Genomic DNA, 288,358 nt, shown 5'->3' with positions numbered 1-288,358 from the left:
TCCCTACCCTTGGCATGTGTCACATGCACTCACCGTCGTTTCATGCACGCCGCACTCTCCCCCCTTCCTTCTTACATCCACCCCTCTCCACACAGGCATAGCCCACACAGCATGCTCCCAGTGTACTTACCTGTTTGTCTGGAGGACCGTAGAGTAGCGTGTACTGGGGGAGGACCCCATCCACGAGTTTCTCCAACTCCTCCGATGTGAAGGCAGGGGCCCTTTCCCCAGACACTCAAGCCATTGTCTCTTCCAGACCGAGGTCACAGCAGCACTTGCAGTGTAGGTCCTCTCCTGTCGAAGATCAGGTATTGAGTGATTGAACAGATAGAAAATGGCGGTTACGTCCGCGGCGATGGGTACCATCACCGCCGGCGTACATCACCATTGGCTCCTGGGACCCATAGGGTCCAATGTTAACCAATGCAGCATTGCGCCGCGGTCTTTGACCGCCTACCGCGACGGTGTACAACGCCAGCGCAGTTACCTCACATCCTATTGTCCCACTTTACAGGTCAGGCAGCCGCCATTTCAGGGGCCCACATGGCTTCATTTTCAACTGCGTCACACATACCTAGGCCTTGACTCAACACACATACAGGCCACTTTTTAGATTATGATTGGTGTTCTGTGTAAGCTGGGGGTACGTACCTCTGAGTAGTTTGACTCTGTGCTCGCTGTTGTCCTTCATAGACACCGTCCGCTGGGACATGTGAGGAGATGGCAGCATCCTCCGGTGTACCGACCGTTGGTGGACCTGTCGACAATGGAGGAAAGACATGTGATCATCACATACAGGCTTGACGTGCCACAATCCAGGAACTGTGTACCCAGTTGGAGCCAGACCTGATGTCAGCTATCCGCCATCCCACAGGAATCCCCCCTCAAGTGCAGGTGCTGTCAGTGCTCCATTTCCTTGCAAGTGGGTCATTTCAAACAACAGTGGCCATAGCATCAGGGATGTCCCAGCCTATGTTTTCAAACGTGTTGTCCAGAGTGTTGTCTGCCCTGCTGAAACACATGCGGAGCTACATCGTATTCCCTCAGGTGGAGGATTTGCCTACAGTGAAAGGTGATTTCTATGACCTGGGACATATCCCCAACATCATAGGTGCCACTGATGGGACACATGTGGCTTTGCCCCCACCCCCACAGGAGTGAACAGGTGTACAGAAACCAGAAGAGTTATCATTCGATGAATGTAGAGATGGTATGTTTGGCCGACCAGTACATCTCCCATGTGAATGCCAAGTTCCCTGGCTCAGTGCATGACGCCTACATCCTGTGGAATAGCAGCATCCCTTATGTGATGGGTCAACTCCAGAGGCACCGTGTGTGGCTATTATGTGAGCACCTGGAAGCTAGTCAGTGGGAATGGTTGTCTGGGTCTGGGGATATCCCTCCAGGTTAGTGTGTGTCTAACAGTTGTCCCTCGCCATTTGCAGGTGACTCTGGTTACCCCAACCTGTCATGGCTACTGACCCCAGTGAGGAATCCCAGGACAAGGGCAGAGGAACGCTAAAATGAGGCCCATGGGCGAACTAGGAGGGTGATCGAGCGGACCTTCGGCCTCCTGAAGGCCAGGTTCAGGGGCCTCCATATGACAGGTGGATCCCTATTCTACTCACCAAAGAAGGTGTGCCAGATCATCGTGGCCTGCTGTATGCTGCACAACTTGGCTTTGCGACGACAGGTGCCTTTTCTGCAGGAGGATGGTCCAGGTGGTGGTGTTGTTGCAGCTATGGAGCCTGTGGACAGTGAAGACGAGGAAGCAGAAGAAGAAGACATGGACAACAGGGACTCAGTGATCCAGCAATATTTCCAGTGAAACACAGGTAAGAATACTAACCGGCCTACTACATGTACTTAAACACTACTACCTCTCAACTGTCTGTCATTTTCACCCAGTGTATGGTCACTGAGTTGTCACTTTCTCTTACGATTTCACAGATGTGGGTCCCACTGTGTGACATCTGCTTTGATTCCTCATGGACCAGAGCTGTGTGACATAGGTATGTTGACATTACAATGAAAGAGCATTTTGCCACAGTAATTGCTAATACAGTATTCCGAAATCACAGACTGACTCCAGATTCTTTTGTGCTTTAAGGGTGTTTATTTTAGTGCTCAAAATTGGAGGGGGTAGCAAAATGGTGAGGGGTGATGGCAGAGGAATGTCCATGGAAGAGTCCAGTCTATTAGTCCCCCAGGTGCATTGCCCAAATGGGCATTGGAAGTGGAGCTGGGGCAGTTTAAGGATGGACAGGGTGACAAAGTGGCACACTAGGATGACAATCAGGGTGGTCTCATTTCTTGGCGGGGGTCTTGGCATTGTTCTCTGTCTTTGTTCTGGATCTCAGGGACCGCTTGCGGGTGGTTCTCCCTCTGCAGGTGGTGGGGTGCTGGTGTGGTGGTCCTGTGGCGGGGCCTCCTGTCCACTAGCGCCGGCGGAGGTGGTGGGCAGTTCATCGTCAAGGCTAGTGTCAGGGGCCCCTTGTAGTGCCACAGTGTCCCTCCTGGTGTTGAGTACTTCATTCAGCACCCCTACTATGGTGCCCAGGGTGGAATTGATGGATCTGAGTTCCTCCCTGAAGCCCAAATACTGTTCCTCCTGCAGGTGCTGGGTCTCCTGAAACTTGGCCAGTACCGTTGCCATCGTCTCCTGGGAGTGGTGGTATGCTCCCATGATGTTGGAGAGGGCCTCGTGGAGAGTGGGTTCCCTGGGCCTGTCCACCCCCTGTCGCACAGAAGCCCTCCCATTTCCCCTGTGTTCCTGGGACTCCGTCCCCTGGACCGTGTGCCCACTACCACTGCCCCCAGGTCCCTGTTGTTGTTTGGGTGGTGGGTTAGCCGGGGTTTCCTGTACTGGTGGACACACAGCTGATTGACGTGTCCTGGGGACGGAGGTATGGGCCTGCTGGGTGGGTGCTGTGCTGGTGTTTTCTGAGGGGGAAGCTCTGTGGTGGCCTGTGACTGGGTGAGGGGAACCGACTGTCCAGAGGTCCCCGATGGACCGGGCTGGTCATCTAGATCCAGTGGGACAGAGGTGCTGTCATCACTGTGGGCCTCTTCTGTTGGTGGTGTGGACATGTGTGGACCCTCCTGTCCGGTGACGTTGGGTAGGGGTCCTGCAGGGGTATAAAATGATGTTCATTACATATGTGTGTGGCATGGCGTGCAATGGGTGGGTGACCGTGTACCCCAGTGCTTGCATTCCTGTATGGGACCTTGTGTGATGATGGTTTAGGGGGGTGTATGGATATGTGCAGTGGGCATGCTTTAGTGAGGGGTGTCCATGCTTTGTTGTTGCATGCAGGGCTTGGGGTTAGGATGTGTGGTTTGTGATACTGGGACATTTGTGAGGAGTTAGAGTGATGGGGTGAGGGTGAGGGTGGGGGTATTTGCTGGCATGCAGGTAGGGTGGGAGATGTAATAGTTAAGATTTGACTTACCAGAGTCTATTCCTCCACCTACTCCTGCGAGGCCCTCAGGATGCAGAATCGCCAAGACCTGCTCCTCCCATGTTGTTAGTTGTGGAGGAGGAGGTGGGGGTCCGCCACCAGTCCGCTGAACCGCCAGGTGGTGTCTTGAGACCACAGAACGCACCTTCTCCTGTAGGTCGTTCCACCTCTTCCTGATGTCATCCCGATTTCTTGGGTGCTATCCCACTGCGTTGACCCTGTCCACTATTCTTCGCCATAGCTCCATCTTCCTTGCAATTGAGGTGTGCTGCACCTGTGATCCGAATAGCTGTGGCTCTTCCCGGATGATTTCCTCCACCATGACCCTGAGCTCCTCCTCCGAGAACCTGGGGTGTCTTTGCTGTGCCATGGGGTGGTGTAGGTGATGTGTGGAGTGGTGTGTGGGGTGATAAGTGTGCTGATATGTAGTGGTGTGTAGTGTGAGGTGCGTGGAAGTTATGTGGGTGGTGGTGTTGTGTGCCTGTGGATGCTGGTATTGTTGATAGTGGTGTCTCTCTCTGTCCTTCGTTTGTGATTTTTGTTCGTAGGGGTTTGTGGGTGATGTGGGTGTGTGTTTTATAATCTATTGGGTGTGTGGGAGTGGTGTGTGTATGTGTATCAGGTGTGTGTATTTTGAATTATCCAATGTGGCTGTGTTTTGTAAATGTGTGTGTATTTTGAGCACGGCGGTGTGTACCGCCAATGGAATACCGCGGTTGTGGATTCGTGTGTCGTGATAGTGTGGGCGTATTTCTGTTGGCGTGACGGTGGAGGTTTTGTTTTCGCCAGTTTATCACTGACCTTTGGTGTGGCGTACTTGTGTGGGTGTCTGAAATTTTGGCGGATTCCGGGCTGTGGGTCATAATAGCTGTGGCAGTTTTCCGCGGCCACAGCGGTGTGTTAGCGGTCTTCTGCACGGCGGTATGCAGCTTTTACCGCCAATGTTGTAATGACCGCCATAGTGCCTTAAAGATCAAAACACCAAGTGCTGGTATCTTTTTGCCAAGACCAGGACAAAGCTAAAAGTTAAGGCCGACAGCATTGGAGTGCGGTTCGAATACAGGAGTTGGGTTAGGCCTGGACTTGGCTTACTTTCAGATTTAGAGGTAATTGTGTGAAAAAAGCCTGGAGAAGTTAGAGTTCAGCGCAGCAAAGCAGCAGGCTGTGGCTAAGGACAAGCTGTAGTCATCGGGGAGCCCTGGACGAAGTCTCAATGAAGCTGTTGATGATGGCAAAAAAAAGCTCTGATCAGGAGAAGCTGCATTCTCAGGCCACGGAGGTTGTCGATAGAGAGCCTGTTGCAGCCAAGCTGGTGAACATTTTTACCTTCAGACTTAGACAACTTTTTGGAAGACAAAAAGCTCCAGCAGGATACAGCTGCAAGCGATAGCCGAAGAGGGCTCCACCTGACCCGATACTATCGCTGAGAGGTCCTGCTAAACAGGATTTTCTGCAGCAGAGAGGAATGTATATCATTCCAGAATGATTCTGCTGGGAAAATACCAAACAATCTCTCTTAACAGAATATGTAGTGATTTACGACAACACACCACTTTGCCAAAATGCACTATATTTATGACTTGTAAGACAACAACAATATGTAAGGGTGTTCCACCTAGTACGATTGGCACAATGCTCATGAAAGTGAGATCTAAATAGAACAATTTATAACATATATATTACATCAATAAGAGCCTGTGAATGATTATGTTCAAAAATAGTGAAAAGGGGGAAATATGTCAACTCCTTATTTTACCCCAGGTCATAATTTATCTCATTGCAAACATTTCAACCTGTATATGCTTTGGAACCAGGTCTTCCTCAGGACAACAAGGTAGGGATACACCGTAAACAATGAAAATAAATGGAATAGGCAGGTGAGTGTGAGTGTGTGTTGCCGATTGTCAATTTGCGGTACCTGATCCAGTTTACTGCTTACCTCAAAAAGCAATTAATGGTGTGCTGAGATACTAGAATAGGTCATTTGTCATGGTAGGTATGCAGAACTGGAACCTACAGGGAAAGCCCCAACTTATCATATCAGTCATGTCCAATCATTTATAAGAGGGGTAGGGGGGAAATATAAATGGATATTCACCACCCACTGCACTGGTATCCTGGTCAATAGACCTCAAAGATACACTGTGAACGGAAAATGCATGAATTATTGTATTGTCATCTGAAAACAAGACCTTCCCTGCTACTTATGGGAGCTTCAACGTCCATTTCAAATGCAATGTACTAAATACTGAATGAACAGTTACACGAGCAATATTGACACCTAACCCCTGCACCCGCTTACACATACTGGAGCCATGAGCTAGTGGGCGAAGAATCGCCTTACCACCTGGAGATGAAACCTGGGGTCATTATACAGATTATGCCACAAAGAATTGCACAGCCTTCACTAAACGCATGCCACTATTTTACACATGTGGTTTATCGAGTGGCGTAACGAAGGCCCCCGCGCTGGGCGGGGGGCGGGGCGTCTCCCGAGCTCCAGGTTGCCCCCTCAGCAGAGTACACTGTGTCCAGGCGGAGGAGGCCCCCTACAGGCACTTTGCAGCCCCCCCACCCCCCATCAAGTTTCGTTATTCTGTGTTCATCACTAAACGCATGTCCCTACTTTATATATGTTGCAGAGAGAATGTGGATGCCTCCAGCATTTCAAGTTATGTTTAGGCCGGGGTCCGTTCAAAAAAGTCTCGCATTTAAATGTGAGATTGCAATTAAACACGGGGTCTCACTTCACAAAGGCAAAATGTGCAGGCCTCCAGTGTATAGTAAGGTGTGTATGCTGGGCCCATTAAAAAGGGTTGACATTTAAGTATCAGCTTGTAAATGAATATGTTGTCTTGCTTCTCAGAGAAAAAGTCAACTTACTGAAACTACTCATCTCCATAAATAGTAGACTTTGGAGGGAGAAAAAAATAAACAATGTGTTAACTGCGCTCAAGCTTGTGATTAATGAAGCTACAAGCAGTGCTGTGCGGATAGATCCAGTTTATGAATTTGGAGGCGGACACGTGGATGTTGGACGTGGACGTATGCACTAGAGCTAGCAGTGCCATCCACGTGGTTGATTGATAACACATGGAACTACGGTAGCAGATAACTTATGATTAAAGGTAGTGCCATAAGCAGACACCCAAAATCCGTACACACAGAAAACATATTAGTAAAAAGTGCAAACATTGTACAGTGCAATAAACCATGTTCCGAATACACTATCATGTGTCGCATATCCTCGTATTCATTGAGTCCCTTATACATAGAGTCTAAGTTATGTCTCCATTTACACCCCTATGCGGTCAGTAATTGACCGAGTTCTCCTTCAGGATAATTCTAAATTACTTTTTCAGTCACCATTCAGCAGATGGCTTCTGGTTTGTGGTTCGCTTGCATAAGGTGTTCAACTAATGGAGCTCCCGAAATGGCACAGCTTACCCTGCTAAAATGTTGTGGGACCCTTTGTTTTGCTTTCTGTTGCGTTTGTCCGACATATGGCATCTTGCTTGCGAACATAAGAACATAAATTACATAGACTGTTACAATGTAAGTGATGTTTAATCACGTTTAATTCCCATGCACAAACTCGTTGGTTTCCATACACATGCCTTACATCTGCCACATTTATAGTGGCCACTTATCGATGCCAAATGCCATTGGAACTGTAAGGTCGTTTGTTCCTTACATGGCAGGTAAGGTCTTTGGTGCCTAAGTCATCGCCAACCAGGTTCCAATGTCGCTTTTCACTTTTTTCGTGCGGATGCTTGCAGTCCAAAATATAGTTACTCAAACCAACCTCTATTTGAAGTCAGCACGGTCTCACAAGAGCATAACCTTGCTCTTTTTCTTGACAGCTTGACTAGCCCCTTCGGAAATACTTTTTCTAGTAAATTCACCCATTAAGAAATCTGACACTCTGAAGTAATCTATGTTTTTGACATAATTCCTATGTAACCTCAGGAACTGTCAGAAATTGAGATTATCTCCCAGGCTCCTGGCGTGGTGGCTGGTATACCTCAATAATGTATTTCTTTCTGATGGTTTTCTGAATAGTTTAGTGTGAACTTTGTTGTCAGCGTGCTTAATTGTAATGTCTTAGATACTGATTTTATTCTCACTCTATGTCATGGTGAATTTTTGCCTGGTGATGTGTTATTGACCCACCTCAAAAAAGACTCCAGGACATGTCTGGTCCCTATCCAGATCATAATGACGTCATCTATGTAACATCTTCACACAGTGATATTCAGTTAAAAAGGATTGCCAGTCTGAAATAAAGGTTTGTTTTAATAAAGGTTCATAAACAGGTTTGCTACATTTGGTGTGAAAGCCACTCCCATGGCTACACCCTTGATCTGATAATAGAATGTGTTCTGGAATAGACTTGTTTTTGTCATCGCAGTCTCTAAAAGTGAGACTATAAACTCTGTGGGCACCATTACTGGATGTTCTCTTTCTTGCATTAAAGCCTCAACTACTGTTAATGCCTCAGACTGCATACGATTGATTGTCCATAGTGACTTGTAATTGTTCCCCTGATGTGTAAGTGTTTTTTTTTTATAGTTTGCAAAATAACCATGGTATCTCTGATGTATGCAGCTGTTTTACTTTCACGTGGATTGATGAAGTGATCTACATATTTACACACTGGTTCCATCACTGACCTATCTACCAGTAGGCCTATCATCTGTAGATGATAGGCCTACTGGTAGATCTACCAAGCTTTAATGTACCTTAGGCAAAGTGTAAACAGTAGGGATACATTAATGTTTTTGTTCACATAGTTATACTTTTAGTTACCTAAAAATATAGGTTTTAGCCCACTGTCAGTCACTTCACGAATAGAGGCAGCTATCTCTTTTGTGAGATCCTTTGTCAATTTGGTGTAGAGGAGAAAAACATATTGGGAGCTACTGCAAAGGCAGGCCAACCAGCGATGAATCTTGGGTATATTGTCTGGCAGGTAGGTCCCAATCTTCTGTATGTTTTCTGGCACTTTTTGGTGAAAGTTTTTCTAAGTCCCAATTTTTCTAATACTGCTTGGAATGGTCCAGGACTAGAGGGGCCTCACTTGGGAGGTTAGGAGTTACTCCAGCAGAGGTTAAATGCATAGCTGAATGACTCTGGAGTTTGTTATGTTCATGTAGCTCACACAGGAGGCCAGCCAACTAGGCCTTGGAGTCGCCTGGGCATTGTGAGGTTCAAGCAGAAAGACAGGTCTCGAGCAGCTTTGAAGTCTTCTGGGGAGCAAGGTAGGCTTCAAGCAGCAAGGCGGACCTCTAGTAGAAGCAGTGAAGTCCTCTGGTTACAAGGCAGTCCTTCCTCAGGTCCAGGAGAGTATTAAAGCATTGGTCTGAAGTTCTAATATTTATAACTGGTCCCAGCTATTGAAGTGGAGACATATTTCAGCCTACCTCCATATCTGGCTCTGGAAAGTTGCTTCCTTCCCCTGCTAAGGCTCCAAGACGTCGATTGTCACAAAACACTAGTGTTAGAGATTTCTTTATGTGTGCTATAGGCAAGGATCTATGAGGTGCCAGTGGGGCGGGGGACAGCTCTGCCCTTACTCATCTTTCCAGGATGGCCCATTCTGCCCACACTTAAGCCCTATTGTCTCACTGTCCGGAAGAAATACACAAAGCCTAACAGCAGGTTCCTGTCCGAGGCCACTGTCAGCAGTCACCAAATGGTTAAGAAAAGAAAATGCTGGCTTCCTAAAACTTTCATTTTTAGAATTGTGACTTAGAATCTGATTTCTATTAAAGAGGGTTTTAAATCACAATTCATTTAAGTCCAAACATGAAATTGATACATGCGCCCAAAGAAAAATTTGCACTTAAATGTGATAGAGAAACCCAATGTTATCCAATGGGAGAGATAGGCCTTAAAGTAATCAACAATTAATTTAGGAGTTTTTCATTACCAGGACACGTAGCAACTTAAAAACACCTGTCCAAATTTTTAAATAAAATTCAACCTGTCCTTTAGGCTGTTTAGGGTCTAACTTAGGGGTGACAAATATGTATTAATAATACATTTTAGACCTGGCAATGGGTTTATTTTGCCAGGTCAAACTGGCAGTTTAATTCTGCACTGCAGGCTGCAATGGCAGGCCTGAGACATACTTTAAAGTGCTAATTCAGTGGGTGGCACAATGGGTGCTGCAGGCCCACTATTAGTTTTCAGGCCCTGGGTGCATTTAGTAGCATATACTAGGGGCATATACATAAATTAAATGTTTCAATTAGATATAATCCAATCTTACTGTGTTTTAAAGAGTGAGCACAAATAATTTAGCGCTGGTTAACAGTGGTAAAGTGCACAGAGTCCAAAAACAAATTTAGAAAACAGGGGCGGTGAAGGCAAAGGTTTGGGGGATGATAACACCAAGGATGTTATGTCTAACAGGTATGATGTCATCCACAGTGGGAGGACAAGTGGGTCAAGGGTTACCTGCTCCGACAAGAGTGCTCAGCATGTGATGATTTTGTGTAGTCTGATGTCATTCCCATGAATGTTAGGACATTCTGCATTACAAAATCATGTGTTGCTGCCAACCAAGTAGAATGATTCTGATGACATCATGAGCCATAAGGCCAAAGGCTGAGTGGTTTAGAAATGCCACCAAACCTGAAGATGGCATACTAGAACCACATTACATGTTACTTGTTAAGTATTTTTACTTCTAATGTCTTATTTGGGATACTTAACTTGATGAAGCTGTTTTCTTCAAAGTGCACCTAGCAACTAGGAATTGAAATATTTGGGTTTTGCAAACCTTTCATAAATGCATTATTGATACAAAAACAGTGGGTGATGGTGAGGACCAGTGGATTTATGCTATTCTGTGGCTGAGGTGTTTACTGCATAGTTATGGATTTACAGCTTTAGTCACCTAATTTACCACATAGGTTTCACAATATGCAGATTTCACAAAAAATGGTTTCTAGCTCAAATGGATGAAAATAATATCTACCAGAGAAAGCACTGTATAATTTGCATTATATGCCACCTAATATAGAAAACCTTGCAGCATATTTTAGTCATCCATGACGAATAATCCCAATAACCCTTACAACAGTAAAGCTCCGCAGACTAGTTTGGGGGAGGTGGGGTTTGTCCTTATGTCCAGTGCTATAGTGCATGTGCTCTCTCCCCTAAACATGGTATGATTGGAGAGCCACAATTGGCATATTTAATTTACTTATAAAGCCCTAGTAAAGGTGTCCAGTACCTGTAAATTAAATGCCACTAGTGGGAAAGCAGCGGTAAAAATGTAATGCTTACATATCAAACTGTGAAAAGTTATAAGCAAATCAGAAAATGTTTTTTGAACTGACGACATATACAAAACTTTTAATTCGTTCAACCCACTAGGCACCTTTTTCAAATGCTAACACCTCAAAACCTACTTAATTGATTTGCATCAAACCACAAAAAACATGTGTTCTGAGTAAAATTTTATTCTCATGCCAAGTTTGGCATAAATCAGTTTAGAAGTTTTTAGGGTCGAGCCAGTGTCACATGCGCTTGCCCATGCGTTTTGCTAAGCGAGACGCTTTAGGAATTAAAAAGGGCTCGGAGCCCGGTCCACGTCACGTCAGTGTCTTTTATTGGCTCGTGGGCTTGCCTGTTAGAATCTGCTTGATTTTATTAGTGGAAGGCATGCATACGTCATGCCTTTTCCGGTGGATAGCCCTCCTCGAGCGCACCGACCAAGTACAGAAAACATGCGAGGCTCGCTGTTTTCCGTCCGGCTCGTGGATTACTTTTTCTCTATTTTCCCAGCGCGATCTCGATTGGCAGAAGTCGAGCGTTTTACATAATATCGACCCTGTTACACAGTTCATTGCACTTTTTCCTGTTACATATAATTGCACTTTTGCCGATAGGTTTCATTACCAGTGAAAAGTCCGGTTAGGAGCTTACAACGCTATCAGCTCTAACACGAGGAAACGCAAGACCTGTTGCATTGCAAATGCTTGTTGCTTTTGCTGCTAGCAAAATTTCCTGCGGAGGCTACCGTGGGGAAGCACATCTTGTATGACCCCAGCCCCTTTCACTTTTTTCTCTGCACAGAAATGGCAGTGCACAAAAATTGGTATGTCGGACTTTGACTGCATACACTAAGCAAGTGCCAAACGCAGTGCAGGTCTACACATAAGGATCAAAGTCTCACTCACAGCCACTGTGTAAATTATAAAATAGATAGACATATAGACAGACAGACATATATAGATAGACAGACATAGCGAGAAAAATAAAGAAGCCGGATGCTTTATAAATGTCCCCAGAGCTCAGAGATGGCAATATAAAACCAAATCATATACAATGCACTTCTTGATGCATAATTTAGATTGTATTGATGCTCACTTTGGTCCTAGATTACCACATAAACCTAGTGACCCTGACAAAAGAGTAAGAAAGACCAAAAGGTAGGTAACATAAACTTTTGCACCAACACAATTTTTTCACCAAAGTGGGCACACAGGTTTATAAAAAAACAGGTAACACCTAGGCGAATTTCTTAAATCCCTTCCTTCAAGTTTGTAGTAACATTTGTTTCTCAATGTGATCAAAAAAATCTTCCCTTTTAGATTAAGTTCTGTGTTAGGTAGTTCAATGCCCCAGGTGCCTGCATGTTAGCTCTTCATGTACTAGGCATTTTGATATGTGCATCATGATTCATGGCAGTGCTTTCTATGTAAGATCCTTTCTATACTAAACAAGTAAGTTTGTATTCATCAATAAATCATCCTGATAAATAGGATCATTTGCCATTGTTCCATTTGCATTGGTACCAAGGCACACTTTGCATTGTTATAGTATAACGTATTTCAATTAAGTAATTAAAGAACTCTCTAAAAGTCTTTAGTCTGTGGCAGATGTTGGAGAATAAGATTGAAAACAGCTTTACACGTCCTGTGCAAATAGCGAGCAATTTTAAGAGCCCCGTGCAGTTGGCGCACAGTTTCCTGTTATTTTATCCGTGTAACAGATGGAATACGTTTGTCCTTGAAAATTGGCCAGTAGGCAGATGTAAGAAGTAAAAAACTGGATATTATAAAGAGCTTTTGTTTAAAAAGAATTCCTTCTGTGTAGTCTTGTTTGGGAGTTTTAATAGAAGCCCAGGCAGGAAGTTCTTGAAATAACATCCGTTTGCACAAAAAATAAATGATATTGTTTATTTGTTGGGTGTAGGGACACTCGAAACGTAATACATTTTGCCTTGCTTTTCAAGTTTTCAAACTTTCACTTAATTAGCCCCATTCGACTTCCATTTCATGTCATTATGGATCCTGGTTCACTGAGGTTCTGCTTTATTGTTTGCTATTAGACATCTGTGCTTACCTTTCCTTTATATTGTCATACTTCAATCACTGGATAAACAGCTTCATTGTCATGCCAAAGACAAAAGGAAGGACCATTACTAATAAATCCCTTAACACTCCCCTTTTTGTCCGATGATCGTATTGGTGTCTGGTTGACATTACTATAAGTTACTCAAAGCACGACTCCCAAAGTTTATTTTACATAGATAACACATCTGTTGCCTGCTCATACTTTTTTGTGTTCCTAGCAGGTTGTTGAGCAGTTCCTGAATTAAGGCCTCGCCCACAGTAAAATCAGTATATCACTGTGTTACACATTAAGGCCCTCATTATTAGATTGGTGGCAAATGCCGCCTACTGCCACAGCAACAGCCGCCAACCTACCGGCACCGTGGCTACCGACCGCCCTCCGAATTATGACCGTACCCGGAATTCTGCCAGAAGGCTTGCAGAATTCCGGCTACAGTCATGGAAGCAGATGTCAGTAAGGTGGCGCTGCTGCCAGCAGCAACTCCATGCCAGCAGAAAGCAGTCGACCGTATTATGAGCCATGATACGGCCTGGTGGTGTTTTGCTGGTGGATGCTGCTGCTGGCAGCAGCGCTGCATCCCGTCTCCTGCCGGAGGACCCCCTGTATGTAGGTAAGTCAGGTTCTCTGACAGGAGAGGCGGATGGGAGTGCTGTCTGTGTGTGTGTGACTGTGGTGGAATGCATGTATGCGTGTGTGCATGAATGGGTGTGAGTGTACATGCATGTTGTGTCGTGTGATTGCGTGTGTGCCTGGATGTATGTTAGTGAGTGTTGCTGTGAGTGTGTATGAATGTATGCATGCGTGTGTGAATGTAAGCATGTGTGTGTGTATGGGTGTGTATGTATGTGCATGTATGTGTGTATATGTTGGGGGGTGGGAGGAGGAGGAGGGGGGAGGACTCTGGGGAGGGGGAAGAGGCAGGGGAGACCCCTATCAGTGCCAGGGAAAGAATTCCCTGGCACTGATAGTGCCTACCACCATGGTTTTCGTGGCGGTACAGAAACCACGGAAACCATGGCAGTGGGTTGGGTCAAAATGCCATGGGCGGCCTAGTGACGGCCGCCGGGATGGAGACTGGTCTCCAGCCCGGCGGTCGTTACCGCCATGGCGGTCGGTGTGTTAACTTGGCAGTTTGGCTTTGGACAAACCACCTATGTTATAATAGTGGCGCTATGTACCGCCAGCCTGCTGGCGGTTCTACAGCTGCTATTACACCAACCGCTGGGGTCGTAATAACCCCCTAGGTGTTTTTTTGGCCCATAAATAGGCAACGTTAGCATCTGCTGTGGCCACTCTCTAGCTCTACCTCATTTTAATGCAGTTGCTTGAAAGGTATCTGGGATGACCAAATCACTATGGACCTTGGGTAGAACGACTGCTACCATGCCTGTTGAAGCTGGGACACTTGGAAACTAGCATTTCTGCCACTCACCATGTATTGCTGGGCATGATGCAGGGCAGAGACAAAAATAGTTTTTCAGTTTACTTCCATTAGTATGGAGAACCAAGAGAAAACATCCTACCCATCTCACCCATGGGGAGGAAAGGCCAACTATTGTGGGGGGGGGGGGTATACAGACACTGCAGAAATGCTACTGTTGCACCAAACATTATTAGGAGGGTCGTTACCTTTGCTGATAATTGTGTTTCATTGCCTTTCACCATGGTATTCCCACCTGCTACAAGATTCTGCCTGATGTCTACCTCAATCGACCCTCTCCCAAAACTGCCACCTCTCACAGAGCTAGAGGGTCCTCAACACTTCCAGACACCACTGTATGGCTTGTCATAGCTAAGTCACCACAGCTTTGGCCTCTGTAACTGCAATCTCTGATAAGACTTCAAGGACAAACTATCTCTACCTGGGCCACAACTCTCTAACAGGTCATGATATTAGGAAAGGGGTGTGATCCAAGGAAGATCTAAATACACAGGGACAATGCTATGATGATGCACTCACCAAGGTACAATGTATTTGCCTTCCCTAACTTTTTTCCATTTTGTACAAAGAAGTAAGATCTGTGTATACATATATTTCTGTGTGGTGCCATTCCTAGTCTTTATTTATTTCACCTTATTGCCAAGGTATGCTACTGAGGTCAGGCACATTCACCCCAAAAGCATCCACCACCTAATGAATATTGCAAGAACTAATTCACCACTCACCCCTACTTCTAGTCATTCCTGACTCACGCTATAACCTGTCTTGCTAGCCTTAGCACCTTAAAGAGGCTGGTCAGCAGGCATTTCTATTCAATTACCTGCCTTTCCGTCAGACCAACTACTGTGATACAGATTAAGGACATAGAATGAAGCCCAAGCATGCCTTTGTTTCTTACCAAAGGTGTGTTAGCTCCTCTAAGATTTCTCCTCATGCCCTAATGTCACCAGAGCCATGAAGGGGAGAATTAATGTTTGTATACGTCTTACAATGGGATGAGTTTTCAAGACATGCAGACACAGCCCATATCTGACCAAGGCCCCTTCATCTTCCATCGATGGATTGTTCTCAGTGAAGACAAGATACAGAGCCAGCCGAGGGCACTCTTAGTATTGTAGTACATGCTTTACTCAAAAGTTTACTGGTCTGTGTAAAAGCACCCTGGTGTTATTTTACCCATAATTATATTTCCCCCTGTTACAAATGGGGTCTTTGGTTGGCAGCCAGGTTACCCCCTGTCCAAGCAAGGATCCTCACTCTAGTCAGGGAAAAAGAGAATCACCCTCAGCTAACCTCTGCTAACCCTTGGGTAGCTTGGCACGAGCAGGAAGGCTTAACTTCAGAGTGCTAGGTGTAAAGTATTTTTCCCAAACACACAGTAACTCAATGAAAACACTACAAAATGACACAACACAGGTTTAGAAAAATAGCAAATATTTATATAAACAAAAAAAGACCAAAACGACAAAAATCCACAATACACAAGTCAAGTTATCAATTAAAAAACAAAAAGAGTCTTCATGTAGTTTTAAACACAACGCTAGTGCTATTAGCGTGTAAATGTACCTGGGTGCGTTAAAAATAACCCTGCATGGGCGAGTGTGCGTCAAAAAGGGCTTGTGATGCGTCGATATCACTCACGAGCGAAACCTTGCGTCATTTCTCCTTCAGTCGAGTCGGCGTGCATTGTTTCTTCTCTACACAGGAGAGCGATGCGTCGATTCGAACCGTACTCTAGGCTCCAGGCAGGCCTTGCATCATTTTTGCACACCTAGTGATGTTTGTGTCGGAAATCCTGCCGCACGATGATCTGAAAACCACGGAGCACAGGTTACGATCTCACCAGCCTCCATCAGCGATGCTACGTGTTGTTTTTCCAGCTGTGGACGTCGATCTTCCAGTCTGATTGCAGGCGAGCGTTGATTTTAAGCTGCGAAGCCGGTGGCACTTTGATGTTTCAGCCGCAGATCAAAGTCGCGTTGATCTTTTCCCTGCACGGTGGTCAGTGCGTCGATTTCTCACTCTTGAGCTGCCAGCTTCTCCTTTTAGGGTCCCAGGAACTGAATGGGCACCACTTGGCCGAGTAGGAGTCTCAGCAGAGGCTCCAGGTTCTGGCAGAGAGAAGTCTTTGCTGTCCCTGAGACTTCAAACAACAGGACGAAAGCTCTAAATCAAGTCCTTGGAGAGTTCTTCACAAGAAGGTATGCAACACAAAGTCCAGTCTTTGTCCTCTAGCACAGGCAGAAGCAGCAACTTCAGGATAGCTCCACAAAACACAGTCACAGGCAGGGCAGCTCTTCTTCCTCAGCTCTTCAGCTCTTCTCCAGGCCGAGGTTCCTCTTGGTTTCAAGAAGTGTTCTAAAGTCTGTGGTTTTGGGTGCCTTTCTCATACCCATTTTGCCCTTTGAAGTAGGCTTACTTCAAAGAAAAGTCTCTCTTGTTTGTGAAATCCTGCCTGGCCCAGGCCAGGACCCAGACACACACCAGGGGGTTGGAGACTGCATTGTGCGAGGGCAGGCACAGCCCTTTCAGGTGTGAGTGACCACTCCTCCCTTCTAGCACAGATGGCTCATCAGGAAATGCATACTACACCCCAGGTCCCTTTTTTGTCACTGTCTAGTGAGAGGTGCAACCAGCTCAACTGTCAAACTGACCCAGACAGGGAATCCACAAACAGGCAGAGCCACAGAAATGGTTTAAGCAAGAAAATGCTCACTTTCTAAAAGTGGCATTTTCAAACACACAATCTTAAAATCAAATTTACTAAAAGTAGTATTTTTAAATTGTGAGCTCAGAGACCCCAAACTCCACATGTCTAACTGCTCTCAAAGGGAATCTACACTTTAATCATTTTTAAAGGTAGTCCCCATGTTAACCTATGAGAGGGACAGGCCTTGCAACAGTGAAAAATGAATTGAGCAGTATTTCACTGTCAGGACATATAAAACATATTTCTATATGTCCTACCTTAACCATACACTGCACCCTGCCCTGGGGCTACCTAGGGCCTACCTTAGGGGTGTCTTACATGTAAGAAAAGGGAAGGTTTAAGCCTCGCAGTGGGTATGCTTGCCAAGTCGAATCTACAGTTAAAAACTGCACACACAGACACTGCAGTAGCAGGTCTGAGACATGATTACAGAGCTACTTAGGTAGGTGGCACACCAGTGCTGCAGGCCCACTAACAGCATTTGATTTACAGGCCCTGGGCACCTCTAGGGCACTTTACAAGGGACTTACTAGTAAATCAAGTATGCCAATCATGGATAAACCAATTACATACACATTTTGTGTAGGAACACTTGCACTTTAGCACTGGTTGGCAGTGGTAAAGTGCCCAGAGTAACAAAAACAGCAAAAACAGAGTCCAGCACACATCAACAACCTGGGAAACAGAGGCAAAAAGTTAAGGGAGACCACGCCAAGGATGAAAAGTCTAACACTGCCCTTATACATAAAGTTACTCACATATTTTGTTGGACTTTAACTTATTATGGTGGGTGATTCCTATTATCAGGGGCGTAGTAGAATGATGCTTCTGCAAATAGACTGTTCCCTGGCATCAGCATTCATGCACTGAGCGATGGAAAGTCAAGCAGGTGATATTTGTTTCCCTACTGCAAGTTAAGGCAACAATGACCATATTTTAGCTGCACATTCCTGTTAGTCTGAATGTCTAAATATCCGCTGCTCAAACACTAAACATGTGCCTGTTGCCAAAGCACATACACTGGGATAAAAAGCATTTAAACCAGTTATTTGTATACTAAGCAAAACAAATAGTGGAGCACTCATGTATATAAATTCCTAAATTTTAACAAAATCAGTTTTAAATCAACTATTCATGTAATCAAATTGTCCATTTATAAATTACTTTTATACAAAAATAGAAATGGGTATGTGGCTACTTAAGTCAAGTACATCATTTATTAAACACAGACATGCATTCATAACAACATACATTGATTATCTTACAATCCAAAAAATAATATTGAAACATATACAAATGTTTTAACCAGAAAAAATTTAATCGCACAAATTATGATGAATAAATATCACAACTTCTGCTAAAAACAATCTTCACAAATGTTGACAGGATTCAGTCAATAAATAGAGTTGACAGGATTCTGCCGAAACGTGTTTCGTCCTGTTCTAGGACTTTCTCAAGGCTCTTAACATGAGAAAATATATAAATAAAAATAAAAAATAATTCAACATATGTATTGCTCTACAAAGAAGCCACTTACTCTTGAAAAAGCACCTGGGGCCAGATGTAGGAAACAGTTTGCGACTCGCAAACGGCAAAAATTGCCGTTTGCGAGTCGCAAACCGGAGTTTCCTATGCAGAAATGCATTTTGCGAGTCGGAACCGACTCGCAAAATGCATTTCCGACTCGCAAATAGGAAGGGGTGTTCCCTTCTTATTTGCGACTCGCAGTGGGATGCAATTCCGTACGCGGTCGCAAATGGAGTCGCAGTTACCATCCACTTGAAGTGGATGGTAACCCACTCGCAAATTGGAAGGGGTCCCCATGGGACCCCTTCCCCTTTGTGAATGGACCCCAAAATATTTTTTCAGAGTAGGCAGTGGTCCAAGGGACCACTACCTGCCCTGAAAACATTCCGAAACAAAAGGTTTCAGATTTTTTTTTAAGTACAGCTCGTTTTCCTTTAAGGAAAACGGGCTACACTTAAAAAAAAAAAACTGCTTTATTGACAAGCAGTCACGGACATGGAGGTCTGCTGACTACAGCAGACCTCCATGTTAGTGAGTGCCCATAGTCGCTATGGGGCCGCAATTTGTGACCCACCTCATTAATATTAATGAGGTGGGTCTTTGCGACCCCATAGCGACTCGCAGACGGTGTCTGAGACACCGTTCTGCATATGGTTTTGCGACTCGGAAATTGCGAGTCGCTCGGAGTCGCAATTTCCGAGTCGCAAAACCGATTGTTGCTACATCTGGCCCCAAGTGATTAAAATACAAACTAAACCAAAACCTACACCAAATCACCAAAGAAAATTAATTTTATTTAAGAAAGAGTGAAAAGACAAAAATAAACAAAAAAAGCACACCGGCAGTGGACCCCATTTTAATACCAGTAATATATTAGTACGAAATGTGCAATAAGTAGTCCGTCAAGAGATGTAGGGCCTGATTACAACTTTGGAGGAGGTGTTAATGCGTCCCAAATGTGACGGATATACCACCAGCCGTATTACGAGTCCCATAGGATATAATGGACTCGTAATACAGCTGGTGGTATATCCGTCACTTTACCGTCACTTTTGGGACGGATTAACACCTCCTCCAAAGTTGTAATCAGGCCCTATATATCCCAACTCCTAATTACAACATCAAAAAAACAAAAGTCAGTCAATTAACTCCACCCAACTAGATTTTATATGTATGATTTCCAAAGATTTTCCAAATAAAAAAACCTTAAAACGTGTAAGCGCGCTAATTTGAAACTTTGTTATTTATCTTTTATTAATTTCTATTACTTTCCAAATATCCAATGTTTCTAATCCAATAGGTTTCAATTAGAAAGAGTGACTTTAAATAAAGTTAAATTACCTTTCTGTTCAGCAGAATTCCGAGCAGATCTCATGGATGCATCGTATGCGCTTAAACGCCGAGTAAACCGAATGTTTCCTGTGCAGTCAAAATATAGTATGTGCTAACATCAATTGGGCGTGTCTATTGACGTCGTCCAGAGGACTGCCGACCATATTTGACTTAAGGTGGTCGCCATATTTGAATTTTGTATATATGTATTTTCTTCACATTAAATCATAGGGATACTATTTTAAATAAAGTTAAAAGAAAAGAACAAATGTACAAGATGTTTTTATCAAGTAACGTACATATTCACACTTATAGATCGACATATCACGAGGCATGTTGACAAAATTACTTCGAGTTTAACGACTATTTGCAACCTTCGACAAATAGGGCCCCAGAAAAAACCCAACTAGTGTGTAGTGATCACCAGTTGGCCCGCAGCAAGTCAATATTAATATAACACTAACACACCATCCACATAGAGTATTTATTACAAAATTAGCGGCCATATTGTGATTCACCAAAGAGAGAATCTCAACTAGAAGGGACACAGATGAAATCCTCATGAATGACACCAATGTCAATGTATTATCATATCGAAGGAAAAATCTCCACCTGTTTATCCATCATTAGACTTAGAAGTATTGAACTAGGCATGAATTTAGATCATGAAATGCATCATTTCTTATGATGATTTTTACAATGAATAATATGTGTTATCTTGATCTAGAAAAACTGAGGTTACTATTTATTATTTATAAATAGTAGAATTATAAAATGTTAATTCAATAACTACTAATGATGTCTTTCAAAATTTCATTGGATCACTTTACCTATGTCCTTTGTATCTTAGGATGTTTACATAATGGCACTTATCTACAGTTCTTTTCCTCCTCACTCTATTATTGTTTGATCTCAACTAACATCATGATAATCTCTCAGATCCTCGTGGGGCTATGCATGAGTACTGGAGTTGCATGCACTGATTTTTAATTTTGAACTGATCTAGCTGAATTTTCTCTTTTGTTAGATTGTAACATGGTGGTCATCACAGAGCATAAATACTCTATAGTAGATATCTTAACCACATCGGTTCGATTTGGATAAACAGGTGGAGATTTTTCCTTCGATATGATAATACATTGACATTGGTGTCATTCATGAGGGTTTTATCTGTGTACCTTCTAGTTGAGTTTGTCTCTTTGGTGAATCACAATGTGGCCGCTAATTTTGTAATAAATACTCTATGTGGATAGTGTGTTAGTGTTATATTAATATTGACTTGCTGCGGGCCAACTGGTGATCACTACACACTAGTTGGGTTTTTTCTGGGGCCCTATTTGTCGAAGGTTGCAAATAGTCGTTACGCTCGAAGTAATTTTGTCAACATGCCTCGTGACATGTCGATCTATAAGTGTGAATATGTACGTTACTTGATAAAAACATCTGGTACATTTGTTCTTTTCTTTTAACTTTATTTAAAATGGTATCCCTATGATTTAATGTGAAGAAAATACATATATGCAAAATTCAAACATGGCGACCACCTTAAGTCAAATATGGTCGGCAGTCCTCTGGACGACGTCAATAGACGTGCCCAATTGAAGTTAGCCCGTACTATATTTTGACGGCACAGGAAACGTTTGGTTTACTCGCTGTTTAAGCGCATACGATGCGTCCATGAGATCTGCTCGGAATTCTGCCAAACATAAAGGTAATTGAACTTTATTTACAGTCACTCTTTCTAATTGAAACCTATTAGATTAGAAACATTGGATATTTGGAAAGTAATAGAAATGAATAAAAGATAAATAACAAAGTTTCAAATTAGCACGCTTACACGTTTTAAGGTTTTTTATTTGGAAAATCTTTGGAAATCATAAATATAACATCTAGTTGGGTAGAGTTAATTGACTGACTTTTGTTTTTTTGATGTTGTAAGTAGGAGTTGGGATATATAGATTTACCTTTGGTGATCATTTGTATTTTTTCTTCATACTCGCTAGGGGTCATTTCTATATCTTTTTGAGTAATAAAGCGGCTATACCTGAAATGGAAGTTTCCAGACACAATGCTGCTTTGGACCAAGATTGTTGACAAAGGGTGCTTATATTTGTTAATCAATTAGAAGGTTGGTACAAGTGATGGATTAGTTATTTGAGCTATAAAATATGTTGGAAGATTATGTGGTTAGATAATGTCGGTACTTTGTTCCCAGATTACCAGTATCATTATAGAAGACAGTGGATTATAAGACATATTAAGAGGTACATTTGAACATTAGTAGCTATACCTATAAGTATAAGGGACTACGCAGGTTATTACAACTTTAGAGGAGGTGTTAATCCATCCCAAAAGTGACTGTAAAGTGAGGGATATACCACCAGCCGTATTACGAGTCCATTATATCCTATGGAACTCATAATACGGCTGGTGGTATATTCGTCACATTTGGGATGGATTACCACCTCCTCCAATGATGTAATAACCCCCTACATCTCTTGACAGACTATTTACTTATTGCACATTTCCTACTAACATATTACTGGTATTAAAATGGGGTCCGCTGCTTGTGTGCTTTTTTTGTTTATTTTTGTCTTTTCACTCTTTCTTAAATAAAATACATTTTCTTTGGTGATTTGGTGTAGGTTTTGGTTTAGTTTGTATTTTAATCACTTGGTGCTTTTTCAAGAGTATGTGACTTCTTTGTAGAGCAATGCATATGTTGAATTATTTTTAATTTTTATTTATATATTTTCTCATGTTAAGAGCCTTGAGAAAGTCCTAGAACAGGATGAAACACATGTCGGCTGAATCCTGTCAACTCTATTTATTGTCTGAATCCTGTCAACATTTGTGAAGATTGTTTTTAGCTGAATTTTGTATATTTATTCATCATAATTTGTGACAATAAATTTTTTTCTGGTTAAAACATTTGTATATTTTTCAATATTATTTTTGGGATTGTAAGATAATCAATGTATGTTGTTATGGATGCATGTCTGTGTTTAATAAATGATGGACTTGACTTAAGTAGCCACATACCCATTTCTATTTTTGTATAAAAGTAATTTATAAATGGACAATTTGATTACAGGAATAGTTGATTTAAAACTGATTTTGTTCAAATTTAGGAATTTATATACATGAGCGCTCCACTATTTGTTTTGCTTGATATTTTTTTCCCTTACACCTGCCTTTTGTCAAAGAGACTACCAAAAAGTTTAAGCATAAATTAGAAGCTGCTAATCTAGAGAAAAGTTGGATATTTTGAAGGTGTATAGCTGTAGCAAACCTGTGATTAAACCAACATGGTGGTGGCAAAAGGCATTCTGCCCTGTGCAGCAAGGAGAGATTCCGGATACGATGATGAGCAATGAGAAGGCCAACATACAAAATTGGAGAGGTGCATTGCCCTGACCAAGGAATGAGAATTTGTTTCTGTCATCCCTTTGAATCAAGCTATGGGGGGGCGGAATGGCATGAGAAACGTTCTTGCAGTGGTGAATCAATGATATCATGGGACAGATGAATAAGGAATCTAAATTGTGCCAGATCAAGGTAAGTGCACTACAGAGTAATAAGGAATTGTCTGAATTGGTTAATAACTTGTAAACTGCATATTTGAAATACAGATATGATAGTTTGAAAGACGAAATTCAGGATCACAAAAAAATAATAATGTTGGTGGCATGCCATGGTCAAGGACATTTAAATGCAATTAGTGTTTCAGTGCAGTCAAGATGAGGTATCCAGGGCAATGGCAATGTTAATTCCACGAATGTAATCAAAAACATTTCAACACTATTTAGATAAACTTTACTTCACACCTCCCAGTTTCTCTAAAGCAATATTATCTTTGTGGCTGTAATTTGTTTTCAAAGGAGGCTTGTCTCATTATATGAACAGCAGCACCATGATAACTGAGGTTGGTACAAATGTTTGATAAAGGGTCTATTTTATGGAATTTGCTCTTTGTTGGGGCAGAAAAGTCCTCGGCATAGATGAAGACGTATCCCTGCCCTAAGTGCCCAACTGTACTGTTGTCTGGATCCCTAATGCTGATTTTTCTGTCATAAGTGAACATGGATCATGCACTTGCGCCTTGACATAATACTGTCTCACAGAATGCGGTCTTGTTGGACCGGTTGGAGCACTCTATGTGCCAACCTCATAGTGGTGGAAGGCTCCTGCCTTCACCAGGAGTTGAGCAGCATGAGCACAATGGTGGAAGCATGCCATATAGTGATCAGTATTACTGAACAGAATAGATTCTTTTTACCCTGTGTAACTGAATTAAGGCTTACAGACTTGCACTTCTTTTGAAAATTTCTGCTGCTTTGTGCTTAACGTGTGCTTACCTCATGCTACATCAGGTTGATGTGGAGTGCTGAGCAACACAGTAGTAACTGCTCTGGATGTATGTAAGCCTAGGAAGAGCATAATGCTGTATATTTGTGGTTAGTGCATATACTGAGTATGTATGCATGCTGAAATACATGACATGCTGTGCAGCGTGTGCGCAAAGAAAGCAAAGGCTGGGTGTATGTGTGCTTGCGAACAATACATGAAGGGTAAAGTGTTGTGCAGTGTGCACATTGTAAGTGTGTGCTGGCAATATGTGTGTTTGTGAATAGCACACCCTGGTACAATACAGAAAAACAACCGAACTGGACAGTGCATTCAGACTGAGTGTGTGCTGAATGCATGTGTGACTATAGTGGCACAATGTTTAGAGGTAACTGTACTAGACAGAAAGTGTGATGGTAATATACACTGAGTATGTGTGTCTGCATTGGTACATGGCATTGAGTACCATTTTGGGAAGCCCATGACTGCTTGGTGAAGATCTGAGGAGGAGAAGAATCCCTCCCAGACATATTTGTGTATTGCTTCATTCCTTTGAGCTGGGTGGGACAAACTGAAGGAAGAGATTCAGAGACTCGCCCCTTACACTTCAAAAGGCTGCTGTTTGCTACAGTGATAGATCAGAAGGAAGGGGCCTTGACACATCCCAGGAAGGAGATGGTGCAGATAAGTAATAATAAAGAGTAGCTTAGGCAACCTGGGATAACCATTTGATGCACAAATAACCATAGCTTAACATCCAGGTGTGACCTCTGGTCCCAACTATCAATTGTGTGTGGGTCAATCAGCTTCAGTCTTTCCTGATGTGATAGAAATCCTTTCAGGAGTAAAGAAGAAAGGGAGAAATGCACACTTCAAAAACACAGAAGCCCAACATAAAATTTCAAAGACTCAGACCCTAAATCATATTTGGTGTCTGGAACAAGACTATAAAAAGGGGAGGTTAAGACCCCAAAATGTGTCATCTGCCAAGCAGCCAGATGGGCTGTCTGAGGAAGGGAAGACATTAGCCTGGGACCAGGACTGGGGGCCAAGGCTTGCTAGTCTCCATGCTGGGTGAGGGGACATTGCCCAGGGAAAACCAAGATCACTTGCCCTGGAGCCTAGAGCACCAGCTCCTGTCCGCTTACCAATACCACTGTGCCCTGCGAGGAAGAGGAGAGCATTGGAGGAAGCGAGGTCCAGCAATGAACCCCACCATAAGGACTCTCTCTGTGTGGTGTGACGAGTAGGGAATCCTACAGTGAGGACTATCTGTGGGAGGTGTGACGATTCAGCTGTGCACCGATCGGGCCATGGCCCTTCTGCAGAATTGTTTTGATGACTCTGTATGCTAAGAATGGGCCACAGTAGACTGAGCTGTGCAACAAGCACTGCATGAGGAGTGTCAAGGCCATAGCACCTAATAGAGGTCAACCCATATGCCAGAGGGGACCTCTGTAGAAATAATTACATGACTAGTGTGGCAGGACTTGTGAATGCCTTAGCGGTGACCCCATGTGCCAGGAGGGGCCACCGTGGTGTGGGCTGTTACACTGGAAGAGTCTACATTTTGTCCAGGGTGTTGTGGCAACCCCATATGCCAGGAGGGACTGTCTGTGCGTGATAACTTGTCTGGATTTCAGGTCTTTGCCTGGGACTGGAGTGAGACTGTGGCCAATGGCTTGAGTTTGCCCAACAAGATCTGCTCTGACTGACCCCAGGGTCTGAGAGGATGCTGAGGAAGATCTCACACCCTCACTAGACTCCAGTCGGGAGCTGTAGGATTGGATTCCAACCTCACTTCCCCTGCACTAGGGAGAACATGACTTACCATGCATTGCGAGCTGGAAGGTGCCCAGATCACTGGGGAGAATGGCTACACCACTCTGGAGAGTGATTCTGCTCTTGACGGACTGGATGCTGATGGGTGTGCCCCGAGCAGCCTGGCTTCTCTGAGCAGGACCTGAAGCACTTTTGATTAATTCCTAGGAGTCAAAGGAAAACTCTTGAGTATGACCTATTAGTAAGCATTCCCTGGATATGGCCACCACTGAATGTGGAATAACCCCCAACCAAGTCAGAATCAAGAAGGTGGGACAGGAACAAGCCTGGCAACTACTAGAGCCCCAACTTCAAGGTTATTGTGTTATTGCTTGTAAACATTGTTATTCTTTTGAATGTGTAGAGTTGGAAATAAAATAATTATTTTTCTTAGAAAAGCAAGTGTTGTAATAGACATTGATTTATCGTTCGTACTATGTGCACTCTGAGTTATGAGTCATGTTCTCTTACCTGTATCTACACTTCTTCCCTGGAGAAAGCCTTTGACTGGTTGTTCACAGCTACCACTGAGATTCAAGGGCAGAAGGGGTTCTTGGCCCAGTTACTGAAGATTCATAGTAGGTCAGGCCTGGGGACATCAGGAGTAAAAGGCCCCAACTACCACGGTTGGACTCGGTATCCCCTGCATGCCTCGTGGCCCTCTGAAAGGGGTACAGGCACTCTTTCTGTTCAAGTGACAAGAACGTGGTGCATCTTTCAATTAAAAAAAAAACATGGACATGGAAATGGAAACCAGACTTCCTTTTGTCATCCGATTATAATTTTCTGTCTGCTGAGTAACAGAGAAAATCAACCTCACTTTGGACAAATATTTGTTGAATTTGACTGATGATCAATATGATACTTAGGAGCCAATTAAATGTTTCCAAGTAATGGTAAGGTGGAAACTCTACATGAGTATCCACCAGTACTATGCAGTACCATCCCATTATGCAATTACTTGTTAACCCCCATAGAATGAGGAATAATTGTGTGGCTGAAGCTTTCCCAGTCAAATTTAGCATGGTGTCCCCTATTCCAGATGGGTTACCGCTCCCATTTATCCACTCTGTGCAGGTCATAAATACGGATCAGTGAGGAGGATGGCAGCAGATAGGGCGGAAAGTGGGTTGACACTGGGAAGTATTGCATGCTCTCCGCATGCTATGGGCGGCTCACACAGGGACCAGAGGTCAATGCAGGGCCAACTTTCATCCAGTTTTACTGGCCAGGTGTACTGGCTGGTAAAATAGGTCCTTGTGTTGCAGCACCCAGATAACTTGGGTGCAGGGACACCTGGCCATTCGTAATCAGACAGAGAGAAATTGCACCAGGGGTTACTGCACCATTCAACTCATAATCAGGTTCTTGGATGGATTTAGTATCTTTGTTTTGTTTTTATATCATAATTTAACCTCATTAATACAGTTGACAAAGCATCCATGTCGTTCATGCTACCTCGTCGATGCAGAGGTCGTGACCATCTTGCCTTCTAGCAGGTGGCACCAGAGGTTCCCCCCCCACAGAAGTGCTTCTATGGTGACCGTGATCCCTCCTGTTGCTGATCGTTGACACTCGGGAGTGTGTGGCATACTTACATCAGTGATGCACGAAGTCAAGGCATCAAGGACACAGATAGATCATGGACCTAATGCTCTGGAAGCACATCGGAACAAAAAACACTGAGGAAGGCACTGTTGAAAAAAGGAAAGCCTCCTCTTTCCAACTGTGCTTACCCCTGATAGGTTCCTGCTTGAGGATCTGACTGCTCCATCATCCCTGAGCAGAAATTCAACAGTAGGCAAACAAATGTGTTTTTCTGGGGGCAGGAGGTCAGCTCCCTGTCATTGGAAACAACCTCGCAAGGGGCCATATTTACTACTACTATTATCCATACCCCGGGAGGGAGAACATGGGTCCCAATCCATCTTCTTTTAAGCCCCCTAAGAGAAAGAAAAATAGTAACAGTCATTTATTTTTTTATTATTTAAAGCCAAGGCCTTTTGCCACCTCCAGACAAAAAAGCATAAGGGAAGAGTCCCCTCTTTCCAACAGTGCTGTGCTCTTATGGGTTCCTGCTCAGGAATCATGGCTAGGCTTTTGATCCTCAACCAGGAATCCACCAGTAGCCAAAAGGGATTTGTTTTTTTGGGGATCACCCCCGCCCCCGAGAGGTAGGGGTTGACGCCCCTTTGGTGCCATATCTAAATGATCATTTTCCATTTCTTACAGAGGCTGAGCTTTCCACAGCTGTCCTGATTGACCACCCATGATGGAGAAAGTTGGTGACTATTTTCTTTGTGTAGGTCTGCGCCTTGTGCTGCCCACCTGGTCAAACTATAGGCAAGATGGGTACAACTGGAAAGGGCAGAGTCTCCCTTATGTATTCCTGCTAGGGAGTAGTGGCTTCGCCGGCGAGCCACTAGCAAGAATCTACCTATAGCCACCAGGGATTTGTTTTTTAGCAGGGAGTCAGCCCCCTCTGGAATAGCAACATACCACTTCCTCCCATTGGGCACATATTTAAACAGTTTTCCTAACAGAGCAGCCAGCTGTTCGATATCACACCCTCGAGAAAGGTAAAACTGGCAGCAGCCATTTTCTTTGTATTTCTTTGTACCTGGAGACCTTATGCTCCTCCCCAGGCAAATCTACAGGGAAGGACAACTTGAAAGGGGGGAGTCTCCCTTTCCAATGGTGCCTCTCTCCTATGGATTCTTGTTTAGGGATCAGGACTGGCCCAGCGATTCCCAAGCAGGAATCCACCACTAGACACCATAGATTTGTTGGTTATAATTGCTCTCTTTGGAGATCCACTCCTATTCCAGGGTTTGGCCATCCCCCCATGGCGGCACCTCTAGATCTAACATTTCCCCTTCTACTGAAGGCCCTATCAGCTCGCCCCTTAGGAAAGGGAAACTGAATATTGTCATTGCAACTGCATTTCAGTTTGCCCGGATTTGTGTGTTGCAAGTTGAAATAATGTTTTGGTTTTTTCTCTTCTCTTGTAGCTTGCTTTGTGGCATTCACTGGAGCTGTTTCATTTTACCACTTTAAGATAAGATGTGAAATTAATTACTTCTGGTGTTTTTCTTTTGTACCTTACACTTACTTGCACTGTTTTGTTTTGCATTCTCACTTTCTGCTCATATCAAACACACACTATTATCAGTGAACATTTCTACAAATACCTCAGCATTTTACCCACTACAATTTCTTTGATGGGATACAGACATAGAGTCTCATTGGATGAATACTGCCCACCCCTTAAGTCATGCAATGGAAAACAGATCTGAGGCTAGTTCTGATACAGAGACTGCATCTGAGGGAGAGGACAATGAAACAGAATCAATCTGGAAGGGACTTTTCAGTTGATGATGCCTCCCTTTACAGGGATTTTGAAGAACATGACCATGGAACTTCAGAAAGGCAGTGCAAACTGTGCTACAGCGAAACAGTGACAAAGAAGCACAACCCAGAGTCCAGATAGTTACTTTGCAGAGCCCAGGCAGACTTGGCAGCTGGATGTCAGGTAAATACCACTAATTGCTTGCCCACTGACTACTTCCAACTATTTTGCGGATGACAAGTGTCTAGAGGAAACTGTCCAGAAAAACCATTTGCATACCAAACAGTTTTTGAGTGAACATAAAGGCAAATTGGGCACACTCGTGGACTTCTGTTTCAATTGGACATTTAAAAAATGTTGTGGTCTAACACTTCTCATGGAAATATTGCACAGACCATCTGCACAGATTTACTGGTCTTCTCAAATGATTTGGGCAAGAGCCAACTTCCCAGCAGTCATGAGCAGAGATTATTTTTTGATTCTACACTGTAGGTTGCAGTTTAATGATAACGCTCGAACATTGACAAAGGATCATCCAGACCATGTAAAGTTTTCATAATTCAGGTGAAAACTATAGCAGTTGGTGAGACTTTGAGCCCTTAAAATAGGTGGCTGTAGTTCAGGCAGTATTTACTAAGCAAGAGAACTGATTAAAGTATCAAGCTTGTCATGTGTGTGAGAGTTCCACTAGTTATGTGTATAGCCTAAGAGTGTATAATGGGAAGGACTCCAGTATAAATAGTGGAGTTTCACCTTCCATATTAGGAATCAGTGTAAATATTATGTAGCATTCAGGTGCTACTTATTTGTACAAAGCTCCAAATATGCAAGTGGAATGCATTGTGGTGCAACAGATTTCTAATTGTGAAATTTTCAGGAAGATGTGAAGTACATATGCTCACTATAATTCAAGGGGAGACTATTTCGCTGATCATAGATCACGGTCATTTGGCAAAGGTGCACAAGCCCAACTGTGGCCTTGATTATATCAAGTACATAGATGAAGTTGATAAAACTGACCAGCTACGTGACCCTATGATGCAACTTGAAAAACTCACACATGGGTACAAAAAGTTAGCTGTCCACCTGATAAATTTTGGAACATAAAATGAATAGGTTATCTATCGTCTGACTATCATGGGAAGACTGACGTCCATCCTTGACTTTGAGTTGGACATTTTCATTATTCTCAGTGCTATCACAGAGGACATTACAAGGCTTCAGGACTGGCAATTTGCAAACGTCATTCCTGCAATAGAGAAGAGTAAACTATATTGCAAATGCAGAAAAGTTTGTATTTGACAAGAAAAGAGGTCGAAAATTCATTACTACTGTCCCCATTGCCCACTATTGTAGGCCCAACTTGCTTTCATTCATACAATACAAAAGTGAAGTTCTGATGTGGAACAGTCCATTTAGGAGTTAGTGTATGGCTTTAAATGGTCAAGCTTGGTTCCAATCTCCTACAGTCCATTATATGACTTGCCTATGCAACCTTTCACATTGTTTCGTCTAAGTTGTAAATTCTGTTTAATAGTTCTCACCTCAAGAATTATCATTATCCATAACTGTTTTACTTCCTAAATTCAATTTGAGCCACTATGTCTTCACTGACTACAGTTTATGGCAATGCATGTTGCCTGCTTATATCTTCATCCTGTCAAAATATGGTAGATGTTCTGTTGGCTGTACTACAAGTGGGGGTGTCATGCAGTCCCCTTTAGTACCAGAGCTGGGGAGCCCTGTTTTAGCTTAGTTTTAAGGTTAGTGTCTTATTCACATTTTATACAAATTTTTATCATGATTACCAAGACTGCTTTTTAGCAATGGCTTCTACACATCATTATCAGTTGCTTCATTCTATGAAGGCAAGGACCACACTATTCATTTAATCACCCTATGTACTGCATATAGGCGGTCATTCTGACCCTGGCGGTCAGTGTTAAAGCGGCGGCCAAAAAGAAAAAAGGGAGCACACTGCCTCACACTCAAGCAAAAAGTTAGCCCCAATGCATCATGGTAAATGCAGTCACTTCGTTTTGTGCTGAAAAAGTAATCAAAAGTCTTTCACCTAAGTAGGTGCAGCAAGTGCTGTGTATCTCTGGACACGTGTTTCTAGGTTTAGCCCGTCATCAGCAGAGAGCAGCCAAGTCTGTGGGGTTGCTTGAAATGCCGCCAAAAGTCTTCTCGGGTTTATGTACCACTCACTGGCGCACAGGTGCCTCTCCAGAGCTCGTCAGCTCGTTAGCTCAAGGGAGCAGTCATTGGACAAAAAGAAAAAAGGGAGCACACTGCCTCACACTCAAGCAAAAAGTTAGCCCCAATGCATCATGGTAAATGCAGTCACTTCGTTTTGTGCTGAAAAAGTAATCAAAAGTCTTTCACCTAAGTAGGTGCAGCAAGTGCTGTGTATCTCTGGACACGTGTTTCTAGGTTTAGCCCGTCATCAGCAGAGAGCAGCCAAGTCTGTGGGGTTGCTTGAAATGCCGCCAAAAGTCTTCTCGGGTTTATGTACCACTCACTGGTGCACAGGTGCCTCTCCAGAGCTCGTCAGCTCGTTAGCTCAAGGGAGCAGTCATTGGACAAAAAGAAAAAAGGGAGCACACTGCCTCACACTCAAGCAAAAAGTTAGCCCCAATGCATCATGGTAAATGCAGTCACTTCGTTTTTTGCTGAAAAAGTAATCAAAAGTCTTTCACCTAAGTAGGTGCAGCAAGTGCTGTGTATCTCTGGACACGTGTTTCTAGGTTTAGCCCGTCATCAGCAGAGAGCAGCCAAGTCTGTGGGGTTGCTTGAAATGCCGCCAAAAGTCTTCTCGGGTTTATGTACCACTCACTGGCGCACAGGTGCCTCTCCAGAGCTCGTCAGCTCGTTAGCTCAAGGGAGCAGTCAAAAGTTAAAGCGGCGGCCAACCCGCCAACAGGCTGGCGGTCAAAAAAATGGAATTCTGACCCTGGCGGGAACCGCCAACACAGGCCGCCGCTTTAACACTCCGACCGCCACAGTGGCACAAACAAACAGCGCGGCGGTCACCGCCAACAGACAGGCGGCAGACAATGTACCACCCACACTATCACAACTCACCAATCCGCCACCTTTTCCGGGGCGGGAGCCCCGCCGATAAAAACACGGCGGAAACAGACTACGAACGGGAAAACGCTCACCTATACACACTCCACGAGAACGGAGAACAGCATGGAACCCAAATTACACATCCTACCAGCTATTGTCTACCTGCTCATCTACCACGAGTACGAACGCCGGCGCAGATGACAACGGTGAGTACTGCACCTACGACACAGGGGAGGGGGGAGGACGAAAGCTTACGTGCACACACATATGCGACCCCCCCCAACTATCTACACACCAATGCAGAGCACCAAGTCACAGTGACACCACCCAAACCCCCCGGAAAATCCAAACACATAATTAAAGTGAGAATCAAAATTTATGTATAAAAGAGGGTCATTGAAGTCATGGTAAAATAGCAATATGAATTCAAAAAAATCAAGTAAGAAGCTTGCGAAACCGATAAACATAGGCAATAAGTCCTGCACAGTCACTTAAATTTCCACTGTCCGTGGGCCAAAGTGTATCAACACATGGGCAAAGCCCACACAGGAGACCTGAGTCCGTTGGAGAGAACACTGCTGGGGCATCAGATGACAAAACTACAGGCACCTCAGGGGGAAGGGAAGGGGGGGCACCTCAGCCACATGAGTCCACGATGCCAGATCCACGAAGGGTCCACCATGCCCACTGTGCCATCCTGGGGAGTGCAAAGCCACAGTCTCACAAGTCTCTACAGTGGGTGGTCTGCCCACTCTGCCATCCTGGGGAGTGCAAAGCCACAGTCTCACAAGTCTCTACAGTGGGTGGTCTGCCCACTCTGCCATCCTGGGGAGTGCAAAGCCACAGTCTCACAAGTCTCTACAGTGGGTGGTCTGCCCACTGTGCCATCCTGGGGAGTGCAAAGCCACAGTCTCACAAGTCTCTACAGTGGGTGGTCTGCCCACTGTGCCATCCTGGGGAGTGCAAAGCCACAGTCTCACAAGTCTCCACAGTGGGTGGTCTGCCCACTCTGCCATCCTGGGGAGTGCAGAGACACAGGCCATCAGGTGGATGACAGACTCCACAGGTAATGGAGGAGGCAGGGTGCCCCGAGTGCAGCGCGAACACTAGCTCGACACAGAACCAGCACTGTCAATGGGCCAGCGGTGCTTGACAGGAAGGGCCCAGCGGAGTGGTGCTTGAGACGGCGAGGCCCAGCGGAGCGGTGCTTGAGACGGCGAGGCCCAGCGGAGCGGTGCTTGACAGGAAGGGCCCAGCGGAGCGGTGCTTGAGACTGCGGGGCCCAGCGGAGCGGTGCTTGAGACTGCGAGGCCGAGCGGAGCGGTGCTTGAGACGGCGGGGCCCAGCGGAGCGGTGCTTGAGACGGCGAGGCCCAGCGGAGCGGTGCTTGACAGGAAGGGCCCAGCGGAGCGGTGCTTGAGACTGGGAGGCCCAGCGGAGCGGTGCTTGACAGGAAGGGCCCAGCGGAGCGGTGCTTGAGACTGCGAGGCCCAGCGGAGCGGTGCTTGAGACGGCGGGGCCCAGCGGAGCGGTGCTTGAGACGGCGAGGCCCAGCGGAGCGGTGCTTGACAGGAAGGGCCCAGCGGAGCGGTGCTTGAGACTGCGAGGCCCAGAGGAGCGGTGCTTGAGACGGCGAGGCCCAGCGGAGCGGTGCTTGACAGGAAGGGCCCAGCGGAGCGGTGCTTGAGACTGCGAGGCCCAGCGGAGCGGTGCTTGAGATGCCGAGGCCCAGTGGAGCGGTGCTTGAGACGGCGGGGCCCAGCGGAGCGGTGCTTGAGACGGCGAGGCCCAGCGGAGCAGTGCTTGAGACTGCGAGGCCCAGCGGAGCGGTGCTTGAGACGGCGAGGCCCAGCGGAGCGGTGCTTGACAGGAAGGGCCCAGCGGAGCGGTGCTTGAGACTGCGAGGCCCAGCGGAGCGGTGCTTGAGACGGCGAGGCCCAGCGGAGCGGTGCTTGACAGGAAGGGCCCAGCGGAGCGGTGCTTGAGACTGCGAGGCCCAGCGGAGCGGTGCTTGAGACGGCGAGGCCCAGCGGAGCGGTGCTTGACAGGAAGGGCCCAGCGGAGCGGTGCTTGAGACTGCGAGGCCCAGCGGAGCGGTGCTTGAGACGGCGGGGCCCAGCGGAGCGGTGCTTGACAGGAAGGGCCCAGCGGAGCGGTGCTTGAGACTGCGGGGCCCAGCGGAGCGGTGCTTGAGACTGCGAGGCCCAGCGGAGCGGTGCTTGAGACGGCGGGGCCCAGCGGAGCGGTGCTTGACAGGAAGGGCCCAGCAGAGCGGTGCTTGAGACTGCGGGGCCCAGCGGAGCGGTGCTTGAGACTGCGAGGCCCAGCGGAGCGGTGCTTGAGACGGCGAGGCCCAGCGGAGCGGTGCTTGAGACTGCGAGGCCCAGCGGAGCGGTGCTTGAGACGGCGAGGCCCAGCGGAGCGGTGCTTGACAGGAAGGGCCCAGCGGAGCGGTGCTTGAGACTGTGAGGCCCAGCGGAGCGGTGCTTGAGACGGCGAGGCCCAGCGGAGCGGTGCTTGAGACTGCGAGGCCCAGCGGAGCGGTGCTTGAGACGGCGAGGCCCAGCGGAGCGGTGCTTGACAGGAAGGGCCCAGCGGAGCGGTGCTTGAGACTGCGAGGCCCAGCGGAGCGGTGCTTGAGACGGCGGGGCCCAGCGGAGCGGTGCTTGACAGGAAGGGCCCAGTGGAGCGGTGCTTGAGACGGCGGGGCCCAGCGGAGCGGTGCTTGACAGGAAGGGCCCAGCGGAGCGGTGCTTGAGACTGCGGGGCCCAGCGGAGCGGTGCTTGAGACTGCGAGGCCCAGCGGAGCGGTGCTTGAGACGGCGGGGCCCAGCAGAGCGGTGCTTGACAGGAAGGGCCCAGCAGAGCGGTGCTTCAGACTGCGGGGCCCAGCAGAGCGGTGCTTGAGACTGCGAGGCCCAGCGGAGCGGTGCTTGAGACGGCGGGGCCCAGGGGAGCGGTGCTTGAGACGGCGAGGCCCAGCGGAGCGGTGCTTGACAGGAAGGGCCCAGCGGTGCGGTGCTTGAGACTGCGAGGCCCAGCGGAGCGGTGCTTGACAGGAAGGGCCCAGCGGAGCGGTGCTTGAGACGGCGGGGCCCAGCGGAGCGGTGCCTTTCTGCCCGGCGGGGCCTCTCTTCAGCGGTGCCTTGCTGCATGGCGGGCCCTCTTCAGCAGTGCCTTTCTGCCCGGCGGGGCCCTCTTCAGCGGTGCCTTGCTGCCCGGCGGGGCCCTCTTCAGCGGTGCCTTGTCCAGTCAATCAAGGGAGCCAGACCTGGCCAGGACTCCCTGCTTATTCGCCCTCCGACCGTGCAGTTGCTGGTCCCTCCTGTGACGGAGTCCTGGGCCCGTGGGTGTCCTCCCTCACACCCGGGATGGGGCTTGTGGGTCCCTCCTGGTCTGCGCCCCTGCTGGCTGTCTTCTCCGCCCTGCTGCCCTTGCCCTCCTTCGATGAGGCTCTCTGGCCCTTGCCTCCCCTGGATGTTGTGGCAGGTGACGGCCCAGGACTTTGCTCCTTGGGGGCAGCCGTGTCAGTCTTCTCGCGGCGGCCGTTGATTTTACGGGTCTTTTTTCCAGGGGGGGGGCTGGCTGTCCCCTTGCTGCTGGCCGATGTATCTGTGCTGGGAAAGGGTGGACTCCAAAACCCGTGCACAATGGTCAGACTTGATGCAGGGCTGGTGGTGGCTGAGGTGCTCTTGGGACTCTTAGCAGATGGAGGGGGTGGGTCAGGTGGGGCAAAGAGGTTAAGTTTGGAGAGGTAAAGTTTTTTAGGACCAATGTAAAGGGTAGGTGTAGTGGGTATGGGAGTGGAGGAAGAGGATGTGGTTGTAGGAGAGTCAAGTGTGCTGTCTATGGGTGCAGGTGCTTGTGACGGAGGCTGTCGTGAGGTGGATGGCTGTTGGGTGGGTGGCTGCCTGCGTTTGTGTGTCTTGGAAGAGGGGGTGACAGACACAGTGGGAGAGGACACAGGGGACGTGTAAATGGCAGTGGGGGTGGTGACTGCACGTGTGCGGACTGTACTGGAGGGTGTGCTGGTGATGGAAGTACTGGCTGATGGTGGTGTGCATGCAGGTGTGAGTGGAGACGTCACAGGGAGGGAGGAGGGAGACGAAGAGGAGGGGGACACAGGGGTGGTAGTGACTGTTGGCATGTCTGCATCTGGGTGTTGCTTGGGGGAATGCTTGTGTGATCTGTGGTGCTTATGTCTGGATGAGCTGCCCTTGGGTGTTGAGGTGTGTGCAGGCTGGTCTGATGGTGTGGATGGGATAGGCTGAGGAACAGGAGACAGAGACAGGGTGGAGGCAGTCAGAAGAGGGAGGCTGGAAACAGGGACAATGGCTGCCGTCAGTGCTGAGGCCAGAGCAGTGAACGATCGTTGATGAGCAGCCTGACCCGAATGAATGCCCTCCAGGTATGCATTGCTCCAATGCACCTCCCTCTCTACCCCCTGGATGGCATTCAAAAGGGTAGACTGCCCAACAATGATGGTCTGTAGGAGCTCAATGACCTCCTCACTGAGGGCAGCAGGGGTAACAGGGGCAGGGCCTGAGGTGCCTGGGGCGAAGGAAATGCCCGCCTTCTTGGGCGAGCGGGCACGGAGCGAAGGATGAGGGGCTGCTAGGAGGGCGGAGCTGGTGCGCTGGGTGGCGGCTGTACCTGTAGAGGCGGGGGGCCCGGATGTTGCCACCACCGCTAGGGAGCTCCCTTCCGAGGACGTGTCGGTGTCGCTGGTGTCACCACGGGTCCCCGTTGTGGTGCTCCCCTTGCCCTCCGTATCACTGGTGACCTCGGTGTCTGTACCATGGCCCACCAGGGCCTTGTGACTTGCAGCTCCCTCGTGCTCCGATGCCAATTCTCCTCCGCCTGATGATGCTAATGCACACATGCACAAGAAGATAAAGAAAAAGGGTGGGGGGAGAAATAAAAACAGGTTGAGTGCATGCATTGCCAACACCGTTGGCGGAGAGGACAGACACAGGAGCCTCATGCACTACGCCGCGCAATCGGGGTACACTACTCAGTACTTGTGACTAGGCCAACAGGTCTATGGACAACAAATGCGCACATGGGTGATGCTGGACCATGGATTGCTGTACTTTGCACCCTACAGAGGTGGGGGGCGGGGGCACAGGGCCATGCCTAAAGGAGGGGACTACACTACAGAAAGCGCCCTGGCCTAATGTCACCCACAGCCCTCCTCCCCACCCAGATGCCTCCACTGCGTGTAAAGATAGCAGAATGTGCTGGTACTCACCCCCTTGTGTCTGCTGTGATGTCCTCACGCCCCCATCCAAATCGGGGTTAGGCCACCGCCAGGATCCTGGACATCAGGGGGGTCAAGGTACGACTGGCACTCCTCCTACGTTGGGAGGCCATCCCCAGCAGTGACTCGGCGGTCTTCCTGGTCCCGCGGCGGATGTCCTCCCACCTCTTTCGGCAGTGGGTGCCCCGTCTGTTGTGGACCCCCAGGTCCCGGACTTCCTTGGCGATGGCACGCCAAATGTCGACTTTCTGATGGGCGCTGACCTATTTGACATGTACAGGGTGGAAAAGAAAATTTCAACATTTTCTGCATGTTAGATTTGATTGCCCCCCCCTCCCCAACCCTGCCATGTGGCACATGCTCTCATCTGTCGTGCCTTGCACTCCTCATTCGCTCCCCACCCCACCATCTTACATCCACCATACACAACCCAGGCATAGCCCATTCAACGTGCACCCAGTGGACTTACCTGTTGGTCTGGAGGACCGTAGAGTAGCGCATACTGGGGCAGGACCCCATCCACAAGTTTCTCCAACTCTTCTGAAGTGAAGGCAGGGGCCCTTTCCCCAGTCGCAGCAGCCATTGTCTCTTCCAGACCGAGGTCACAGCAGCACTTGCAGTATAGGTCCTCTCCTGTGGATGATCAGATCTCGAGTGATTAATCAGATAGAAAATGGCGGTCACGCCCACGGCGGTGCGTACCGCGACCACCGGCGCACATCGTCATTGGCTCCTGAGACCCATAGGGTTCAATGTTAACCAATGCTGCTTTGCGCCGCGGTCTTCGACCGCCTACCGCCACTGTGTGCCACGCCAGCGCAGTGACCTCACATCCCACTGTCACACTTCACAGGTCAGGCAGCCGCCATTTCAAGGGCCCCCATATCTTAATTTCTACTGCGTCACACAGGCCTAGGCCTTGCATTGCCACCCATACAAGCCTTTCAATGCATAGCGATTCGTGTACTGTGCAAGCTGTGTGAACGAACCTGTGGGTTGCTTGACTCTGTGCTCCATGTTGTCCTTCCTAGGCACCGTCCGCTGGGACTTGCGAGGAGAAGGATGAATCCTCCCGTGTACCGACCGCTGGTGGACCTGTCGACAATGGAAGAACGACATATTATACTTCGATACCGACTTGACCGAGCCACTATACATGAACTGTGTGCCCAGCTGGAGCCAGACCTGATGTCCCCCATCCGCCAACCCACAGGGATTCCCCCTCTGGTGCAGGTTCTGTCAGTACTCCATTTTTTGGCAAGTGGGTCTTTTCAGACAACAGTGGCCATGTCATCAGGGATGTCTCAGCCTATGTTTTCTAAGGTTTTGTCCAGAGTGTTGTCTGCCCTGATGAAATACATGCGGAGATACATTGTTTTCCCTGAGGAGGGTGATTTGGCCACTGTGAAGGGTGATTTCTATGCCCTTGGACATATCCCCAACATCATTGGTGCCATTGATGGGACCCATGTGGCTTTAGTACCCCCAAAAGACGATGAGCAGGTGTACAGAAATAGAAAAAATTACCATTCGATGAATGTCCAGGTGGTCTGTTTGGCTGACCAGTACATCTCCCATCTAAATGCAAAGTTCCCGGGGTCAGTGCATGACGCGTATGTCATGCGAAATAGCAGCATCCCTTATGTGATGGAACAGCTACAGAGACACCGTGTGTGGCTAATAGGTGACTCTGGTTACCCCAACCTGCCTTGGCTATTGACCCCAGTGAGGAATCCCCGGACCAGGGCAGAGGAACGGTACAATGAGGCACATGGCCGAACTAGGAGGATTATAGAACAGACCTTCGGGGTCCTGAAGGCCAGGTTTAGGTGCCTCCATATGACTGGTGGATCCCTAATGTACTCACCAAAGAAGGTGTGCCAGATCATCGTGGCCTGCTGTATGCTTCACAACCTGGCTTTGCGACGTCAGGTGCCTTTCCTGCAGGAGGATGGTCCAGATGGTGGTGTTGTAGCAGCTGTGGAGCCTGTGGAGAGTGAAGAGGAGGAAGACGACGGGGACGACACGGACAACAGTGACACAGTTATACAACAGTATTTTCAGTAGCACACAGGTAAGAATCACCCACGCCATTTTACATTTACTTCTGGCCTCCTGCATCTCTACTTTCTGTGTTTCCCCCCAGTTCCTTTTAACTGATTTTTGACTTTCCCTTCCATTTTCAGAGCTGTATGACCCACAGCGTGACCTCTGCTTTGTTTGCCCATGGACTAATGCTTATTGACACTGGTATGTTGTCATCACAATGTAAATGAACATTATTGCACCGTTATGTGTAATACATTTGTAAAGAATACAAGCAGACTCCTGACATTTGAAGTGCAATTGGTGATTTATTTAAAGTGCTGCGTATAGGTCCATGATAGTAAAACGGTGATGGGTGGGGGTGGAGTAATGTCCATGGCAGAGTCCAGTTCTCAGTAGCACAGGTGCATTGCCCATATGCCTGTGGAAGGATGGAGCAGGGGCAGTTCAAGGTTGGACAGGGTGACAATGTGGGACAGTGGGATGACATCAGGGGGTATCTTATGCTGGCGGGGGTCTTGGCATCCTACTCTGTCTTCTTGTGTGATCCCAGGTTCCGCTTGCGGGGTGGTTGATCTTCAGCAGGAGGTGGGGTTCTGGTGGCCTGTCGTGGTGTGGGGGCCTCCTGTCCACTAGCGCCAGCGGAGGTGGTAGGCTGTTCGTCGTCCGGGCTGGTGACAGGGGCCCATTCGGGTGCCACATGGTCCCGCAATGTGGTGACCATCTGGTTGAGGGCCAGGACGATGGTCCCCATTGCGGTACCGATGGTCCTGAGTTCGTATCTGAACCCCATGTACCGTTCCTCCTGCTGTGCCTGGATCTCCTGGAACCTGGCCAGTACCGTCGCCATCGTCTCCTGGGAGTGGTGGTATGCTCCCATTATGGTGGTGAGGGCCTCTTGGAGAGGGGGTTCCCTGGGCCGGTCAACCCCCTCTCGCACAGCAGCCCTCCCAGTTGCCCTGTTTCCCCGGGCCTCTGTCCCCTGGACGGTGTGCCCACTACCACTGCCCCAGGTCCCTGTTGTTGTTGGGGTGGTGGGTCAGCCTGGGTGCCCTGTAGTGGCGGACACACCGCTGATTGACGCGTCCACGAGACAGAGGCATGGGCCCGCTGGGTGGGAGCTGTGCTGGTATTCCCAGAGGGGGTTGGGTCTGCTGTGGCCAGTGTCTGTGTGTGGGGAACCGACTGTCCAGAGGTCCCCGATGGTCCGGGCTGGTCATCAGGTTCTAGGTCGACAGAGCTGCTGTCATCACTGGGGGCCTGTTCTGGGGGCGGGATGGACAAATCTGGACCCTCCTGGCCGGTGTGTTGGCGTTCGGGCCCTGCAGGGGTAAAAGAGTATGGTTATTGCTTCTGTGTGTGCCATGGCGTGCGATTTGTGGGTGCCCTTGTCCCCCAGTGCTGGCATTCTCTTGTGGGAGGAGTTGTGAGGGTGGTTTGTGAGGGGAGATGGGTATGTGCAGTGGTCATGCTTAGGTGATGGGTGTCCATGGTTTGTGGTGGCATTCAGGGATTGGGGTTGTGGGTTGTGCTGGTGAGACATTGGCAGGGAGGATGTGTGCTGGGGGTTGGGGGTTAGGGCGGGGGTGTGGGTTGGCATGCTGGTGGGTGGGGGGGTGAAGTAGTTGAGATTAGACTTACCAGAGTCCATTCCTCCGCCTACTCCAGCGAGGCCCTCAGGATGCAGGATGTTCAAGACCTCTTGCTCCCATGCTGTGAATTCGGGTGGAGTGGGTGAGGGTCCACCGCCAGTCTTCTGCACAGCGATGTTGTGTCTTGACACCATCGACCGCACCTTCCCCCGTAGGTTGTTCCAGCGCTTTCGGATGTCTTCCCGGTTTCTGGGATGCTGTCCCACAGCGTTGACCCTGTCAACGATCCTTTGCCATAGCTCCGCCTTCCTAGCTATTGTGGTGTGCTGCACCTGTGTGCCGAATAGCTGGGGCTCTACCCTTATTATTTCCTCCACCATGACCCTGAGTTCTTGGTCCGAGAACCTGGGGTGTCTTTGGGGTGCCATGGGGTGGTGTGGGGTGGTGTTTGTGGTGATGAGTGTGGTGTGTGTGGTGGTGTGTGGTGTTTTGTGCGTGGATGTAGTGTGGGTGATGATGTTGTGTTCCTGTGTGTGTTGGGTTTGTCGATAGCTGTGCTCTCTCTCTCTCTCTCTCTCTCGCCTTCTCTCCAAAATTCTAGTAGTGGGGGTTTGTGGGTGATGTGGGTGTGTGTTTTATAGTTGATTGGATGTGTGGGAGTGGTGTATGTATGTGTATCAGGTGTGTGTATTTGGAATTGTCCAATGTGGCTGTGTTTTGTAAAGGTGTGTGTATTTTGAGCGCGGCGGTGTGTACCGCCAATGGAATACCGCGGTTGAAAGACCGCCGCGTGGATTCGTGGGTCGTAATGGCATGGGCGTGTTTGTGTTGGCGTGACGGTGGAGGTTTGGCCATCTCCAGTTTATCGCTGACCGCTGATGAGGCGGCCTTCCGTGGATGTCGGGTTTTTGGCGGTTTGGCAGTTGTAGGTCAGAATGCCCGTGGCGGTTTACCGCGGCCGCGGCGGTAGAATGGCGGACTTCTGACCGGCGGTAAGAGCCTTTTACCGCCGAGGTCAGAATGACCCCCATAATCTGTACTCTTTGCCCAAGGCTGTTACACGCAGTACACAACATGCTAATTTGTGTTGCCATTCCAGGAGCCACTTTCTATCTCTGAGACACCGGATTACGTCAGAGCTGTGGCCCAAATTTGGAATGGGTTATTAAATAGACTACACACTGACCCAAGAAGTGTAGAGGGCATTCCGGCCATGATCATTCTGGGATGCGTACTGCACGACAGGCGGTATTCCTGGTGCTGAACTTCCAGCTTCCTGAGAGGATTACCATCTACATGAAAGGCTGATTCCTGTTATGCTATCCATGTATGTGCAGGGGCAGGGGCTGGTCCCTTAGATCGGGCCAGGCAGAGAGATTCAACCACTATGCTCTCAGACGTAAACATAAGGTTAGGTAGGGATTTCTAGAACCTCTAGAACATCTGGAACCACATACAACATGGTGGGGTTGCACACGTTCTTCTACCCTGATCATAATGTTAATTACTTTGCTTTGTTCCACCTGCCTAATTATCTCAGCACATGCTTTTTATATCAGATTGTGATTGCTTCAATAGAAGTATTGAAAACCTATCTTGCATCTTGTGTCTCGACTTGGCATGCATGAGTAACTAAGCAAAAGGGGTGTGATCTGTTTCCACAACCTCCCTGGGGAGTTGGAGTTCCAAGTTCAGGTTGCCGTAAACACCTTGACCCCAACAGGTTTGGAGGTTTGTATGAGGAGCTGTGAGCGAGCCAGGAGTTAGGCCATCAGCTACTAATGGTGTGGGGTGCTCTCAGTCTCCCACACTCGGCAGGGCTGCAGTCCTAATCATGCAGTGCTATTACCAAACTAGGAACTGCATAACAGAAGTGTATAAAATTCACGTGATTTCTTTCCCCTAATTATGCAAAACTTTGGCAAAATGACACAAACTTATGTGCAATTACTTGAAATGCGAATCCATCATTTAGCACTATATGTTGTAGCAAAATCCGTCCTTGTGTCAACTTTTGCCAGAGGAACACATTTGGAGCAAAGTCACAAAAAAACAATACCTGCCTGTATTTTATCGTTCCTGTACCTTCACAGTAAATTTGACTGAGAATGGCATGTATATACGCAAAATGGTATAATGGAATTTCGCATAAAAGGTGCAACACAAAATTCTTAAAATTATTGAAATGACTCCAGCATAATTTACATTTTACCCTGGCCTAATTAGAAGTGTGTTACAGTCAGTGCACAATTCAGGATAGTCCTCATGTATTCCATCCACACAACCTGTCTTTCTTGGAATGTTTTTAAGGAACTTAGGAGAGTCTGTCCCAGTTTGAGACAGAGGCATGACTAGATAGCCAAAGCTTAGTCTAGACTTGTTTCCATAGGAACCTTGTGTAGGTAGAAAACATATGATGAAAGTAGGAGTAAACTGCAGATCATTACACTCACCTTTACTCACACAGAACACACTACAAACACACCACTATAAACACTCATACAGGTCTGCAGGTACACTCACCAAGCTTGTGGCACTTGAGAGTGATACAAATGCCAGACAACACAAAAAGAAGTTCCTCTGTCCTAGATGGAAGGATTTGATGTTATGTTAATAAGCTGGGAAAGCGCAGCTGATGGCCAGGTGTCCTGATGATGGAAGTTGTGGCAGGAGATGGTAGTAGGTAAGGTGTTCCACATTTTGGCTGTGAGATAAGAGAAGGACTGACCACCTAATAAACACATCTGGAAGCATGGAATCACCAGAGAATGGTTAGATTATGAAAAGGGATAGCGTGCTTCTAGATAAGGAGTGAATTTATGTTTTAGATAGACCCATCCTGAGTTGCCATTGGCTTTATGGATCAGTACAAGACATTTGAAGGTAAGACTTTTTTTAATCAGCAGCAACTGGTGTTCCTTGAGATGAGAAGCGATAAAAGCGTGCAGCAGAAGCATAAGAATGATATGCGCTGAGGAGTTTCAAATGAAGTGTAAGTGGTGGACTATGTCAACACAAAAGGATGATGGACAGAGTGCTGAACAATGCAAACACTCACCCCCAGTCACAGATCTGGGTTTAATCCATTGTTCTTTTGCTCACAATGCCACCCCAGTTTGGACCCAGCCATATGCAAATCAGTCTTGACCCTGTTCCTCATGAGAACAGTCCAGACCGAACTGCCAAGCAAGGTCCTCAATGGACCAGAAACAAAGCATCCTGGGATTAGTTTCAGGGTATCACCCTTCATCAGCCAGGCTATCTTGAATCCAGTGGCACAGTGAGCATGGGACCACTGTGTGGGCATACCCTTCCCACTTAGGGCAACTTTAGCAACACAAAAGGATGATGGACAGAGTGCTGAACAATGCAAACACTCACCCCAGTCACATATCTGGGTTTAATCCATCATTATTTTGCTCACCATGCCACCCAAATGTGGACCCAGCCATATGCAAATCAGTATTGACCCTGTTCCTCATAGGAACAGTCTAGCCCAAACTGCCAGGCCATGGACTATGTCAGCCTGTCACTTCATATGGGTGAGGGTCCACATTTCTACACAATTTTTATCCAATAGTCAAGAGAATACATCGACACACAACAATGAAACTTTGATACCTCATGAGTGGAAGTCTGATATTTATGATGTACATGTTGGTTGTCAATGAGGAATATTAAGCCATTTATCCTTGTCACGCTCCTCTGGACTATAATTATTCTAGCATGTCTGTATGCTTCATCACTATAGAAGAGGAAGGGTTTGACACTCCACCCAAATGCAGTAAATGGCGATTTCACATAAGGTGTGACCTGAGTATTTTGGCCCAGGTAAAGGCGAAGCCTAGGAAAACTTGCCGCCCAGGTATTTCTGAAAAGTAGGCACCCAACGGAGACATAGGTAGTGTCACATGTGTGATCCCACTATTGTTTCTTACTCTACAATCATCAAACCTTGGCTGTTGTAAGGGAAAGTCCAGAATCGATAGGGAGCAACAAAATTGACACCACCCACCGTTCCCACACTTCTCCCATTAAATATGGCACACTACTTTTTTTAAAAGTTGCTATTGGTTGGTTGGATTATCCTTATAGCAATGGCAATTTATCAAAAGGTACACACAGCTTTCAGTAGTCCCCTTTTGGTAACTGCTCTATGGTTTTACCTCCCATCCTTGCTCTTTGCACGCCCGTTCTAATTTCCCTCATGTACCACTTAGTCCAGGTTATAGCCTCTGCAGTCTTCTACCTCCTTGACAACACATGCTATCTACCAACACTCACATATATTTTGGCTTTTCAAAAGCTTGTTTAATTGCTTCCCAGGCAATAGCAAAAACACAACATGTAAAAATGGCCACCAAGCCCAGGCATTCATGTCTGGTGGCTGTGGGAATTTAGGTTTTGGTTTGTGGGGCTGAACCCTTCTCAAGCAGAAAGCACATTCCCTGTCAGACTGAACCACAAAAGTCACTACATTGTCCTGTGCTTAATCCTCTTGTAGACTGGCACAAAAGCAGTCAGGTTCAACTTAGATCCAATGTGTAAAGTATTTGTGCAGCATACAAATACTAATAAAGTGAAAATACAACACAAGAAAACTCCCACACCACTTTCGAAAAACATAGTAAGATGTAATAAATACAATCAGGCCCAAATGACACAAATTCAAACAGTAGAACCGGAGATATGTAATTTCAAAGGTTTAGATCAGTATAGTGCCCAAAAGCACAAAGCAACAGTGGCAGTATCTTTTTATGACAGACTAGGAGAAATTCACTAGTTCAGACTGACTACAATGGAGTGTGGGATGTATACAGAGTCCAGGGTAGTCAGGCTGAAAAAGTTACCTTCTCAAAGTGCAGCTTGAAGAGGCCTATTCACAGAGAGGCGACCTCAAGGAGAGCATCACAGATGGTTGTCACTCTAACACGAAGAACAGGCCTGGTGTCATGGACAGTCATCACTATAGCATGAAGATCCTTTTGGGCATAATGGACTGTTGTTGCTGAAGCTTCACACTGGTGATCACCGCAAGCTGTCTTTGATGTAGCTTGAAGTGCAGATCTCACGGTGCAGGTCATCACTGGGGTCATTGTAGCGCAATGAGTTGTGTCCACTGGAGCTTTACATTGGTGGTTCTTGAAGGTGGTGATATGTTGTCATGAACAGACCTATTCGCTGTCACAAAGAGCACAAAGCTTTAGGATTTCTCCCTTTCTTCACAAGAGGAGCTCAACTGATGCCAGCTGAGGACCAGGTCCTGGGAAGGCACGTCTTGGAGATCTGGAACTCACTCCTTCAGAGGCCAGCAGGGCTCAGACTCGTCCAGGTACAGGTCCAGTGCAGCAGGTCAGCTGAGCAGTTGCATGGAGGCCTCTGGAACTTGTTGTGTCCCTCTAGTGCAAAAAAGAAGGTCAGCCACCTGATCAATGGAGTCACTCTACCTGGGATGAAGGGAGGAGGTCCAGTCTTTCTTCTCAGAGAGCAGGGCAGGCCTCAAGAACCAGGGCAGTCCTCCGGCATCAGGGCACTCCTTCTTCTGTAGTCTAGGGTTTGAGGGTCCTACCTTTATACTAAGTGTCAGCTTCAAAGGGGGAGAAAGTTCTAGACTTTCCCCCACATTGGTTCTGAAATGTCCTTCCTCCCTTCTCCTGTTCAGGGCCCAAGATACCTGGGGTGACAAAAGGCTAGTGTGAGGCCCTTCATGAGTGCAGGAGGCACCCCCTATTTATGTGCAAGTGTGGTAGGTGACAGATTTGCATCCACCCATCCTATCAGGATGGCCCATCCTGCCAACACCCAGTATCCCTTGAGACAGTGTTAGTAGGAATACAAAAACACCAACTGCCAACTACTTCTAGGGCCAGATTACAAGATAGGGGGCAACTGTTCTGCTGTCACGTTTTCAGATGTCAGACCGCCCAATCAAGAGCTGGGCGGTGATGTCACCTCAGGACCACCGCCATTGCCAACAGGCCTACTACAACGGTAGCAGCAGTGACAGTCAGAGACACCCCAAGAATGCGGGCCCACATCAACCACTGCTGGCCTGATCAGGATCTACCTTACACCCGACCTTCAGCTGGTGGTGTCCCCGCCGGGTGAAGGTTGGCAGTAAGGCAGGGAAAGGCCCACAACAATGGCCTTTGGTGATTCTGCCCTCCCCAAATGTGAGCTGTAACTCACTAGATTCCCCCCAATGGAAGGGACACAGTACTCCTGACTGGCTGGCAGCACAGCAGCATGTCCGGCATTGTCTTCAGGCTGTTACTGGAGCCAAGGATTGCCATTGCCATGACTGCAATGCCAACACACTGCCAGCCCCGCAGGAACATCAGAATGCAGCAGTCAGGATGTTGCTGCCTTGGCGGCTGTTCTCGACTGCAGCCACAGGCTGGCAGTGTGCCTGCCTAACTCGTAATCAGGCCTTTAGTCTTGTGAACCAGGACACAGACAGTAGACACTAAATGGTCAGGGCAAGAAAATGCTAACTTTCTAAGAGTGGCATTTTCAAAATGGTGACTTAAAATGAACTTTACTTTTAAAGAGGATTTTAAATTACAATTCTTTAGAGACCAAGCATGGCATTTCCACTTGTTCCCAAGCAAACTTTATCACTTATTAAATGTAATAAGGTAGCCCAATGGCTTTGTAGTAGTGAAAAAAGTATTCAAGTTTTTCACTACCAGGACATGAAAAACTTACAAGTGTATGTCCAACTTTTTAAATACAATGCAGATTGCACTATGAACTGTTTCTAGCCTAGCCTAGGGGGGCATACGTATTAAAAAAGTATTAAAACGGTTTATTTTGCCTTGTTGAAATGGCAGTTTAAAACTGCATACAGGATGCAATGGCAGGCTTGAGACATGTTTTAAAGTGGTATTAAAAGGTTATTTGAAGGGGTGGCAGAATAAGTGCTGCAGGCCCAATAGTAGCATTTAATTTACAAGCCCTGGGGACATTTAGTACCACTTTACTAGGGACTTATAAGTAAATGAAATGAGCCAATTGGGTGTAAGTCAATTTTACCATGTTTAAAGAAGTGAGCACAAGCACCTTAGCACTGGTTAGTCGTGGTATAATCAAAAACCAGAGGGAGGGCTAAGATCGCGGAAGGTTTTGAAAAAAGAAAGAAAAAGAGAAGTTGGTCCTGTGTATAGTACTCGCATCCAAATCATAACACAAGGATAGAAAATTAAATCCCAACAGTATGCAAAAAAGGGGGAAAGAAGAGAAAGAGAAGGAATCAGACAGATCCGGTGAGTCTGATCAAATCGGAACAAGATCCCTTACTCACCAGATGGTGACATGCTTCTTCATAGGGCTTTGGTCCTCGTCAGGCCGGGTCTGCAATGCCTGATGGGTCCCGCACGAAGGCTCTTTGCCAGGGATCTTTTAGTATAGAAAATTACCGGTTGGTGAATGTAGAAATAGGGGATTGGCAAAAAAAATATGCTGGTAAAAATGACTAGAGGAAAAAGCAACAGAGCAATTTTAATGAAGATTAAACCTCTGTCATGATTAAAAAAATTATGTGTAGGGAAAAGAGATTAGAATAATGACTAATCTACCCTAAACAGGTAAAGTGTCTGATGACCACACTCCCTCTAGTCTGGGAATGTGATAAGTGCAAGTACGGGAATCCCTATACTGCTATTTCCTACGCAGCACGATCTCGCTGGGCAGTTGTCATGCGCTTTGCATGACATCGACCCTGCTATATGGATAATTGCACTTTTGCCGAGAATGCACTGAAGGTACAGGTGTCAGCTGTGATGGCTTGTTGCGCCTTGAGGGCTGGCACCAGGTTAGTGCTTTGGGTCTTTACAAATTCAGCTCCTGACTGAGCGACATGGATCACCGAACGCCTCATCGGCTGACTTAGTTAACATGTTGGCCAAGGTATGAGACTGTAATAAGGAGTTCCGACAGGTAGTCGTGCAGTATTAGGGACTCACCCATGCAGTAAGTCAGAAACTGGATAAGTTGCAGGATCAGGTGTCAGATAAGAGGACACATTCTTTTCGGACTACCATCACCACTGGAACCTAGACATGACCCTTGATATGTCCTGCCATGCTCCCTGGCTCTCCAGCAGCGCATATAGACTCCCAGTCCACGACCTTGGCCACAATTCCAGTAGTACATGTGGTCACTATCAGCAATGCCTTTAGCACCCGAGAGGTTTTATGGCCAGATCACCAAGTTTGCCACTGTCATGAATCAATGTTAGCTCCATTTAATGTGTAGTTCAAGTTTTGTTTAAGACCAGCAGTTGAAGGTACCTACTGTCCTCTCATATTTATGTGGTTCAGCCCTGTAAGGGTCATACTATTGGTAGACAGAGATATCCCGTTGCTTTATGACTTCCAAGTCTTTAAACTTGAAATTATTTGATAGGGATTCCTTTGTACAAGAAGTCAACACAGAGTGGTTAAACCTTAAGCAGGAGAAAAAGGACTTGATCCATATGACCTCCTTCAATCGCCTGATAATTGAGGTTAATTGGTGGCTAGAGGTTCCCATTAAGGGTAAATGAGAAACAGAGTTTGTATGTTTTATTGATGAAAGTGCATTGACTTCAGGTCCCTTCGGTGAGAGCACTTGTTTTGACTTTAACAAACAGAATTTAGATCAGGAAACAATCCATTTGATTTAATTAATACCCCACATTTTCAGGTGATTTTGGGAATCCTATGGTTGCAAAAGCACACTCCAGATACATTCTAGACAGCTAAACAAATCAGTATAAATTCAGCTTATTGTACTTCAACCAGCTCAGTAGACACTGGAAGGTGCAAGAACCCCAAGCCACATCTCACTAGTCAGGTAAATCAAAATACTATAGAGGGTATTATACTGCCCCTTTGCAGATGTGTTTGACAAAGTGAAAGTTACCACATTGCCTCTGCCTACATTGTTCGATAGCAGGGTCGACTTACAGCCAGGAGTAGACATCCCATGTAGCAGGATCTATGTTCTCACAGAACAGATAATACACTCTTACAAGAGTATTTGGATTTGTTACTTTTAATAGAGTTCATCTAAATCACTAGCCTCTTGGTTTTTCTTTGTACTGAATAAGAGAGGGGATATAAGGACATGAATTGAATATTGGGAGTTGGGAGTTGAATAAGATTATAATAAAGAATAGGTATTCTTTGCTACTCATCTAAACTCTCTTGGATTAAACAAAGAAAGCAGGAATTTTCAACAATTTAGATCTGCAGGGAATGTACTGGGTCCAAGATGGTGATGAGTGGAAAACAGTGTTATGAACAAAGTTCAAACTTTCTGCCCAACTCATTATGCCTTTCATCCTTTGAAATGTTCCCGGTGCCTTTCAGTATTTTATAAATAAAGATTGAGAAAATTCTTGGATGTTTGTGCTGTTGTTTGAATTGTTGAAGTCACAATAACCTCGGACACCATAGAGGAACACATTCAGAATATGAAGGCTATTTTGGAATGTCCATGCTAGAAGTATTTATATGCCAAGCATAAAAAATGCATGTTTTAGTGCATGATTCACAAAGGTAACTTACACCTTTGAGTATGGTTATACTTTGGAGTAAGTTTCTGACTTTCAGTATTCACAAACATTTAGAATAAAAGTGTAAGTTACATGTCTCCACCCCCAGAGCAATGCAGTTGGCTTACTCTTGTGTGGGTGGGTGATTATACTCCACTGGGCTTGGAGCGCAGAGTTATCCAAAAAACTCTGGTAACCCCTCCAGCAGAGTGGAGCTCACCCGGTCTACGCTGCTGCCCATAACTGGGCTGCAGCATGCACCAGAGCAGTGTCAGAGGGAGGCAGCAACTGAAGAAGACTCGTCGCTGTCAGACGAGGAGGAGAGGGTAACCCCCGGGAAGACCCAGGTAAGTCCTCATCTCTTTCTTTTGTTGTTGTTGTTTGTGCACACTGGTGCACAAAGAAAGACTGAAATGACAGCTTTTGCTGCCTATGGCCCTGGCCTGAATTCACGGTAGGGCCTTAGGCAGTGAAAGCTGCACTTTCAGGCCTCTTGTGCACCGGCCTGTCCGGTGTTCACTGCACATGGAGCAGGCTGGTGCACAACAGGCCTGGCAGCTTTTACTGCCTACTGCCCTGGCCGGAATTCAGGCCAGGGCCTTAGGCAGCGAAAGAAAGCTGCCATTTCAGGCCTCTTGTGCACTGGCCTGTCCCAGACTTGCAGCAGTTTTCACACTCTACAGCCCTCCTGAATGTGCCTGATCTCGGAAGCACTAAGCAAGGTCGGACCTAGCTGACCAGGCACGACCCTGCTTAGCGCTTCCAAAATCGGGCACATTCAGGACTTCGTGGGTCATGGAACTCTATCTCTGCAGAATTCCACTGAGTTTTTTATCAACTCTGCGGAATTCCACAGAGGCCTAGTTTTATATTATCACGAAACATAGTTCAAAGTGCAGTTTGTGAATCAGGCCCTTAGTCTGTAGAATTTTTAGAGTTCATAATTTTACCCACAGGTTTCGAGACAGGCTACAAAAAAAGTAAATTTTAATGAAAAGTGGGAATCACCCAAAACTGTCAAAGATCTCCAAACCTTTTTAGGGTTCCCAAAGTTTTACAGTAGGTTGAAGTACAATTTCTGTGAAATTATGATCTCAATTAATCCCTTGCTCAGAAAATTAACACAATTTGGGTGGCCATCAGGGGCAGAACATGCCTTTCAAATATACATACTCAATCATTTCAGCATCTATTATGCAACAAACTGAATCAACTCAACACTTCCTAGATGAAGCAGATGTGTCACAAGTAGGAGTGGTGGGGTTGCAGTATCAGCAAAAACACCTAACGGGGCAGCTACACTGTTTGGCACAGTTTTTCACAAAAATTAGAATCAACTGAAGAGAACTATACAGTGACTGTCAGGGAACCACTAGCTATCAATATACCAATTGAAGATTGGCAAAGTTATCTGTTAGAGCCACATCATACCTTGACTATACTGACAGGCCATCGCAAGTTGCAGGTTTTAAAACTTCCAGCCTGCTAGAACGGTCTCAAATATTCAGCGAATGCAATCTTGTTCAGCATGTTTGTCTAAAAGTCAAGAATGGAAAGCAGATACCTTTTCATGGTTTGGTTACTGAGTGACAGAATTTCGAGCTGACCCTACACATACAGAGAAGGCAAACAATATTGGAAGCACTCACAGTATTAGATTGTCAAAAAAGAATAGTCGAGAGATAGGAAGATCATGTCACTTTTCAGAAGACTCAAGAGCAAAGTGGGAAACTGTTACAAGGCAATGAAGGCTCCAGTCTAGCCGTCAGTGAGAATATATATATTTATTGCATGAGTTTCAAAGATATAAGCAACAAAGTGGGAGCACACACTCCTTCCATCCATCTTTCTCTGCACCACTTCAGCCTCCCAGAATGCATTCCAAAATCCATATATATACTGACAAAGCTTTCACAGTTAAATGAGAAGAAAAGCATAACACATCTGCCATTTTCCAGAAACCATTACAGGAAGAAATGCTAACTGGAAAAAAAACATATATATAACCGAAATATTGCAATTTAAAAAACAAATTATCAAAAAACAAATGCAAATAACAATCAACAAAATGTTAAAAGTTACACATCAATTCATTATATAATCCCTGTGGTTCACTGGAAATCTTGCTCTTGGAGCCTGGGCAGGGGAAGAAAGGAGACAAAAGGAATTTGCCAGAACCAGATGTTGGGGTAGACTATAAGTTTCACCCACTGCAAAGGGTGACACCTGGTATAAATATTGCACTTCCTGAGCCACTCATCAATCCAGCCCTGTTCCTGTGAACATTACAGAAGAAGGGCTGCCTTGTTCCCCAGAGGACTGTCCTGCTGTTTGAGGACAGCATTGTTCCCCAGATGACTGCCTTGCTGATTTAGGCCTGCCTTGTTCTCTGAGAAGGAAGACTGGGCCTGCTTATTTCATCCCAGGCTAACTTGAGTGACTCCAAGGATCAGTTGGCTAACCTCCTGTTCTGAGGTACAGGGACACAACAATCCCCAGGCCTCCCTGCAATTACCCAGCTGACCTGCTGAAACTGGCCATGCCTGGACCTGCAACTGGACCTGCTGATCTCTGCTGGAATGAGTTCCTGATCCCCAAAAGGTGTTTCCCCAGGGCCTGAGCCCTTAGCTGGATTCAGATAAGCTCCTCCAGTGAAATCCTATAGTTTTGAAGTATGCCAGTCATACTTTGAGAAGGTAACTTTTTAAGGGCGACTAACCTGAACCCTGTTCTTAGCCCTGACTCCATCAGGGTTTGCCTGAACTTGTGACTTTGTCCTAGCCCTGCACGACCGGATACCCACAGTTAGCGCTTTCTGTTATTCACATTATTTTTCCTTAAACCTTTAAAATGAAATATCACCAGCTCTACTAATTGGATTTTTTTTTATTGTGTCTCATTTTATGTATTAAATGTTACTCTACTTTTCTAAATTGGTTTGGGATTTTCCCTGTGGTGTGTTTTCACTATATTACTCTTTGTGTGTTGCAGGTCCAGTCTTCCTTCTTTAGACATCAGGGCAGTAGTTCTCCCGAATCTTCCACAGGTGCAGGAGTGTATTGAGGGGAGTTTTGGAAGGTGCTACATTTCTATATAGTGCCAGCCTATGTGTGTCGATAAATAACTGGACTACTTCAAACTGTTTCTGGTCAGTTCTTCCCCTCCACCTGGGTGTTGTTACAAATTGTTTAGGATGACAATGGCGTGGGCAGGACTGGTGGTAGGTTCCTTTGTAAAAGCTGCAGGTAGGGTTCTTTGAATTGTAATTAAGCCAGGGTAAACCTTCTCCCCCAGCTATACTGTCAGGAAGACCCACTCCTTTCACAATCAGGCCCCTTGTAGCCCCATGCCTGGAAGGAATACACAACACTTCTCAAGAAAGCCATTCACAGCCATGTGACCTGGCACACTGGCAGGAACACACAGTTGGTTTAGACAGCAAAAATGGCAACTTTCTAAAATATTTTAAAAGTGACTTTTTCAGAGTAATAACTTAAATCTCACTTCATCATTAAAAAGGAGTTTAAATTATAATTCAAATGAGCCAAATAAACATTCTCTATCTGTTCCCAAACTGAAGTTATCACTTATTAAATGTAATAAAGTGAATCTGTGTTAGTGTCAGTCTATGGGAGCGAACATCTGAGGTGATCATATCACATTGAGAGAAAGGGGGGATTTAGACACTACATTTCCTCCTGAGCCACTTCATAAATCACAACTACTGCTGTGAATCTATTGACAGAACAGGTAATTCCTATTTCAAAATCCCCCAGGTTACTGGACCCCTTTTGGGTCAAAAAAAGGTTTTGGATGAGGTGGTCTCACCCACGTAATGTGGCATGCTTCATCATTGGCCACCCACCCTAGGAGGATGTACTACCAGGGCAGACTGAATCCCAATTAATGGTGGAGTTCTTAAGACATATTATTTTCATGGATAATACTGGTATCCAGTTTGTATTAACAAATACATTAAGGTATACCACAGGTATATCTTTCACTATGTGATACCTCAGGTATGATTAAAATGTGAATAAACAAGTTACTGATGTTTAGAGGTATCATGGCTCTATCATCCCTTGAAAGTACCTACATGTTTCTGCCCACTCTAGAAGCCAGAGAGCTGGTAAAGGGCATTCCTCTGGGCAAAAAGGATTCCTCACTCTAATTCTATGAGTGTAGGTCGGCATATATATGTATATAATGGAAAGACCATTGTTAGACCTGCCAGCCTGGTCTTCCGCCAAACTTTTTGCCTGCCTGGCTCCATTTTGTCAGGGTTTTTACTCTGTTGACCTTAGTACTCTGTGCACTTTACTACTTTACTATCCAGTGCTAAAGTGCATGTGCTCACGTCCCTAAACATGGTTTGACTGGCATATACAGTACATGATTGGCATATTTAATTTACAAGTAAGTCCCTTGTAGAGTGGTATACCATATACCCAGGGCATGTAAATTAAATGCTAGAAGTGGGTCTGCAGCACGTATAATGCCACTCACTTAAGAGGTATCTTAAAACTTGTCTCAGGCTTGCCATTGCAGCCTGAAGGCAGTGTCCCACTGCCAGATAGACTTGGCATTTAAAACACCTTCCCAAGCCTTAAACTCCTCTTTTAATACATATGTCACCCCTGAGTTAGGTCCTAAGTATCCCATAGGGTAGGGTGCTGTGTAATTAAAAGGTAGAACATGTACTTTTTAGTTTTACATGTCCTAGTAGTGAAAAACTCCATAATTCGTTTTCTCACTACTGAGAAGCCTACCCCCCCCATACAGTAACATTGGGGATTGCTTTTTAAAATGAATATGTTGTAATTCCTAAACAAGGGGTGGTAGATATATCATGTTTTGTATCTATGAACTTGTAATGATAATCCCTCTTTAATGGTAAAGTCGGATTTATCATCTCAAGTTTGAAAATGGCACTTTTAAAAAATTGGCATTTATCTGCCCTTACCCTCTGTGCCCAGTCATGTGACCTGTGTAACTGGCCGTAGATCACATGACTGGGAGTAACTGACAGTTGTGACTTTGTGAATTCACCCCAGACAGCCACACAATAAGGGGATTAGCAGCGTCTGAATGGACCATTAACTGAGTTGTTGGGGGAGGGAGGAGCTAAGCACAGCCCCACTTGCAAAAGAATAGGCTGGGCTCTGTCACCACACAATAGGCTTAACAACCCTGTATTGTCAGTGCAGCCAGATAGGAGCCAAGGCAGGGGAGGCAGGTATTTCCTGACACATTATAGAAACCTTCTGGAACTTCTCCCAACTTCTAAGAGCAGGACACTAGAGTATAAAAAGAGCGCTCTCATACCTGCTATTCAGCTTACTACTGGATCTGTGGAACACTCCTAGAGGAGTGCCTGCTGCTGTGACCTACTGTGCACTCTGCCAGACTGCTGCTGTACCTAAAAGGATTGCTTTGCTGCCTGGAGCCTGCTTAGGACCTTCAGATAACAGCCCTGCTGCAGAACCCTGTCAGCTCTTGGCATGGTTTCCAATGTCTTTTTGGCTTCTGACCTCCTGTTTTAATCCTGTGCTGAATTTTGTGTTTGCTGGTTTTCAGGACTCTGGGCACTTTACCACTGGTGACCAGTGCTAAAGGGCAAGTGCTTTCTGTCTCAATTGTATTGTTGATTGGTTAATCCATGACTGGCATATTTGATTAACTAGTAAGTCCCTAGTACAGAGCACAGTGTGTGCCCAGGGCCTGTAAATCAAATGATACTAGTGGCCTGCAGAACTGATTGTGCCACCCACATGTGTAGCCCTGTAAACATGTCTTTGACCTGCCACTGCAGTGAAGTAGTTTTAACTGACAGTTTGACCTGGCAAGTGCACCCTCTTGCCAGGCCCCCTCCCTTTTACTACATGTAAGTCACCCCTAACGTAGGCCAATGAAAGCCCCATGGGCAAGCTGCAGTGTATTTTACTGGTAGGAAATATACTGTTGTGTTTTACATGCCCTGATAGCGAAATACTACTAAATTCAGTGTTCATTATTGCAAGGCCTACCTCTTTCATAGGTTTTCATAGGGATTGCCTTGAAATATCTTTTAAATATAATCTCCCATTGGGAGCAGATAGAGATCTGAAGTTTGGGGTCTTTGAGCTCACATTTTAAAAATGTATCTTTTGGTGACATTGATGTTTAGATTGTAAGTTTGAAAATGCCACTTTTAGGAAGTGGGCATTTTATTACTTACCTATTCCGTGCCTCTGTCTGTCTGTGGAATACACGTCTGGGGCAGGATGACAGTTAGGATGCTTGTGAATTTATTCTAGACAGTCACACAAAGGGAACTGTGTGTCATGGGCTACTTGTCGTTTATGCCTCTGCCCAACTGGAACTGCAGAGTGCTCTTGATCTTTGTAGGTTCTGCCTTGACCAAGGTAAGGGTGGCTCTCTCTGGTGGCCATGGTGCTGCTGATGATGGAGCACCAAAAGGCAGTCGGTGCCCTCCAGAAGGAGTCCCAGAGGAAAAAAAACCAAAGGGAAAGACCTCAATAGAAGGAACTCCCTGTAACAAAAAATAAGCAAAAAGGTAAGTCTTCCAACAAGAAAACAACACTGGAAGAAACTGCAACAAGCAAGGGAAAAATATGGAGAAAAAACAACAGGAGCGAAGATCACCACCAAAGGAGGTGTTGCAGCACCAGGAGAACAAGAATCACACCCCTTATATACCCTAAAACATGAAATGACCAACAGGAAGAAGAAAGACACCATATTGGATTGGAAAAGAATCATAGGAGAATATAGGGAAAGGCTCCATTTTGGAAAAGGGTCGTAAGGCATGCAGGGAAAAAGAAAGGCATGCTGGGATAAAGAAGAAAATGACTGCTAAGTATAAAAATAAAGAAAGAAGAAAAGGAGAAAGAAGAGAAAAAGAAGAAAAGAAGAAAGGAACAGGCTGCACCAGGTAAGTGAGGGGTCGGGAGGATGGGGTGCCCATGCCTAATATCGAGGGCGTGCTGTGCCCAGAACTTACCGAGGCCCCATGCCCAATTTGGGGCCTCGTATGAGGAAATATAGAACAGAAGGGGTGCGGCACACCCCGCCGCCAGAAACAGAAACCACGGCCGCACCTCGATCTAAAAGCTCTGCTCGCGCCGTGGCGAGCTGCGGCGTGACAGTAGGTCCCTGCCCCCGGATCCCTGGGTTTGTGCGGATACAAACAAAAAAACGACAGACCAAAAGTGGGGCATGCACAGAAGAAGCATCTTCCCAAGAACATTCACTAAGAGGATAGGCCTTCCAATGGATAAGACATTGGAGATGGTATCGGAAAATACGAGAATCACATATTTCTTGAACTTCATATTCGGGTTCTTCATTCACCAACCAAGGAGGATGACTGGTGAACTGCCTTTGAAAAGGTTCAGGCTTATAGGGCTCCAGTTGAGAGACGTGAAATATTGGATGGATTTTCCATGTTCGAGGCAAACAAAGACGGAAGGACACTGGATTTATCTTTTGAAGAATTGAAAAGGGTCCATAATAGCAGGGTTTAAACTTATTTTGTGATAGATGGAGGGGCAAAAATCTGGAAGAAAGCCAGACTTTGGGGGTTATTCCAACTTTGGAGGAGGTGGTAATCCGTCCCAAATGTGACGGATTTACCACCAGCCGTATTACGAGTTCCATAGGATATAATGGACTCGTAATACGGCTGGTGGTATATCCGTCACTTTACCGTCACTTTTGGGACGGATTACCACTTCCTCCAAAGTTGGAATAACCCCCTTTATCTTGGATTTGATAAGATGGAGCCTCACATCGTTTCTTATCAGCCATTCTTTTCGTGTGTCTCTTAGTTAACAAAAGATTAGACCGTATAAAGCATTGAATTCTATGTAATTTTTGGGAAAAGGAGGTGATTGTAGGAAGTGTAGAAGAGGTTTTAGGATTAGCAGGAAAAGATTTGGGATGAAATCCATATGAGCAGTAAAAAGGAGTGGCTTTTGAGGCACTATGTACGGTGTTATTGTAAGAAAATTCAGCAATTGGTATATAGGTGGACCAGTTACTCTGACTGGTATTGCAAAAAACAGTGGAGATATTGCTCAAGTCCTTTATTCATGCGTCCGATCTGCCCATTAGTTTGAGGATGGAATCCAGAAAATAAGGCTACATCGACATTTAGGGTTTTACAGAAATGCTTCCAAAACCGTGATATGCTTTGAGGATCACGATCTGAAACAACAACTTGAAGGAGGCCATGGAGACGAAAGATCTCTTGTATGAAGACTTGGCTTAATTCTTTAGATGTGGGTAGCTTCATCAAGGCAGTAAAATCAGCCATCTTTTTAAATGAGTCTGCAGTCACCATTATTACTCGGTTTCCTGCTGAGGGTGGTAATGAACACATAAAATTGGTTGATAAAGTATGCCAAGGGACTGGTGGAACCGGTATAGGTTGAAGGAGTCCTGCAGGCCTCGTCTGGGGTATTTTTGCTTGGGCCAGATGGGAGAAGATACCACATAACTCTCAGTATCTTGCTTGAGTGTAGGCCACCAAAAAGAACGAAGGAGTAATTCCTTTGTGACTTTGATACCACGATGACCGGCAACCGGGGAGTCGTAACACATTTGTAGTGCTTTTCTTTGCACTATCTTAGAAGGTAGGGATAACGCGTCTTTATGGTAGTAGTACCCTTTACTCTTGCATAATTTTCGATGCAGCTCCTTCATCTCTTGTTGTGAGAATGTTGAGTACACAGACCAAACTTTTTTGAGGAAAGACTGGACTAGACCAATAATTTTGTCTGGTTCAATGAGGTGCTGTGAAGGGGTGTTAGTACTTTCAAGGTAACATCAAGACAGAGCATCCGCCAAGATATTTTGAGAACCCAGAAAATAGGTAACAGAAAAATCGAACTGACTAAAGAAGAAAGCCCAACGGGCATGGCGACTGTTCCGGCACTGAAAGTTTCATAGGCATTGTAAATTGTGATGGTCTGTTCTTACTTCAAATGGTTCTTTAGAACCTATAAGGAATTGTCTCCACTCTCGACAAGCTCTTTTTAGTGCTAGAAGTTCTCTTTCCAACACCAAATAATTTTGCTCAGAATCAGAGAGCACATGGGACAGATAAAATGTCAGATGTTCTAATCCGTCGTCGTGTTGTCTTTGTAATAATGCTGCCCCAAAGCTCTTTCTGAAGCATCAATGACTATGATAAATTGTTTGCTGGTGTCCGGATGCATTAGTATAGGCGCTTGGGTGAAAGCTCGTTTCAGGTTTTGGAAAGCATTTCAGGCCACATCCGTCTAGATGAAACCATTTTGCAAACTCTCTTTTTTAAGAGTCTGTGTGATTTGGCTAGTTTGTTCAGCAAAGTCCAAAATAAATTGGCGATAAAAGTTGGCCAGTCCTAAAAAACACTGGGTTTCTTTGATGGACGAGGGAGATGGCCAATCTAGGATGGCCTGAACTTTCTCTGAATCCATGGAGACACTGACCTGACTAATGTGATATCCTAAATATTTTACCTCTGTCTTGTCAAATTCACATTTCTCAGGTTTACAGTAGAGTTGATGTTGTCTAAGTCTGTCTAGTACTTGCTTTACATGTTTGGTGTGAAGTTCGGGGTGTCTGGAATGTATCAGGATATCATCTAAATAAATTACAACAGTGTTATTTAACAGATCAGAAAATACTGAAAAATAGAGGGGTAATTGGTTAAACCAAAAGGCATTAACCTATATTCGTAATGACCAAAAGTTGTACGAAAAGTGGTCTTCCACTCATCACCTTCCTTAATCCTTAAAAGATGGTATGCTCCCCGAAGATCTAATTTTGAAATGACTGTGTCCCTCTAACTGCTTCCAATATGTCTTTGATGAGAGGTAGTGGATATCGGTCTTTTAAAGTGATTTTATTTAATCCACGAAAGTCTATGCAGAGGCGTAGATCCATCATCTTTTTCGGCACGAAGAAGAAGGGAGTGCCAGCGGGAGAAGTAGAGGGTGCAATGAGACCACTCTGTAGATTTTCTTGCAGGTATTCCTTGAGTATCTTCGTTTCAGGCTCTGTAAGAGAGTACATTCTACCAAAGGGGACAACTGCTCCAGGTTCCAGGAGAATGGTGCAATCGTAGTCTCTATGTGGAGGTAGTACTGGTTTTGTGGGTTTTTGGAACACGTCTATATAATCCAGGTAATGACTAGGTACCCCTTGAATAGAGTTTATGGAACACCCTAATTTAGGTTCTGTGGATAACATCTTCTTTGGGGACCAATAGGTTTTGGAGGCATAACAATGGTCTTGGCAGAAAGCTGAAGACAGAGAAATAGTTCTGGTTTCCTAATTGATTTAAGGATTGTGCTGTGTAAACCAGGGTATTCCTAAAATTATTGTATGATTAGGAGAGGACATTAAATCAAAGGAGACATGTTTCTGATGCTTTCCAAAATGGAGACATAGGGTAGGACTAGTACTGATGACAGGATCGGATGCTAACAAAGATCCATCTACGGTATGAACCTGTTCTGGAACGTCCTTCGGTAGTCGTGGAATTTTTTGTTTCTTGGCCCAGGTCTCATCCAGATAAATGCCACTGGTTCCACAATCTAATAATGCCAATGCTATTTCTTCCCGACCGTCTGGCAACTGCAGGGTGCCAGGTAACAAAAACAGGGCAGTTGCATCTTCTTTAGAAGAACAGATTGAAGGTATCTCAGAGAATCCTCGCCCTCTCCCTTCTCAAAGAGGACGGGAATTGGCGTTTCCCGAGGACTTCACAGGACGGACATGGCAAATACGAAGCAAGTGGCCAGCAGCTACACAATACAGACATAATCCCTCATTACAACCCTGGTGGTAAATGTCGCCTATCACTGTGCTCACAGCCGCCAACATACTGTGACCGCGGCAGTATTCCGCTACGGGTATTATGACCCACATTGAGAAATCCTCCACAATACAGACACCCAAGTCCGCCACACCAAAGGTCAGTGATAAACTGGTGATAGCAAAACCCATACCGTTACTCCAACAGGAATACGCCCACGGCATCATGACCCACGAATGACCGCGGCGGTCTTTCAACTGCAGTAAACCATTGGCGGTACACACCACTGCGCTCAAAATGCATACACACATTTACAAAACACCACCACATTGGACAATTTAAACTACACACACCTGACACACATACACACACCACACCCACACACTCACACCACTATAAAACACACACCCACATTACCCACAACCCTTTACAGCGAAAAAAACTATAGCACACTGAGAGACACAAGGCAGGAGCACCCACTCAATCAGAGGCACAGAACACCATCACCCATACACCACCTACGCATATCACAGCATACACCACAACACATCACCCCACACATCACCCCACACATCCTCACACATTTCACGCACACCACATCCATGGCACCCCAAAGACACCCCAGGTTTTCAGAGGAGGAGCTCAGGGTCATGGTGGAGGAAATCATCCAGGTGGAACCACAGCTTTTCGGATCACAGGTACAGCAGACTTCCATAGCTAGGAAAATGGAGCTATGTGGAGAACAGTGGACAGGATGAACGCCGTGGGACAGCACCCCAGAACAATGGATGACATCGGGAGGAGGTGGAATGACCTATGGGGGAAGGTGTGTTCCGTGGTTGCAAGACACCAGGTAGCCGTACAGAGGACTGGCGGTGGACCCCCACCTCCTCCCCCACAACTAACAAGATGGAAGGAGCAAGTCTTGGCGATAATGCATCCTGAGGGCCTCACAGGAGTGGCAGGAGGATGGAATCTGGTAAGTCATATATTTACTATTACATCCCCCACCCTACCTACATGCCATCACATACCCCGACCTTTACCCTCACTCCCATCACTCCATCATCTCAAATATACGCCACCATCACAACCCTCCCATCCCAATTTCAAGCCCTGCATGCAACACCAATGCATGGACCCCCATCACAGACCTGCATGGACACCCATCACCACAGCATGCCCAGTAAATTACCACTCACACAAGGCCAAGCTGACAGAGAAATCACAATCATAGAGGGAAACACACCCATGCACAATATGGCACACGCAGACACACTAACACTGCATTTGCATCCCCACAGGACCCATAGTCATCGTCACCGGAGAGGAGGTGCCAGCTACATCCAGTCCCACCACAGAAGAGGCCCACAGTGACGACAGCAGCTCTGCACGCCTGGATCTCGATGACCAACCTGGCCCATCTGGAACCTCTGGACAGTCGGGTACCTAGGCACAGTCCCAACCCACCACAGAGCCTCCCCCCTCAGGAAATACCACCACTGCATCCACCCAGCGGACACATGCCACTCTCCCCAGGAAACGTCAATCAGCAGTATGTCCACCACTACAAGGACCCCAGGCAACCTCACAAACCCAGGACGACCATGGACCTGGGGTCAGTGGCAGTGGGCACACGGTTCAGGGGACAGAGGCACAGGACAACAGGGAAGCTGGGAGGACTGCTGTGCGACAGGGGGAGGACAGGCCCAGGGAACTCACTCTCCACGAGGCACTCTCCAACATCCTGGAAGCATACCACCATTCCCAAGAGACCAGATACTGGCCAAGCTGCAGGAGACCCAGCGGCCGTACAGTAAAATATCATTTAGGATGACCTCTGGTGGGCAGCAGTACACATAGCAGGAGGCAGAGTGGGGCACAGAGATCTGTAAATGGAGATGCCAAAGGGTACAGTCAGTGGCCATAGACATAGGGACACAGGCTGCCTTGTAAAATGTCCACAGATAACCGAAATGTTAAGCGAAGTTACGGTTTCTTACCTGTGTGTCACTGGAAGTACTGCCGAATAATATTGGTTCTGTTGTCAACATCTTCTTCATCCACCTCCTCTTCTTCACTGTCCACAGGCTTCACCGCTGCCACAAGACCATCTCCATGCTCATGCTCCTGCAGAAAAGGCACCTGGCGTCTCAAGGCCAGGTTGTGCAACATGCAACATGCCACGATAACCTGGCACACCTTCTTGGGTGAGTAGTACAGGGATCCACCTGTCAGATGGAGGCACCGGAACATGGCCTTCAGGAGGCCGAAGGTTCTTTCTATAATCCTCCTTGTACGCCCATGTGCCTCATTGTAACGTTCCTCTGCCCTTGTCCTGGCATTCCTTACAGGGGTCAGTAGCCATGAGAGGTTGGGGTAACCACAGTCACCTGCAAATATTGAGGGACAACTGTTAGACACATGCTAACCCTTAGGGACAACCCCATACCCAGACACCTACTCATACTGTGTGGGGAACTTTGGCTCACCTATTAGCCACACCCAGTGCCTCTGGAGTTGGCCCATCACATATGGGATGCTGCTATTCCTCAAGATATAGGCATCATGCACAGAGCCAGGAAATTTGGCATTCACATGGGAGATGTACTTGTCCGCCAAACACACCATCTGCACATTCATTGAGTGATAGCTTTTTCTATTCCTGTAAACTTGTTCATTTTTCTGGGGGGGGAACAAATGCCACATGTGTACCATCATTGGCACCAATGATGTCGGGGATATGTCCCAGGGCATAAAAGTCAGCTTTCACTGTGGCCAAATCCTCCACCTGGGGAAACACGATGTAGCTGCGCATGTGTTCAGCAGGGCAGACAACGCTCTGGTCAACACACTAGAGAACATTGGCTGAGACATCCCTGATGCCATGACCAATGTTGTTTGGAAGGAACCACTTGTCAGGAAATGGAACACTGACAGGACCTGCTCTAGAGGGGGGATACCTGTGGGTTGGCAGATAGCAGACATCAGGTCTGGCTCGAATTGGGCACACAGTACTTCGATTGTGGCACGATCAAGTCTGTAGGTAATGATAATGTGTCTGTACTCCATTGTTACAAGGTCTACCAGGGATCTGTACACCGGAGGATGCCACCATCTCATAATCTGCCTCAGTGGTTGAAGCCTATGGAAGAGAACGGTGAGCAGAGGGTCATATTCACACTTATATTGCATATTGAGGTGCCTGTGTGTTTTCGACCTGATGCCCCTGCAGTGTTCTCTCCGTATTGAGGTAGGAGTCAAGTGTGGGCTTGGCCCATGATTTTTGGTCCAGTGGGCCACGGACATTTGCAAAGGACAATGTACGACCTTATGTACATATTGAATATTTTTGTAAATACTGTTTTTTGAATCGTTACTTATATCTGCCTATTTCTAAAATATCACTGTTTAACTCAATTCCATTTGTCTTTGCATTCTTCCATGAGGTTATGGTTTGTAAATGTAATGTTGCTGCATGTGTTTGTGTGTATGGTGTTGTGGGTGTGGGTGTTGCTTGTTGCGTGTGTGTGTCACTCTCTTTTTTCTCCCCACCTCCCCTGTGTACTAGGTGCAGTACTCACCATGCTCGTCGCCACCGCCTTTGATATTCCTGGTGTATGAGGAGGTACACCAGCATGAGGAGGACCTGTAACTCGGGCTCCATGGCGTCCTGGTTCTTCGTTGAGTGTCGAGAGGTGAGTGGTTTCCCTTCCAAACACTGTTTCCGTCGTGCTTTTGCTGCCGTTGGTACCACCCCAGAAAAACGGGTGGATTGGCTGGTTGTAATGGGGTGGGCAGGACATTGTCTTCCCCCTGTCTGTTGGCGGTGACCGCTGCGGTGTTGGTTGCTACCACCATGGTGGTCGGAGTGTTAAATTGGCTGTCTACGATGGCGGTTTCCGCCGTGGTCATGATCCCATTTTTATTAACCGCTGGCCTGTTGGTGGTACTACCGCTGCTTTAACACCAACTGCCAGGTTTGTAATGAGGGCCATAATCCTTTTCTACGTCTATTTTTGTGCTCACTAGCAGTGAGAGGACCACGAGCGGTGTCAATGTGCATTGGTATCCCTTCTGTTGCTTCTCTAATTCAGGTCGAGACTCTTCTGAACGATGGACAATTGTACGTGGGTTTCCTGCATGAGAAGGTCGACGAGTTTTCCTCTTTTCTAGACGTCTTTCCTGTAGACGATACTCTATGGAGAGCGCTAAATCCATCAATCCTCGTAAATCTTCCACTCTAGGTGTATGTACTAGTTTTTCTTTTATTTCATCTCGAAGACCTCTACAAAACAGAGTCACAAAAGTACATTTTACCCATGTTGTCTCTGCTGCCAGTTTTCTAAAGCTCGTTATCTATTGGAGAACATCTTAGGTACCTTGTTGAATATCAAATAAAGCTTCCTCCACTGACGGCCCCAATCCCAGGCGTTCAAACATTTGTTTAAATGCAGTGACAAAAACTGTATAGTCAGACAGCACAGGGTCATTGGAGGCTACTAACGGAGTAGCCCAGGCCAAGGCAGGACCAGACAAGGCACTGATGAGATAACCCACTTTCGTTTTATCTTGAGCACATTGGTCGGAAGGCAAAATAGACTGTCAGAGCATCAAGGAATACTCGTAGCTTATTTGGATCTCCTGAAAAACGTGGCATAGTAGCAGAGACAGTGGGAACATCTGGGGTTCGGGATACCAAGGCTTGTCGTAAAACTGCATTTTCATTTCGTAGTTGTTGCAGTTCCTGTCCTTGCTGTTGAATGGCTAAGAGTAGCAGCTGGTTGGGTTCTGCAGCAGCTGTTGAGGTATTCTCCATACTGCTTGATGAAGTCTGGTTCGTTTGGTGCGGCAATCTGTCACGGGCTACTTGTCGTTTATGTCTCTGGCCAACTGGAACTGCAGAGTGGTCTTGATCTTTGTAGGTTCTGCCTTCACCAAAGGTAGGGTTGCTCTTTCTGGTAGCCAAGGTGCTGCTGACGATGGAACGTCAAAAGGCAATCCGTGCCCTCCAGAAGGAATCTCAGAGGAAAAAAAACCCAAAGGGAAATACCTCAATCGCAGGAACTCCCTGGAACAAAAAATAAGCAAAAAGGTAAGTCTTCCAACAAGAAAACAATACTGGAAGAAACTGGAACAAGCGAGGGAAAAAACTGGGAAAAAAAACAACAGGAGCAAAGATCACCATCAAACGAAGTGTTGCAGCGCAAGGAGAACAAGAATCACACTCTTTATATACCCTAAAACAGGAAATGACCAACAGGAAGAAGAAAGACACCATATTGAATTGGAAAAGAATCATAGGAGAATATAGAGAAAGGCACCATTTTGGAAAAGGGTTCTAAGGCATGCAGGGAAAAAGAAAAGCATGCTGGGATAAAGAAGAACATGGCTGCTAAGTATTAAAATAAGGAAAGAAGAAAAGGAGAAAGAAGAGAAAAAGAAGAAAAGAAGAAAGGACCCCGAGGGGTCAGGGGAAGGGGTGCCCATACCTAATATCAAGGGTGTGCCGCGCCCAGAACTTGCCGATGCCCCATGCCCACTTTGGGGCCTCGTGCGAGGAAATATAGAACAGAAGGGGTGCAGCACGCCCGGCCGCCAGAAACAGAAACCGCAGCCGCACCTGAACCAAATGCTCAGCTTGCGCCGCGGCGAGCTGCGGCGTGACACTGAGGTGTGCCCTACATTTCTTGATGGGTCTTCCTAGGCTACAGTGGAGGGAGGAGCTGACAGGTGTACCTGAATAGGGCTGTGTCTGTCCTTACACTGAGCAGTCTCCAGCCCCTGGAGTGCATCTTGGGCCAGGGCAGGAAATGCAGGGTCTTGCGCACTTCAAAGACTTTTCTTTAATGTTTGCTTACTTCAAAAGCAGAAAAGAATATATGTGTTGGGCCTCTGAGACCACAACGTCAGAACACTTCTGGACTGAGGAAATTCTGCCAGAAAGAAGAGCTAGATGCCATGAGAGCGACTGCCACTCTGCCTGTTGCTTTGCTTGAACTGAGCGTGCCTCCTGTTAAAAGTCTCAGGAACATCAAAGACTTAATCTGCTAGCACCTGGGCTTTCTTGCTGAGAGTCCTGACTTGCCAAGTTGTGTCAAATCCAGTCCTGGGCCCTAAGAAGTGAGTTCTGGTGAAAACCAAGAAGAAACTAAGTGCATCAACTCCAGAGCGACTTCAGAACCAGTGCCGCTGTCTGACTCCACGCCGCTGCATGCACCAGGAGCGTGGTCGCTGCTAAGTGCAACGACCATGACCAAAGCCGCAGGCCCCACACCGCTGCAGCATCTCTGAAGTCCCACCACAGTGTAAGTCCTGAGGGCTCTGTTCTAGACATTGGGGACGCCCGACTCCGATTCCGCCACAGCACCTGTGGCCCCGGTGTGATCTCAACACTGTGAAGTCGATGCCGCACGTCTTGACCTGCTGGATTCATCAATGCTGCCAGATCATAAGGAACCAACGCCTCGCCACCGACACCACATCACCTCCCCTGCAACTGTAAGGAACCAACACCTCACCTCCCCTGCCTCGCAATAAGGAACTGATGCCTCACCACGCCGGTAGCAGTAAGGAACTGACGCCACACTGGTTCCAGCAACGCCACACCTCCCCGACTCCGTGGACATTTTGTTTCAAAGGTACTGTACCTGGGGATATATGCGACTCCATGACCGGCCCGCACTCCCTTGCGAGTGGTGGTGGACTGTTGGGAATGACTTTGTCAACTATGTCGTGATAGCCTCACTTGGAGCTATTCTGTTTCTAAGCGCTTTACTGAGATTTAGGGGGTCATTACGACATTGGCGGTAAAAGCCGCTTACCGCCGTGCAGAAGACCGCCAATACACAGCCGCCGCCGCGGGAGACCGCCACAGCTATTATGACACACATCACGGATTCCACCGAAATTCAGACACCCACACAAGTCCGCCACACCAAAGGTCAGCGATAAATATGCGGAAACAAATCCTCCACCTCCACGCCAACAGAAACACGCCCATGCTATTACGACCCACGAATCCACGCAGCGGTCTTTCAACCGCGGGATTCCATTGGTGGTACACACCGCCACGCTCAAAATACACACACATCTCCAAAACACCGCCACATTGGACAATTCCAAATACACACACCTGATACACATACACACACCACTCCCACACACCCAACACAATATAAAACACACACCCACATCACCCACAAACCCCTACAACCACAAATTAGAGACGAAGGCCAGAGAGAGACAGCACAGAATAGATAACACCATCACACAGAGGCACACTACACCATCACCCACACAACATCCACGCACAAAACACCACATACCACTACACTCACAACACTCATCAACACATACACCACCCCACACATCACACACACCACCCCATGTCATGCCAAAGACACCCCGCTTCTCCGAGGAGGAGCTCAGGGTCATGGTCGAGGAAATCATCAGGGTAGAGCCACAGCTATTTGGCTCACAGGTACAGTACACATCCATAGCCAGGAAGATGGAGCTATGGCAAAGAATAGTCGACAGGGTCAACGCTGTGGGACAGCACCCAAGAAATAGGGAGGACATCAGGAAGAGGTGGAATGACCTACGGGGGAAGGTGCGTTCCACGGTATCCAGGCACCACATCGCGGTACAGCGGACTGGCGGCGGACTCCCACCTCCTCCCCCACAACTAACAACATGGGAGGAGCAAGTCTTGTCCATCCTGCATCCTGAGGGCCTCGCAGGAGTCGCTGGAGGAACGGACACTGGTAAGTCAAATCTTCACTATCATATCCCCCACCCTACCTGCATGCTATCACACACCCTCACACCCTCCCCTATCACCATAACTCCTCACTAATCTACCCATAACACCAACCACCCATCCCAACCCCAAGACCTGCATGACACAACTAAGCATGGACACCCATCACTAAAACGTGCCCACTGCACATACCCACAACACCCCCCAAACATCACCACACAAGCCCCCACACAGGAATGCCTGCACTGGGGTTCACGCACACCCAACCATTGCACACCATGAAACACACACATGCAATAATCATGTACTTATACCCCCGCAGGAACCCGAAGGAACGTCATCACACCAGAGGGTCCAGACAACACCACTCCACCCCCAGAAGAGGCCCACAGTGACGACAGCAGCTCTGCCCTACTGGATCTTGATGACCAGCCCGGACCATCGTGGGCCTCAGGACAGTCGGTTCCCCTTGCCCAGCCACAGCCCAACACCAAGCTTACACCCTCTGGTAACCCCAGCACAGCACCCACCCAGCGGGCCCATACCTCCCTTGTCACGACTCACGTGCTTCTTGCGCCTGGAATTTGCAGATCTGGTGGCGTGGATCTTCAATGTTCGACTTTGGCCCAAAAAGGGGCGACTCTTTCTGGTAGCCACGGTGCTGTAGGCAATGGAGACGCCAAGAACAGACCGTGCCCTTCAGAAAATAGCGCCAGAGGGAAAAAAACCCTTAGAAAAAGGGGAAAAACCTCCAAACAGGAAGATTCCTGGAAAAAACAAGAACAAACAAACAGGAATCCAAAAGGAGCAAAAGTCAGGAAACACAGAATGCTGAAATCCAGAACCAAAAGGTGAGGAAATCAGGAGCGAAGACACTAACTGAGCAGAAAGTGTTGCAGCGCAAAGAAAGAAGAAAACGCAGCCCTTATATACTAAAAAACAGGAAGTGACCCACAGGAAGTAAAAGGACACCATCTTAGACAGGGAAACAACACATAGAACAGAATAGAACAGGAACCATAGAGAATAGGGAACAAGGAATGCTGGGAAAGAACAGGAATCTGGGAAGGGGGGAAAAGACATAAAGAAAGGCACAACAAAAGACTGCAGAAAAGAAGAAAAAGAAGAAAAAGGGGAAAGAAACGAAAAAACAGGTAAGAGAGGTCATAGACCCCTATTATAGTGGAAAGCAGAAGGTAGAACGCGGCCCCATGCAAGTCTGGGGCCTCGAAATGCGCAGGAGAGGCTGGGGGCGCGCCGCGTCCTAGCAACGCGGTGCGCGGCCCGAGCCGAATGCCCGGCTTGAGTCGAGCTCTCGGCTCGCGCCGCACCGCGCGGCGCGACAGTAGGTCCCCCTCCCGAAGGTCCAGGTTTGAGAGGAAATAAACAGTGAAAGCGTTGAATCAGGAGAGGTCCGTGAACGGAAGATGCATCTTCCCAAGAGCATTCACTGAGAGGATAACCCTTCCAATGAATCAGATACTGAAGGCGTTTGTGAAAAAAACGAGAGTCACAAATTTCCTGTACTTCATATTCAGGAACATCATCCATGAGTACAGGAGGTGGACAAGGAAACTGACGTGAGTAAGGGTCAGGCACATAAGGTTTAAGCTGAGAAACATGAAAGACCGGATGAATCTTCCATGTATGAGGTAAGTGAAGACGAACAGTGACAGTATTGACCAACTGAAGAATACGGAAAGGCCCATAGTAACGAGGTGTGAACTTATTTTGAGAAAGACGTGAGGGTAAGAATTTGGAGGAGAGACAGACTTTATCTTGCGGATGATAGTCTGGATTGGTTGCACGTCTCTTGTCTGCAGCCTTCTTCATATATCTCTTGGTATGTAACAAATTAGATCGAATTAGTCTATGGATTTGGAGAAGGCGTTTGGAGAAATAGGTAATAGCGGGTAGAGGAGAGTTGGATTGTGGAGAAGTAGGAAAAGAGGTAGGATGAAAACCATAAGAACAGAAAAAGGGAGTGACCTTGGAGGCACTATGGACTGAGTTATTGTAGGAAAATTCAGCTATAGAGAGGTAAGTGTTCCAGTTACTTTGGGTAGAATTGCAAAAGCATCGAAGATATTGCTCTAGTCCTTGGTTCAGACGCTCGGTCTGGCCGTTGGTCTGAGGATGGAACCCTGAAGACAGGGCTCTATTAATATTTAGTGTTTTACAAAAATGCCTCCAAAATCGGGAAATGTACTGAGGTCCTCTATCAGATATTATGGTATGTGGAAGTCCATGGAGACGGAAGATATGATCAATGAATATTTGACTTAGTTCTTGAGAAGTAGGTAGCCTTTTCAGGGCAGTGAAATGAGCCATCTTCGTGAAAGAATCCACAGTGACCATGATGACCCGATTTCCTGCTGATGGTGGGAGTGAACACATAAAATCAGTAGAGATGGTATGCCATGGGGCCGGTGGAACAGGCAAAGGCTGTAGCAATCCTGCCGGTCTGGTATGGGGTATCTTGATTTGGACACATATGGGACAGGCCTGAACGTATCTTTCCACATCCAGCTTCCAGGTAGTCCACCAGAAAAATCGTGAAAGAAGTTCTTGTGTGGCCATGATGCCTCTATGACCAGCCACAGGTGAATCATGGCACATTTTTCTGGTTTGCAAAATAGTTGATGAGCACGAAGTCTTTGAAGAACTTGTTTCACATGGGAAGAATGGAGTTCAGGATTTCTAGAATAAATAAGAATATCATCTAGGTAGATCACGACTGTCTGATTCAGAAGGTCTGAAAACACTGAGTCCATAAATCTCTGGAAGATTGCGGGGGCGTTAGTGAGACCAAACGGCATAACCCTATATTCAAAATGGCCAAATGGAGTCCTGAAAGCTGTCTTCCATTCGTCGCCTTCTTTTATGCGTAAAAGGTGGTAAGCTCCTCGTAAATCTAATTTAGTAAAACGTTGAGCTCCTCTGATAGCTTCTAGTATGTCCCTGATGAGAGGCAAAGGATAACGATCTTTAATTGTTATTTTATTCAGACCTCGAAAATCCAGGCAAGGACGAAGATCCTTTGTCTTCTTGGGCACAAAAAAGAGAGGAACCCCAGCCGGATACGACGATGGAACAATAAGGCCACTCTGTATATTTTCGTCCAGATACTCTTTTAGAACTTCCCTTTCGGGTTCCGTGAGAGAGTACATCCTCCCAAAAGGAACAATTGTGCCGGGTTCCAATGGAATAGCACAATCATATTCTCGATGTGGAGGTAGCACAGGTTTCGACGGTTTTTGGAAAACATCCTGAAACTCCAAATAGTGGTCTGGAACCCCTTGGACCGTATTAATGGACATACCAGTGGCACCTTCAGTATCTAAGGATCTTTTCGGAGACCAATACTTGTCGGAAGTAAAACAGATCTCATGACAAAATTGAGAAGACAAAGAAACTGTCCGGGTTACCCAATTTATATACGGGTTATGTCTGATGAACCACGGAATTCCAAGAATGATGGTATGGTTGGGGGACGTGATAAGATCGAAGGAAATGTGTTCTTGATGGTTTCCCACCTGTAGACTTAATATCAGGGTAGTGGTGTCTACAGGACCCGAGGATATCAAGGATCCATCCACGGTGTGTACCTGTTCGGGTACTTCTTTTGCTTGTGTAGGAACTTGGTGAGCAGCAGCCCACGTCTTGTCCATGTATATACCACTAGCACCACAATCTAGTAATGCCATAGTCTTTTCTTGACGACTGTCAGGAAGTTGTAACAGGACAGGAAAAATGAACAAGGCGGTTGTATTGTCATTAAAGGAGCTGCTGGAAGGTATAGCTGTAGATCCCGTCCCCTCCCTTCTTACAGAGGACGGGAGGTGGCGTTTCCCGAAGGCCTGGGCGGACGTACAGGACAGGTACGAAGCATGTGACCAGCAGAACCACAGTACAGGCACAACCCTCTCTTGCGTCTGTCTTCTCGTTCACTAGCAGAGAGCGGACCTCGGGTAGTATCCACCTGCATGGGTTCCCCTTCGATGTCTCTAGCAGGAGTGCGAGGTTCCTCGGAACACGGCAGGCAAGTTCGTGAGCTACTTGGCTGGGAAAACCCTCTACTCCTTTTCTTTTCCGATCTCCGTTCCTGAAGACGATATTCGATGGACAGTGCTTGATCCATCAGGCCACGAAGATCTTCCGCTCTGGTAGAATGTACTAGTTCATCCTTTATTTCTTCTTTGAGTCCTCTACGAAATAAAGTTACCAGAGTACGTTCCACCCAAGTGGTCTCTGCCGCCAGCTGACGAAAACTGGTTATATATTGCAGGACGTCTTGCGAGCCTTGTTGGATGTCACATAGGGCTTCTTCAGCAGAGGCTTCCAATCCAGGACGGCTAAACATCTGTTTGAAGCGACTCACAAAGGTGGAATAGTCCGACAATACAGGGTCGTTGGAGGACACCATTGGGGTTGCCCAGGCCAAGGCTGGACCGGATAAGGCACTGATAAGATAACCCACCTTGTCCTGTCGTGGGAGAATTGGGTAGGTCGGAAGGCGAAGTACACTGGTAATGCATCCAGGAACTCGCGAAGCTTGGTTGGTTCACCAGAGAAACAAGGGGTAGAAGCGGAGATAGTTGGAACATCACTGGTGCGGAGAGCCAAAGCCTGTCGTAACGCAGCATTTTCATTGCGTAGTTGTTGCAATTCCTGAGCTTGTTGCTGAATCGTGGTCAAAAGAGATTGTTCCGAATCTGCAGCAGCCGCCACTGTGTTATCCATGGTGTTTGAGGACGTCGGAATTGTTGGGCGCTGCAATCTGTCACGACTCACGTGCTGCTTGCGCCTGGAATTTGCAGATCTGGTGGCGTGGATCTTCAATGTTCGACTTTGGCCCAAAAAGGGGCGACTCTTTCTGGTAGCCACGGTGCTGTAGGCAATGGAGACGCCAAGAACAGACCGTGCCCTTCAGAAAATAGCGCCAGAGGGAAAAAAAACCTTAGAAAAAGGGGAAAAACCTCCAAACAGGAAGATTCCTGGAAAAAACAAGAACAAACAAACAGGAATCCAAAAGGAGCAAAAGTCAGGAAACACAGAATGCTGAAATCCAGAACCAAAAGGTGAGGAAATCAGGAGCGAAGACACTAACTGAGCAGAAAGTGTTGCAGCGCAAAGAAAGAAGAAAACACAGCCCTTATATACTAAAAAACAGGAAGTGACCCACAGGAAGTAAAAGGACACCATCTTAGACAGGGAAACAACACATAGAACAGAATAGAACAGGAACCATAGAGAATAGGGAACAAGGAATGCTGGGAAAGAACAGGAATCTGGGAAGGGGGAAAAGACATAAAGAAAGGCACAACAAAAGACTGCAGAAAAGAAGAAAAAGAAGAAAAAGGGGAAAGAAACGAAAAAACAGGTAAGAGGGGTCATAGACCCCTATTATAGTGGAAAGCAGAAGGTAGAACGCGGCCCCATGCAAGTCTGGGGCCTCGAAATGCGCAGGAGAGGCTGGGGGCGCGCCGCGTCCTAGCAACGCGGTGCGCGGCCCGAGCCGAATGCCCGGCTTGAGTCGAGCTCTCGGCTCGCGCCGCACCGCGCGGCGCGACATCCCTACCCAGGACAGGTCAATCAGCGGTGTGTCCACCACTACAGGGCACCCAGGGTAACCCACCACCCCAACAACAACAGGGACCTGGGGCAGTGGTAGTGGGCACACGGTCCAGGGGACGGAGGCACAGGAACACCGGGGAACTGGGAGGGCTGCTGTGCGACAGAGGGAGGACAGGCCAGGGGAACCTACTCTCAACGAGGCCCTATCCTCCATCATGGGAGCATACCACCACTCCCAGGAGACGATGGCAACGGTCCTGGACAAGTTGCAGGAGACCCTGCGTCTGCAGGAGGAGCAGTATTTGGGGTTCAGGGAGGAGCTCAGGACCATCGGCTCCACCCTGAGCACCATCGTAGGGGTGCTGACGGACATTCAAAAGACCTTGAGGGACACCGTGGCACTCCAACGGGCCCCTGACACTAGCCAGGACGATGAAATGCCCACCACCTCCGCCGGCGCTAGTGGACAGGACGCCCGGCCACAGGACCAACACACCAGCACCCCACCCCCTGCAGACGGACAACCACCACGAAAGCGGGCCCTGAGATCCAGGAACAGGACAGAGCAAGATGGCAAGACCCCCGCCAGGAAATAAGACCACCCTGATTGTCCCCCCACTGTCCCACTTTGTTACCCTGTCCAAATCGGAACTGCCCCAGCTCCACTTCCAATGGCCAGATGTGCAATGTACCTGTGAGACCAATAGACTGGACTCTGCCATGGACATTCTTCCACCATGATCTCTCCCCATTTCACAACCCCCCTACATTTTTATGCACTTCAATAAACACCCTTGAAACCTCAAGAATATTGGAGTCAGTCAATGATTGTGAACTTTGTATTGTCAATTACAGTGTTAAAAAAGGTTACCCATTGGAAGGTGAACATACCAATGTCACACATCACAAGCCTTTCAAGGGTGCAAGCTGTTGACACGTAGGTTACCACATTACTGAAACTGAAATGGAAGGGGACAACTCAGTTACCAAATAGGGAGTGATATGTAGGTACAGGATAGAGGTAGACGTGTGAAATGTAATATAATGTGAAACATGAAATTGTACTCACCTGTGTCTCATTGAAAATATTGCTGTATGACTGACTCCTTGTTGTCGTTTTCATATTCATCAGCTTCATCCTCATCACTGTCCACAGGCTCCACAGGCTCAACCGCTGCAACAACACCGTCATCTGGATCATCCTCCTGCAGAAAAGGCACCTGGCGTCGCAATGCCAAGTTATGGAGCATGGAGCAGGCGATGATGATGTTGCACACCTTCTTCGGTGAGTAGAATAGAGACCCACCTGTCATATGGAGGCATCTGAACCTGGCCTTCAGGAGGCCGAAGGTCCGCTCGATCACCCTCCTAGTCCGCCCATGGGCCTCATTGTACTGTTCCTCTGCCCTGGTCCTGGGATTCCTCACTGGGGTCAGTAGCTAGGACAGGTTGGGGTAACCAGAGTCCCCCAATAGCCATACACGGTGCCTCTGGAATTCACCCATCATATCAGGGATGCTGCTATTCCGCAGGATGTAGGCATCATGCACTGAGCCAGGGAACATTGCATTTACCTGCGAGATGTACTGGTCTGCCAAACAGACCATCTGGACATTCATGGAATGATAACTCTTCCTGTTCCTGTACACCTGTTCATTTCTGCGGGGGGACCAGAGCTACATGGGTCCAATCAATGGCACCTATGACGTTGGGGATATGTCCAAGGGCATAGAAGTCACCTTTCACTGTAGGCAAATCCGCCACCTCAGGGAAAATGATGTATCTCCTTACGTGTTTCAGCAGGGCAGACAACACTCTGGACAACACGTTGGAAAACATAGGCTGGGACATCCCTGATGCCATGGCCACTGTTGTCTGAAAAGACCCACTTGCAAGGAAATGGAGCACTGACAGCACCTGCACGTCAGGGGGGATTCCAGTCGGATGGCGGATTGGTGACATCAGGTCTGGCTCCAACTGGCTACATAGTTCCTGGATTGTGGCACGGTCAAACCGGTAGGTCACGATGACATGTCGCTCTTCCATTGTCAACAGGTCCACCAGCGGTCGGTACACCGGCGGATTCCGCCATCTTCCAATATGTCCCAACTGACGGTGCCTAAGAAGGACAACAGCGAAGAAACTGTCAGCATTCCTCCAGGTATGTACCCACAGTCACACACAAGAATACAACAGACAATTAACCCATCCGGGAAAGGTTTTGAGTGTAGGCCTCAGTATGTGTGACGCAGTAGTAATTGAAGCCATGTGGGCCTCTGAAATGGCGGCTGCCTGACCTCTAAACTGGGACATTGGAATTGTGGGGTAACTGCGCTGGCGTTGGACACTGTCGCGGTAGGCGGTCGTAGAGCGCGGCGCAATGCTGCATTGGTTAACATTGGACCCTATGGGTCCCAGGAGCCAACGAACAGGAGCGCTGGCGGTGATGATGCGCACCGCCGCGGACGTCACCGCCGCGAACGTCACCAACATTTTCTATCTGTTCAATCACTAGATACCTGACCTTCGACAGGAGAGGACCTACACTGCTAGTGCTGCTGTGACCTCGGTCTGGAAGCGACGATGGCTGCTGCGTCTGGGGAAAGGGCCCCTGCCTTCACTGCACAGGAGTTTGAGAAACTTGTGGATGGGGTCCTCCCACAGTATACACTACTCTACGGTCCTCCAGACCAACAGGTTAGTACACAGGGAGCACGTTGTATGGGCTAGGCCTGGGTGGAGAGGGCTGGGTGGATGAGTGAAGGGGGCAGAGTACATAGAACAGTCATGCATGGGGATGAATGGGCCACAGGGATAGAGTTGGGAGGGGGCCAATTACAACGACGGTGCTGTAGGTAATGACTGTTCCTCTTTCCTTGTGCATGTCATGTAGGTCAGCGCCCACCAGAAGAGGGACATTTGGCGTTTCATCGCTAAGGAAGTCCGGACCCTGGGGGCCCACCAGAGACAGGGCACCCACTGCCGGAAGAGATGGGAGGACATTCGCTGCTGCAGCAAGAAGACGGCAGAGGCTCAGCTGGGGATGGCCTCCCAACGTAGGAGGGTGCCCGTCGCACCATGACCCCCCTGATGTTCCAGATCCTGGCGGTGGCCTTCCCGGAGTTGGATGGGCGCTTAAGGACATCACAGCAGACACAAGGTGGTGAGTACAACCTCATCCTATGGACTTTGCGTGCAGTGGAGCTGTCTGGGTGGGGGTGGTGGGCTGTGGGTTTCCCTAGGCCAGGGCGAGTTAGGTAGGCAAGGCCCCTCCGTTATGTAGGCCATGTGGCACTCTACCCCAGCTAAAAAAAAGGCTAATTGATGTAGAGTTGCCCCTTTGCCATCCATGTGGGCAGATTTCTACCATTGCCATGTAGGCCATATCCCAGAAATTGCATGTGCAGAGGGCAGGAGCATGGCGTAATGCAGGGGGCTGCTGCGTTTGTCTTGTCCGCCAACGGTAGCGGTATGCCATGCCCTAAAACTCTCTTTCTTCTGTCTCCACCCTTTTTCTGCTCTCCCTGTCCTTCTGTACATCAGCATCAACAGGCGGAGGTACAGTGGCACCGGAGCACGAGGGAGCTGCATCCCACATGGCCATGGAGGGCCACACCACAGACTCTGAATTCACCAGTGGGACGGAGGGCGAGGGGAGCTTCACGTCGGCCACAGGATCACCAAACAGCGACACGGACTCGTCCACCGATGGGAGCTCCCCTGTGGTGGTGGCACCATCTGTGCGCCCCACTTCTACAGGTACAGCCGCCACCTCCCCTACCAGCACCGCCCTCCCAGCAGCCCCTCAGCATTCGCCCCGTGCCCCCTCACCCAGGAGGGTGGGCATCACCTTCGCCCCAGGCACCTCAGGCCCTGCCCCAGTCACCCCAGCTGCCCTCAGTGAGGAGGCCATCGACCTCCTCAGGTCACTCACTGTTGGGCAGTCTACCATTGTCAATGCCATCCAGGGTGTAGAACGAGAGTTGAAACACGGTAATGCATTCCTGGAAGGCATTCATTCTGGTCAGGCTGTCCTTCAGCGAACCCTGCAATCTCTGGCCTCAGCACTGATGACAGCCATTGTCCCTGTGTCCAGCCTCCCCCCTCCAACTTCCTCCACCCAGACCCAATCCCCTGTTCCCCAGCCCATCCCAAGCGCACCTACAGACCAGCATGCACACAAGTCAACACACACAAGTAGCTCAAGCAAACATAGGGACCACACACACCACAGGCACTCACACAAGCATCAGACCCATACAGACACAGCAACATCCACTGTCTCCACTGTGTCCCCCTCCTCCTCTTCTCCCTCCTCCTTCCCAGTCTCGTCTACACACACACCTGCATGCACCACATCTACAGGCACTAGGACTCGCACCAGGACACCCAGCACCACAAGCCGCTCACCTGCACTCACCACCTCCACTGCCATTTACACTTCCCCTGTGTCCTCTCCCAGTGTGTCTGTGACGCCCCCTCCCAAAGTACACAAACGCCGGCAATCACTCACCCAACATCCATCCACCTCACAACAGCCTCCAGTGCCTGCACCTGCACCCAAAACAGCTAAAGTGACACCTCCTACAACCACCTCCTCTTCCTCCACTCCCAGAGCCCCTCCAGCTACCCAACCCAGTGTACGTCAGAAACTGTCCCTATGTCAAATTGACCTTTTTGCCCCCACCCCCCCCTCCAATTCATCAGTCCCGTCGTAGCGCCTCAGCCAAAAAGCCTCCAGTACCAGTGGTGCGTGTACCAGGTTTTTGGAGTGCCCCGTCCACCAGGGCAGGCAGTAGGACCCGGAGCCAAGGCACTGTCAGCCCACCCCCTGTAAAGGCTCCAAAATTGGAGAGTGGACAACGGGACCGTGTCAAGACTCCTGGTGGGACAAACAGTGAAATGGAATCCAAGGCGATTGGTGAGTCATCTGTAACTCAGAAGAAGGTGGGAAAGGTCCCGAGGAAGTCTCCCCAACCTGTTGTGAGTGTCACGGCGGAGAAGTGCGCCATTATTTCCGACGGTCCATACACAACCGCCAGCACCGTCGTTACTGGTCAGGAGACCACCGCCAGAGTCATAGCCAAGGAGGGCTCAAGTATCGTAACTGGTCCAGAGACCACCGCCGGAGTCATAGCCCAGGAGGGCTCAAGTATCGTAACTGGTCAGGAGACCACCACCAGAGTCATAGCCCAGGAGGGCCCAAGTATCGTTATTGATCAGGAGACCACCGCCACCGCCGGAGTCACAGCCCAGGAGGGCTCAAGTATCGTAACTGGTCAGGAGACCACCACCAGAGTCATAGCCCAGGAGGGCTCAAGTATCGTCACTGGTCAGGAGACCACCGCCAGAGTCATAGCCCAGGAGGGCCCAAGTATTGTTACTGGTCAGGAGACCACCGCCGGAGTCACAGCCCAGGAGGGCCCAAGTATCGTCACTGGTCCAGAGACCACCGCCAGAGTCACAGCCCAGGAGGGCACAAGTATCGTCACTGGTCCAGAGACCACCGCCAGAGTCACAGCCCAGGAGGGCCCAAGTATCGTTACTGGTCAGGAGACCACCGCCACCAGCGGAGTCACAGCCCAGGAGGGCTCAAGTATCGTAACTGGTCAGGAGACCACCGCCAGAGTCATAGCCCAAGAGGGCTCAAGTATCATAACTGGTCAGGAGATCACCGCCAGAGTCATAGCCCAGGAGGGCCCAAGTATCGTTACTGTTCAGGAGACCACCGCCACCGCTGGAGTCACAGCCCAGGAGGGCTCAAGTATCGTAACTAGTCAGGAGACCACCGCCAGAGTCATAGCCCAGGAGGGCCCAAGTATCGTTACTGGTCAGGAGACCACCGCCACCGCCGGAGTCACAGCCCATGAGGGTCCAGAATCCCACAGCCCCGCTGGGCAATGATGGAACGTCAAGACACACACCAACGTCCAGTGTGGAGTTCGTCATGCCACACACCAATGTCCAGTATGGAGTTCGTCATGCCACACACCAATGTCCAGTGTGGAGTTCTTCATGCCACACACCAATTTCCAGTATGGAGTTCGTCATGCCACACACCAATGTCCAGTGTGGAGATCGTCATGCCACACACCAATGTCCAGTGTGGAGTTCGTCATGCCACACACCAATGTCCAGTGTGGAGTTCGTCATGCCACACACCAATGTCCAGTGTGGAGATCGTAATGCCACACACCAATATCCGTACCAGAACCGCCATGGCAAAGCACCGCTGAACAGGGCAAAGACCGCCATGGTGAAGACCGCTGAACAGGGCAAAGACCGCCATGGCTAAGCACCGCTGAACAAGGCCAAGACTGCCATGGTGAAGACCGCTGAACAGGGCAAAGACCGCCATGGTGAAGACCGCTGAACAGGGCAAAGACCGCCATGGCTAAGCACCGCTGAACAAGGCCAAGACTGCCATGGTGAAGACCGCTGAACAGGGCAAAGCCCGCCATGGTGAAGACCGCTGAACAGGGCAAAGACCGCCATGGCTAAGCACCGCTGAACAAGGCCAAGACTGCCATGGCAAAGCACCGCTGAACAGGGCAAAGACCGTGTGGGTATGAATAGTCCGGCACATCAGGCATCGTTCTCACATGTGCAGCTGGGACTGTGACAGGACATGTACTTTCACGGGGAGACTCATCCAGTCTGGGCACCAGTCCCACCCAGTACCAGTAGAGAACTGCATCTACTTGCGAAGATGTGTCTTTGCACTCCCAAGGATGTAACAGTGGGCAAGCCACCCACTGTAGAGAGTTGAGAGACTGTGGCTTTGCACTCCCCAGGATGTAACAGTGGGCAAGCCACCCAGTATAGAGACTTGAGAGACTGTGGCTTTGCACTCCCCAGGATTGAACAGTGGGCAACCCACACACTGTAGAGACTTGAGACACTGTGGCTTTGCACTCCCCAGGATACATCAATGGGCATGTAGCTCCGTCGTGGATCTGGCTTCGCATTCATCTGGCTGAGTTGCCCCCCTTTCCCTTCCCCCTGAGGTGCCTGTATTGTTTCTATCTGATGCCCCGGCAGTGTTCTCTCGGATTTTGGTCAGGTATCTATTGTGGGCGTCGCCCATGCATTTTTGGACTGTTGGTGCACGGACATTGTTGTGTACATCTCTGCACTACTTCTTGTATTGTACATTTATTTTTGACAGATTTCGTGATATATATATCCGTATATTTTTTAATGAGTAGTATATTGGCACAATACAAAGTTTGACCGCTATTCGCTTTGTCTTTGCATTCTTCCGGGGGGATTGTAGGTTGTTACTGTGATTTTTGTGAATGCATTGGTGTGTATGTTGTAATATGCGAGGGTGGGGGTGTTTGGTGGGTGTCCCCGTAACTTTTGCCTCCCCCTCACTGTGTCGTAGGTGCTGTCCTCACCAGTATGTTCTGCGCCTACGTCGCTGTTGGTCGTAGATGAGCAGGAATGCAAGGGCAGGTAAGATTTGTAGTTCCGGCTCCATGGTGTCCTAGTTCCTCATGGGATGTGTTGAGGTGAGCGTTTTCCCATAGCACAAGCTGTTTCCGCCGTGTTTTTATCCACGGTGAATCCGCCCCGGAAAAGGTGGCGGATTGGTGTGTTGAGATAGTGTGGGCGGTACATTGTCTTCCGCCTGTCTGTTGGCGGTGACCGCCGCGCTGGTTGTCTGTACCGCCGTGGTGGGCGATGTGTTAAAGTGGCTGTCTTAGTTGGCGGTTTCCGCCAGGGTCGTAATTCACTTTTTTTGTCCGCCGGCCTGTTTGCGGTATTACTGCAGCTTTAACACCGTTCGCCAGGGTTGTAATGATCACCTTAATCATTAAAAATGTGTATCTTTGCTTGTGTATGTTGGATTTTTGTTGTTTTGGTCCTCTTCTACTCAGATAAATATTGGCTATTTTTCTAAATTGTTGTGGAGTACTTTTGTGGTGTTTTCACTGTGTTACTGTGGGTGTGTACAAATACTTTACACATTGCCTCTGAGACAAGCCTGACTGCTCGTGCCAAGCTACCAAGGTAGTGAGCAGGGGTTATCTTAGCTGTGTGGCTCCCTTACCATTACTAGAGTGAGGCCTCTACTTGCACAAGGTGCAAACCACCGCCAACTGAGACCCTATTTACAACAACCACCTACACCCAGGACTCTAGTAGTTACTCCAAGAGCTAGTTCATCTGGTCTCCTGTTTTGAACCACAAGGACATAAAAGGCTCCTACCATCTTAAACCTGCACCTGGAGTAAGGTGAGTAAGTCTTGCATCCCCAAGAGGTCTCCCTCTACTTCTGGACCCTTGGTTGTGGTGCTAACAGTGCTGAGGTGGCCATTTTCTAAAATTTAGGACTTGCTATTTCGAACCTTAAGTTTACAAAATCATAACTCCGGATCTACTAATTGGATTTTGATGGGTTTGGTGTCAAATAATTTATAAAAATGTTCTCTTTTTTTCTAAATTGGTTTGGGATTCTTATTGTGTTGTGTTTTCACTGTGTTGTGTACTGCATAAGTACTTAACACATCGCCTTGAAATTTAGCCTGACTGCTTGTTGTGCCTAGGGTTAAACACAGGTTAATTTAGTGACTTTTTGTGGTTCACCCTGCAAGGGATTGTGGCTGTTGCTCACAACCATCATGTCCTACCTCTCCTTATTTGAATTTCAAGACCAATGGTACAAATACCATCCATCCTGCTGGGATTGTGATGATTTATTGGAAAAGCGTCCAGTGACACAACACACGTGATAGGGTTGTACTGTGAATCACATGCATAAACACAAAATGCTTATCACCTGTGCAGCTTCATGACAGTCAACATGCATGCTTTTGTGACTTTTCTTACCTCATTTAGGGCTACTCTTTACTTCATGGTCTGACAGGTTTGGCCCGCTCCTGTAGGCACACACTTATGTATAGATTATTCTGGGTTGCCCTCTACTAGTGGAAACATTGCAATTGCAGTACTGTCTGCCATCTGTATATGAAAAAACTCTATTTGTTACTAGACCTATAGTCACAATTTGAGATAGCTATAGTTATTAATCCATATGCTAAATTTTATGGTGGCACAGGTACAAGTTATCATTAACAATAGCATAAACCCAGCTGATCTAGTGCAGCGATGCAGGCGATCTGAGGATAAATTTAGAAGTGAATTAATGACAGCCATTAATGCCATTAATGATGATTGCCAAAGTCAAGCTCCAGCAATGACTGGATATTTGTGCTACACCAATGACCACCTGTGATGCTCGACCTGCTCCTCACAACAACAGCCTCTTCCTCACAACTTTTTCCAACGCAAAGAGAACTCTTCTTGCTGGACTTGAGAAGGTAACCCTTCAGCAGCAGGACTAATCTCATCCCTGTATATGACCCACACTCCATTGTCGTCAGACAGAACATGTGATTTTCCCCCAGTCTAGCACGACCAGAAGACCGCGAGTGGTGCTTTGTGCTTCCTGGCACTATTTTCACTTAAACCTTTACAAATGAATATCTCTGGGTCTACAGACTGGATTTTTTACATTCTGGTATCTTTTATTTATTGAAATTTACTCTTTTTTTCTGCATTTCTTTGGGATTTTACTCGTGTTGTATTTTCAATTCGTTACGGTTTGTGTGCTACTTAATGACTTTACACACTGCCTTTAAGTGAAGCCTGATTACTTTTGTGCCAAGCTACTAGAGGATTAAGCACAGGTTAATTAACTTTTTGTGGTTCACCCAGACAAGGATTGTGGTTGTTGCCTAAGTAAGGCTTTTACCCCTCTCAACCAAGAACCCAATTTCTCGTAATTGACTGTATCTTGGACTCTGTTTTTGCTGTTTTTGGTACTCTGGGCACTTTACCACTGCTGACCAGTGCTAAAGTGAAAGTGCTCCCGTGTACATTATGGCCCTCATCCTGACCTTGGCGGGCGGCGGAGGCCGCCCACCAAAGTCCCGCCGTCAGGTTACCGTTCCGCGGTCGAAAGACCGCGGCGGTAATTCTGACATTCCCGCTGGGCTGGCGGGCGGCCGCCTTCAGGCCGCCCGCCAGCCCAGCGGGAAAGAGGCTTCCACGATGAAGCCGGCTCGGAATCGAGCCGGCGGAGTGGAAGCTGTGCGACGGGTGCAGTTGCACCGTCGCGTATTTCACTGTCTGCGCAGCAGACAGTGAAATACATTTAGGGGCCCTCTTACGGGGGCCCCTGCAGTGCCCATGCCAGTGGCATGGGCACTGCAGGGGCCCCCAGGGGCCCCGCGACCCCCCCTACCGCCATCCGGTTCCCGGCGGGCGGACCGCCGGGAACTGGATGGCGGTAGGGGGGGTCGGAATCCCCTCGGCGGCGCAGCAAGCTGCGCCGCCTTGGAGGATTCCAAGGGTCAGCGGAAAACCGACGGGAGACCGCCGGTTTTCCTGCACTGACCGCGGCCAAAGCGCCGCGGTCAGAATGCCCTGCGGGGCACCGCCGGTCTGTCGGCGGTGCTCCCGCCGACCCTGGCCCCGGCGGTCTAAGACCGCCGGGGTTAGAATCACCCCCTATATGTGTAATTGGCTTTTCCATGATTGGCATATTTGTTTTACTAGTAAGTCCCTATTAAAGTGCACTAGAGATGCCCAGGGCCGCCAAATCAACTAGTGGGCCTGCAGCACTTGTTGTGCCACCCATATTAGTAGCCTTGTAAACATCACTCAGATCTGCCACTGCAGTGTCTGTGTGTGTAATTTTAAAAAGCCAATTCGACTTGCCAAGTGTACCCACTTGCCAGGCCTAAACCTTCCCTTTTTATACATGTGAGGCACCTCTAATGTAGGCCCTAGGTAGGCCCTAGGTAGCCCCATGGGCAGGGTGCAGTGTATGTTAAAGGTGGGACATGTATTGATGTGTTTCACATGAGGCTGTTGCTGTTGTCTGCGTGCTGAAAAAGCTAAGACCCTACTTGTTTGGAACTCACTTTTGGGTTCAGACCAACCACAGGCCCCTCAGAAGGTTAATGCAGATGAGGTGTGAGAATTCAAAACTGTTGAGGTGGTCCATTTCCCTACAAGGGATGGAATTGATGGTGGAACACCGCCCTGGCACAGAACACGCCAATGATGATGGTCTGTCCAGATTCTATGATCTTAGTGATGAAAATCCCACTTTCAGCTGGGGGACACGTGTTAGACCTGGCATCCTGGGAGTGGTCTCCCCTGTCTTTTTTGCCTCTGCTTCCCATGTTTTGACTGTGTGCTGGACTATGTTTTTGCTGAAGTGTCTGCAGTTTTAAACTGTCAATTTGACTTGGTAAGTGAACCCACTTGCCAGACCTAAATCTTCCCTTCTTACACATGTAAGGCACCCCTAAAGTAGACCCTAGGTAGTCCTCTGGGCATAGTGCAGTATATGTTAAAGTTGGCACATGTACTGATGTGTTTTACATGTCCTAACAGTGAAATACTGCTAAATTTGTTTTTCACTGTTGCAAGGCCTATCTCTCCCATAGGTTGACATGGGGGCTGCCTTTAAATATCCTTAAAGTGCAGTTTCCCTTTTAGAACAAATAGAAATATGGCGTTTGGGGGTCTCTTAACTCTCAAATTAAACATACATCTGTTAGTGAAGTTTATTTTTAGATTGTTAGTTTGAAAATGCCACTTTTAGAAGGTAGGCATTTTCTTGCTTAAACCATTCTGCCTGTTTGTGGATTCCGTGTCTGGGTCAAACTGACAGTTGTGCTGCTTGTGAATCTCCTCTAGACAGTGACACAAAGGGAGCTGGGGTGTAGCCTGCATATCGTGATGAGCCAACTGAGCTGGAGTGGATGGAGCAGTGGTCACTTACACCTATATGGGCTGTGCGTGCCCTCACTCAATGCAGCCCCCAACCCCCTGGTGTTTGTCTGGGCCTGGCCTGAGCAAGGCAGGATCTTGTGAACAACAGAGACTTTCCTTTGAAGTTTGCCTACTTCAAAGGCAGAAAGGGGTATAAATATTGGACCCAAAACCCCAGAATTTAGATCAATTCTGGAAACAAGGGGAACCACTGCCAAGGACAGGAGCTGAAGAGCTGAGTAGAAGTGCTGCCCCTGCCTGTGACTGTGCTTTGTTGGGCTGTCCTGCAGTTGCTGTTTCTGCCTGTGAAAAAGGACAAAGACTGGACTTTGTTGTGCATTCCTACTTGAGAAGAATCTCGAAGGGTTTGGACTGGGATTGCCTCCTGTTTTGAAGTCTCAGGGCCATCAACGACTTCCTCTGTCAGCACTTGGACTCTCTGCTGAGACTCCTGCCCTGCCAAGTGGTGCCCTATCCAGTCCCTGGGCCCTTGAAAGGTAAAGTTAGCAGAACAAGAGCTGAAATCCACGCACCGAACACAGTGCAGGGAAATTGTAGATGCACCATCTTCAACGCAGCTGATAAACGACGAGCCACCCGCTTCGCGGCTAAAATTAATGCTCCACCTGCATTGCGGCTGGGAGATCAACAAATCGCAGCTGGAGAAACGATGCAACATCTGCTTGCGGCTGCTGATAATGATACAAACCCCATGCAGCACGGTATTCCAACACCGTGCAACCGGATTTCTCACGCATCATTCCTGGCCGTCAAAGTTATTGTGAATCGGCACATATCCGAGGTGCCTCGTCCGTAAATTGACGCATCTCTCTCTTGTGAGGGAGAAAAACAACACAGCCCCTACCTAACCCGAGAAGAAACAACGCACAGCCTCACTTGTTAGTAAGGAATCGACGCACGCACGCTCGCCCGTGCGGCTTTATTTTTGACTCAAGCCACTTTGTGTAAAATCAATGTTTCCATTGTTTTCTATGGAGTAAGACTCTTGTTCTTTTGAAAATTCATATTTTTACTTGTGTATGTTGGATTTTCGACATTTTGGTCATGTTTGATTTAGATAAATATTACCTATTTTTTTTAACTGGTGTGGTGTCCATTTTGTAGTGTCTTCAATGGATTACTGTGTCTGTTGGTACAAATACTTTACACATTGCAACTGAGATAAGCCTGACTACTTGTGCCAAGCTACCAAGGTGGTAAGCAGGGGTTATCTAAGTGTATTTATCCATTGCCCTGACTAGAGTGAGGGTCCCTGCTTAGACAGAGTGCAAACTGACTGCCAACCAGAGACCCCATTTCTAACAGTTGCAAACATTCTTTGATGTCTCTGAGAATGCAGAAGAATAGGGGGCAAGACAGCAAGTCCTTGGAGCCAGTCTGGTTCAGCAAGATGGGTGCAGTCCTCATTCTCAGCAAGGCGGAGATCAGCAGACAGCAGGGCAGCTCAGCAATGGAGAGAAGCAGCTCCTTGGAACTGTCAGTCCAGGCAGAGTGGTAATCCTTACAGCACAGCAGTGTTTACTCCAGCGGAGTTCTTCCCAAGTCCAGTAGTGATTTGATTACGGGGTCAGCGCCCCAGTACTTACACCAAAAAGTGCCTTTGAAGTGAATGTGACTTCAAACCAGGTCCTTGAAGTGCACAGGTCCACCTTTAATCCCAGCCCTCCCTCTACACTATCAGTTGGGGGTAATCAGCCCTTTGTGTGAGGCTCAGGCCACTACCTTTGAAGCTTAAGTGTAAGCTCTTCCCATCCCTGCCCAGGAAGACCCATCAGTATGCAGATGAATGCAGATGGAGTTGAGTATCCTGTGTTGTGGCTGTCCGGCAGGAATGAACAAATGCAGTTGTCATCTAGCCGAGTTTAGACGTGTATTAGAGACAGGCTATTAGGAACACAGAGTAGTCAGCAGAGAAATGGCCACTTTGTAAAAACTGCATTTCTAAAATAGCAAATCCTACCATTCCAGTGATATGAAACATGAATTAGCTACTCCTTTAATCAGGAATTCCAGCTTAAAAGTATATTAAGGAATTCCCAATGCTGGCCTATGAGAGCAGTAGGCCTCACAGTAATGAAAAATTACGTTGGGAGTTTTTCATTACCAGAACATGTAAAACTTAAAAGTACACCTCCTGCCTTTTACTTACATAGCATCCTTCCCTATTGGCTACCAAGTGGCTACCTTAGGGGTCCTTATATGTAAGAAAAGGGGACTATAAGGCTTGGCAGGAAGTTTTAAATGCCAAGTCGAAGTGGCAGTAAAACTGTACAAATAATCTGAAATGGCAGGCCTGAGACATGTTTACAGGGCTATTTGAATGGGTGGCATAATCAGTGCTGTAGGCATACAAGTAGCATTTAATTTACAGGCCCCGGACATATGGTATGCCACTTTACAAGGGACTTACAAATAAAATAAATATGCCACTTGTGGATACACCAATGTTACCATGTGTAGGGGTGCAGAACATGCACTTTTGCACTGGCAAGTAGTGGTAAAATGCTCAGAGCCCTAAGGCCAAAAAAGATATAGCAAAAACAGGAGATGAAAGGCAAAATGTCTGTGGTAAGACCACCCGGAGGATGCCAGGTCTAACAGTATGTAATACCTTCTACGCTGATGCAGGAAATTGTGTGCACACGTAGCAATCCCTTGCATCGATAGTGTCAATGTATCCACAAAGCAATCTTAAATAAGCATTTCAGGAACAATGTCCTCTAGAAGTGTCTATATGTAACTCTCTTTTATTAAGGGAATATTAACTACTAATATCAGTGCAACATCAAGGTGTGGGTTTAACTTTGGGTTTATCTTATTCTGCACTAGATGTAGGTGAATCCAATACTATAAGCAAAACAGCTAGTACTACAACTACAACTAAGAATGTGCCTACCAATATGTTTCTATGTCTAATTGTGTTATTAGTTTCTACGACTTGTCTACAAACAGACCATTGAGTGGAATACATCAAAAGCAGAGCATTCTATTTTAAGTTCCACCTGTGCAAACAGCAAAATAAAGTCCAATCAACGTGACAAATGTATTTACAGAATCTTTGTGAGAATTCCTTAGCCCTACTCCGTGTTCTCTAAATGACACCTTTACGCTCCTTTGCCTCTGGCCTTGGTACTCCTCTTAAATCCTTATCAAAGTTAATCTAAAGTCTCTAATATGTACACAGTTCAGAAATTACAATAATAACAAATAGAGCCAGTCCATTCAGTGGCAGAGTAATCTCAAAATACAGTCCAGCCACAAAGTTCATTTCAAGGAGACTCATTGTATTCACTGTTATTCTCAATGTCCAAAAGATTTCTTTCTCTGGCAATAGCATCAAAGTATATCCATTCAGGTGGGGAGTACCTGCAACAGAGTACCCATACTCTTTTTGATCTCCTTAGTGCAGGTCCTTCGCCCTCACTGTCACTCAAGCCAGAATCCTCAGTATCCTCTGGAATAGTTTGAGGTACATACCCTGCAGGCAGGCTCAATCTTTCTCTCTCCTGACTTCTTGACCAGCAGTCTCCAGCTCCCACTGGTGTTCTTACAGCACTAGGCCCTTCATCACGGTCTGAATCTGATTCATCCACTAACACAGGCTGTGGCTGTCTCATTTTCATTTCAGCTGCAGAGTCATCCAGAACTCCCTCAGACCAAGCATGTGCTGTCTCTGGCTCTGCTCGGTCCCAACAGCTTGTCTGACCTGCTCCCTTTGTCTCTCCATCAGCACTAGCACTTCTGTGACAGGTGCGGTCACATCATCAAGGGGACACTCAACTCTACAAGTATGGGAGGCATGGATGTAGTTAGTGAGGCCCTCGCATTTAACAGCTGTAGCTGTCACCAGGATAACTAGGAAAGGCTCACGCCAACAAGGAGGACTTTCTCACTTGTTTTTTCACCAGGACCAATTCTCCGGGACTGAGGTTGTGGCACCACTCCTGATGTGGTAGGGCTGTGGCTGCTCCAACCTGGTGGGATACAGAATGCACCATGCCAGCCAGTCTGTTGCAGTAATCAGGAATCATATTTTCTGCAAAGTTCACAATCACATTCACAGGCACAGCTGGCCATCTCATTGCTCTGCCCTTGATTATCTCCTGGGGGGGCAGTCCTGTCCTCCAATCAGGAATAATGAGAAGACTCATCAACACAAGGGTCAAAGCATCAGACCATTTCAAAGATGTCGAACCACACACTTTAGGCAGTCTGGATTTCAGTGTCCCATTCACTTGCTCCACTATCCCTGAAGCCTTAGGTCGATAGCTACAAAGTAGTCTCTGAGCCACCTGAAATGTTCCATACATCATTTTCAGTACATTATTGTTGAAGTGGGTCTCTCAATCTGACTCCAGAGAAGTTAGGAAACCAACTTTAGGGATGACTTCCCTCAGTGACACCTATGTGCCTTAATGTCACTGCATTTCTTTTCCCTACATTCATCTGTTGACACACAAGACATCTGTGACACAATGCTTGCCATCAGTCTAAATCTGGGATTAAACCATGTTTGCCAAAACAAACAAACCATGGCATTGCTTCCTACATGGACAGAATCGTGACAATGTCTAGCCATAGGAGGCAACAGACTATCTGGCAACACAGGTCTCCCATCTGCTGAAACCCAAATGTCTTCATCCCTTTTGACACATCCTGCTCTGATCCAACCATGCTGTTCCACCTCTGGCACTTACTACTGCATTCTCCTAACTTCTTCCCAAGTATCAATTGTAGTTATCAAAAGGTTGTAATTCGTCTTATCTGTTGTGCCATTGCAATATTACCCGTTGAATGTACAAGCTCTATGAGCACAATATTTTGCAACTTTATCTGCATATTTGTTACCTACTGTCACATAGTCATCTTTGCTGCAGTGCACAAGACACTTTACAACCGCAATCTGAGTAGTCAACTGCAAGGCTTCAATCACATTACGGACATACTCTCCATTCCTGATGGGAGATCAAGAGGATGTCATGAAACCTTGTGTGGCTATTTCTGTCCAAAGCCATGGATCACACCAAATCTATACTGACTGTCAGTGAAAATCATCACTCTCTGCTATTCAGAAACACAGCATGCTCTTGTAAGAACAACTATTTCAGTTAATTTTGCTGAGAGAACTCCATGGAGCCAGGAGGCTTCAACTATGCCTAAGACTGTACAGACTGTATAGGCAGTTCTCAGATTTCCTCCATGGTCTCTCAAAAAAGACCCATCCAAAAACAGTATGAAATCAGACTCGGGTAGTGGCTCATCACAAATATCTGGTCTTGGCTTGGTGCATAGTTCAGTGGCATCTAGACTGTCGTCCTCAACAACTCCCTCTTCTCCCTAGGCTTCAAGAAGGGGTCACAGTGTAGTAGGATTCAAAGCAGCACAAAGTTTTACTGTCATGCTTTTAGTGGCCAATATCATTTGTTTGTAACATGTTACCCTGCTGTTCATCAAATGTTGGGTGCAAGTACGAACCAACAACAGCTTTAATTGAGTGTGGCACAAACACAGTCAGGGGATGACCCATCACAATATTCTCACACTTCTCATTGCTGACACCTGGTGCTACCACTGTTTTAAGAAAACGTGGCAGTGATGCTGCTTCGGGGGAAAGTGCAGAAGAGAAAAAGTCCACAGGACTTCTTGAATTTCCATGCAATTGTGTAAGCACTGAGAGAAAGCAGTCCTGGCTCTCACTGCAAAAGAGAGTAAAAGGCTTATTGTAATCGGGCATTCCCGGTGCTGGGGCACAACAGAGACTTTCTCTCAGTTCTCAGAAAGCAACTAAGCAGTCCCAGGGCACTGGATCAGACACACACTTGTGGGTCAACTTCTGTAAAATCTTGCCCTCTAGGGGAAAGTTGGGTATCCGCTGGAGACAGTAGCCCACCAATCCCAAAAACATTCTGAATTCTCTCTAGGTAGTTGGCAGATTCTTTTTCAGGATTGCCGAAATCCTTTCTTGTGACACCTTCCTTGTTCCTTTCTCAATGTGGTGTCCAAGGTACTTGACCTGTTTTGGCAGTCCTGCACCTTGCTCAGGGACACTTTTTGTCCATTCTCAGCTAGGTAGTTCCACAAAGCAATGGTGTCTTGCTTACAAGCTTCCTTTATATTCAACACCACCAGCAGGTCATCAATATATTGGATTAGAACTGAGTTGTAGGGCATGACTATGGACTCAAGATTCTTTTTGAGGATCCGATTAAATATTGAGGGACTCTCGGTATACCCCCTGTGGGACTCTACACTATGCCAAAACACAATTCTGGAACTGGAAGGCAAAGAGGAACTGACTGTCCACATGCAATGGTATGGAAAAGAATGCCTGGAACAAATCAATGACAGTGAACCACCCAGCCTCACATGGAATATGACATAATATCACAGCTAGATTCAGTACTATGGGACAACACAGAACAACAATGGGATTCACCTTTCTCAAATCTTGAACAATGCAGTATTTACCACTAGGATTCTGTAAGCCCATAATAAGTGAGTTACATGGACTTCCCAATATATCCTTCAAAATGCCTTGTTACATCATGGATTTAATCACTGGAGTAATTCCTGCAATCGTTTCAGGAGTCAAATTGTGCTGTTGTGTTCTTTGATACTCAGCAATTGGTTTCACTTTAATACGACCTATGTCCTTTCCTGAAAAGTCCCAGACTTCAGGTTTCACTGTATCCCTACAATCTGTTGGTAATTCATCCCATGTCCTTAGGTTCGATAGTCTCCAATCCACTATGTTGTTTAAACACCTGCAACAATTTCTCATAAAAAACATGCGCTGACTCTTTGGTCTCTTGTGTCGTCCTTTCAATCTTAAGCCAATCAATGTCCTTCGCTGGTATATTCCCTCTCCAAAAACATAATCACTGGTTGATATTTTTTCATCACCGAAGATGAAGGAGCATTTGTTATTGAATTTCACTCAGGCTGTGTCTCTTGCTATTCTATAGCCACTTTACATTTTGTTCACCAGTCACTCAGTACCACATGTCGAAGAAAGTGTTCCAATCTACCCACCAGACTTGCGAGATCTTCACACATTGTTCAACCTGTTTATACCATTCCACTGGTTTTTCTCTCAATCTAGGGAAATCATCAGTGAATGACGCAAGCTCACCAGTGCTCCAAGGCACATGAACATAACTTCCACCAGGTACTTCCCTCAATGGATAAACTGAGATGCCTTCTCTATCCCCTACGGACGGAGGCGGTGCTCACTTCAGTTTCTTTTGTTCTTTCTTTTTCTTCAATCTACTTTCCCATTTGTCCAACTCACCGCATTTTCAAATGCTCTTAATTAATTCTTTAATTTGCATTTTCATTCCTGCTGTTCTCATACTACAAATGCATTTTCATCAAACATACATGATAGCTCTTATGCAACAACTTTGTTTGGCTTAAATCTAGCTTATAATTTTCAGCCAATTCAGACAATTTTTCATGAGCTTGTCCTGCACGCTTAGTGACATCCTTACACATAAATATGAGTTTGTTCACTTGGTAAGTGTCTATTTTGGAAAGATCAAGATTCCCCAATATCATCTTGTCTTATTCTGACTTAAATTTGACCACATCTACTGCAGTGGAGTCTGAATTAATTCTCTGCCTGATCCCGAGCTTTCACCTTCTTGCAAGCTTATTAAAGAATCTAATCAAATGGTCTAAGGCTTGATAATTATCTCCATTCTGTACAACAAGGGTACCGGGTACAACTCTTTCTGCAGAATTACTACTGCTAACACCCTGAAATGAACTCCAATTAGACAAATCAGTGTTTTGTGGTCTTGGAGTGGATCCTCCTACAGTAACAAATCCTGGCTGATTTATGGTTGAACTTTAAGGAGTAATATGAGGTGTATTTATATGCGTTGGCAGTAAGGGAGTTCTCCCTGTAGGTACTGTCAAAGCATGTGTCACAGCTCCTGATGACTTGGGTACATAAAATGGAACTGCAGGACCAATAGTGACTGAAACAGTAATTTCATCTGGGGCATTCTGATCAGTAGGTTTAGCAGAGTTATTAATCCCTGAACTCCCTCCCATCTGAGCTAGATTCACATTTACTCCAGTATTTACTGGTGCAGAAGGCACTGTTAGAGCTTCAGTAGGAACCACACTGCTCATTTCTCCAAGTTGGGTTTCATTGTATGGGGGTGGATGTGCTGATAACAATGCATCCAGGATGTCATCACTAGAATCACTTTTAGTATCTTTGTACATGTTCTCTGTGTCTTTTACCTTCTCCCTTTTCAAATTCCTTGAATTTCCCTTCTCCTTATCCATCTCCTCGCTTGTTAATACTGAGTACAATGTAGCTCCCTCTATCATGTCCATTCTCCACCTTTTCTGTTCTCTCCCGAACTGCTGCAACTCAAACCATGAGGCTTTGGGGCTTGGACTGGGTTAGGGCAAATCTAGCATTGGGCACTGTAACTACCTGCTCCAGTAACTGACCAACTATCTGAGAGGGTGCATAAGGAAGTGGTTGGTGGTTTCCATACGATGACCCTTTGAGTGTCCTGGGAGGCAAGGGAGTTAGCAACAACTTTACAATTTTCAGTCGTATAGCCAAATTGGCCACACAAAAAGGGCTAGTGATTGTTAGAAATGGGGTTTTTGGTTGGCAGTCAGGTTACCCCCCTGTCCAAGCAAAAGCCCTCACTCTAGTCAGGGTAAGTCACACACAATCCAAGATTATCGTGTGCTTGGCACGAGCAGGCAGGCTTAACTTAGAAGGCAATGTGTAAAGTATTTGTGCAATAAATCATACAATACCACCATATAGCACCACAAAAATACACCACACAGTGTTTAGAAAAATATAGAATATTTATCAGGATAATTGTAGGTCAAAAGAATAAAGTTGCAATGGAAAATTGTAGAGATATCACTGAAAAGTGATATAAAGTGTCTTAAGTCTTTAGAATATAAACAAAGTCTCTTTCAAGCACAAGTACCTGGTTTGGAGTGGAAAAATCTCCTCAGAGGGCCACAAAGGAAGAGGTGCATGGAAAAAGGGTGTGTGCGTCGATTTCTCCCCAGCACACACGGACTTGCGTCGTTATTTTGCACGCGGGGAAGTCGTGCGTCGTTTTCCGGCGCGCGGACAGTCTCTTTCTGTGGGTCGCGGGGATTACCAGATGTCCCGGGTCTGTGCGTGGATTTTCCAGCTTGTTTTCCGGCTGCGCGTCGTTCTGCGGGGCTGCGCGTCGAAATTACGATCTCACGGCAGGCGTCGCGTCGATTTCTCCTCTAGAGGTCGGGCGGCGTTGTCCTTGCGAAGCCGTGCGTCGGATTTCCGGTCGTCCCAAGAGCGTCACGTCGATCAGCGTCGGTGTGCGGCGTTTTTCTCGCCGCGGTACAAGCTGTGCGTCGAAATTTTCGGCGCACGGAGCGTCCAAGTGAAAAAGAGAAGTCTTTTTGGTCCTGAGACTTCAGGGAACAGGAGGCAAGCTCTATCCAAGCCCTTGGAGAGCACTTTCACAGCCAGACGAGAGTTCAGCAAGGCAGCAGGCCAACAGCAAGGCAGCAGTCCTTTGTAGAAAGCAGACAGGTGAGTCCTTTGAGCAGCCAGGCAGTTCTTCTTGGCAGGATGTAGTTTCTGGTTCAGGTTTCTTCTCCAGCAAGTGTCTGATGAGGTAGGGCAGAGGCCCTGTTTTATACCCAAATGTGCCTTTGAAGTGTGGGAGACTTCAAAGAGTGGCTAAGAAGTGCACCAGGTCCCCTTTCAGTTCAATCCTGTCTGCCAGGGTCCCAGTAGGGGGTGTGGCAGTCCTTTGTGTGAGAGCAGGCCCTCCACCCTCCCAGCCCAGGAAGACCCATTCAAAATGCAGATGTATGCAAGTGAGTACCCTGTGTTTGGGGTGTGTCTGAGTGAATGCACAAGGAGCTGTCAACCAAGCCCAGCCAGACGTGGATTGTAAGGCAGAGAAAGATTTAAGTGCAAAGAAATGTTCACTTTCTAAAAGTGGCATTTCTAGAATAGTAATATTAAATCCAACTTCACCAGTCAGCAGGATTTTATATTACCATTCTGGCCATACTAAATATGACCTTCCTACTCCTTTCAGATCAGCAGCTACCACTTCAATACTGTAAGAGGGCAGCCCCAATGTTAACCTATGAAGGGAGCAGGCCTCACAGTAGTGCAAAAACGAATTTAGGAGTTTTACACTACCAGGACATGTAAACTACACAGGTACATGTCCTGCCTTTCACCCACACAGCACCCTGCTCTAGGGGTTACCTAGGGCACACATTAGAGGTGACTTATATGTGGAGAAAGGGGAGTTTTAGGCTTGGCAAGTACTTTTATATGCCAAGTCGAGGTGACAGTGAAACTGTACACACAGGCCTTGCAATGGCAGGCCTAAGACAAGGAAAAAGGGGCTACTTAAGTGGGTGGCACAACTAGTGCTGCAGGCCCACTAGTAGCATTTAATCTACCGGCCCTATGCACATAGAGTGCACATTACTAGGGACTTATAAGTAAATTAATAGTCCAATCAGGTATGATTCAAGGTTACCATGTTTTAAGGGAGAGAGCATATGCACTTTAGCACTGGTTAGCAGTGGTAAAGTGCGCAGAGTCTAAAAGCCAGCAAAAACAGTGTCCAAAAAGTGGAGGGAGGCAGGCAAAAAGTTAGGGGTGACTACCCTAAGGCTGTCAGGTCTAACATGTGTCCCCCCCAGCTGAAAGTGGGGAGAGCTACCCGACCTCCTGGGAGCTCTCATCGCTAAGGCGGAAGTATCTGGAGAGACCATCAGCACTGGCGTGGTCAACCCCTGGGCGATGTTCCACCGTAAAGTCCATCCCCTGTAGGGAAATGGACCACCTCAAGAGTTTTGGATTCTCACCCCTCATCTGCATGAGCCATCTGAGGGGCCTGTGGTCTGTCTGAACCCGGAAGTGAGTCCCAAACAGGTAGGGTCTTAGCTTCTTCAGTGCCCAGACCACAGCAAAAGCTTCTCTCTCAATAGCACTCCACCTCTGTTCCCGTGGTAATAGCCTTCTGCTAATAAAGACTACCGGTTGGTCTTGGCCCTCCTCATTTAGCTGTGCTAGAACTGCCCCTATGCCATGCTCTGAAGCGTCTGTCTGCACGATAAATTCCTGGGAGTAGTCAGGGGCCTTGAGCACAGGGGCCGTGCACATGGCTTCCTTTAGGGCGTCAAAGGCTTTCTGACAAGCCTCTGTCCAATTCACCAACCTAGGTTGTTTCTTGGAAGTGAGTTCTGTCAAGGGTGACACAATGGTACCATAGCCCTTGACAAATCTGTGGTAGTATCCTGTGGGGCCTAAAAAGGCTCTCACCTCAGTCTGCGTTCGAGGTGGTTGCCAGGCCTTGATAGTTTTAATCTTGGCCTGGAGTGGCTGCACCTTGCCACCACCCACTAGGTGTCCCAAGTACACCACGGAACCCTGCCCAATCTGGCACTTACTAGCCTTGATGGTCAGTCCTGCCTGTTGCAGGGCCTGAAGCACCTCCTTGAGGTGAAGCAGGTGTTCCTCCCAGCTGGAACTGTAGACAGCTATGTCATCCAGGTAGGCTGCACAGAAGGCATCCTTGCCAGCTAGGACCCCGTTAACCAACCGTTGGAAGGTAGCGGGGGCATTTTTCAATCCAAATGGCATCACCCGGAACTGGTAATGGCCATCAGGGGTTGAAAATGAGGATCTTTCCTTAGCCCCCTCAGTCAGGGCGATCTGCCAGTACACTGAAGTAAGATCAAACGTACTCAGGAACTTGGCCGCGCCCAGCCTGTCAACGAGCTCATCCGCTCGGGGGATGGGGTGAGCATCAGTCCGTGTGACTGAGTTGAGACCCCGGTAGTCCACACAGAACCGGAGTTCTGGCTTCGCACCTGGGGCAGTAGCCTTAGGGACCAACACCACTGGGCTGGCCCAGGGACTACTGGATTTCTCGATGACCCCTAGAGTCAACATCTTGGAGACCTCCTCCTTGATGCTGGCCTTCACCTTATCCGACAACCTGTAAATTTTGTTCTTCACAGGGAGACTGTCACCGGTGTCAATATCATGAACACAGAGGTGGGTCAGTCCAGGAGTAAGGGAGAACAGGGGGGAGAACTGCTCCAACAGCTCATAGCAGTCTCCTTTCTGGTTTAGAGTCAGGGAGTCAGAAAGAATGACCCCGCTTACTGACCCATCACCTTCTTGGGCAGAGAGGAGGTCGGGGATAGGTTCACTCTCCTCTTCCATTCCTTCATCTGTGACCAGAAGCATGTTGATCTCCGACCTCCCAAAATGAGCCTTTAGTCGGTTCACATGGAGCACCCTTAGGGGATTCCTAGGGGTTTGGAGGTCCACTAGGTAAGTGGCCTCCCCTTTCCGCTCCTTTATTTCAAATGGGCCAGACCAGCGGTCCTGGAGAGCTCTGGGCTCTACTGGCTCTATTACCCACACTTTGTCTCCAGGTTGAAACTCTACCAGGGTGGCATTCTGGTCATACCAGTGTTTCATTACCTCTTGACTGGTCTCAAGGTTACTTTAGGCCTCTTTCCAGAAGCGGGTCATCTGGTTGCGGAGGGCCAACATGTAGCTGACCACGTCCTGAGGGGGTGCCTTTTTTCTCCAATCCCTCCTTGACAATGCTTAAGGGTCCCCTGACAGGGTACCCATAGAGAAGCTCAAAGGGACTGAACCCTACCCCCCTCTGGGGGACCTCTCTGTAAGCAAAGAGAAGGCATGGTAAGAGGACGTCCCACTTACGCCTCATGGCCTCAGGGAGGCCACCAATCATGCCTTTCAGGGTCTTGTTGAATCTCTCCACAAGACCATTAGACTGGGGGTGATAGGGTGTGGTGAACTTGTAGGTTACACCACACGCATCCCACAGAGACTTCATGTATGCAGACATGAAGTTAGTGCCTCTGTCAGACACTATCTCCTTGAGGAATCCCACACGGGTAAATATCCCCATCAGAGTTCTGGTCACCACCGGTGCAGTTACGGTCCTCAGAGGGATTGCCTCTGGGTAACGGGTGGCATGGTCCACCAAAACCAGGATGAACCTGTTGCCTAAGGCAGTTTTGGGATCCAAGGGACGAACAATGTCGATGCCCACCCTTTCAAAGGGGGTGCCAACAACAGGAAGTGGAATCAGGGGGGTTTTAACCCTTTTTCCTGCTTTACCACTGGCCTGGCAGGTAGGACAAGATCTGCAGAACTTATCTGAGTGTGTCCTCATTTTGGGCCAATAAAAGTGGGTGACAAGCCTGTTAAAGGTCTTGCCTTGCCCCAAATGTCCTGCCAGGGGAATGTCGTAAGCCAGACCCAGTAGGAAGGTTCGGTAACATTGGGGAACCACCAGCGTACGTGCTGCCCCAAAGGCCGGAACCTTAGGCTTACTGTAGAGGAGATCATTCTCCCAATATAGGTGGTGATCGCCAGAGGCATCACCCGCTGCCTGGTTTGAGGCTTGTTTCCTCAGACCTTCCAGAGTGGGACATTCTTTCTGCGCCTTGCAGAATTCCTCCCTGGTGGGTCCACCCTGAACTTGCCAGCCAGCAAGCTCAGGTAAGTCACCTAGGGTGGCAATGTCTTCCCCAGTTGGCTCGGGAGCCTCCTCCTCAGGAGCCCCGTCAGCCACTGCGGGAACTTCTGGGGCCGGTTTCCCGCGCCCCTTGTCCCGCCTCTTGGCAGCTCTCTGGGCCATCGTTCCAGGCTCCAGACACCCTTGACTTCCCTCTTGGTCAGCCATGGACCGTGTGGTCATGCAGACCCACTCAGGTAACCCTAACATCTCCAGGTGAGACTTGAGCTCCACTTCTTTCCAAGCAGTATGCTCAAAATCATTGCCTAACAGACAATCTACAGGCATGACAGGACTCACAGCTACTTTCAGAGTACCAGAGACCCCCCCCCCACGCAAAGGGAACCAGAGCCACCGGTAGGTGACTCTCGCGATTGTCAGCGACTATGACCTGGTGGAATGTATTAGGGACTATCTGCTCTGTTGACACCAGCTGACTCTTGATAGTAGTCATACTGGCTCCTGTGGCACGCAGAGCCTCCACCTTCTGCCCATCAATGGTGACCCACTGCCGGTACTTGGAAGTATTTTTGGGCATGTGGGCCTTGGGCACCATTTCTCCTTCTCCCAGGGACACTAGGGAAATCTCTAGCTGTTCCCCAAAGCTATCTGGGTCCATCTCCCCCCCGAGCGCTACACTAGTCAACCCAGGTGCCTGTCCAGTAGTGGACGGTGCCCTCTTGGGGCACTGGGGATCACCTTTATAGTGACCATACTGGTAACACTCCATGCACTTGGGGTTAGATTTCCCTGACTTGTCATATGTCCCTGGCTTTTTCCCAAATCTGGAAAAGGAAGGGTTGCCACCCCCTCCCTGGGAATTCTTTTGGGGGCCTTTGGAGAGTTCCTTATCTGCAAGTTTATCTCCCCCCTCTTTCTTCTGTTGGGAACCCTGACCACCTTTGTGGGAGTCCCCCCCAGGTACCTTCTTGGACACTCTGGTGCTAACCCAGAGGTCCGCCTCCTCAGCAAGCTTCCTGGGATCAATCAGCTTACTATCCACTAAGTGCTGGCGCAACTCTGTATAAGTAGTATTAAGCATATGCTCTCTCAGAATCAAGTCATATAAACCTTTATAATCAGCTACTTTGTTGCCCCGCACCCATCCATTCAGTGCCTTACTGGAGAAGTCAAAGAAATCTACCCATGTTTGTGTGGTTTGTTTGGTGCTGTCCCTGAACCTCTGACGGTATCCCTCAGGGGTCAGCCCAAACTTGGCAAGTTAAGTGGCTTTCTGAAGTGGGTATGTGTTTTGATCAGGTTGATCCAATGTGAGGAGTGTAGCCCTCCCCAATGGCGGTACATAACCCCACATAGCTACCCCCCATTGCCCTTCAGGAACCTCATGAGCCCTTAGTGCAACTTCATAAGCAGCTAACCATTTATCTATGTCATCTCCCACCACAAAACTGGGCACCACATTTTTGGGTATACGAACCTTCTTTTCTCCAGCAGGTCCTGTCAGTATGCTGCCACCATTATTGCTGGATTCAGACTGTCTCGCCTTGATCTCCAGCTCCTTGAGACTCAGTTCATGAGCCAACAATAGTTTCTTTTCAGCCAAAGCTCTCTCAGCCTCCACCTGTTTGGTTGCTCTTTCAGCTTCTCTTTCAGCTTCAATTTGTTTGGCTGCTCTTTCAGCCTCAGCTTGCTTGGCTTCTCTTTCTGCCCTTCTCTCCTCCTGTTGAGCCTCAATTTTCAGTTTTGCCATTTGCAATTGGAACTCCCTTTCTTCTCTCCTTTCCTCTGCGGTCAGGCTTTGCACAGAGACACTGCTTCCTGGTCTGGAAGGGGGCACAATTGCAGTGGTAACACCATCCATAGATAGTGAAAATTCCTCTGAGGGGCCATTTTCTGGCTCCTCTTCTTCATCATCCTCTAAATGGGCTTCTGCCCAGGCCCTCAGCGCCACTTGAAAGTCCTCCTTTCTGGAGGCCCCTTGGGTGGGTACCCTCATTGCCCTGCAGAATCCTCTTAGTTGTTTGACCGTATATGTATCCAACTGGACTAGGTCAAAGTCCCCTGTCTGAGACCCAGTCAGAGACATGTTGAGTGAGGATTTAGTTTTTGAAAATTGTCAGAAAAAAAAAACGGATTTGCAAAAAGAGATAAAAACCAAGTTGACCTTCAACTGTGGGTAGGTAGTGAAATACTTAGCTACTGTATGTCACTGCACAAATACAAGTCCTATCCTCACCGCTGATCACCAATGTTAGAAATTGGGTTTTTGGTTGGCAGTCAGGTTACCCCCTGTCCAAGCAAAAGCCCTCACTCTAGTCAGGGTAAGTCACACACAATCCAAGATTATCCTGTGCCCACCCTCTGGTAGCTTGGCACGAGCAGTCAGGCTTAACTTAGAAGGCAATGTGTAAAGTATTTGTGCAATAAATCATACAATACCACCATATAGCACCACAAAAATACACCACACAGTGTTTAGAAAAATATAGAATATTTATCAGGATAATTGTAGGTCAAAAGAATAAAGTTGCAATGTAAAATTGTAGAGATATCACTGAAAAGTGATATAAAGGGGGTGATTCTGACTTCGGCGGGCGGCGGAGGCCGCCCGTCAAAGTTCCCCCGCCACAATACCGCAGCGCGGTCAAAAGACCGCCGCGGTAATTCTGAGTTTCCCGCTGGGCGGGCGACCGCCAGAAGGCCGCCCGCCCGCCCAGCGGGAAACCCCTTCCACAAGGATGCTGGCTCCGAATGGAGCCGGCGGAGTGGAAAGGGTGCGACGGGTGCAGTTGCACCCGTCGCGATTTTCAGTGTCTGCTATGCAGACACTGAAAATCTTTGTGGGGCCCTGTTAGGGGGCCCCTGCAGTGCCCATGCCATTGGCATGGGCACTGCAGGGGACCCCAGGGGCCCCACGACACCGGTTCCCACCAGCCAGGTTCTGGCGGTCAAAACCGCCAGAACCAGGCTGGCGGGAAGGGGGTCGGAATTCCCATGGCGGCGCTGCCTGCAGCGCTGCCATGGAGGATTCTTCAGGCCAGGGGAAAACCGGCGGGAAACCGCTGGTTTCCCTTTTCTGACCGCGGCTTTACCGCTGCGGTCAGAATTGGCCTGTATGCACCAGCCTGTTGGCGGTGCATCCGCGGTCCCCGGCCCTGGCGGTCCATGACCGCCAGGGTCGGAATCAGGCCCAAAGTGTCTTAAGTCTTTAGAATATAAACAAAGTCTCTTTCAAGCACAAGTACCTGGTTTGGAGTGGAAAAATCTCCTCAGAGGGCCACAAAGGAAGAGGTGCGTGGAAAAAGGGTGTGTGCGTCGATTTCTCCCCAGCACACACGGACTTGCGTCGTTATTTTGCACGCGGGGAAGTCGTGCTTCGTTTTCCGGCGCGCGGACAGTCTCTTTCTGTGGGTCGCGGGGATTACCAGATGTCCCGGGTCTGTGCGTGGATTTTCCTGCTTGTTTTCCGGCTGCGCGTCGTTCTGCGGGGCTGCGCGGCCAAATTACGATCTCACGGCAGGCGTCGCATCGATTTCTCCTCTAGAGGTCGGGCGGCGTTGTCCTTGCGAAGCCGTGCGTCGGATTTCCGGTCATCCCAAGAGCGTCGCGTCGATCAGCGTCGGTGTGTGGCGTTTTTCTCGCCGCGGTACAAGCTGTGCGTCGAAATTTTCGGCGCACGGAGCACCCAAGTGAAAAAGAGAAGTCTTTTTGGTCCTGACACTTCAGGGAACAGGAGGCAAGCTCTATCCAAGCCCTTGGAGAGCACTTTCACACCCAGACAAGAGTTCAGCAAGGCAGCAGGCCAACAGCAAGGCAGCAGTCCTTTGTAGAAAGCAGGCAGGTGAGTCCTTTGAGCAGCCAGGCAGTTCTTCTTGGCAGGATGTAGTTTCTGGTTCAGGTTTCTTCTCCAGCAAGTGTCTGATGAGGTAGGGCAGAGGCCCTGTTTTATACCCAAATGTGCCTTTGAAGTGGGGGAGACTTCAAAGAGTGGCTAAGAAGTGCACCAGGTCCCCTTTCAGTTCAATCCTGTCTGCCAGGGTCCCAGTAGGGGGTGTGGCAGTCCTTTGTGTGAGAGCAGGCCCTCCACCCTCCTAGCCCAGGAAGACCCATTCAAAATGCAGATGTATGCAAGTGAGGCTGAGTACCCTGTGTTTGGGGTGTGTCTGAGTGAATGCACAAGGAGCTGTCAACCAAGCCCAGCCAGACGTGGATTGTAAGGGAGAGAAAGATTTAAGTGCAAAGAAATGTTCACTTTCTAAAAGTGGCATTTCTAGAATAGTAATATTAAATCCAACTTCACCAGTCAGCAGGATTTTATATTACCATTCTGGCCATACTAAATATGACCTTCCTACTCCTTTCAGATCAGCAGCTACCACTTCAATACTGTATGAGGGCAGCCCCAATGTTAACCTATGAAGGGAGCAGGCCTCACAGTAGTGCAAAAACGAATTTAGGAGTTTTACACTACCAGGACATGTAAACTACACAGGTATATGTCCTGCCTTTCACTCACACAGCACCCTGCTCTAGGGGTTACCTAGGGCACACATTAGAGGTGACTTATATGTGGAGAAAGGGGAGTTTTAGGCTTGGCAAGTACTTTTAAATGCCAAGTCGAGGTGACAGTGAAACTGTACACACAAGCCTTGCAATGGCAGGCCTAAGACAAGGAAAAAGGGGCTACTTAAGTGGGTGGCACAACTAGTGCTGCAGGCCCACTAGTAGCATTTAATCTACCGGCCCTATGCACATAGAGTGCACATTACTAGGGACTTATAAGTAAATTAATAGTCCAATCAGGTATGATTCAAGGTTACCATGTTTTAAGGGAGAGAGCATATGCACTTTAGCACTGGTTAGCAGTGGTAAAGTGCGCAGAGTCTAAAAGCCAGCAAAAACAGTGTCCAAAAAGTGGAGGGAGGCAGGCAAAAAGTTAGGGGTGACTACCCTAAGGCTGTCAGGTCTAACAGTGATCAATATTCAAGTTTAGTAAATTTACTACAAATTGGTATCACTCCAATATACAAGCATATCAAAATCAGATAATATAGATACAGATACAGAATTAGAATCGTCACGTTCAAACACTGGAATAAATTCAATCTCCTCAGAATAAGGCATATAAAGATTACTGCCACAGCTATACTGAAACTGAGAAGCAGAAAATGGTATTCCTCAATGAAATTTGGACTTCACCTTCTCAACAAGAACAAAATTAAAGACATCTAGTTAGGTTCTAAACTAAACTGAATAGGGTCTCAAGTGTCCGGGGGTACAGCAAGGTAGGTGTCAGCGTCACAAAGACTCCAGTAGAAGTCTTCAGAAATTAAAAGTCTAGTGTTAGGGTGAAGCTATGCACTGTAAGGACTAAGGGGGTCTAAGTGGTCTGCACCTCTTCAACTCTTAAAGAACTTGACACAACGCTAACTGTGTGAACATTAACTTAAAGTGGAAAGTTGTAGGAGCATCTGTATTTTTGGAACAAATAGTCAGAAATGCAATTATTTATCTTTCTCACAAAGAGCACTCGCAACATGGAGTGGTTCTCCCATCCCAGGGGACACTACCAACCAAGTTAGCCTAGTGTTTCTTTTCTCCAGATAGGACAAAAATAGGGAACTTTCTTTGCTCATTAAATCATCCATTCTGTGCCAAAATCTTCTTTATAAGGCCTTTCTATCTCTAATATACAATATTCCTTTCACTAGCTAAAAAATCAAGAATGAGCACCTGCAAAGGAAAAATATGCAAAGTACAGAAAATAGATTTCACAAGTTAAAATGAAGGCATACTCAAGCTAACTTAGGAAGCCACAGTCAATATGCACCTTTAAACACTCGGTTATAATTGGAAGCATCATATCAGAATAAATGCAAAACATGAACATTGAATTCAGGACTGCATTTGTAATATGCTTTCAATAAAGACAGCCTTTCAAAATGCAAGTGTAAGTATGAATGAGATCTGCAATTTACATGTTAAAGCTAAACATTAGAACACAGGTATAAGTAAAATCACTAGTTTCTACAGTGACTACACCTTCAATAATACATGTTGATGCTTCACTTTACATTAATAAGGTTAATGTACTCATAGTATATGATGTCAATTAAATGTTCATGTTACTTTTGTAATGTATGGGGTGCACTCAAAATTATGCTACTCCAGCCCAATTCACAAATAGTCATAAATCTACACCTGTACACATACACCTACACATGGCTGTAGATCTCCTGCAGGGTAGTACGATAATTTAATAGTATAAAGTTGAGAAAGCTGCATCATTCGGAGCCATCCAGGCATTTTCTTGGAAAAGTAATCTAATTCTTTTGGTGGTAGTATTTACCCAGCATGGGAAAATACGTACAGCATAATTCCCCACCGATGAGCATTAGATTTACTCCATTGATTCCAATATCATGATTGTGTAGGTTAATACTCCTTTGGAGTAAATAGATTTATGGCTGGTAGGTCACATACTGTGCACACACAGTAGTCGTAGATTTAGCTACTTTAAATCTAATAAATGAAACTAGATTTGTAAACGAGGCCAATACGTTTAGGCTCATACAATCAAGAAAGATAGTTCATAGGGTTGTAGGCAACTGGCTGCAACCCCAATGGTGTGGCTGCGGAGGAGGAACATATGTGTCCTTTGTTTGCTGAAATGGGACATCTGCCAGGTACCGAGCAGATCTGTGTTAGTACAAGCTCACCACAGATGTCAGCAGGAATAGGTTCTGCAGTTCTATTACCCCAGGTCATTGGTGTTAGATGCTTTGGTAACTCTTTACAGCTAGATTTCAAGTATCTCTTAGGTGACTCGATCAATTGAGGTGATTCCCAAAAACTTTTATCAGGTATACCTTGTAGAAACCTTCCTTCCAGTTTGGAATCTAGCTAGAAGAAAGCTTTTCATCTGCCCTGTGAGAGTAATGACCTTGCAAAGGTGTCAATATGGGTTGGGGGTGGGGGTTGTGTCCTATGAACTGCCGCCTATGGAATCAAAGAATTATCTGCTTTTGCTGGGTGCTTTTGTTCACAAAATCGATGTATCAACAATAAGGCCTTGAATCTTAAGTCCTACACTAAGCAAGGGTTTCAGACGCATTTTTCCTATGAATCAAACACATCTACATTTTGGAAGCCTTCTGAGAATGTGTTCTCTCTTCAGCTTACTAAATTGACCCCAGGGGGCGGGTGAAAAAAGCCACGATCAAAGGAGGATAGAATTCTGGCAATACATTTCAGACTTGGCTACACACAGGAAACACATCGCACACCCTGCAACAGCTGTGCTAAACAGTCATGTACCGAACATCTTGTAAATTATCTAATTGAACCCAAGTAAGGTGGTGCTGATGTGTTTCATCGGCATTGTTTCTGTGAAGCTGCCAAGTCCCATGGAAGTGTTTAATTGTGGAGGATGTGCTTTACACGGCCGACCCAGCCATGTGGGCGCTCTAGCATTTTCCCCGTGCGCAAGAGAAATGTGGGACTGGGCGGGCTGACATGACCCCACCCTGAAGTGCCTGGGTAATATATTTGAAAACCACGTGCTTAAATTTGCACCAATTCAGCTCATTTTGATCTAAACATTTATTAAGCGGAGAACACCCTTATAAACGCACAGAGACAGGCTTGCCGTGCTCACAATGCTCGCTCTCACGAATTAATGTGAGGCTGTGGCACAACGAAAGCTTAGGGGAGCCCCCATGCAAGGTACGCGGGCTGGGACCCCATAAACTTGCCATACCACTTCCAGCCACCCCACTATATCAGCCGAGTGACAGGAAGGCACACTATAAATATGTTTGAGTGTCTGGCAGGAGCTCCATAACTCAAAGAAAAGTTTATTTATTGTCTCTGCTTGAAACATTTGTTTCCAATTGCAGTCTCCTGGCCAGCAGGAGCTACAGACAACTGTACAGAGGAGCATATTCTGGTGAAGAAATGACATTCCCCAATCACACATGGGTGGAGCTATAACTACCTAACAGATGGCACCGTGTAAGAGTGTTACTACTGTGTGGTAGCAAAGTACATTTAACTGCACCAATACAGTTTGTATGAGAGGGACCTCTCTATGCCATTTCTTAAATTAATCTCACTTAATGGCATATTTACAAGTCCCTTGGCCTCCTTGCACCACAGTAGTGTCATTTTTTTACCCAAATGTGGCGTTATGTAGGCATTTCTAACGCACCATGGGGCATATTTATACTCCGTTTGCGCCGAATTTGCGTCGTTTTTTTCGACGCAAATTCGACGCAAAACTAACTCCATATTTATACTTTGGCGTTAGACGCGTCTAGCGCCAAAGTTCATGGAGTTAGCGTCATTTTTTTGCGTGAACACCTTCCTTGCGTTAATGATATGCAAGGTAGGCGTTCCCGTCTTAAAAAATGACTCCGATGCATATGCGTCGTATTTATACTCCCGGGCACAAATGACGCCCGGGAGTGGGCGGGTCTAAAAAACCTGCATTAGCGCCGGATTTTAACACCTGGGTCAGGGCAGGCGTTAAGGGACCTGTGGGCTCAGAATGAGCCCAGAGGTGCCCTCCCCTGCCCCCAGGGACACCCCCTGCCACCCTTGCCCACCCCAGGAGGACACCCAAGGATGGAGGGACCCACCCCAGGGTCATTAAGGTAAGTTCAGGTAAGTATTTTTTTTTTCTTTTTTGTGGCATAAGGGGGCCTGATTTGTGCCCCCCTACATGCCACTATGCCCAATGACCATGCCCAGGGGACAGAAGTCCCCTGGGCATGGCCATTGGGCAAGGGGGCATGACTCCTGTCTTTGCTAAGACAGGAGTCATTTCAATGGGGGTTGGGCGTCGTAAACAAATGGCGCAAATCGGGTTGAGGCGTTTTTTTTGCCTCAGCCTGACTTGCACCATTTGTGGACGCCCATACGCCATTTTCCCCCTACGCCGGCGCTGCCTGGTGTACGTCGTTTTTTTTAACGCACACCAGACAGCGCCGGCGGCTAACGCCGGCTAATGTCATTGAATAAATATGGCGCCCCCGCATGGTGCTTCAGAATGGCGTTAGCCGGCGCTAAATTTTTTGGCGCAAAACTGCTTTAGCGCAGTTTTGCGTCAAAAAGTATAAATATGGCCCCATGTTTACAAAGTGGCGCCATGCTTGCATGGCGCCACTTTGTAAACCCTTGCTCTACATTATACCTGTGCCAGGCATGATGTATGCAAGGGGAAAGTTCCGGCACTGGAAGGCCCTAAAAAATGGCTCGCCATTTCAGGCAGGCATTAAAATGACACACCCATACTAGTCTATGGGCCTCCCTTTACTTTGCAAGATTAGCAACATCATTTTTGGCAGTAATCTTGCAAAGCACCACAATGGTGTCAAATTCTTTTACGCTATTCTTGTAACGTGTGCCATGGTGCGCCGTACTGTCAATATGGCGCACACATGGTATGTTTAGAGTGGCGCAGGCCAATGCAAGAAAAGTAGCGCATCAGGAGTGATGCACCACTTTCTTGTAAATATGCCCCTTAGTGGCTATCTTTGTCTCTCATTATTTAACCACCCAAGTGTAGCCATCATTGCCAATTTCTGAGTTGTACCAATTCTTTTCTCATACAGCCTGCACTGCTGCTTCCCACGCTATACCTCTTTTGTGAGAGGGGGTATGCACAGTTGCTTCCCGTGCTCTACCTTTTTGTGGAAGAGGTTCACACTATTGCTACCCATGCTTTACCTGTTTTGAGTGAGGGAAGCCTGTTAACGTCTGTTGCGCCTGTAGTGTCTGTTTTCTACTGAGTAAGCTTATGCATTTGCTCCATATGCTGTCCCTCTTGAGTGAAGGAAACTTCATTATTGATGCCGAACCTCACAATTGCCTTTACTGTATGTCTATTGTATGTGTGCTTGAAATTCCCCAGTACTAGTACTCATGCAGTACCTTTTGTATATGTCATTGAACTTGTACAGCTGTTGCCTGTGCCCTACCTATTCCCTACAGGAAAAACCTCCTGCTGTGCCTCCTTCGCCTTTGCATCCTGGAGGAGTTACCTCTATGACCTCCACACCAATCTGATCTCAGTCATTTCTACTAGCTTCCTTTCTGTCCAGGACAGCAATAAAAGGTTTGGGCAGAAAAGCTCTTGAAATTGCCCCTACTTTCCAATATTATGTGCTTGGAGCACATGATGGTCATTAGTTACTGAAGCAGTCCCCTCTTGGTCTTAGAGAACTTGGAACTAGAACAACCAGTGGATCCCCCTTTTTACAGTCAAAGGAGGTAGATGATGTGGATCTGTTGTCTGTACTTTGAGAATGGGTTTGGGATGATTTTCCTTTTTAAGTGTCCTTTCTAGGCTGCTGTACAGACACATGCTTTGCGGAGACGGATGCTTCTCATAGCAGGGTAGTCCCCAGCCTACAGAACCCACTACAGAGGCATAAAGAGGAGTGATCTTTCTGATCTAGCTGTCATTAGTCATGCTGAACAATAATAATGAGAAGGACAAAAAGCTAACCCCACCTAAAGTGTCCTATTCACCTTGAACAACAAAGACTGCAGTCCACTCTTCAACCCTTCACCCTCACCATCAACTGCAGCAAAAATACCAAGCAACTCTCTCAGCAAAAAGGCTATTTGAATTACTAAAGATGCCATGTTTCTTATTTCCTTACTTTAGTGTCTAGGACTGCACCCTCCAGCTTCAGGAATGCCAGCAATATACTTTCACTCTCAAGGAAAACACATTCATCGTCATCCTGTGCACAGTAACAGATCAGGGGCCTCCATAATGGACACACAGGCTTCCATTTACTCTGGCTCACTCATACACACAATGCTTGGACCATGCTGGCACATACAGAAACAGGCACAGCATATACTTGGGATGTTAGCGCTAGAAGCAGACCTTTACACAAGTGAGCCAGGAAGTCTTTACTCTGATGAAACAGATAAAAAAAGTCAGTATACTGGGCAAATTGAAGGCAATCCCTCTGGGTGGCCATGTGAGCTGGAGGTCAAAAAACTGGTTTGTCCCATTTAGAGGAGGGGGTGGCCGATCCCAGATTTTTGTCTCCCTCCTAGGGCCAGGCAGGGGGTTTGCCTACCATTTGCCCCTGAGGGAGGAAGAAAGCCTACTACACCAGGGAATTCAAAATGGTGCCAAAGCAAAAAAGGAGGGTGCAGCCTACCCTTGCACTGAGCCATACTCCTGCCCTGAAGGGGCATTATTGTCTTTCTACCCCCTTGGGAAGACCGAAGGTTTGTCACAACTGGGGAGAATGCCCCTAATCTGCCTTCCAGGGCGGGGGAGTAGAATATTCACCTGACACCAGGGATTATGCCTTTGGGGAAAAAGAAAGGGGTGTGGGATTTGCACTCTGGCATTTGCCACACCCCAAACCAAAAGGGTACAAACCAGTCTTTTTGCCTCCCCCAGGTGAAGACAGGAGGTTTGGCCCCAGTTTGCCCCTGAGGGAGCAGAAAGCCCACTATATGGCAGAAATATATATTTTGTTAAATAATGTGATGGGTCTAACCCATCCTAACATCAGGCCCACCCTAAAGCCTCAACATTGTTTCTTCTCCCATAGAGACTACAAAATCTCATCCCAACGACAAGCAAGAGAACATTTCATTATTTTGGGTGTTGTTTTAACATATGGACCAATACAGTGTGTCTAACTCCTAATATCGCCCCACTTGTAATGGTGAATGGCTGCACTTTTGGGGTTTGGGTTGGCTGCCACCTGGGAAAACCTGTCAGACTCTGGGAGTTCTTAATACTAGACACCTAAGATACTCCAAGGTGGTGTGCTTTCCCATAATCCCACAATGTTGCCTTCCTCTTACTTACTGGTATAAAGTTTGAGGTATTCTGGGTTAAAAAAACCTAGTGACATCATGGAAGTCATCCCTCCCTAGAGTCATTGAGGTATCCAGTTTTCAGAAATGTGCAGATTTACTAGTTTTTTCTAGGTCCCGGCTGAGCTAGGGCCTAAAATCCACAGCTACCCACACTGCAAAAAATGGGGCAGTTTTGAGTGGAAAAATGTGATATGCCCATGTTGGTTTTGGGCCCTTTCTTGTTGCTGGCACTAGGCCTCCTCACACAAGTAAGGTATCATTTTTATTGGGAGACTTGGGGGAATGCTGGGTAGAAGGAAATTTGTGGATCCCTGCATATTCCATAACTTTTCATCACAGAAATATGAGGCAAAAGTGTTTTCTAGACAAAGTGTGAGGTTTGCCAGGGATTCTGGGTAAGAAAAACCATAGTGAGACAAATCACGCCACCCTAGATTCCCCAAGGTGTCTAGTTTTCAAACGTGTGCAGGGTAGCTAGGCTTACCCTAGGTATCAGCTGGGGAAGGGCCCAAAATCCACAGCTACCACGTGTGCAACAAAGGGTCAGTTTTGAGTGCAAAATTGTGATGTGTCCATGTTGTGTTTTGGGCCTTTTCCTGTTGTGGGCAGTAGGCCTATCACCACAAATGAGGTACCATTTTTATGAAGATACTTAGGAGAATGATGAGTGGAGGGATGTTTGTGGCTTCTCACGGATTCCAGAACTTTCCGTCACAGAAATGTGAGGAAACTGTGTATTTTTAGGAAAACTTTGAGGTTTGCAAGGTATTCTGGGTAAGGAAACCTTGGGAGAGCCATGCAAGTCACCCCACCCTAAATTCCTCCAGAAATCTTGTTTTCCACAGTGTGCCAGTTTGCTAAGTTTAACTAGGTGCCGGCTGAGTTACAGCCCAAAATCTACAGCTACCCACTTTACAAAAAAAGGGTTTGTTTTGAGTGGAAAAATGTGATATGCCCATGTTGCATTTTGGACCCTCTCTTGTCAGTGGGACTAGGCCTACCCACACAAGTGAGGTACAATTTTTATTGGAAGACATGTGAGAGCATAGAATAGTAGAACATTCATTATTGCCAATGGATTTCACTGCATTTTTGCCTCCCAAACATATGCCAGTGTGTAAGGAAGAAGGAATTTTGAAAAATATCCCCTAAATCATATGCCACTGCTTCTAAACTCCTCATCGTGTGCCCATTTCAGAAATACATAGGTTTCCTTGATACCCATTTTTCATTCACATTGGAAAACCATTGTACGGTGCAGTTAAATTGTTGGCTCTGAGTACCTCAGGTTGTTGGAGAACCTAAAAACTCTATATTTCCCTGCAACCAGATTGGTCTAGTAGATGTAATGGTGTATCATTTTTGTAAACCTGCCATCGTGGCAAAAAGTTACAGATTTAAACATTGTCACAAATGGCTGTTTTTTCATACTCATTTTCAATATTTGTTTATTTCAACATTTAGGGGGTCATTCCGACCCTGGCGGTAAATACCGCCAGGGCCGGGGACCGCGGGAGCACCGCCAACAGGCTGGCGGTGCTCCCTTGGGCATTCTGACCGCGGCGGTTCGGCCGCGGTCAGAACAGGAAAACCGGCGGTCTCCCGCCGGTTTTCCGCTGCCCTGGGAATCCCCCATGGCGGCGCAGCTTGCTGCGCCGCCATGGGGGATTCCGACCCCCTCACCGCCATCCTGTTCCTGGCGGTTCCGCCCGCCAGGAACAGGATGGCGGTGAGGGGTGTCGTGGGGCCCCTGGGGGCCCCTGCAGTGCCCACGCCAATGGCATGGGCACTGCAGGGGCCCCCGTAAGAGGGCCCCACTTTGTATTTCAGTGTCTGCATTGCAGACACTGAAATACACGACGGGTGCCACTGCACCCGTCGCACATCCTCCACTCCGCCGGCTCCATTCGGAGCCGGCATCCTCATGGAGGGCTGTTTCCCACTGGGCTGGCGGGCGGCCTTTTGGCGGTCACCCGCCAGCCCAGTGGGAAACCCAGAATGACTGCCGCGGTCTTTTGACCGCGGTACGGTCTTCTGGCGGTTCCCTCCAGGCGGGCGGCTCCCGTCGCCCGCCGGGGTCAGAATGACCCCCTTAGTTTATTTAGGAAAACCTTGAGGGATCACCAAATATGACCCCTTGCTGAATTTAAAATTTTAGATAGTTTTCAGAAATCTATAGCTTTTCTGGATCACCAGTGAGTTTCACTCTGGTTTCCACCACAAACCGGAAGTAGGTTGAAGACACAAACAAATAGGAGAAATGGGCTATTGCTTTGGAAAATGCCAAAACTGTGGTAAAAAACTAGGGCCCGTATTTATACTTTATGACGCTAAACTGCGCTAACGCAGTTTAGCGTCAAAAAGTTTAGCGCCGGCTAACGTCATTCTGAAGCGCCATGCGGGCGCCGTATTTATTGAATGGCGTTAGCCGGCGCTAGCAGACCGGCGCTGCCTGGTGTGCGTGGAAAAAAACCACGTACACCAGGCAGCGCCGGCGTAGAGAAAAATGGCGTTAGGGCGTCTTAAAAATGGTGCAACTCAGGTTGACGCAAAAAAATCGCCTCCACCCGATTTGCGCCATTTTTAACGACGCCCAGACATCATTTACATGACTCCTGTCTTAGTAAAGACAGGAATCATGCCCCCTTGCCCAATGGCCATGCCCAGGGGACTTCTGTCCCCTGGGCATGGTCATTGGGCATTGTGGCATGTAGGGGGGCACAAATCAGGCCCCCCAATGCCAAAAAAATATATAATTTTTTTTTTTTTTATACTTACCTGAACTTTCCTGAATGTCCCTGGGATGGGTCCCTCCATCCTTGGGTGTCCTCCTGGGGTGGGCAAGGGTGGCAGGGGGGGTCCCTGGGGGCATGGGAGGGCAGCTGTGGGCTCATTTTGAGCCCACAGGTCCCTTAACGCCTGCCCTGACCCAGGCGTTAAAAAGAGGCGCAAATGCTGTGTTTTTTGCCCCGCCCACTCCCGGGCGTGATTTTTGCCAGGGAGTATAAATACGACGCATTTGCGGCGCAGTAATTTTTTTAGACGGGAACGCCTACCTTGCATCTCATTAACGCAAGGAAGGCGTTCACGCAAAAAAATGAAGCTCTTTCCTCATACTTTGGCGCTAGACGCGTCTAACGCCAAAGTATAAATATGGCGTTAGTTTTGCACCGAATTTGCGTCGGAAAAAACGACGCAAATTTGGCGCAAACGGAGTATAAATATGCCCCTAGATTTTTTGATTTAGCTCTGCATATTCCTGAAAGCTGGGAACATTGTGACTTTAGCACAGGAAACCGTTTGTTCAGAAAAAACCCAGAAACTTTCATCTAGTGCACCCTTTTCCTATTTTGTTGAAAAAACTCAAAATATAGCTATATTTTCCCTATTTCCTGGTCCCCTCTAGAGGAATCCATAAACACTCAGTACTTTTAGAATCCTCAGGATGTTTAAGATAAAGGACACACATTTGGCATAGATATCTGATGTGGAAAAAAGTAATGTAGCCCTGAGCCAAAACTACCCCCAAGTAGCTCAAAAAGGGTTCAGCACTGGGTGGGGGAAACTCCAGCATTTAAGGACTTAATGGTAAAGTCAGATTTTATTTCACAATTTTAAAAAATTGAACTTTTAGAAAGATGGTATTTTCTGGTTCTAACCATTTGGTGCTTGCAGCCGGTTTCCTTGGTCACATGACTAGATGTATCTGGCTGTTTGTTCTTTGTGTATTGCTCCCAGACAGTGAGACAAAGAGGGAATAGGTGCTTGCAGAATGGGTCATCTCTGTCGTTTTGAGTGGGAGGTGCTGTCACCTACTACACCTCACAACGTATCTGCCACAACACGCTCACCAAGAGTTTTAACTAGTCTTTGTGCTCCCAGAAAATCTAGGCCAGGGCAGGAAGGCTGGAAATTTCATACACCTTTGAGGGTGGAAAGCTCCAAAACCTGCTCCTGCTTCAAAGCTGGCATCAAGTATAAATGTTGGACCCTCAGACCCAAATCTTCAGTACACCTCTAGACCTGTGAAAGACTCAGAAGGGCTGCTGTGCTGCTCTGGTGCAAGGACTGCTACTTTGAAGCCCTGCTACTCTGCTGCCCTGATTCCCTATTCCCTGCAGTCTGAGTGAGAAGGACCAGACCTGTATCTTGAAACCAGGGCCACAGGTGACTATAAGTTCTAGGTGGCTGGCCTCAGGGACAGGAAAGTTCCAATCACCTTGAGCCCTGTGCCTGGACTTTTCCTGCTGTGAGTCCTGCCCCCAAGTTGTGCCACCACAGTCCTCAACCCTTGGACGTGAGCCTGAAGGAGCTCTGCCAGCTTAGCCGACATGAAGCAACGTGAAGCCCCCACAAAGCCTCATCATACAGCTGCCAGCCTCGATGGAATCAACCCGAGGCAATGCAAAGCCCCACACAGTCTCCCCGTACACTTGCCAGCTCCATTGGAACCGGCGCAAAATCCTGCAAAGTCTCATGACACAGCTTCATCCTTGTTTTGGTCTCAAATAATTTATTAAATTCTACTCTATTTTGCTAGATTTGTGTGTGATATTTCTGGTGTTTTGTTTTTGCTCTATTGTTGTTTTAAGTGCTGTATAAATACTTTATACACATTGCCTACAAGTTAAGTCTGGCTGTTTTTTGTGCCAAGCTTCCTGAGGGTTAAGCACAGCTTAATTTGGGGTTCACTTGTGTCACCCTGATAAGAATTGTGGATGCACCCCTTCAACTACTAACCCAATTTCCTACAACCTCTTTGGATTGTTTATGTGCATGATGTTGTCCATTCCTGCACTAAAATATCCTCCCTGTAACGCAAGCCCTCTGCGCTATGTTGCAAGTGTACCCGAATTTATGCTATGCAGCACACAGTATGCCAGCACATGGAGAGAGCAGAAATACTCAACATCTTTGTAAATATGGTGCATTTCTGCACTTTGCCTTTCCTGCAATGCAGTGCCGCAAGTTCCCTTGCTGTGCTGCATGAAATAATTGTAAATACGGCCCTTAGAGTTTAGATTGCAAGTTCCAGGCTACCAAGCCCACTGTTTAGGCACACATTCCGTTATTCAGTTTTACTCTATCTACTATCAATGAATGTTTCAGACACATAAGTTGAAGTACTTTGACACATATGGGTAGCAAGTCCAGAATAGATAAATGTTCATTTGGTGTGCCAGAGAGTCAGCGACAAAGATAACCGCTGAGGCAGAGAACTCCAACGGCCCTGAGCAGAATCGCCTCATTCATGCCATCATCTACTTTCCCACACGGTCTCCTGGCCCAGAGAAGTGTTGGCTGCTGGGTGTGTGCTGCAGGGGTTCCTGAACTGGTGCTGGAGAGGCAATCTGGTGGGCTTTTATGAACTGTAGCGCCGTCCTGTGCCACGTCCTTCACTGATTTGCGACTGCAAGCTCCAGCTACTGCCCAGAAGTCTCTTTATCCCCATGCCTTCAGAGAACCCACCAGCTACCTGGACCTCACCACCTGGAGCGATCCCCAGCTAGGGATTCTCTCTGGCTTCTCTGCGCCTTGCTTCTGGGTGCTACTGGTTAGTGAGGCCTGTTTGGGCCTTTCACTGCAATCAAGTAACCAGAATTCGAGTCAGCTGTGGAGGTACCTGCTACCACAGCTGGAAGCTTTTCTTTTGACTCCCACCTAACAGCTTAACTCACTAACTACTGTGGCCATACAGCAGCCGGGCCCTGCTTACCTCATGCCCCCAGTGACTGAGGCTGGGACCTGTCTGGGCGATTTTTCATTGTTGCATGGCCGGCCAACTTGGTTCCCAACCTCCACTGTATTTTGTCCCTTGTCCTCCCGGGGACCCATGATCAGAGGGTCAACCATTGGGATTAGTGGCTGGGGCCTAACTTCCACAGTCGAGAAGATAGGAGTGCAGGCAAGGACCAGCCCCACTGGATGCGACCATCCACTGCTTGACTGCAGTGCGGGCTGCGACTTCCCAGTGCTGGAAATCCAACAATGCACTTCATTGTTTCCTAGAGCCAGGACCCATTAGGGCCATCCTCTACTGCCATGCAGTCGGCCTGCCCGGCCCCTAATAGTAACCTTCCTCCCTTGCCATGGCCTCTCCAGAATGACTGCAGGAGCTCCACGTATCCCGCATCTTGTACACAGCATGTGACAGGGTTCTTGAGGTTGGGGATCTGTCAGTGACAGCTGAGGTCATCTCTGAAGCAGCAGCAGGGACTGTCCTGATGGCACAGATCACACTTCTCACCTATGCTGGTCATCCTTGCACCTGTACTGAAGGTTGATATACTAGCAATGGGCCACCTGCACCTCGCATCATCACTTCTATGCAATTTTGCGAACTTCTCTCCAACTTCTGCTCACCAGCCTTTCCTACCTTGCCGGCAACCTTCTTAACGACCCTCTGACTGACATTTGGTGACCAATCTTGATTTGGCACTCCTTTCACCTGCATCAGTCACAGCAGTCCTGGCCTCCTTGCTACCTCTGACTCTCCTTCCTAACCTCTCTTCACCATGGGCAAAGCTGAACAACAACAGTCCAAGCTACAATTTGGAAGGCATTGATGTAAGGCACACAACAACCAATAGTCCGCAAACTCCCATGACCTAGAGGACCCTGATATCACAGCCATGTTCAGGGAACTCAGAGAGGGCTTTCATTCCATTGATGGTAATGGACTCACTCACTGCTCGCATTGACCGTATGCAGGAGCACACTGATCAAAACAATTCCAGGATGATGCAGGCTGAGGTCCAGATCTCTGCACTGATGATCACCCAGTGAGAGCTCAACCGTGGTTTCACAGCATACAAGCGGGAACTCAAAGCAGTTATAGCTAAAAATGAGGCCTTTCAATCGAGATCCCACTGAAACAATGTAAGGATATTTGGTGTACCTTAATCTGCTATAAACACCAACTGTGAGTGGTCTTCATAGTTGATTTTGCACACTGCACACTTCCACCAAAGCCAAAACCAGATCAAACTCCACGTCCAATAATAGCCCACTTATTGAATTACAAGGACAGAGACCTTATTTTACAGCTGAATAGTGACAACCCAGATCTCCGATATGAGGGATCTAAAATATCCTTCTATCCTGACTTCACACCTGTGGTGCAGGTGGCCCGTTGCCTTTTCCAAGAGGAGAAAAAGACCTTTCAATTGTAGGCAATAACATACCACCCCTTTTCCCCCTGTGCCCGAATTGCCCTTGGTTCCTATGTTACCTATGATTATTTCATTCATATTTCTTTTTCCTCTGTTTTTAGTTTCCTTATAATTTACCAGGGACATTCACTGGCATTTGGGGTGGCTGGTGTTGGGGGGTATGGGAGGTTTGCTGTAGTTTGTTGTTATTTTCACATGCAATTCCTGTAGTCACATTTAGATCTACAGATACATGTTCTCTTTCTCCTCCTGTTAACTGGCCTTTGTACAGTTCAGTCCACTCACAAACATGAACAGAACCGTTCTATCATACATTTACTTGGTTAATTTTCTGACATGGAGTATGCGAGAACTCAATAACCCCTTAAGGATAAGCAGGTGATTGCCTACCTTGATCACAACAAAATTGACACTGCGATGCTTCAGGAGACACATTGCTTATGTTTGCTATGTCCTGGGGCACATATAGCTTCTTCTCATATTCCTCCTACTACAGGGGGGTGGTCACTCTCATTTGGAAATCTGTCAATTACTGTCTCATAGAACACATCAGAGATACTGGGGTAGGCTGGTGGCACTAGTTGACAAACTGAATGGGGATCACCTGCTCTTAGTTAATATGTACAGCCCAAATATCGATGACCATGCTTTCTTTGATGAAACTAATCAGGTATTCTGCAAATATTAAGATTGGCCCACACTCTGTGGGGGACTTCACCCTCACCTTTTCCATGTTACATGACCAATCCTGTGAGGTTACCCACCCAACATCGCACCAGCGTAGTTCTCACTCACATTATGCATCTTCAACACCTGGTAAATGCCTGGTGAGCACTGCATCCCATTGAAACGGTTCTACTCCCCAGTGTATAATGCTCTTTCATGACTGGACATGTGGCTGCTCTCAAGAACACTCATATGCAGAATGTGCAATGTAGGCATCCTTCTCTGCACCCTTCTCTGACCCCTCACTGGTGAAACTGTCTTTCCATCAACCAACACCTGCACCTCAATTTTATGCATGGAGATTAAACAGGTCGGAACTCCGCGAAGAGGTATTTCACAACAAATTCGATGCTACATCCTTTTTTTTCATTTAAATGAAACTCTGTGGGTGGCAACGCCACGCTCTGGAAGACTTTCAAAGCCTACATCCATGGCATCGGTATATCCAAAAACTCAGGGGTTCTTAAAACCATCCAATCTCGCCTCCCTCTGACTTCCAATTTAGACACCTAGAAACCAACTCCTCCACTTCGAAAGATAAGGCACTCTTGGCCCAATCATACAACAAACTGCTAGGGTACAGGAAGCAGGCAGAGTGGGTGGTCCTCTACATGGGGCAGGGTGGTTTGGTGAGGGCATTTGGAGAGGGCAACAGGTCGGATAAGACCCTTGCTTGGATTGCTGCCCACGAACATATGTCCACAGGTGTTAATACCATCACCAGTGAAACTGGGCATGTCACTACTGATCCTGTTATACTATTGTTGCAGCTGATATGCTAATATGAGAATATTCTAATGATTTGAGTGTACATATTAATGAGAAATAATGACAATTTAAGCTAGTAATTGAAAATAATGTGTAATGTGCAAAATGTGCCCACGGGGAGTGGTCACCATCTGTGTTAACAGTACTAAATAATATGAACGTTTTAATATTATGTATTAATATGTTATAATTAATGATATATACCTATGTTATGATGCTTCGTGTTCTTAACAGAGCCAAACTAGAGGCCTGGTCGGCGCTGGGCCTTGCTTGCTTAAACATGGAGACGCAATGAGCTGCGGAGGACTGGAACTTGAGAAAAGAACCTTGAACTGTGCAGTGTTCAGTGACGAGCTCTGCTAAAGAAATCTGCAAACTCACCAGCGGACAGGAGACGATCAGAACAAATTGATACAATTATGTTTAGAGTAGGCTAAATGTACTTTCCCAGGACTTGAACAATGGAGCTACTGACTAAGAGCTGGTGGCAACAATTTTGTTACCTGAAGAGATGGATGATGTTCTCATCGACAGAAGAACCAATCATGTTAATGGAACTTGACTCACAAGTGGTAAACAAAAACTATAGGTTAGAGTCATAACCCCTGATAAGGTTGATCAACTGGCAAATTGTGGGACGGACTGAGAGACCCTAATAAAAAGTCATGACATGAGAGGAGATATTGGAACGGAGAGGCAAAAGTTGATGACGTCAGGCGACGCTGTCCGAAGTGCTGAAAATTGCGCTTGCTCCCTGTAAGCCCGAGCCTAACTGATGACTGATGACCTGGAGATGAAGCCTGACTCGTTGCTGATCTATCTTGGATAGGTAGCTATAACTTGACTGACTAACATGTGCTTTTTCCTTCTAGGTACCAACTGCGCTGCTTTAAATGTTTTTCTTTCTTAGTTATATTTTTACAAATTATGGGTTTTGGCTAAATTGTTTTCGCATGAAGACCCACATGCTGATGCTAATCTGAGATAAGTAGGCTCACAAGGGTGACTAATGGTGACTTTGACTTAGACTGACTGACTCACATTGCTGAATCAATTCAGTGTTCATGAATTTGCTACGCCTAGATTAATGTTGTTGCATATTAATAAAATCTTGATAAATCATTGCTCATGTTGCTAATAAAGTTTCAATAATCATGGATTCGTTGAATAAAGGTTTTGATTAGAATTGTAATTAATAGGGAATAAAACGAACTAACCTTCTTGTGAGTGATGGTATTTTCTTATTACACTAGTTTTGGGTATTATATGTCGGTCGGATGTTTTTCACTGTCACCACTTGGCTAGGATACTCTATGCGATCCAAAAGATTAATCGACCTATACGCGTCCCCTTGTAAGTTTACTTCCTAAGGACTGTGCTAGCAGTTTTTGGTAGCAGCTTGATGGTTAGTTTCCTTAGGGACCTAGTTAAGTGGTGAATAATGGTTATGGTGGTAGTTTAAAATTGAGCATAGTTGTTCAGATTTTATGAAGTTTGAATTTTGTTTTTCTAGAACGACAATGGTAGCAAAGATGATGTCCCCTTAAATCTAGAAATGACTTTCCCAGATCCTGGATCCCGTTGGTAAAATTGAGTATGTTCCCAGTGTGTTTTGAAATAGTATGAGAGTAGTAGGTTGCGCTTGCATAGGCTTAAGCAGACTGCAGGTGAATTGTGATGTATGTGAGGTAAAAAGTAGGGAGTTTGCGTACTCCAGTTTAGGGTTAGTAGGAGTTTGCGGACTCCAAAAAGTGTGAGAGTAGGGAAGTCATCGAACTTCACATGTGTGTGGTGCTTTGTGCTAAAAAATTGTTCATGTTGCTGTTGGTGATGTATGGACTCTGCGTGCTCTAAGGCTCCGGAGTATATTGACAAGTGTAGGAGACACTTGGGTATATGTTGTAATCTGTCTGGTTTAGTAGGTTGATCAGGCGTGGTCAACAAGTCAGAGTGAATGTTAGATGAATAAAAGAAACTTCGACTGAAATTTGGTGAGTCCTATGTGCACCAGGAAAGACCCAAAGATCAGTTGAGAGTAAAGTTTGTGGGTCGAATTTACTTGCGGACATGGGGGACTGAGAAAGAAGAATAGCTAAGGTCCTAGAGAGTGCCTTTTAGTGAAAATCTGTAAGGTCCCTGAAGCGACTGTGTCCCTTCCTGTAGTAAACCAGCAGGTTTGTTTTAGTTATTATTTGGTGAAGATGCTCGCAATATAATTGCATTAGTTGAATGAATTTGAGTTGATGGAGGCAAAGCCGCAAGACTTTGTCAGCCGCTGTGTGTGTTAGTGTGACATCAGTGTGAGCCGCGCTGGGATAGGTCGGTTACTGAGAAGAGCTGCAACCGGATTGGCAGCCGCCCGTAAGAGGCAATTGGTTGATCGAACGGGTGAAGGGAATCTCGGGAGTAAAAGTTATTTCATTTATTGAATTTGTAATACATAACACAGGCAAAATGAAGATTTTCAAGGCATTAAGGAGTGCGATGAAGAGTGAATCTTACATTAAGACTTCAGTGGGGGAACCAACCCCTCCGGAGGATAGTCCAGCACAACTTGTAATGACAGAAAAGGGCATGGCTTCTTGTCTTTGGTTAAAGCAATGGAGCGCATTGACTAAGAATCAAGGAACCTTAGCATTTCCAGAGCATGGAACGTTTCATTTAAGGGTTTTGGATCAATTGCGATTATCATTGCATGACATGAGACTGCTACCGAGACTGGCACAGCTTGAGGCTTTAGCAGTTTGGAAGCTAGTGGCCAGACAGCAGCATCAGCTAAAAACTAACAGAAGGATAAAGAAGATTGAAAAGTCACTAGCCGAAGCTAGGTGGGATTGGGAGCAAAAGAGATGGAGAATGGCAACCATGAAGGAGATTAAGATGTTCCCTGCAATCACAGAAGGTGATGATTCAGACAAGGGGAATGATAGCAAGGAATGGGAGAGCGAGGAAAAGAAGAAGAGAAAATAGTCCTATGTAGATGAGGATGATTCTGACGTTGAGGATTATATCACGCAGTTACTGAGAGATAGACCTCCACCTATGCCGACTTATGCAGGGGGTCCAGGGACTAGTGCTACAGCCCCTCCTGCTACTTCTGGAACATCCCAGGGAGCCGCGGGTGCTGTACAAGCAGAAGGAAGACAGATACCATGGGCAGTGCAGAGTACACCAGTTGCAGGAACGAGAGCGGAAGCTCAAGTGCAGGTACCTACACCTTCAGCACCAGGAATTTACCCAAATGTACCAAATCTTGAGACTGTTTCAAATAGCATGGTGCCGAGGGAGCAGGTGCATCCGCAGCCAATGCTTGTTCAGACTGACCCGATTCCAATGTTACTGTCACGAGCACAGATACAGAATATGTCAAGGTTTAACCAATTAACAGGTACATCAGTGGATCTCGCACCAGTTATGAATCAGGCGATGGGAGTACCGCTTACACAAAGTGCAGGCTCCAGAACAGCTCCAGAGGCAATATTGTTACCAATTACTGTTGGTCCAGCGGTACCCTTATATGCCCAGAAGAAATCAGGGCATATACCGATGAGGGAAATCCCAGGAGGGCAGTTTGTTCATGTCCCGTGGCATCGAAGGGACATACTGTCTTTTACAAATGATTAGCCCAAATTGAGGGAGAAGCCAGTTGAATGGTATCAACAGACTGAGAGATTCGTGAAACTTTCCAAGTGTTTGTGGGAAGACTTGAACACTTTGTTTGAGATAGTTGTACCAGCTGATTTATGGGTCGAATGCAAGAAGGCAGTAGACTGGCCAACAAGTGAACCTGAGTGATCAGAATAGGGAAAGGTGCGGAAGACATTGTGACGCAAAGGGTTAATTAGCTTGAGCAGTGTAGATGAGCGTGATGCCTGCTGAAACCCCCGAACAACGTGGAAAAGTCCATGATATTATTTTCAAGCTTGTTTGTGTAGGAGACTTCGTCTCAACCTTGAGAACGAGAGTAAAGGGAGAAAATGGAATGAAAACAAAGGCTGGGGAAGGGCAGAGCAGCCAAGAGACAAGTACTGATAATATAGCTAGAAAATGCCAGAAAGAGATAGAATCCAAGCTTCGAGTTTTTTAAGCACTGAAGTGTGGGGGAGGGATTTGAAGCTCGCAGATGGGGTTGTGAAAGCTGCCATGGCCCAGCGCTGCCTCCCTTTTTTGTCGTTCAGAGACCGTGACGCTTGAGGGGGAGAGCGGTCCAAGCAGGCCGTAGAGGGCTTCCCAGCATTTTGTGTACTAAGTTAAGTTCCACACAGGGATGAAAGGCCTTTGTTTCTCTGCTCCATTATTATGATTGATTATTATGCTTGCACTGTGTTTATAATCTGAAGTATTCAGCTCATTTATATTTTGCTTTCTGAACATCGTAGTGTGAGCTTGCTGCAGTAATTGAAACATGCATTTTGGTATGCAATTATTCAAAGCTAATCTGAAGTATTCAGCTCGTTTATATTTTGCTTTCTGAACATCGTAGTGTGAGCCTACTGCAGTAATTGAAACATGCATTTTGGTATGCAATTAATCAAAGCTAATCTGAAGTATTCAGCTCGTTTATATTTTGCTTTCTGAACATCGTAGTGTGAGCCCGCTGCAGTAATTGAAACATGCATTTTGGTGTGTAGTAAATCAAAGATTATCTGAAGTATTCAACTTGTTTATATTTTGCTTCCTGAACATCGTAGTGTGATGCATTTTGGTATACAGTTAATCAAAGCTTATATCTGTCAATTAACTCTTTGCTTATATATATGCATAGATGCTCCTTGTAATGTACTCATATATAAATAGATGCTTTTCATTGCTATTCTTATTCTCCTATTGTTGATGTGCTAAATACATATATTCACCTGAAATTCTAGTAAAGCTAAATTGTATTCATAATTGGCGTGTGGTACTTCATTGAGCGTCCTTATTGACTTATACCGAACAGGTGTCAACCAGTCACCTGGATAAGACACTGAGAGGAATAAGATTACAGGCGCACCGTCACCTGGGGTAATGAAAAATTATTATAAGGTGATTGAGTTTCTGAAACTAGAATTTCTCCGAAAAACATTGATTGGCAGAAGATTGATCGGACAGTCCAAGAAACTAAGGAGTCCATACATACCTATTATGAGAGATTGTTGAAGGCTTTCAAGGAGTACAGCGGTAAGGAAGCAGTCGAACCAAAAGACATGTTGCATTTTGTGTTCAGATTTGTTGAAGGGCTGAGACCTGAAGTAGGGCATATGATTAAGAATCATTTGATTTGTTGTCAGGCAAAGCCGATTGATGAAGTGTTGCAGTATGCTAAATATTGTAGTGATGAGACTGAATTAAAGCAAAAGAAATTGAAGGAGAAGGCAATGGTGATGCACATTAAGGCAGCAGAAACAGGAGTGCAAGTAGCTTTAGTGCCACTGGTGCCACTGCAACAGAGAGCTATCGCGTTTCAGCCTCAAGTGAGGGGTAGAGGACGTGGTATGGATGTGATGCGTGGTCCAGATCTGAATACGGTGGTTGTTCAGAATGACATGCAGGGCATAAAAAGGATGTTGCCATGTCACCCGTGCGGAAACGTGGGACACTGGAAGCGGGAGTGCCCGTTGATGGTGCAGGAAGGAATGGTTCAGCAAGGCGATGTCAATACAGTCCAGACTGTGAGAGTACCCAGAGTTAGGGGCCAAGTTCTGAATGTCTAAACCTGAGGTCAAAACATTTTGCCTATACAACAGATGCAGGTGCCTCAAGCACAATTTGCTTCTTTAGCGCCAGTACAGCAGCAGATTCCTAAGGTGCCTAGACAGCAAATGCAAAAACCCCAAGCCCCGATGGAGCAGCAACAAGTTATGCTTACTCAACAGGTCAATGGTCAGAGATCAGATAACAGTAACAATACAGTAGACCAATTCTCATTTCACAGTGAGGATGAAATAAACGATGAATGGATGAGTGACAGTTCAGATGAAGGAGCTTGTATTTTTGCCGCATTCCTAGAGGTAGATCAGAGAGGGCCTTTTGTGAAGGGAAAGGTAATGGGACATAAGGTTTCATTCTTAGTTGACACTGAAGTTACGTGCTCCACAGTGAGAAGTGTGGAAGTACCAGATTTACCCCTTTCTGGAAGAACAGTGCAGGTTGTGGGAGTAGAGAATAGGCAGTTAACGAATCCTATCACAGAACCAGTACAGATTGAAACTGGAAACTATACAGGATTGCATAGATTTATGGTGTGCGACTCAAGTACTGTATCTCTGTTAGGCAGAGACGTATTGTGCAAAAACAAATGTTCCATAAATTGTACAGATGCAGGGATAGAAGTCCAGATAAACAGTGATGATGAGGAACAGCAGGCATCAGCCATGGTTCTTAATGAGGCATTCGGAGAGTACCCTTTGATTGAGATTTTTCCAATGTTCACCCTAAAGGAGTTGCACGCAGATTTACAGGGAACAGTGAAAGAGAGGGTCTGTGATTTGACAGGAAAAGAAGTGGGTTTGATCCAAGGAGTGGAACCAATTAAAATCACCTTGAAGCCAAATGTTGAGTTTCCAAAACCTCCACAGTATAATATGCCACAGGATGTGATGATGAAGGTGGCGCAAATAATTGGGGATTTCCTGAAGCAGGGTGTTTTGAAAGAGGTTTTGAGCAGTCCATGTAATTCACCGATAATGGGATTGAAAAAGCCTTGTGGGAAAGTGCGAATTGTGCAGGATTTGCGAAAAGTGAATGACATGGTGGTTAAGTGTTGCCCGATTGTGCCCAATCCAGCAGTGATACTGTTTCAGATTCCATGCGAGGCAGAGTGGTTCACAGTAGTCGATCTGTCACAAGCTTTCTTTTCAGTGCCACTTCATGAGGATAGTCAGTTTCTTTTCAGTTTCAAATTCTTAGATAAAGTCTACAGCTGGTGCAGGCTCCCACAAGGGTATACAGAGTCACCATCCTTGTTTAATCAGATTCTCAAAAAGAACCTGGAGTCATTGGAATTACCATGCCAATCAACTCTTGTACAGTACATTGATGATTTATTGATCGCATCCAGAACAAGGGACGAGTGTAAACATGATTCAATTGTCCTATTGAATCATTTGGGAGACTTTGGTCACAAGGTCTCACCTGAAAAGTTGCAATACTGTCAGAAGTCTGTCAAATACTTGGGTCATCAAGTTGAGAATGGGCTGAGGAGAATTTCCCAAGAAAGGATTACAATGATTTTGCAGAGAAATCTACAGACTTCCCAGAAGGATGTGCGCATGTTCCTGGGAATGGTAGGATACTGTAGACAATGGATACCGAATTTTGCTGAGATTGCTAAGCCTGTACAACAATTGACACACCAGGGAGTTACAGACCCCATTACTCTAGAGGAAGATCAGATGAGGGCTTTCACTGAATTGAGAGGCAGTTTGTGCAGAGCTCCAGCATTTGGAATGCTTGATTACACAACGCCTTTCACACTGTTTTGTCATGAACGCAATGCTTGTTCTTTGTCTGTCTTGACACAGATCCATGGAGGTGCTTATCGCCCAGTAGCCTATTTTTCAGTTACCTTGGACCCAGTTGCAGCAGCTTTACCAGGTTGCCTGCGAGCAGTAGCCGCAGTTGTTCAAAGTCCTTCCAAATGTGAAGGGGTGGTCATGGGATACCCAATGACGGTTATGGTGCCACATTCAGTTGAAATTTTGCTGACGAGAACAAAACATAACACTTGACGGGGTCCCGACTGACAAGGTATGAGACAAGTATATTTGGAGTTCCAAATGTTACTTTGAAAAGATGTACAGTGTTGAATCCAGCAACATTACTCCCAAGTGATACTTTTGAAGTTGAAAAGGAGGAAGATATAGAGCATGATTGTCTTGAGGTAACGGATCTTTGCACAAAGCCTAGACCTGATATCAGAGACACCTGATTAGAGGAAAATGATCAAATTGTTTTTGTTGATGGTTCATGCCTCAGAGATGAAACAGGCACATTGAGAGCAGGATATGCTGTATGTACCATTACAGGGACCCTGGAAGCATCTTTGCTTCCTGGTGTATATTCAGCACAAGTGGCAGAATTGGTAGCTCTTATTAGAGCATGTTATGTCTCTACCAAGCTGCGAGTGACAATATACACAGATAGCCAATATGGATTTGGAATTGTTCATGATTTTGGTCAATTGTGGTCACAAAGATGGTTCATGACCTCCAATGGAACCCCAGTAAGAAATGGTGACATAATAAATGATTTATTGTACGCAATACAGTTACCTGAAGAAATTGCTGTAGTAAAATGCAGTGCACACCAGAAAACACCAGATTACATTTCCTTGGGAAATGGATATGCAGATCAGGTAGCAAGGGTTTGTGCTCTGAACTGTATACCGTTCAAGGATAAGTGGGAACTAATGCAAGAAAAGACCCGTTGCGCAAACTTTGCTTTAAAAGTAATTGACACCTTAGAGGAATTGAAAACACTGCAAGAAAATACAGACAAGGAAGAGAAAAATCTGTGGGCAAAGCTGAAGTGTATACAAAGCCCAGATGAGATCTGGGTATCTTAGGAGGGCCAGATGGTGTTGCCGAATTGTCTGTTGTCTCAGATGGCTCGGTATTACCATGGTCAGGCACACATTGTAAGGGATGCCTTGATTATATTGTTCAAAGTTGATTGGTTCAATCCGAAGTTTAGGCAAGCAGCTGAGGTAGTGTGTCATAGATGTGTGATTTGTCAGCAATTGAACATAGGAAAAAGGACAGTGGTAAATTTGAGCCACATTTGAAGAGCAGGAGGACCATTCAGCAGAATGCAATTGGATTTCATTGAGATGCCTGCATGTGGTCGACTGAAGTACGTGTTGGTGATTGTGTGTGTGTTTAGTCTTTGGATTGAAGCATACCCCACACGTAGAAATGATAGTCTCACAGTTGCAAAACTACTCCTCAGAGAACTGATACCGAGGTTCGGATTCCCAATCTCTTTAGAATCAGATAGGCCAACACACTTCAATAACGAAGTGATTAAACTCTTATGTGCAGCACTGAACGTCGAACAGAAGCTACATTGCAGCTATCGTCCAGAGGCATCAGAATTGGTAGAACAAATGAATGGTACCCTGAAATCAAGAACCTGCCAAAATGTGCGCTGCCACAAATCTGAAATGGCCAGATGCATTGCCTTTAGTGTGGATGTCAATGAGAAATGTACCTGACAGGAAGACAGGATTGTCCCCACACGAGATTCTCATGGGGAGAGCAATGAGACTGACAGCAATACCGGCCAATGCTCTAGTCAATATTACAGATGATATGGTGTTGGACTACTGCAAGGGTCTGGCTGATGTGGTTCAATCTTTTTCTCAGCAGGTACAAGCCGTTACCCTGCCACCTATCCATGACCCAGGTCACAACCTGTGAGCCGGAGACTGGGTCGTGATCAAAATGCATGTGCGAAAAACTTGCCTAGAGCCATGTTGGAGAGGTCCCTACCATGTGGTGTTGACAACTACCACATCTGTAAAGTGTGCAGGATTGCCTAATTGGATACATGCAAGCCATACAAAAAAGGTGGTGAGTCCTCAGGATCATGAAGAAGTGTTGCTGAGAAAACCAGCAGCAGCAAAACAAATAATTCTACCTGAACCAGAGCCAGAACAAGTTGATCCGGAAGTAGACCGAGAATTGGCGGAAGAAGGATCAATCATCCCGGTGAGAGACGAGGGTGTGGGAAATCAAGAGGCAGAATGTGAAAACAAAGCAGCAGACGTGTTAAAAGATCCATGCACAGGAGAAGTGCTAACCCAAACAAAAGGGACTGAAAGACAAGGAGATCCAGTGCCAGAGCCTGAGGGGGAAACAGTTGAGGCAGGTCAAAGCAAAGGTGATCTGACTCCTCCTGAACCCGTTGCAGTCCCGTCAAAAGAGGGCACATCAGACAAGGTGAAAGAGAAAAGTCTGACCTTGAAGAGATTGTTGACAGAAGGAGTAAGAAAAGGGGACCATTGGCCTGAGTCTCAAATAGGCAAGAAAAAGGACTTGGTAATAAATGAAACAATAGAGGAAGAACAAGACACCACAAGGAAAGATGAACTGAGCGATGGAGCACTGACAGGGGAAAGAAGGTTGAAAAGAAAGAGAGTGGCAAGTCGAAAATACACGGGACCAGAGTGGGCATACGCCACAACAAGTGATTGGCAGAACGAGTTTATGTCCTTCTGTTTCGATAGAGGAGTTCCAAGCCAGTATTTTGATGCAACTTGAAGGAGAGAAACAATAGACTGTATTGTCGAACAAAGAAAAGAGATTGTGATTACTGATTTACCGGAAAAGACATTGATAGCCTGATATGACACTTAAACCCTGGAGATGAACAGCTGCTAACCGATTTTGGCAAAGGAAGTGAAGGGGTCCTGTTGTGTGAAGTTGAAGTGTGAAGAAAAGAAGTATATTTTTGATTTTGATTTTTGATTTTTGTGTTGCATATTAATTAGGAGTTGAAACTCTGCTTTCTGATTCTTTATAGATCATAGCTGGTTTAGATAATAACCTAAAGCATATTAGGTATTGTAGATATTTAGTGTAGGAATGGTGATTGTGTGTGGAATATTGTTTATAATAATGATTTCGGGAATGTCAATTCATGAGATGAAAGAAGCAAAGGTTACATCTGTTCATGAAACTACTACACTAAAAGCTATAGAGAAGTTTAAATTTGATGAGCAATAATTGCATGACTATACTAAAGCAAAGGGAGAGTTGTCTGCTAACGTCTTTTATTGTTTATTGCGTGAGTATGTGGAAACGATGGATGCAAAGGATTGTCTTGTGTGTACACAAATACCTTCCTCTGTGAAAGAAGGGGATACTTATCATAGTTTACCTCTGACTTACAGTATAACTTGTAGTTTGCTACTAACTCGCTTCTATAACCAGGAGTATATTCAGTACTTTTAGTACGCTTTAGTACGACTTAGTATTTTCCTTTGTTCCTATAATTAGATATTTGAGTAAGATAGCTAAGGATCATGATATAGTATTAGTTAGAGGATTCTTTGAACCTACACTAACATTTTGCACGGCTAATGAACATCGTAACAATTTGACTTGCTGATTAACTCTCATGGAAAAGAACTTTATTGGGCATACTGACGAGAGGAGAAAAGCATTAAAAGAAAAACTAGAAAAAGGATTAGAGAAAAGGACTTACAAAAATGGTGATGCTTACACTGCTATTAAAACACAAGGGAATTTAGCATTAGATGCATTACATGTGGGGAAGCTTTGTATATATATATATGCCAAAATCACGCACTGATACTTTATTTGTCGGAACGAGTGATTGTAGATATGTGTTTTTGTTTCACAGTAAATGGACATTCATGTTGAATGGTGCCGACCCTGTGATTCCTGGGATCTATTATATTTGTGGACTTAATGCTTATTACCGTCTCCCTAAGGGATTGTATGGGACATATTACTTGGGCGATAGTGTTCCCTAAAATTTATCAAATAGATGATTTGAAAAAGATACTGAAAAAGACAGAGGAGTCTGCAAAATGATTAATGAAAGGCACTGTTGCACATACATGCCTGCAAATGAGAAAGAAGTAAAAGAGTTGCTTACTAATTTAACTAATGCAAGTAATGATTTGAAGGAGTTGAAAGAACCAGGAGTTCGGGAGAAAGTAGGAAATGGATTTGTCACACTAGGCAATTGGTTTAGTCAAATTCGGGGTGGGATATTGTGGAAAATTGTTCAAGGAATATTAATTGTGATCATTATTAGATTAGGATTATGGGGGGCATGCAAATTATGGCACAAAATTTAATTAAAAAAGAGCTAAAAATGATCAGAGGAGGGAAGAACCACCCAGAAGAAGAATATATAGGGGAAATAGAAACAGAAAAGACCAAAATGTTACTGAAAGTAATTTGTAACGATTGACAGAAGAAAGGTGTGATGACATATTTAGTCAACAGAGGAGGGAATGTTGCAGTTGATATGCTAATATGAGCATATTCTACTGATTGGCATGTACATACTAATGAGAAATAATGACAATTTAAGATAGTAATTGAAAATAACTTGTAATGTGCAAAATGTGCCCACGGGGAGTGGTCACCATCTGTGTTCACAGTACTAAATGATATGAAAGTTTTAATATTATGTATTAATATGTTATAATTAATGACATCAACTTATGTTATTATGCTTTGTGTTCTTAACTTAGCCAAACTAGAGACATGATCGGCGCTGGGCATTGCTTGCTTAAACGTGGAGACGCAATGAGCTGCAAAGGACTGGAAATGGAGAAAAGAACCTTGAACTGCACAGAGTTCAGTGACGAGCTCTGCTAGAGAAATCTGCAAACTCACCAGCGGACAGGAGACGATCAGAACAATTTGATACAATTATGTGTAGAGTAAGCTAAATGTACTTTCCCAGGACTTGAACAATGGAGCTACTGACTAAGAGCTGGGGGCAACAATTTTGTTACCTGAGGAGCCAGATGATGTTCTCATCAACAGAAGAACCAATCATGTTAATGGAACTTGACTCTCAAAATAACTTAGACAAGTGATAAACAAAAACTAAAGGTTAGAGTCATAACCCCTGATAAGGTTGACCAATTGGCAAATTGTGGGACGGACTGAGAGACCCTAATAAAAAGTCATGACATGAGAGGAGAAATTAGAACGGAGAGGCGAAAGTTGATGATGTGAGGCGACGCTGTCCGAAGTGCTGAAAATTGGGCTTGCTCCCTGTGAGCCCGAGTCTAGCCGATGACTGATGACCTGGAGACGGAGCTTGACTCGTTGCTGATCTATCTTGGATAGGTAGCTATAACTTGACTGACTAACCTGTGCTTGTTCCTTCTAGTTACCAACTGCGCTGCTTAAAATGTTTTTCTCTCTTAGTTAGATTTTTCCAAATTATTGGTTTTGGCTAAATTGTTTTCGCATGAAGACCCAGATGCTGATGCTAATCTGAGATAGGTAGGCTCACAAGGGTGACTAATAGTGACCTTGACTTAGACTGACTGACTCACATTGCTGAATTAATTCAACGTTCATGAATTTGCTACGCCTAGATTAATGTTGTTGCATATTAATAAAATCTTGATAAATCATTGCTCATGTTGCTAATAAAGTTTAAATAATCATGGATTAGTTGAATAAAGGTTTTGATTAGAATTTGTAATTAATAGGGAATAAAACAAACTAACTTTCTTGTGAGTGATGGTATTTTCTTATTAGACTAGTTTCGGGTATTATATGTCGGTCGGAATTATTTGTTGATGTTTTTCACTGTCACCACTTGGCTAGGATACTCTATGCGATCCAAAAGATTCATCGACCTATACGCTTCCCCTTGTAAGTTTACTTACTAAGGACAAGGCGCGCTAGCACTATGAATGCCTCTAAGTTTCTAGACTGCATAAAGATCATTCTGATCTCTCTGCATATTTGGAAGAGGCCGCCCTGGCATGGCTGGATGGCGAGGCCGGGGAAATGCTAAACACCGAAATTACAACTGAGGTAATCAGAGGTGCCATTAAGAGCCTTCCCAGTGGAAAGGTTCCCAGCTTTTATAAAAATTATGTGGATACCCTTGCTCCATCCCTTCTCGATATGTAAAATGAGGCATTCATTAAGGGGGCCCCCCACACTCTACTATGGAGGCCACTAGTACTGTCCTCCTCAAACCCAATATTGACCCTTCTGAAATAACCTCATACAGACCCCTATCTCTACTAAACACTGACAACAAAATATCTGCCAAGACCCTCGAACAAAGGCTTCAGCCCCTCATGCAATTCTTGGTACTGCCTGACCCATCCGGTTTCATTGCACAATCCTCTACCACCTTTAATATCTGTACGCTAATGGCCATTATCCATAGGGTTGACCCATAGCTTCCATTGGCCGCTGTTCGACTTGATGCAAAGAAACCATTTGATTCTTTAGATTGGCCTTTCATGATGGAAGCATTCCACAGACTCGGCCTGGGTAAATACTTCTTAGCACTTATTAACTTACTATACACTGCCTGCAAGGCTAGAGTCTGTGTGAATAAACTCTATTCAGCTGTATTGGAAATTGGTATTGGCAGAGGCACACAACAGAGGTGGCTGTTGTCCCCATTGAGCTCCACAGGCTATAGAGCCTCTGGCCTGCTACATATGCAAATTTCACTTGCATAGAGGGCTGTGCCTTGGCGGCCAATCCCTGATATGTTCCCTGTATGCGGATGACATCATTCTATGCATTCAATACCCCAATACTAAACTTGCTCTTATTAGCCATGATGTCATCCGATTCTGGGGATACTTCATACTCTCATCAATCGATCTATGTTCCAGATTTGTTCATTTACAGATGACTGCCCGGCTCCTTATCTCTGCAACCTGGAGCCCTGGCAATGTACGATACCTCAGGATCTGGGTCTACTGTGACTATGACAACCTGATTTGCAACAATTTCAGCAGCGTTCTAGAGAATTTCAATGCAATTGTGAAGCGCTGGGTGGGTCATCCACTGTCCAATTAGGGAGGATCTCTTTAATTAAGATGGTGGTGCTTTCTAAATTTTGTACATATTCTACAATCTCCCTGTCTACCTCCTGCTGCACTTGTTTGATCAAATGAAACAGGCATTATCTAATTTAATCCAGAGAGGAGGTCAACCTAGTATATGCCGGGAGATTTTAATATAATTGCAAGTTGGCGCTCGCACACTGCCTGATTTCTGCACTTAACTACCTGGCAGCACAGGCTCACTATTTAAAGTACTGAATCATGACAAAGACTGCACCTACCCACATCAGGGAAGAGCGGGCTACAGCCCGTATGCACTCATTGCTGGGGCAAATCTTCGTGACTTCACGAGTTGCAATGTTGATGTTCTGTCCCGTACCTGTCGATCCTGGTGGAAACTCTCAGGAGGACTAAACCATTTGAGCCCACACTTGCCCTTGCTCCCGCTTGCGGGCAATCCTATACTGCCAGCCACTGGTGAGAGAGCCATAAAGAGACTCCTCCGACAGATGGGTCTACTCACGATAAGAGATGTATTTTGTAAACGACACATTTATTTCACAGTAAGCCTCTGTTCCTGTTACGGATCGCGCTGGCGCCGTTCTGATACTTTCAGCTACAATCTGCGGTCCAGGCAGCCGTATCCACATTTCACGCCGTGGGAAACAATGCTTCATATGGCTTACCTAGAGAGGGCAGATATGGGACAACACTCTATCTCATATTTACACATCAACTATCAAACCTCCACGATAGATGCGCTTCCTGAAGGTACTTGTAAATGGGAGACCTCCCTGGGTTATCAATTTACAAATAAGACATGGGCATATTGCAGTTGGCAAGTTAAAAACATCCCTTTGAATTATAAACATACGCTAATACAGTTAAAATATCTGCACCAATACTACTATACCTGCTAGAATCTCACAATTTGCTGGGCATAAAGCTAGTGAGGTGGCCTCCTCAAAGTTGATTTTATTATTGTTATAGCACTAGCCAGACTTAGCCTCTTCCCTGCGTGATATATTTCTGTCACTGTCTGACATCCTTGATAGCCAAGTCGTACCGTTCCCCCAGGTCACCAAGCTGGGTGACACTTCAGCGCTGCTGTCGAGGCGAGCTGGCGTCTTGCCTCTACACTATTTGTGCTTGGTAAACGATGCATTGCTATGGTCTGGATGCAAAAGAGAGCCCCATTGGTCTCCCGCTGGCAACAAGATGCCACGTATTGCCAAGACATGATACGCCAGTGTGCCGAATTAGGCCTTCTCTCATCTGGTCCTCGGACATTTGGGCAACATTTCCATCCTACTTATGGGGCAACTCTGGGCACTACCACGCCCCTTTGCAATCTGAACGTGCTTCCCTTTCTCTACCTTGACCCACATCACAGCTTTGCACCCTGTTTTCTGGGGTCTTGTAGTATCGTCTAATGACCAAGAGGCACGGATTAAGCATATTTGAGTTTATTCCAATATCAAAGAAATCAGCCCTCCATGCAGTGACTGTAAACCTCAGGCAGCAGAACAACTGTCTCCTTTAGAGCTCAGTTGGTACTGACAATGGAACCACACCTACAAACATTTCACTAAACACAGAACACAAAGAAAGGACCCAAGACTACAGACTTTAGCAGACCCCTCTCCCTTCAACAACAGACACCGTGAAAAATAGAAAGACACCAATCGCAACCCCAAATACCACCCACCTTTAGAAACAAAGTCATAAAAGAACACTATGTACAAAAGGAAAAATGCAAAAACAAAATAACCAACTAGGAACGTCACTCTTCATAAGCATTCAAGAGAGAATGTAGTCACTCAAATATTTGGGTAACTCGGCCCTCCTCCTGCCTCTAGAAGTTTCTCCATCAACCCTCAGTTGCATATGTATAGCAGAGTCTCTATCACACACAATCTGTGAACCGTCCACTTTTTCTCCTTCACCCAGCCGAGCAGTTGATCAATTACCAACCTGGCTCCCGGATGCACCCTCATTGCCTTCAAAATCATCATCCTCCGAACCTCACTGACACACACAACTATCATAATTCCACCCTGGCAAATCACCCCCTTCCAACATTACTGGAGAAGTTTCTCGATCAACAGGGTTCCCTTCACTTTCCTTCCACACCTTAGCCACACTCATCTAGCTTCGGGATTTCACATTCACCGCTTGTACATAATGTTTAGAACTCAAATTACAGTTGTCTTAGGATAAAACTTAGAAAGAGACTTCTTGGCACTTCTAGGCCTCCTAATACTGACTTGCTCACCTACACAAAAGTCAACAGTCTTCACTTTATTCAATTTATTGTACCTCTGTCCGCTTTTCCCTTGAATCTTCTCAACCCTTCCATTAATCAGACCAATTTTGGGTTCATCTCCACCTATTTACTTTCATCCAAAACCTAACGTGGTGACAACTCATTGATAGAATGTCTCCCACGCAACAACACAAAAGGAGGCACTCTGTCATACAATTGGGAGTATTATGGTAGCACCAGATCCTGTTTGCCACCGCCTCTTAAACATCTTTCCCAGCTCTGCGTGCTAACTGAATTGTTTTTTAAGCATGTGGTTCAGCCTCTCAACCATTCCATTCTCCTTCAGCAATACAAAGCAACAGTAGGATGCTCGACACCTAACTTTTCCAAAAACATCTTTGTAAATTGAGAAAAAAATTGAACTCCATTGTCAGTAATCAGAAACCTCTGCACCTCTGTTATGAAATAAATCCTTGAGAAAAGCAATAACATTGTACATATTGGGATCTCTCATGAATCTATACGAGATCAACTTTCGAGAGATAATTAGTTAACACCAACACAAATCTCTTAACTTTAGTCATCCCCGGAATTGGCCCAATAAATTCCGTGCCCAATTTCTCCCACAGATTCTCTGGGAACTTTACAGAATTTATCAGCACATTGTATGAACGCAAGGACTTGTCTGCTGTCTTGCATTCTCCACACCTACTCACATATGCATCAACTTCCACACCCATGGCAGGCCACCAATAGTACATTCTCAATCTTTTTCTTAGTACCTTGGTCTCCTACATGGCCCAAATGAGCCTATCTCACCAATGTATTTCTTAATTTACTAGGGGAATCAGCCAGCTAAACTCGTCCTTAACCTTCGACTACTGTCTCAACTCTTCAGTGACCATTGCTTCTTTGGGCCAACCCTCTCAAATCAGCTTCCACAACTGATTTTGACAAGTGTCCCAACCACACAATCAGTCCATTCTTAGCACATAATTGCATCTTCCGCCACCTTCACTCCATCCACCAATCTGATTGCACACCCCCTCTCATCTCACTCTCAAACATTTGGGCATCATTCCAATCCTACCTATGGAGCAACTCTGGACACTACCCCTCCCCTTGCAATCTGGGAGCGCTTCTCTTTCCTCACCTTAACTCACATTACAGCTTTGCACCCTATTTTCTGGGTTCTTGTAGTGTCTTCTAATGATCAAAAGAAGCACAGATAATGCATATTTGAGTTGATTCCAATATCAAAGAAATCAGCCCTCTATGTAGTGACTGTAATCCTCAGGCAGCAGTACAACTGTCTCCTTTGGAACTCAGTCAGTACCATGACAATGGAACCATGCCTACAAACATTCCGCTAAAAACAGAACACAAAGAAAGGACCCACGACCATAGGCCACAACAGTTCTTCCCCTGTGGTACCAATTTAAGCGTACTTCCCCTCACAGAGTGTCTCTGTATCTCATGTATGTATTGATTTCAATGTATTGACTGCAATTTTCATTGTTATATTGTAAAAAGACTCAATAAACAAAGTTTAAAAAGAAAAACACACATTATAACATACCAGTGTTCCCTGACACAAGCAAACACTGGTCTATCTGACATGAGGAAACAGAATTTAATGCCTTCCAAATTCCATTCTATAATCAGTTTCAGGATAAAAAAGTTTGTCAGTGTAAAAAAAATGATACAAATTCACTTTTGTTTGCAGTTTTAGCATATACAATAGAAACCATAGCATCCTTACATTAGTTTGCAAATAATACCAACAATACAGTAACTTCTCAGTTCATATTTATTTCTAACATTTGCAGCTAAGAGAGTGGACACTTTCTAGCATTTAAACGATTTTGAAAGGGTGGAGGAAGCAAAGAAGGTACCCATGGTTGAAACCGTAGAGGGTAATAGTCACAGAAGTTTAAACAACTAAATCAAGTGAGTTGAAATGTATAGAAAACACAATAAGGGTTTTCAGCACTCAAAGGTTCAAGTGGGAGTCATTGTCCAATTCCAAAATCAAGTTTCAATTAGTTTTATTTCAGGTTCACCATGTGGTACATACAACGTCGGTGTGTTTACAAGAACAGCCAAAAACAGCCAACACGTGTTTTGTCATATGGCAAATAGGCTCTCGACTACCTCAGGGCTGAATGTTGTAACATGAAAAGTATTCCTAAAGTACGACCAAAGAGGCCAGTATCAGTTCCAGTCTTCAAAGCGTACATCAAAGCATCATGAACCAGAGAGTACTCCATGTGGTAATATCTGTGTTACTACCACATGAAGTACTCTCCGGTTCATGACGCAGTATGAACCACACGGTGGACCTGAAATAAAAGTATGGCGAGTGGGCAGACAAAATAGGCATCTGCTCATGATCTTGCTCTGTCTAATGTACTTCCACCTCAGTGGTCAGGCAGGCACAAATCTCATAATATGGGGAATAGGTCTCCATCTGGAGAAGACCAGTGCCAGCGCCCACCTGAGGGGCTGGCAAGCTAACCGCCAGGGTCTAATTTAGTCACAATTTAACTATGAAAGCAGAAGACTGGTGTTTATTTAATGTTTATTCGGGCACTGACAAGGTGCAAATCTATCCCAAAACTGCAGAGACACGCTTTACATAGAAGTTGCATTTGTCGCCACAATTTGAGGATGGAGAGGCATGCAGATAGGTTTTAAATTGGCAAAATTTGAAATAGCACACCCAATTACTCAGGTCATTCCTCGGTTCTCATAGGATTCTCAACCGGAAAAATTCTGCACAGTTTTGCAGACTTTGTAGTGTGGAAAGGGCTGCTAACTCTAATTTCTGGCGCCAATGAAATTACCACCAACCTTGTTATGAGTCCCACCCTCAATCAAGACAGCAGATAGAAGGCCACCACTGTAGGATGAACCCATCACAAAAGACTAAGGCTGTAGGGAAAATGTGAACAGACAGTTTTAAGAGCTATCCTGAATTGCCCTTAATCATGGAAAAGGTTTTGGACCACTTATTCAAGCAAAAAGGAGAGTATAAATGATGGTGAGAGACTTTAATGTCATTTCCCCTTAATTTGCATTGTGTGTGAACTTGATCTGTTATTGGGTGGAACAAGTTGTTCCAATGAAATGGTGGTTAAGTAATAAACAGTGAACAAGCAGCGTGAACATCAAATGTAAAACCCCTGACTGGCACTTAACCCAAATGTTTATTGTTGAAAGAGCAATCAAGTATATTAATGCCGACACTTCTGTATAGGACACTGTTTAAAGTGTTCTACTTGTGGGAGTAGGCCCTTATAATGGCAAATGGAGCTCAGAAAGATATTTGCCCGGTGTGTCATGTGGAACTGTAATAAATGCATTAGAGTAAAGCATTACATGCTTCAGCAATGTTTTCTTGCTCACACTAAGGCTGCCCTCTGGAGATGCCCATTTCTGACACTGAGCTGCTTCCACCTCGTAGCTCTTAAGGTGAAAAAACACAGACGAGCTTGTCCTGTTGAAATGTTTTCATATAATAGTTATTCTTTCAACATCTGCTCAACTGCTATCGATAACTCCGCCTATTTATCTGGGCGGTTGACTCTGTAATTCACAGAAGATTATTATGTTTTTGATAAATAAACATTTTCAGAGTTCTTTTTGGCAGTCAGGACATTGAACATCTGCCATTTTAAATGAATTGGAGCAATGCCAGAATTGTGGAGAGCCGCTGAGTACTGGCAAGGTAAATGTTGAGGTTCCTGCGGACCAGTACTATGAGTGTTTCCAAAGAAAACGAAAAAGACAATGAGTGACAGAATTTATAACCCACGCCCTATTAACTGGATCGCCTTTTGAAAACAGAGATATCAAAAAAGTAATTGTTTCACTGACTACCTGCCTAACAAGACAAATATTCATGTGGAAAGGGAATTCACATTTCCTGAATGAGAGATGGCTCTTAACTCCCATTCGGACAGCGGGTAATGACAGACTAATGGGGTCTGGGAAACAAAATTGGTGAGTGCATTCCCTATGTGTTTGATGACAAAGGGCCTGTCAGTAGGACTTGAGGCTGCAGAAAAAAATAGATGAACGTGACAACGTTCCCATTTGAAAGAATCATTGTTTTTACCATCTTGGTGAGATCATGCTCTTGTGGTATATAGATGTGCAGATTCATCGTACGGAGGCAGATGTGTTAGAACTCAAATCATTTAAAATTGAATGCATCTGTAAAGGTCCTGTGCGTCTTTCTGCATTTTGTGATAAGAAGGGTGTCACCAATCGAAACGAAATTCTCCCCTGATTAAGAAATATGTTCCATATACTGTAGTTGTATATTAAACTGTCTCATTTAAGGAAATTGAATAACATCATAGATCCGTAAGTCAGCATAACTAGAACATCTTAAAATCTCCCAATACACTTTGGAATTCAACCTCACATAAACTCACATGGCCATTGATTTTGAAACGCTCTTTTATTGAAACCTTGGTTTAAGCAAATGCTTCTTACTAAGGATAAACATATGTCTAGAGTCAGCACAGCAGGCGAATAGCATCCAGATGGAGAAACTGCTGTGTCTCCCTAAGAAAATACTTAGCAATATTGTATTTAATATAACTCAAATGTTTATTATCAGACAAGTACTAGTATTTCTCCAAGAGCTGTTTTTCTTCTAATCATTGGACAGTGGTGTCAGGCCACATTCGGTGGTTGAGGGGTGACAGGGTAAGCATTAGGTATTGGGCCTGAACCGTGGGGGTTGAGATTGTTTGTCTCTGATGCCCGACGGCCTGTCCTAGTATGGCTCGGAAAACTGAGCCAAGTACAACCCTGTTCAGCACTTGTCTCTCCGTGGTAGCAAGGGCGAGCAGTCACAAGCTTCTCATCAAGGTAATGGGGCGTTGTTTGAGCTCAACAGTCAGCAAACACACAATAGTCGAGCACACAATTGTCCACCCCAATGCTCAAAAAAGTACTTTAATGCACATGAGAACTAAATGCTACACATAGGAAAATGTACACAATACAATTCAGTAGCCTGGCGGTAGAGTAGGTTGGCCCACTTCCTACTTTTGACCCCTTTCCTCCGGGCATATAGTCCAGGTGGCTTCCTTCCAGAGTCTGAACTTAGTGTGACTACACTGAGGAGCACTGTACCCCCATACTCTTGCATTAGCAGACAGTCTTTTTTAACTCAGTTCACTGATTATCACCCAATGAGTCTCTTTAGGTCACTGACAGACCAGAGCTCCTTAGGCACCTGCCTGGTTCCTCTGATACTCACCCGCTCACCCTGTCCCAGGCTGAAGGAGAGCCTAGACTTCCTCTCAACCTCCTCAGTGGTAGTGTCTGGGTGATGTGACTACAGTTGGGGCAACTGCTCAGGGAAGTGTTAGATCGTCTCATACTTGTGTTGTGAGTGCTCAATGCATCCCAGGGCAGGGTATTTAGGTCAATATTGGTGGGGTCCACACACAACTGGTCTCAAGTAAGTGATGAAGCCTTTCACAGTATTCCCTGGTTAAATGGTGGACCTCGACTTCAGGCGTCCCAAGGTCCTAGGTTTCACCGCATCACTGGGTCACACTATGACTGTGCAGAAGCAGCAGCATCAGGCCACACTCTGAATTCACAATTCAGGCACAGATTGGGCTGCAGTAACTCTTCAACTTCATAAACTGAGCACAGCAGCTCAGGTCCCATCACAACATCATGCTTTTCACCAGGAATTGCACTGGACAGTCTGGGGTTGGACAAAAGCAGGGCACACAGATCATTCTCCATGATACCTCCTTGTAGCGTGGGTGAAGTGCAGAGTACAGGAAAAACGGAAAAAGACACCGTACATCCAAATTGTAGATTCTTCTTTATTCTTTGATAAAGATCCACGACAGCAAGAGGAGTCCTGACAAGTCCAGAGCCAGAGTCAAACTGACTCTTGATTCTGGAATCTCACCAGCACTCTGATGCAATGTGGAATAGAGAACATAGAATATGGAACACAGAACAAAGTACATGAGACATAAACCAAGTAACATATTACATCATTTCCCCCCTTTAAACTAAAACAAAACTGATAACAAAAATAAAACTATTATCCTTTCCTAATCAAAACAATGTAACACAAAATCACTAAACTTGGATGGTATTTTGACAACTCTGTTACTACGGGTACACTTCTCATTAGAACAGTCACGTACAATAGCATTGCCTGTATTATTAGTAGAAACCTTCATCTCAACCGAGATAGGTAAAGAGTCAGTTTCAGCAGGATCAACTGCTCCATTAGTTTGCACTGTAATTTCCTCACCTCTTGAACAAGATGACGTAATTGGGTAAGCAGAAACCAACATGATGAAACAGAACTCCTGAACCATCACTGTTTCTTTCTGAGAAAACAGTCTTAAAGATCTGAGCCTGTCTGTCAGTGATGGGGACAACACTATTTCTATTCCACCATCCCTTACCCTCTAACAAAACAGAGGCTTTGGTCACCTTTAATACTTTAACTGGAAGGGAGTATCTGGATTCTCCTTTAGCAACTCTTTGAGGTTTCTTGATAAGGACCCAATTGTGTACATTCAACTCTGTGACCTTGACATTGTTCCTCTTATCATAATTATTTTTTTGAATCAATTGTTTCCCTATGACACGATCTCTCATCACACTCATGGCAAGATCAGACCTATCTGCCTTTTCGCTAATAGAGTTGGCTAACCATGCCGGCACAAGCTTGGACCTTGATTCCCTACCTCTTGTAGTGTAAAAGGGGAAATGCCCGTAGTAGAATGTGGCGTGTTTAAATAAGCCCATATTTTCTCTCTTAGAAAATCTCTAACATTACAATTACTAGCCAAAGCTGTCTGAATTCCTTCTTTCAATATTCTATTGGCCCTCTCTACCAATCCATTAGAGGCAGGACTATAAAAAGCAACTTGTAAATGTTGAATATTGAACCTTTCAAGGAAAACAGCCATTTTCCTTGAGGTAAAATGTACTCCATTATCAGAAACAATCACTGATGGAGACCCTTTCAAAACAAATAAATCTGTCAAAAATCGAATTGCAGAATCTGTATCTGTACTATCTACGAAAGAATAATATATCCACTTAGAATAATAATCAATAGCAACAATCATATACTTCGTATCTTTAGGTAATAGATCAAAAGGACCAGAGAAATCCAAAGCAATCTTCTCCCATGGTTTGTTTGGTAGAGCAACCGTATGCAAGGGCTTCACACTGTTTCTCCAATGTTTATCAGACACAACACACGATGGGCATTGATTGATGAATTCTGCAACTTGTTTATCCGTATTGGGCCACCAATATTTTCCCTTCAATATTTTACATGTGGCAGAGATACCCATATGACCCTGATGTGCTACTTCAATTAATCTTGGTCTTAATCCTTTAGGAGGCACGCACACAGATCCCCTCATGCAAAAACCATTCTCGCAAGACAGCTACATCTCAAGTTGTTTAAAAGTACTTAACTCTCCAGAATATGACTTTTTGTTGGGCCAACCATGCTTGATATAATATAGTACTTGAGACAGTAACGTGTCATTGACCATAGCAGACTCCAACTCTTTTTGTGAAAAAATGCCATCAGATGAAGAAATTAAATCTAAAACTCCTATCACACATTCTGTGTCTTGATCATCTCCAACCTCTGTGGTGTAAGGCAGTGGTAGTCTGGATAAACAGTCCGCTCTCACATTTTTACCTCCATTAATATATTTGACCTCAACATTGTACTCTTGCAGTTTAGATAAAAGTCGCACCAGCCGGGCAGACGCTTTACCTAGACCATTGCCATTCAATAAAAATACCAAAGGTTTATGGTCCGTGATAATTTCAAAATGAGTTCCCCAAATATACGTTTTAAACTTTTGAACAGCCCAAACACACGCTAAGGCCTCCCTTTCAATAGTGCTGTAATTACATTCAGCACTAGAAAGAGCTCTAGATGCAAACGCGACAGTATGTTCCTGCCCTTCTTGCCACTGTCCAAAAACTTCTCCCAACCCCTTAAGACTGGCATCCACTGTTATGAAAGACTTGGCAGAAGGAATGAAAGATTTCAAAGTAGGAGTAGATAAAACAACATGTTTGACATGCTCAAAAGCATCATTAGTTTGCCTATCCCAAACAAATTTACTACCTTTTTTACGTAGAGAGCGGAGGGGTTGTACAATCATTGCAAAGCCATTAACAAACCTAGAATAATACTCGCACAGCCCTAAAAAAGAACGCAACTCATCTTTGTTAGACGGAACCGGAGCTTTTCTCACAGCTTCCAGATTGCACATTTTGGGTTCAATGCCCTCAGCATATATGGAGTGACCTAGATATTCCACACTCCCAACTAAGAAATTAAATTTCTCAGTCTTAATGGTTAACCCACACTTTTGAAGAATGGTAAAAACTTTATCTAACGCTTGCTCATGTTCCTCCAAAGTTGCTGTATGAATTAAAATATCGTCTTGGAAAGCGCAAACTTCCTTAAGATGCCCAAACAAAGTATCCATCATTTTCTGAAAAACACTCGCCGCTGATGCAGGCCCAAAAGGTAATCTGAGAAATTTGAAAGCACCAAAGGGTGTAACAAAAGTTGTTAGATCCTGAGAGTCTTCACTAAGAGGAATCTGATGATAAGCTGAATGTAAATCTATAGTAGAGAAAAAATTAGAATTTCCCACTGTGATGATCAATTCTTGTATGTGTGGTAGAGGGTGACAATCTACTAAAATATTTTTATTAAGGGATCCTAAATCAACACACAATCTGAGGTCCCCATTTTTTTTTTTTTTAATAACTATCGGAGAAACCCATTCTGATGCATTTGTTGCAGTGATAATTTTGTCCAACACTAATTTGTCAAGCAACACTTTAAGTTGATCTCCAATGGAGAGTGGAACTGGTCTGACTTTATGAGCAACAGGGACAGCTCCTTTTTTGAGTCTAATATTGTGCTCGAACCCCTTCACATGCCCAACTTTATCCACAAAAATATCAGGAAACTTTAGTATATATTGCTCAGGAACTATATTATTAGGTACAACATGCAAAACAGATTCCCTGTCAACAATGTGTGGTCTCTCACCTAATCTAATGGGATTCTCCTGCCCTGGGTATAGTACAATACCCAAGCGTGCTAAATCTTTCCAACCAACTATGTTCCTGCCTTTGAAAGCCACATAAATTTTAGTAAAAATAGATCTGCCTAGTATCTCCAAAGTAGCATAGAAGAAACCCAAAAGATCAATGTCCTGATCTCCAAAAGCTTTTGGAGCAACATCAGCTTCAATTAGTTTTTTAGAGTCAGGCCATAATTGATAATAAGTATTGTCTGCCAATATAGTGATGGGAGCACCAGAGTCTGCCATAACGACTACTCCTCTAGAGTCTATAGTCGCCTCACATACAGGACCCTTAAACTGAACTTTAGGACACCCCCCCTTACTTTGCTTAACCATATCGACAGTGAGAACTAGATTAGATACACTTCTAGAACACTGATCCAGCTCCTCTACCTCTTCAGCATTCACATTGCTGATTCTCATTTTGGATCCAGAGTTTCTTTGTCTGCAAACTACCTGGAAATGGCCAAACTTACGACACTTCAAGCACCTTTTCCCTGCAGCAGGACAATTAGAATTGTTACCTAAGTGACTGTTGGAACCACAACGATAACAGGCCTTGCCCGTTTGGTTCTGCTCCTTCCTCAGTTTAATAGATTTCTCCCTTACAAAATTCACTTTGGTTCCCTCAACTAAATGACTGACACTACGCTCGTTATGATCGCATAACGCATGTGCAACACTTTGTCCACATACAACTCTAGATGTGACAATCGACCTCTCAATTGCCTTGGCTAAATCAATAACCTCATCCAAAGAGGGATTGCGACAAGCTAGGAGACGTTCTTGAACCTTCTTGGAGTAGCAATGAAAAACAAATTGGTCTCTAATATACGTATCAACCATGTTGCCAAAGTCACATTTAGATGCAAGCACACGCAAATTAGCCAAATATTCATCTACGGATTCATCTGAAGACTGCTTGCACATAGCGAAGTTGAATCTTTCTAATAAAACATTTGAGTCATCTGAATACTGTTTTTTAATCCTCTCCTTTCCTTCGATGTAAACATCCCAAGTTGCGTTGTCTCCATGCGGCGGTTGAATTACGGGTAAATTGTCAAAAACACGCTGACCAGCTATTCCTAGGTGGTTGAAAAGAAGGACCAATTTCCTGGATGGTGAATAACTAATAGCATCTATTGCCGATAAATAATTTTCAAAAATTCTCAGCCATTCATTCCATCTTATCTCCGACTTACCTCCTTTTTGCAAAAAAGGAGGAGGCTGCATGACCAGTTGATTTGATGCCATGTAAACTCAGTGATTTTTGAGTCCAAGAAATACACAAAAAAGAGATTGTCCTAAGTTGGAAAACTAGGAAACGTAAGTCCCCAAAAAGAAGAAATATATATATATATATATATTTTTTTTTTTAGTTTATAGATCCAAAATTAGAATATTTCCATGAAGATGACAGAATTCACACTTCAATAATGTCTAAAACGAAGAGTGTTACTGTGTTTCCCAGTTTTTTTCTTTTTTTTAATATACAAAAGGTAGCAAAGAGCGGTGGCGTTAGCGCGTCGTCCTAGCAACTAACGCATGAAACAGGAAGTAGAGCGCTGTCGTAGAGCACCATTTTCATTAAGATGCGGCTTTTGTTGGCGTAAATACGTTGCCCCGGCAACTAACGCGCAAAAAAACAGGAGACGAGCGTTGCCCAGCAACGATCAGCGTGCAGGACGTGCGTGAGCACACCCACGCATGCGCGCAGGACAGCTGTGCGCACAAGTCCATACGCAGCACTGTGCGTTCGAGCGCTTAACGGCAAAATGGCTCGGGAGCTCCAAAGCCTTGAGGCAAGCTTCACCAGAGCTTACCTGGCCATAGAAAAATTGCGGTAAGAAGGCGTACTTCTTTTTCTTTAAGTCTCTGGCAAAACAGCACCATTAAATCTCCGCTTGTGATCAGGCCGCGCAGTTTCCATCAAATGGCGGTCGGTGGATCATGAACAGCGTACCCCACTCCTGGTACCATTGTAGCGTGGGTGAAGTGCAGAGTACAGGAAAAACGGAAAAAGACACCGTACATCCAAATTGTAGATTCTTCTTTATTCTTTAATAAAGATCCACGACAGCAAGAGGAGTCCTGACAAGTCCAGAGCCAGAGTCAAACTGACTCTTGATTCTGGAATCTCACCAGCACTCTGATGCAATGTGGAATAGAGAACATAGAATATGGAACACAGAACAAAGTACATGAGACATAAACCAAGTAACATATTACACTCCTTTCTGTAGATCCACCATACCAGGGTCATGCTGCATCTTGCATCAGTTAATTCTCCTGCAGATCGTGCAGGTCCCTTTCCTGTCTCAGCAGGCCGGCTGGCTTCTAAAGGCTAAAGGACAAGTAGTCAGCTCTTGCAGCAAGGGTGGGCTCAGGCATTGCCCTTTCATCTCTGGTAAGCAGACTATCAGGCACACACAAGCTCTGGTTTTTCAAAAGACCTCTGAGTACTCTGTGGAGCATGTCCTTCCTTGTTGATAGAGAATTTAAAACTGAAACTCATACAGTTGAAGCAGGCAGGAGATGAGGATCCACTGTCTGTGTTCTCAGAACCGGTCTGGGAGGCTCTCCTTTAAAGTGTCCTTCCATGCTGCTCTCCAGACACAGATTTTCTGTAGAGTAATACATCTCAGTGCAGTGTAGTCTCAGTCTGGAGCTCTCACAACTAAAGCACAAAGAGATGTGAGCTTTATTCACTTGGCTGTCATCAGCCACACTGAAGAGTCTTCAGGGGACAGATAAAAGCCTGACATCACCTAATGAATTCCTTTCACCTTAACAACAGAAAATGCATTCCCACTCTTCACCCCCACCCTCTACCAAAGGACAAGGCTTTGGGAATCCTAATCAGTAGGTCCTCTCAGCAAAAGGATTAATAGAATTCACAAAGGAGTCATTTCTCCTCCTTTCACATTTCACTGTCTAGGCCTTCTTTTTCCAGCTTCAGGAATGGGACCAATACAACTCCAGTGCCAGAGAAAACAGCCTCAATTCCTTCTTTTGTACAAGGCCAGGCTTGGAGTATCCAAAATGGATCTCACAGGCCTCAATTACTCTGGTTCACCCAAACACACCATGCATTTACCTCACAGACCACAAGCACAAATACACACAACATACACCAGGGATGTTAGAGTTAGGATCTGGGTTAGTGCATAGGTGTAGATCTTTACCCAAGTAGGCCCCCACTCCACTGACACAGCTAAAAAGGTCCGGTCACAACTGTGGATTCACAAAACACTGTACTCTGCCATCAATGCTCCTTGTACTAGTCCCATGACAGGTACAGTTGGCACAGGACAGGTCCAGGACCTTGCTCCTGTCAGAGGAAAGTAGGCCGGGCCCTGAGTCCAATTCCTCAGTGCACACAACCAAAGGCAGTAATTAGAAGGGTGTTGCATGCCCAAGGGAGGATGGGTGCAGGGCGTGGCCAGAGGCCTGGACCTGCAAAAAACTTCCTGCTGTGTAAAATCAAAGGACACGTGCAACAGGGAGGTGTCTGCCTACAGAGCATTGACCGCAGGGTTTGGCTGCACGTCCGAAGCCTGTGTGTAGCAGAGGGTTGGCTGCAGGGTCTGGCCTACGGACAGGTCCTCCTTCTAACCCCCTGCTGCACACAGCCAAAAGTCAAGCTCATAGAAGAATCGGCTGAATACGATCAAAAATCAACAAGGTGGAGACTGAGCACAACTAGGGTAATATTTCAAATAGTCTGTAGCTTAAATCAAATGCCTATTGCCAAAACATGCAAAAAGGTGATTATCTTCTGTGTAAAATGCTGATACTGCTCGGATTTCATGAACTATGTTTGAGAGAAAACAGTTTCTCACAGAGGTTATGGAAGGTGCTCCAGAAGCTAAAATGAGAGCATATTTCATGTAAATTCACACTATTCCCCTTAGCCATGTGAGAATAAAGTCTAGCATACTGAGTAAACCGTACTCCCAACAGAAGAAGCAGTCTGTCAGTTGAGTCCCCAGTGTTGTACTGTAGACTCCCATAGTTTTCTAATTAACAACCAGAGAGCTCAAATTCTATGTCAGGACCAAAGGCGAGGATTAGGATTTATCCTTCCTCACTTTATTCAACAGCAGCCATGACCAAGAGATTAAATCAGTCATCAAAACTTCATTTCCCATGAAACCTTGGAAAAAAAGAACAAACAGTCTCAACAAGTATCAGCCAATCAGCGGTCATCGTGTCCTGTGCAGCCGTCTTTCCCTCCTCTTTTTTCACTGCTCCAGCAGCGAGATAAGTACTGTTCTTTGTTCTGTTTGAACCACTCAATGTGCTGCTTTCAGACTGGGGGGCGCTTGTGACCATAATTCTGTTTTTTAGTGTTCAACTTCAGGCACAGGAATGATATCCCTCCTTCGGGCCGCTCTGTTCAACTCGCTCCGGGCTCTGAGAGTGGGGCGGTCTTCCAACCGCCAGAGGACTCTGCACATTCCTAGCATTTCGAGTTCAGCGAGTCACACCCCCAGCGGCCAACGCGTGTCAGTTTCGAAGTCCAAAGACTGAAACTGATGCGCAATCGCTCACAGTTGCCGCGCTGGGGAAGACTGGCAGTGTTACTGCGCTTGGTGGGAGCTGTCCTTTTCATAAATATCGGGAGCCAGCCTGGAGCCTGACACCCACATGGGTAAAGCCTCACTAAATAGCAAAATCGTCAAGTGAAGGGACGTGGCCCAGGCAAATGTAACGGCTCAACGTTATTCACTATTTCCCCTTTTAAAATCCAGTAATTGGGTCAGTGACATCCCGCATGACTCTTCTATTGCCTTTGGCACTTATTGATCTCAGACCCACTTGAACCTTAATTGCCCTCCGTGATTCAGTGCGTACCATCACTTCTGTCTCTGTTGGATTTAACCCTTGCCCTCCCAGTTCAGCATGGCTGATAGCCGTGAATTGGAGGACCATTCAGGGGAGTATGTAGAGGAGGAGCAGATCTCCTACCTTCCTATAGATGACAACTTCTGCCATACAATGGACATTTCCATTTTTATCGTGGTGACACAACTAGTCACCCTCCTGGAGAGGAAACTAAATCAGATGGCACCCCAATGACCTTTAACCCGCACGAGAAAGACCAGTTTGGGCCTTTGGGCTTTCTACATCCAGGGCAGTTGCAGGTTCTCAAATCAAAGTGGAAGCGCGCAGGGGAAGATGGTGTTGATCTAGAGGCCTTTGCACAACTGAAAAGGGCGTTTATGGATTCTCCACCCCCTCAACCTCTTCACCCCCTGCCAGACCCTTCTAAAGCTCTCTCTCCTCAGCACCCAGGCCCCCCTGATGAGGATGACTCCCTGCACACCTCAGGAGGAAGACAAAACTGTGAGTACCCCTTCCAATGACTCCGACATGCTGAACGATGATCCATCCAGTCTCGGCGGAATTGGTCCCAGCCCCTAAAGTGGCATCCTATTGTGGTAGGGCACCTACACAAAACCACTGGGTAAGGAGGTTAGAAACCACCTTAAGACGGATGTCTGCGTCCCTCTCTTAACTGCAAAGTGGCTGTACCCCTGAGAAAGATGACAGGATGGCCACATTCCTGGCTAAATTCATAAAGGACCCCAAGAAAGGGATTGACTGGTCCTGGCATGCCTGTCAGGACAAACTACTGGATGTGGTAGGTCATCTGGTGAAGATACTCAACATGGTAGCGAACGCTAAATCCTCTGGTTCCCTCATCTCCCCAGATGCATTGTTGGGCAGGGCCCTGTGTGCCATCATTTTTTTTGGGCAATGCTAATTGTGCAATCTCGACCGAGAGACACAGATCCTTACTCATGAAGGTGGGCCCCAAATTAGGAGAGTTGGCAACCTCTGAGGTGGACCCAGTAACCCAAGGGGTCTCTTTGGGAAGCCTTCCATCTGTGAGTCGGGCAAATTCGTAAGCAACTTCACCTCACTGGATAGGGCTCAAACGTCCATTAGGAAAATCTTCATGCTTAGTGTTTTTGCCTATGCTGGTCGTGGAAGGGTGCTTTTGGCTGCCCACCTACCTCAGAACGCCTCCAGAGGACCAGACACCAGGTGGGGACAATAGCAGGATGCATCCTGCTTCGGTGCCTTCTATCCTACTAGGAGATACCCCAGGCAACGTTGCTCCAGAGGTGTCGGCAGGAGGGCAATAACAACACCTTTAATTCCCATTGAGGAGAGTGTACTTCCCTCTTTGGGGGTCACTTGGGAGGTAGGTTGGTGCACTTCTTGCACAACTGGGAAAGGCTTACATCAGATGCCTGGGTCCCACAGACAGTAAAATTATTCCATATAGAGTTTTACGGTTCCCCAGTTCAAATCAAGAGACCCCACCTTTAACCTTCTCCCGGCCCAAATGGAACTGCAGGATGACGAAATCTCCCAACTTTTGGGCAAAAGGGTGATAACGTGGTCCTCTCTTCATCCCTCAGGATTCCTCAGCTATCTCTTTCTGGTGGAAGAGAGGGATGGGGCACAGCCCTGTTATCACCTTGAAGGAATTCAATGAATAGGTAGTCTTCCATCACTGCAAGATGGAGGGTATCCATCTCCTGTGGGTTCTCTTACAACCAAACGACTAGCTGGTGTGTCTCAATCTGAAACACGCCTATCCTACGGTACCTACCTTCCTTCCACATCGTTGTTTCATCCAGTTTCAATGGGCAACACAGATTTTTGAGTTCACTTCTCTTCCCTTCGGGCTCTCTTTGGCTCCTTGGTGCTTCACCAAGCTCTTAAAGCCCATGGTGGGGTTCCTCAGATCCAGCGGTATCAGGCTCATCATATATCTAGATGATATCCTTCTAATGGTCCAGTGTGCTCATCGTCTGTCCACTCACCTCCAATCGTCCATTTATCTTCTGGAATCTCTTGGCTTCATCATCAATGAGCCGAAACCTGCTCTGATCCCTGCCCAGTCTCTCCAATTTTTGGGGGTCAGAGTGGACTCAGTCAAAGCCACCTTGAGCCTTCCTTCTTGCAAACTATCCAAGATCCATCACAAACTCAAATGGACTCTGGCCAAGGAAATAATTTCCCTATGTCACCTCGCTTGCATTATGGGTCTTCTCTCCTCCTCCATTCAGGCCACCTCTCCAGGACCTCTTCACTACCAGGCCCTGCAACGCTTGAAAATCTCTCACCTGCAGAGGGGTCTCACATACTCCCAAGTAATACCCCTGTCGAAGGAGGCCAGAGAGAAATTACAATGGTGGATCTCCCACATGGAGGCATGGAACAGGGGTGCCATCTTCGGTTCTCAACCGGATTTGGTTAGAGTCCAATGCCAGCGCATCCACTTGGCGATCACATTGCGGGGAATTCACCACAGGCAGAGAATGGTCTTCTGAGGAGTGATCTCTTCATCTCAATCATTTGCAGTTATGTGCGGAGTTCTTTGCAGTGAGGTGTTGGACGAGGGACAGACATTAATGCTGCGTCCTCCTGAAGATAGACAATGTGGCAGCAGTCCATTACATCAACCACCTGGGGGGCACCCACTTGAAAGCCCTGTCTAACCTGCCAAAATCCTTTTGCGATTACTGCCTCGACAATCAAATTTCAGTGGTGGCAGAACACTTACCAGGGATGTCCAACCAAGTGGCAGACTGGCACTTGCGTCACTGGCAAGATGCAAGTCTTTGGAAACTCCACAAGGGTTTTTTTCGAGCAATCCAGGACAGGCATTGCAGCTCAACGCCAGACCCTTGGGTGTCTCAGACAGATGCGTTACTCCAGGACTGATTCCAGGAACAGGGGTATGCATTTCTCACCTTCGCAATGATCATGAGGCTACCTACCCAACTATGGAGACAAAAGACGGAATTGGTGATGGTGATGCCGATTTGGAGATCTCAAGCCTGGTATCCATTTCTAATGGAACTTTCTTGGGATTTTCCAATCCTTCTACCCCCTCTCCTGGATCTCCTTCTCAACCCCTCGGGGAAATCTCATCCCCTAATGGTGAAGGGGTCTCTCAGTCTCATGGCCTGGAGGATTACCAGGAAAGATGGAAACTCTCAGGAATTTTACGAGAAGCTTCCTAGTTACTTGCCAAGGCCTGGTTGGAAGGGACGAATAGACAATATAATTTCATGGAATCGCTGGCTGGGTTGGTGTTTCCAACAACAGTTGGATCCTTGGGGGCAAGAGTTGTCCATGTAATTAATTTCCTGGCTTCCTTAGCCTCTGAGGGACTGTCCTAAAGGTCAGTTAATACCTTCCATTCAGCTATTTCGGCAGGTTAATCTAAGTCCAGGATTATCTCATATCCAAAATTTCCAGATGCGCCAAAGTTATGTGTGGTCAGAGCGATCAAGGCTTATGAAGGTGGGATGAGTGAACTCCATCCACACGGCGAAAGACAATTGGTTATTGCTCTTACAAAACCTCATACAGTTGTTTTATCTCCTAGGATCACTGGATGGGTCAAGTGGGTCATGAATGAAGCTGGGACAGGCATATCTATCTTTGGAGTGCATTCAGTGGGAGGGGCTTTGGCACCTAAAGCTTTCTCTCTAGGGGCTTGATTGGAGGATATTCTCAATGCAGCTGACTGGCCTTCATATTCCAGGTTTAAGACCTTCTATTTCAAACCAGCCCAGAGTATGGCATCGCTAGTGGTTGACAAACTTTAAACTAGCCTTATCCTTGTCTCTGGTCCTGAAATAGAATGAAAGATTTCCTAGCTATTGAACAGAAAGTTTCAATTCCATTAAGGACACGGAGGCAAGGATTAGCCCACCCTATACACTGGAAGTCTCCTGCCCTACATATCAGGTGAGTATACTCAGTTTGTTCATGAAACTCAGGACAGATTTGGTTATTGATGAACTTCTTGCGAATGTTAATTTGTGATGGTTGTTTGCAAATTATGTTATTTTGTTGATTTCTTTAAAATTGTAATTTTGTGATCATCGAATTGTGATTATTTAAGAATCAATCTGTTTATGAGTACGTTGTATGGTGTCTTAGGGACAGATACTCGAAACAGGATCTAGAAGTTTTTTCATACTGCTGAAGGTCGCAGGAAGAAAGAGGAGGGAAACATGGCTGCACAGGGTCTCCAAAGACACGGTAACCGCTGACTGGCTGACACTTGCTGGAATTGTTTGTTGTTTTTTCCCAAGGTTTCATGGGAAAGGAAGTTTTTGATGACTGATTCATTCTCATGGTAATGGTTGCTTTTGAATAAAGTGAGGAAAGATAAAGCCTAATCCTCGCCTGTGTGTCCTTAATAGAACTGAAACATAACTTTAAGATAACTCGGAAATTTTTAATTCTTATTTATGTCGAAATTGTGGCACACCTGAAGCTATCTTGATTTTGTGGTAGCACTTTTCCCTGATCTCCAACCTTAAGTGCTACTTATGAACCATGGTCACTGTTAATCCTGTAAGAATTGTATTGCTCCCCAACTTGACTTGGTTAACATGGCAATTTCTTTCCAAATAAAATGTTTAAATTACATGAAAAGCACATTAGGCTAAGACTAACTAGTACTATAGTGAAAACCATGAAGGTTTATTAAAGATTTTAATCATTAAAGAAAGCAAATATATAGCAAAGAGTCAGTCGGTTAATCGCTTGTCATATAAAGCTCAGAATAAAATACAAATCATGAAGTAACAGAACAGAGTATAATGCAGCTCAGTAAATTGTTCAGAAATCAGACCAACAGAGTATCCCCTTTAAAGATCAGTGGAGAGTGAATCAAAAACCCTATAGTGAAGACCTATTTTATAGGGTAAAATACTATAGGGCTTACACGTTTTGGTGCGAACATGCAAAGGCCGCAAATTACCTACTCAATTATATTACACAAAGAATGATACAGTTTGAAAACACATTTGTCAGCACTCTCACAGATTTCTATAATGGGTTTCTCGTACCCAGTGCTCCTGTGTCATGTTATGGTCAGTACAAATTATTTTAAAATTGAAATTAAGTTTTCATGGGTAAATACATTGCAGTCCCTTAGGTGAGACCTTGAGAAAGCATTCACTTGGCTAACATAGCATGAAGCAAAGCTTGAGAACGAAACATCATGTTTTACATGTGAAATTACATTGTTCCTAATGTCTGCTGAGAGCATGGTGTGAAAAAGACAAAGAGTTGAGTGAATGAAAACGAAGATGGCTGCTGATTGCAAGAACCATTTTAAATTGTGGCACAAAGTATTCATTGTAAAATAAACAGTTCGAAATAAATCAAATTCATTAAGTTCATCATATTATACTAATTCAAGTATGTGTTTTATTAAAGTCACTTTGCCAATTAAATCAAATCTGTAAAACTTAAAACATTTCCTTTATAAATGAACTAAACAACGGGCTTAATTTTTTCATGGAAATTATGGTTAGGGCTGTGGAAAGGAAAATTAGGACACATTTTATATGGGTGCTCAAATATGATTCTCATCCACTTCAGTAGAACATTCTGAAATGTAGACTGAAACATATACTTTCAACACTAGCTTCAGCCTGTCAGTTAAGTCTATGGTGATAAGTTGATGATTTACCACAATGATCTATTAAGCATCTAGAGTATTCTAAATCCATCCATTAAGCATCTACAGCATTCTAAATTTATGACAAAAGTTTGGCACACCTAAATGCAATCTTGATGGAATTAAAGCTGTAAAACTGAAAGCATTCTACAGTGTGTCATGCACTCACCTGGTTCCAACCGCGGGTACCATGCTGAACCTCGAATGTCAGCTGAGGCTACACAGTGTAACAAGTACTGACTGTTTGGCTCAACCAACAGTGCCCAGGTGGGAAAGGGGGGTGGGATAAAACAAGAAAAAGAAGAACCCACGTCTCTGAAGGAACTGCTCAGCTGCCTCACACACTACTTAGAAGGTTGGAACTCCCTGGACCTCAATATTTTCTATGTTGATGTGATACACTACAAAATGACAAAAAACACTTTTACCTACTATTCCCTATTTAGAACCTCCAAACTATTATTTACACGTCTAGTAAACTTGCAGGCATCATTATCAACATTTACAAAAAAGAGAGAATGGCCACCATTTCAAGAATAATTGAAGAAATTCCAGAATACAGCTATAGTTTCTAGGAGCCCATTCCAAGGTGCTAGACACAACTTGACAAGAACACAATGACTAACTTTGAGTTCGTATTTGAAGAGTTGAGAGCACTACAACAAGAGTTCGAAGCACTGGGCTGGGGGAAGGGCGCAATACTCCAACAAAATTTAAAGTCCAAAAGCCTTGAAATATAACAAGTTTCTGGTGTAATGCATACTAACTCGAGAGTTAAGTACTTAACCTAACAACACCGGAACTGGAAGCCAAAACAACAAGAAACTCAGTGCAATATGCTCAGCAGAAGCGGACTTGAAACTCATGAAGGAAAACACCTCAGCTCCTTCCTAGAAAGTTTTGGGATGATCTGTCAAGTGGGGACTGAGAAAAAAGGAGGGTTCTAAAAACGTAATTATATCAAATTTGGCAGGAAGCTAGATCTTGGTCTGCAGATTGTGCCTTTTGTGGTTTGGTGCAAATCCTTTCAGTAATTTTGTGAAAAATGTAAGGGTAAAAAAATAATTGTATGTTTGGATGGTTGATCTCGCAAGAACCCAGCGAGCCTCCTGTGACAGCACAAATTAAAAAACGAAGTCCTGTGATTGGTCAAGTGGCTTATTTTTCCCTTAAGCCTTCACTCTCTCGCCGCAGTCCCGCAAGAGAGAGAGCTCTGATTGGCTGGCTGTTGGAATGTTAGAAATGAAATGGCCATCTTTACTGCTCACTGGGAAAAATTGGAGGTGTTGTGGAAATACAATTTTAAAAAGCTATATAAGGGGGCAGCAGAAAGGCATGCTGTCTCCCTAAGTTTAGAGAGAATGTATCTAAGGGATAACTACTATGAAAAAAAGATATTGTTTTTAACTCATTTTTACGATCTTACTGGACTCTCACTGGATCACAGATAGTAAAAAGAAGTAGATGAATTCACAATACACTCAATTACAAGGATTGCATGTTGTGGGGCATGCTTTTGAGAGAAAGTATGTGAGGGATAAGTACTGTGATGACTAAGTTCACGTAGGAAAGCCTGCCATGATGTAGCTGCGATCCCTCGAGCCACTTGCAAGATTTGCATGGAAAATGACTAGGCCTGCCACAAGGTATTTTACAATCCTGCAGTTTCAGGGTGACCTGTCAAGCAGGAGCCAAAAAAATGGCAGTCCCAAAATGCAAATTCCTCATTCAATTTTCCATATGGATACCCCAAAAATGGCCAAATGGAATTATGCAAACTTTGAAGAGAACAGTATCCTGCAGAACCCATCGCCCATGAGACTGACTTCTTCTGTGGCCAAGAGAGTTTAGGAAGGGAATATAAACTTAATTACCTGTCTCCACTCTCCCGGACAAGGAGACACAGCTTTGTTCCCACCCAGCAGGAGCAGAAAAACCATCTGTGTACACCTGCGTGGGAGCAAAGGAAAATGACCTGCTCCCAATAGCACACTTTATGGACATGGGTCCCCCCATGATGGGTATTTTGTTGGTAACCCAATTGGCACCGGGGCACTGTAAAATAGTGTCCGCCCCCACAAACTAGGATGAATTCTGGCTGGGGACCTGGCAGGGGTTGTTAGAAGGGACAAGGATACCAGTAGGCACTTTTGTAATGTTGTAGAGGGCTTCAGGGAGTACAACAGTCCCCCAGCAACATTAAAAAATATGTAGTAAGCCCCCCAGGAGAGCTTACCATACATTTTAAAGCACTCAGAGCCTTGAGCTGTATGATCTTCAGCTGAAGTGAAGAGAACCCTTGTAGTTGGTTCCATGGCTGCATTTTGTGGCCTGAAAAATGTGAATAAAGACACCAAGACAAATTTGTGTTTGTTTCAAAAAATGTTTCATGAAAAATAATTTGTGACAATACGTATTATTATACATTCTAATCTGTGTATTTATCAAAAATACATTTGATTATAATTATTGGTGACTTTTTGACAAGTCAATAGGTATGCTTTATATATGCTGATGCGCTCCTGATAAAGCCAAAAGGCCAGCTTTTCAGTTTATATATTTATAAAAAGGCGTTTGGTGACAGCGCAGTTTGGATGGTAGTGGACATCTGATTTAATGTTAAATAAAAGAGAAATTCACTGGAAAAACAAAGGTTAAGGGTGGAAATAAAATCTCACTTCACATTAAAAGAAATGAGGAATTCACTGAAAAAAACAAAGGTTAAAGTGATATTATAGGTCGATGAAAATGACAGTTAAAACACCACAGCTCTTGTCCCCAAGCCTAGAAAGGCCTTTGGAACCCCATCAACCAAGGCCAGCTCTATTACTTAGTCCTGTGGAGCCTAGCCCTTGTTTTTGTAAATAAATATATATTATACATAAAGTCGCTGTTGGAAATGGACCTTTCTGCAGGGTCATCTCTAGACTTTTTACCTTCTTCCTCCACATTTTATTACCTCCTTTTTGCTGGCTTTAGGACAACGTGCACTTTTTCACTGCTGACCAGTGCTAAAGTACATGTGCTCTATATCTTAAACATGGTAACATTGGCGTCATCATGATTGGCATATCTGAGTACTAGTAAGTCCTTAGTTAGGTACAGTAGGTGTACCAAGGGCCTGTAAGTCAAATGCTTCTATTGGGTCTGCAGCACTAGTTGTGCCACCCAGTACAGTAGCCTTTAAAGCATGTTTCAGGCCTGCAATTGCAGACCCTGGGAGTGCAGTTAAAACTGCCACTTTGACCTGACAAGTGTTCACACTGCCAGGCCCAAACCTTCCTCTTCATTACATGTAAGTCACTCCCAAGGTAGGCTCTGGTTAGCCCTAAGGGCTGGGTACAGTGCATTTACAAAGTTGGACATGGACTTTTGAGGTTAACATCTCCAGATAGTGAAAAAGTTTTACATTTGTTTTTCACTATTGCAAGGACTATCTCTTTCATAAGCTAACATTGGGTTTGCTTAAAAAACATCTTTTGAGTGTACTTTCCAGTCGTGAAAAAATAGAAATATGGAGTTTGGTGTCTCTGGACGTACAATTTAAAAATACATCTTTTGGTAAAGGTGGATTTTAAATTGAAGGTCTGAAAATGCCACTTTTAGAAAGTTTTACCATTCTGTGACTTAGCCTGTCGCTGAATATATGTCTGGGTTTAGGTGACATCTACGTTTGTGCATTCTCACCTGGGTGGACTGGAGATATATATGCATTCATCTGCATACTGATAGTCATCTTGGATAGGGAGAAGTAATTTACACTGCCCTCACACAAAGGGCTGATTATCCCTACTGGTATTCTGGAGCCAGAGCTGGGTTGAAAGGGATTCTTGTGTACTTCAGAGAATTCTTTTGAAGTTACCCCTACATCAATGGCCTTTCTGGACTGGCAACATTCTACCAGGAAGAAGGACTGCTGTGCTGTCAGGAGGGACTGCCACTCTGCTGTTTGCTTTGCTGTCCTGCTGTCTGCTACTTCTTGCCTGGGAATGAGAGGACCGGATCTAACTCTACATCCTGCAACCTATAGTTACTCAAAGGATCTGACTGAGCTTGCCTCCTGTTTGTGAAGTCTCAGGGATATCGACGACTTCACTTGCATCTTGCTACCAATATTTGGGCTCTTCTGCTGTGAATCCTGCTCTGCCAAATGGTGCCAAATCCAGTCTTGGGCCCTTGGAGGTGAGTGTGGTGCTGCAACACAAGAACTGATGCAACAACACTGGTGCGTCACTTGGAAACAACGTATCCCACTGCAGGAACGCCGCTTTGCTGCTGCCTGCACCAAAGCCGTGGACACCCCTCGCCAACTGCACGATGCAATGACCCTGACTTACAACGCAGCCCCAGCTTGGCTGACGCAGTACCGATGCATTAGAACCAGTGGCATGGGCAGTGCAGGGGCCCCCAGGGGCCCCACGACACCCGTTCCCGCAATCCTGTTCCTGGCGGTAAAAACCGCCAGAAACAGGGTGGCGGGAAGGGGGTCGGAATCAAGATTCAGCCCAGACAGGGGAAATCCGGCGGGAAACCGCCGGATCCCCTTTTCTGACCGCGGCTTTACCACTGCGGTCAGAATGGGCAGGGAAGCACCGCCAGCCTGTTGGCGTGCTTCCGTGGTCATCCACGACCGCCAGGGTTGGAATGACCCCCTATATGTGCAGAGGGCCTTTACATTAAATGCTACTAGTGGGCCTGCAGCACAGACTGTGCCACCCACCAAGGTAGCCTTACAAACATGTCTCAGACCACCAACAACAGAGCCTGTGGGCAGAGTTCTAAACTGCTATTTCAACCTGGCATGTGCACCCACTTGCAAGGCCCAAACCTTTCTTTTTGTTGTTGGATGTGAGTCACCTTTAAGGCAGGGCCTGGTTAGCCCCATGGAAAGGGTGCAATGTATTTTAAAAGTTGGACACGTACTTTTAGGTTTAACCTCTCCAAGTAGTAAATTCTTTTTTCACTACTGCAAGACCTATCTCTCCTATAGGGTTACTTTGGATCATCCTTTAAATATAACGTTCAATTGGGAAAATAAGAAATATGGCGTTTGGTGTCCCTGGACTCACAATTTAAAATCTCAACTTATGGTGAAGTCGGATTTTAAATTGTAGGTCTAAAATGACACTTTTATAAAGGTGGCATTTTTTTACCGCAACCTTTCTGTGTCTCTGCCTATTTCTGAATACACATCCTGGGTTAATGCCAGCTGGACTTTGTGCATTTCCTCTAGACAGTCACACACAAAGGGAACTTGAGTGTGATATTTGCATCCTGCTGGCCCATCACCAGGCTGATTGGTCTTTCTGGGGGTGGAATGAGCCAACTCACTGGAACAGGGCTGTGACTCTCCTCACACAAAGAGCTTAATACTCCCCTGTAGTGTCTGGAGCCAGGAAAGGAAGGGCAGGGACCTTGAAATCTTCAAAAGCGTTTTTAAAGTCTACTCCACTTCAAAGGGACATTTGGGTATAAGTAATAGACCCCAAACCCCGCCAAATCAGAACTCTACTGGAATCAAGGCATTCTGCCAGAAAGAAGGACTGCTCTGCTGCCAGGAGAGACTACTACTTGCTAACTGCATTGCTGTGTTTCCCTCCTGCTTGCTGTATGCTGTGCTGTAGGAGGGAGTGCCACTTTGCTACTTGCTTCGTTGTGTTGGTTGGTTGCCTGCTACATCTGGCCTGGAGTGAGAAGGACGAAATCTATTCTCTACATCCTGGAACCAAGATTCTCCAAGGGTTTATTGGATTTCCCCCATTCCCAAAGTCTCAGGGCCATAAAAGACTTCTTCTGCAACACTCAGGCTGCCGTTCATGCTCTTTCCATGAGATCGGTGTGTGCACAGATGCTTTGGGTTCATCAGGCCCATCTCCCTTTGTGGTGCCCCGATCAGGCAGTTGTGACTGTTCTTGCTGTGTGATCATCAAGTACACAGCTGTTTTGGTTTCAGCAGGTGCATCTGCCTCTGTAGTGCACAGATCGGGCAGTGGTGTCTGCCTTTGCCATATGATGATCGTGTGCAGCAGTACCCTTCCAACCGACACAACCGCCTTCATGGCGTGCTGCTGGAGCTTGCCCAGCTTCCTGCAGGTCATCAAGCTGCTCAATACCACAATGCTGGAAGGAGGAGATTCAACACTGTGCGGATCCACTTGAGGAGAGACCGCCACACCCACCCTTCTCTTCCACCCAGGAGCTACTGTGCGTTGCTTACACCCACACATTGGAATGGTACTATTTGTTCTTTGTTATTCGAGTCTGCTGTATCATAACAGTTTATCTCAGTGCGGACGGGGTTTGCTGAAAACATTCCTGAAGAAAGCTTGAAGGAGTATTACTACTACCATTCAAGCACTGCTAAGTGATAAAATTAGAGGTGATAACAAGTTTGTACAAGTTGGTGGGCCATCAGAGGACCAAACAATCCATTACCACAAAAATGACAAGAAAATTTACTTGTATGAAAAAATACCTTCTTCATTCTCTCAGAAAAAGCTGGAAATTCACAGAGACCTTTAAGTCTTAGCATCCACATCCATGGTCAGATCCTGTGGGTCCCAATTCAGCCCCCTCTCCCCCTTTAGCACCTTTATCACCGCTGCTTTAATACAGCCTCCAGAGAGTCTTCAAAACCAGAACCAACTATAAGAAGGCTCAAAGACAGTCTATTTCACATTGCACAAAATGCAGCTTTCTGAGCTTTTTTCTTCACGTTTCTAATCTTCAACACAGATTTATCCCAAACAATGCAAGTCTATTTGGACATTTCCTGCACCCTCATCCCAGCAGGATAACTGTTGGTCTCTACTAGAGATTTATGTCAGAAGGCACAATTCATGACCATCCACTAACATATTTCTTAGGCAGCCCACCTTCACCTATGGACCATTCTTCCTTAGCTTTAGGTTCCACTACGTTCCCCATTGTGCTGATGTGTTACCTCTTCTTATAGACTAACTGTTGTTTTCCATGAACATAAAAGCCAGCAATAACATGATGACACAGGCAGGGCTGTGTTTGAGTTTATTTCAACTCAAAAAAGTACAGCAGGCCACTCTACATCTGGACAGATGAGCGAGTCAGACACAACTGACCCCGTTTAAATGGTATCATTCCACCATTACTCATAGAATAAAGAACACGGTCATTAATAAACCTGAACACAAATCATTCCACCTGTCATGGTAAAACACAGTTATTACACTAACATTTACTCCCCCCCTTTTTAATATTTGAGTTAATTGACCTTAAATGGAAAAGTTTAAACATATTTTTAGCTTTTGATTACTTATTCTCTCATTTCTAGTGGTACCTGTATAAAATTGGTGTGTTAGTTGAAGGAGGTAGGTATCCACCTTAACTAATACCCACAATCCATGTTAGGGTGAATCACTAAAACCACTAAATTTACCTGAACTCCACCCACTGGTAGCTATGGTAATGAGTAGAAAGATGTAACTGAGAGGCAATTTCTAAAGTATTAATGCAGTACAAAAACAGAAATAATGTCAAAATAAAACACAAGAAAAGTCTTAAACCAATTTAGAAAACAAGAGAAAATTGTAATAAATGAATTCTCAAAATGGCAAAAAATCCAATAAGGGAAACCTGCGTTATGAATTTTTAAAGTTTAAACTTAAAAAATAGCACCAAAAAGCATTAAGCTTCAAATGCAGTCACTTGTTTGTGTTTGACCGCTACCTAGGTGAAAGTTACGGTAGAACGCAATGGAGCACAGGTCAGATACAGAAACCAAATTCGACTTGGTTGGAAGTTTTACCTTTGGATTTAGGGCCTGATTATGAATTAAGGTGTTATTTATTGTCCATGATAAATAGTGATTACACAGAGTATGTTATATTTCAGGTGCAATAATTATCACCTATTACGAGTTCATGGGGAATAACATGTGGAATGTGGTGTTTAACACACCAAAATCTGCATGATACAGAAAATACCATATGTTTTTCTCTGTTAAATTTTTGAAGGTTTAACCTGCCAAAATTTAATGAAAGTTGAGTTGTTGAATGCATTCGATTAATATCAGATGTGTTGCATACCTTCAAACTCATAATTCCAATCCATGCCTAAACAGGAGTTTACGTATGGGTCATAAAATATTGAGGAACTCATAATTAAGTCCTTATTATCTAAAATGAAATTTGGAAATACGCAGTACGATAAGTCAGCAGGCTGTGGCTGAAGGGGGTACCATGACATAGGATAGAGGCTGGATGAAGTCTGGGTGAAGCTGTTGACTTCGGGTGGGAAAGCTCAAAAAAATTAGAATTTTGTGTTTAAAGAAGGTCCCTGGTCTGCCAAATACCTTTGGCGTCCTCGCTCAGTGAAGATTTCTGCCTTTTTTGCAGCTTGGATTCATGCAGAAGAGCAAGGCAGGACAATGCCAGACACCTTTTTTGCAAAGTCCTTGCTGAATCGGTTTTGCTGCAGCAGAAAAACTCACAGCAGGAGCAACCTGAATCTTTGGCCCAGCGGAAAAGAACCATTGTCAGATCGGCTTGGCACGTTGGTCCTGGTCTCCCTGAGGTTCATGAAGCCACAAAGATTTTAAGTTTTAGGTTTAAGGAGATAATAGGATGAGAACACTTTGATACCAGCAAATGACCGGGAGTCCAAGATTCACTCCAACAAAGGCAAGCATCAGGGTCCAGGGTGGGTCCTGCTGGAACTGGTTAGCTGGGCAGATGCAGAAAAAGCCCACTTGAAGCCTGTTGTGTCCCTGGAGCTTGACCAGGAGGTCAGCCTTGTGGTCCTTGAAGTCCATTTGTTTGTCCTGGGTCCAAGAAGGAGAGCAGGTCCACATGTATGCCTTGCACCAGTGTGTGGCTGAATGAAATCCTAGCCATTCCCTAACCAATGGGGTAAAGGTTCAATGAGTAACCCTACTTGGGCTTGCACCATTTTCTGTGTTCCCTACTGAAAACAATCCGACAGTGCCCCTCTCTACCTTAAACCAAAACGGCAGGAACATTCTCCTCCTGTGCAGACCTGCTGTGCCACCCCACAGGTTTAGCTATGGGAATTAGCATACCTTCCTCTGTGGTTACTCTAAACCAATTTTGGGGTCTGCTCCCCACCCTCTGGAATTGATACCTGCTTGTCTGGGGGGGGGGCAAAGTAAAGGGCAGGCCTGGTATCAGGTGGCATTTGCTTATGACAGTGGAGGTCTCTTTGAATTTAATCAAGTTCCTTGGCCAAGCCCACAGGCCGTCCTGTTAAGTAGACATAACACCTTCCGACAACCAAAGTCTTTTGTTATTGCTCTTTTAGCATGTTCACACATCATCAAGGGGGCTATTTAGCTGCCAGATGATATCTAGAGTTAATACAACTCCAGATGCTTTAGGCATGAAAAGGTAACTTTCAAAAAGTACCTTTTCCAAAATATTTATTAAAACTGTGACTTTTTTTTTAGTGAATTGGCCTTTTTAGAAACATTTTAAAAAGTCCAAGAATTAAATGTGTAGCTGTTTCTTAGCCAAGGGTAACATTATTAAATATAATGTTGCATCCAAATGCTTTCATATGGAACTGCCTGTCTTCCTAAAGTCCAAATAGCTTTTGAAGCTGTTTCACTGTATGGAGATCTGTAATAATAAACCTTTACTTTACCTACTTTTAAATAGCATGCACTCTGCCTTATGAGTAATAAGGCCTACATATGGATGACTTATTAAGATTCAATACGGCGATTTTCACCATTTCAACATTTTGACAGGTCACAATATCAGTTAAAACTGCCCAGACAGGTTACAATTGGTAGGCATGTGGTCATTTTTGCACTGCCTCAACAATGGGTGGCAAAATGGGTGCTGCAATCCACTAGTGACATTTAACTTATAGGCCCTGGGTACACTTTGTACTATATACTAAGGACTAATGGGTAGGTTATATAGATACTGATCAGAGATAATCAGATTTCATCATACTGAAAGGGGAAGCACACGAATCTTACCTCTGGTTAGCTGACGTAGAGTTAACAGAGTTACATAACCAAGGAAAACAGTCTAGGCAAAAATGTGGGGGTACACCACGGAAAAGATGGACATTTTCAACCCTACCTATCATCCATCTTTTTGGTAATACATCATCTGTCTCTGGATTGACATCCTGATAAATCACCTCTACTACTTTTCCTGTCCTGACATCATCTCTGGAGAGAGACCGTCCTGAACTCCTCCGTATTTGTTCATTTAACCATTATCGTAGTTTAATTTAATTAACCCTTACCCATTATCTATGTTATGTAGCTTTCCATGAATAATGTAATGTCAGACAATGTAGTGGAGGTGAATGTAGTGGTAGATCAGCGTAAAAAAGGGTATATAATGCTAGCGCTATGTAGTAGAGGCAATATACTGGGGGTGTACCCAACACCCTTACATAGGTACAACAGGTGCATAAGCTTTACCGCTGTTGACATGATGAAAATGTTTCTGGGAGTAATAGGAACTGATGGAGGCCAAACCAAGAAGCACGGCTTTTTTAACCGCTCTGCTAGTGTTCTTGCTTGTTTCCTGGAGTGAGACAAGTGGCAGATCAACAGCTGGCCATCAGCCAGAGACCCAGGTCAATACCTCAAAATAAAATGAAATTTCAGTTATAGTTTTGTGTTGCAAATGCTGCAGATGTCCAGAAATCTACTTCTCTCAGTTCTCACCGTGGTTGGCGCTAATTTGAAGCACATCAGTGTTTCAAGCACAGCTTCTTTTAGTAAACAAATCACGGCTTCGTGGAACACAGCAAATAACTTTATATAGAAATATATGACTTCGGCTTGCAAATTATTATACCGATCAAGAAAAGGGTCTTCGGTACCACACAGATGCCAGACATTATGAGTCATGATTGTCACAAGGATGGTCGAGGAAACATCAGCTCCCGGATGCACCATCAATGCTGGATTGGTTGTATGTTCATGCCAACCAGATCAGGGAATAGGCCCACCCTATTCTCTTAGCTCTGTTGTTTAAATCTGCTCCCTTATTTCATTAAAAAATTGTACACTTTAATTAATATTTAAAATATTTTGTTGATGTCACGGTCCCAATAGACCAAGCATGAGCAGGACCATCTTCAAGACCATATAGATTCTCATATGATATGTCTACAGGGCTTGATGCTCCGGTGTCCCCGAACACCCCTCTTTAATTACAATCCTCTCAGGTGAATATTCAATAAGCAGCATCACATGAAAAGGCTATCCCACTATTTCAGTGCATCAATTCGGCACTTGGCATAGCTAAACACATGCTAGACTAGGACAAGTTATACTGGACTCCGCACTCAATCGCTCAGCCATAAGTCATATTAAAAAAAGTATTAGTTGAAAGTTGTGGTCCAACCTCCATTATTGAATTTGAGCCTCTTTGGTTACAGCATCAGCATTCACTATTGCTCAGTGCAGCTCACTACAAATAGACGGCTCAAAATATGTTCCCGTTGGCCACTGCTATAGTGACATATGGCCAGAAGTGGTTTCAACAGCTAATCAGCAACTGTCCTGACATTAACCAAATGGAGAGTGAGCACTGGACAAACGTAATTGCATCGATAAAAGTTGTCTTCCACAAGTTACTAGAGTAGTTACTAGTTCCCTATTGAGGAACTTAGGCTAGCAACTCTCTTTTTGTGAACTGAAGTGTAAGTCGCCTGTCCTAATTACAGGTTTCACCTCCTTCAAAGGCAAGCAGCTTTCAAGGGCCTCATTTTGAGTCACGTGATTTATTGAGAGGTAATAGCACATTTGGTGAATACCAATAAAGCAGGATATGTCATTTGCTGAGTGCATTGCTCTTTCCAAAGCCTAAAATGCTCTGCTCAAAAGTAGGTAGAAAATGCATAATCGAAGTTCTGTGCCCCGATCACTGTGTATTTAATTTCTCTCCAAACACTTTTTACCCTTTTTTATGTTTTGTCAGGTGTTTCCAGGTGAACTGTGATGGGGAAAATTACCGGATGTGTGTGTTTTTTCCTTGCACATTTACTTCTGATTTTGGCGCAGACTCCTTTACGACAAGACTCGAAATGAAACCCTAAAGTTTGCATGTTGTTTCAGATACTGCCAAAGGCCAGCCCACGCATGACCACCACAGATGGCCACTTTTTTTTCAAGAAAGAAGACAAAAGGAGTTTCTTGCAGAGAGCTGCGAGAGACCATGCAGACTATCCTGTCAGACATTCCACCCCAAACTTCTGGCTCAAACAAATGTAAACTTTCGAAAATATATGTCTGCTTTTAAAGGCTGGTAAGCATCCTAATTGTTAAATGAGTACTATGGCCCCCACTTTCTTGTTGTGTTTACTTTAATAATATCCCTGTGCAGTTGCAACGTGTTGTGTCTGCACTTCGGGTCTGTAGAAGACACACGTTTTTGTAAGGCTGCCCTTCAGCTATTTTCGTGTTTGTCGCCCACCCTTTTCACAGGTGCAGAAAAAGTATTTAAATGGTCAGGTATCAGACATCCCACAGGCCTCTGGCTACTGCTCGGCTCACCAAGGTCTTCGCTGGGGTCAACACTGGGGTCACAGAAAATTAGAAGACCTTAGGGTGAAAACTGGCTGGATTCCTTACAAATGTCTATCGATAAACGTAAACGTCTGAGGTTTTGGTTTGAGTGAGTTGGACTCCCAGTTCACTGCCATTCTTTCTGTCCTATTTATGCCCAGTCAATAAAGCATGGTGGCGTGTTGGGGAGCTGTGTACCTCATTTAGTTAGACAGGCCGAGCTAAGTCTCTCTTTTTTCCTTAATACTTGGCTTCATCATTTGATTAATTAATGTATCACGCTTGACAGCACAGACGCCACGTACCTCCTGTCCACGCTGACGTTTGCAATGGCAAATGCAGTGGCAATACCCTGAATTTCCTACATGTACTGCATTCACACAATATAATTCTACTAATCCAGAAAGGCAACTATAATGTACTTTTATCTTGTACCCTCGGATACTCTTTGCGGTTTTATACACAGTGTTAGCTGAGTGGCTTTCATTTCAGGATTATGTGGAGATTTTGTCAATCTCAGCCCAATGTTTTTCACTGGATGTGTTTTCTCCCTATTCCGAGTTTGTCCCGAATCTGGCTTGTTCACCCTTGTTTATGATTGGATAGAGTGTATCCTTCCACCGCCTAAATCATGGAACTCCTTTTGGTTGTTTCACTTGGCATTTAGCACTACGGGTGCTTGTTTTACCCGTTATCCTTTTGTTGAGACGTGCTTGTGTACTTTCCCTGACTCAACTTCACCCACTCAGGCCCAAACGGTGCAACGCACATATTAAGCCACGCGGTGGCAGCCATCTTGGAAATTTAGCAGAGCCAATAAGGTTGCTTGCACAGCATTGACAAAGTGGGGTGGGTTGGCTGTTCCAGTGATTGTTTAACTTGATATGGGCCCCTCTGCTTCTGTGATGTTTCAATGTTGTTGGTTTTCAAAGCACTCATTACTACCTGAATGATCCTTATGCATGCCACCAACATTTTTAAAACAGTAAGTGGGAGAGCATGAAAAAATTGGGGGAATCTATTTTCCCATTTAGCTTGTATTGAGGCAGAGACAATTTTAGATGGGAGACACCGAAAATACAGCCATTTTGCTTCAAACATCTATAGTCTCCTGCCTGAATCTGGTCTTTTGGCAAGTCTGCTTATGGTAGCTGGCCTGGGCCTATGCAAATTCTCTCTCGATCATTGTATGGCCATTCAGCGTGATGTGCTTCGAGATGTCCATTACAGGGCTGTTGAACCAGCGTCATGTTTTATGTTGTGCTGTACCTTTAAATTTGAAAACCATTTGGACTTTTGACTATCTGAGGAATTAACTCACCCCCCGGATGAAGTAACACAGGAGGAGGATTTGGACAAAAAGGAAAAAAAAAACCTGGCACAGTATTGATATTAAACACATGCGCCTCGCATATCCAAACCACGTCCAAGTGTGTAGGCATAGGCAGATGGTTGGGTGATTATTCGTGGTGGACGTGTCGGTATGAAGTATTTAACAGAAAGATACACAAGTACAATATGGTCATTTCACATGTATTTCTGGGATTTTCTTTCATTCGTTCTGCGTGCGAAAAACATATGTTTGTGTTTGTGGTTTTCCCTAGGCCCAAAGCACAGCACAGCTGTTTTGCACACAACACAAATACTAAGCACATGCCTCAGGAAAAGAAAAACTTCAAAAGACTAATTTGAATAACTACAATTAAGAACATGTAACACAGATGCTGAGGTCAAGCAGATTACATCACGTGACTATGGAGATTATGCTGTGTTTTATGTACATTAGAGTGAATGGCCAATTACCAGCTGCCTCCTGAGTTCTGTTCTCTGTTCTGGGATATTACTTCAGGCCCCGGGGAACGAATGCTGGTACAGCCCCTCTCCAAGCCAAAGAAAAGTCCATTTAACGCCGTCGAGCTCTCTGGCAGAACTCATTCACCCAACATCCTGGAAAAGAATATTTGAGGGTCGTGTTGGTAGGAAAATAATTTTTTTCTTGAAAAAAAGGCCAACTCGGGCCCGTCCGATACGGTAAGTTATTACTTTATTTTTACAGCGATGCTGCTGTTTTAAAGAACTCGAGTTAGACTATTTATCAGGCAATTAACCCTCGTGTGTTTTTTTTTCTTGAAATAAAAAAATAAATCCTAATTTTATTTTTTTGTGTAGAACGTTGAAGCAGGGGTTACTTTTCCATTAAAGGCCAACACATGACTTCACACAAAATGAATCACTCCCACGTGTGCTGCATTCTATGCCATATTATATCGTAAACCATAGCCCTGCTGTATTCTCTTGGCAACTGCAACCACATTTTACTTGCACGAACCGTTTACATAAGCGGTATTTGAGCCAGGAAGCCTAGCAGAAATTGAAATCTGCTCCATATGTTACAGATCGTTTGGGAAAAAATTATGAACCTCCAGCATATTGATTGTTATGTAAAGTTTCTTAAAGCTTTGTTTTAAGCTCACCATGGTATTGGTTGGACATGAAAGTGCCCCACACATGCATATCCACATAAGCATTGGCTGAGTTACGCCTACTTCTAATCAAACAACGCTAAGGGTTAACTTAGTGCATGCTTCTAGACATGTAAAACATCTTGGCACGAGTCCTGTATTCTCTTGATACTGTGTTGACAGATTGCGTTTTTTTTTATTTGCAGGCTAAGAGAAAATTCTCTCCGAAAGTCTACGCTTTCCCGGTTGCCATTCAGCATATCGACCAGCCCAGGAAGGTACATCTGGGGGTCTGCGACGATGAAGACCGCACAGTCTGTGCTTTTTGTGTTGATGTGCGTGCGCCTGGTGAATTTGGCGCCTTCGAACCAACAGGAATCGCTCAACACTTTTGACTATGACACAGACATTTTGGAAGGACAACTGTTTAAATCATACTTTGAGGACCAGTCGCACGGAGCAATTTCAAAAAAGGTAATTTACTTTTGTTCTGTGTTCATATAATTAGGAGCTCAGTACAAGGAACCAATTCACAAATGTAAATTATTTTGATGTATATACATTTATAAACTACACCTGGGGTAATTTACTCATACACAGGTGCATTGTTTAATAATGTCATATATTCAGATACATTAACCAGCCGTGCATCCGTAAAGACCTCATGTAACAAAGTATGTACACTCTTTAAAGGTATTCACCTACATAAGACATTTACGTCTATTTTCCTAAGCCTACTTGTTTGCATTATATGTAATGTTAGGCGAAAGGTTAGGAAAACTGTGAATTTCTCGTAAAAGTTTTTTTTTCTCTCATATTTGTATGCCTTTTTTTTGCGAGGATTTGTACTGGACATGCTTGTGAGAACTGTAAACATTGGTTCACTTCCCCAGGGTTGCTTCATCACGTATCCTTGGAACACTTGAGCGCAAGGTAGTCTCAGAAAAGTGTGGTAATTTTGTCATCGGACACTCCCCTTCTTAACCACCACAATTTGTTTTCAAATGGTGTTTAGAGTACCTATATTTTGTCTACAGAATACATAGGTCAAATGTGTGCACATCTCACATGACCTATTTTGAATCACCTATGTTTTACACATATGCTTAAAGTAAAACATGGGGGATTGAATTATGGCTTAGTTCCTTAAACGTCTTTCTATAATTTTATCTTTTAAGTATATCAGTTGAAAAATATCAGTGTTACTCAAAATCATCCTATTTACAACTACCTCTTTTCCACAACTATATATATACTTTTTCGGCTCTCCTCTGTCCCGACCCCAAATCAACCTCAACGACCCAGTCCCTTATCAATCAAATGAGGACAAAGAAGGAAGAGCAGGGCGTCCACAGTCAACATGGCCTCTCCTTGATAAATACATGAGATGTTAGAAAGGTATAGAAGGGAGTAGAAGCAGACATAAGCCTACAGTGCAAGTTGCAGAGAAATTTGGCGAATGTGGCTCAGTGAAACAAAAAAGGGAACTCTGCCACAATAATATTCAAGCGCTGCTTGTTCCTTGTGTTTAACTGCAATAGAACTGTATTTATTCCACAAAGCAAGGAAGGTATCCTATCAGTATGTCTCTATGGCCATTTGTTGCATTGGATTTGTAGTACGTGAAAGGGACATGCTAAAAGACAATTGGGGCCATTGAGAAGGTGGAGTGGGAGCCCTGATAAACCTATGGTTCTTTTGCTCTATGTAGAGTTGAGGGAAGTTCTGGTATTCCAAAGAATGAGCCTTACCTGGATTTACTGTCAGAAACATCTGACCAGATGATCTTCCACTAAAGGGTCATCAGGTCGTCTGATGATTGCCTGCCATACTTAGGGAGAGACATCTATCATTAGATTTTTCTGTCCAAGACCGACATCCGAGGCATTTTTGTCCCAGACAAGAATATCACCCGATATCCGGCCTGCACAAGGGAAAACTTCCTGTACATTGGGATCACTGATTATTTTCTTTTCAGCAATAACTGGCATCAAAAAGGGTACCTGCTCAGCAAAGCTCCTTTAATGGAGCTGCTGCATTGATGGCACCCCTGAAAGCAGTAGGATGCCCACCTGCCTGGGGTGGTGGGTTTCTAAATACAGCGAGCAGTCCACCATCAGGGGAGCAGAGGTCATAGCCTCCAATGATATGACAGGCCAGCGTGCTCTCCATGCTTTAAAATCAGCCCCCAAAGAATATAACCCTTGTAGACCTGCTGGAAACAGAAGCATCTTGTTAAAGTGGACAATGGACTTTGCTGTCACAGAGCGTATATTCATTTCTTTCTTATGAACGTGACTGTGAGTTTCAAACCGGTATTTAAGGGAACAAAATGAACACGTGTTCCTTGAAGCTTAAAGGCCACTGAAAATGCATTATCCAGTTCTATTAAATTACAAGTACAATTGAATTACTGAATAGCTCTTACATCTATTGACGATGAGACCGTTTTCAAATTAAACACGGTTCAGTATAAAGTAAACACAACATTTTTGCAGAAATAAAACGTGTGGGAAAGCTTTAAACCTTTCACTAACCAAACTAGATGTGGAATATGTCATGGAGTATGCCCGCGAGTTGATTCACAGTGGCAGCTTGGGTCATATGACGGTTCTCTTAACCCAAGTCATCTACTGTGTGTTGGCTGTTGCCTATTGGTTCCTAGTCAACCTCTGAAGGATAGCAGGCATATGTGCTTTGGTATAAACTCTGTGTGGAAGTTTGAGACATCCAGCCAGAGTTGATGATTCATTTCAGTTGTTCTAGTCTCATGAGAATCTCTACTCTTCCGCTTGAAGAGATGAGGACACTCCATTTGATTGAGCGCACTCACTTTATGTGGGTTAATATATTCTGTTGGGATTAATCTCTTAGAGTCTGGGTAGGGATTTCCTGTTGTCATTTGAGTGCCTTAGCTACTTTTTCCGTGCTCCCTATACATATATATATATATATAGATATATATATACACACATATATTCATATATATGAATATATATATATATAAAGCTTAAAGTAATGTTATAGTAAGGTGTAATAAACAAATCTGTTTAGAAATATATTTAGAAATATATATATATATATATATATATATATATATATATATATATATATATATATATATATATTACCCATTGGTGCTCGCCACTGGGTGGTTATAGTTAGGTCAGAGTTTCCATAGGAAATCCGTTTTTTGTGATGCTGATAACTTTGTCACCGTTTGACAAGTCTCCATGAAACTTTCCAAAAAAGTGACCTGTTTTGACTAGTATGTGCAGAGAAAGGTGTTGAGTGATCTGTTAAGCAAGGGCCAAAAAAAAAAGGGTGTCTCAAAACACAAAATCACAGGACGAGCATTTTTAAAACTCCTGTCAAACCGGAGCAGACACAAAATCTGCTCCAGAGGGTAGGAGCTTTACAAAATGCTCCTGCCAGCTGGGAGCAGACTTGAAATCTCTTTCCCTGACCTCACTAATGCAGGCAGAGAAATAGAACAACAATTTGCTCCTGCCTGAGCTAGCAGCATAACTAGCTGCTTCCTGTGGATAGAAGCAATGCTGGCTCCCCACTACGCAGGGAGTGGGCTGAGGCTGTGAGGGCCATAAGGCTCTGCCTCCAGCCTCCAGCAAGAGGTTGGTGGGTACCACCCTCCCCTCTGCACAAAATACAGCTTTGGGGGGTGGGGTCCCCAGTGCCCAATCAAGGCTCGAGGACAGGGGCCATGCAGGCCCCTCCCCTTTAAAAAAAAAAGGCAGGTCCCAGAGGATGGAGGTCCTTGGTCCTTAGAAGGCTAGGGGTGGGCACGGCATGGCCCCCTCACATTTTAAAAGAAATATGGCCCTGGAGATGGGGGCCTAATGAGAATTGTGGATGGGGGTCACGCAGCCTCTACCCCTTTTATAAAAAAGAAAAGGCAGAGCCAGGTACATGCACACCCCGTTTTAAATATTTCAATAAACCTGGCCCACCCAGCGGCTGAAAGAGAAACAAGCGCAGAAGACCATGCTTTTTTTTTAAAAAAATGTTAAGCGAGATTTACGGATCCTCCGCCAATTTCACCTTGAAAATTTTAAAACATGTTTTTTGGCCCACACGGTAGTCCCTGTGGGACCCCAGCACAAGGCCTGGGAGGTCAGGATATTCTTACGCTGCACCTTTTTTCTTTATTTTTCACTTTTGTTTTAGGACTCGGCTGAGTCCAAGTCCCAAAATGGCTACCAGAACTTCATGGTTGAAGTGTAGGCAGCCAATCAGATATCAGCACAGGGACTGACGTATCCGTGGAAGATCTGCGTCCCTAATATATATATATATATATATATATATATATATATATATATATATATATACACATACATATATATATATATATATATTTTAAATATCACTAAAACTACTGAACAAATTTACACCAAATCACAAAAAGCACGCTTCCTGGACCAGGAGATAGCTTTCTGCCAAATTTAGTATAATTACATCCAGCAGTTCAGGCTGTATTTGTGTCTAAAAATCTCTATGGAAATTAACAGTGAAAAAGTGTTTTGAGATCTCCCTTTTTCTCAGCCCCCATTTAATGAATCACCCCCAGACTTTCGGGACAGCAGCTGAAGTGAGTGGTGCTCTAGTTTTGAACATTTTGTGAACATTTATCAAATGACACCAAAGTTTATTGGCAATACAGAAAACACTTTTCCTATAGAAACTAGGTCCTACCTATAACTACCTACTGCTGACCAAAAGTAGGTACTATATGAGGGTTTTTTGGGGGTTTGAGGTGGGTAATGGTATAGGGTTGTACAGGTGTTTTTAGGGATTAGGGGTGGGTAGAGGCGTGGGGTGGTAAGGGTATTTTTAGAAGTGGGTAAGGGCATTGGTTTGTAAGGGTGTTTTTAGGGTGTAATGGTGGATGGGGTATAGGGTGGTAAGGGTGTTTTTATGGGGGTGGGTAGGGGCATAGGGTGGCACTGAGTGGTAACATAATTACTTATGGTTGGGAAGCGAAATGGGGTAAGGGTAATTAATAAAGGGAGGTTTGGGATGCACTTATAAAAACGTGAGGGGTTTTGGGGTCCCCCCCAAAAAACAAAAATATATATGTCACACAGCAAGCCACACTATATCTCACCTCAGCTGCTGTCTGGAAAGTTTCAGGGTGATCCATCAATTAGGAGCTAAGAAAAAGGGGGGAACCCAAAACGCATTTTCGCCATGTTAATTTTCATAGCAATTTTGAACATGACTAAAGCCTGAACCATTGGACGGATTTACACCAAATTTGACAGAAAGCTAGCCCTTGGTGCAGGAAGAGCCCTCTTTAGGATTTGGTGTAAATCCATTCAGTAGTTTTTAAGCTATTAAATGAAAACCAGATTTGTATATATCGGGACAGGGATCCTCCACTGATTCATAGGAAAGCAAACCCCTGATTGGCTGGCTGCATCCTGACAGAAAAGTTGTGGCTGCCATTTTGTTTCTCTCATCACCTGGGGAGTGGGAAAATATTCAGTGTAAAACATAAAAGGGGTGAGGCTGCAGGATCCTGACTCCATAGGGCACATTGAGGGGTCCCACAGGGACCCCTCAAAGGGAAATAATTGCACATTTTCTTCTTCAGCTGATCAGTGGTTCCTAAAATCCTCTTTAAGTCCTCCTAGGATTCGCCTCAAACCCAGGAGAAAAGCAAGGCCCTGATTGGCTGGCGCCAACCAGACAGAAATATCAACATGTGTGTTAAAAAACCATAGAAATTCACTGAAACAACCAAAGATTACAGGGTCAATATAGTTAGGTTGATGTTTTACCCCTACAAAACCATAGAAATTCAGCAGTAATAGTTATACTTATAGTAATATTTATACTTGGCTAAAGAATCTATAACTCATGCCGGAAATTAACTTTGGGCAACGAGTTACAGTTTGCCACTGGATTCAAGTTAGCCTGGCTGATGAAGGGTGATATCCTGAAACTGGTCCATGGATGCCCGTTTCCTATCCAGGCAGGACTTGGCCTGGCAGATCGAGATGGACTATTCCTATGAGGAACAGGGTCAAGGCTGATTTGCTTATGGCTGGGTCCAAACTGGGGTGGCATGGTGAGCAAAATAATTGATGGAGTAAACCCAGATCTGTGACTGGGGGTGAATGTTTGATTGGTTCCAGATTCCATCCATCAATTGTATTTGTTGGCTTTGTTGCTCTAAGTGAACCTGGTATGCTCAGACTTAGGTGTCGGGCTCAGTATGCCACTGGATTCGAGCAGGCCTGGCTGATGAAGGGTGATACCCTAAAATCGGCCCCAGGATGCTTGTTTCCGGTTTTGGGAGGACCTTGCCTTGCAGCTCGGGGTGGACTGTTCCCATGGGAACAGGGTCAAGGCTGATTTGCATATGGCTGGGTCCAAACTGGGTTGGGGTGGTGAGCAAAAGAATTGATGGATTAAACCCAGATATGTGAATGGGGGTGAATGTTTGATTGGCTCCACATTCCATCCATCATTTGTGTTTGTTTGCTTTCGTCACTCTGAGTGCGCTGGATAGGCCCAGACATGGGTCCTGGGCTCAGTATGCCACTGGATTCAAGCGAGCTTGGCTGGTTAAGGGTAAAACTCTGAAAGCAGTCCCAGGATGCTTGTTTCCCATCCAGGGAGGACCTGGCCTGGCAGTTTGGGCTAGACTGTTCCCATGGGAAACAGGGTCATGGCTGATTTGCAGACGGCTGGGTCTAAACTGTGGTGGCATGGTGAGCAAAATAATTGATGTATTAAACCCAGATCTTTGACTGAGGGGGAATGTTTGATTGTTTCCACATTCCTTCCATCATTTGTGTTTGTTTGCTACCTTTTAGTTTGGCAGAAAGGATAATGATGAGAAGAAAAATGTCTAAAGACGTTATCTTTGAGAAACATTTTCACATATGTATCTCATGCAACAAAAAAAAAAAGAACAGGTTACCTCATATGCAATTTTAGTTACTTTAGAACGTCTCCCATCAATAATTTCCATATTTACATTTACACTTTCTAAGTAGAAGATCGTGGTGCCTTTATTAAAAAGTATCATCAAGACTGCAGTATGTATGACAATACAGCCAAGTACAAGCTACACATTTTTGAGCAGAATACATATGTTACAAAACTGAACTAAAGCAAATATGAAGAGATATGTTATCATGGATATATATTTAGAAATGTTCCTTAGAAAAATTAATGCTAGGACTCCACCCTGACCTCCTAATCCATGATGTTGCTCCACAAAATTCCTTCATAAAGTTAGAAGTGCAGGTAGTACTTCAGTAAGAAGGGCCAAACTGAGCCTAAAGTCCTCATGTAGAGTATATTGGAGTGTGAGCCTCACCATAAATCAGTGTGGTTCCCTCTTTTCCTAATTCATGGCTCCCCCAAGTCATTTAGTGGTAGGAGAACAGCTAGGTTCCTACAGAGCATCAGCTGGCTCCACCACTGGAAATCTGTGACCGGAGGCCCATCCCCACAGGTCCATTAATCTGTTGGAATGAATTCCCAATTTAAGTTGGGACTTCCTCTGTTAACACATTTCCTACCCAGGGAATTACATTAATTATGTAAGTGATCCAACTGCATTGGCTATAGCACTTAAAGCAAAATGTCATTCCACAGCTGCAACGTGCTGGGACCTCTGCCCAAAGGCCTGGAGACCCACTCGCAATACTTTAAATGACACCCTTTAAAGCCTTATCTGAACTATATTTAGGGTCACTGAGTTTCAGTTGAAACCTACTATAACTAGAAAAATCCCACCAAACCAACTATTTGGGATTTCAGTGGAAAGTGGAACATACTTAACTTTGTTGCACTTACACTGTTTTGGTAGACTGTGTTGTCAAAGCAGTATGAATGCAACACTTATCCCTAAGCAGTTTTCTTTGATGTCAAATTTGCATCCCATGGTAAACTAACAAATATATTTGCAACCATTCCAAAGGTCCCTGAGGCCCATACCTACTTCCTGCTCTTCCAACTGCCATTTGAGTGTGTGGCTCATCTCACACAGATTCCGCTTGAAGGTCTCTTTATAGTGCTCTGCTGCATTTAATAGCAACATGTCTAGCTGTGCCAACTCAGAACTATATTTAGGGTTTCAATTTTTCAAATGAAACAAATTATAACTGATAAAATCCCACGGAAGCAACTTTAAGTGAAAACTGAAACACAGCGACATTTGCTGCAGTTATACAAGGAGAAGGAAAGAAAATCTTCAGAAGTCTGTACACCCCTTGGTTTCTGGTCTTCCTACATTTAGCACATCAGCTTCATTGTTGTACTATTTGGCTTCACTCACAGTGTGACCTACATAGTCAAACAACCAAAGTTCCCCCATAGCTCCTGAAGTTTCTTTACTACCTTACTTGCTTTTACATTCAAGCCAAAGATGATACAGCCAACAGTATGCATAATAATTCCTCAGAAGGCTTCTCCTCTGTGATCAGGAAGAGTAGAAAACGTCTCAGGTAAGCATTAATAATCAATTTGTTAGAAAAAAGCATCAGGAAAATGCATTAAATGTCCATCATAAATATTTTAGCTGCTCTGATCAAAGTTAAATGAGGAGCAAGCATATATCCAACCATGCACATCCAAAACATATGGTAAGCCTGACCTGCTCTGAAGAGACTTTGAGTGTTGGAAAACAAGACAGGCAGGGAGGTGAAAGAAATAATCTATAGTTTAATGACATACTATTTTTACAATAATAAAACACTAGTGTCCCTTTTGTGTGAATTTACAATTGTTTGTTATTCACAAAGTGATTTGCAAGTATTATCTTTACAAGTGCAGAGACTCCACACACAATTTTATGTGCGAAGATTACAAACTCTTAAAGATACTACTCATAAATCCCTTTGTGAATAGCAAACAATCTTAAACTTACACAAATGTGTAAGTTTACCTTTCTGAATCAGACCCACAGTTTCTTACAGTTACCGTTTTACATTTCTTTAGAGTTATTAGATAAAACCATTACAAGGAAGAAGAGCAAAATCAAGGAAATGGTAGAAGTAAGTGAAAAGGAGCAAGAAAGAAGGAAGGAAGAAAGGACAATGGAATTAATGATTGGAGGAAGGAAGCTGAAGCAGAAAATCCTTATAAGCACTGGAAAATGCTGTTCCTGTGAATTTGATTCTCACTGAAATACAAACAGTAATGGCCACAGAAGTTTCCAACTTTTGAAATCACCAAAGAAAAATCAACAGAGCTCACAAGAACTAAAATCAGAAAACAGGAAAGGCTAACTGTGATATATGGATAAAAGGCAATGTCCCTATATCAGGCATGTCAGGGAATTCTCATTATTATACCCTTTTGTCTATGTAGGTAGTACTCCAACACTAATATGCATCACAAAACATAAACAGAAGAGGCATTAAATCCATGATTATAATCATGGTAGCAGTTTGTTTGCTGCCTCTTAAATGTTGAAAACATTGAAGGTAAATTCACATTTTATTCACATTAGGATGTCAAATTTCTCTTTCAAAAGGAACGTCCTGTGCCGTTTAGACAGAGATTAGCAAAATCATTTTCCAATGCTTATTAAAATCTGCCAAAACCTCTGCCATAAAAATAAGTAATGCATTAGTATGGATGAGTATGTTTTTATTTGCACAGTACAACCACTTCCCACATGCTGTTACATACGAAAGTCAGCTTGGAAGTCATGGTAAGTCTTCTTGGGAAGCACATGTTCTGAAGTAATTACATCAGAACAATAAAGTCACTGATAGGTCTACATCTTGGAAAGCTTCAAAATGTCTTAAAACTTTACTTAATCAATTGTCTCTTGGTAATGGAATCCAAATATGGGAAGTACTTTAAGTAACCTTGGGACAAATGCCCATGTAAATAAACTGGATTTAACAACAGCTCCTAACCAAAGGGAGGATATTTTATGGTATATTTGAGATTAGACAAACAGCAAAAGAAATATGACTTAGAACTTAACAAAATCTAATGAAAACATTTTAGTCAAAATCAAATGGTCTGGAGGACATTGATTCCAAAATCCAGAAATTGTGTCTCAGCAGAGAATTAAAAGTGCTAAATTAAAATCCCTTATGTAATTACAGACTCACAACATTACACAGACTGCTGAACCTCTAAAAAATGCATTTGAAGAAGGGTTGGTCTCAATAATTATAGGAAAAACCAAATGGTGTTCTTATGAACCTATTAAGTACACTTGAGTTCTGGGATTCAGTTTTGTTTCCCTTTACAAAAAAGTTGACCCACCCTTCCCCAAAACCTAAAAGATGATTGCTTAACTGGACATTGATGGCAAGATGTTCTCCAAAGACTTAATAAAAAATGCAATATCACAAAACTCACCATAAATCTCTGCTTTGCTACCATGCCAAAGTCAAACACTACAGTGTAGTACTTAGATCCCACTAGTAAGACAGTTGCAGATCTATTACTTGTGAAGCTCTCACATATCCTCCACAATTAGTAAAATCATTTCTTACCGTAGTGAAGAGCTTAATCACTTCAAGCAGGTAACTTGGTATGAAATCAATGCACAATTAACAGTACTTTATTGTTCTTGACATCATCATCTAATCTTTGTCTTGTATACATTTTCTTTGTCTATGATTTAAAACCTCTGTTGATGAGGGTATTTGTTGGAGGACTACATGTGATTTGATAGGCTTGACAGGAAAATATGTTATATGTATATACACAGAGTTTTGCCCTCCATATTTTGTGAGCAACCCTTTAATAACATAATTAAGGCACACAGTTTTGAGACTTTTGTTAATCCTGACTGTGGAGTTTAGATCAACCTAGAAAAACATAAATGTTAAAACTAAAATTTGCAAACCTTGTGTGTACAAAAAATGTATTATATGAAATATGCTGTTGCTTGACACTTAATTTTGAGAGGAAGTATTATTTGTATCCCATTTCTAGGCAGATAGGATTTCATTACACTAGTGAGATTCTGACATGTTCTTTGAATTGGACAAATATCTAGCTAATCGAGAGTATGATAAAATATATGGACTGTGCATTTACACATTTTGGACGTATCACCTTAAATTAAATGTGTTCAACAAGTTACAAATTATGCATCAGTTTGATCTTATTAAGTTACTTTGATATTTTCGCACAGCGTACAGTCTAGAGGAGTTGTAATTGTTGTGTTTCCATTGACTGTAATGTGACAGTAGCAGTGTTCCTTATACTTCCACTTTGATCTTGACTTGGTATACTAGCTACAGAAAGGACAAGAATATTGACTACAAAAATATTGTGTAAAATATGTAAATTACATTTATCAATATAGGCTTGTGAATGTATTTAGCATTACAATAACTAAAATATATTAACTTTTACAAATATGTCTAAAATGAATATATATATATATACTTATATATATATATATATATATATAAAAAGATATATATATATGATACATATGATATATGATATAAAACGTAGATAGAAATGTAAACTTAACAAAGGAAGTTATAAGTAATTTTTAAATAAATTAAAACTGAACAGTATAAATACACTACATTTAATATATAAATAAGTAAACCAACTAAATAAAAATATAATATTAATAAAGATATACTAGCAATAAGATACTAACAATATTATAAATTATAATTTATAGAATTTAGCATTTATAGTACAGTATAAATTATACTTATCAAAGTATTACAATTGCATAATAAATGAAGATACCTAAACAACTACTTCTCAAAAATAGGACCCAAATAAATAAAATAAAAAATGGAATACTAAATAAAATGAAAAGAATTACTTAGGTTAAATTGAATTACAAAAAACACATCTAAGATCCTACAACAAATACAACAATACAAAAATGTTTTAAAAACCTCCTTAAATTATTCACAAATGATTATAACTAAAATATTATAAACATGAATTCATATAGCTTGAATATAAAGAGAAACATCCTTTAAATGCTAACCCCAATCTAATAAACAATTAAAAATACTACATAAGAAAGGAAACTCACCATTATACTGCCATACAAAGAGAAAACATAAAAATGAATACATTTAGGAAAATAAAATTTACTACTCAAATTCTAACAAAAACAACTTTAAAAGGGTCAAGTTTACTATAGGAGTGGGCGGCGAGCTCTGCTCCCCTGGTGGAGCTAACAGAGTTTTTGGCATTCTGCCCTCTGCTTGGAGAGTGGAGTTCACCCAAAAACTCTGCTAGCCCCGCCAGCTGAGCAGAGCTCACCGCATGTGCACTGCAACCAAGTTATGGTCCACACAACGCAAGCTCAGTCTGTCTGCGCTTGCTCTGTGTGGCCCATAATTGGGCTGCAGTGCACAGTCTCTTCCCCTGAAGGCGATGAAGCTGGCACCAACAGAGGATCAACCAGGCCTCCCTCATCCAGAAGCCCAGGCCAGCTGCAGGTTTCAGACCTCCTGCGCACCGGCCTGCCCAGGTCTCTTGTGCACCGACCTGAAACGCCAGCTTTCACTGCCTACAGCTCTCTCCTGAAGGCACCCGATCTTGGAAGGGCTAAACAGCATTGGACCTGGTTAACAAGGCCTGACCCTGCGTAGTGCTTCCAAAATCAGGTAAAGTCATGACAGGGTGCCACTCACAGCTCATGGGATTCCACCTCTGTGGAATTCCACAGAGTTTTAAATCAACTCAGCAGAATTCCACGGAGTGGACCTCCGTGAGCTCTGCCCAGGTCTACTTTACTATTCCGTCTCCAAAGTGAGCAACAGAAAGTGGTTAACTTTGGAGGGATTAGATTTACTTTTATCATTCCAAACTGAACAACAATAGGGAAAATGTTGTACTTTATAAGGGTAAAATGTTCTATTCTTCAAGTTAAAGAACAGAAGAGACTTTAAAATGACCACATTTACTATTCCTTGTAACAACCTGATGTGCAGTAAAACAAATACATTTACTGTTACCAAAGATAAGCAAAATAAAAACAAATTGCAAGCAAAGAGAAAAATAATAAATTATAAAATCATATTAAAATAAAAAAGTATAACAATAGAAAATAGTGTTGTGGGATTGTGAGTGCAGGGCACGTAACACCCTCCAAGTAGAAGAAGACATGGAAATTATAACACTGAATTACTAGAAACAGTCTGGGAGAGGCACCCGGACAAATATACTGAGAAAGCAGAGATAAACTTGAAGACACTGTATGGTCTGCACACCAAGAATATCAGACAGGGGCAGACTTACTTTACTTAAGGGTACTTATCTCATTTTAATTTGTGTTTCAAATTTCAGATTCTACTTCTGGATATTGCCTTGGCCAACCCCCAGCCACAAACAATACTACATATTATAGAAGTGTCAAGAGCTTTCCCCTGCTTACTAATGCAGTTTAGTTTCTCTTATATATGTATAACTACACTCCTTGCAGAAATAGAAGGAGTTGTACAAAAACTATGTAGTAATAAAATGTTGCTGGAAATCTTAATAGAGCTACCTTGGGAGGCTGATTAAATAGTGTTTTTGCTAAGAGAAGGTAGCATCTTAAATACTTTGACTCTCACAGTTGAGATGTTTGCTTCTGGTGAAACACCACCTAGTTGTTAGTGGTTAGATAGACATATTAAAAGAACATACTTGTTTCTGTGAGATTCCAGCCATCCTCTTTAAGATGTGAAATTACTTTTGTTGACTCCTCCGAAACTATATGAAAGCAGGTGCCTCAATAGTTTTGTACACAAAATCAGTAGTAGCAAACATTGCATGCTTTCTGCATCAGTCAAAAGACCCTTAACTCAATTTACTCTTTCCCTGGTCCTATTAAAAAAGTAGAATGTTTTTAATACAGGAGCGTGGTGGTCTTATAAGTGATCACCTTAGTCCTAACTAATGTAGGTTGGTAAAGTGTAATCAGTTATATGAAAGACATTTGAAAACATTTCAGTGGGTGACAGTATCTGTAGGAAAGTCCTCCTTTTTGCTCTGGTCACCCCCAAACATTTTGGACAGATACTGGTGGTTACTGGCTCTGACTGGGCCCTGGGTACTGCTAGGCAGTACAAGGGCCAGTGTTCTGTGTAAAATGGATTATGCAAATTAGGCTCATTACAATTGGCTGTATCAACCTACCTGTAAATCCCCGGATATGGTAGAGCACGTAGGTTTAGGGACTCCAATATAGGTAGTTCATCCATAGTTGGACTGCAGTTGTGTCCAGTGTCATTTTAAAGGCAGGCCTTCCTTGTTGGCTGTTTTTAAGTTAAACCTAACCTCAAATTCGACTTTGGAAATAAAAGTCCTCAGCTACCTTATTTTTTACATATAAGGCACCTCTAAGGTGTGCCCTAGGTGCCTTCAGGGTTGGGTGCAGTGTAACTATAAGCAGGGACTATATAAAATAAATTTTATAAGCCCAGCTGAGGGAAAGATAGCTAATTTATTTTTTCCCCACTGTAGTGCATGGTCTCTATAGGCTGACATGGAGAGACTTTGGGCCATATTTATACTTTTTGACGCAAAACTGCGCTAACGCAGTTTTCCATCAAAAAAATTAGCACCGGCTAACGCCATTCTGAAGCGTCATGCGGGCGCCGTATTTATTGAATGGCGTTAGCCGGCGTTAGCCGACCGGCGCTGCCTGGTGTGCGTGAAAAAAAACGACGTACACCAGGCAGCGCCGGCGTAGGGGAAAATGGCGTTTGGGCGTCCAAAAATGGGGCAAGTCAGGCTGAGGCAAAAAAATCGCCTCAACCCGATGTGCGCCATTTTTTTACGACGCCCAACTCCCATTAACATGACTCCTGTCTTAGCAAAGACAGGAGTCATGCCCCCTTGCCCAATGGCCATGCCCAGGGGACTTATGTCACAATTTTTTTTTTTTTTAAATACTTACCTGAACTTACCTTAATGTCCCTGGGGTGGGTCCCTCCATCCTTGGGTGTCCTCCTGGGGTGGGCCAGGGTGGCAGGGGGTGTCCCTGGGGGCAGGGGAGGGCACCTCTGGGCTGATTCTGAGCCCACAGGTCCCTTAACGCCTGCCCTGACCCAGGCGTGAAAATCCGGCGCTAATGCGGGTTTTTTTGCCCCGCCCACTCCCGGGCGTCATTTTTGCCCGGGAGTATAAATACGACGCATATGCATCGGAGTCATTTTTTTAGACGGGAACGCCTACCTTGCATTTCATTAACGCAAGGAAGGTGTTAACGCAAAAAAATGACGCTAACTCCATGAACTTTGGCGCTAGACGCGTCTAACGCCAAAGTATAAATATGGAGTTAGTTTTGCGTCGAATTTGCGTAGAAAAAAACGACGCAAATTTGGTGCAAACGGAGTATAAATATGCCCCTTTATTTTAAAATAATAAAGTCAGATTTTCCATAGGAAGGAGCTAAATCTGGCATGGTTTAGTATCAAATTTAAAGATATAATAAATCCAACAACTTGCTACTCTTGAATTTAATATAACTCGCACCTAGAAAGAGATTTAGAACTCATTATAAAATATACCAGTTTCAGCTCTGTAGTGCCCTTCTCTAATTGGTCAACATCTGGCAGCCTGAGCAAAGCTGCCTTGATGAGGGGTGAAGTGGCCTGGGCTGACACAAATGAAGCATCTGGTGGGAGGAGATCTGCCTCAGCAGAGGGTGAAACAGGATGGGGGGAGAGAATTCAAACTGCCCTTCAAAGGAGGGAAGGACATTTGGGGCAGCAAGTCTACCGCCCCCATTTTCTGCAAACCCAGACAGCCAGGTGCCCCTGATTAGATTACGAGAAGGCTGAAAGGGTGTGCAAGGAAAAATTAGCCACATCAGTTGGTGGGCTCAGCCAGACCTAACCTCTGAGTTAGAATTTTTGCCATCTTGGATTTTTGGGGAATGTTGCTCCCTGGGATTGATTTTTGCCACATTTCCCAGGAAGCGGTCACTCAAGAGGGTGATGGCCTGGACATGATTGGACAGAGGCCCCTCCCCCCCACTTTTCACCCTAGGAGCAAGGATAAAACTGGCAGAGTTGCACCATACTTCAGATCCCAACATGAACAAGATAAGAAGAGGAAGGATTGCGCTACTGAACCCCTTCCATGCACCTAGACACTGCACTTAGAAGGACTGCACCAGCTGCACATTTGGGCTTCACCACAAAAGGGACTTTTTCAGGCTTCTACTGCTTCAAGAAGGCGCTCCCTGTTTGCTACAGGTAGAATATAGCTGACCAGAGTCCCCTGCATCAAGCCCTGAAGAAACTAACCAGCTGACCAGTAACCATTGGCCATTTTTGGATTTGAGCCAGGTGCATTCTGGGAGTTGGAGTCCTAACCCTCGAGGAGCATCTCAGAGCTTCTGGAGCCATGAGGTGAGTTGCGACTCCTAAAGAACCTTGCAGGAACTTCTGGAAGAAGAGACAGAACTTTGGAGCAACTTTGGAAACAAGCTCCATAAGTGGACCGACCCAGCATTGCGAGTCAAGCTGGGTTACATTGACCATGACCCATCCTGACTTGCAGGTTTGTCCCACTGAAAACCTCTGGAGAACCAGACTTTCAGGATTTCACTGGGGGCTTGTGGAAAGGCAATCAGCTAACATTGACTCCATATCAGTTTGCTGTGGAGGTTTGACAGACGTCGAAGAGAAAAAGCTCCAAAACATTTTTAAGTCAGAACGTAAAACGTTGACTGAGGCTTCCCACACAGTGGATCAGAGGAGGGATTCAAGGAGGTTGGCTTCAATTTCAAGTTGGTCCCAGCCGAAGATTTCTGCCACGAAAAATCGTCTAAGTCTGAATGTAGAGTCCTTGATAGATGTCTCCTGCGACGCGAATCTGAAGACGGCTCCAGGGAGGTCGGATTCAACTTGTGAATTCTTCCCGGTCCAGAAAATCTTCAAGAAAGATACTGAGTGGCATTTTTACAAGCCCCATGGCACCACTGCAGCATCACTTTTTGGAACGCTTCGGTGGTGCTGTGTATTACGCATATTTATAAGGTAGCGACTTGTAAATATGCCCCTGATGCATTTTTCTGCAGCAAAGGGGCATGCAATGGGTGTTTCTGTGGCGTTCCACTGCAAGACCCATTGCTTTTGATGCTGCCCCGTATTTACAAGAATCTATAAATCTGTGGCAGCACCAAAAACTAACGCCACCCAGGGGTGGCGTTAGCATGGCGCAACAAGGAGAAATGCTTTCATTTCTCCTCGTTTTTGTTTTTTTCATGTTTGCTGCATTTTGTAGCAAACATAGAAAGAGCAAAACCACCATGAATGATTGTTTATGTGCAGGGAGGGGCACCATCCTGCACATAAACACTCAACCTTCACAACGCAGACAACCTTGCAATAGGGTTCAAGAATGTTTGCATTGGTGCTGGCAGCTAAATTTAGCGCCAGCGCAGGGGGAAATGCAGGGGTAAGCCATATTCTTGTAAATACGGCACATCCCTGCATTTCAAAACTGTTCAGCACTGCTGATTGTTGAGCAGCACCTCGCTGTGCCAGTTTGTTGTAAATCTGGCCCTAATTCCGAAGGTAAAACTTTTTCCAAGGCCTCCCGCTCACTGTAGCCAAGCAGGGCTCCATCATGGTCGGCCTCAAGCTTTGACTTTGCCCTTGTCAAGTGCGACCAGATATTCAGATTGGGGCTTTTAGTTTCTATGCATGAAAAACATTTGTTCTTTACAAATTCATGTCTCCAGTTCACTTTATTTGATTTTTTGTTGTTTTCGTGTCATTTTATTTTAAAGATACAAATATAACCTATTTTTATAATTTGGTGTTGGAGTTTTAGTGTGTTTTGTGTTTTCCATATTTACTTTTTTGTCATTTACCCACCTGTCTCCTAAATTAAGCCTTACTGCATGTTGCCAAGCTACAAAGGGTTGAGCTGGGATTAATTTACTGAGACCCTGACTGGACCTAGTGGGCGTTTGTGACCTATTACTAAGTGTAGGTGCTTACCTGTCCTTACCAATAATCCACTTCACAACAGTATCTGACATTAGTATAGATCTAGGTGAGAAATGTATGACAAAGGTGTGCTTTTTATCTCAGTCTCCCAAAATATCAAATTCATTATATTGATGACCCTTGCGAACATGGAGATAGTCAGTGTTACGGATACAGTATTTTTGCAGATCCGTATTAAAACCACAGTATTGTGGTATTTCAACCTCCTGATTACCTGAATTTTGCATAAAGAAGGCTCACCTGTGTGTTGAGATTCACTAGTTCCTAGAGTGTCATGACTTTCTTATCACCAATCAGTCTGAGTCAGCTGATGGTCATCCATTAAAAGATGATGTACAGAAAGAGGATGTTGCTGAAGCATCAGTGAGTTTAGACTGTGCATACAGTCATGCATGCAGCCTATTTATGTTTGTCAATCTCTGGACGTTCAATATTGGATTCACCCATAAAGCTATTCAGGGCTCTGTTTAAAGACCCTGTGAAATTATGCTGGCATAAAAGCACCCATCATTGCAGCCAACAGGCTTACAGGAAGAGCAAATATCTAATTTAGGAAAGGGATTACTAGGGGTAAAGAGAGGCAGGAATCTGCCTTGCAGTAGTACTTCCTTCATGCAGGTCTGCCTTTATCACTTGCCCCAATAGCTGGCATGGTGGTTCAGCAGGAGGCATGCAATCTCTGTGAGGTCAAGGAGCAAAGGCCATAACCCACTTTCTTCTCCAGGCTCACGGAACCACAATTGTTATTCACTTACCATACATTTTTAGCCCAGAAGCTAGCAATTTCCTGATGAGTACTTAGCCTGATGAGAGGTTTAGGATAGACAATTTGCTAGCACTGAGATAGAAAGGTGTTCCAGCTGAATGCACACATGCTTCACCAATCTCCAGCTTAGTTGCAGGGCCCCCATTTGGTTAAAGGTGGCATAAGGGGGTTATGTAGAGGCAGTAGAGAGACGCAGCTGCCCCAGCCTGGCTGACGGTGACACTATTCATCACCTGCCTCTAAAACACTCAGAAGACACCAGAGGTGTAAAAAAAGGCTAACACCCTTTTCAGCCAAATTATATATAGCAGCCTTAGAAAGCTTAGGACAATATTTAAACCAAGAGGGGTGTATATATTGACCTTTTTAGATCCTTTTTAGATCCTTCAACCAAGGTGTGAGGCCAGCGCGGAACACCACCACCTGATCCGCACTGCCAAAAGGAACGTTTTCACAGACAGACTGGATAAAACCAGCCACAACAGCAGAGAACTCTTCAGCATCATCAAGGAGTTCTCCAACCCCAACGCCAACGCCGTCACGCCCTCACAGGATTTGTGCGAATCCCTCGCCACCTTCTTCCATCGCAAGATCAGCGACCTCCACAACAGCTTCGGACACCAGACCCAACCAAACACCACCGAACCCGCACCCCCGGCCATCACCCTCAACAACTGGACCCACATCAACACTGAAGAAACCAAATCCATCATGAACTCTATCCACTCCGGCGCCCCTTCGGACCCCTGCCCTCACTTCATCTTTAATAAAGCCGACGACATCATCACCCCGCACCTCCAGGCCGTCATCAACTCTTCTTTTTCTTCTGCTACCTTCCCCGAATGCTGGAAACACGCCGAAGTCAACGCCCTACTAAAGAAACCTACGGCTGACCCGAGCGACCTGAAAAACTTCCGCCCCATCTCTTTCCTGCCTTTCCCAGCCAAGGTAATAGAGAAGACCGTCAACAAACAGCTGACCACCTTCCTGGAAAACAACAACCTGCTCGACCCTTCACAAACCGGATTCCGAACCAACCACAGCACGGAAACCGCCCCCATCTCAGTCACCGACGACATCAGAACCCTGATGGACAACGGTGAAACAGTCGCCCTCATCCTCCTCAACCTTTCGGCTGCCTTCGACACCATCTGTCACCGCACCCTAATCACCCACCTCCGCTCCACCGGGATCCAAGGCCAGGCCCTGGACTGGATCACCTCCTTCCTCTCAAACCGTTCCCAAAGAGTTTACCTCCCTCCGTTTCGCTCAGACCCCACCGAGATCATCTGCGGCGTACCTCAAGGCTCATCGCTCAGCCCGACACTCTTCAATGTCTACATGAGCCCCCTCGCCAACATCGTACGCAAGCACGACATCATCATCACCTCCTACGCCGACGACACCCAACTTATACTCTCCCTCACCAAGGACCCCACCAGCGCCAAGACCAACCTACAAGAGGGTATGAAGGACGTCGCGGATTGGATGAGGCTCAGCCGCCTAAAGCTGAACTCTGAAAAAACGGAAGTCCTCATCCTCGGCAACACCCCGTCCGCCTGGGACGACTCCTGGTGGCCCACGGCCCTCGGCACCGCACCGACCCCCACAGAACACGCCGCAACCTTGGCTTCATTTTGGACCCTCTTCTCACCATGACCAAGCAAGTCAACGCCGTGTCCTCCGCCTGCTTCCTCACCCTCCGCATGCTCCGCAAGATCTTCCGCTGGATCACCGCCGACACTAGAAAAACCATGACCCACGCCCTCGTCACAAGCCGCCTGGACTACGGCAACACCCTCTACGCTGGGACCACAGCCAAACTCCAAAATCGCCTGCAACGCATCCAAAACGCCGCGGCCCGCCTCATCCTCGACGTACCCCGCAACAGCCACATCTCCGCACACCTGAGACACCTGCATTGGCTCCCAGTCAGCAAAAGGATCACCTTTCGACTTCTCACTCACGCACACAAAGCCCTCCACAACAAGGGACCGGAATACTTCAACCGACGCCTCAGCTTCTACATCCCCACCCGGCTCCTCCGTTCCTCTGGCCTCGCGCTCGCTGCCGTCCCTCGCATCTGCCGCTCCACAGCGGGTGGGAGATCTTTCTCCTTCCTGGCGGCCAAGACCTGGAACTCCCTCCCCACCAGCCTCAGGACCACCCAGGACCACTCCGCATTCCGGAGACTCCTAAAAACCTGGCTTTTCGAGCAGCAGTAACCCCCCTTTCCCCTAGCGCCTTGAGACCCGCACGGGTGAGTAGCACGCTTTATAAATGTTAATGATTTGATTTGATTATGTGGCATTGTTCCCCTTATTTTCCCTTCACTTTTCAACCGGAAAAAACTGGCAAAATGTGATCAGGGGACAGTGCTCTGAAAGAGGGGATAAGTGCTTACATCAACCCTTAAACAGTGATTCTTCAAATATGTACATCTAGTAAAGTCTGCAGTCCATAGCAAGAGTAATGACTAGGGTTGGACAGAACTCACGGAGTTTCACTCCACAGAAATCCACAGTCTTACATAAATACTCTGTGAGACTCCACAGAGTTCAGCTAACGTGCAGACAATATGCGCATGGCACTGCTCACGCTGCAATTTAACCTACTGTCTTACACTGTGAGTGACCATATTTTGTCTGGTCACGTGTGCTCCTCCACCTAAAAAAAGACCACTTCGGTGCTATGACTTGTAGGCAAATACTTTACTTTGGCAATGCTCAGTTCTTCCCAGTCTTTATCTTTTTTTAACCATCCTTCTGTGTTTAAACAACGCTTTTAGGTTAATGTAATTCAAAAGCAGTACCTTTCTTTTGAGATTCTTATTTCCTGTAGAGCATATTCAAATTAAAAAGTGTCTCTAAACTTGTTCTAAAGATACCAGTCTGCCAAGAATCACCTGTTTTCATCCACTAAAACTGTATCAGATGATTATTTAAAAAATGTGTAAAGTAGTTTTTGTGGCCTATGTGTACAATTTAAAAAAAATACCCATTGCACTTCTTGCTAAATCCGGACTTTTTGGATTTGCCAATGCTTGCTTATTAATTAATTACAAAGAAAAAAAGTAGCAGAGAAAATTATTTTTCGAATACTACGAGAAGATGGGCTAGGAGAGTAATATTTGGACAAAGTAGAGCAAGGCTGTCGTACAATGTAATATCCATCTAAGACAAATAATATTTCACTCAGAACCATAGCACAGGATGCACACAATGGACCAGTCAGTCACTGTAGCATGTGAGGTGGAATATCTGACAATTTTACAGATCCGCTTTTCACTTTGGCATAACGTTTTGTTTTCAAAGGGTAAAGGTGCTTTGATTCGTCCCCAGAAGGATGAGGCTACCGTAGACTTGCCGTCAACACAAGATGCAGGTAAGCAATGACAGACAATGGTAAAAGCGTGGTGGTATTTTACAAAGCAATTGCATAGAAAAGTGTGTACTAACGAAATTAACAGTTTGACGACTCCCCGAAAGCCATTGTTCTCCGCAGTATGTTTTTGATGTACAGTAAATCCAAAAAAGGAATCTCTTGAGTGCATTACACTTTTAATCAGTGTTTTTCTGGAATTGGATTAGATAGATCGCACAAAATAGGGGTAATGTCTTTATCAGCGCAAAACTGTCCAGGTTTATCCTTTGTGCATTGTATTGTGAACTATGTAAAATGGTTGGTACTAGACGTAATTTGTGCACCTCATGTAGCAAAAAAAGATACTTTCTAGGCAAAGTACAACCTTCTATACATTAACTTACAGTCTGTCATACAACTTGTTACCTGTGTTTCAAAGTGCAACACTTCATATAAATTTAAGACTGAAGAAGTTGGTATGCTAAGTCCAATTCTGCTACCTTTATAGCACGTTCCAACCATACAAGCCAACGAGAAGGCCAAGGCTCACTCTCATTATGAACAGGCCTTTCACCAAGGAACTACAGCCTTCATGGGAGCAATCGATCCCCGTGGACAAAACTTTATACTACGGAACTTCCTCTCTCCACCTACACGTTGTACCAAACTTCAGGAAGTACCCAATAAAAATCCTCCTTGTCAGAACTGCAAACGGTCTTGAAAGGATGTCCCCCAAGATCTAATTACGTTTTGCCCTCTGGAAATTGTTTTGAAGCAGATACGTTCTATAACAAATAAATGAATTTAAAGAAACGGTGTTTGCACATAATCGTAGCCTACATCTTCCTCATGTCCTTCCAGGACCATTTCATAAAATTATGATATAATTGTACTGCCAATTACGGGCAATTGTACTTTCCAGCATGCTTATGGAAACTGCAGGATCCAAAGTGCAGTAGAAAAACAGCTCCCACAATTTCTTCTGAAGACACACATCACACCCGTGGCCTAAGCACATGAGTGGCTCCTTGTGCCAAACACCATGCACTCAATTCGCTTTATATTGTTCCCTCGGCAATCCACTGAAACAGTCCAAACCTTAGGCTAGTATAGCTCCAAATACATTTTCAGAACAGATCCCTTCTTTCAAGAATAGAACTTCAGCAAATCATTACCCCATGTGAATAAATGCATCAGAGCACGTTCATTCTTCATAAAAGTAGCAACAACTTAAATTCTAGGGGAAAACAAGAAATATCTAAGTTCAAGCAGAAAGTGAAGACTTAGCTGTTCCTACACCGAGGATGCTTGAACAATTAAACAGATAAACATACACACATTTCCTGCACAATGAAAATGTGGTTATCAGATAATTCTGGACCATTCCACCTAATGAAACTGAACCTATTCACCGCACAATAATGGTAGGCACAATCACGTGAAATTATCTCTCAATCTAATTCCAAAACACTTCTCAGGGAGGCCACATTCATAAATTATGGATCATAACATCAACTCTTCAAAATAGACAGAAGAATAATATAAAGCTCAAAAAATCTCTTCCCCAAATCCTATTTACTCCACTATACACCTAGGTGCAGCAGCAGATAGGAAGATAAAAGCACCACCCTGGTCATCACACACAACATCAAAACACTACCCACAAATACCCAGTGCAATGCAGCATCCTGCCACACAACCACACCCTAAGGGGAAGCATGCTACCAGTCCACTGATTGTTTCAGCACCTCATCAAGCAAATGCTATGCTATATAAATGAGCAACAGTAATATACTGTGCACCGGTGAACCAACAGCCCACAATAGTGAACTTTGACAATCCTGAGTCCTCAGATATGTAGATCCATTGAACAGGGAGCTGTGTAAGAACAGCTGGATAAGTCTGCTCCAAAGAGATATGCATTTCATTATTATTATAAAAAAAGATAATAGACATCATAGCTCATTAAAAATAATATGTGTACACAGAGAGCTTCTACAGAATATATCTTCGTAGCACAAATCATTCTATAATAACTTTGTTTCGAGTAACAAGAATAAAAGGGCAAGGAACATGTAACACAATAAATAAAGTCCCTAAATCAACTAACGACTGCTAGAAAAACTGCTCTGTAGGGGATCAACAGTCACAGATGCAAAAGTCAGTTCTCCAGATACAAAAATAATGTAATGTTATTTTATTTTATTTCTTTCCTTTTTGATATACAATTCCCCAGAACAATGCATAAAACATCCTTGTGACATTTCAAAACGTACAAATGTAAACAGCATGTAACCATTAACTCTGTCTGAAATATTTATGAACATTATAAGTTTCTTTGAATGTTGAATGTTCTGAATATTAAACCTTATGAAAAATATTACTTTTAGTAGCTCCACATGAAACAGATGAATCACAGAGGCTAGAGTTTCTAATATTACGATCAGGATAATGAGTATTTCAGATGGTGATGTCAAGAGCTTGGGGAAACCACTTAGGCTTCGGTAAGTTTTGCAGCCAAACATTTGATCTGTGCACTTGTGTGCGTGAACTGTGATTCCTGTGATCCTCCCAAGAGCTATGCATATGCGATCCTTCTCTTCGCTATGTCTAAAACCCTTCCTGAAATGATAAGGTGCAATGAAGATTTTTTTCTTTTCACAATAAAATGAGGGCCATATTTGCAAGGCCCGTGGTGCAGGACGGCACAGTAAGACGTCCTGAGCCACCAGGAAAGGGGAGCAAAGCACAGAATCTACAAGATATGGCGCATTTCTGTACACACCCTAGCGCTGCTGCTCAAATTGTTGCCATGCACCAAACCAGGCACCCTTCACCATGGTATAAGGGTGCCAGCATTGTGGGGATGGTTGTATTTGTGCAGCAAGGAACATCTTCCTGCACAAAAATAATTGATGGAGACTAAATGCAGCACAAATAGAAAGGGGAAAAAATGGGAAGAAATAAAGATATTTCTCCCTGTTGCGTTACTCTTACACCACCCCTGGGGTGGTTGAGGCTTTAGACACATTCTCAAGTTTACAAAACCTTTTAAATCTTCGAATGCGTCAAAATCCATGGATGTTGCGTGGGAACATCCACACAACACCCATGAAAACGCCTCCCAGACGCAAAAAAGGCAAAGCAGAGGCTTGTGCTGAGTTGCCTTACTCCATATCTAAAAGGCAATGAAAAGCCATGCAAAGTGGGTTTGCATGGCCTTGTAGATATGGGTCAGCAGCCTGCACCACAATTGCGTCACAAAAAGTGATGCACCAGCGATGCAGGCCACTTGTAAATATGGGCCTAAAAGTTCACTCATCTAAAATCTATTTGGATTTAGATCCTGGCGGACGGGGTTACTCTGTCACAAACGTGATGGATATCTTCCCTGCCGTATTACAATTCCATTATATCTAATGGAAATTGTAATACAGCGGACAGAATAACAGCCACGTTTGTGACAGAGTAACCCATCTGTCAAGATCTAAATCAGGCCCCACGTCTCTGGACTGAGGCTCTTTCGAACACCAAACATGTACTCTATTCCCTTTCTTCTCTATCTAACATGCCTTTTATCTCTACTTGTTCATTCTTCTCTCCACTTCCTCACTTGTTCTCATTCCTGAAATCAAGAATTGCTGTTATTTTGGTTAGGCAAATTACTCTTTTGGAACCTTTTGCACCTGTCTTGTTTATTATTCTTTTATATTTTAGTTTTCTGCCACGCCCCCCCCCCCAAAAAAAAACACCTCCTTTTCTTTCCCTCTGCCAGCTTCTTCTGATTTACCTCTGAGTTAACAATAAAACAACTTGTGTCTTCTTTTTCTAACCTCAAGCTTACATTTTTTTTTATTGATGATATGATTCAGTCATACTGTGGGTAGATGAAACAATGGGAATCATTAAATCCTAGCAGATAGTTCACCAAAATGGAAGCGAAGCAGAGGAACCTGGTGGTGAATTGACCACCTTGTTTAGATAGATCTGCCTGACTATTGGGGCTGTCTTTGGGTAAGGTAGACACCTCTTGGATGGCTCCTTTCACTACACGTTTGCCAAGCTGGTGTCATGTTTGTAAACTTTTTTCTTTTAAGGAAACAAATTCCCACAGTGTGAGTTTATTTTCCTTAAGCAAAAATCAAAGGCCCTGATATGTAGGGTGTATCTCACTGTAGGATGAGACATGGCGGACACAAACTTTTGAAATGAGTGATGGGCACCCCACCCTCAGCAGGACATAGTAGCCACCATGATGGCCTGTCAGTGCTGTGGCATTCGAATACCCCATCCTTAAATTGGACAAGAGAATTGAGAGTTTGGCAAGGTGGGAGCACTACTGCTTTTAAGTGTTTCTCCTGTTCCATCACTCCCTAAAAAGGGCCAAATTGTGTTTTGACATATAGAGAACCCTAACACTCAGTTGGTAAAGTTGGTAGAGCTGCTCTATATGTTTAATACATATAAATAAGTAAATACACTTGAAATCAATGTACCAACAAGGATACCATTTTGCTTTGAAAACTCTTGATAACTGACATCTCATTAGGTTTGATTAACATCTATATTTTTGTTTCAGATTTGCCCACCTGCCTGCTTTGTGTATGTCTAAGTGGGTCAGTTTACTGTGAAGAAACAGAAATTGAAGCTATACCACCTTTGCCAAAGGAGACCTCCTACCTCTATGCACGCTTCAACAAGATCAAAAAAATAACTGCCAAAGACTTTGCCGACATTCGTAAGTGTATATTTGCTTCTTAGGCTACTAACTCGGAGCCACAGCAGTGGGTATTTTAGTTTTTTAGTAAAACATCGAAAATCCTGCATTATTGCAAAAATAGAGTGGAAACTACTACCAATTCAAAAGAATAAAGTTTAATTTGAATCTTGCCTAGTGGCATTGAGCAGTGTGAAGGTGAGCTACAATTACTATTTTTATATTTTCACTGTGATTTCAGTATCCACACCACCTAAATTACAGACATCTTTTTGGGAAGATCACCGTTCCAACAAATAGCTCATGGAATTTGCCAGTATTGGATAACATGTTGCTAGGCAAATATATTTAAGAATAATTGTAATATATGTTTTTGAATATGTAGATGACAAAAGTTCTTGTTTCGGTTTTTGCCACAAATTCTCCAAGAAGGCAAGATTCCTGAAGCACTCTTTCTCAGTACAGAAAAGTTTTATAAATGGTAAGGGACCTGGGTATTTTAAAGACCAGGTCAGATTAAAAAGTATGAATAGCCCGTAAGATGTGGGCGTGGTGGAGGCACTTCTATGGACTTGGGTTGCCGGGTGAGGATGTGGGTGGTGAAGTAAATAATGAATAGTTGATATGATCCAGATTGATGTTGCTAGCGCGCCTGGTCCTTAATAAGTAAAATTACAAGGGGACGCGTATAGGTCGATGAACCTTTTGATTCACATGGAGTATCGTAGCCATGTAGTAACTGATGCCCATCAATAATCAATACACAAGTCAATAGTCATTAAGCAAATCATTAGTCAACAGTTAATAGCATCACACCATGACGTTTCAGTCATGAATAACCACAACTCAATATACGTTTTAATAATTTTATTTCCCTATTTGATTACAATACTAACTCATAGGATTAATTCAAACTTTATTCAATCAACTCAGGATTAATTTATTAATTACCACCAATAACATAATCTAATCAGAACTTGAGAAAACATACATTCTAATGCTTCAACATAAGCCAACAAAGCTGAATGTGTCAACATCAGTAGCAGAGTGCACTTGGTATCTAGAAGAAAAGGCACAAAAGGTCATTCAGTCACATTGTCTTAGCTACCTATTCACGGTATGGATCAACAACGTCAGTCTTCATCTTCAGGTCATCAATCGATCAGCATCACATCAGGCTATCAAGAATATGAACCCAATAACAGAATCTCAAATCGCTATGGTATCTCCCTCTGTCTGTCTCATCACCATCTGTTCTCCCCTAACATCTGAACTCTTCCCTTCTGTCATAGCATTATATCAAATGTACCCAGACTATCCCCCAATCTCTAATTCATCAGTTAATCATCAGTTATGACTCTACCCAATAATATTAATTTTCCAAATCTATGAATTCTAATATTACATCGTTCTCAAGGTGTCGATTGGTTCACCTGTACGATGTCCTCATCATCCGGCTCATCAGGTATAGAAAATGTTGCATCTTCTTCTCCAGTCAGTGTCTCCATTGTTCGAGTCCTGGGAAAGTATATCCAGTCTGCCTTACACAGTCCTTGTTACAATTTTGATTCCATCATCTCCTGTCTGTCGGTTCATCGCAGAGAATTCTAGCTAAGCAGACTTCACTAACAACGAGCAGTTCAGGGTCCGTCCAGCACATTAGTTTCTCTAAATTGCATGTTAATAATTCATCTTCTGCATGAGGCCTGGCAAATCTAGGCCACAACTTCAGCTAAGTTAACTCTATAATATAATGCAAAACATATGTTATATATATCTCAGTATGATATATTATTACATCATTATTATGCATTTTCAACATTTCACATATTTTAGTCGCTTTTCAGTATAATTTTTTAATCTTGGTGACCACTCTCCGTGGGCACATTTTCAAACGTGCACATTAATTTTCTATGTAATTTTGATTTCTGCACATTTTCTTTATTCAAAATACATAAACATTAATTCCTAAATTTCTAATTAACATATCTGCTTCAGCAATGTAATAGAGGAATCTGTATCTGTATCCATTTGGTCTTTTATTGTTTGGGGAAAAAACTAATGTCAATTGGAGTAAATATTTGCGTGGACGTGGCACCATCGGAAACCCAAAGCTCTAAAGGTTGTAAGAATGTGGTTTACTGTTGATAAAAATCTTCATAAAATATATGAAAAAAGTAAGAACAGGAGACGAAAGGTAGCACCTGACCTGACCCCGCAGGTGCTGCAGCTGGGCGGTAGTGGATATCTGATCTATGGATTGTAGATTGCATGGGGTGTTGGATTTTTACTGGTTGGCAACATGAAATGGCATAACATGTAGGTATTCAATACAGGTGGGTGAAGATTGATGCACATTTTAAAAACTGCAAATATTTCACTGTTTTCCGCTGTAGCCAGGAGTAGAGGTGCCATGCCATGATTTTGACACTCTGTTAATATACTACCATCATTTTGGAACTCTGATCACATAAGAGGACATCCAAAATATTCGAGGGGTATACATAAATTACCATAATACAATAATGTACCATATTATGGAAACCAATGGAATCAGCTACAATTAATTGACAGCAAAGAACTAGTGTTATCAATAATCACATAAAAAAGTAAATTGCTAAATTCAGGTCTACCTGCAAGAGAAAAACATAGCACACTGCCATCTAGGCTTTCATATATTTAAAGTCTATACCTACAGAGGAAATCTACACTCATCAGTAGGCACGAGCTAGGTCATTGCCTCTATCCAACTAAATCAATTGGCTGCAGCAGTATAGTAAATAATGTAATACTGCACGGACGACCCAAGCTTACTTTGTTCAGATGATTCGTGAAAAATATTCGAAGGGTGTTCCTGAAGCTATTCTGGGAACATATGAATATTTGCAAGTTCAGTGGGGTCGGGAACTGCATACCTTTTGATAGGTTTCTGTAAAGACGGAGCGGTCCATACCGAGCTGTGTGGGTCATTTTAGTTGTTTTTAGTTTTTTACATGTCCTTTGCAGAGGAAAAGTTCTCGCAAGCTAGTACTGATTTATTTACTTCCCATGCTCATAGGTGCGATTGTCTGTCTATTATGTCTGTGGCTACTGGGAACCAAATGTGCAAATGTGGATGGAATGGTCACTGGGTTGACAATTTACAGCACACAGCCCCATTCTGCAAGTATCTTTGAAGGTTTACTTCACTCAAAGATCCATAAATCCTGTAGATCTCAATGTGGGAAGTGAAGAATGGCTTGAAAACAAAGTGCCTTGCTAAGCGCTTGCAGGGTTATTACTTGGCTTCCAGTAGCCCATTTGTCTAATGTATGACACATACAAAACACCCAATAGAACATATTGTATAGACCACCAGAGACATTTACACATGCCTCTCAGATAAATCCAACATAGCACACATACACAACTAATTGGATTATTACCGTGCTCACAACACCACTTCACACCATGATGTGCTATTACCATCCAATACAACACATTATATCGAACTTCTAATAATCACCCAACACAGCCCCCAAAACTGTATGTTTACACTCTTTCCCAACCAAGGTTTAATATATACACATCTCCTTCCACCTATCAATGGGCCTATGTACCAATCTTGAAAATGAGTAAGTAATTGTCAGTGCCTTACATGATCAGTGCTCAAACATGAAAATATTACCTCTACAACCTTATGAATTACAATAAAACATACATTTGTACAAGAACACAATATCAGTAACGCAGCATCAGTTGTCCTTTCCTCATGCAACCTACCATCATTTCTCATTTACTGTACCACCTCAATCAACTGAGTGCCTGTTTTCAATGTATCCAAGTACAGCAAGGCTAAATAAACATTAATATTTGAGGTGGAATTGTGACAAGCTGTGCTTTTAATAAATAATTATATGGAATCAAACGTTTTCTAAGCTAATCATCTATCTTCGGTCTTAACGTTTGTCAAGCATTTCTTTTCTCAAAACAAGGTGTCTAAACACAAACAAGGAAACATGGTTGCATGAAAATAACTGTTACTACTGTAAAGTGACTGATTGTCACAGTTACACTTATTAGAAACCTTAAAACAACACTTTAGTCAACTCCTTGATTTAATCTGTTGTTTATGGGTTCTACATGTAGCATAGACCTGGACTTGGGGTTCAACTTTGTATACTGTGCACGTGGGAATACTGACAAGTAAATCATAAGAGAATCTAACAATGCTCCTTCTTCTCTTCAAAGCTTCCCTGAAAAGAATTGATCTGACTGGAAATAGGATTGAAGAAATTGAAGACGGGGCATTTGCAAAGCTGAATTTACTTGAGCAGCTGTCTCTCGCCGACAATAAACTTACAAAACTTCCAGCATTACCTGCAAACCTGACATCATTCAATGCAAACAACAACAGAATTAAAAGCAGAGCAATCAAGGCAAATGCTTTCAAGGTATTGTTAGTTCAGAAACTACTAAATAACACTACTTGGGCAATGTTTTGTGTTGATTCCCTTTGTTTTTGCTTATACTGGTCCACACATTTCCAGTTTTCAATGGAGTTGCCCCACAATAATTAAAGATATATTATATATTTCCCAAATGTAATGCACCAACTTGAAGCAAGAGACAAATGTACTGCTCTAAATCCAGGCTGGATATTGTCTGTAGACACTATCATATCTTCTATTTCTTTGAAACGTTTGTGTGGGACAACTCCTTCGTTGCTTAAGACTGCCTCAATTTGCATCCTCAGGCTGGATGTCAGTCAGCATAGAGTATTCACACACAGGTGAATCTTATTATTACCTTTGCATTTCCAAAGTTTCATGTATGTGCACGTAATGGATCGTAGCAACCTTTGATGTAGTACCTCAGCCAATTAATGTTTAGGACTAATTCTCCTAACATAATTATCCATTCCTTCCTTATTCTCATTGTTCTATAATCTTACACTATGCAGAGCCTGGCTATGCTAGGTAGACTACCTTCTTGTGTCTTTATAAATTAGCACCCTTTGTATTTTCTTCTCATATATATTTTCCTAATAATGACTTGGAGACACTTCAGGATACTTTAGAGGTGAGGCAGATTTGTATCCTCGGGAAGGATCCTACTCCAAACAATCAAAAGTGCTCTGGCTTTCCCACACTTGATATTATCAGGTGCAGGAACAGTAGGCTCCATTTTCTCAGTGGGAAAATTCATCTGATAAAAGTACATGTGGACCAGGCATGAGGTGTGGGCACAAGTGCAGCCTGACCCCCGTCCAGCCTCTTCTGCACCACAAGGAGATCAAGTAATGCTCCTCTTTGCTAGCCGTCAACCTGCCCAGCACCCTGATACTCCCTGTAGCCCTGGCCATGCATAATCTCCGCCTTGCTCCCATTTTCCACCTGTTTAGAGCAGGTGGTAAGTGGTGATTCCTGTATTTGAGAATACCAGTGTTCCCCATACCGTCATAATCACACTTAAGTGCCAGCTGGGATATGTCCAGAAGTGCTCATTTTGGCCGTCTGGTATCACAGATCCTAAATCTACCTAGCTTGTAATTGGTCCCTAGGTATCCTATTACATGAAAAATCAAATTTGTCAACTGGGTGGTATGTCCTTGTGGAGATGAATTTAGCAAATCTTTTCTGTGAGGGCCCATATTAAAAACAGGTCAGCACAACCCATTGTACCACTGTAATGCTTGAAAATCACCATCTCTCCCCCAGAGTACAGGCTATTATCGTACTACTAGAATAATATAACCTTTTTTCTGGGATCTCCAAAACTCCTGGGTGTCAGGCAATGTAAGGCCGGCACTGTGGATTACTCTCCGCCATTGCCAAAATGACCCACTTTTGGTGTTGAATTCTGATGAGCTTCTATTTTGTAATCTGATGAAAGACTACAGAACTGGTGGAATATGTATTGTGACTCATTTGCGCGTTACACAGCTCATGAGATGAGAGGCGATTAGTGTTCTATTTACAGTGGCTGTAGAAGAGCAATGTAACAAGTGCCTCTCATTTCTTGTGGTCATCCCATAATGGGTTTTAGCACCAGTGGTTCCCTAAAGCCCATGCTTATGGTCTCCTTTAGGATTGCCTGGTGATTAGGCACCTGCTAAAACTGGTGAATGCCCTTTCCATACAAGGCCTTTGATGCCATGTGAGCCTTTTCTTTCTGTCCAGCTCTGCTACAGTCACTGTGGTGGCACCAGAGAGGAAAATAGCAAAGGTTGGCCCACACACCCTGGGAGAAATCTCCCAGAATATCACAGACCTTTTTTGTTAACCAAAGACAAACACAAACTTATACATACACTTTTGTGTAAGTGTACAATTGTTTGCTATTCACAAACGTATTTTAGTAATAGAATCTGTTTAAGTGTGGATTCTGTCCAAATAAGAAGATAGGACTGTCCTATCTCAGACCAGTTTGTGGATTGCTACATTCCTGAGAGCCAGGTGGGATACCCACACTGGAAAAAGGTACAACAAGGATCTCATGGGCACTTTCTTGTTCACTTCAAAGGATTCTTTGATTCTGAAAGGTTTGCTGGTCAGTGGGGCCTGGAAACATCTTAGGAATATGATGTAGCTGCAAAAAGAACCATAAAGATTCGGTCTGAGGGCCCTAATAGCCTTTTAATAGGCTTATATCATTGAGGATGACATACAGGTGTGACCCCTTAATCACTTCCTCGGCCTGTGATGTGGGACTAACAAGAGGGAAGCTGCTCCTGCTGTGACATACTACTTATTGGACAAAGGACAGAAGGAAGGAGTGGGCACCACCTACAGCACAAACGTCTAAGATTAAAACTCTAATTCTCGCCTGTGTAAAAAGGGGTGCTAAAGCCTCCCAAATTTGTCAGTCTGGAGCTGTCCATCACCGAAGAGAAACTCAGCATGATCTCTGCATATTGTGACCATGACTAGATACTGAGGGTGCCAGTCTCCTGCCCTTAAAGCTGGAGCACCAGCATCTGCCTACCTTACAAGATCAGAGGACCCTGTGAGTATGAAGAGAGCACCTGGAGGGAGCAAGGTCTAGTGGGAATCCTGTCACGTAGATCCCAAAAGCAGAGTGTGACATTTGGGTTCATGTTGAGGATCGTGGTACAGATTTGGCCATCCAAGTTTGCTGTTTGTGACCCCCGTATGCCAGGCAGGTGCCACAGTGAAGATAATGGCTGTCACCTTAGAAGTGTCTTGACCTAGATGGGCTGTCACCCTGCGTACACTGCTCATGACGCTGTATGCCATGGTGAAGAGAGAGGACCTTGGCCATGGAGATACGTACAACAGTGAAGAGAAGAAGATTGCAACCTGTAGAAGAAGAGCATCTATTCTACCACCCTAACCCAGGATCACCTGATACCAGCCTCCATACTCAGGAAGACTTACCCCACAATTGTAGGAGCATCATGCCTGTTGCCTTGCCCTAGAATTCTGCTCACCCTCTGGGCCACTGACAAATGCCTATGCCTGCCAAAATTCAGTTTCAGCAAGATTGTGATATCTGCTGCAGGTCACTATTAAGCATTTAAATGTAGATGGTGTACAGAAAGACTGGAATTTCACTTGTTAATCTTTAAGATATGTGAAGAGTTGTTATTAGAATAGACTTGTCAACTGTGTGGATGTTGTGGAAAATAAAACTGGCGTTGCAGGCATGAAGACCATGTGATATTATCACCAAACATTCTTTCACATTCAATCAATCAATATTATCAATCAATCAAAAATAACTTTATCACAGAGCAAGCTCTTAAAATACCAACACACTAACTATTTAGAAAACCTTTTTCATTGTGCAAATACAATTTCATGAAGCATAAGCTACATCAATATATATTTTATTTCTCCCACCTGCTTTGTAGATGATGTGCAGGTTAAACAATTATATTTTAAAAACAGGGGGCTTAAAAACATACGACTAGTAATTAAAAAGTAAACGATAGTCCTGCAAGATATGATTCCACATAAAAGAACAATTTAAAAAGCATGTACATTTCACATCATCAACCTTTAAGGCTGCCTAGTAGACGCATTTTGAAAAGATTTGTCTGACCCGATTCCTTGGCATTTAATGGGAAATTGAGCATGCAGCATTTTGCTAATAAATATCAAGAACAGGAGCCCAGGTTTAGGCTAATAGCTTGTACCATTGCAGAGTCTGGAAGGTTAAGGGTGTTTTTGCATTACCATGCCTTCAACTTCAGAACAGTTTATTCGGCCATCCAACATTAACATTTCACAATTGTATAACCTGCTAAGGCAGAGGAGCATTGCCCCACTTCTTTATGCTGTGGACGAAAGGGAAAAATAAAATGATAATAACATAATGTTATTATCATTTTATTTTTCCTCCGGAGCAGGACTGGGGGGGAAGGGGCTGGGCTGGGTTGGAGGAGGGCTATGTGCACACAAGCGCACATGATGCTTTGGCCAGTAGTGTTGGGCCGGTCAAACAGTCATGCGCACTTTGCATTTTTCCACCTGGCTGTATTGAACAGCTGGGAGGAGAAAGTGCACAGGGCCCTACTCCCTGTCTGAGCGCTGAAGCATGGCACTCAGACCAATCACGTTGTGAATTACAGGGGAGTCTGGAAGCCTTGTGCTTCCGGAAGTCCGAGGAGGAAGGAGAGACAGAACCGTCTCCCCCAACATAAAGGTACGTTTATTTTATTATTATTATTTTTTTTAATACCCCCAGCCACACCCTTTGACAAGCGGCCGCCACTGTGTATAACACTTTTGATACAAATTTGCCTGCAATTGCTTTTAATGTGGGCTGAGCGAAAAATCCCCCATCCCTATTACTTAAAAGAAAAAAGGCTGCCAAAGCACTAAAAATCTTTGCTTTCTTCCAGTTATAATGCCTGGATAAATTAGAGGTCAATGTTAGAAGTACATATTAGTACTCCTTCACCACCTGTAATTTGATTGATTCTAACCACCAGGAACATTCAATATGTTTGTACCCAAAGCATAATTTTTTTTGTTAAACTTTGATCTCAAGTGTATTAGTATCACAATAGAGGTATTATGCATAGATTATCATCTGAAAATCTATAGAACTTTGGTTCACTAAGGCCAGATCATCAGAGGAGGGGTCGCGTAAGAAAGCTGCATCTTTGGTAGGCAAAAAGTGACATTTTGCAGTTGTGAATGGAGGCACAGCAATGAAGAGGTAAAACGATGTTGTAGATAGCAAATAAGCTCACTTTAGGCCATTTCTGAGAGGCATTTTATCAGTTAACCTACTTTTAATTAATACCTTCAAATTAGCCCAGTTATCTGCGGGTAACTGTAACAAAATTAACAAAAGACTTGATGGGATTGCCCACTTATTTCCATTTTGGACATAGTTAAGTGCAAGCTACAGAAATTAAAGGTACCTTAAAGTCTACAAAATAAATACATTTTAGCCACAATTGATCTCTGAATCATATCACAAAGTACAAAACATTGGGCTGTTATGGTGGATTGTCCACATTAAAATTCTGCCTGTTCCAAGGGGATCAAACATTTTTACTTTGCTAATAATTTAGTCACAGTAGAACAAATTTAGAACAAACAAAATGGACCACATATATTACTGATATAAAATGTTGACATGCAGGATTATCTTTACTACCCTTTTAATTAGAAAAATAATTTTGTTTACGGCTCCCTTCCGAGATTGTGGGATTATTTTACTCAAGATTATCCAGAAAATGTGTCATCATTGCGACCACCGATTGGGATTTCTCCTCTATAGACATGCATGAGGAACATCTGCTTTGGAAGGGTTGATTGACCTAATTGATTTAGAAATCACCTCCACAGTTATCAATTCCAAGAGCACATCATCAACAACAGTGTTGATGTGCCTTTATGATGAAGATTCAGTGATGTTTCACTCCAAAGAGAAATACAGTGTTTGCATACCCATAATTATCCTGTGCCAAAATACACAAGGGTCCACTTCATGAACAATGTTCAGCTTCTCTTCTCAACTGTTATAATAAAATAATAACAAAACACTTTATTTATTTCTTCCGTTGTTTGCCAATTCTACAGTTCTTTTCTCTTGAACAATTTAATATTTATCTTTTTATCAAACCAAGGGTTATGCCTACTAACATAAGTGCAACCAAGGTCAGAAGAAGTTTGTTCACTAATAAATGTTCCCTGGAAGCAACCTACAATTTGCATAATAAATGTTCATACCAACTTAAAGGGTTAGCAACCTCACCAATTAAATATTTTGAACCACATTCAGAGCAATACCCAATTTATCTATGGCATCCTCAGAGTAATGAATTAGATGGTATATTGGGTATTCTACTTCTGGCTCAGAGTTATAAGCTTTATTTACCAATGACTTTTGGATAGTCTAGGGTAGTGGAAGGGAGAGATGGTCACTATCATCATAAAGTCTTAAATATAAAGGCATAGAGAAACGTAATGAACTATGGTCCTCTCCTTTTCCTTATTAAACTTTATACCTGCTGATTGGTCACCCAAACACAGACCATTCATAGGGACTAGTTGGCGATCTAAGAGGGCTTCCCCCATTTTTTAAACCTGGGGGGTAGACTACAGTTATTTTTACAGTCTGACCATACATAACACCTGAAATAGAACAATAACATGTGTGGTACCTTCCCAAATTATTTTTTAAGGGTCTGGAGGGAAAAACATAGTCAGTTATTGTTACACTACAAGCACCATTTTAACTGAAAAATACTGTATGGTGATTTCCAAATGAACTGATGTATGTTTCATTCCCAGGATACACCTACAAATAAGAACAACCAATATCAGTTACTTATGGTGACTTTCTGGAATATTTCCAGAGCAGAAGGTATCACATAATACCAGAGTTTAAACAGATCTCATACAGACTATCTGACATTTAGGTAGGTCTCCAATTTAATGCTATTGAGAATCAAACATTCTTGATATCAGAGTAGACTGGCTACCTAAAAGTTGTCTTAGTGTAGTTTTGGTCTGTATGTAAGCTTTTAGAAAAAAACATCACTGATTCATAAGTGTGTCATCTTCTACTTTCTGTTCCTATTTTCCTCAATTTCTTGTACACTGTGCTAGGATTTCACATCCCTCTAATAGTCAATGTGATCAGAAAGGAATAAGGGCCCGAATATGACCTTGGTGGAGGGGATTACACCATCACAAATGTGACAGATATTACACCTGCAATATTACAAGTTCCATTACATCCTATGAAACTTGTAATATGGCGAACGGCATATCTGTCACGTTTGTGATGGAGTAGTCCCCTCTGCCAATATCGTACTCAGGCCCTAAGCCTTTCATCGTTGTTGATCAAATAATTTTGGCAGAATGCAAAACTTATTCATGTCTGTGTATTTACATCAGCAAAAGTAATGTCACATGACATTTGACACCCCAACACTCTTATACCATGACAGGGTTAATTTCCAAATCAATTGATGTGGGTCCAAACATCACCCTACTTGTATCTAAAATAGTACAGGGCAAAGGCATGTTGTAGAAGTATCAGAAACAAACAACAATCTTACTTACTGTTTCTGTCGCTGCCTAGATTTCCTCTGAGGCCAGAGGTAGCATGAGCATTAGCGGGGGTACAAATGTGTAGTAAATGGGTTCCATTTGGTTCGCCCAGATTGTTTTGCTTTTTGACACCCTGTTTTGGACTTTTTATTGTGGGTGAGTCTCACTGCTTGTGTCTCACCCACATGGTAAATGGACTGTGACTGCTCACCGCCAGTGTCTATCTTTTAAGATAAGGCTGCTGCAACACAGCCAGGGGAAAGGCCAATTGGCAGACTACATGTGAACAAGTGTGCCCAAGTGTGAGGGTTGCACTTATGAGACTACTGTTGTGCCTGTCTCAGTAACTGCACACAAGTAGCCTGGTACAGAGGGGATTCTGCACGGCGAGATGTTGACCTGGGATAGGCCTTATAATATTAGTGGCCACTCATAGGTATGGTAAGTAGGTTTTACTGGTTTATCTGCAGTATCACTGGTGAAATCTGTCTTAAAGTGCAGTTTTGCTTCCCTTAGGCCTAAAAAGTGCAGTAAGGTATCAAACTGGGTCAAAACATGTACACTAAGTTTGACTTAGTAGGTCTCAAGAACATACATATACACAACATAGCCCATATTTCTGTGGCTCATCTTAGAATCACATTCCAGGCCTTTTATCAACCTGTTGGGCTTAGGTAATTACTTTGCTCCCCAGCAGAGTTAACAAAGTCCACCACTTGCACGGAGTAATTAACAGTGCTTTACTCAGCTCTTGAGGAGGAAGGGGTGGGGAAGAAAATCTGTATCTGTTCATTAGCTGGCCCCGGGGTGGGCCAAGCTTTGAGGATTGGTGCAAGCTTCATTACTAATTATGGGCATGCATGAGCCACCCTCCCCAAAGCTCTTTAAGGCCCAGGAGCCCCGTGCCTAAGGGCAGCATATTCAATAGAGGGGCCCTGGACCCCATTCCTGGCCCCAGGTGAGAAGAAAGAGGGGGAGCTCTGGAAGCCCACCCCCAGAGAAGGATAACGGGATCCGGGAACCAATCCCAGACACCCAACATACAGAGAAAGCAGGAAAATGCTGACATGCCCTCCACACAATGGTGTGTGTTTCCCCCACTCCCTGTGCCTCTGTCTGGGGGAGCGGGGCAGCCACTCTGAAGTCATAACCCAATGAGGAAAAATCAAGTTGCCAGCTCCCATACCTGTAGTCAAAGGAACCAGCCAGGCCGATAGCAGATGGGTAGCATGGGAGTGGGCTCCCTGCCCCACCCCAATTTAACTTAAAAGCACGTTGTCCTGGAGCAACCGGGTACCCCCAACTGAAAAAAGAAGAAAGACAAAAAGAAACCACATGGTGTGAGGCTGCATGACTGCAAAGCAATGGGACAGGAGCCAGTTATCCAGCCCTGGAAGCACCCCATAATACTAATGGGAGGCTTTTTCCTTACTTTTCTGCCTTTTGTGGTGCCATAAGAAAAGTAGTGGCATCACCACCATGATGAAAAAAGTAAGTGTAAGATGCAGGTATACAGCAGCCCCCACTTTGATTCATATTTAAAGTGACCCTAAGTTTCTGGGACCATTAACAACTTGACTCCCTGTATTTTCCTCCTTGTTTTTGCAGCACTCCTAAGGCGGGAATCTTTGTTCTACAGCATGGGACTGCATCGTCCTATAGGGGTTGGTTCTATGTCTGCAGTTTGTGTGGCCTCAATGTATTGAAGAAAGACACAAACACATATTATGTTGATTTTCAATACTTTATTAAAAAATATATTACTGGCAGTGGTTTATGATCAACGTTTCAATCATTTATTGATAATAATGATTGCAATTGATTTTGGTTTTTGAGTTAAGTAATATAATGGTGATTATTAGCATGTGGTTATTGTTTTTTTTAATGTGGTGGCTTCTTGACAAAACCAATACGCTTGTCTGATATATTGCTGTTGTGACCCCTTGGCAAAGCCAATGGCATTATTTATTTAGAGTGATACCCCCTCTATTATGATGATCTGTGAGGTATATTTGTGGGGTTACAGTGATTTTCAGGGTCATGACCCGGTAGTGCTCAAATGTGATTTCAGAATGTCACCTAAGGTATTTCTATTTGCCTGATGTATACAATAGTAAATTAATGCATATAATTTAGTAGTGTGCGTGTAATATAGGTACTTTTCGTTTATCAAAGATAAAGCACTGACTGGACCATCATTTATTGAGTGTTATCATTGTGTGCCAGAAAATACTATTTATTTGCCCACAACCCCTCCCCCCCAAAGCTCCCATCCCAAGTCTGCCCTCACCAACCCTTTATGCTTTACTACCCAGAGAGAGTCAAGTGCTACACTAGGGTGCTTGGTTCCCAGTAAAGGGAAATTGTGGACCTTTTACTCGTGCAGGCTTCACATCCTGCACAACCAATAACCCAATTTCTTACACCCTAGTAGTAGCAGTAGATCCTTGTCAATCCTTAATTCACACCCATGCTTCTCACCAGTAGTACTAAGGATCTTCTGAAATGAGCACCACATTCACACATAGTGGATATTTCAGTGAGTCTGAGTAATCACTGTGAATTAAAGAATTCCCAGTTATTTACATCAGCTAAGCTTGACTTTATGATCATTTTAAGATGCTGCACCGTTCTATGGAATATCGTGGTACTGTAGCTGTCAGACTGGTCTGCAATCTTCCTGGTGAATTTTATTTGTTTCTGTAGCATTGGAAATCACATATAAATGTCTTCTACCATTTTTACTCAGTCCTACAGGCCCAATTGTAGACTTAAATGCAAGTAAGACTTTGCTTCTGAATGTTTTTTAATGTACATAAATTTGTTTTCTCTTTTATGTCTTGTTCACAGAAATTGAACAATTTGTCCTACCTCTACTTGTCTCAGAACTCCCTTGAAAGCGTGCCACTTAACCTGCCAGAGAGTCTTCGCATTCTTCACCTCCAGGTACTGTGCAATTTAATAATTCCTTCTTAAAATCTATTTTAAAGCAATCTACAGCAGTTTGAAGTTGCAAAGTTGAATGCAGCTCATTGTGTCTCAGTTAATGAAATTGCAGGAGCTCAAAGTCTGCATACAGCCCAACATCATTATAAGTTGTAACATAACTACAGTGGTGCTTAATTTGAAAAATAAAGTGCAGGGCAGAGACGTTTTAAGGCATGGGTTAAGTAAGGAATTGCCCAAAGCCCCAACCTTTCAATGGGCCACCTCGGAAAGTAAACTTTCCGTATATCTAAATCACCTCTGTTCATAGCTACATCTGAATCTCTCTTCTTTTCTCTGCCTTCCCCTTGTCTGTCTCTTTGCCCTGTGTCATCCTAAGGATTTTTGGGGTCCACAAAAAGACACCTCTGAACTAATTTTGTGTGAAACCCATTCCCGAAATTTTGTTTGACAATATGAGTTCTACAACTAGCACAAAAACAGGTGATAGAATTCAAAGTTATTACGGACAGGACCCCAAAGTATGTCTTGCCCACGGCCCATAAATCCTTAATACAACAGTGGTGCCAAGGGCAAAAGTTTCTTAAGAGCCCTCCTCAGGCACTGGTGAATGCCAAGGTAACCTTGTATAGATCCCACCTCACACCTCTTCCATCAGCTTGCACTTCCTGTATCTTTATCACACTCTTGCACATTCTTTTTCATCCCTGCATTCTCTCATGGTCACTATTTTCTTTTTTCCTCTTCCTTCTTCTGTTTCATTTTTTTCTGCCTTTCTCTGGATCACTCTGGGCCAAAGTCTGATGATGAAAAATAGAACCCAATCCCCCAAATATGATTGCCAGTGTTCTTCACCAGCAAACATCAGCACACTATAAACACTTTGTAGCAAGGATTGCCAATGGGCCATGTAATTGCCAGAATACAAAGACAGAGATGTAGAAAGTCAAGTGGAAAAAAGACTATAACTTGGCCAGTTCTAAATGCCAGCAGTAGCTTAGTTCTATGCCAATATTTAATTTCCACTGGTGCTCTCAGAATATAATCATACCAAGAGATAGAGTATATAGAAACAGAGTACAGATTACAATGAATAGAAAGGTTTAAAGGGAACTGAGTACCCATCTAATTTTAAGTTGGTAAGTAACTGCACTTAAATTTTGAGAAAAATGTTCTGAGAAGTTAAAGTTCAGTGGGGCAAGGTTGTAGATGGTGTCCGAGAAAGGAGTGTCATTATCAGGGAGCCTTGGGTTGAAGCCGAAGTGAAGATTTCTACGTTCAGACTTTGGGCCTAATTTAGATTTCAGCAGATACAATACTCTGGCCCTCATTAGAACTTTGACGGTAACTGTCGCCTACCGCCATGGCGACGGCTGTCAACATACCGTCGCCGTGGCTACCAGCCGCCCACCCACATTATGACCGTAGACAGAATTCCGGCAGAAGGCTGGCGGAATACCGTTGACGGTCATGACAGCGGACAGCGGTAAGGTGGCACTGCTGCCAGCTGCAGCGCCACGTCACCAAAACACCGCCGACCGTATCATGAGCCATGATACGGCCTGGCGATGTTTTTCTGGCGGACGCTGCTGCTGGCTGCAGCGCCGTGTCCTGTCTGCTGCCGGTGGACCACCTGCGAGCAAGTAAGTCAGGTTCTCCGACAGGAGGGGGGTGGTGTGTGTGTGTATGAGGGTGTTGTGTGCGTGTGGGGGGTGTGTGTCTGTTTTTGTATGCGTGCATGCAGGTGTGAGTCGCTTTGAATGCGTGCATGAATGACTGAGTGTACGTGTATGTTGTGTGTTGTGAATGTGTGTGTGCGACAATGTATGTTGGTGTGTGTTGCGGTGTGTGTGTATGTACTTGTGCAAGCGTTGGTGAATGTGGGTATGCGTGTGTATGATTGTGTATGTGTGCGCGTGTGGGTGTGTAACTGTGCGGGGGCAGAAGATGGAGGGGGAAGGTGGGGGAGGACTCTGGGAAGGGGGAGGGGGCGGGGCGTGGGAGACCCCTATCGGTGTCAGGGAAGGAATTCCCTGGCACTGATAGTGCCTACCGCCATGGTTTTCATGGCGGTACGATTGCCACGAAAACCATGGTGGTAGGCGGGGTCATAATCCCAAGGGTGTGAATGTGATGGCCGCCTGGCTGGAGACCGAAGTCTCCAGCCCAGCGGCCATTACCACCCTGGCAGACAGAGTGGTACATTGGTGGTTTGGCTTGACATTCCGTCCATTGTATTTTGAGCTCCATAGGATATAATGGAATCGTAATACAGCTGATGGGATATTCGTCACATTTGTGACAGAGTCTCCCTCAGTCTCACTTTTTTGGGGATGAAATAGTTACAGGGGCTTGGATACCCATTTGCCAAAGGACTGATGAACATAATTTGCTGCTGCAGGGGAAGAATGTAGCGGGGGAAGCCGGAGTCTATCCGACCCATGATGCAGTTTGGATAGATAGGGCGAGCTGGCAGGTCCTGGTGTCCTCTCGGTTCTCAGAGTAGTTTTTGGCCAAAAATGTCTTAAGTTCTCAGTTTTGGGTTTTGGCCATCTGGGCTTTTTTAGCACCACAATCAAGGGTTCAGGGCTGGAGGGACACCACAAGGAGGTTCAGGACTTACTCAGACTGGGTCCAGGTGCAGGTTGATGATGGTGGGATCGTTTTGTGCCCCTATGGCTCTGAACAGGAGGCCAGCAAATTAGCCCTTGCAGTCACTGTGGTAGTCCTAAGTTCAGGTGAAGATGCAGGGCTCAACAGCAGGGCTGACCTCCGAGGGTTCAAGGCAGGTTCCAGGAAGCAAAGTAGTCCTTCCAGGTACAGGAAAGCAAGTGCACAGCAGGTCACAGCAACATGCAGACCTCTAAGAGTCCTTCAGCTGCTCCAGGAGTGAACTGAACAGTGGGTCTAAGGGTCCTATTTTCATACCTGGGGCCCTTGCTCTGGAAGGTGGGAGAAGCTTAGAGAAAGTATTTTTGAAATGCATGGAATTTCTGAACTCCTTGCCCTGGCTCCAAGCTGGCTGAAGTGACAACGTGGAGGTGATAAGCTATTTATGTTAAGACCGAGCACAGCCTATACAGGTGTAAGTGGGACTGTGCCTAACTCAGCCCCCGTCCTGCCAGCATATAGCCCAGTCAGGCACACCTAATCCCTTTATTGTGTGACTGTCTGGGAGGAATTCACAAAGTATGTCAGTTGCACCCAGTCATGTAACCCAAGACAGGTTGCAGACACAGAAGTGCTAAGGGTAGGGAAATGCCAACTTTCTAAAAGTGGCATTTTCAAAATTGTAATAAAAAATTTGACTGTACAATTGAAAAGGTATTTTCATTACAATTTCATAGATACCAAATATGAACTGGCTACCTGGTCCCAGTCAAATGTTAGCACTGTGTAATAAGGCAACCCAATGTTATTCTATGGGACAGGGGTAGGCCTCACAGTGGTGAAAAACGAATTTAGGAGTTTTTCGCTACCAGGGCATGTAAAACTTGGAAGTGCATGTCCAAGCTTTTAATTGCAATGCACCCTGCCTTATGGGCTACCTAGGGCCTCCCTTAGGGGTGGAGTTTAAAACTTGGCAAGAGGGATATATTGCCAAGTCATTTTGCCATCTTAAAACTACACTCCGGGTGCAATTGCAGGCCTGGGACATGTTTTAAGGGACTACCTAGTTGGGTGGCACAATAAATGTGGCAGGCCTACTGGTACCATTAATTTACAGTCCCTGGGTATATGCTATACCACACTACAAGGGACTTATAAGTAAGTTAAATATGCCAATCAGTTGTACACCAATTAAACCATGTTTAAAAAAGATGGCACACACACGTAAGCACTGGTCAGTAATGGTAAAGTGCACAGAGCCCTAAGGACAATGAAAATGAATTTAGCAAGAAATGAAAGGTAAAGGCAAAACCTTTGGGGTGACCCTGCAGGAGGTCCAGGTCCAATAAATATGAATACAACAGGCTTTGAGTAAGCATTCTTCAACAATTGGTTGCCCTAAGTCAACCCCTTTCAGTCATTGCTTGTTTGAAGTGTGTTTTACATTTTCATTCAGGCTAAAGGAGCTTGCCATGCTGGAGAAATTGCACACACCTGCTTGTTGCAAGTGAACATAGGTCACATAGCACATATAAAGAAATATACAGCGTGTAGGCAGAGGTGGTAAAGGTCGTGTAAACAAGGAGTCTGTGTGGAGAGGATGAGCCTCAGACTGCAGCATGATAGTTACTTTCAGTGCACACCCAGATCCCCATAACAGCAGATACAGCTCCTGAAGCTGCTGTAAGAAACTTCCACCCTGCAAAGAGCACTCTAGGATCCTGAAAACAGGCACCTGTAATTCAGGCATAAGCTTATGTCTGATCTGCTGCTGCAGCGACCCGTTAGTTGCTGGTTCTACCTACAGTCTGCCTCTTGCCCTTTTACACTTTGCTGGAGGATGCCACTCACTATCCATCTTTTTCCTGCACCCGGAGGTTGTCGCAGTATCGGGTAGCATGCCCAACTGAACCACCATTAGTCTACAGTGGTTATATCAGGTGCGACATGTCAAGTTTTTATGTTTACATTTCCCAGTGTTGTTATGACTTGTCTCGTTACTAATGTACTGCCCATTCCATTCCATTTTGTGAATGTTATTTTAATAGCCATGTGTGATATTTCTTACGGAAAAGAAAATGCCATGCAAAAGGCTCATATATTTCAAAACCAGAATATTAAAAATAAAGCATACGAGAGCGTAGTGAAATCTCAGAAGCAATTCTAGACCATCTGCCACCATGTTAAATTGCAGATAGTGACACAATATAGTCTGGACAAAGTGTCACTTTTAAGGACATACATTTTGGAATGATTGCCAGTTTTCTCTTGTCTCTGAGGTTGCCTAATAATTCTTGGTGATTAACAGTGTTAACAGTCTGTTTATCTGATGACTGCTGAGATTCTTTTTCTTCCGCATGCTCTCCATGGTCAGTATAGAGATGGCACTTTTTCTATGTGCTTGGTAGAGCTGTAGGTCTGTTGTGTTTATTTTTAATGGAATTGCTTCTTAACTGACGAGTCTTTGTCGGTGCGTATGGGTGTGTGTGTGCATTATTTACTGAAGTAATGCTAAAAGTCAGAAGGTAGATAGGCAGTGCATAGACTTTGTCATCCTTCAGTGGGGCCAGTCACTGTCTCATCGATCCATCCACAAACACCTACATTTGCTCATTTTACTTGTTAGGTGCTGTGTTTATTTGCTAAGAAACTGGTATTATCCTTACAGGTGATGCAGTGTCATCAATTTGTCAGGTCCTCTTTCTGTGAAGAAACACACTTTTCTATATTAGTTATTCTAGAATTCTAGATCATTTCCAAGGTGCTTTGTTTATTTAGGCTTTTACTACTTTTACCTTGTACCTTTCCTTGTTTCTTGCAATAGATTTCCTATCAATCTGTTGCTTTCCTAAATGTGTTTCTTCCAGTAGCGGCTTGTGGGCTCGGAAGGGGCGGGGTGGCGCACAGGGGGGAGGATCAGGAGGAAATAATTATTAAACTAAAAAACAAAACATCTTCTCCGATGCCGTGCTCCACTGCTTCCTCGCTGACGCTGCAGGCACAGACTCCCAGCTGCCCTGCGCCAATCCTGATGCTCCTCAGAGCAGCATCAGGATTGTCTGGGAGGCAGACTGGGAGCCTGGGCAGGCTCTCTCCAGTTGCTGGGTTGGAGAGAGCTCTGTGCGCATGTGTGTTTGTCCAGCCTGAGACGGCCAGCCAAACTCACATGCGCTCTGAGGTGGAGTGCTGTGCACTCCCCCTCGGTGCACGTCACCGCGTGGCCCCGCCCCCTTTACCAGAAAACCATCATAAACAAAGTTTATGATGGTTTTCTGATAAAGGTTTTGCAGTGGCTGCTGCTGGCGGGGGCACCACTTCTTCGCCCAAACGGAGGAGACGCCACTGGCTTCTACTGATAGCCGACTCAGGGGATGAGCACAACATATGCCTGGATTACAAGTTCAGGGCGAAATTCTGATCCCTGTGCAGATAGGACTTTGCACAAAGATCATAAATACAAATTGTGTGATAGTTATCACACACTTGCAATTTTATCATATTAGTTTCTAGCAGGTCAAACCTGTGAAAAATGTAATGGGTTAAAATATCTGGAAAAAAGGTGAAACACGCTGAATTCATTCACTCTTTCATGCTATCACTCATTTCTGAATCGAAAACTTGAAATACGAGGTCTCTTCCAAGTAGCGTTATTTTCCTGGCTAATGGAGAAGCACAGAAATGTTAATTCATCCATTCATTCCTATGACATCCGAGAAATGCCTATCCCAAAGTAACGGTATTTACCAGTGTGGTCAATATCCCACACCTTTCCACATTATTTCTAATCAAGGTATTTGTCAGATTGTTATGATAAAATGGCTAGGCCAATGTTTCTTAGCATTTAGAATAGCTAGAGTTGTGCGTCTTTGAAACAGGGCCAGTAAAAAACAATTCACTCAGACTATGTACAGAACATGAAAATGATCAGACAGCAATTTGAATTAATATAATTCCAATGAGGTATTCCCCCTTGCAAAAATCATAAGTGTGCATTTCAATGCCAGATGATTTCTGAAAATAGTGGGGTACAGTTTTCCCTTCAAACTGCAGCGAGTGTTTTTTTCACTAATTCAAGCATGACTAAAAAAACATTTTTTTCTGTTTTTTCAGTTCAACAACATTACCTCCATCACTGACGACACATTCTGCAAATCCAACGATACACGCTATGTTCGCACAAAAATGGATGAGATAAGAATGGAAGGCAACCCTGTCATTTTGGGAAAGTATCCTAACAGTTTCACCTGTTTGAAAATGCTTCCGACTGGATCCTATTTTTAATGAACAGGAAAGGTAACACCAGAGCTATTCGAAAATGATGTACTTTCTTCATCTACCCCTTTGCTGAAGAAGGCCAGAAACGATCTCTCCAATGAAAATTCTTTACAATTTAGCTTTTTCTGAAAAACAAGAACTGCATGGGTGTTTTGCAAAGTTTTCCACATTTAATTCAGCTGAAATAGCCAGTATACCATTTTCTTAAAGCTAAACAGCAACAAAATCACATTTTTTGCAGCAATATCTCTGTTTTGATGTTGTCCCCTTAATGTATGACAGCCTGAAGTTCTGTATGTAAACCAGTAGTAAAGCTGTGAGTTCTTGACTACAGATTAAACATTGTATATAACTTCCATTGCTAAATGCTTACTTTTGTGCTTATTTCAGGAAATCTTTGTGATAGTGTTACTCATTATTGGATCATGAACAAGGCTACCGAAAATAGCTATCAATATAGAGGAAGACCGCTAGCAAGCCCACCAGTCTATTCCCCATTTAGGACTCCACAAAAGCTTGGCATAAGGACAGGGTGAGATAACCCTCCTTGAGCAGGTGTGATACTGGTTGTCTCACCGTATGTTATGTTATATGCATTTGTAAGGGGCACAGTCACCTGGAGGGCATCCTGGCACTGAAGCAGGAGGTGAATGGGCTGAGCCAGGGTCGGGGCTCGTTGAAGAGCCAGATCTTCTGATTCTTGCAGAATTCAAGAATTGAGGAGGAGGCTCTGATGTGCAGGACCAGGTCATTTTAGGCTGTAGGATAGAACAGAAGGCATGATCACCAGATCTGGTTCTGCCTGTACTGTGGGCATGTACGAATAGGAGCTTGTCTGAGTGCAGAGGTTTCTGATAGGTTTCTGGAAGTTTATGCAATTGTTGAGGCATGTGGAGTCAATTTTATGCAAGGCTTTGTATGTGTGTGTGTGAGGAATCTGAGGAGTGCTTATTTGTGGATTGGGAGCCAGTGGAGCTTCTTGAGGTGCAGACAGATGTGAATGCAGGGTGGGAGGTTGAGGGTGAGCCTGTCCACAGAGTTGTGTATAGTGTTGATTCTGCTGGTCAGTTTAGCACTGATTCCAGTACAGAGTGTGTTGCCGTAGTCCAGCTTGCTGGTAATGAGTATTTTGGTGAGTGCACTGCGAGTCTCAGTGGGGACACATTTGAAGACGTTCTTAAGCATCTTGAGTGTGTGGCAGCAAGAGATAGAGGCTGCATTCACGTAGCCGGTTAAAGTGAGTTGGTTGTCGATTGTTATTCTGAGGTTTTCGCGTGGGTTGCTGGGAGGGATGTGGATCTGAGTTTGGCAGAGCACCAGGTGGAGTCCCAGAGCGAGGCGTCTTTGTGTTTAGCTTGAGGCAGCTGGTTTTCATCCATCTGCTGACATCGGTCATGCAGGTGGACAAATTGGTCCAGGTGTTTATCATCTTGTCTGAGAGTGAGAGTATGAACTGGGAGCGTCAGCATAGGATATGATATTGATTCTATGGGCGTGGATGATGCTGACAAGTGGGGGTCATGTACGCATTAAAAAGAGTGCGGCTGAGTGAGAATCTTTGTGGAATATCGCCGATAGTTGACTGTGTCTGAGGTGAAGGTGGCCAGGCTGACCAACAGGGTGCAGCCTCTCAGGAAGGAGCAAACTCAGTTTATCACTACATCTGGGAGCACGTCCGCTCCTAAATGTAGGGGTGGGTCTGCACTGCTGGACCTACCACTTACATGATTCGTCAGGCCAGGCCTCATGGACTTCCTACTGCCTCTTACCACAAGAGTATAAAGGAGGACCAAACACATCTAACTACTTAAAACGTATTGCTCTTAACCTAATTCTAGCAATTAAAATTGACAGCAATGCATCTTCTTTGCTGATTCTAGGCACCACAGGTGCAAGAGAAATTGACAATCGGTGAATGGAAAACCACAGGAAAGTCTTCATAAAATAGCTCTACAACAGTGCCAGGAAAATATCTTAATAGGTAAAAATATACGATCATATTAGTTACAACGCACTTCACAATCACGATATTCATAGAAAGCCAAATAATTACCATATTGTTGCTTGAAGATATACTAGCATAATGTGAGATGCAACCGTTTTAAGGTAAGATCACAGAAGTTGTACCAGTGCTGACAACTTTTTGCTCATGTCAGGCGTCAATCGTGAGTCATCATTTTACTGACTGACTATTCAGTGATGTTAAATTTGTATTGGTCAACAGTATAAATTTCACTGTTGCTCTGGTCAAGCTGCAAATGTCACTGAAAAATAGCTTACCACTAATACAAGATTGTCCAAAAACATTACAAAAATTGGCCCAGTCAAAGTGTATATGCGTTGGTCCACGGTGTCTGAAATGGAATAAGGACGTTCGGCGTTGCCCAGTTGAACAAGTAAACAAAAGCTAATACTGGGTAGATAAATTGATCTTTCTAGTAACTGCATGAAAAATAATACCTAAAATGACTTTCTGTGTATGGTCTGTGCTTCATTTCATATTAATTGGTAGTAAAGATTATTGTGCAACATTAGCTTTTTGTTTTTTCAGCATTGGCATACATTCCTTTGCTTGTAAAGATCAGTGAATGTTTGGCAAGCAAGTAACAACATGGGGTGGTGGCCATAAAATAAAGCTGAGCTGCTAGCATTGATGAACGTTTTTTGAATTTTCATGTTTGATGTTTGTGACTGTTCAGAAGGGATTTGGAAAGTGAATGTACCGTGCATAAAAATTACATTTGCATCACTTTGAATACAGCTTAAAGCCGATAAGCCAAAGAAATTCACACATTTCAAAATTCAAAATGACTTGGAAAAGACCACTATTTTCTTTCCTAAAAAAAGCACTCTGACTGGTCGTTCATATTCAATGTGAATGTTCGTTTTTCCTTCAGCGAGGAACGTTCTATATGTGTCTTTATAAACTCTTCCACATTTTAATAAAACACCTGGAAATGCGTTGTTTGGCTTAATCATTTCAAGAAAGACAGTCAAATTTATGGGCAGAAACACAAAAGCATTAGTTTACACCTATACACATTTTCCTTTCATCAGCTTTTGGCTAATTCGTGAACATTTGTATCCTTTGTATGCATAAATCACAATGTCATGAAATATGTGCATACATGTTTAGTATTAATGTGATTGCTGACTTACACTGGCATTGCATGCATTAGGCATGTGCAGGATTTGGGACACTTGTAGAATTATAGTTTACTTTTTCAACTTGAATAAACTTGTCTTTCTACACGAACTCTGTCAAAACTGGAAGTACTGGTGCACTTCTCCCACTTTCGGCAATAGTTACTGGTATTTGAAAACATACGTAATGCAGTGTGTAGGTTTGGGTTGTTAGACAAGCAGAGGTGATTTTCCATCCTGAGCAACAAACACAGTCCTTGTCAGGGTGAACCACTAAAGTCACTAAATAAACCTGAGCTCACCCCCTGGTGTATATATGGCACAGATAAGGCACGATTAACCTACAAGCACTGTGTAACTATTTATGCAGTACCAAAACAATAATAAAGGTGAAACACAAAACAAGAGAAATTTCAAACCAATGTAGAACAATCGAGTAAAACATAAAAAAAATTAAATGACACCAAAACCACAAAAATTCAATTAGAAGAACTGAAGACATGAATTTGTGAAATTTTAAATAAAAAAAGCCAACGAAAAGTGTTATATACCTACCACACGAATGGAAGCCAATTGCTAAAGAGCACAACTCAGATACAGAATCTAGGTTTGACCTGGTTGGAAGTTTTAGCTTGGGACTTAGTCTCAAATTTAAATCCAAAATCATCAGAGGGGTGAAGCAGCAGGCTGTCGCTGAGGAGAGCTCCACGAGATCAGACATCCCTCCTGGTATTGATTGGAAAGCCCTGAGCAGGAGATATTTGAATTTTGCTCTCAAACACTTTGCCGGATACAGAATATTTGCTTATTTGCACTTAGTCATTTTCTCAGTGCCCAGATTCTTCCAGCAGGACACGCTGCAGGCAGTAGTCAAAGAGGCCGTCACAAGGAAGAATAATTTCAGCAAGTCCTGCTGAATCACATTTGCTGCTGCTGAAAAGTTAAAAACAAGAGAAACTTGAATCTCTAGCCCTGCTGCAATGCACTGTGGTGAGATTTGCTTGATAGATTTGTTCTGGTCCTCAGGAGGTCTTTGGAGCCAAAACATTTCTAAGCCCCAGGTTCACAGAGGTGTGGGAAGAAGCCAGACACAGCCAAGGGTTCCAGGACCTTTGGAACAGCACTTGTGGGTCAGGACTAACTCCAGCAGAGGGCAATAGCAGGCACAGTGGGAACTGGTCACCTAGACAGTTGCAGGTAAGGCCTCCTGTAGCTTATTGTGTCCTTGCAGCTTGAACATGAGGTCATCCTTATACCCCTTGGAACTCACTTCTTAGTCCCAAGTACAAGAGAGGACCAGTCCTCCAGGTATCTTTTCATGTCACAGACAGCAAGTTCAGTTGTCTTCTGATCTTTCTCATATGCAGTACTGTTCTGAGGAGGGTAATGTGGATGCTAGGTTTATGCCTAGCTTCAGCTTGCAGGTGGGAGTGACTCCTGGATCCTCCCTAAAAAATGTGTTAAACGTTCCCAGGAGTTACCGTAACCACTTTTGCAGCATTTCCTGTGTACCCTACTGCAAACAGTGATACAGTGTCTATCTCTGCATAAGTCAAAGATAGTGAAACCCTTCTCCACTTGTGCAGAGTCTACAGGCCAGATGTACGTAGGTGCAATTTCGCACTTCCTAATAGCAACTCCATAGAAATTGCTATATTGGAAATGCAAAATGATAAGCATCAAAGTACCGATTTCCTAGCTGCGATTCCTACAAAGTAGGAATCGCTATTGGGAAATCACAATTAAGAAATTGCATGCAATATGTGGCAATGGGCCAAACCTAGGATGTCTACGGGCAAAAGGCCCCCCATAATTCACACAAACAACAGTGGTGCACATGTAGAGCACACATATACCCTAGGGGCATGTGTGTGCTCAATTGCATTTTCAAAAACGGATCTTTGGGTGATTTTTTAAATTGCGCATGGTTATTGCATTTCCTAGATGCCCAATTCCCATTTAGGACATGCTTTGTACATCTGATTAGGAATCACAAATAGGTAATTTTCTATTTAGAGGATTGCAAATTGTGATTTCTACAGGGTGAAAATCACAATTTGCGATTCCCTAAAGGACTTTGTACATCTGAAAAGCTCATTTAGCATTCCTTAATGGCCCAAAATAGCAATTTGGGCTACCAAGAAATGCTAATTGACTTTGCACATCTGGCCCTAAGTGCCTACCCTAGTGGTGTGACCTGGGAATGGAGAAACCTCTCCTCTGTGCTCACTTCAAAACAGTTCTGAGGGCAGCTCCCTCGTCGCTGGGACTGAGCTTGGCTACCTGAAGGAACAAAGGAAGGGGCCTGTTCATGTCCCTTCTGCCTGTGACAGGGAAGGCCCCTTTAAAGTTAATTAAATTCCTGGGCACTGTCCAAAGGGTCATCCTGCCAGAGAAATAAAAACACCTCCCCACACCAAGGTCTTTGTCTCTGATCTCAGAGCAGTTTTGACACCTCATTCAGAACATGAACACTCAGAGGGCTGCAGCTGGAGGCTAATGCCAATTAGTCTCCAAATACTTCAGGCAGGGGAAAGGTAACTTTCTAAAAATATATTTTCCTTAATATTTAATGAAAATCTTCCTTCAATGTAAATCCGGCTTTTAATAAATAGTCAAGGAATTACATTTCTAAGTGTTTCCTAACTGAAGAAATCATATTAAATTTAATATAGCACCTGAATGGTTATTGGATAGCCTGCCTTTCTACAGTGAATATAACTTTTAGGTGCTAATCTCTGAGAGGGCATGTTTAACAATGAATTTATTCATGCCCTACTTTTAAATATCATGCACCCTGCCTTATGAGCTATAAGGCCGAAGTAGGGGTGAGGTATTAAAATTTAAAAGGAAGGTTCAGACCTGTCAAAAGGGTATATTTTGAAAGGTCAAATTTTAATGGGTTAAATTGCAGTTTTAAATTTGCTTCAGTCAGGCTACAGTGGCAGGCCTGAAGCCATGTTCGTACTGTCACTATAGCGGATGGCGCTATAGGTGCTGCAGTCCACTAGAGCCAAATTAACTTACAGGCTCTGAGTACACTTTATTTCATAAATTAAAGACTTATGGGTAAGTTAAATATAGCAATTAGGATTATGCCAATCCAACCACGTTAAAAGGTGTGCACAGGCACTTTACTACTGGTTAGCAGGTAGCAGGGGTAAAGTGCACAGCCAGCAAAAAAGACGGGGTACAAAATGCAAAATATGGTCATTTCCGACACAGGGGTATAGCTGTCAATAATGCAGCATACACAGTGGCAGCTGGGCTCAGGGGTTTGAGAGGCCTCTGTATCCAAATTTTCGCAGTTTTTCACTACCAAATCAGGGCATGATTGCCCAATTTATTTGTTTTTATTTGAGACTATAAAACCTTTGCAACAGAACTGTTCACATGTTACAATGGACATGAAAGGCAGGGTATGAAAGGCCCAGAAACCAGACCTAACACACGGGTTACAGAATCATTACAGAGATCCGAGACATTGTCTGTTCAGACAGCAGACATATGTTTAAAGTGGAGCTCAATTACAGCTTCTGGTCTCATACAGCAATAGTGTTAATGTCACTAAAACCTCTATCAATATAGATGATAAAGGCCCGCCTGGTGAATAAAAAAAAACAGTCCTCGCAGCCAGAGCACTTTCAGAAATGAGAAAATAACATCAACAACCTGTGTCCTCAAGCCAGCATGAATTAGCACTCAACTACCAGTTCTAAATATATTTGGGAAATGCAATAACTGTGTACCCAACCATTAGCCTGACATTTTCTGAAAAAACAAACATCTCTTTCAAAATGTATTTTTATTTTATTTTACATGAACACATTTAATTCTTCAAAAAAGCTTGTACATTAAAAAAAATGTTCCCTTTCTTTCATCCTTTCATTCGCTACCATTACCTTTTACCTTTACTTCTTTCATCCCTTTCTCTTCCTTTCTACTTACTCTCTTTACTTCGTTGATACTTTTTCATATTTCCTTTCTTCCCTTTTTCTTTCATTCATTCTTTCTCTTACTTCTATGTATTCTTCTTTACATGTTTTCTTCACTTTATTTAATCTTACTACTCCATATTCTTCCTTTTATGGTTTTATGATTCCTTTCTTTAATCACTGTCTTTGTACAGTTTTATCCCTTTGGACCTTTTTCATCTTGAGTACTTTTAGTCTCTCTTTCATCCAATCTTCACTTTCATCCTTTCTTTCAGTTATCCTTCCTTTCTTTTATCATTCCTTCCATTACTTTAAATATTTTACTGCTTATTTTTCTTTATTTCATCATTTTGTCTTATTCTTTAACAATATTCCTTTTTTTCTCGTGCATTCACTCACTTCATGTGTTTCTTTTAACTTGTTTTCTTTTACTTTTTCATACTTTTTAGTTCCCTCTCCCTCTCCCTGACATTGTGTATGGCTTCTTTGGTGTCCTGCAGCAGCCACCCTTCAGCTAATTAATGCTGTTCTCTTGCAGTTTTATTTATTACCTATTTAGAGATCTGCATCTTCGGTCAATGGATTAAAAATGACGTAACACTGCAACAGCTAGTCCAGTGATGCCCCTGCCCAAGCTGCTGGGGCAAGGGATTCATGATGGCCTTGTACCTATGCTTTGCTTGTTCTGTAAGTCCGAAGAAAAAATTTACTGCTTCTGCTTTTGCTCATCCTATTCAGTGTGTCGTCGAAACGAGCACTGGTAGCACTATTCTAGTACTCCTCAAGTTACTAGCAGCCATCAGGAATCTGAATGAATTAGTGTTTGCTGTAGAAGTAAAAGGAGAACCAGTGTAGTGGTCTGTCGTCCAATACTATGTGTGATGAAAGATTATTAGAACAGATGTACTAAAACGACATTTGTAAAAGTGGTTGCATGTTGCACACTTTTTGCAAGCGGCCTCTAATATTGTGAGCAACCTTTATACTAATAGGTTGTGTCACAAAATTACTGTTCACAGAGTGTTGCAGAATTACCGGCCTAATGAACATTAATAAGGCGGGTCGCAAACTTCAACCCCCTGTGATTGCTACAAACATAGAGGGGACCTTCAAAGGACAGCAGACCAGTAACCCTGTGTTTTCATTTAAAAATGGAAACCCTTATTTTCTGAAGCAGCCAATGTTCCTTAAAGGAACCAGTACATGACAGAAAACTTCAGGGCAAGCAGACTGTAGTTGTGTGGCCCACGGCCTACTTTCCTACAGTCTGGCAACAGAATTCAGAAAGGTGAAAGGTTACATGGCCCCTGTCCACCCTTTGCGAGAAAGTTATCACCTACTTTGGTATGTTAGTATCTATTCAATGTTTTGCAACTGGAATTGTGGTCATAAACCATTGAAACATTGTATACTGAATTGCAATTTGGAAAGAATGCCCCTTTTACACCCTTTTCAAATTGCGATTTGATTTGACTCGCAAAGCCCATTTAGGGGCTGGAATGGGTTTTTTATATTACAAAGAGCATTTTAGTATCTCGAATGGGTTTTGTACGTTAAACGCAAAGAGCATTTTGAAGTCACAAACCATATAATTTTTCATATTTTAAAATCAGGGAGGTTGTGACCACAAAATATCTTTCTACATCATGCCCATAGTTCAGGAATTAATGGTCATTCATAATTAAGGTGGTTGAGGAGTAAACCAGGAAAAGAAGCCACTGGCAGGGTTACATACATACTTAGACACTTGTTGCTTCAGTGCTGCATTATCATTTTTAATATGTCCCTTTGGGCCAAATTTTAAAAAAGTGGCGCTTCATCATATGCAGCACCACTTTTCCTGAGCCCCTTAGCACCCCCCTAACATCACTTTTAGATATCTTTGTACCATTTTTTCAGCCCCCCTAACCGGGGAATGCCCCCCTTGCATACACTATGCCTGGCGCAGGCATAATGTGGTGCAAGGATTTACACTTCTACGAGATTCGCTACCCAATCTCTGGTAACCATGGGATAAGCACAAATCAATCATCAGTGAAGAGCATACTAGGTTCCGGCAGTGCCAACAATTCTAAAATAGATAACACAATACATTAAAACTCCCAAACCAATTTAGATAAATGGACAAAAATGTAATAAGTAAAAATACACAAAGATCATTAAAATAGGGTAAGAGGAACCAAGGATATGAACATTTAAGGCAGAAAGAGCCAAGAGAAGTAAAGTGTCAATCAAAGGTCACTGTTAGAGGTTGACCTGTCCTAGGATACACTAAGTGGGTCATCCCAGTCAAAATTGTTACGTTTTATTTCATAAGAGATTGAGGAAAACAAAGTTTGCCTCAAACGTAGTAACATCATTCACATTAGGAAAGTAGAGAACAATATATATGCGACAGTCATTACAGTGCAACTAAAGCACATTGTGTTCAATGAAAAAAACAGCTTTGCACTTTCTGCCCAGATGAAAATTCTTAGTCTTTGAAATGGATGTCGAATTCTTCCAGCAGGACAAGGCCCATGGCGTTGGTTGGTTAGGGATCAAGAGCTAGGCTCTCTGAGTCTGGGTTATTATCTCTCCCAACCAAGGATCTGTATATAACAACTGTAGAGGTGTGGTGAGTGATAGAGTGGGTTTTAGCCAGTTTTCGCTCAGGCAACCTAAAGTACATTTTTACAAAGTTACTTTTCCCACTTAAGTTATCAAAAGATGTTCCAAATTAAGTAGGAAATAACTTTGAAGCATTTTTCATAGCACTTTCTATAGCAGAGATAGGAATGAAGGACGGTAATCCCAGCTACAACTGAAAAAAGGCTTTGCAATGCCTGCACAGAAACATAGCTTTTGTGTTTTATTTCACTATAAGCTGGCCCTATTTTTAATAACAGCACCCTGCCCTGAGTGCTTACAAGACACACTATAAGAGTGTCTTACGGATATATAAAACAGACCTTTCCTAAATGGCAAAGGTACCATTTCCTCCATTGTCTCACTGCAGCGCATTAAAAATGCATCCCATCGAGAGCACAGTGTTGTTCCTGGCAGACATGCATATTTGTCATATATTTTGATGGTGTAAATACTCAATACAGGCTACATATGAATTTTAATATCCCAATCCTTGGATGTATTTCAGGCACAATGATCCTGTACGGAAGTTAAATAAGTCAATTTGGGAGATACAATGTACAGCATATGCTTCAGAGCAAACACAGGCAATTTACTGCTGTTTAGCAGTGGTAAAAAGAACGGAGTCCTAAAGCCTGCAAAATCAGACAGCAAAAATGGGGGGACAACAGCATTAAAATTGGATTATTTCTCAAAGTAAGTTTGTTATAGAATAGTAGCTGACAGATCATTCAGGGCTGAGGTTTGCTTTTTTTCGAAAGTAAGGGGGAATCTCTTCTATTTTGATTGGAATGATAAAGATGCCTTGTGCAAGGGATTAATTGGCTATAGTGAGGTATGAGAGCACTTCACTAGAAATGGGTTCACTGATCGTAGATGGAAGAATGGCATTCTAGAATGTGGTGAATTTGGAGGTAGTAAGGTTGTTAGAAAGCTCAGTATGAGGAAGCAGTTTTAACTCCTTTGGTGCTGAGGGCGGAACAGATCCGTCCTCAGCACCAGCACTCATGTGCTGAAGAACCAACCGTTCCGCCCTCATCACACGACCCAACTGTTTACGACACAACAGAAGGGTTTGGTTTTTCTAAAAGCAACCTTGAGAGCTCCCAAGGCTGTTTTTAGTTTTCAATGAAATGATGAGCAGCGTGTATGGCACACCAACGTAATTTCAGTAAAAACAAAAGGGAAATGGGCCAATCTGCTTATTTCACTTTCTCTGCCTCAGTGCTCAGAGGGCTATCTCAGCGCCTGAGCACTGCGGCAGACAGGCAAAGTATCATTGGAAAGGGGAGATTTGGAAAGGGGAGAATCTTCCCTTTTCAGTGGTACCCTTCCCTAGAGGATCCCTGCTTGGGGATCGCCGCAGGAGGGTGATCCCAAAGCTGGGATCCACCTACTAGACATGAGGGAGAAATGCCCCTTGGGCGAGGGCTTTTTCTATCGTCATTGTTTGTCACACAAATCAGTCTTTTTGCACCCGATGGGAAGATGAGGACAATAGCCCCTGATCTGCACCACCAGGGGGACAGAATGCCCATTAGTCACCAGGGGGGTTGTTTTTAGCCAGAGGTGGGGTAGGGGCTGCCAAGAAGGGGGTTGGCAATGCCCCCACCCCTCCCAAAAAATGAGCAAGTTCTTTCATGTACCCCCTGGGCTGCAGATGGGGCAATGAGCACAGTCTTTCTGCTCTCCCTGGGGGTAGAAAGTGGCAATAACCCAGATGTGCCCCCTCTCAGGGGTGAGGGGAAGCATGAAGCCCACTAGGCCCCAGGAAGTATTTTATTTAGCCAGAGTAGGGGTTGGGGGGGCTGCACAAAGTGGGCTTGGCAATGCCCCCACCCTTCCAAAAAATGAGCACAGTCTTCCTGAGTCCACTGGGGGAGAAGATGGGGGCAACAGCCCCAACCCCCCCACCCCAGAGGGGCAGAAATCCCACTAGGCACCAGGAAGTATTTGTTAGCCAGGGTAGGTGTGGGGGCTGCCCAGAATGGGTTTGGTAATGCCCCCCCAAATGAGCACAGTCTTTCTGCCCCTCACAGATGGGGCAACAGCACATAACATGCCCCCTCTGAGGGACAGAAAGCCCAGTAGGCACCAGGGAGTATTTATTTCACCAGAGTAGGGGTGGGGGCTGCTCAGAATGGGCCTGGCAATGCCCCAAACCCCCCCCCCTAAAAAAAATTAGCACAGTCTTTCTGGGTGCAATAGTCCCCGACCTACACCCCCCACCTGGGGGAGGGGGGGCAGAAAGCCCAGTAGACACCAGAGAATATTTTTTCTTTGTGTGGCACATTCTTTCTGCCCTCCTGGGGGGCAGATAGTTGTATTGATGTTTGCAGGGGATTGTGCGTAAAAAAACGTTAGAGGATCAAAGCGAGCCTCATCTCCCTGGACTCCCCCCGGGTGTCTAGTTTTCAGAAATTCCCAGGTTTGGTTTCCCCAGATGGCCACCGATCCCAGGACCAAAAACACAGGTGGCCTCCTACCTATCATAAAACAACCTGTTTTTGCTACCTGGGTTTTTGGTCCTGAGCTCGGTGGCCATCTAGGGAAGCGTACAAAAAGCAGACATTTCTGAAAAATAGACACCTTGGGGAGTCTAGGGGTGTGTGGTTTATGTGGATCCCCCAACATTTCCCTACCCAGAATCCCCTGCAAACCTTAAATATTGTTTCAAAAGTCACATTTTCTCACATTTCTGCGTGGGATCACCACACCCGCACAAATTTCCTACCACCCAGTGTTCCCCTCGGTCTCTCAATAAAAATGATGCCTCACTTGCGTGGATACACAATGCGTGGATGCCCAAAGCAGAGTCAGCCTAAAAAATGTATTAAAAAAATGCACTTATGAACATGCTTTGGTGCCCCCTCAATCTCTATATGTTTTTGGCTCTTCCTTGTCCCAAGCACACTTGGCCCACCCACACAAGTGAGGTATCATTTTTATCGAGAGACGGAGGGGAATGCTGGGTGGTAGGACATTTTTGAGGTACCATTTTCATCAGGCGACCTGGGGGAATGCCAGGTGCAAGGACGTTTGTGGCTCCCTGCAGATTCCAGAACTTTCCATCACAGAAATGTGAGGAAAATGTGTTTTTTGAGTGAACGTTTGAGGTTTGCAAGGGATTCTGGGTAAAAGGATGTGGTGTGAGTCATGCAAATCAGCCAACCCTGAATACCCCTAAGTGTCTATTTTTCATAAATGTACAGGTTGGCTGAGTTTCCTTAGGTGCCAGCTGATCTACGATCCACAATCTTTAGCTTGCAACTTTGGAAAAGAAGGGTCAGTTTATGGTGGAAAACTGTGCTGCATCCATGTTGCGTATTAGGCCATATTCTGTTGCAAGCACTAGGTCTACCCGCACAACTTAGGTGCCATTTTTATCGTGAGACCTGGGGAATGCTGAGTGGAAGGAAGTTTGGGTCTTCTTGCAGATTTCAGAACTTTCACAGAAATGTGGGGAAATTTGTTTTTTAGTCAAAGTTTGAAGTTTGCAAGAGATTGTGGATAAAAAAAAAAATGGTGAGAGCCAGGCAAGTCAGCCTAATGTGGATACCCCTACATGTCTACTTTAAAAAATATTTGCAGGTTTTCTAGGATTCCCTAGGTACCGGCGGAGCTAGGGCGGAAAAGAAAAAATACAGCTTGGCACATTACAAAAAACGGTCAGTTTTCAGTGGAACATTATGATGTGCCCACTTGTGTTTTGGACTGTTTCCTGTCACATGCACCAGGCCTACCCACACAAGTGATCTATCCATCACAGAAATGTGAGGAAAAATTATTTTTTAGACAGATTTTGAGGTTTGTACAGGATCCTCGGTTCAGAACCTGGTGAGAGCCACACAGGTCACCCCATCCTGGATTCCTATGGATGCCTAGGTGCCAGCTGAGCTACGGCCCAAAATCCATAGCTAGGCACTTTGAAAAAAAAAGTGCACTAATCTGCAAAGCTGCATATATGAGTGCATAACTGGTGTGTAGTGCAACTAACAAATGGTAATACTGGTCAGTCAAGAACTGACAGTACTCTGGCAATGATGTCCAACTTTGAACACAAATCAGGTACATGCGTCATTGAACAAAGTGTACCTAAATGTATGCTACATATTTGTTCCTCACAGGTCTTACTATGGTAGGATACCCTTTGCCATGCTGTGTACAAGAAGGATTAGTACATTCCTGGTACAAGTGTCTCAGATTTGGAATGTTACATGCCTGCAGACATTCGCCCTAGCCAATTTCTGGTACTGTTTTAACATTTGACATTGAGAAAGTAATACATCACATGCACATATTATGAATAAAGCACAGATACATTGGGTGTGAATGTACAGTTTTCATTAAGTACAGCAAAATAAGGGATGTGGAAATACAAGGCAGTGGGCAGATGGTGGACGAAATAGTCAGTTTGATGTTCACAGCTGTTGGTAGCACAGGTCCAGAGTCCATGGGGCCATTGGGAAATGTAGCACGGAGAGTAGATGGTCAACAAGGTGTGTCAGTGGCACACAAGGGAGACAGTTCAAGAAGTGATCACTTCCTCGTGGTGGGTTTGGTCATGGCTACAGTGTCTGAGGTATGTCTGGTTGAATGGCCACGTTTGCGAGGGGGTTCTTAGACAGCAGAAGAAGCGGTGCTGGTGTCCTGTGAGTCCCCTGGCAGGACTACAGGTCCACTACCAGCAGCAGATGTAGAGGGCTGGGGTGTCTCATGTCATGTGGACGGGGCCTGCATGCGGATAGAGATCTCACGCAGAACTCCATTCATGTCCTGCAGCAGCCCCTTGATGGAGGCCATGGTGGCATTGTGGGCCTACCATTGCTCCATGGCCTCCTGAATGTGTTCACTCTGTAGCCTCTGAATCTCCTGAAAATTGGGCAGGACCTGGCCCATCCTGTCCTGGGTGTGCTGGTATGCTGACAGGATTTGGAAAATGGCCTCCTGGCCAGTCGCTACCCTGGTTCCACAGATGGCCTCTCAACTGGCCCGGGCCCCCTGTGCCTGTGACCCCATTACAGTCACCCCACTCCCACTTGCACCAGGACCTTCATCGTCTTGCCTGGTGACAGGTGGTGACTCCATTCTCTGTACAAGTGGGCACACAGTGTCTGAACCAGAGACACTGGTTTGGGGGCATTGGGCCACAGCTGTTGGCAGTGGCTGTGTAGTGGGGGTCTGTCTGGTGGGCTGGATGGGGCTTCTGGAGGGTGGCTGACCAGAGGTTGCTGACGGGCCAGGCTGCTCGTCCAGATCCAGACATCCACTGTACTGTCATCTCTGGGGCCTTCTTCTGCTGTGGGACTGGCACTTCCTGGCACCTCCTGGTGGCTGCCATGAGCAGTGTCATCTGTGGAGTAAAACAAATCGATTGTGTGTCCTGCAGAGTGTTTGACTGTGCCATAGCTGGGTGGCAGTAGTGTTCAACAGCTTCAGGGGGAATGGATTTGACAGTCAGTTAGTTGTCAATGGTGGACATTGCACATATGCATTGCTTGCACATATTAGCAGTGACACGTGGTTCCTTCTGTTTCTGTCCTCTGTTCTGTCATTGCCATTTCCCTGTCAGCATCTGCCACCAGTTTCCTGTGTGTGTACATCCCCATACATCTGCATGCAGGACTCCCATTGGGATGGGTGCAGTGCATAGAATTAGTGGGATGGTGATGCATTGTGGGACTTGTTGTGTTTCAAGTATTACATGCAGGGACTGGTGATTGTGTGCACATTGGTTGGGTAGGTGTTAGTGGGGTGTGTGGGCATGCAGGGGATGGGTGTGGGTGGTGATGGGGTGGGATGGATATGGGATAGGGTGTCTTGGGTTTGGTACAGGGGGAGGGGGTGACATGCATTTCAGTCATTGACTTACCAGAGTCCAGTCCTCCAGTGAGGCCCTTAGGATGCAGAATAGCCATGACCTTCTCTTCTCACTTGGTCAACTCTGGAAGTGGGTGGTGGGGGACTACCGCCACTCCTCTAGATGGCAATCTAGTGTTGTGATGCCAGTCGCCCAGACCTTCCCCCATAGGGTGTTCCACCTCTTCCTGATGTCGTCCCTTGTGTGTGGATGGTTTCCCACTGCATTCACCCTGTTGACGATCCTCTGCCAGAGCTCCATCTTCCTGGCTATAGATGTCTGCTGGACTTGTACACCTAACAGCTGTGGCTCCACCCGGATTATTTCGTCCACCATGATCTGCAACTCCCTGTCAGTGAAACAGGGTTTCTTAGGGGGTGCTATAGTGGGTTGTGTGGGGAGATGTGTGTTGTGATGTGGTGCTGTTGTTTGGGGTTGTGGAGTGTGTGAGTCAGTTGGTGGCAGGTGTGGTGATATTTGAATGTGCAGTCGTGGGATGCGTGGTTGTGTGTTTGTGAGTTATATATGGCGTGGGGTGAGCAAAAACGTGATTTGAGTTCGCGGTGTCCCGTTTCCAGTTGGCTGGTAGTTGTGTGGCAGCAGGTAGGAATAGCTAGGGATTGTGGGTGGGCTTTTTATAGTGGGGGTGTGGGTATATAAGTGTGTGTATGTATGTGTCTCAGGTGTGAGGTTTTAAAATTGACCAATGTGGGGTGTTGTTTTTGGTGGCTGAGGCAGTCCGTACCACCAATGGCATAATGCTGTTGCACGACCACTGTGCTGATTTCTGATTCGTATTTGGAAGGGCAGGTTAGTTTTTGCCATGGTGGTGGCGGATTCTGTGCAGCCTGCTTCCCGCCATTGTTCGGCCTGGCAGGGTCGGGTACCATGCTCTTTTCTGGAGGATTTTGCATTTGGGGTCGTATTACGGCTGTACATTTCCAAAATCCACGTTGGTCTTCTGATGGCAGACTGCACCGCGGTTGGTTGTAATTACCGCAAAACTCGTAATGAGGGCCTTTGTTTACAATTAGCCTATCTGTGGATTTTGGGACCTAGCTCAGCCGGCACCTAGGGAAACCTAGCAAACCTCTCCATTTTTTAAAAATAGACACCCAGAGGAACACAGGATGTGGTGACTTGTCTCACTCTCACCAAGTTATGTTACTCAGAATCCCTTGAAAACCTCAAAATATGTATAAAAACACATTATCCTCACATTTCTGTGATGGAAAGTTCTGGAATCTGAGGGGAGCCACAAACTTCCTTCCACCCAGCATTCCACTAAGTCTCCTGAATAAATGGTACCTCACTTGTGTGGGTAGGCTTAGTGCCTGCAACAGTAAACACCCCAAATCACAACTTGGCACATCACTTTTTTTCCACTATAAACTGACCCCTTTTTTGTAATGTGCCTAGCTGTGGATTATGGGCTCTAGCTCAGTTGGCACCTAAGGAGACCTAGCAGGCTTGTACATTTTTTAAAACTAGAAACCAATGGGAATCTAGGATGTGGTGCATTGTGTGGCTCTCACCACGTTCTGTTACCCAGAATCCCTTGCAAACCTCAAAATTTGTCCAAAAAAACACATTTTCTTCACATTCCTTTTATGGAATCTGAGGGGAGCAACAAACGTCCTCTTCCACCCAGCATTTCTCCATGTCTCCCAATAAAAATGGTACCACACTTCTGTGGGTAATTATAGTGCCTGTGACAGGAAACAGCCCAAAATGCAATATGGGCACATCCCATTTTCCAGATGGTAGGTCAGTATGATGTGTTGTTCCTCACTGGTTGCCAGGTCAACTAGGGGCCAATACACCTGTGCATTCCTCAGTCTCTGTAGGGGTCGGTATCTAGGAAGGGACAACACACATATTTCACCAAACCAACATATTATGGATGATGTCAACGCACACACAACTACACAAATGTAGCCTTCACATAATGGAAGGGTTGTATGCAGCTAACATTGTGACAATCGACGTGTACATGTGAACATGGTGCTATGCAACCTACAAATGCAGCTAACTGATGCCACACATCACATATGGCATGTATTGCTGAGTACGACTGATGTGCCTAACATGTACAGGAAGATATGACAGCTTGAAGGGTGCATAGAGATTACACTCCATTACATTTTACACTCAAATGGTGGTCGCCTGTCCTACATGCTGAGGACAGATGGAAGTGACATGACTCTGCTGGTGTAAGTCGTCATTGCGTTAGGCGTCTGTCCCGCCATGCAATTCCCCAATGGTTAACACTGGTGTCTATTGGGAGCAGGGGCCAATCATGATGGCTCTCGGCTGTGACGGTGCGTACTGCCCCAGTCTTCACTGCCATTTTGATTTCCATTACCACTTGACTCCTGCACTCACCACGACCACAACTCCACTGCGTGTGCTGCTGTGTCCTGCATCTGGTCGCGAAGATGGCACGTGCTACAGGGGAGAGGGCCCCAGCCTTCACCCCGGAGAAGCTGACGAGGCTTGTAGATAGGGTCCTACCCCTGCATGCCAAGTTACATGGGTAACCAGAGGAGTAGGTGAGTGTATTAACAGTGTCCTAGCAGTGAGTGTGAATGCTTGGGGGCGTGTGTGTGTGAATGTAGGATTACCTAGCGTGTAGGAGTATTGGAGTAGGCGATCAATGTGTACCTGTAGGAAGATGATTGAATGTATGGTTGTCTACCGTCAGTGCGATTGTACCCTATGTCAGCATGCATGTGGCCAGTCTACATGAATGTGTATTCCTATATGTCTCCCATGCAGGTCAACACCCATCAGAAGAAGGGGTTAAGTCGAGCCATTGCCAATGACGTTTGGACCCTGGTGGTCTATTGCTGGCGGAGCACCTACTGTAAGAAACAGTGGGAGGACCTGAGACGCTGGGCCCGGAACACCATGGAGGCCCAGCTGGAGACACCCTCCCAATGAGGGAGGGGGGCACGTTGGACCCTGTCCCCCTAATGGCCTGCTTACTGGCAGTGGCCTACCCAGCCTTGGATGGGCACTTGAAGGCATCACAACAGCCACAAGGGGGTGAGTTCTTACATTGTCCTGCATGCCAACTGTATTGGAGGATGGTAGGCAATGTGGGGAAAGGTTGCTGTTAAAGTGACTCATAGGTGTCAGGGTATGCAGGTGTTTAGCTTCTTGACCGGGTTACACTAACTTGTTGTGTCGGGGGCATGTGTACCCAGGTAAGGTGGAAATTGGGTAGTACAGTCAGTCAGGTAGTGTTTCTGTTGTGTTGCTAAGTGACGTAGTGGTACCCAATACATCTGAGCATTAAATGGATACCTCAGTGGGAGTTGCTAGACATGTGCATTGAATCTATAGGGCACCACTGTCAGTGTAGTGTACTCCAAAGAGGCAGGTGTGATCCCTATCAATGGTACATTCCTGTAGTGCAAAGGCTACGGTTAGGTGAGCTCTGAGACTGAAGTGTACTGCATGTGTGCCTACCTGCATCATAGTTGAGTTGCTCACAGCCTGCATCCCTTTCTTTGTCTCCCCCCTCCCTCTCTGTTTTCTTGTGTCCTTGTGTGCATCAGCATCATCAGACGAAGGAGCAGAGGCACCCGCAAGTGTGGATGCTGCATCCCACGGGGCCCAGGAGGCACAGTCCACCAAAGCCAAAGGAACCAGTGGGTTGGAGGGCGAGGGGAGCACCACGGGGAGCCTACTACCACTGAAACATCAGACTCGGATTCCTCAGTCGATGGCAGCTTTCTGGTGGTGGCAGACCCCTCTGGGACCACCCCAATGCCATCTTCAGCCGCAACCAGCACTGCCCTCCCAGTAGCTTCCCACCGAGTTGCCTCTGCCCGCTCACCCAGGAGGGTGGGCATCCCCTTTGCCGCAGGCCTGCTGGAGGCTATTGACCTCCTGAGGACCATCTCTGTAAGACAGACAACCATCCTGAGTGCCATCCAGGGACTTGCATCCCAGATGCAGCAGAACATTGCCTACCTGGAAGGCATTTGTGGTACCTTGTCTGGCCTCCAGAGATCATTTAAGGCCCTGGCCTCTTCTTTCACGGCAGCCAGTGTCCTGATACCTCTGCCCCCCCCTTCAACCACCTGCGCCGCATCCAGCACCCCTCTCCCCTCACCCATCCTAAGCACCCAAGCCAAACAGCATTGTAGCTGTTTATGTTAGAAAGAACCAGATACTACAAAGATGATCTTCAAAATAAAGCAGTAATCTACTTAATTTTGGGGGTAATTATAATGTGGAAGAAAATAAGTCTTGTTCAAAAAGTCCTTGTCATCTGTTCTAGATAGGTCCAAGGAAGATCTCATCTTCAGTCTTCTGGTGGCATCTGTGGTATCCCGTATTTCCATGGAAAATAAAACAGAGGGCTGGCTCAGGAAAGTGTACTCTTATGGGGCTGTTGGGATAAGGGTCCTGGGGAGGTATATGAAGGACAGTGAGGGAAGGTGGGGTTTCTCCTTCTTAGCTCCCATTCCCAGAGTGTCAAACCATAGGTGTACTTTTCCCCCTAGGTTACTGTCACCAGGGTTGTTATTTATTGGTGTTTAATAATTGCTCTATGGCTCCTGTGTTTTTTCTCTCTGCCCTCTCCTCCCTACATGCACTTCAGTATGATCCTTTCCCTTTTTAAAATAGCTCCGTACCTTGTGTAGCCACGCCCCTCTTGGGACGTGGTTGGGCTCCTTTGCATTGTAAGGGTCCCTGCACCTCTCTGGTTGGTTGGGGGATAGTGATGCTTCTTTTCCGGTCCCTGCTGCCTTGGGACTCGTATTTGTCGTCTGGAAACCAGCTCCAGAGTCTTATTTCTCTGACGATGCGTACTTCTGCCATTTCCTTGTGTGTGCGCATCATTGGCATTTTCCCTCTCGGTGTCTTCCTCTTTTCTTCCCATCATGTGTCGGGACTTCCCGGCGTCCTCAGGCAGGAGGAGTACTTGCTGGGCTGCGGATCGTGGCCCGAACCTCCAGCTGCCCGTCGACAAGCATGCACACAGAACAACACACATGCAACACATGGACCCACACAGGCTCCACAAGTCACACAGCAGCCATGCACACACTCAACATACAGATGCAAATACAACAGCCACGTCCTCCATTGTCACCCCACCCTGTACTCCCCTACAGTGACCTCACCACACACACCCACAAGCACTGCATGCTCACTCCCAGATCCTGCCCCCATTGACACAGTCACCACAACAGCAGTCACACAGACATGCACCCACACTCACCACAATAACCATAACAGACACCTGCAGCACACACCAGACATGCAGACACCACTACAACTTACATTCACACCCCCTTTTTCACCCACCTCCTCCCAACACACGTAAACGCACCCACTCAGGCACCCCACATTCATCCACCACACACAAGCAGACTGAGCACCCACCTGCATCCACGTCCAGCACACCTACACGTCCTTTGGACATTGTTGTTTCTGTTTCAGATGTGCGATCTGCAAGCATCAACCACTTTTCAGTAATTTTCACCAGTTGTTCTTAGATGCTGTTCAGCACTCTGTTACTTTGGACTCTGTACAAAACACTCTGTGTACATTTTGTATTCTTTGTTTTATGTTAAATCTACATTCTTTCTATTGCAATTTTATGTGTTAACTATGGATACTTTTGATGATAATAGAGATACTCTCTTGGAAGAATTATTTCAGACAGGTACTCATAATGTTTCACCTCATGTACACAATCCCACACAGGAGGGTCTAAGAATAAAGTTCATTAAACTTGAACGTTTAAAGAAACAGGAACTTTCACGTTGGTGGGACTACACGATTCTGCAAAAATATATAGATAACAATCAAATCCCTAGGGGTTTGAGGGTTATTTTGTTCCCTTCATTTGACGATCTTAGCCCAGACTTATTAAAATAATGGGAACAACTCCCCATAACATCTTCATTTGGTATGATGTACATTCTTATTCGTAATGCCAAGGCCAAAAGAGACAAATTATTACAGGATATAGCACTGCTTGAAAAGGATATCAATGGTATAGACTCACCTGAGGTCAAAGCTAACAACTTTAACATCCTCAAGGAGGTTCTACAGAAACACCAACTATACATAAAAGACAAAAAACTTCGTAAACTTAGGAGAGATGATAATGATTATAAAAATGGGAGGATATTCACTCTTGCACGCAAATATGACAATGCCAAATTGGATAGCAGTAGGGAGTATACAAAAAAAGATCTTCCTTCCTCCAATATCACGACTAGTGACACAGATCTATCCAGCATCTCTAGTAATGCTAGCGAGGATACGAGGGAACAAGCACCACTTCCGTCCTCCTCCCATAGGTCGCCTTTTTTATTAGAACTGGAGAGGTATCGAAAGGGCTAAAAACAACTACTGAGGAGGGAGGAATTACCCACAAGACCATCAGGTGTGGAAAACATAAATCCAAACGCAAACAAAAGATTGGAGGGAGTCACCACACTTTACAACCCGCAACTCACAACAATGATCGGCGACTCTGCCCCTTTGAGACATACCCCTAATTCGATTTAAATTGTTAACATCTCATCAGTCATCCTGAATTCTGATCAAGTAAATATCCTCAAAAAAGGTCTAGGGTTTGTACCTACTGCATTACCTGATTTTACGCAACTCCATATTAGCCTATTCAAGTTCATACGCAAACGTAAGCTATATAAATATTTTTACGACATCAATACCCCAACTCAGGTTGCCACTGCTCTGTGTAACACCTCGAGTTCCAAGTCTATTAAAATGTTAAGGACATTCAAACTCTGCTTTCCGTCGAACATAAGGAGGGTCCCCTCCCACCACTCTCAGAGATTCTTGCTGATCTCAACATAGCCCCTAACACTAGGATACTCAGTGGCTTGAGAACAACTTTGAAATTTACACCTGTCATACCTAGAGACTATGCAATTGATTCCTTCTACAATAAAATAACCAGTGATCTTTATTCTATGGAGGAACAATACCTTCTATGACAAAAGACAATCTCCCTGCATAACATCACTAAAGCAGAAAAACAGGCCTCACACTCTCTCTGGACATGTAATGACATTGTAATCAAAGAAGCCGACAAGGGAGGAAACATTGTCATTATGAACAAAATAGATTATATCCCAGAATTGGATCGTCAACTTTCTGATAGTACCGCCTATCAGAAACTCAACCATAACCCCATGATGAGGGTCAATAGCTGCATACAACAAAAACTGCAAACAGGGCTGAATCTTGATCTCATCTCAGATACTGAGTTTAAATATCTTTACAATAGTACACTCACTTTGCCATGTATCTATATTTTATCAAAGATACATAAACCAGGTACTTCCCCCCCAGGTAGACCCATCATTTCTGGTATTGGCTCCCCCACGGAGAAATTGTCGGAATATATTGATATTTTTCATCAGCCCTTCGTCCATAACCTACCTAAGGATTTACTTTGTAAGGTTGCAGACTTTGGATGGACGGAAGGACATTACTTAGTAACCTTGGATGTCACTTCTTTGTATACCAGCATCCCCAGAGTAGAGGGTTTGTTAGCTATTCAACACTATCTTGATACCAGAGATGCCTCCCTACTCAAACATACTAACATGTTGTTGGACCTTATAGGCACGGTCTTAGATAACAACATCTTTATACACAATGGGTGATGGTATCGCCAAATACAAGGAGTGGCTATGGGGGCCAAATTCTCTCCATCTTATGCTAATCTATATATGGGGTACCTGGAAAAAACACATGTGTGGCAGTTTTGTACTCCCCCTTTGACACAACACATTTTGTATTTGGGAAGATACATTGATGATATCTTAGTATTTTGGTCGGGAGATGCACATGCTTTAGCGCTCTTCATTCAACATCTCAAAGCGAATACTTTTAACATTAGTTTCACACATGAAGCCAGCCAGTCTTCTATAAATTTCCTTGATCTTACACTCTATATTTACCATGGGAAAATGTGCACCAAACTATTTAGGAAACCCACAGCATGTAATGCGATCTTACATGCCACAAGTTCACACCCGAAGTCTCAGATTAAATCTATCCCCTATGGGGAAAGCACTAGGATTCGCCAAAAGTTTAGTGAAGACCGGGTCTTTCAGGAGGAACTACACAATATGGAACTACGATTTAGACATAGGGGGTATCACCCACATACTTTGAAAAAGGCTAGTAATATGATTAAGAACATCAAACGCCCTGACCTCCTCATTAGTTCCAAAAAAGACAAGACACACAAACAACTCTCTCTTGTCATAAACCATAGTGCATTAACTTCCCAGATTTTCAAAACTATACGCAAACATTGATCGTTATTATTAACAGACAACATACTGAGGAGCGGTTTGACAACAAGACCAACTATCACCTACAAGAGAGTACTAACCTTACGTGACCATCTATGTCATAGCTTCATTCCACCTGTTAATAAAGACACCTCGCTGCCCAAACCTCCACCAGGAAAATTCAGATGTGGCCATTGCAATATTTGTGGTTACATCAAGGATAAAACAGTGAGTTTCCAATACAACACACGTCACACACAAAATCAAGCATTTCATCAATTGTAATACGAGTTTTGTTGTGTATTGTATTGTTTGTGCCTGTAGGCTTATATATGTTGGAAGTACTATCCGACCGTTGAAAGAGAGAATACAGGAACATCTGAGAGCCATCCGGTCATCCAATGTGAATTACACTTTTGCGACACATTATAATGAGGTACATGGACGAAGAGAAGTCTTGGATATTGCTATTCATGGAATTGACTCATTAAACAAAGCACCGAGAGGGGGTAACAGGACATTGGCCTTGAGACGCCTTGAAAGCAGGTGGATTATCAAACTACGGGCTGTGGAAAAGGACCTGAACATCCATAAGGACCTACATGTGTTTCTTTAATGTTTGCTCTCTCTCTCTCCTACATTTTGTGCTTTGATTGATTCGCACATACATTTGATCTTAGCATGTACGCGGTTAATTGGTGAATCTCTATCTATAAAGTTTGGAGTAGTTATACCTAATAGTTCTTTGTTATAACACATATGATTGTTAGGGGTTTCTTTTGGCTTGCATCTATATACATTGTTGTTGTAAATAATACTTAAATAAGGCTGGCTACTTGGGCCGGCTAATATATACTATATAGTACAAAGATGAAGAAAATATGAGTTGTTTCTGTATACATATGGGTGTATCCTGATCCTTCAAGCTTTCTGCTGGAACCATGTGTCGATACCCATTTGCATCCTTGTCTGTCCTTTTCTTGACTGTATGTTCACTTTTTTTGTGGCTTTTTTCACTTTGCATGTGGTTTCTTTTTATTTCAATGTACACCTTTTCACGTCTTTATATCAGTGTCGGGGTATGTCCTCCCCCTCTTTGTAACATTCACATGTGACATTTATTTTACAAGGTTTTTCAGGAATATTTTGTTTTGTATCTGCAGATACAATAAAAAATCCGTATATAGCTGTTCATTTCCCTGACTCCTTAAACGGCTTGGTCCCAACCGGCACGTTTGTACTACACAATCCTTTTACTGCATTGGTTCAACAGTAGCAGGTATTTCACCCAAAATGGCGCCCCTAGTTGCCATTCAGGCTCTAATCACCTCCTATCCCAGTTTCAAAAATAGTCAGTTTTCTATTTTTAGTCATCTTTCAAATACGTAAGAATTTGACGTGGCGCTGTGTTGATTCTTCATTCACAACACGCGCACACCGCATTTCGGTTCTCCCTGCCTCTCGGGACCGGGAGAGGTCAGGTAAGGGGCTTCTTGTATTCAGCATTTATCTTGCGGGCCCGGTGTTTATATGCTCACATCCTACGGGCTGGGAAGGTGATTGGCATATATCTTGCAAACTTACAGGAGTAATTTTTTGTTGGGTGTGGCCCATTCGTTTTGGACCTATAGACACGCTAGTATGCTTTTTAATGTTTTATGTCACCACATACCAGGGTATTTAGGCGTAGATAAATTGTAGGGGATATATATATTTTTTAGTATAATTCTTCTTGAGATCACCATATTTTTTAGTATCCCTGCAGCTCCTGGGATACATATCAGTTTTTGGGACCCTATGAAGGGTAGTTTTTCTTTGAGAACTATAAGTGTTCAAGTAGATCTACTATATATGGAGTTTTATTCATGTATATAAATTGTTTGGTTTGGGGGTGCACTAAATGTGTGGATCATAAAATGACTTGGAAATATTATCCTCTTTCCTTGGTTATACGTATACATATACATTACACGTTTGTTTGTTTCTTTGCGCTAGATATTCCTCCAGCTCGGTTTGTTGTTTTTGCTGTGTCTGGTCTGAGGTGGGCTCCGCTCATGGGTGTTTTTGTTCCATTACTGTTCTGTCCTACAGGTGTTTGGGCTTATCAGGGCCCCGCAACACACCATTCTTCAGACTTCGGATGGTTGGTATATACAGTCCTCTCATCATATAGGGCCCCCGCTTCCTGCTCATTAAGAGACATCATTGAACATATTAATTTAAGCCATCTATATGGTATGTCTGAGATAGTTTCTCCCTTTTTGCACAAAATAACTTTTTAGTATGTCTTATACAACATACCTGATACACACTGTGGGGTTTTGTGTTTGTTTAATCTTTGGGGGACCATCCTTTGATTCTGCTATATGCCTTTCTGCACACATACTCTGTTCATGGTGTTTTTTGGTGCCTTTTGGGTATTATGGTAGGGCCGTCGCATGCTTTCGTCATACTCAATATTCTAAAGAGTTTTTTTAACAACGTATCATACTTTCGGCGTTAACAGAGTTAAGATTTACTCTTTACTCTTCCCTATGTTAACTGGTATGCATCTGGTGATCCTTAGGCTCTTACCAACTAGTCCACTTTTCTCTCACTTTTCACCTGCACTCTTTGGGGTAATCCATAATAGTCTGATAGCACAACCCAGCATGAGAGTATCTCTTTTTCAGATTTCTCTGAGCTCTCTGTGGTTTTGCATTTTTGGAATATATTCCTTTTATTTTTATTTTTAATAAACCATCTTGTGTTTGATGTATATTTCACTTACCAGAAGTTGGTTTTTGTTATATGTAAGAGATACTATCTTTCCCTTGTTTCAGCCTTGAAAAAGTCCTGTTGGACGAAACACGTGTTGGCTGTCTCTGAACATTGATGTGTTTATGTTTCTCAACATAAGGAAATAAATAATTCTGCATTTTTCTTCACTGTGGACTCATTACTCGGAGTGCCCTGGTTTTGTTTGCTTTCACATCCTACAACCACTCCCCCTACCTGCCTGTTTCCACAGCCCCTCCCTGTGCTCCTACAAAACCTTCCCTTTCCCGTGTTGATCTGTTTGAACCTCCTGGCCCACCCTGTCTTGTCCCTGCGTGTTCCCGTGGCCTCCCCAAACCCAGTACCTCCGCTTCAGGTTCCTCCCTGGTCCTTCCTTCCAGTTCCCATGTCCCTTACCCCTCCAAGAAAACATCTGTCAAAAGGCCTGATCCCACTACCATCCACCTTTCTCCATCAAGACCTAAGGCCAAGTCCCCCCTCCCAAGCCGAAGCCAAAGCCACCCCCTCCAAAGCCAAAGCCCAAGCCCCCTCTTCATGACCTGAGTCCCCACCACCAACCCCCCGTGCCCTGAGGTGCCTGCCCCATTAATGCCCCTGCCCTGTGGAGACCATGGTTGTGTCAGGAGTCATGTTGGGTCCTTGTTGTGACTGTTTGGCCACATGGCCATGGACCTCAGAACTGCCCAATGGGCTCATTTGTAAATATTTCCGGATTCCCCTTTCATATTTTACCTGCACAGTTGGTGCACTTTGATCAAGTTGTCCTGCATTTCACTATGGCTGCCTCATGTGCACAGGTATGTGCATCGTTGCCCCCATCTGTGCATGTGTACTGTGCTTGTGTGGGTGCATCACTTCTATTTTTCACTTTTGCTCCTGTCTGTATTTGTGTGTGCAATGGTGCTTGTATGGTGACGGTTTTGGAAGTTGGTGTGGATAGTATGTGTGTGGGTAATTGGTTGTGATGTGTGTTCAGTTGTGCATGGTGTGGGTGGAGTGAGTGGTATGGATGATGGCGTCATGGTATGGTACCAGTGTATGTGTGGATGGCGCGTGTGGTTGTGTGTTGTATGTGCGTCTGGTATGCCGTCTTCTGCCTGGTTTCTGTGTCGGCAGTGGTTTTGTGATGCGTTTGTGTGTGGTTTGGTATGAGTGTTGTGGTGTGTTTATGGTTGGTGTTGTTTGGTGTGTGAGTGTCGTGTGTAGAAGGCGTGGTGTGTTTTCTGGTTGTGCTTGAATGTATTGTGAGTGTGCGTGTGTGTGTGTGTGTATGTGTATGTGCATGAGGAAGATGTCTAGTTCACACTCCATGTCGTCGGCGACCTCCTCTGTGTCCCTATGGTGGGTGTTTCCTTATATACTGTTCCTTTCTGCCAGGCTTTGAGTGGAGGTTGACCTGCCCCGGAAATCATGGCAGTGTGCTGATCCCTAATACGGTGGGTGGTAAAGTCCTTTCCGCGGCTCTGTAGATGGCATCTGCCGTCATCGCCGGTTAGCCCGCAATCGTGGTCTACTGGGTGTGTACTGGCCTGTTCACCGCCACAGTCGTATTATGGCGGTCTGCACCGCCAGCCTGTTGGCGGTTGGCTCGCCACCACTGGCGTAGCAGGCTTGGGTCTGCCAGACTCGTAATGAGGGCCAAAGTGATAGTTTTCAGTGAAAAAATAAGAAGTATCCCTGTTGTGTTTTGGGCCATTTCCTGATGTGGGCACTAGGCCTATCCACAGAAGTGAGGTACCATTTTTATCAGGAAACTTGGGGGAATGCTAGGTGGAAGAATGTTTGTGGCTCCCCTCAGAACTTTCCATCACAGAAATGGGAGGAAAATGTGTTATTTTAGACAAATCTTGAGGTTTGCAACGGATTCTAGGTAACAGTACCTGGTGAGACCCACACAAGGCACAACGTCCTGGATTCTCCTGGGTATCTAGTTCTAAAAAATGTACAAGTTTGCTAAGTTTTCATAGATGCCGGTTGAGGTATGGCTCAAAATCCACAGCTAGACACATTGCAAAGAAAGGATCAGTTGTCTGTGGAATAAAGTGATGTTTCCACGTTGTATTTTGGGCCGTGTCCTATGACGGGCACTTGGCATAACCACACAAGTGTGGTACCATTTTTATCGGGAGACTTAGAGAAAAGCAGAAAAGTATAAAAGTGTTGTTCCTAATTGTCGTTCTCTGCATTTGCACCTTCCAAATGTAAGACAGTGTGTAAAAAAGAAGTAATTTTGAGACATGCCCTCTAACTCACATGCTAGTAAAGCTGCCCACAAATTCAGAGATATGGAAATAACTACTACTTCTAAACTCCATATCCTGTGTTCATTTTGGAAATATATAGGTTTCCTTGATACCTATTTTTTAAATCTTTATATTTCACCAAATTAATTGCTGCATACCTGGTACACAATGAAAAACTAATGCAAGGTGCAACTAAATTATTGGCTCTGAGTACCTCAAGTCCTTGGTGAACCTACGAACTCTATATATCCCCGCAACCAGAAGGAACCCTCGGACATAATGGTATATTGCTTTTAAAAATCTGCCATGGTTAAAAGTTACAGGTGAAAATGTAGACACAAATGGCTGTTTTATTCAACTCAATTTCAATGTTTGTTTCACTTCAACTGTTACTTTCTATAGTAAAACCTTGAATGATCTACACAAATGACCCCTTGCTGAATTCAAAATGTTGTCTACTTTTCAGAAATGTATAGCTTTTCGGATCCACCATTGATTTCACACCCATTTCTACCACTAACTGGAAGGTGATTAAAAGCACAAAAAATAGGAAAAATGGGCTATGTCCCAGCAAAATGCCAAAACTGTGGTGAAAAATGTGGTTTCCTGACTCAAGTCTGACTATTCCTGAAAGCTAGGAAGATGGCAATTTTAGCACCACAAACCCTTTGTGGATGCCTTTTGTAGAAAAAAACAGACCCTTTCTTCTGCAGCACTTTTTCCCACTTTAAAAAAACAAACAAAATGTAGCTATATTTTGCCTAATTTCTCGGTCCTCTCCAAGGGAATCCACAAAATCTCATTACCTTTAGAATCCCCAGGATGCTGGAAAAATGGCCGCAAATTTGGCATGGATACATTATGTGGACAAAAAGTTATGCATGAACTACCCCTAAAAGCCAAAAAAAAGTCTTAGCACAGTGCGGAGGCGTAACAGCAAAGGGGTAAGGAGGTCCACTTCAGCATACTGCAGAGAAGGATGGGAAAGCAGAAGTAGCTTGCTTTATGCTCCCAAGACAGTGACAGATTTAGTCTTGCTATGGTGAATAAGAGTTTTAGTGCAGTACTGCTGGTGTCCGGGATAAAACTGAGGCAATGGCTGATGGCTTTTAACATGACTGATGATTCTGAATAAATAGAGTTATGTCTGACTCCTTACAGCTGCTTGTGGCTATAAAGAAAGGGAGGCAATCCACTGTGACATTTGAGTTTTGTGCTGTTGCTTTTCTTCCTTGATACTAGCTCTCCAGCTGTTAGTGAGCTATTGGGTTCACCACGACGGAAAGAGTTTGGGTTCTTTTTTACGCACACCCTCAGGGCTAATGAATGTTGATACAGGCTCTTCAGATGGGATGACTAAATGAACAAGGGAGTTGACACTGGCGTTGGAGTCAGTTGTGATTGTCACAGTAATGTGCTTTTGAGTGAGAGTTTTAATGGTCAAATCCCTGAAAGTGCTGCATTGTGATTTGATGGGGTTGGTTGACTGTGGAGGGTAGTTTGTGGTAGGAAGATAAAAATCATGATGGTGACATTCAAAGGTGGGAGGAACTCAGGGAGTTCTTCTCTGCAGAATTCCGTGGAGTAACATTAAAACTCCACACAATTCTGCAGAGTTTTGCCAAATCATCCCTGAGTACTCTGCCCTTCATATCTTTCATTTGCAGTGGCTGTCTGTTGACAGAGGCTTGTCATGTAGCACTTCACACCAATTGACAGCTAACACCAAAACTTGCACTTAATGTGGTTTACACAAGGTACTTGTCGCAGTACCTTTGAATTTCCCTTACCATATCGATCCCAACACTCAAAAGCTCACAGACACTTTTTTATTGCAGTTCACATCCTTAAACATAATCCGTGTGTTGTCAGGTGAATGTACGTGAAGAGCTGCTAAAAACAAAGTGAACAATAACACTTGCTCACATCATCTTTTACAAATGTTCAATTTGGGACAATAAATTTCCTCTGAATCTGTTGTTTTGCTGACCACTTCCTTTAACTTTTTTCTTTTTCTTTCACATTGCTTTCTTTCTGAACTATCATTTTTCAGAGCAGCTGTACTACTGTTTAGCAAGGTCTGAAAAGACAAACTTACTCACCTCAAGATTTTTTTAATCTTTAGGATACAGTTCAAAAATCCCCTGCAAGAAGCCAAACATGGAGGGCTCCATTATAACTAACAGCACTGCCACCCACACCAATAGCGAATCCAGGATCACAGCCACAAAGCTCTCCATGGCTCAGGCTCACAGGACAAACATACACCACAAGAACCTGACCATGAGTCCTGCCGACTCCTCCTCCGTCGACTCGTATCCATCATGCAGTACATTTTCCCTGATCTTTTCCCATCAATTCATAGGCGGAGGACCTAAAGAGGACTAGAGAGTTTAGAGTTGGACAGTCCCTTATGTTTAGAAGGACTATAGCTGTGGGTCCCAAGTCCTCAAAGCCAATCAGTGAGATGGAAACATTTTATTAGTGGCGGAAAAGGAGAATGACCAGTAATTGAATGGAGGAACTGCTGCTCTTGGACTGGCGTGAAAGCTCTTTTCAGTTATGTATTGGCTATGAAATAGCAAAGGCTGCATTGTGATTTGGGATTGGCTGAAAAAGCTTGTTATAGATGTTAATTGGGCATGGGATTTCATGGCCTGCTCTGTACATTTTGGTTGGCTGAAAAAAACCTTGTTATTTATTCATTGTTTTTTCTAGCTCCGGTAAATGCGTTGGGAAACCTGCATGGCTCAATTGTGAGTGCTCTTGTCAATCTTTCATTGACTGCTGCTGGCCCATCATTCTAATCACCTCCTACTCATGAGCGCACGTGTAACGTTCTACCTGCTGGGCCAAGGCTCATTTTCATTAGGTATCCCCGTATGCCTCTTGCGCTTCTTACACTGGGAGGATTGGTGGGCGCTGATAAACTGTGCCACGCAGTTAGTAGAGCTTTAACAAACTCTGTGCTCCAAGCGGAGTGAGCAAAGCTTGGAGAACTCTGCTGGCTGAGTGGAGTTTACTGCCCACCCCTAGTTGCATGGTCTTGCCAGTTCAATGTATTTTAAAGACTGCATAACTGGAAAGATCAGATTAACAAAACAGGTTTCTGGTTGAAGCAGCACTTTATACCCACTTCCAAGGACCCAGACCTGGATTGGCATCACTTGGCAGGGAAAGACCCACAGATGGCAGAGTCTAGTTTCTGGAACAGGACAGCTGGAAGTCTTTTGCGTCCCTGATACTTCAGAAAACAGGAGATCAATTAGCTATGCCCTTGGAGTCACTCTGGGTGTTCAGTTCAAGTGATGTGGTTCCACTCCTTCTCACCCAGGCAAGGAGGGCAGCATGGCGCAGGTCAGCATAGCAAGAAAGACGTTCTACCAGAGCATCAGTTCAGAAGAGTCACAGTCCTTGTAGCAGCACAGCAGTCCTTCTTCCTGGCAGAGGATCCACAGATCCAGACGTTTAGTGAGTTGATAGGGTCAGAGGTCTAATTCTAATACCGAGTGTTGCCTTTGAAGTGGGGGAGACTTCATAGAAGGCCTTTGAAATGCACATATATTCACCTTTCCTGCACTGGCTCCGGCCTCACTACAATGGGTTAAAGCAGTGCTTTGTGTAGGGACAGGACACTGCCTATTAAGATGTACGTTTGAGGCTATGCCCACTTCCTCCGTCCCATCCTGCCCAGGATGGCCCATCAGGATATGGGTGGCTCATCAAGCACACCTATGCTCCCTTTGTGTGTGGCTGTCTAGAGGGAATGCACAAAGCCCAGCTGTCACTGAGCCCAGACCAGTACTGGAGACAGGCTGCAGATACACATGGACATTCAGAAAAATTGCAACTTTCTAAAAGTGATATTTTCAAAATAGTAACAATAAATCTGACTTTCCAATAAGGGTGATTTATCTTTACAATTTCATAGGTATTAAATATGACAGATCTTCCCCTTCCCTATCAGGAATTACAGTTTATTAAATGTAATAAGAAATCCTCAATGTAATCCTACGAGAGGGGTAGGCCTCAGTGTAGTGAAAAACTAATTTGAGATTTTTTCACTACCAGGGCATGTAAAATTTAAAGTATATGTCCTGCCTTTTATTTACACAGCACCCAACCCTAAGGGCTACCTAGGGCCAACATTAGGGGTGACTTATATGAAATTAAATACCTTGGCAAGGGGTTTAAATGCCAACTCAACATAGTAGTGTAACACTGCATTCAGGTTGCAATGGCGGGCATGGGACATGTTTTAAAGTGCTACTTATGTGGGTGACATTAGCAGATCTGCAGGGCCACTAGTATCATTTAATTTGCAGGCCCTGGGCACATGTAGTGCATTTTACTAGGAACTTATAAGTAAATTAAATATGCCAATTAGGTATATTTCAATCGAACTATGTTTGAGGAAGAGAGCACAAGCGCGTTAGCACTGGTTAGCAGTGGTAAAGTGCACAGAGTCCTATGGCCAAAAAAAGGAATTCAGCAAAATTGGAGGCAAGCAAGGAAAAACGTTTGTGGGAAGACCACCCTAAGGCTGACAGATTCCACAGTTTAGTTCACCACTAGCACTAGAGATGATGACAATATGTTTTGCAAATTTTGCTTTCACATGGCGGACAGCAACAAGTTTTTGTTTAGGCCCAACCTAGATCATACTTGATGAGAATTTTCATCAGGGCAGAAAGTGTGCACAGCTATTTTTCATTTTACACAATTTGCTATATTTTTACTGTAATGCCTGGAGCAAATATATTGTTTTCTATTTTCCTAATGTAAAAGATGTTACTACGTCTTAGGCAAACGTGGTTTCCCTGATCTCTTATGGCATACAAGCTTCACTACTGCAAAAGCTGCTTACTCAGTTCTAGGATTTGTTTACTATTCATACCTTGAAATGCGTTTATTGTGTGTTGTCTCCAATTTTGTCAGTGCATAAAATGTTATGTAAAGTGGAGATACGTTTGCCTCGTTGCACAAAAGAAACAGGAAACTGGGGCAAAAAGCATTTGCATCAAAGTTTTAGAACCAGTTCAAACTACAGCCCCAAAAACGTTAAAGTGGCCATTGGGTAAATGATGTCAAAATAGATCTAAAGAAAACCCCAACAGACGTCATCAAACAAAGCAACACTATTTTTTTCTCTTCACTGGATGGTCCCTTTAATAAACAAACATAAAAGTTCGAGGTACCAGAATATTAAAGGGCAATTAACAAGCAAGCAGATTTGCTGACTGGATATGAAGAGAGAGTTCAAGCCGAAGTTGTAATGTTGTTTTTGGAAATAATATGAAAGAAAAACGCCAATTTCATGTCAAGCACCCCGTAAAACCTCGCAAGGGGCCCATATATCTTGAAGCGTTGTGAATGAACAGAAAGAGTGCTGCAGTGAAATGATGTGTAAAACTACCTTAATTATATTATTTTCCTTATGCAATTTAGAAGTGTAGGACGCCCACTTTAAATGGATAAAAGGCACTATTTAGCAGAGAATGTTGAACTTCCCTATATAAACTGGAAACATAAATGTTACATTATACATTTTTTACTCTACGCCAAATCAGTCGGAAAATTAAGTGATAAATTCTACAGCTGCGGAAAGCAAAGCTGAAGCATGTTTTCTCCCTCAATTTCATTTCCAAACATTTCTTGTAAAAATATTTAATAAGGACCAGGTGTGTTTTAAGAGGCCCCCAACATCCAGGCATTTTAGAGAAAATACTGAACATGTTTGCTAAAATGTTTCAGGTACAGTCGAATTCAATGAGTACACATTCATCATTAAGCACAATGTCATTTAGGAAAAAGTTTAACATACCACACACATTTTGTTTTCTCCTACATACTCATTGTTTTAAGACCAAAGCTATCGATTGAGATTGCCTTCAGGTTGGTTGTTGCTTGTTAAAATGTTTCATAAACACTAAGGTATGATCGGCAAACACGATTTTTGCTGGTCTCCCACACATATTTACAATAGGCAGACTGGTTGAAACGTGTAATGCAGAGATGTCAACCTGAAAGATGCCACGAGCGGGACTCTCTGCTATAAATGTTTTTTACCCAGCAGCACTAAGCATGCTGGGACTTGTAGGCACTAAAATAATGGAAAACCTGAAACTACAAGTCCCTGCATTGTTAGAAGTGGGGTAAAAAATAAATGCTCATGCTTTAAAGGTAACCATATATTTTGTGGCAAGTCTGTTGGCATTCATCCACATATATGTTTTGCTAAGTTTATGTACATTTATCCATATTTATTCTGTGTAGTGTGAAAACATGCAGGCGAAACACATATGTCACAAAATACATAAGTACAAATATGGCAAATTTAGATAACCCTAGGATTCTTACCTAAACGTCTGAGAATCCCATAATCCTAGCAAAAGACATTGCACAGAGTCAAAACTGGAACTACCGTAGAGTTATCAATTACACATGATCAAATCAAGTTCAGAAATGTGAAAAATTTGAAAGGTATGGACTCCCTCCCTCCCTCCCCCACGGGAGTCATGCTTCATCGTCGGCCATCCTGCCACACCGTGTATTCTCGATTGGCAGGTCAGCTACTCCACTGCAGTACTTGGGAGCCTATCCTGATGGATGAAGGGGTGAGAGCCTCACAAAATGCACTTATTGTTGAAAACCCAGAACCCCATACAAAGATCTATCTTTCTTTGGGTGCTAAGGGAGGTGGGATGATTAAAACCTATAAATATGGTGACATAAGGGAGTTATTATTACTCCTGCATCAAGGGAGTCGACAAGTTTCAGCCGTATAGCCCGAAGGGTCAGTGGCTTTCTTCTTGACCAGGGATCCTGTATTTGCTAAATTCTACATATGTTCCTTGTGCACTTCATGCAAGCACACATACACACTATACCGACTGGTACATGAAGTGCTAAATGGAATTTACTTTAATCACCGTGTTGTTGAGGGGTCCACTGCGCTAAGCTAGGGAGCACCCATGTGCCTTTGTAGTCACACATTTGTCAAAAGTTACACCCTGTTGGTAGACCTATTGTGGACATTTGGTCTCCTCCCGACTCACTTATATTTCTACATTTGTTTGACTGATAAACATACACTTACCCTGGGACGGACACAGAATATTAGTGGCATAAAGAATGCTACAATCATCTGAGTACCTTAGCTTTGGAAGACAAACACATTTACATGCCTGCAACATTCTATAACAGGCATGTCAATTAGCGTTCTCTATTTTGCAGCTTCCACAAATAAGTGCAACTAACTAATCTGAAAGAGTCCAAATAAAAGAGCCCAACCTCTTGAAAAACAATGTCCAATCAGTAGGTGCTTAAGAACAACAGGAAGTCTCGAGCTCCCTTCCTTGTTTTCACTCCTGTGAACGTTGAGTTTATTACTAAGTAGTTTTATGTATTACAAGTTATGAATTTGCATAGAATTTGGTTAACATAGAAAATAATGTGTGACTTGGAAAATGTGCTCACTTGATTGGCCACCATCAATACATACTGTTTTTAGTAAATGCAATACTAATGTTTATTCAAAGCATATATGTATAAAAACATTTTTGTAGTAGTGTGTTTAATGTTATGTATTTGTTTATTAATTATAAGCCTTAAGTTAGCGAGGTTTGGGCCTAGTTTGCACAGCCTCATATTAAAACTGCAATGTCTGAATATAAATCGTGAATTCATGTTAAGAAAATAAAGATGTATTGTTCACATTGAGTTGATCAAACGTTTAGCAGATGTCTTTAACTTTCTCATGAGAACTGTTTGATAGAGTGTTCTGTATTATTAATTGATAGAATGTTAACTTGATGCGTGAGACATCGATGTTCCCAGGAACAAACAAATGGACGCACTGACTAGAGTATGGATGGCTACAAGAAAGTTACCTGACAAGTCTGACAATGGGAATGGGAGAAGAGGAGGCAATCATCGACATGTGAAAGGCAGTTTAGTTATATCATAGATCTGGGGTTTAATTCCAATTGGATTGACTGTAAACGTATGATTTTCTGACCAATGGTAGTGTGGGAAGTTTTTTAGGTGATTTTATCTTAGCTCAACTGCAGTCTATTCTGTTTGGGAGCTAAGCAGTTCCTGATGGCTTTATACTTAACTTTAACTTTGAAGCTTTGAGGTCTAAATTATTTTATGCTGCCCTTTAGAGATTGCATCTTAAATGGTTCAGATTGCGTAGAGACCTGTGAGTCTGAGCCATTCCCTTTCTTTGTCCCTTTGCAGAAGAAGACCAGACGGATGTCCAACTGACTAAGAGAATTGCAGCTTTCCGATCCATATTAAGGACAGCTATAACAAAATGCTGTTGTCTTGGTGGTAGATATTATTAGTTGATTTACGTACCAACCACTATTTTGTTAGAGCCACAGTTAGATGTTCTTTCAAATTAACTTTGACTGAACTGTTTTTGCATGAAGCCCAAACATGCTATTCTAATCTGATGGTACAGAGGTAGACAGAGAGAATGCTAACAGACTGGTTTCATCCCCTAAACCAATAACCCAATTTCTTACATTGCTGAAGCAAATTTTCGTGCAATAAGTTTGTCAAAATGTGCTTTGCGTTAAATAGAGCCTGTACTTTGTCACTAAAATATATTTGTAAGGAAATCAAGTCAAAAAGAGACAATAGAACCAACTCTTGGAATATTTAAATTCAAACCACAATACATTTACTCGCTGTTAAGTAGCAATGGAATACAACAACAACCAATGCCCTATTTAAGACAACTGTAAGTAAATCTCTTCAACTTGACACCCTGATGTTATGGCCCTGATATAATATTCATAGCAAAATAAAATATTTCACTTGTTCCAGGCAGGAGGGATACCCCAATAATGGTGTGTGGTAACTGTTGCACCTGCTCCTGTGACCTGCATGTGCATGCTCCACTCACTACATTGGCTTCTCAGTTGTGAGAGGACCAGTTGACCTTTATGTGGAGCTGCTCCATTTTCCAGCTTGCTAGGGAGCTGGCCCTGTAGGATGTGTGAGCCTCCCCTCTTAAGATGGGGTGCTCCCAGACACTGCATTGGGAAAGGTGCTCGCTGCCTGCTGAGGGAGCTGGAGGATGCACAGGGCTGAGTCTCGGAAGCATGATGCCCGACCCCTTCACAAGAGGGAGCAGTGACTGCATGCACTTCCCAGACGGTGACAATCTCAAGTGGGTGCTGTGGAGCTGGACATCATCTGGATGGAGCAGCATGTTGTCCTGCATACCTACAATGTACCACACGTAACATAAGCCTGGACTGTATTATATGCCATGTGTGAAGGTTCCATGGAAGACCAAATGATAGCCATGCCCACAGTTCTACTGCCTATTCCATTTAATTGTACCTACTCTCTATGCCCTACTGTGATCTGAAGCATCCAGTGGTGTACTGCATGCTCTGCTACCCATGGCAATTGCTGGCATTCCTACAATTGAGTGCTCGTCCTCTCTCGATCCCACTCAAAGCAGTGTCCTAAATGGAAACTGTGGGTAGAACAGCTGGATCTTTACTTCATAGCCACAGTCGTGGTGGCAGAACAGAAGTGCACTTTGCCCTTCCACAATAGGTGGGGGCACACATCTACAAACTATCCGCAACACTCCCAGAGTTAGGCTCCAACACATGTATGCCACAATGGTTGCAGCAATTTATGCCTACTTTGATCCTACTGAGGGTCCTGATTATGGAAGGTTGATATCACACCAGTCTTGGCAGGAACCAAAAGAATTGCTCAACGCCTTACATGTGAGTCTCAAAGAGCTGGAAGCAACCTGCATTTTCATGAATGAATTTGAAGAGATACACTTTCAAATCATTCAAAGGTGACCATCTACCAAACTGCAGAAGCTCATTCTCCAGCTGCCAGGTATGCCCCTCAAAGACATCTTAGCCTGGGCCAAGCTAAAGATCTGTTGCAGGGCAGGTCTTCCTAAATGAAAGCAGAGCTAAAAAAATGGATCAAGTAAGAACCGGTGAATGTGGTCTTAGCTGCCAAATCTCCCAGTAAAATGAAGCCACAACCATCCTCAGGAATCCCCTGTGGGTACAGCTTTGAGCTCTCTTACTGCCCAGTGGAATGCCCTGCAAGTGGCAGGGCATGTGTATACTGCAGAAGGGTGAGTCACTTTGGAAGAGAATGCCAATCTTGCCAGCGCACTGACTCAGTGAACACTATTGCAAGCTCTCCTGAAGATTGGGATCAGGAATTCATGATAGATATAGACAATGGCGACTTGACAGAAGAAGTCCACACTGGCTGATGGTAGGACACATCTGCACCACAACCCTGTCCCCACCAAAGCGCCAGGTCATAGTAGGGATGACAAAGCTGACAGCCAAAATAGATACAGAGGCCTGCTGGAGAGAGATACCTATGAGAGTCTCAACTTGAGACCATCACTTCGCCCAGGGAAAGTCTATGCTGATTGACAAACCAACCCACTAACTTTAAAGTGATGATTCAGGACCAACATTACTCATGACAATCAGACAGCCAACATTACAGTATATGTCACCCAAGATGTAACTGGGATGCTACTGAGCTCCTGAACCACAGAGAAACTTTGACTTGTGCAGTTTGCACTACAAGCACATACCTGCCAATTGAACAACATCCTGGCAGACGTTCAAGACACATTTGAGGGCATGGGGTGCTGAAAGAAGTGAACGGTCGCTCTCCACATTGACTGGTCACGTCAACCAGTCACCCTGAGACATCAGTGGGACATCAAAAGAGAAAGGTACATCATCCCAACGATTGATGACATCGTCAGTGAGCTGAGTGGAGCAATGTGGTTTTTGAAAATGAACCACTACTCTGGCTACCAGCAGATGACCTCACACTATGCAACAACATTTTTGACACACATGGGTCTGCGACTGTACAAGAGACTTAATTTCAGGATATCTAAGGCAGCTGAAGTAATTCAAAACATGATACACAGGGTACTAGCAGACTTCCCAGGAGTCATAAATGTTAGCAATAATACCTAGGTGTACATTGGTTGATAAAAGAACATAACACCAGTCAAAAGAATGAACTGCAGAGGCTCAGAGACAACAGGTTGACATTCCACAAGGAAAGTTCCTCAGAAAAAATATTAGTTTTTTCTCTGCTGCTGGTGTGGTACCTGATCTAGACAAAGTAAAGGAAATGAAGACCACCCCAGCCCTGTCATGTTTATCGAAGGTCTTCCATTTTCTTGAGATCATAAATTACTGCTGTAGGTTCATCAATGAGCAGACCTCTTTCACCCAAACACTGAGGGAGCTCATGGAGGTCCAGACCCCATTATTACGGGAAGCTAATCAAGAGGAGACTTTTCACCAAACCAAAGAAATCCTATTAGTAGGACACCATGCTGAACTTCTTTGATCCGCTCAAGGGCACCAAGCTGGCTTTGGCTACTGGCCCTACTGGCCTTAATGAACTGCTTCAGAAACAAGGTTGTGGGGAATGGACCAGGCTAGTTTACTTGAGCAGTGCACTGACCCCCTACAGAACAGATTGAGAGGGAGGCAAATGCAATTCATGTGGATGCCGTTACTTTGATTTCTTATGTGTGGACACTCTTTTGTAGTACAGACCAACCATAAGGCCTAGGTTCATTTATTACAAGGATCAGCATCTAAACCAAAACCTCGCATAGAGAAATGGGCCTCCCAGCTGCAGGAATATTCCTTCGCAGTAGAAAACCAAGCCAGGCTTCCACAGCCAATTAGACAGATTATCTGGGTATACCTAGGGTAGGTCAATTCCCCCGTCGCTGCAGCTCCACCTGTCCAGGCTCATGCCACCTCCAGCAGACCGTAAGTACTCCCTGCGCTCCCCCCTGTCCAGCCCCTCGTTCTTCTCTTCTGTCTTCTGAGCTCTCTCTTCCAAATTTCCTTCGTTCCTCTGCTGTTCTCTGTCTTTGTCCATTTCCCTTCGTTCTTCTGCGGTCCTCTGTCTCGTCCATTTTTCTTCGTGTTCTGCTGTTCCTTGTACTGTCCACCTTCCTCCCTTTTTCTGCTGTCCCTTGTACTGTCCATTTTCCTTCGTGTTCTGCCGTTCCTTGTACTGTCCATTTTCCTTCGTTTTCTGCTGTTCGTGTGTTTTCCATCTTCCTTCGTTTTCTGTACTATCCATTTTCCTTTGTTTTCTGCTGTTCCTGCGTTGTCCATCCTCCTTCGTTATCTGTACTGTCCATCTTCCCTCGTTTTCTGCTCTTTCTGTGTTGTCCATCTTCCTTTGTTTTCTGTACTATCCATTTTCCTTCGTGTTCTGCTGTTCCTGCGTTGTACATCTTCCTTCGTTTTCTGTACTGTCCATCTTCCCTCGTGTTCTGCTGTTCCTGTGTTGTACATCTTCCTTCGTTTTCTGTACTGTCCATTTACCTCCGTTTTCCGCTGCTCTCTCCCTCGTCCATTTTTCTTCTTCCTTCTCTGCTCTCCCCCTTGTTCATTCCTCTTCGTTTTCCTCTGCTCTCTCCCTCGTCCATTTTTCTTCGCTTGCCTCTGCTCTCTCCCTCATCCATTCTTCTTCGTTTTTCCTCTGCTCTCCCCCTGTCCTTGTTCCTTATTTTCGCTTCCATCTACTGTGGATTTTCCATTTTTTTCACACTTTCCCTTCTTTCTGACCCCCCCACCCTCTGCTTTCCCACCGCCGCCACCCGTGCAGCCCCGCCCCCCCACTCCCATTCGTCGCCCTCCCTCCCGCCTCCCATCCCCAGCTGACCCCTCCTCCCCCCATCTCCCTCTTATGGCGGCTGATGCGTGGCCGCGCAGAAGGCACGCCAAAGGCAAGCCCGTCTGCGCACGTCCGCGCCTGGACCGCGCCCAGCGCCATGACACCTGACCCCCAGCACTCCCAAACCCCGCAGCACCGCTACGACCCCGCTTCCCTCCACGCACTCAACCCAGGACGTTCTACAACCTGCTTCCAAGCCAGCCCGAAATGCACTCATGGCCCCTTCGCATGTCTAACCTGCAAGCATACCTTCCACCGCAACTGCACCCCACCCACCAGCCCACGCGCCAATAACCACCTCAAGTGCATCCTCATCAACGCACACTCCGTCCACAAGCACGCCATTGAACTATGGGACCTCCTGGACTCTACCGCACCGGACGTCGCCTTCATCACTGAGACCTGGATGAACCCCTCCTCGGCCCCCGACATCCCCATAGCCATCCCCGACGGCTACAAGATCGCCAGGAAAGACCGCACCAACCAAGTCGGAGGAGGAATCGCCATCATATTCAAGAACTCCATCAACGTCACTACCTCCACCGAAGACACCCCCCGCGCCGCCGAACACATGCACTTCCAAATCCACACCGTCCCCAGGACCACCCTCAGAGGAACTCTCATCTACAGGCCCCCTGGACCACGTGCCTGTGAGAAAGTAGCCTCTTTCTAGCCTTGTTACCCCCACTTTTGGCCTGTTTGTGAGTGTATGTCAGGGTGTTTTCACTGTCTCACTGGGATCCTGCTAGCCAGGGCCCAGTGCTCATAGTGAAAACCCTATGTTTTCAGTATGTTTGTTATGTGTCACTGGGACCCTGCTAGTCAGGACCCCAGTGCTCATAAGTTTGTGGCCTATATGTATGTGTTCCCTGTGTGGTGCCTAACTGCCTCACTGAGGCTCTGCTAATCAGAACCTCAGTGGTTATGCTCTCTCATTTATTTCAAATTGTCACTAACAGGCTAGTGACCAATTTTACCAATTTACATTGGCTTACTGGAACACCCTTATAATTCCCTAGTATATGGTACTGAGGTACCCAGGGTATTGGGGTTCCAGGAGATCCCTATGGGCTGCAGCATTTCTTTTGCCACCCATAGGGAGCTCTGACAATTCTTACACAGGCCTGCCACTGCAGCCTGAGTGAAATAACGTCCACGTTATTTCACAGCCATTTTACACTGCACTTAAGTAACTTATAAGTCACCTATATGTCTAACCTTTACCTGGTAAAGGTTAGGTGCAAAGTTAATTAGTGTGAGGGCACCCTGGCACTAGCCAAGGTGCCCCCACATTGTTCAGGGCCAATTCCCCGGACTTTGTGAGTGCGGGGACACCATTACACGCGTGCACTACATATAGGTCACTACCTATATGTAGCTTCACAATGGTAACTCCGAATATGGCCATGTAACATGTCTATGATCATGGAATTGCCCCCTCTATACCATCCTGGCATAGTTGGCACAATCCGATGATCCCAGTGGTCTGTAGTACAGATCCTGGTACTGCCAAACTGCCTTTTCTGGGGTTTCACTGCAGCTGCTGCTGCTGCCAACCCCTCAGACAGGTTTCTGCCCTCCTGGGGTCAAGCCAGGCTTGTCCCAGGATGGCAGAACAAAGGACCTCCTCTGAGAGAGGGTGTTACACCCTCTCCCTTTGGAAAATGGTGTGAAGGCAGGGGAGGAGTAGCCTCCCCCAGCCTCTGGAAATGCTTTCTTGGGCACAGATGTGCCCAATTCTGCATAAGCCAGTCTACACCGGTTCAGGGGACCCCTTAGCCCTGCTCTGGCGCGAAACTGGACAAAGGAAAGGGGAGTGACCACTCCCCTGACCTGCACCTCCCCTGGGAGGTGTTCAGAGCTCCTCCAGTGTGCTCCAGACCTCTGCCATCTTGGAAACAGAGGTGCTGCTGGCACACTGGACTGCTCTGAGTGGCCAGTGCCACCAGGTGACGTCAGAGACTCCTTGTGATAGGCTCCTTCAGGTGTTGCTAGCCTATCCTCTCTCCTAGGTAGCCAAACCCTCTTTTCTGGCTATTTAGGGTCTCTGTCTCTGGGGAAACTTTAGATAACGAATGCAAGAGCTCATCCGAGTTCCTCTGCATCTCTCTCTTCACCTTCTGCCAAGGAATCGACTGCTGACCGCGCTGGAAGCCTGCAAAACTGCAACATAGTAGCTAAGACGACTACTGCAACTCTGTAACGCTGATCCTGCCGCCTTCTCGACTGTTTTCCTGGTGGTGCATGCTGTGGGGGTAGTCTGCCTCCTCTCTGCACTAGAAGCTCCGAAGAAATCTCCTGTGGGTCAACGGAATCTTCCCCCTGCAACCGCAGGCACCAAAAAGCTGCATTACCAGTCCCTTGGGTCTCCTCTCAGCACGACGAGCGAGGTCTCTCGAATCCAGCAACTCTGTCCAAGTGACTCCCACAGTCCAGTGACTCTTCAGTCCAAGTTTGGTGGAGGTAAGTCCTTGCCTCACCTCGCTAGAATGCATTGCTGGGAACCGCAACTTTTGCAGCTACTCCGGCCACTGTGCACTTCCGGCGGAAATCCTTTGTGCACAGCCAAGCCTGGGTCCACGGCACTTTAACCTGCATTGCACGACTTTCTAAGTTGGTCTCCGGCGACGTGGGACTCCTTTGTGCAACTTCGGGTGAGCACCGTTTCACGCATCCTCGTAGTGCCTGTTTCTGGCACTTCTCCGGGTGCTACCTGCTGCTGAGAGGGCTCCTTGTCTTGCTCGACGTCCCCTCTCTCTCCTGGTCCAATTTGCGACCTCCTGGTCCCTCCTGGGCTGCAGCAGCATCCAAAAACGCTAACCGCACGATTTGCAGCTAGCAAGGCTTGTTGGCGTTCTCTCGGCGGGAAAACACTTCTGCACGACTCTCCACGGTGAGTGGGATCCATCCACCAAAGGGGAAGTCTCTAGCCCTTTTCGTTCCTGCAGAAACCTCAGCTTCTTCTGTCCAGTAGAAGCTTCTTTGCATCCACAGCTGGCATTTCCTGGGCCTATGCCCATCTCCGACTTGCTTGTGACTTTTGGACTTGGTCCCCTTGTTCCACAGGTACCCTAGATTGGAAATCCACAGTTGTTGCATTGTTGGTTTGTGTCTTTCCTGCATTATTCCTCTATCACGACTTCTTTGTCTTTGGGGGAACTTTGGTGCACTTTGCACTCACTTTTCACGGTCTTGGGGAGGGCTAATTTTCTAACTCTCACTATTTTCTAATAGTCCCAGCGACCCTCTACAAGGTCACATAGGTTTGGGGTCCATTCGTGGTTCGCATTCCACTTTTGGAGTACATGGTTTGTGTTGCCCCTATCCCTATGTGTCCCCATTGCATCCTATTGTAACCATAGATTGTTTGCACTGTTTTCTAAGACTATACTGCATATTTTTGCTATTGTGTATATATATCTTGTGTATATTTCCTATCCTCTCACTGAGGGTACACTCTAAGATACTTTGGCATATTGTCATAAAAATAAAGTACCTTTAGTTTTAGTATAACTGTGTATTGTGTTTTCTTATGATATTGTGCAAGTGACACTTGTGGTACTGTAGTAGCTTCACACGTCTCCTAGTTCAGCCTAAACTGCTCTGCTAAGCTACCATTATCTATCAGCCTAAGCTGCTAGACACCCTATACACTAATAAGGGATAACTGGGCCTGGTGCAAGGTGCAAGTACCCCTTGGTACTCACTACAAGCCAGTCCAGCCTCCTACATTGGTTGTGCAGCGGTGGGATAAGTGCTTTGAGACTACTTACCACTCTTGTCATTGTACTTTTCATAAGAGAAAAATATACAAAACAAGGTCAGTGTATATACACATAGCCAAAAAGTTTTGCATTTCCTCTTTTCACTCTTTTCTAAAGTGCTGAAAAGTACTTCTAAACTTTCAAAAAGTTCTTAAAAGTTAAAAAAGTTTTTTTCTGTCTTTCTAAAAAGTTCTGAAAACTTTTTTCTCTTTTTCTATCACTTTAACTCTCTCTAAAAATGTCTGGCACAGGCCAAAATGTTGACCTGTCTAAGATTGTATATGATCACCTTAGCTGGAAAGGAGCAAGGAGTCTCTGCATAGTGAGAGGTTTGAGTGTAGGGAAGAATCCTTCCTTGGAACTGTTACTTAACATGCTTAGAGAACAAGATAAGGCCAAAAGTGCCCCATCTGTTGAAAAAGTAGCTAATGGTTCTCAATCTGATCCAGGGACTCCCCCAGGTAAAGGTTCAGGAAAGAAACTTCTTAGCCTTCCCATTACAAGACAGTCTAGCATAGTTGGTACTGAGGTGGAGTCACATCATACAGATGATGTGCTCTCACATTACACTGTCAGCCAAGCTGTTAGGGTGCCCTCTGTAAGGGGCAGGTCTCCTTCTGTTCATTCCCATCATACCTCTGTATCTAGAAATGTCCCTCCCACCAACCCTGATGACAGATTGTTAGAAAGGGAACTCAATAAGTTGAGGGTGGAACAAACCAGACTGAAGCTTAAAAAGCAACAGCTGGATTTGGATAGACAGTCTTTAGAATTAGAGAACGAAAGACAGAAGTTGGGTTTAGAAACCCATGGTGGCAGCATCAGTATTTCCCATAGTCATCCTGCAAAAGAGCATGATTCCAGGAATCTGCACAAGATAGTTCCCCCTTATAAGGAGGGGGATGACATTAACAAGTGGTTTGCTGCACTTGAGAGGGCCTGTGTTGTACAGGATGTCCCTCAAAGGCAGTGGGCTGCTATCCTATGGCTATCATTTAGTGGAAAAGGTAGGGATAGGCTCCTTACTGTGAAAGAAAGTGATACCAATAATTTTACAGTACTTAAGAATGCACTCCTGGATGGTTATGGCTTAACCACTGAACAGTACAGGATAAAGTTCAGAGAGACCAGAAAGGAGTCTTCACAAGACTGGGTTAATTTCATTGACCATTCAGTGAAGGCCTTGGAGGGGTGGTTACATGGCAGTAAAGTTACTGATTATGACAGCCTGTATAACTTGATCCTGAGAGAGCATATTCTTAATAATTGTGTGTCTGATTTGTTGCACCAGTACTTGGTGGACTCTGATCTGACCTCTCCCCAAGAATTGGGAAAGAAGGCAGACAAATGGGTCAGAACAAGGGTGAACAGAAAAGTTCATACAGGGGGTGACAAAGAGAACAACAAGAAGAAAGATGGTGAAAAATCTCCAGAAGGGTAAAACCAAAGATCCCACTTCAAATCTTAAACACTCTTCAGGGGGTGGGGATAAAACAAATTCTTCCTCTTCTTCTCAACCTACACAATTTAAAAAGCCTTGGTGCTTTGTGTGTAAAAATAGAGGCCATAGGCCAGGGGATAAGTCCTGTCCAGGTAAACCCCCTGAGCCTACCACCACTAATACATCAAGCTCTAGTGCCCCTAGCAGTAGTGGTACTAGTGGTGGGACTGCTGGCAACAGTCAAGTTAAGGGTGTAGTTGGGCTCCCTTATGGGTCCATCATAGAAACTGGGGTAGTCAGTCCCAAGACAGTTTCTGTCACACCTAGTGGCATTGGCCTTGCCACACTGGCTGCTTGTCCCCTCATAATGGATAAGTACAGGCAGACAGTTTCAATAAATGGTGTTGAGGCCTTGGCCTACAGGGACACAGGTGCCAGTATCACTTTGGTGACTGAAAACCTAGTGAACCCTGATCAACACATCATTGGACAACAGTATAAGATTATTGATGTCCATAACTCCACTAAGTTTCTTCCCTTAGCTATAATTCAGTTTAGTTGGAGTGGAGTTACTGGCCCTAAGCAGGTGGTGGTATCACCTAGCTTACCTGTAGACTGTCTCTTAGGTAATGACCTAGAGGCCTCAGGTTGGGCTGATGTAGAGTTGTATGCCCATGCAGCCATGCTGGGCATCCCAGAGGAATTGTTCCCTCTCATTTCTACTGAAATGAAAAAGCAAAGGAGAGAAGGCCTGAAAACTCAGGATCCCTCTCCATCAACAGGTAAAAAGGGTATCACAGTATCCCCTAACCACCCTACCATTCAGGATACCATTCCTGTGGTGGGAGAAACCTCTCCTGGGGTGGCACCTCTTCCAAGGGAATCATCAGCTGGCAAAGCTGGACTCCCTGAGGTAGAAGTACCTCTCTGTGGGATAACTAACATTGGTGAGAAAAAGAGAACCATTTTAGTTAACATGGAGCATCCCTCCAACCCTCCCAGAGAAACTTTAGTGCAGAAACCCTGCACTGCCTCACAACACTTAGGACAGCATCCCTGCCCTAGTGTGGAGCTCATAGGACAGCATCCCTGCCCTGCTCCAACTCAAGAGAAACAGCATCCCTGTTCTCTCTTCCAGCCATATGGACAAAGTTTTTGCCCAGCTATGGCTTTTCTGAGACAGCATCCCTGTCTGGCATTTCCATCATTACAAATAGGTTCAGTGGACAATTCCCGCTGCTCTTAACTAAAACTTACTGATAGAAACTCTTAAAATACATCTTCACATTGTTGCTTAGCTAAAAAACTTCAAACAGGGTGCTTTACATCCCCAAAGGGAAGTAACCATATAGTGGATGATAAAGGGAGTAACCAGTCTATTGCAGAGCTACTCTCTACTTATCACCACTTAGACAATAAAGTCTCAACTGGCCAAAGTTAGCCTTATTGTCCTTCGTTTGGGGGTGGGTTGTGTGAGAAAGTAGCCTCTTTCTAGCCTTGTTACCCCCACTTTTTGCCTGTTTGTGAGTGTATGTCAGGGTGTTTTCACTGTCTCACTGGGATCCTGCTAGCCAGGGCCCAGTGCTCATAGTGAAAACCCTATGTTTTCAGTATGTTTGTTATGTGTCACTGGGACCCTGCTAGTCAGGACCGCAGTGCTCATAAGTTTGTGGCCTATATGTATGTGTTCCCTGTGTGGTGCCTAACTGTCTCACTGAGGCTCTGCTAATCAGAACCTCAGTGGTTATGCTCTCTCATTTATTTCAAATTGTCACTAACAGGCTAGTGACCAATTTTACCAATTTACATTGGCTTACTGGAACACCCTTATAATTCCCTAGTATATGGTACTGAGGTACCCAGGGTATTGGGGTTCCAGGAGATCCCTATGGGCTGCAGCATTTATTTTGCCACCCATAGGGAGCTCTGACAATTCTTACACAGGCCTGCCACTGCAGCCTGAGTGAAATAACGTCCACGTTATTTCACAGCCATTTTACACTGCACTTAAGTAACTTATAAGTCACCTATATGTCTTACCTTTACCTGGTAAAGGTTAGGTGCAAAGTTACTTAGTGTGAGGGCACCCTGGCACTAGCCAAGGTGCCCCCACATTGTTCAGGGCCAATTCCCCGGACTTTGTGAGTGCGGGGACACCATTACACACGTGCACTACATATAGGTCACTACCTATATGTAGCTTCACAATGGTAACTCCGAATATGGCCATGTAACATGTCTATGATCATGGAATTGCCCCCTCTATACCATCCTGGAATAGTTGGCACAATCCCATGATCCCAGTGGTCTGTAGCACAGACCCTGGTACTGCCAAACTGCCTTTTCTGGGGTTTCACTGCAGCTGCTGCTGCTGCCAACCCCTCAGACAGGTTTCTGCCCTCCTGGGGTCAAGCCAGGCTTGTCCCAGGATGGCAGAACAAAGGACTTCCTCTGAGAGAGGGTGTTACACCCTCTCCCTTTGGAAAATGGTGTGAAGGCAGGGGAGGAGTAGCCTCCCCCAGCCTCTGGAAATGCTTTCTTGGGCACAGATGTGCCCAATTCTGCATAAGCCAGTCTACACCGGTTCAGGGGACCCCTTAGCCCTGCTCTGGCGTGAAACTGGACAAAGAAAAGGGGAGTGACCACTCCCCTGACCTGCACCTCCCCTGGGAGGTGTCCAGAGCTCCTCCAGTGTGCTCCAGACCTCTGCCATCTTGGAAACAGAGGTGCTGCTGGCACACTGGACTGCTCTGAGTGGCCAGTACCACCAGGTGACGTCAGAGACTCCTTGTGATAGGCTCCTTCAGGTGTTGCTAGCCTATCCTCTCTCCTAAGTAGCCAAATCCTCTTTTCTGGCTATTTAGGGTCTCTGTCTCTGGGGAAACTTTAGATAACGAATGCAAGAGCTCATCCGAGTTCCTCTGCATCTCTCTCTTCACCTTCTGCCAAGGAATCGACTGCTGACCGCGCTGGAAGCCTGCAAAACTGCAACATAGTAGCTAAGACGACTACTGCAACTCTGTAACGCTGATCCTGCCGCCTTCTCGACTGTTTTCCTGGTGGTGCATGCTGTGGGGGTAGTCTGCCTCCTCTCTGCACTAGAAGCTCCGAAGAAATCTCCCGTGGGTCGACGGAATCTTCCCCTGCAACCGCAGGCACCAAAAAGCTGCATTACCGGTCCCTTGGGTCTCCTCTCAGCACGACGAGCGAGGTCCCTCGAATCCAGCAACTCTGTCCAAGTGACTCCCACAGTCCAGTGACTCTTCAGTCCAAGTTTGGTGGAGGTTAGTCCTTGCCTCACCTCGCTAGACTGCATTGCTGGGAATCGCGACTTTTGCAGCTACTCCGGCCCCTGTGCACTTCCGGCGGAAATCCTTTGTGCACAGCCAAGCCTGGGTCCACGGCACTCTAACCTGCATTGCACGACTTTCTAAGTTGGTCTCCGGCGACGTGGGACTCCTTTGTGCGACTTCGGGTGAGCACCATTTCATGCATCCTCGTAGTGCCTGTTTCTGGCACTTCTCTGGGTGCTACCTGCTGCTGAGAGGGCTTCTTGTCTTGCTCGACGTCCCCTCTCTCTTCTGGTCCAATTTGCGACCTCCTGGTCCCTCCTGGGCCGCAGCAGCGTCCAAAAATGCTAACCGCACAATTTGCAGCTAGCAAGGCTTGTTGGCGTTCTTTCGGCAGGTAAACACTTCTGCACAACTCTCCACGGCGAGTGGGATCCATCCACCAAAGGGGAAGTCTCTAGCCCTTTTCGTTCCTGCAGAAACCTCAGCTTCTTCTGTCCAGTAGAAGCTTCTTTGCATCCACAGCTGGCATTTCCTGGGCCTATGCCCATCTCCGACTTGCTTGTGACTTTTGGACTTGGTCCCCTTGTTCCACAGGTACCCTAGATTGGAAATCCACAGTTGTTGCATTGTTGGTTTGTGTCTTTCCTGCATTATTCCTCTATCACGACTTCTTTGTCTTTGGGGGAACTTTGGTGCACTTTGCACTCACTTTTCAGGGTCTTGGGGAGGGCTAATTTTCTAACTCTCACTATTTTCTAATTATCCCAGCGACCCTCTACAAGGTCACATAGGTTTGGGGTCCATTCGTGGTTCGCATTCCACTTTTGGAGTATATGGTTTGTGTTGCCCCTATCCCTATGTGTCCCCATTGCATCCTATTGTAACCATACATTGTTTGCACTGTTTTCTAAGACTATACTGCATATTTTTGCTATTGTGTATATATATCTTGTGTATATTTCCTATCCTCTCACTGAGGTTACACTCTAAGATACTTTGGCATATTGTCATAAAAATAAAGTACCTTTATTTTTAGTACAACTGTGTACTGTGTTTTCTTATGATATTGTGCAAGTGACACTTGTGGTACTGTAGTAGCTTCACACGTCTCCTAGTTCAGCCTAAGCTGCTCTGCTAAGCTACCATTATCTATCAGCCTAAGCTGCTAGACACCCTATACACTAATAAGGGATAACTGGGCCTGGTGCAAGGTGCAAGTACCCCTTGGTACTCACTACAAGCCAGTCCAGCCTCCTACAGTGCCCTTTTCAGCGAATCAATCAGAGACTTCATCTCCCCCCACGCCTTAGCCTCGCCAGACTACATCCTCCTCGGAGACCTGAACTTCCACCTGGAGCAGAACAACAACACCACCACCCTGCTCGACAAACTCGCCAACCTCAGTCTCAAGCAACTGCTGAACACCTCCACCCACATCGCCGGACACACGCTCGATCCCATCTTCACCGCCAGCAACTACGTATCCTTCAGCCACTCATCCGAAATACACTGGACCGATCACAGATGTGTCCACTTCACCTTTAAACGCAAGACTCTCCACCTTCGCACACAACCCATCCCTCGCAGACCTTGGAACAAAATCTCCACAGAACAGCTACTTTCCACTCTCAACCACAACCAACCTACCATCACCTCCGACACCAACAACGCAGCCCTCAGCCTCTCACAGTGGATCACCAACTGCGCTGACAACCTCGCCCCCCTCAGACGTCTCCCAAGACAGACCAACACCAGAAAACCTCAATGGTTCACAGACGCCCTCAAAGAATCCAAAATAAACTGCTGTACTCACGAGAAAACCTGGCACAAAGATCACACCGCAGAAAACATGTCAGTCCTCAAAATTGCCACCCGCGAACACCACCAGCTGATCCGCGCCACCAAAAGAGCATCCTTCAAAGAAAGACTGGACAAGAACACTCACAACAGCAAAGAACTCTTCAACATCGTCAAAGAGCTCTCCAATCCCAACGCCAGCTCCAACTCCATCTCACCTACACAAGAACTCTGCAACTCCCTCGCTACCTTCTTCCACCGAAAGATCACCGACCTACACGACAGCTTCGGTCCACAGACCCCACCGACCACCACGGATCCCACAACCCCAGCCATCACCCTCAACGCCTGGACACCCATCAGCACCAAAGAGACCAAAACCACCATGAACACCATCCACTCCGGTGCCACCTCGGACCCTTGCCCACACTACATCTTCAACAAAGCTGACGACATCATCACCCCCATCTCCAGACCATCATCAACAGCTCATTTGCATCTGCCACCTTCCCCGAGAGCTGGAAACACGCGGAAGTCAACGCTCTCCTGAAGAAACCCACGGCAGACCCCAGCGACCTGAAGAACTTCCACCCCATCTCGCTCCTCCCCTTCCCGGCCAAAGTCCTCGAGAAGGCCATCAACAAACAACTGACTAACTTCCTCGAAGACAACAACTTGCTCGACCCCTCACAATCCGGATTCCGGGCCAACAACAGCACGGAAACCGCCCTCATCGCAGTCACCGACGACATCCGAACTCTGCTCGACAACGGAGAAACAGCCGCCCTCATCCTCCTCGACCTCTCGGCTGCCTTTGACACCGCCTGCCACCGCACCCTAATATCCCACCTCCGCTCCACCGGTATCCAAGGACAGGCCCTGGATTGGATCGCCTCTTTTCTCTCTCTGACCGCTCCCAAACAGTCTACCTCCCGCCGTTCCACTCAGATCCCACCAAGATCATCTGCGGCACCCCACAGGGCTCCTCGCTCAGCCCGACTCTCTTCAATGTCTACATGAGCCCCCTCGCTGACATCGCATGCAAACACAACATCAACATCATCTCCTATGCCGACGACACCCAGCTGATACTTTCCCTCACCAAAGACCCAGCCACCGCCAAAACCAACCTGCAGGATGGAATGAAAGACGTCGCAGAATGGATGAAACTCAGCCGCCTGAAGCTGAACTCAGACAAAACGGAAGTCCTCATTCTCGGAAACACCCCGTCCGCCTGGGACGACTCCTGGTGGCCCACGGCTCTGGGCAACGCACCGTCCCCCTCAGACCATGCACCCAACCTCGGATTCATCCTGGACCCCCTTCTCACCATGACCAAACAAGTCAACACCGTCTCCTCCTCTTGCTTCCTCACTCTCCGCATGCACCGGAAGATCTTCTGCTGGACCCCTACTGACACCAGAAAAACTGTGACCCACGCCCTCGTCACGAGCTGTCTAGACTACGGAAACACCCTATACGCAGGAATCACCGCAAAACTTCAGAAATGTCTTCAGCGAATACAAAACGCCTCTGCACGCCTCATCCTCGACGTACCCTGCCACAGACCCATCTCCGCCCTACTCTGAAAAAACGAAACCAAATGGTTTTGGAAGTTTTTTCATTTTGCAACTCGTTTTCCTTTAAGGAAAACGGGCTACAGAATGAAAAAAAAAACCTGCTTTATTTAAAAAGCAGTCACAGACATGGAGGTCTGCTGACTTCAGCAGGCCACCATCCCTGTGAGTGCAGGGACTCACTATGGGGTCGCAAAATGCGACCCACCTCATGAATATTGATGAGGTGGGTCTTTGCGACCCCATAGCGAGTCGCAGACGGTGTCTGAGACACCGTTCCGGAGTTTCCTACATGTGGTCCATAGAGTGAACTGTGCCTGACTGGGGAAGCATATAAGGTAGGTGCATGGAGTTCTGAGACCATTTGAAGGTTTGGATCGACCCCGGGAAAGTTACAGTCAGATATACAATATTATAAATATACAATTCAACAAACAACTAATTAGTCTCTGGGATGTGGGTCATAACCTTTCCAGTTAGGTTTCTCAATAATGGGGTAGCCAAGTCTCATTGGGTCTATATATATAGTAGACCTCCATAGGGATAGTAAGGATTCAATAATTTGTGCCGAAGCATCCATCAACTGGAGCCGGTATGAAACAGTCAGTGTGCATAGTTGTCCCACCATTTGGTCAGGCTCAGGCCCTTGTGACCCCCCTCTCTCTGCTCTAGTGCGCCCCGGTAGTCCCATCACCATTTCCTTCTTCCTCTTCTATGTCTGTCAGGCTTAAATCAGAGTCCCCGTCCGAGTGTTCCCAGTTCCCCCGAACCTCTGCCCACATCTGGACCACAAGGCATCTCTGGACACGCCTGGCATCTTCCCTGCGAAGTATGGTTTCCTCAGGAAAGGTAATTGATCATGGTTAGGTGCATACATGCTTCCTAGTGTAACCCCTCTCCCAAATAACTGTCCCCTAACAGGACATATCTTCCCTCTACGTCCACTAAGGGCCACAGGGTCTCGAAAGGAGTCCCACCCCTTACCCATATCAGCACTTCCAGGTCACATGCAGAGTAGGAAGTAGCGAACAGTTGTCCACGCCATCTTTGGAGAAGACGGTCCACCTCAACCCTGCTAAGTGGGTCTTTTGGAGCATAGCAATCTGTACCACGACATCTCAGATACCTATTGATATTATGCTTTTTGGCAGCAGATCTCATTACCTTCACATTCCAGGACATACACTTCATGTCTGTATTTCCAGTGGCCATGGTAGAATATGTATTATCTGTGCTACCTTCTTATTCCTCCTCAATGACAGATATGTTCCCCACTAGCACTAATTCCCCAGAGACAAAAAATAAACAACCTCAACCATAAACTCCCCTTTTCTGGGGCCACATGGCAATCGCCAGCCACCCAAACTTATAGTAACAAACTAGGAAACAGAATTAGAGATAGTATAGCATGTAACCCTAAAGAGGGTATATATAGGTGGTGGTGTAGTGAAGGAGGGTAAACCAAAATATGTGTATCCACTTCGGCCATCGTATGTCCGGGCCACCAGGGACCAATCCATGTCCCATCTCTGCAGGGCCGCAGCATGGGCCTCACGACGAGTCTTCTCTCCTTCCCTTCCTCGATCATCCCCCCAGCCAGCAATGCCAGCTTCAAAGGGGAGGCAGTAGCCCCTCAGAAGTGGAACTACAGTGAGCAGTTAGCCATTCATATTAGCCTATTGCTTACCTTACTGACATTCAGTTCAAGGATGTTCGATCAAGTCATCTGCCGACTGCGGGGTCAATGTCAACATGTCTGTGCACCAAGGTTGACTCTTCAGATTCAGAATGCATTAACCGTTTGGCTTCGATCTGGCTCCGTTCCAGCCAGTGCTGTAAGTTCCGCTGCTGCCTGCAGGGCATCTGCTTGTTCTTTAACTGCCTCTGACCTGATCGATTTCTTAGCGACCCTTCTGGTTCCAGGGTTCTGGGATCTCTTCTGTGGTCAACAAGCAGTCCTTCTCCTCTGTCTGAGCATCCGCTGGGGTTGACCCCAGCTTATACGCATCTAGACAGTCCCAAGCCGCTTTAGGGTCACCATCTGAGTGTGTTTTGCCTTCAAGGGTGACCCTTAATTTTGCAGGGAACATCAGGGAATACTAGATTCCTTCTTCTCTGAGCGTTCCCAATAGTGTGGGGGCCGTATTCACATGGCTTCTTAAGGAGCATATCTCTATCCCGGAAGGGGAGATGCCACTACTGGATGTGGTGGGCAACCCGGAGCTGGCAGCCGGGCTGGGAACCTGTGTGTCTGGTCCGGGGCAAAAAACAGAAAAAAGTGATTTGGGGCCACGTATATTTGTAGCCAGTTCTCAAGGTAAGATACCATATCTGATCCTTAGGTGCCTTCCGGCGGTCCTACTACACAGACATTCTTTCATCAACTGTGTCCTTCCGCATCATCAGCCCTATATATTCAGACCTATATTCTAGGATGCACACTCTATCAATTGGAACTGGCACTTGGTGCATCCCTTTTTGACCGTCTTCACTCGGTCCTCAAGGTTTATGGTGTACTGCACTTCAGAGGCTGAGCCCTACAGAGCCTGTGCCAAGGTCTTGTTGAAGAGTGCCTTATGGATCTGTGATAGCAGCTAGTATCCTGTCAAACTCTAGTTGTAAAGATGTATTGCTGCTCGGTCTGGACCAGCTCCGGTGCCCCCGCTGTAGCCATTGTCTGTTTGGGTTTTAGGCTTCCCCATCACTAGTGAACAGCCATCCAGTAGGATGTCGCTCCCATTCACAGATACTGTGGGGCTTGTTGCATCGATGGCCCGGCTCCAGGTGTCTCTTGGATAAGGAGTTCACTAGAAACACCTTAAACTGTTTGTGGCTTGTCCAGACCCCTTTTGTTGTCAATTAGGGACCCTCAAATGGAGTGCCTAGGCATGCTGGTATCTCCCAAGGGGTGTATACGTCCAATACAGAGGGGACCAAGTCCCCAGTTGGCCCTACCAATACCATTAGGGAGGCTTCTACTTTGGCCCCCATGGTGGAGGAGACACGTCCTACACTCAGCGTTCAATGAGGGCAGTAGCCAGTAGTCCCAGACCAATGGGTGAGTCAGGTCCACCCTGCTTATTTCTCCTAAGCCATTGCACTCCTTAAAGTCTATATAGCAGGCTTGTCCATGCAGGAATGTCTGTCCCCCTTTTTGTGTTCTTTATTAGTGTTGATGGTATTCATGTCACTCTGTTTGGTCTCTCAGCAGCCCTGATAGCATAGGAAGGTAGACTGCCACCCCGGGTGAGGGAGGGCCAAGGAGGACTGTTACAAAGTCATTAAAGGGCCCAGACCCCCAGCCTGCGGTGTCCACTGTGCGAAAAGCGGGATCTCCCTCCAAATTCAAAGAAAAAAGGAGCTGATCGTCTGTAATGATATGTAAGTTTTGATCACTGACTCCACGTTGCACTTAGCCTAGCACTACGCCATGACATTAGTGACCACCAGCTTCATTGTGCCTATTGACTTTATTTTAGCATTAGCCACTGCCACCTTAAATGCTGCAAGTAGTTTTCCATGTTGTACTGTGCTCATGTTTTTATTCTTCGTGCTTTTTCCCCACCAAGGGCTTAGGCTGATAAGAATGTATTTAGACAGCAAGGACCGTCTTGTTTTGAACTGTCACCTTGGGATTGTGGCCAAGTCCCGATGTGATATTTTCAAAGCAGGCCTAAAGCAATCAGCATTTTTTGAATAAATAAACTTCTGCAGGGAGAGGGAGGTTCTAGACTTTTCCTCTCTTGTTTGTTCAAAGTATAAGAGGCCGAGACCTGGTGGACCAGGGACAGAGAGTGTTTGCAGATCTCAGGCACATCCAGGACGCAGGAGTGTGCCATCCTTCCCATGAACATAATTGATCTCTCCTCGATCGATTCTGGGATCTGGCGACCTGATGCTGAGGGAGATGAAGCAGTGATGCCCTTTTCTCACGGCGATGCATATTTTTCAATTCCTTATTTGCTTTGTATTACAATATAGATACATATATTTGCTGTGTATATTGCAGTGGAGAATCATTTGTACATTCTTTCATTTAATTGCTGTGACCATTTTCGGACATGTGCTTTCAGCATGCTAATCTCCTTTAAGGAACCTTGCGTAGTGAAATAATAAATATCTTCTTTGGACTAAGAAGCGCATTCCAGAGATTTTTGTCAGTGCATGAGTGTTTCAGCTCGGTCATTGATGAAGCAAAATATTGTCTCTGCAGGGATCTGCTAACCCTCACTCCAAGCCTGCTGCAGGCCCGCCTGCGACGCCCCTCACTTTTTGGCATCCCCCAAGGCAATCTGCTCACTGTGCGTAGCACTCAGTGTGGCCAGGGACTGCCTGGGTCCTCCTCAAGCAGCTCCCCCCGTTTAGGTGTCATCGCCCAAGGCGGTTTCAGTGCTCATTTCAAGTAGGCCCATCCGCTGCCCCAGCGGCATCTTATTTCGGCCACACCTCTATTGACGTGCGCCCCTGGTCCCCGCACACTGGACCCATCCTTGGTGACCTCGAAGGGTGCCCACCAGCGCAGCACCAGCTTCCACAAGCCACACAGGAGTCCCCGAGCTGCACAGTTCCTCACTGCCCCTCCCCCCGGTTAGTCTTCCAGCACCTAGAGAGGTGCAATGGCAGCCATGGGACGGCCCGGCTCGATCCACCATCACAGTTCACCTCTGCTTTTCTTGGTAATTCCTCACCATGCAGCCCAGCTTGGCACCTCCATGTATGTTATTTTGCTGGTCAGAAGAGTCTCTGGTGTAGTGATTTCAGCAGGATAAAAGCGTAGGCCAGAGGGGAGCGGCAGGATCAGAAGTCCGCCATGTTGCCTGGTTGACTACGCCCATTTTGTCACAGTTCTTTCTTATTGTCATATGTCCTGCCTTCACTCTTGCTTCCAGCCCTCTCTATTCTTTTCCCTCTCGCTTTCTCTTCATTTCTTTTCTGTGATTAAATTTGTACCCCTGAACACTGTTATTCCTTCACTTCTGTGTTTTTTTCAGAGCTTCTGCCTGAAGAGCTGCAGACTGTACGGGCTCATAAATAACTATAATTGTTGACACCACACATGCATAAGCTTTGTTCACAATGCTACTACCCAGAGCTAACCATTAGGTTCCTCTATAAGCACATCTCATTTTGCTCAATGCCAGTACACATTTGCATGGACCAGTTTATAACAGTGCCCCGATTACACACTTTAGAAGAACTGAAATCATGCACTATGAGCTGATAGGAATGGGAGGGTTCAAATTTGGAACCAATCTTGTTCTTTGATTGGCTCCAGCTTCCCATCAGAGCTTTCAAAGCAAAATAAACACAACTCGTCAGTAGCTGCCTTCAGATTTCAAGGGTCCTTTCTGCAGCAATTCAGAATGACTTGTACCAGGAGCTGAACCCTGTAAACTGATGTTTCCATCAGTCATGAAAATGCCTAGGACTTCAAAGAAGCTTTGCGGCTTAAGAAGAAGACCTTTTTCCTGCATGCATGAGGAAAGAAGTGCAGCCCAGCTCGCTTAAGGCTGCTTGGAGGTGGCATTGAGGAGGAGAGACACACTTGAACTTGCAGTTCAGCTTGCAAGAACTGAACCAAGAAACACCTGGGTGACTAGAGATTGAGGATATTTGTAGGCACATTCTATAAGAGTGGGTATTGTGGCCTTCCTGCTGCATTCCTGACCCTTGGTGAACCTTTTACTCCCTGTTTCCAGCCCGAGAGGAACAACAACATTTTTCATCTTCACTTCAGGCCTTTGGGGTAGAGTACTGTTGGTTGAAGCTGGATGTCCTGATGCCAGGGTTGCTTGAAGAATGTATTTTCTATCTTTCATTCTGTAATTCAATATGAGTGTGGGCTCTTACCCTCTGTCCTAGTTTATCAGTCTCACCTAGTGAGCCCTTTGGTTATGTGGGTGTGCCCTCCAACTAGAAACCTTGACCATTTCCAGCCCATGTTGAAGTATAATCCTCTGAAGTTGGTAACCTCATGTTACATACTTTAGGTGCTAGTCACTTACAACACCAGCAGACCGACCAACATTAACTTGAGACTAGTTGGCTACCTGAATCGATTTGCCTCACACTTGATTGTCACACAGTGGGAGTGTGTTACTCATAAGTTACTGAATTTCACAGATTTCTTTAGACTCTCTGATGAGCAAGCATGCAACATGCTGGTATCTGGGATTCTTGCAAGGTGGCATGTAGTTATGTAAATACATAGGGTCCTAATAAAAAATACTCCTATATTTTATGAGATGCAATGTCTTCTCTTTGACCCTTGACTGCATGAGCACAGGAGTACTTGCAAGTTTGTTATACGGTTCCCACAAATGAAGTAGGATTGCATATTAGGATGACAGAACTTCAGAAAGTAGAGACTGAGGGGCTTATTTACAAGGAGCTTGAGCCCCCAATGCGTAAAAAATTCCGTACTCCATATTTACAAGGTGACGCATCTAGGCTGAGGCGTCACTTTTAGTCACCCTACATCAAAATTTCACTGAGCTTGACCTGGTTGTGTCATGTAAGTATTAATTTAAGCAAGGTAGGCGTTCCTGCATATGTTTCATGCAAAATTGACACATGGATATTTACAAGGAAATCAAAAAATTATGCATCAGATGGGAGTTTACTGCAAGTGTACAAATGTGTTAAAATTCCTGCGCATCAGTAACACAGGCACAGGAAATGACGCATTGGCATTGGAATAGACAGAGAAGTCAACAGAATAGACAGAGAAGTCAACAGAACAGACTGGTAAGCTCAGCTAAAACATGGAGCACCTCATTTTGCAGATAGGAGTGCCAGAGAGAAGACCACAAGCCCAATACCCAAACCACACACCCCCACCTCTCCAAAGACAGTACAGGAGAAGGGAGCGCATATATCAGCAGCAGGTTAGCCACCTTGACATAAGGGAAGATGATGTCATCACCCACTACTGGCTGCATGGGCAATCAATCGTCCAATTGCTCATTCAGATACCACCTAGGCTCCAAATACCAACTGGGCGGTACATCAACATCCCATCACAGATGAAGCTCATGGCTGTACTCCACATGGTGGCATCTGGGTCTTTCCAGGCCACCACAGCAAGAGTGGCTGGTATATCCCAGCCATCCTTGCCAGCTTTCCTCAACACAGTCCTAAATGCCATGATATGCTTTACACCGCAGTACCTCCTCTTCTCCAACATGCAACAGCAGCAGCTGGAGATCAAACAAGGATTCTATGCCAATGTTGGCTTCCCATATGAGCTGGGTGCCATGGACTGCACACATGTGCAGCTTGTTCCCCCAGCAGCTACAACACACATATACCGGAACCGGAAACACACGCACTTCATGAATGTCCAGGCTATTATGGACCATCGTGGCCTGTTTACCAACATTCTGGCCAAATGTCCTGGAAGTGAACATGACGCATACATCTTCTGCCACTCCATCATCATCAAGAGATTCCAAAATGGCCAATATGAGAACGGCCTACTGATTGGTAGGTGCATATGAACTACAGGACTGACCCTACAACAGAAAATTAGGAATGACCCCACGGACATATCTATGTGTGGTAACTCACACAGTGCACATGTAGGAAGCATGTACCTCATACCATTCTTCTGGGCACATCTGGGCATATCTGTAATGCAAACCACAAATACACACGTAATAAGACATGCAATGTCACTGTGTTTGTTTGGCAAGTCTGGCAAGTGTGATGACTGACTCATCTCCCTTTGTCTCTTCAGCTGACCAGGGATATGGTCTGCAGGCCTGGGTAATAACCCTGCTTGCACATCCCCAGACTGAGACATAGTACAACTATAACAAAGCACTGTCCAAGACCACGGGAATTGTTAAAAGGACCTTTGGTCTGCTCAAGTCATGTTTCAGCTGCCTTGATATGTCCAAGGGGCCGACTGCTTTACTCATCACCAACACGATGTATCTTGTACAATATTTGTGTGTGGACAAATGTTCCATGGGACCAGTGCCATGATGTGCAGGAACAGCAGAGGAAGATTACACTAATGATGAGGACAGATGGGAAAATATTGGTACCATTGCTGGGCACATCGAAGAGACACTATAGTCCAGAATTTCTGTATATAGGACTAATCATGTTGCATGACAAAATATGGCAGCTGTAATTTTTTTGGCCACATAGCCAGAAAATTGGTAAATAAAATAATTTAGAATACACATGGGTATGGACTTTCACAGTCACTGCAAACATTCTATATATTGACTTCACAGCTATGTTAATTGTTAATCTGCTCAATCAGAAATGTAGGTACTTGTGTGTATTTCTCACCACAGAACCTTATCATGTGGTCAAAAACATGAGTGCATATCAACAACATGTTCCAAATTCATGTGTGTGGAAGAACCACAAACAAACAAAGTTAGCAATAGAGAATATTGTACACACGTACTGAGTATTTGTGGTGCAACTGTGCACTGACTGTCAGACAATCCATCACAATCCACAGGAAGTGTAAATGGCAATAGTGTGCAAAGTCTAAGGTGCATATTTACAAGCCCCTGTGCACCACCAGAACGTCACTTTTAATGATGGTCTAGCAGCGCACACTGCAGAGCCATATCTACAAAGCCACATAAAGCCACCCTGCGTGGCTTTTCATGGCCTTGTAGATATGGAGAGAGATAACGCAGCGCAAGTTGCTGTATTGCCTCACACTGTGATAGGGAGGCATGCCATGGGCGTTACGGAGGGTGTTCCACTCTAACATCCATAGCATTTGACACATTCCCGGTTTAATAACATGCTGTAAGCTTTGGAATGCATCAAAAGACTGCGCCTCTCCAGGGGAGGTATGAGGAAGGCGAAGCAAGAAGAAATAGCATTATTTTTTTCGTTTTTTCCTCCTACTCTGCGTGCAGCATTCTGCAGCAAAAATAGTAAGAGGAAATCACCTCCATTGCTTGTTTCTCTGCAGGAAGGTGTCCCTTCCTGTACAAAAACAATCATACATACAACGCAGACACCAGGTGCCTGCATTGGCGCATGGCAGCCAAATGTGCATCTGCGCTGTGGAAGAGGGCAGGGATGTGCAGTATCTGATAGATATGGCACATTCCTGTCTTTTTCTTTCGATGAAAGGCAGCATTGCAGGAAGGCTTACGGTGCTGCCCTGCACCAAAACATTGAAAATGAGGCCCTGTATATCATTTTATAAGTGTGTATTGTGCATGTAACACATCTTTTGTCCATAATGCAGACAGAAATTAAAATCTTCTAATATGGCCACATTCATGTTTGAGTTGGAAATGTGATGTCATAATGAAAACATGACGCTTTTGATGCTTGAGTCAGAAATTTGACGTTTGATGCTAAAACATAAAGCTTTGGATGCTTGCATTTTAAAAGTGATGCTTTTGTCCAAAACACGCCCCTTCCACTCAGGAAATGAAGTAATGGCTTAACCATGTTGCAAATCAGGAAATGTGAATTTCCTTTCACTTTCACTTAGAGTCCTTGTCTCTGTGCTGGCTGAGGGAGATGTTTGGTATGTGCTCTGTAGATCTGGTGTGTATTTGGTCCTGGTGCTGCCCTTATTGTGTATATTAACTGTAAGGTAGTGTATTGCATTTCATCCAGTATTGTCCATTGTATTGTCAGTGTCTGTCCTTTTAGGGGTTTTGTAGTTCTCGGGGATGGGGGATGGTTAGTTTGTTTATCGTGGGTTTAGAGTGGGGGTTTTCAACAATGATATGTTGGGAAGGGGCATGGCAAGAAACATGTCGGAGGAGGAGTTCAGGGTCCTGCTGTGGATGCTGAAACACTACCTGCCCAACATGATTGCCACTGGAGGAAGGGTGAGCAAAGACTACTGAACACAGGACAAGCAACAGCATTGGGCCAAAGGGGCATATGTAATTTTTTTTGGCGCAGGGCAGCGCCACAAGCATTCATGCTGTCCTGTTCTGTGTCAAAAGGAAAGGCCAAGAATGCGCGTTACCTATAAGATATGCTGCATTCCTGTCCTCTTCCACAGCGCTGGTGCACTATTGGCTGCCATGGGTAAACACATGCACCCTTGTACCATGGTGCAAGGGTGTCTGCGTTGTAGGTATGATTGTTTTTGTGCAGGAAGAGTCATCTTCCTGCACAAAAACAATCAGTTGAGGTGGTTTCCTCTTACAATTTGTGTTGATGAATGTTGCACACATTGTAGGAGGAAAAAACAAGGAGAAATAATATTTGTTCTCCTTGTTGAGCCTCCCTTATGCCTCCCCTGGAGAGGCGTAGGCTTTTGATGCCGTCCCACGATTTCACATGCTGTAAATCAGGTAATGTCTCAAATGCCATGGGTGTTAAGTGGGAACACCCATTGTAACGCCCATGGTACGACTACCTATTGCAGTGTGAGGCAATGCAGTGACCTCTTCCACAGCGCTGGTGCACTATTGGCTGCCATGGGTAAACACATGCACCCTTGTACCATGGTGCAAGGGTGTCTGCGTTGTAGGTATGATTGTTTTTGTGCAGGAAGAGTCATCTTCCTGCACAAAAACAATCAGTTGAGGTGGTTTCCTCTTACAATTTGTGTTGATGAATGTTGCACACATTGTAGGAGGAAAAAACAAGATGAAATAATATTTGTTCTCCTTGTTGAGCCTCCCTTATGCCTCCCCTGGAGAGGCGTAGGCTTTTGATGCCGTCCCACGATTTCACATGCTGTAAATCAGGTAATGTCTCAAATGCCATGGGTGTTAAGTGGGAACACCCATTGTAACGCCCATGGTACGACTACCTATTGCAGTGTGAGGCAATGCAGTGACCTGCGCTGCATTGCCTCACTGCATATCTACTAGGGCATGAAAAGCCAAGCAGGGTGGCTTTATGTGGCCTGGTTAATATGGTTCTGAAGTGTGCTTCTCTGGACCGTCATTAAAAGTCACATTATGGTGGAGCACATGGACTTGTAAGTAAGCCCCTAAATATATTTCTGGAAGGATTAGATACTTTTTGATTAGGATGCAATGATACACCGTAACTCTGATAATGAAACATAACATGCCACAGGGGCCTACTCACAGTGGGACTGCAATTGCAATAACAGACCATGCTGTGAAGGCTAGGCCCATAGGTACTATGTGAGACATCCGGCACTGTGTAGGGAATATTGACAACCAATCAGGTATGTGATTACAGACTCAAAACAATGTGATCCAGCTTGCATGCTTGTTACTGTGAAGGGCACTCACATGTCATCATGCCACGGGTTGGACAGGATGTTTGGATCACCCCCACATTTCAATACATACATGTATATTGTGAGAAGTGGTTAGGATTCCTTCATGAGCCTGTACTGGCCTTTAATGAGCATTGCTCTTTTACAGTGCACTATTTACATGTAAGGAGCTAAGTGAAGAAGACTAATAAGCATGGATACTGGCTGATTTGTATATCACTGTGTAGATCACGTATTGACTTGAAAAGGCCCCAGCATCTTCATGTGTGCTGAGTGTGGCCAGTCAAACTGGGCTGTTCACATCGCCATCAAATCAAGGGACCCTTGCACCATGTACCAAGCTAGCCTGATCTTGTACTCTGTCTGCACTCTGTGCACCTGATACGTGATGTGCCAGGTATTGTCTAAATACCATGCAAGATGGCATACATACATCTATAATCTGAACATTCCAATTTAGTCCTATGCTACATGTCCAACAATGTACTGGCAATACCAGGCATTACTGAAGTCAATGTACTGTGCTTCATATGTACACAGTGTAGATGTTCAGAATTCACAGATCCTTGTTCATTTTCTAGTCTTTTAGGTGGACCTGCTCACTGTGCCCGTGGCGAGGTGGACACCTTCAGGGATCCTGATGCTACCAGTGTCAATTGATTGTTAATGTGCACTGTAAAGAATGTGTGTATTCACTTATATTGATTTTATTGATTTTGTGTGATGTGTAAGGGGTATAATAAGTCAGCAGAAACAAGTTGTAACTGACATGTGGATACACAACAGTAGTAGGACAAAGTGGCATGTGTAATAGAAAAGGCTATTTGCAATGTTGAACAATTTCCTGTGTATGCAGGCCCAAATGATAGATGTCTCTGAACCTAAAGGGCTAATGTTGTGGCAGCTATGACACATGTACCATCACCTGCCCTAGATAACAAAAGATGTGCATTAGTTCAAAAGTATGTCACACACAGTATGAACAGTAAGTGACAACATGCAACCAGAAATATGTGACATAAATGTTGTATGATACAGTCTGATTGATTGAAGGCATGTCAAACATTCATGCAACTCAAAATTCTAATTGTTCTGGGATCCATACATGTACCAGTAGTTCAGTGCCTAACCAACCTGAGTAAAACAATGGATTTGGCTGACCATGTGAGCCAGCTCAGCATCCCTAAACGTGATTCCTTTCTAATATAGATGCTGCAGATGTATTTCAGATGTGTCATAGTCAACATGTTTCATTCATGATTGCAAAACCAGTGTGCAAGTCACATATCCAATTACTGCTGTAAGACCATCGTCCATTGCAATGACTTACTTAGCTTCACCCCTCAGCCCACATACATCATTAAATGTGGCAAATGCGCATTACTTTGATTCTGCATCAGAGACATGTGAGATAGGGTGTCTCATTATCATTCACCAAATTGACATTGTTGTACTAAGGGTGTTGTTGTGGAATTTGATGTGAACTATAGTTACGAGGAATGAACTTCAATCTGCATGTCTGATGCACAGTGTTAGTGTTCCCATCCACATGGCAATATATGATCCATTTTGTGTAGCAGATCTACACAGGCAGTGTTTCATCCAAACTCACTGCAGACAGAATATGTATGAGTCAATGTTTGACATGGCAGCAGTCCACACATGAGAATAAAGTTACATGCCTGACACATGGCCTCATGTACACAATGCCCTATAAGAGACACATATTCATACCTTTGTAATGTTTTGAGAGGTATAAGGCCAATGTGTTCATTCCCGCAGGCATGTATGCACATTGTTGGCTGTACGCAGGCCATTTCACATTCCACCTACTGCTATCATTACATATACTGGGCTGTATTGGGAACTTGCCGGAGGGGAATACTCCATCACAAACATGGTGGATATCCTGTCCTCCATATTACAATCACATTATGTCCTCTGGGGATCGTATTATTGCATTTGTGATATCCGTCACGTTTGTGACAGAGTAATCTATCCTGTAAATTTTAAATCTGACCAACTGTCTCCCAAAGGATTAGTCACCTTTGAACCTAGTCAGGCAATTACGTGCAAGGTAGAGCAATGTATACTGAGGCATCTAGGGTCTAGAGAATGCATGCACACACTCATTACATGTATTAAGTACTAGTTGATGCGCATCTAGGTAACTATCCATACAGATATGTATGGACAGACACTTGGATATGTACAGGAACACATACAATTGTTTCAATTTCATCACGTGATCTATGTGAAAGTATTCTAGGTATGTCCATGAGTCAATGTTGGTGAAATGTCCCCAACAGGTCTGTTGATTTGGAAATGGCTAGCTACACTCTGTCCATATTAGAACTACCCGGCACAGAGTTAGTCAATGCCGCAATGTGTGTGGGCTTGTATCTTTCCCATTACAGTGACACTTTGGTGAGGCATGACGTGTTCTTGCTTCACATTACTCATTTAACATAGGTTACTGGTCTTATATTATATCCTCTTACAGAGAGTACCTAGATGTATCATGTGTACAATTCCATGTGTATAAAACATAATTGCAGAGATTATGTGTTAATAATGAATTGTATAGGTTTATTGGGTCAGACACAGCCATTTAATATACTTACAAGGGCACATTAGCACTTCAGCATTTTAACTTTAAGAGAATGACATGCTTCTTGTAACGGCTTGTCAGGGGTCGTTACATAGGAGTCTATTTTTGCTCTGGGTATGCCACTTGTGCTGCTAATACATGTTCATGACAACGGGAACAACTTCATCTTGGTTTGATACACATGTCCTTCCTCTCCAACAGACAACTTGACCCAAGAGCAGAAGGCCTATTGACTCAGGATTGAGAGATACCACCACATTTGAAAGGTGAGCATGGCCTTCAGGAAAATGGGAAGGAAGTTTGAAGAATGCAAGGCTGCAGGGACCTAGCTTTCACCATCTCAGGGACATAAAGTGGCAGATAAGGAATGAACGAGTGCAGGTGGAGACAGTACACTTGCTGGACATCTTTGGGATGTACTTGGACCATCAACCATACAGTCATCCTCTGCAACACGGGAAATCCACACAACTCCAGAGGATAGCTCCAGTGCGGTCAGCAGGCCAACAAAGACATAGCTGAAATAAACGTGAGGCTGGCAGGCCTTGAACATCAGGTGGCAAGCATGACCCAGAAG

The sequence above is a fragment of the Pleurodeles waltl genome, chromosome 9 (genome assembly GCF_031143425.1).
Source record: "Pleurodeles waltl isolate 20211129_DDA chromosome 9, aPleWal1.hap1.20221129, whole genome shotgun sequence".
NCBI lineage: Eukaryota > Metazoa > Chordata > Amphibia > Caudata > Salamandridae > Pleurodeles > Pleurodeles waltl.
This window is presented reverse-complemented; position numbering follows the sequence as displayed.